The 288,358-nt window shown below is 35.5% G+C and overlaps 15 protein-coding genes across 25 annotated transcripts in view; 8 read left to right on the top strand and 7 right to left on the bottom strand.

Annotated features, from left to right (window-relative positions):
- Nucleotides 1-1,076, bottom strand: part of si:dkey-21c1.1 (uncharacterized protein LOC100150256 homolog) — a 3,784-nt gene extending 2,708 nt beyond the window's left edge. Inside the window, exons 1-2 of the mRNA XM_051124001.1 lie at nucleotides 954-1,076; nucleotides 306-430 (exon numbers count right to left, since the gene is read on the bottom strand). Of these exons, the coding sequence (XP_050979958.1) occupies nucleotides 306-337 (32 nt within the window). The 5' untranslated portion in view covers nucleotides 338-430; nucleotides 954-1,076. The remainder of the gene's footprint in view (nucleotides 1-305; nucleotides 431-953) is intronic.
- A 1,277-nt stretch (nucleotides 1,077-2,353) lies between these two features.
- Nucleotides 2,354-7,876, top strand: si:dkey-21c1.4 (uncharacterized). 2 transcript variants are annotated; one of them, XM_051123991.1, is made up of 5 exons: nucleotides 2,354-2,629; nucleotides 2,983-4,071; nucleotides 5,809-5,919; nucleotides 6,002-6,118; nucleotides 6,194-7,876. In XM_051123991.1, exons 1-5 carry the CDS (start codon nucleotides 2,620-2,622, stop codon nucleotides 6,220-6,222), a joined length of 1,356 nt encoding a protein of 451 aa, XP_050979948.1. In that variant the 5' UTR covers nucleotides 2,354-2,619; the 3' UTR covers nucleotides 6,223-7,876. The 2 variants fall into 2 exon arrangements, with proteins under 2 accessions (XP_050979948.1, XP_050979949.1); XM_051123992.1 differs by having other exon boundaries at nucleotides 2,387-2,424.
- Nucleotides 7,877-8,796: 920 nt separating this feature from the next.
- Nucleotides 8,797-18,988, bottom strand: bicral (BICRA like chromatin remodeling complex associated protein). 3 transcript variants are annotated; one of them, XR_007828817.1, is made up of 12 exons: nucleotides 18,744-18,988; nucleotides 16,362-16,407; nucleotides 16,178-16,226; nucleotides 14,961-15,026; nucleotides 13,384-14,730; nucleotides 13,221-13,281; nucleotides 12,063-12,147; nucleotides 11,625-11,770; nucleotides 11,274-11,368; nucleotides 11,088-11,190; nucleotides 9,740-10,453; nucleotides 8,797-9,499 (listed from the first exon to the last, which is right to left on the bottom strand). XR_007828817.1 is itself a non-coding variant. In XM_051123988.1 (11 exons), exons 1-11 carry the CDS (start codon nucleotides 18,832-18,834, stop codon nucleotides 9,996-9,998), a joined length of 2,547 nt encoding a protein of 848 aa, XP_050979945.1. In that variant the 5' UTR covers nucleotides 18,835-18,988; the 3' UTR covers nucleotides 8,797-9,995. The 3 variants fall into 3 exon arrangements, 2 of the variants coding, with proteins under 2 accessions (XP_050979945.1, XP_050979946.1); XM_051123988.1 differs by having other exon boundaries at nucleotides 8,797-10,453; XM_051123989.1 differs by lacking the exon at nucleotides 18,744-18,988 and adding an exon at nucleotides 18,475-18,737 and having other exon boundaries at nucleotides 8,797-10,453.
- A 2,057-nt stretch (nucleotides 18,989-21,045) lies between these two features.
- tbcc (tubulin folding cofactor C) lies at nucleotides 21,046-22,504 on the top strand. Its single transcript, XM_051123994.1, has one exon. It carries the CDS (start codon nucleotides 21,141-21,143, stop codon nucleotides 22,176-22,178), a length of 1,038 nt encoding a protein of 345 aa, XP_050979951.1. The 5' UTR covers nucleotides 21,046-21,140; the 3' UTR covers nucleotides 22,179-22,504.
- Nucleotides 22,505-24,187: 1,683 nt separating this feature from the next.
- On the top strand, nucleotides 24,188-29,397 carry prph2a (peripherin 2a (retinal degeneration, slow)). Its single transcript, XM_051123993.1, has 3 exons — nucleotides 24,188-25,172; nucleotides 25,886-26,132; nucleotides 27,998-29,397. The coding sequence occupies exons 1-3, from the start codon at nucleotides 24,592-24,594 to the stop codon at nucleotides 28,205-28,207; spliced, it is 1,038 nt and encodes a 345-aa protein (XP_050979950.1). The 5' UTR covers nucleotides 24,188-24,591; the 3' UTR covers nucleotides 28,208-29,397.
- Nucleotides 29,398-31,711: 2,314 nt separating this feature from the next.
- LOC127174570 (serine/threonine-protein kinase pim-3) lies at nucleotides 31,712-36,734 on the bottom strand. The gene is made up of 8 exons (XM_051125068.1): nucleotides 36,635-36,734; nucleotides 33,842-34,301; nucleotides 33,611-33,705; nucleotides 33,345-33,392; nucleotides 32,797-33,175; nucleotides 32,177-32,353; nucleotides 31,978-32,066; nucleotides 31,712-31,753 (listed from the first exon to the last, which is right to left on the bottom strand). The coding sequence occupies exons 2-8, from the start codon at nucleotides 34,290-34,292 to the stop codon at nucleotides 31,733-31,735; spliced, it is 1,260 nt and encodes a 419-aa protein (XP_050981025.1). The 5' UTR covers nucleotides 34,293-34,301; nucleotides 36,635-36,734; the 3' UTR covers nucleotides 31,712-31,732.
- Nucleotides 36,735-54,515: 17,781 nt separating this feature from the next.
- qki2 (QKI, KH domain containing, RNA binding 2) lies at nucleotides 54,516-95,354 on the top strand. 5 transcript variants are annotated; one of them, XM_051123998.1, is made up of 8 exons: nucleotides 54,516-55,310; nucleotides 68,372-68,514; nucleotides 75,018-75,134; nucleotides 80,460-80,603; nucleotides 85,526-85,613; nucleotides 86,339-86,635; nucleotides 88,354-88,428; nucleotides 91,974-95,354. In XM_051123998.1, exons 1-8 carry the CDS (start codon nucleotides 55,169-55,171, stop codon nucleotides 91,988-91,990), a joined length of 1,023 nt encoding a protein of 340 aa, XP_050979955.1. In that variant the 5' UTR covers nucleotides 54,516-55,168; the 3' UTR covers nucleotides 91,991-95,354. The 5 variants fall into 5 exon arrangements, 4 of the variants coding, with proteins under 4 accessions (XP_050979955.1, XP_050979954.1, XP_050979957.1 ...); XM_051123997.1 differs by having other exon boundaries at nucleotides 54,518-55,310; nucleotides 86,336-86,635; XR_007828818.1 differs by having other exon boundaries at nucleotides 54,522-55,310; nucleotides 86,336-86,635; nucleotides 87,625-88,428.
- A 9,245-nt stretch (nucleotides 95,355-104,599) lies between these two features.
- On the top strand, nucleotides 104,600-108,784 carry timm23a (translocase of inner mitochondrial membrane 23 homolog a (yeast)). Its single transcript, XM_051124838.1, has 7 exons — nucleotides 104,600-104,982; nucleotides 105,107-105,165; nucleotides 106,177-106,270; nucleotides 106,355-106,439; nucleotides 107,917-107,975; nucleotides 108,084-108,194; nucleotides 108,302-108,784. Exons 1-7 carry the CDS (start codon nucleotides 104,877-104,879, stop codon nucleotides 108,412-108,414), a joined length of 627 nt encoding a protein of 208 aa, XP_050980795.1. The 5' UTR covers nucleotides 104,600-104,876; the 3' UTR covers nucleotides 108,415-108,784.
- Nucleotides 108,583-113,220, bottom strand: zgc:112285 (uncharacterized protein LOC561476 homolog). 2 transcript variants are annotated; one of them, XM_051124836.1, is made up of 7 exons: nucleotides 113,024-113,220; nucleotides 112,890-112,926; nucleotides 112,674-112,783; nucleotides 112,501-112,595; nucleotides 112,130-112,410; nucleotides 110,109-110,272; nucleotides 108,583-110,014 (listed from the first exon to the last, which is right to left on the bottom strand). In XM_051124836.1, exons 1-7 carry the CDS (start codon nucleotides 113,069-113,071, stop codon nucleotides 109,835-109,837), a joined length of 915 nt encoding a protein of 304 aa, XP_050980793.1. In that variant the 5' UTR covers nucleotides 113,072-113,220; the 3' UTR covers nucleotides 108,583-109,834. The 2 variants fall into 2 exon arrangements, with proteins under 2 accessions (XP_050980793.1, XP_050980792.1); XM_051124835.1 differs by lacking the exon at nucleotides 112,890-112,926 and having other exon boundaries at nucleotides 113,024-113,215.
- Nucleotides 113,221-114,957: 1,737 nt separating this feature from the next.
- LOC127174210 (uncharacterized) lies at nucleotides 114,958-129,453 on the bottom strand. Its single transcript, XM_051124541.1, has 3 exons — nucleotides 129,324-129,453; nucleotides 123,328-123,424; nucleotides 114,958-119,413 (listed from the first exon to the last, which is right to left on the bottom strand). Exon 3 carries the CDS (start codon nucleotides 119,398-119,400, stop codon nucleotides 118,012-118,014), a length of 1,389 nt encoding a protein of 462 aa, XP_050980498.1. The 5' UTR covers nucleotides 119,401-119,413; nucleotides 123,328-123,424; nucleotides 129,324-129,453; the 3' UTR covers nucleotides 114,958-118,011.
- On the top strand, nucleotides 127,328-135,857 carry syt15 (synaptotagmin XV). Its single transcript, XM_051124542.1, has 8 exons — nucleotides 127,328-127,764; nucleotides 129,642-129,831; nucleotides 131,527-131,669; nucleotides 131,767-132,062; nucleotides 134,123-134,293; nucleotides 134,510-134,621; nucleotides 134,700-134,879; nucleotides 135,074-135,857. Exons 1-8 carry the CDS (start codon nucleotides 127,758-127,760, stop codon nucleotides 135,220-135,222), a joined length of 1,248 nt encoding a protein of 415 aa, XP_050980499.1. The 5' UTR covers nucleotides 127,328-127,757; the 3' UTR covers nucleotides 135,223-135,857.
- A 343-nt stretch (nucleotides 135,858-136,200) lies between these two features.
- si:dkey-21e13.3 (uncharacterized protein LOC100150043 homolog) lies at nucleotides 136,201-141,687 on the bottom strand. The gene is made up of 5 exons (XM_051124543.1): nucleotides 141,314-141,687; nucleotides 141,143-141,247; nucleotides 139,524-139,646; nucleotides 138,151-138,276; nucleotides 136,201-137,736 (listed from the first exon to the last, which is right to left on the bottom strand). The coding sequence occupies exons 1-5, from the start codon at nucleotides 141,357-141,359 to the stop codon at nucleotides 137,261-137,263; spliced, it is 876 nt and encodes a 291-aa protein (XP_050980500.1). The 5' UTR covers nucleotides 141,360-141,687; the 3' UTR covers nucleotides 136,201-137,260.
- A 1,001-nt stretch (nucleotides 141,688-142,688) lies between these two features.
- Nucleotides 142,689-146,965, bottom strand: si:ch73-127m5.2 (uncharacterized protein LOC561202 homolog). The gene is made up of 4 exons (XM_051123598.1): nucleotides 146,855-146,965; nucleotides 144,721-145,414; nucleotides 143,926-144,055; nucleotides 142,689-143,701 (listed from the first exon to the last, which is right to left on the bottom strand). Exons 2-4 carry the CDS (start codon nucleotides 145,358-145,360, stop codon nucleotides 143,290-143,292), a joined length of 1,182 nt encoding a protein of 393 aa, XP_050979555.1. The 5' UTR covers nucleotides 145,361-145,414; nucleotides 146,855-146,965; the 3' UTR covers nucleotides 142,689-143,289.
- Nucleotides 146,966-147,747: 782 nt separating this feature from the next.
- Nucleotides 147,748-191,796, top strand: si:ch73-127m5.1 (neurotrypsin). Its single transcript, XM_051124158.1, has 15 exons — nucleotides 147,748-147,870; nucleotides 153,877-154,284; nucleotides 157,556-157,598; nucleotides 168,137-168,379; nucleotides 171,212-171,350; nucleotides 172,439-172,617; nucleotides 175,668-175,815; nucleotides 178,285-178,463; nucleotides 178,831-178,972; nucleotides 180,282-180,493; nucleotides 184,736-184,877; nucleotides 184,972-185,253; nucleotides 186,983-187,105; nucleotides 187,625-187,905; nucleotides 189,178-191,796. Exons 2-15 carry the CDS (start codon nucleotides 154,225-154,227, stop codon nucleotides 189,510-189,512), a joined length of 2,508 nt encoding a protein of 835 aa, XP_050980115.1. The 5' UTR covers nucleotides 147,748-147,870; nucleotides 153,877-154,224; the 3' UTR covers nucleotides 189,513-191,796.
- Nucleotides 191,797-193,618: 1,822 nt separating this feature from the next.
- Nucleotides 193,619-286,578, top strand: ndst2b (N-deacetylase/N-sulfotransferase (heparan glucosaminyl) 2b). 3 transcript variants are annotated; one of them, XM_051124155.1, is made up of 14 exons: nucleotides 193,619-193,794; nucleotides 265,281-266,698; nucleotides 271,318-271,405; nucleotides 271,498-271,652; nucleotides 271,762-271,947; nucleotides 273,980-274,108; nucleotides 274,223-274,405; nucleotides 274,682-274,778; nucleotides 275,396-275,519; nucleotides 277,060-277,234; nucleotides 277,608-277,778; nucleotides 280,455-280,564; nucleotides 280,723-280,825; nucleotides 282,890-286,578. In XM_051124155.1, exons 2-14 carry the CDS (start codon nucleotides 265,664-265,666, stop codon nucleotides 283,013-283,015), a joined length of 2,682 nt encoding a protein of 893 aa, XP_050980112.1. In that variant the 5' UTR covers nucleotides 193,619-193,794; nucleotides 265,281-265,663; the 3' UTR covers nucleotides 283,016-286,578. The 3 variants fall into 3 exon arrangements, with proteins under 3 accessions (XP_050980112.1, XP_050980113.1, XP_050980114.1); XM_051124156.1 differs by lacking the exon at nucleotides 193,619-193,794 and adding an exon at nucleotides 193,813-194,003; XM_051124157.1 differs by lacking the exon at nucleotides 193,619-193,794 and adding an exon at nucleotides 245,420-245,469.
- The last annotated feature ends 1,780 nt before the right edge of the window (nucleotides 286,579-288,358 follow it).

The raw sequence follows: 288,358 nt of genomic DNA, 5'->3' as shown, positions 1-288,358 counted from the left end.
AACCATTAGTCATCAATATGTCCACTGCAGGATTATGACTCAGATTTAAGAATAAAAATGCCATCCACACAAGAGCCATCAAAGCCTGATGCTGAATAACAGCACAGACTCATTTAACCGATATAGTTGCTAGTCAAGAGGATCAGCCTTCTAAAAGAACATCTAAAAATAACCAGCAGGCATGAAGTACTATACTAAATCTGCATACACTGTCAACAGCAGCAACATGGATGTCTACAGGACATGAGTATGTTACATAAATGCATCATGCATGCAAACACAATTATAAGCAAATATGTTTTTACCTGCTTTCTGTCAACATGTCGTATCTGTGCATTTGACAGCCAAATAAGGGCACACAACACCTCTCAGTCTCTCAGACCACCGGCTTTCCTTTCAGCAAAATGAAGGGATCTGTCAAGATTTTCCCCTAATGATGAGCGAAATGACAAATGTAATTCACAGTGAGAAGCTGCAGACATTGCACGTTTACATTGCAGTGCAGGTGTGCAGATAGCATAATTATCAATATCCACTAATTCAGCCCTGCCGATACGAGCTTATATTATCTAATATTATGCATTATGATCCATTCGTGAGACACATTCAGCTATTATGTTCACACTAGAAAAATATCTGCATAGGAGTGACAAAGAACGGAAGGGAACTACATTATCGATATTATTTAAATACAAACGTCTGGTGTTAACTGACATTACTGTATGACACGAGTCAAAATGGCTTATTTTAATAAATTCACTGCTTTAAATCGATAGTAATGTTGCAAAAATATTGCGTTCGGAACGTCAAGCTGACAGACAGATAGCACAATGCTATGTGTAGTTCACTTTACTTCCTCCTAGCGATGAACTGTTCCTACTACAGAACGAACGAAGTGATTTAAACGGAATAAACAGTTTGTCAGGAGACGAAAGGGTTGTGATGTACTCTACCTCTGTCCGTTCACAGATGGATCTGGAGTTCAGTCATTTTCTGAAGTTACAACGTATCCATCTCGCCGGATCTCATTCTCTCTCTCTTTCTCGCTCACTCGCTCAGCCTTCCATCTGTTGCTGTCATAATGACGTAACATGCGTGCTTTTATACGAGCGGTGACGTACGATTCGTAACGTTTTATTTTGAATAGAATTATTATTTGGGGATTTTAATGCTTTGAATAAAACATTTACGGTGGTTTGGATTAGGCAAATCATCTATTAGTTTAGAATTTTATCGCCTTCAATATTTTCTACAATAATGACGTCAATTTGTAGTCCAACCCGCAGGGCTAATTCGCCATTGGTAGGAATGGAGACCGTTTGCATATTACGTTTGTAATTATTTTATTTCGACATTCTTTTTTTTTTTTTTTTTTAAATTATATATTTAAATTTTTAAAGAACACTAAAAATCCATGTATTTTAATATTTATATAAGCTTTGTTTGTCTTTTTACACTACCAGTTAAAAGTTTGTGAACAGTAAGATTTGTAATGTTTTTTAAAATAAGTATCTTCAGGTAAGTACAGCAAAAACAGTAAAATTTTGAAATATTTTTACTGTTTTCTATTTGAATGTATTTAAAATATATTTAAAATAATGATTTATTTTAAAATAAGTATTTTATTCCTGTGATTTTAAAGCTGAATTTTTAGCATCATTACTCCAGTCACATGATCCTTCAGAAATCATTCTAATATTATGATTTGCTGCTCAAAAAAATATTATTATGTTATAATAAAAATATATTATGTATATTATATATATATAAAAATATATTATGTTGAAAACAGCTGAGTAGATTTTTTTCAGGTAAGCTCAGAAGAACAGCATTTATCTGAAATAGAAATCTTTTGTAACAATATAAATGTCTTTATCATCACTTTGCAATTTTGCAAATTTGCTCTCTCTCTCTCTTTAAAACAAGAATTACTTTAAAAATAAATAAATAAATATATTATTTATTTATTTTTTAGAATAGCAGTTTGTATGTATTTGAGGTATGACTGTGTCTAATTGACGGTGTAGAACAAAACGTTAAAGTGTCTTGTTTAAAAACGCCTAAGAACCTTCTACAAACAAAGTTATTTTTTTATTTAAGAATTACATTCTTATGTGAATTACTCGTAAGATATTTGGAAACACTATATCTGTAATATTAAAAATAATAATAATAATAATAAAAATAAACAAACAAAAAAACATAATAAAAAAATGAAAATCTTTTTTCGAGTCCGAGTTCGAGTCGCTTCTGACGTTCGAAAAAGACTGTGTAATTGCTTTCGCGGGAATGACGTGATCAACTTTGTTATGTACAGTAAACATGCAGTACTTACACACAGGCATTGATAAAGACGGCTAACGGGGTCTTTCGCAACTCAAAATAATCCAGCATGTCCTCTAGCGGTCCGTCACTTACCGCAGGGTCCGTTATTTTACTTAATTTGTCCAATAGTGACATATATTCGCTAACGAGCTACTTAAAATGTCGCTGAGTTTCTTATAACTTGTTTACGTGTGGCTGCATAAGAAATGCTCCTAATTCAGAGTGTAATAATTTCTTTAAAGACACCAGAGAGAAGGTCTTTTTCATAGAGAGATGGCAGTGATGTTATAAAGTATGAGTGTAGGTAAGTGTCAAATTTAATTATTTGATAGATGTTTTGTCCATTTCTAGTAGCTCATGCCTTATTTATTTATTTTTTTTAAAATGCAATAAAATCATAATTAGAGATTTAAGGCCATCTAGATGCCAGAAATAACTTCTAGCAGTTATATAGATATTTAAAACCGACAGCTATTTAACAGATAAAGGAATTACACCACACAACACTGAAAACAGCTCATAAAGCAATTTCATCAGTTCTAAGATAACAGAGCTATGCAGGAAAATAGTGCTTACTTTCTCCAAGCAATGCAGTGACCTCAATTTGGTCTAGTACTGTAACATCTGACCATTTTTTTGTTTTTTCCCCCCATTTAGAAGAATGTCCATATTGTGGAAAGCCCTTCAAGAGGCTGAAAACACACCTCCCTCACTGCAAAATGGCACCAGTTGCACAACCTAAGAAAAGCATTGAAGCACCCACAGAACTGAGTTCATCCACTTCCAGAAAAAAGATCCATAAAAAGACTGCAGCAACAGAAATTAATAATGTTATATTAGATGAAACGCTAACCTCTAAAGCAAGAAGAAAAGAAGATATTCACAATGCAGACAGCCTTCACACAACTATTGAGGTCAAAGTCCCGTCAGCTGAGACTCTGAACACGGAGAGGCCTAAAAGCAAATGGCTTGCTAAAAGACACAAGGAACTTGAGAGATTACAGCTGTTAGTGCCCGTCTCAAAGAATCCAAGCAACCCTACCTCATTACCCGACAATGGAGGAGATAAAAGCTTTTGTGAGATCTCCAAAGGACCAAATCAGGGAACATCTCAAAGTAATGAAAAAAGTAGTAAAGGCAAAAAGAAACTATTATCAGAGCAGCTGTCCATCACCAAGAGTAAAATCAATACCACTGGATTTGTTCCAGCCATTCTGAAAAACTCCAGCCTTCCATCTGAGTGCAGTGTGCAACCTGAAAATCCAAAACTCAAAGTTAACTTGGAGGAGCTTGAAAGACTGAACAGTCAGAACAAGGATTTCCATCTAGTATTAAGTGCAAAAGAGCATGAAGCTCATACTTTCTTTTCATCCAAGACTTCTGTGTGGGACTGTTTGTATTACAAGAGGTCTTATAACCTGTTTGTGCCTTATCCTATTATGGAAACAGAAGGTTCTTCTGTGGAGACCAAAGAGATTTCCACTGTGCAGCAATCAAACAAGCTAGAAACAAGAGTTACGAAGGTCGCCGTTCCACCCTCACCCACTTTATCTGAAACTTTCATTCATCAGCCCACAGAAGACACCCTAAATTCAAGATCGCAAGGTGTCAGAAGTCTGTCATGGAGTCCAGAGATATTGCCTGCTCACAACAGAATACATTTATTCACAAAACCTTTAGGCAGCTATGCTAATGAAAGTATTTGGATGAAGGATCAGTCTGTTGGACCAGCGCCCCAAAGTGAAGGTAATGCATAATTTAGGTCATGTTTGGATATGTAATTGTTTTTAAGTAAACAGACAATGAAAATCACTTTAATTTTTGTATCTATTGTTTTCGCAACTTTGACTTGGGGTTAATTAAAGCTTGAACTCCCCTAGAAGAAGTCAAAATAAAAATTTGGCCATGTATTGTTTTTACATAGTAAGTTTTTTTTATATTTAGGGGCTCTATTTCTGCTATGTGGACAATGAAGACTGGAATCACGGAATCCAGTAACAAAAAATTGAATATCCTGAAATGTCATGGATTTTAGCAAAATATGGAGTCAATAAAAATAAAAAAAATAATCTAAAGAAAAGCAGGAGTGTAGGCTGAAATTGCAATAGAGTGTTTTTATGACGCATCCTCAGTCGGTCATATTGGTGGCACTGAATGTAAACAATGCCACTGAACTGAACAAAAATATAATTTGCTGATTATTGCTGCTGAAAATGATCAATTATTGTCATGTTTTGGGCTGTACTAATCAGTCGGACCGGGAAAAACATTTGGAGCACTTTAGACTGCCAAAAGTTATAGCAAAAAACAGTCTGAGGAGCAAAAGGCATTTGTGGTTGGCCAAACTGAACCAGGATTTCCAGGGCAAGAATCTTGACAACATTCATGTTGGTTTTAATCATTTCCAGTCAGGTAGCTGAAATATTAGGCTAATATCTGCTTGTATGTATCTTTACTACATATTAACTTTAGTTTGTCAAAATATTGCATCCTTTCCAAGTCTTTCTCTATATGATTTAGCAGCTTCCACACGTTTTTTCCGTGGTTTAGACAACATAAATTAGCAGAACAACGTATCCAGTAGTACATTAATCATGCAGTCCATGCTGTTGTTTACATCTGAGTATTGCCAGTATGCCCGCACATCCGGGTAACTGATCAAATCGTGACTTAAGTGCAAACCCTCTATATGGATTATTGTTTGTGAATTTTAAACCATAAAAAGACTGCTATTAAGACATCAAATCTACATGTTCTACGAGTCTCTATGTCAAAGAGTAGCACAATTTAGTTGCATCTTCAAATTCCACATCCAAGCTGTGCTTCCATACCTGTTTTCAAGACATGCACAAGTGAAATTAGACAAGGCAAGGCAAGTTTTAAAGGAGAAGTCCACTTCCAGAACAACAGTTTAGAGATAATGTACTCACCCTCTTGTGATCCAAGATGTTTATGTCTTTCATTCTTCAGTCGTACAGAAATTATGTTTTGTGAGGAAAACATTTCAGGATTTTTCTCCATATAATGGACTGTTATGGTGCACCAAGTTTGAACTTCCAAAATGCAGTTTAAATGAGGCTTCAAATGATCCCAAATGCGGTTGGAAACAATCCCAGCTGAGGAAGAATGGTCTTATCTAGCGAAACAATCGGTTATTTTCATTTAAAAAAATACAATTTAAATACTTTTTAATCTCAAAGGCTCATCTTGTCTTGTTCTGCCTGAACTCTTTGTATTCCGGCTCAAGACAGTTAGGGTATGTCGAAAAACAATCATATTTTCTCCCTCAACTTCAAAAATCATTTCAAAATCTTCCTATATCGCTGTAGGACCCAGTCTTTGCATGCAAAGAAGATCAAACACCCTTAACAAAACGGGTACAATAGCAATATAGGTCGATTTTGAAGTTGAGGGAGAACATGAGATGGGAATTTTTCAAAGAAGAGATTGTCTAAATTCTAAACAATGCTTTTGTTGATCTAGTGCCTCTAGTGCAGCGGAAACTTGGAGATGTCAGACTGAGTGAACTTGGTGTCTGGCTTGGCGCTCGAACTCCTGTGTCACCCAGGGAGACTGTGACCATGTTGAAGCAAGGTTTGTTCCTCAACCATCATAATACAACACAACATAACATTTGCTCTAGTGTTTTAGATTTTTCTTGGTTGTATGTGAACAGGATGGCAGTGGTACTACAGGAAGTATATTGATGTTCGTAGAGGAGGAATCGGTGGGATATCCATGCTGTTGACTGGATACTGTGTCTTATGTTACATATGGAGCTACCCACATCTCAGTGAGTCTGAATTAAAGTTATTAACACATATTCCATAATCCCTGACATGCATAAATAAAATGTTTTGTTTTACAGAAAAAGAACGCTGGAGGAAGTACCATTAAAGACGTTTGGTGGTCTTCATAATTGTAGCACTTTGGACAAAAAGCAGCTTTGTGTTCAGGGCAATGAGGACACAATATGATTAATAATTAATAGGGCAGGATTATAACACCAGCAACTAGTAGTTCACTACAATATGAGGTTTGCTGTATTTTTGTTAGAGAAGTTTGAAAAAGTATTTATGATTTATCTGGGAACATGGATAATGAAGTTACAGTTGAAGTCAAAAGTTTTCATACACCTTGCAGAATCTACAAAATTCTCATTATTTTACCAAAATAAGAGGGGTCATACAAAATGCATTTTATTTTTTTTATTTAGTACTGACCTGAATAAGATATTTCACGTAAAAGACATTTACATATAAAATTGCCCTCTTCAAAAGTTTTTGTACACTTTATTTTTAATACTGTGTTGTTACCTGAGTGATTCACATCTTTTGTTTAGTGATAGTTGTTCATGACTCCCTTGTTTAAACTGACTGCTGTTCTTCAAAAAAATCCTTCAGGTCCCACAAATTCTCAGCATTTTTGTGTATTTGAACCCTTTCCAACAATGACTGTATGATTTTGAGATCCATCTTTTCACACTGAGGACAACTGGGGGACTCATATGCGACTATTAGAGAAGGTTCAAACGCTCACTGATGCTCCGGAAGGAGAAACGATGCATTAAGAGCCAGGGGTGTAAACTTTTGAACAGAATGAAGATGTGTACATTTTTCTTATTTTGCCTAAATATCATATTTTTGTCATTTAGTACTGCCTTTCAGAAGCTAGAGAAGACACTTAAATGTTTCCCAGAAGACAAAATAAGTTAAATTTACCCTGATCTTCACATTCCAAATGTTTCACCCCCCAACTCTTAATTCCTTGTGTTTTCTTCTGGAGCATCAGTGAGTGTTTGAACCTTCTGTAATAGATGCATGAGTCCCTCAGTTGTCCTCAGTGTCAAAATCATACAGTCACTGTTGAAAAAGGTTCAAATACACAAAAATTATGAAAAACCACAGAATTTGTGGGACCACTTTTTCAGCTGTGGATCATTCAGATAACACAGTATTAAGAATCAAATATGTGTAACCTTCTGAACAGGATAATTTTTTTAATTCAATTATTATTTTCTCTTGTTGACTATATGCAAATGTATTTTATGCGAAATATCTTATTCAGGTCAGTACTAAATAAAAAATAACATGCATTTTGTATGATTCCTCTTATTTAGATAAAATAATTAACATTAGCAGATTTTGCAAGGTGTATGTAAACTTTTGACTTCAAATGTATTTATCTTTAATATTTTCACATTTGCAAATAGAGATAATGTTTTTCAGCTGCTTATATTTGTATAATTTGAAAAATTGTACTTAGCTTGCATTTTGTTATTGTGCATCCAAGAAGTGGACTTAACTAAGCACTAATATATTACACAGTATTGTTCTACACTCTTTAGTTTGCTAACTTATATGTAATATTGTTACAAATATCCGTAATTCATCAAAAAAAGACATTACAAAATATTGTCTGTATTCAAAATGAATTTAATATTTATCTTTGCTGTTGTAATGAACACTCACAAAAACAACAAATCATGAACTGACCACATACAGTATGACGTGAACACATACCTAACATAATAAAAATAACTTTTTTGTTTTACATTCTTTTTCTTTACAAAAAGTATAAATATTTTGTGTTTCATGTTTTTATTTCTTGTAATACAAACATTACAAATCAAGTTTCGTGTGATGCAAGAAAATAAAACGATAAAAGCAACTTTTACCATGGGGTATTACGATAACTGAAGGCCACACTCGCACAACAAAAAAAAGCAGTAAAAACAAATGATAGACTATTTAAACTTGTTTTCACTCGCTCTCTCCTAAGGCAAAGAAGCCCTTCGAAGTGAAGGTCTTTCAGAATGCTCTCTAACACCGACTGCTAGAGCTCAGATCAGAGAGAAGAATATTACACTTTTTTTTTTCAGTCTGTCTGTCATTTTTGGTTGAATTGCTGGGAAAGACAGTGGAGTTTAGTGTTGATGATTCAGAAACAATGGGATGACATGTATAGATGAAAACAAGCAACCTTCCCTTCGGCTCTGGAATGGATGCAAATGGACTTGTGAAAATGCAGTTTCTCTGCTCTGGTCAGTCTTGGTCTTATTCCCATCATTGAAGCTCGTTTGTAATGGCACAGTTAACATATGTTCTAACCGACTACTGAACTAAACTACAACTGAATGCTAACAGTCTCCTCTTCAGAAATGATTTGTATGAAATGTGGGCCTGTCCAAACTAACTACATTATGTCAGTTAACAACCAACTCCTACTGCAAATAATTAGATACTCATACCAAATAAAATACCTGATATGCAGTGACGGCACTACTGCTGCTTTCACCATTTTATAACCATATGAGAAAATTGATCTGCAAAGGGGCTGTAAAAGCTGTGAGCATGGCTATCTGTAAAGTACAAGGTCATGTCCATATGTGCAAAAAGAAGTTGCCACTAGGGGCAGAAACTGCAAACCGACCGCCAAGACTACAGCCTGACCAGCAGGGGACTCAACGCACAAGGGAAAATGAAGTTTCAAATGTGGGTGAATCTCACAAATCTCAAATCAAAGGAATGAAAAAAGAAATTATATTTGCTTAGATAAATCAAACCTAGATTTTGTTGTATTATGACAGAATTTCATGACAATTAAGCACACTTACAACCAATTCTCATTACTAAAATGCAAAAACTGTAATGTACAATGTACTCAAAAAGAAAAAACGATTTGAAATTGAATATATATACATATATATATATATATATATATATATATATATATAATTTCAAATGTAATAATAATATGATGCCAGTAATAAAATAATAAAAATAAATTTGAATGTAATATCCAGGTGTTACAGCAAATGTTTGGTAAAATGTGCTTAATTGTCGTGAAAAAAAAAGAAACAAAAATCATAGTGCAAAAAACATATATTACTGATCCTAAAAATAATTTTCGTTTATTTTTGGCTAAATATTACCTAATTTCCTTTTTTTAAATGAGTTTTTATGAGATTCACCCATACAAACATGTATTTTCTCCAGGCAGGGAGCAGCACAGATTTTACAACAAAAATATAATGCATCATTTAAAAAATGAATTAAAACTAACAAAAAAGATAAACATAATGTAACATTGTACCCTCAATCTGAGGACTTAACTTTCCCCTTCACAAAACCACCATAAAAGTAGGTTTTGTCTCTGTGGAGAGGTCACATACCTGTAAGGTACAAAAAAAAAAGAAAAGAAAGAGTAAACCAAAAAAAGAGAGCACAAACCATGCTCAAAAACAATTAAATGCGCAGGTGTGTTCGTGTGCATCACTTGGTCAAAGTCTACTGCAAAGATACAAAAGTGTTGAGACACCCATAAGTGCGGACTATTAGACTAAGTGTCTGATATTGACCGATAAGCTACAAATATCAATGTCTACTCTTGACATTTCAAACATCACACTTACCTACTGCTTGATTGTGTGCATATATTATGCAAGTGTATCCTGTGAAGCACTGTCAAAAAGGCTTTCTTATGTAAACTTCTCTAGGACAACAGGCACAGTATTAGAGTATCACTATCGCTAGATTCACCTTCCTGTTCCTCGACATCATCAGAGCCGTTGTGTGCGTTTTAACCTGTGGAGTTCAGCTTGCACACGCATGGCATGAAATGAAATGAGATTAACATGGAACGACGAACAAACATAAATATGGCACTGTCTAACATTCTAAGATGCTATTCACAGCAGCCTCGAGCACAGAGTCAGTGTCGGCCAATGAGGCGTGACTACGATCTGAGGGAAGTTGATGTTCGTGACCCGGCCCCAGGTTCGAAGGGTAGCCTTGGGCGGAGCTATGCTGTGATTGGCTGGGAGATGTAGGGTAGTGAGAGTGTTGACTGTTGCTGCTGATTAGGTTGTTGGATTTAATTTTTTTTAGGTCCAGGATGCACTTGATGGGAGTTCTTCTGTGCTCCTCCATTGCTTGTTGTTGAGGTTCTGTCCTATAAGCAGGTTCTTTGTGGCTTTTTATATCCTGCTCATCTCTTCCGGTGTGACTTGTGGAATGTCTTGGGGATGTTTCCATTATGCTGGGATTGCCCTCATGGATGGCGGGCTTCAAAACTGTAGTTCGGTTCTTCCGTTTAGGGCCACAGCAGAAGTCTTCCATGAAACCATCTGAGAGAGCGATGTAGCAAAACATACAGCATTTTTATAACATACATACATTTTTAAAACATTGCATTTTGGCTGCATTTAGGTTTAAGTACAGGACAATATTTGAAAATTACAATATCTAAAAATTACCAGTTCCATCTTCACACTCTGCTTTTGTGATGTGTAATTTTTTATGTTTTTATACACTGCCGTTCTAAGGTTTGGGATCAGTAAGATTTTGAATGTTTTTAAAGAAGTCTCTCATGCTCATTATACATAGAAACCTATACAAAGGAGCCAGAAAGAAATGCTAATTTTAAAGAAATACATCAGATGGATTTAGGGCCTTTTGCATCTGAACTCTTCACATGTTCTCTAAGGCTTTGGCAATTGTATATAATTATGCATGTATGTTACTTTGCATATAACAAAACTGGTGTCCAATTGATTACAAAAAGTACTAAACTCCAAAGATCACTTTTATTTGCAAATACTACTTAATTGCATTTAATCAAAATAAAACTAATTGGAAATGCTGTGAAATTACTTTACGTCAATTGGTTTTTAGCACAACATCTGTGAAACGTTTTTTAGGTTTTAATAACAATGACAGTAACTGAAAATGGATAAATTCAACCAGGCTTCCGTCTCTTACCTGGATCCACTAACACCATTCGTTTGTCTTGAGTCAAGTTGCCCCGTTCCTCTTGATTAAAAGTCCTGTCAATCATCACCATTTCTGACGAAGGGCTGGACCTCTGTAAAAGCATTAAGCAGTGTTGGGTATTGCATTAATGGAGATCTTTTGTAAATTTTTTAAATTGCTGTTTTTTAAACCTACCTCTGCTTCCACCATAAGTAAGCGCCTGTATTTGTTCACCATGGCCTGCGTTCTGTTTAACACTTGTATGGCAACCGCCTCAAACTCTTCATCAACTGTAAAGTCAAAAAACAACCATCAGAAACTAGGTAAAATTCAGACAATAATTATCTGGGGTTAAATATTAAACGTGACCCTGGACCATAAAACCAGTCAGAAGGGTTTTTGAAATTGCTGAATAACAGGGCATTCCATTGATGTCCACTGATGATACAATATTTGGCTGAGATACAACTATTTGAAAATTTGCTATTTTAGACTGGTTTTGTGGTCCAGGGTCACAAATATGTAGAGGAATTGTTGAAAATGAACCTTTGGCGAAATCTTCATCTTGCGGTGGTGAGCCTTGGAAAACATGATAGGGCAGTATTCTGTCAATGACATCATTAAATGAAGTGAAGGGCGTCCGTGCTGAAGACATGACTCCACTGTGATCTCGTCTTAGCTGCTGGAGGACCCTGCAAATAAGGTCCAGTGACACAATCATTATTTTACTATTTGTTGACACTAGTTGTGTGTGGAAACTGTAGCAAGGTGTATAACAGTGGTTCTCAACTCCATTCCTCGGGGGCCCACACATTTTGTATGTCTGCCTCATTTAATGCACCTCATTCAGATCATCAGCTGGTTAGTAGAAAGATCAATGAACTGAAGTGTGTCAGATTCAGAAACATACAACTTATGCAGAGCATTGGACCCTGAGGACTGGAGTTGAGAACCCCTGGTGCAGAATACAATTTGGGCACTCACATTTCTCCTCTTGTAAGTTGTTGAGTTGCAGGTCGCTTCGGTGTGAGAGGCAATTCCTGACTGGCAGGAGTGAGCGTTTTCACAGCTAAAATTTAATAAAATATAGAAAAACAGCAAAATGTTAGGCAGCACATTGGTTTCCACATTGATAATAATAAGAAATGTTTCTTGAGAACCAAACTAGCATATAAGAATATTTCTTATAAGAATCATGTGACACTGAAAACTGGAGTAATGGCTGTTGAAAATTCAGATTTGCCATCACAGGAATAAATTAAAGCTGCAAGCAGCATTGAAAGGGCCCTTGCACCCGGGCTCACCGGCACTCGGTGGCTTTAGGAAAATGGCAAACGATGATCAATATGCATTTAAAGGGGTAAATAGAGAAGGAATATATCAGTCATTTATATGTGGCAAATGTCCTGCTGCCAGCTGGTGGCAGTATAACTGAATATTGGGATGTAGATGTGTTCAAGTCAGGACTTTGATCAAGCATATGAAGTTTGGTGCAGATTGAACATGGTATGTTTGAGTTAGTGCAAAGCATGACGTATCCTGATGCCAACAGGTGGCGCTATGATTATAACTGAATATTGGCCTTTAGATGTCTTCAGGCCAGGACTCTTATCAAACTGGTAAAGTTTGGGGCAGATTGGACATTGTATGGCTGAGTTACAAAAACATCCTTTTCCATGGCGGAACAATTTTGTCAGTCTGCCATGGAGACGCCCTTTAACGAAAACTCAAGATCTTCGCAATTTATCATCGCAAAGGCCTTTAGACTAGACTGAACAAATTTAATATTGATGTATAAAACAAGCCACTTCCTGTTGCCAGCAGGTGGTGCTATGACTATACCTGAATATGGGCATGAAGATCTCTTCAGGTCAGGACTCTTATCAAACATGTGAAGTTTGGGGCAGGTCAGACACTGTATACCTGAATTATAACAACTTCCTGTTTCATGGCATGGACACGCTCTTTAATGAAAACTTCCGCTGAAGGCCGTGTCCACCTGACAAACTTCGATGTTTCGCCATGAAACAGGCAGTTGTTGTAATTCAGGCATTTAATGTCTGATCTGCTTAGTGTTGAACATTTTAAGGTAGTCATTTCTGGTCATTGAAGGAAACCAAAAATGTTTCAAAGGAGTCTTACCTTTGGTACCAAGAAGATTAACTAATTGTGTTTGCCCTCTTTGTGTTGCTGTTGTGTTGTCCTATGAAATTGAAGAAACATTTAAATATGATGAAACGATAACAATTTGAACAAACAAGTTTGCAAAAGAATAGGTGGATCAATCAATCTAAATATGTTTCACCTGGTTTAAAGACACTTGAAACTCTTGAATGCCAGACGTAGCTGGAACATTCTGTGCCACGGGCATAAGGAGGTGCTGTCCTGGGGTCACAGATAGCTGTTGGCAAACTTGTGGTCCTTGGACGCCAGAATTCACCATTGTGAGGTGACCTGAAGCCTGTGATGTCTGTACAGGGGTTGGGCTAGGCGACGCGCTGGCAGTCCAAACTTTAGCCGTTGTACCAGGCCTTTGAGATACCTGCACAACAGGTGTCGGTGAAGCTTGGCCTATTTGACCTCCAGCAACCAAACCTTGATTGACTATTAGCTGCCCTCCAGCTGAAAAGTTCTGCCCGGCGATAAGCTGTACTGTTGTGTTCTGATTGGTCAGGATGGAGTAGGTGGTAGTGCTCATTGATGACGGGTCGCCCAGTTGAGTGTTTGTTTGTAACACCTGCCCATTCACAGCCTGAAAGCCGTGAACAGTCGTACCAGGGGTGAGGGAAATAGAAGTGGGTAGCAAAAACTGCCCTTGAGGCAGATTGGATTGGGACTGCGGTTGCGCTTGTTGCCCCAGAGGTGAATGCATTACAATGCTGCTGGCTGGATTGACCACTTTCACCTGTTGAGCAGACTGAGGAGAGCCGCTGGCTGTGTAGGGGCTACTGACTAAGTTTGCAGTAGTGGTGGTGCTTGGTTGAAGCCCGATGTTGCTGATATTGTATACAGTTTGTCCCCCTGTCTGTAAGGGTTTAGGCTGAATGGGTCTAACCAATGTCTGTTGCATAGGGCCTCTCTGGATGATAATGTTTTGAACTGGTATCGTCCCTTTATTGAAGGACATTGACACCTGACCAGCTGCGGAAGGGGCGAACATGGTGCCTTGCCCGCTGTTGTTTGTCACTAAACTGTTGATAGTCATCATGGAGGAGGCACTGCCATTGAAGGATCCCACTACCTGGATGTGTCCAGCCGGGCCGTTTGGCAAGGGTAGTTGGGGAACCTGCTGGATAAAAGCCTGAGGTTGTGCCAATGGTGCCACCACACCAGGACCTGCGATACCTCCAAACCCTCCAGAGACCAGCTGCTGAGGGAAGGCGGTAGCTGTGGGAATGAGAGATGGCTGAGAGTCCAAAAGGGCTTCTTGAGCCAAAGTCTGCTCTGTAATATCTGCTTCCAGCAATGACTTCTGAAGGATGTCAAAGGGTTGGTCCTCGCCCCCGAGATCGACCCCATCTGGTGAGGTTTCACTGTCGAGGTCATCCTCGATGAACGGAAGACTGCTTGCGAGCTGAAGCTCAGCTCCACCAGCCTCCCCAAACTCTCCCAAATGATTGTGGTCATCTTTGAGTCCTTCGTTGGAGCCACCCTGAGTAGACAACCAAATGAGATGCTGTTTAGATGTTTCTTTCTAAATCTCATTCTAGATATCCCAGTTTCTTTGAAATTATATCTATTTTAGCATAAGAAACAACATTTATGGGACAGTTCATGTTAGATTTTATGTTATTTAAATGTGAGTTTTTGGCATTTTAGTATCGTCCCATTTCAGTAGATATGAGCTGGTCTTTCTTTGATAGGGACTTTGACTATACTCACTGTGTCACTTGTGAAGAACGAACTGGCCGACCCAAATGCTGCATTAGTCACATCGTCTTCGCCAATCTATTTGAATGTCAAATACATTTTTCAATAACGTTTCAATGCAAAACACTTATGTCATATACAGAGGACATAAGTTTACATACACCCTGAAAAATCTGCAAAAAGTTAATTATTTTACCAAAATAAAAGGGATCATATAAAATGCATGTAATTTTTTATTAGTACTGGCCTGAATAAGATACTTCACATAGAAGATGATTACATTTAGTCAAGAACACTTGATTTTTAATACTGTGTTGTTACCTGAATGATTCACAGCTTTTGTTTAGTGATAGTTGTTTATGAGTCCCTTGTTTGTCCTGAACAGTTAAACTGACCGCTGTTCTTCAGAAAAATCCTTCAGGTCCCACTAATTCTCTGGTTTTTCAGCATTTTTGTGTATTTGAACCCTTTTTAACAGTGACTATGATTTTGAGATCCATCTTTTCACATTTGACAACTGAGAGACTACTCATGCAACTATTACAGGAGGTTCACTCATTGATGCTCCAAAAGGTAAAACGATGCATTAAGAGCCAGGGGTGAAAACTTTTGAACAGTTTTGAAAGGGGTACATTTTTCTTATATTGCCTAAATATCATATATATATTTTTAAGTTAGTACTGCCCTTCAGAAGCTACAGAAGATAGTTACATGTTTCCCAGAAGACAAAATAAGTTAAATTTACCCTGATCTTCAAATTGAAAAGTTTTCACCCAGCGTTTGAACATTCAGTAATAGGTGCATAGGAGTCCCTCAGTTGCCCTCAGTGTGAAAAGATGGATCTCAAAATCATACAGTCATTGAAAAACCAAATAATTCACAGGACCTGATAAATTCTGAAGAACAGCGGTTTAACTGTTCAGGACAAACAAGGAACTCATGAACAACCATCACTAAACAAAAAAAAACAAAGCTGTGGATCATTCATGTAATAACACAGTATTAAAAATCAAGCCTATGTAAACTCGTTTTTATAAATTCATATTTTCTCTTGTGGACTAGTATGTAAATATATTTTATGTGAAATATATTATTCAGGTCAGCATTAAATAAAAAAATAACATGCATTTTGTACGATCCCTCTTATTTTGGTAAAATAATTAACATTTCGCAGATTCTTCAAGATGTATGTAAACTATTGACCTCAGCTGTAGTTTACGCATACTTACAGATTTACTATTTGAACCATGAAGATACTCATTCAATGCTTGCACATCTCTGTTGAAAAAACGAAACAGTCAATAAAAACGTTTGATATTTTAGGTTTGTTTTTACGTTTAATGCGTAAAAACTGTTTTTAAACTATGCCCATAGCTTTTTCAACTATAATTTTCAAATTATAAAGCTGCTTACCCTATAAAATCCAGAAGACGGCGGTCGTCTTCATCATCCATGACACCTGTGACACAGTAATTACACATTTTCAGATTTTTCAATGGATTTTTCAAAGGTACAGTTTCCTTGAATCTTAACTCAGCCTTTTGGCTATACTGAAATATAATTTCTATATGAATTTGTTCCTGAAAACACCTTAAGAATCCAATAAATGTAGAAAGTATAATGTTCTAAACACATCAAAACCCTGTTATGTGTCAATAAACATTCTCAGTATAGTTTGCAACTTCAAGCATAATGTATAATATTAAATTCAGGTAATAACAATATATTAACAGGCCAAACTATGGGCAATGTCAGGCTTTTGCAATCTATGTTAGCACAGACGTGTGACATACTCAAATGAATCACTAACTAAAAATGTTAGTTCATGATGTGAGACATTCTGACATCGTATTTTCAGAATAGAATGAATATAAAACCAAAATAACACATTATATCCTTGTGTATTAAACAGTAATAAACTAAATGACATTGCACTATACACATGAACAGTAACGTTTAAACAGCAAAACTGTCTAATATACATTGTAATGTTTTTAAAACATCAATATGATGAGTATGTTTAAAAATAAATAAGTAAATTGTGTGAAAGAAAGAATGGCTGTACTCTGCAGCCTGTAGAGACTTTAAAATGGCGGCTGGTGATTGAAACTGCGCCACTGCTCGCCACAGCCAACAGACAAACGACATTATGACGCAGAGTACTTGTGCAGTGGTACAAAGCTACTCGACTGTAATTTCAGATCATATTTTTGTAAAGTCGCCATAGGAATGTGAACAACATGAAAATTCGTGTGTGGAAATGTGACAAAGGAAGCGTCGTGGGGGATGGGTGAAACACGTTTGGCCAGTTTGATTGTTCACTCACACTTCACAAGCTTCTGTTAATGTTTCATAACACATTTTATGATTAAGACTAGTGAGGGAATATAATTCGTCGTGTGTTTTTCACAAAGTGATTATATGTTTGAATTGCACGTGTATGCATTTTCGCTTTGTTTCAAAACAACTGCAGAAATACAAGATGGCTAAAATGACCGTTTATTTCAGAACCGAACAGCCTTTGAACAAAAACTCCCGGATCAAACAGTCTAAAGGTTCTAAATAAGAATGATTACGTATGTGGCTTTTTATATTTAAAAATTTAAACATTTTCTAACTAACGTTAGCATTATATCCGTGTGGTGCAATCTGAATGAAGAAAAAAAAAGTATGACAGATTAATCCGGCGCCAAAAAGTATGACAGATTAATAAACAACTTAAAAATATTTTTAAAAATCGTTCATATACATGCAAACACGGGTTTTATAAACTAAAAGACGTACTGAATGTGAGCGATATATTTTACACGTGTATTTGTTAAGGCGGTAGTCAACTTAGCAAGCCAAATGAGGGAGGAGATGAATTGTTTTTTTTCTTCCTCTCTAACAGAAAAAAAACCTATCTATCCTCTTTGCCTGTTAAGTCAAAGGGGCGGAAAAGAGACACGTAGAAAACCAGCAACCCCTCAAAATACACAGTAAAACCCTGTTGAAGCAAGGCGACGCATTTTACTGATTCACTTGTCAAACAGGGTGGCAGGGAGGACTAAAAAGGCTCTCCATGGCGCAAGGGCAGGACGCACAAAACCCGCCTTAATCTCGCTGAAAGTAACAGCTAGAAACACACAGGGACTTTGTCCATAAATAGACCGAGGCTGGAGAGGCTCGTTTTGTCGCACGGCTCGAAAAAGCTCTTCGAAAAGCGTATTTGCACCATCTGTGAGAAAGCAGGAAGCAGGACGGGCGGCACGACGAAACGCGTATTCGGCATCGGACGGCTCGTTTAATACAGGCACGGACGTCGTAGGTTTTGTGAAGGGGCTAAAAGCGGATCATCCTAAGCGTTCTTCGTGCTCCGAGTTGTTGATGGCCTTCTTGACGTTGGACGTTCCCCCCCCCCACCTATTAAGAAACGGCTGAATTCGTCGAGCAAAAACCGAACGGAGAACAAATCGTTGGCTAAGCATAAATATTTATTTGAATTTGCATCACATAAAGACGACTTGAATAAGAGGCAAACCCTTACTCCTGTCTCACTCCTCTTGAAACCCAATATCTCCATTTGGCAACTTTTAATTTGCTCCCCCTCCTCCTCCTCCTCCTCCTTCTTCTTCTTTCTCCCTCTCCCACTCATATATTTTTCCCTCACTGTCCTTGCTGCTCAGTCTCAGATAGATTTTTCTCTCTCCACGCTTGCTCTTCCCTCCCCGAAGGAAGGGGAGGAAGGAGGTTGTGTGTGTTTTTTCCTTGAAATTTTTATCACAAAATTATAATACACTCAAAGGGGAAACTCACCGTCATGAAAAAGCAGTGCCGTGTCCACGGGGTTTCCTCGCCATCTCTGCACGGGCCGGTGGAGCAGTGCGGCTCCAGCAGAAGGCAGCATCACTACATAGTGCACTACACACCATAGGACTCTCTACTTGAAAGAAAAGGGCGCTCTTAAACTCTTTATTTACTCTGGAGAAGCTTTCTTTTGTCTCTTCTGCAAAATACAAGTTTAAGCTGCTGTTTTGATTAATCACTCCAAATGCCTGACATGAATAAATGAATAAAAATTGTGTTTGTAACAAGCGACAGGGGGCGGGGAATCCTCAACGACCACACCTTTGTGTCCTGAGATCACACATCACTCACAAGTGTGAACCCTGAGCAACTATAACAAAAAGTACATCATTGGATCCTTAGATCGCTTTATTTGCATAAACTGTACATGATTATGTCAGGAGACTGTTGCCCATGCGAGCCTTTCCATGTTTTTACTAACGAAAACTAAATTAAAACAATAAAAACTACAATAAAAATCGACTAAAATGTACTGACACATTTCTGAATCACTTCAAAATGAACTAAAATTAAGATAAGTTCTTTTTAGGGACTAAAAAACACTGCTAAAATGTAAAAGTAAATGAAATTGACATAATTCAAAACTATAATAATAACCAAGCTGGTTTGAGTTTTATTTAAAATGCATGCCATGTCAAAAGTTCAAAAGAAAATCAATATGAACCATAAGGGGAACACTGCTAATAAAAATAATAATAATAATGCTGTCAAATCGATTAATCACATCCAAAATAAAAGTTTGTTTACATAATATATGTGCATGTACTGTGTGTATTTATATATATATATATATATATATATACACACACACACACACACACAAACATATATGTATATATTTAAGATATATGTACATATGTATTCATATTTAATTTATAGAATTTATATAATATATAAATATATATTACTTTTTTAGTGACTAAATACTGATAAAATGAAAAATATAAAAGTAAATAAAAACAGAAATTCAAATCTATAATAATAAGCTGGTTTAAATTTTATTTACAGTACACACCATGTAAAAGTTTGTTTACATAATATATGTAGGTGTGCTGTGTATATTTATATGTATATATATATATATATATATATATATATATAAATACACAAACATACATGTATTATTTTAAGAAATATTTACACTTATATATGTATTCATATTTAAATATAATTTATATTATATATAAATTTAAATATATATTTCTTAAATATATACGTTATGTGTGTGCACATATATATATATACACACACACACAAACGTATATGTATATAAGAAATATGTATATATGTATTAATATATATTAATATATATAAATTTAAATATATATTTATTTCTTAAATATATACGTTATGTGTGTATATATATATATATATACACACACACAAACGTATATGTATATATTTAAGAAATATGTATATATGTATTAATATTTAATTTATCTAATATATAAATATATATTACTTTTTTAGTGACTAAACGCTGATAAAATGAAAAATATAAAAGTAAATAAAAACTGAAATTCAAATCTATAAAAATAAGCTGGTTTAAATTTTATTTACAATACACACCATGTAAAAAAATCAAAATAAAGTCAATATAAACCGTAAGGGATATAATAATAATCATACTAATAATAATAGTGCAGTCAAATCGATTAATTGCGATTAATCACGATTAATCGCATCCAAGATAAAAGGTTGTTTACATAATATGTGTGGGTGTGCTGTGTATATTTATATGTATATATATAAATACACAAACATACATGTATTATTTTAAGAAATATTTACCCTTATATATGTATTCATATTTAAAATATAATTTATATTATATATAAATTTAAATATATATTTATTTCTTAAATGTATACTTTATGTGTGTGTATATATATATACATATAAATACACACAGCACACGCACATATGTTATGTAAACAAACTTCTTGGATGCGATTAATCACGGTTAATCAATTTGACAGCACTAAATAATAATAATGATAATAATAATAATAATAATAATAATACAGTTGGCTAATTGTACAAATTAAAAAAAATGTTTTTTTTAAACATGTAAACAATAAATCTCACACGAATGAGAAGTCAATTATTAATTAAATATAAATATGACAGAAGGGGTCTAATCAAAGCAATAAACAACTTTCCTCCATTATCTAAATTATGAATAAGGAAAACAGTTATCAGTTATTTTGAACGTGAACATTTAATGCGCCAATAGAACGCCGCGTTACTAACGGTGCTGATCCTTAGTCCAATCACTGATAAGCACACTTGGACGAGTCGTCACATGATCAACGTGCTTTCACCACTCCTGTTTTGAGAAGCAACATGGCAGCACTGGGAGTGGAAGTTAATGTGGGCAATGATGACGAAGAAACAAATACAGCAGTTAAAGTTCCCGAGCGCGTGTTACGAAGGGACCAAGCGAGGCTGGAGGAGGCAGAGCGCCGGAGAAACGTCAAGGAGAGCCAGGCCGTGACAGAAGAAAAGAGCGATTTCTTCACGTCCACCTTTAATGCAGATAAGACAGCAGTCGAGGAGATGCTCTCCAGCTGTAACGAAAATGACCGCGACAAAGCTGCAAAAACACTGGAAGAGGCCACTTTGAAATTTCAACAGCTGCAGAAGTTTCTCAATGACAGCGTTATGTTTCTGACGCAGTATGAAATAAGACAGGCGCAAGCATCCCTGCAGAAACTCCAGAGCTCTCTAGCTGAGAAAAGAGATGAGGTGTTGCCAAAAAAGAAATTCGCCTTTAGATCCAGGAACACTGGAGCAAGTAAGCAGCCTGCACCAGTTCAACAAACAACAGTAGCTGGTACTGTAGTGGTGGATGCTGCTGCCTCTGTAGATCAGTGTGGATTCTCTAATGCTGAAAATCAAGTCTTAATCAAGCAAGCTGAGGAGATCCAGCAAGGAGATGTTCTGTTATCTCATCTGACAAACTGTAAAGTCCGGCTTTATGGTTGTCCGAGCACCTTGCACATCAAGAACGTCCGCGGCTGCGAGATCCTCTGCGGGCCTGTGTCCAGCTCTGTTTTTGTGGATCAGTGCACTGACAGCACTTTAGGATTCCCCTGTCAGCAGCTGCGCACCCATAACACCACTGCCACTCAGATATATCTGCATGTGACCAGTCGGGCAATCATAGAGGATTGTAACGGGGTCCGGTTTGCCCCGTTCACATGGGCTTATCCAGGGATTCATGATCATTTCAAAGTAGCTGGACTTGATCCGAACAGGAATAACTGGACAGAGGTGGATGATTTCAATTGGCTTGCTGCTGGCACACCTTCACCCAACTGGACTGTCATTCCTGAGGCTGAGAGAATATGTAGTTGGGAGGCTGTGGGGCAAGCGTCCTAACAATAATGATCTGATTGCATTATTGTGCGCTCAATCAATATGACGCTAAAATTGAGATGACATAAACATCAAATGTTCTTGAATTGCACACTTACAAAGCTTAAATTAATTGAATGCTGTAGAAGAAAATAATAAATTTTGATTTTATCACTTTTGTGTTTGTGATTCACTCACCAAGTCTATGCATTTAATAACTATAACCACTGAATAAAATCACTGTTGAAGCAATAGTTCACCTGAAAGTGAAAATTCTGTAGTTTACTAACTCTCATATCATTACAAACCTGCAGACTTGCTTCTTGTATTGAACATTAAAGAAGATATTTGTAGAAATGTCTCACTGTTTTTGTGCATGTAATGGAAGTCAGTGGTCACCAAACTATTTGGTTACCAACATTCTTCAAGATAGCTTTTGTGTGTTTTCTGAAGAGGAAAGTAAGTCATTCAGGTTTTAAAATAATATGAGGGTGAGTAGATATTAACAGAATTTCCATTTTTGGGTCATAGATTGACATTAACATGAAGAAAACATGTTTAAGTTGTTTTCTATCTTTCAACATAAAAGCATTACAGAAAAATGCCATACAGATAGCATTAGTCAGTCTAAAAGTCAAAAGTTTTAGAACAGTAATATTAATGTTTTTTTTTTAAGTCTCTTCTGTTCACCAAGCCTGCATTTTTTTATCCAAAGTACAGCAAAAATAACAGTACAATTTTGAAATATTTTTACTGTTTAAAATAACTGTTTTCTATTTGAATATATTTTAAAATATAATTTATTCCTGTGATTTCAAAGTTTAATTTTTACTCCAGTCACAAGAACCTTCAGAAATTACTCTAATATTCTGATTTGCTGCTCAAAAAACATTTATTATTATTATTATGTTGAATTATTATTATTATTTTTTCAGGTTTCTTTAATGAATAAGAAAGTTCGGAAGAACACCATTTATCTGAAGGTTAATGCTGATATTTGGATCTTTCTATTCATCAATGAATCCTGAAAAATGTACTGTTTTAAATACTGATAATAATAAAAAAATTATTGGACAGCAAATCAGCATATTAGAATGATTTCTGAAGGATCATGTGACACTGAAGACTGGAGTAATGATGCTAAAAATATAGCTTTGAAATTATGGGAATAAATTACAATTTAAAATATTTTACAATATTACTGCTTTTGCTGTGTTTTGGATCAAATAAATACATGCTTGGTGAGCAGAATTTTTTATTTAAAAAACATTAAAAATCGTACTTTTCAAAAACTTGTGACTGATCTTAATTTTGGGTCTTCTTTTGCCTATTAAACGCAATACAATGCATACAGATGGGGGTTTTCATTTAATATTTAAAAAATGATAACAGTTCATATTTAAATATAATTGCAAGACGTGGTCTGTCATATTCAGGTACTGTATTATAATGCATAATGCAACCTTTTTCTGTTGTCTTAAGTACAATCATTATCTGAATATGAAGTTCTGTAGGCTTTTTTTTTTTGGCTAATTAAAAATTTTCAACAAATTTTTGACTATGATTTACCAATATGGTTTAATTTGACTAAATTATGAATTAACATGCATACATTGGTTGACAATACTTCTAGACTTATTAGAATTTATTAATCATAGTTAATGTTAATTTCAACCTCTAATAAATGTATAAAATCAGGTCATATCCGTTATATTAGTTCATGCACTGTGAACCTACATGAATACTTGTGTTTTATTAACTAATATTAACAAAGATTAATAAACACTGTAAAATTCCTCATTGTTAATTCATGCTAGCTAAAGCATTAACTAAATTTAAAGTGTTAGGATTTTTGACTATCATCAGCCACTTGGTGTGTTGGTCATGAACTCAAAGACCCTGGAGGTGGAAGTGTGGTCTTAACTCTTTGGTTTTTGGTCTCTGTAGTTATACCAGTCATACCATGTGACCAATCAAGCCAATGACAAGCCACGGCAGCAGCTTACAGATAGGCTCATCTACTGGCCAGGGATTTCTGTAAATGGGATGAGGGTGATTAGCTGGGTTTAGGATGACGTACAGTAACTTTGTGTTTAATCATTTGGATCCTTGGCTTTTCTCCTCCCTTTGCAGATAGAGGGACACCACAATTTGCGTCTGTACCTGAGGACACTGCTGTTTTAATTATTGACATGAATTTTTTTTTTTAAGATCATGAAAATAATGTGTTAACATTGGCGTTTACCTTTGGAGGAACCTGAGTTGGACTTAGTCTATTATGGGTGTGAAGATCATCATGAAAGTAGCTAACACGTTCTCGCTTTTCTGGAATGGATTACACATTGCACCTTGAACGTACTTTCAGCGTTCAACCACTGTAAGCTACATCCACCAGACTTTTTTGGCTTTTATTTCGGACTTTAACTAGTTGTTCAACATGGCTCTTATGAAGGTAAAGTTTGACCTGAAGAAACGGGTGAAGCTGGCCCAGATGCTATGGCTCATGTACTGGTTTTCCATTATGGCAGGCGTGCTGGTCTTCAGCATGGGCCTTTTCTTTAAAATCGAACTGCGCAAGAGAAGCGAACTTATGGACAACAATGAAAGTCATTTTGTACCCAACATTCTCATCGGAGTGGGGCTTTTAGCATGTTGTCTCAATGCCTGTGGGGGTAAAATCTGCTACGACTCGCTTGACTCCACCAAGTTTGTGAAATGGAAGACCATTTTAAAGCCCTTTCTCATTTGTTGTTTGTTCTTCAACGTCCTCCTCATCGTCACAGCGGCTATGTGTTTTGCCATGCGCATTCCTCTTGAGTTCACACTTGCTGAGGGCCTAAAAAATGGAATGAAGTACTACAAGGACACTGATACACCCGGACGCTGCTACATGAAGAGAACACTGGATCTCATGCAGATGGAGTTCCGCTGCTGTGGCAACAACAACTACAAAGATTGGTTTGAGATCCAGTGGGTGAGCAACCGTTACTTGGACTTCAGCTCTAAAGAAGTGAAAGAGTAAGTGTCTTTTTGATTTGTAATAGTTGGATGATATCACAAAAATAGTTTATTGTGGAAGTTTTTATAATGATTTTTTTACAAAGTCATTTAGCGAACTGGGTGATTCCCAGGGGTCAATTTGCAGTGTAAGTGGTATCAGGCATGTTAGCCAGTTTAGATTTAGTCGCTAATCTTCTTGGATCACATTTTCTTGCCCTCAGAGCTTACTGTCCCTTTCAATCAGTTGAATACCAGGTAGATTGGCTTGGAATAGACATTGAAGTTACCAGCCGAATACTTGTGGCCTAATATCAAAATATCAAATTTTTAATGGTTTTTAATGTGTACCACCTAACATATAAAGTCAAAAGTTTTCTAAAGTGACTCAAATCAGCTATTAATTTTTTATTAATTTATTTATACAAACTGTATTTAATTGATAATAAATAACAATGAAGTTATGATTTAGAATATTTTGGAAGTCGCTTGTTTTTTTTGAGCATTCACAGTTTTTAAACTAAAAAAGAATGTTGCCATTTTTTACAAAAATAATGAGAAATCCACGTATAATCAAAGCCAATTTAAACATTCACACTGCTTTTGATAATCCTCTAAATATCATTTTAGATTTACTCTACATTTGAGTCCTTCTGTCATATGCATTCTGAAATCTAACACGAGTTTACGGAAGTGATCAACTAAAGTGTATTTGCGAAACTTTTTGTCTTTAGCCGAATCAGCAGCAACGTGGATGGAAAATACCTAATGGATGGAGTTCCCTTTAGTTGCTGCAACCCTAGCTCTCCACGGCCCTGCATCCAACAGCAAATTACCAACAACTCGGCTCACTACAGCTACGACCACTACACCGAAGAGCTAAACATCTGGAAACGTGGCTGCCGAGACGCTCTTGTGTCCTACTATGGCGGAATGATGAACACCATTGGGATACTTGTGCTGATGGTCACCCTGTTGCAAGTAAGATATTCAGCTTTGGAATATCGCAATGCGCTGATCCAGGATCAGACTTTAATCACTTACATTGCATTCCTCTAATCTTAATGGATTGTACTATAAAGGTCAGAGATCAGTACTTAAGGTACGTTTTGTACAGTTCAGATACGTAATCCAGTAAACTGATCAAATCCTACCATTACAAGGTGTTTTGTTGTCTGTCCTTAGAATTGTAACTACAAAATTTTTGGCTAGTGATTTGAGGGGTGATGTAAACCCTGTCTATCAGACAGTCCCAAAAGGGTGCTAAAGTGAAGGCTGGTTAGGGACGTAATAGCTAATCTTTGTGGTGACGTCATACCGTGTTCAGTGACAGAAGCTTTGTTCCCTCAATCAATCATCTAACGTGGCACTATCATGGAAAACATCTAACTTACTTAGATGTTATTATTGGATGTATAACAATGTTTGACTACCTTTGATTGGTCTTCTGTGATAAATGCAACTACATGACTCAGGAATCAACAGCTGTTACCTATAACTATAGGATTGTTACCTTAAGGAACTTAAGAGAAAAAAATAAAGTAGTTAATTTGAATTCTAATTTTTTATAGGTCACCTATTAAACATATTTTGAGGTGTTTGCATATGAGTATTAATAAAAATCATTTAAAACACTGATTTGAACAAAATCTGCCAGGTTTAAGACATGCGGTAGCAACAACAAGACCTTGAACTAGGTGTGGTGGAGATTAGGAGTGTGAGATGGTGAAGATTCACAGGGATCAAAGGTTCTAAATCTGTGGGATGGAGCTAAATCTTGCTTTCTTGGAAAGGGTGATTTAAATTCACCAGTTGGAGATGTATAACATTTTATACTGTTGATATACACTACCAGTCAAAAGTTTTTGAACTGTGAGATTTTTAATGTTTTTTAAAGAAGTGTCTTCTGCTCACCAAGCATGCATTTATTTGATCCAAAGTACAGCAAAAACAGTAAAATTTTGTTTTTACTATTTAAAATAACTGCTTTCTATTTGAATATTTTTAATGTCATTTATTCCTGTGATTTCAAAGCTGATTTTTTAGCATTTCTCCAGTCACATGATTATTCAGAAATCATTTTAATATTTTGATTTGCTGCTCAAAAAACATTTAGTATTATTATTATTATGTTGAAAAGTATACTTTTTTCAGGTTTCTTTGATGAATAGAAAGTTCAGAGGAACAGCATTTATCTAAAAAAGAAATCTTTTGTAGCATCTTAAATGTCTTTATCATCACTTTTGATCAATTTAAAGTATCCTTGCTAAATAAAAGTATCAATTTCTATAATTTCTTTCCCAAAAAATGACACCAAGTTTTTTGATGGAATAATGTTACAAAAGTTTTGGGTCTTTCTATTCATCAAAGAATCCTGAAAAAAAAATACTCAAATGTTTTAAATATTGAAAATAATAATAATAAAAAATGTATTATGGAACAGCAAATCAGCATATTAGAATGATTTCTGAAGGATCATGTGACACTGAAGACTGGAGTGATGATGCTGAAAATTTAGCTTTGATCACAGAAATAAATTATGTAAATGTTTTCAAATAGAAAGCAGTTATTTTAAAAAAAGTAGAACTATTTTATAATATTATTGCTTTTGCTGTGTTTTGGATCAAATAAATGCAGGTTTTGTGAGAAGAGAATTCTTTAAAAAACATTAAAAATCTTACTGTTCAAAAAATTTGACTAGTAGTGTACACATATATGAAAGTAAACTAACAAAGCACATTATAGGAATGATAATGAGAATGTGTATTTATGTATTTACCCCTCACATTTAGATACACCCCATACGAAAATGCTATCTAACTCATATCTTTCATGTTTTCCTTTAGATTGCTGTAATGATTGGACTTCAGTATGTTAACACATCTCTGTCCACACTGGTCAACCCAGACGACCCTGAGAGCGAGAGCGAGGGCTGGATCCTGGAGAAAACCGTCAAAGAGACCTTCACTGACATCATGGCTAAGATGAAGGCCATGGGAAAAGGCAATCAAGTGGACGAAGGGGCAAACGAAGAAGGTGTTGCCACTGACAGCTGAGCAAGCCCCGCCCACCTAACTTTGGCCACACCTACCTGAGGTAGAGAGCTGTGGGACACAGCCTAAAACTGTAATTATATCACTCAAACTACACACAGTGTAGACAAAGCCAATTAAGTGAAGAACCGGTGAAGTAAAATGTAAATACAAACATTTGTCCGTCAGTTACATTCCTTTAATTAAATTAGTAGGCCCCATATTAGAAAAAAACAACAACCTCATATTAACATTCAAATGTTTGGCTTATAAAGAGTGGAAAATGTAATTTACCCAAATGTAATTTTGCCAGCTTCGCTTTTCCCTTTGACTTTGTACTTTGCTACACAAACAACAATTTTATAGTCTTGTTTTAATTCATATTTGAGTTGATATTCAACCTAAGAATGGCTAGTCAGCGATTTGGAATAGTGTGAAAGATATAAATATGGAAACTAGCCTCAGTACAGTGAGTACTTCTATTTATTAGGAATAAACAATGCTATTTGTCATGTGACAGGTATGACAAATAAAAAGAAAACATGAGAAGCTAGACAGGTATGAAATGTGGAGTGAGAGTGCACAAACTTTTGACAAATGGAGAGACAACAAGTTAAATGTTTTAATTTATTTTAAAGTAATGTTTTATTAAAAAATAAAATAAAAGTTATATTTTTGAGGTACCAGGGTTGTGATTAGGGAAAGGGTAAAAAAAATTATAATATATTTTTGTGACCCGTCCGATGATAAGTATACTGCTATGGTATACTGCTAAAAGGAAAGGCTGATTTTACAGGTTTAGGAGACAATGTTTGAGGCTCCAAATATGTGCTATGGTACAGAGGGATAACCAGGTCCAGGGTGAGGGGATGCTTGAGAAGGCCCCTGGAGTTGAGGAGACAGCTTAAGACTGGCAGCTAAACCCTGACCTGTGACTTCTGCATCCCACTGCTGGGAGCTCCTGTGCTTTTATATCCGCACAACTACTCCATGAAACGTCCCAGGCCAGAGACTGAAACTCTATGCTCAAACCTGTAATTTTTTGTAATTATTTTATTTTAATTCTAATTGTGTGTCTATGTAAATAGTGTAGAATTATTTCAAAATATATTTTTCTTTTTGTAAAAATACAGTTTACATGAAAATACAATTACTTGTAAGGAAAGTTGACTTTACTAGAATGGTGTCTGGTGCATAGTGTTTGTTATTGTGAATAAAACTTGTTTAATTGTAAAAACAGATTTCTATTGTCAAGTCATTTGCTGAGATCAAAGAGCAGTGCATTCTGGGAGCTCTGTGGGAGGTTTGCCTTATCCAATAAGATCAGGAGAGAATTATGTGATTATTGCTTTCACATGGTGTTTGTGGTGCATGGCACATGGCAGTGATCTATATAGTGAGTTTCACCATATGGACAGTTTTTGGTTTGTATTTAAAAAGTGATGTACAATACCTCACAGTGATCAATAACATGGTATGTTAAAATCTAGGAGGTCTTTTCATAAATAAGCCACAAGCTGGTTTTACTGTTGAAAATTGACACTAAATATTCTAATGTTATGCTTTTAGGAACAAAACAGCATACAAGGCTGTAAAAAATACTATAGAAAATGGGAAGGCCGTAAAGAGGGCGACTTTCTTTGGGTATTTTGGTTTGCCGACAAGTACATAAACACAGATGATCTGATAAAGACAGTAAGCTGCTTTTGAGTTTGCTCAGCTTAACTTCTTGGCAGGTGACCTGGACTACTGCTGCATATCCGGTGAAGAGTATCAAGCAGTGTAGGATACACAATGTCTTTGAGCAGGTACAGTATGTCAAACCAAGCACTTCTCCGTTTCACCATATTTTCCCTTTAGGTCACAGGATTTTTTTTTTGGATGAGGGAACCCATGCAAGTGCTGATGCATAATTAGCTTTAAATAACAAAGATAGTGATCTTATCCACCGTATTCTAACGTGTTAGTAAGCCTATGGGCGAGACTTCCGGTTCATTAGCTGGGGAAATAACGAGAAGAATAAAAACACGCAGTAAACCCTGGTGAAAAAACCAGCATATGCTGGTAGATATGTTTTAATGCTGGGATGCTGGTTAGGTAGGTTTTGATGCTGGTTTAAGCTGGTCCTTTGCTGGTTTATGCTGGTCCTTAGCTGGTTTATGCTGGTCCTTTGTTGGTTCATGCTGGTCCTTGACCAGCAATATGACCAGCAAAAACCAGCAAAGGACCAGCTTAAACCAGCATCAAAACATACCTACCAGTATATGCTGTTTTTTTCACCAGGGAACTGTTTGCACTACAAACCAGTATGTTCATAACTAAGATTACAACACATTAAAATAACATGGTAAGACATATCAATTTGTAGTATCAAGCAGAAAAACTATTGTATTTATCTCCACCTCAATAATAACTCATTTGACATTGCGTTTTGCACTTTCATATAATGACACCAGTAGCACGGAGATCTCACACTTAACTTTTAAAGAGTATAAACTTAAAGGATTTGTACATTGACCTGGTTTTAAATCCTGTTTCTTTAACTTGAACAGTAGGGTTCAGTGACAGATCTAGGTCAACCAGCATAAACACTTCATTAAACCTGAACTTTCAATTTAAGTCTCAGATAAACACCGCCACCTGTTGGTGTGTTCTTTAATATTTAAGTGCGTTCATGATTATTATCAAGGTATTGATGTAGGTCTCTCTCAAGTTTTATTTGTTTCTCAGACCGAATTAAGTCTCTGCAAACACTACAAAACCCGTTTCACTGTGTTGTGATGGATTGTCTGTTCTTTCTCTGGGGATTTGAGCTCCTCTCTCTGTTCCTCTCAGCTGGAAAATTGCCTCATCTCTCGATCCATCTTTTGCCAACATCTTCAGGCAAAGCTGAGCTCCTCCAAGAATCATACAGACTCCCACTCTCACTCTCAGTGGCCGTTATACCAGCAATGTTCAACCACTTAAACTACTCTGTATGGTTTGCATACTGCATCTGCTTCAGAGTAGGCCTAACAGAGTACTCATCACAAAAGAAGATTTTGTTTTGCCATTAGTGGTAAGTGATTTATGCCAGTGACTTTTTAATCAGTTCACCAAAAAGATTTATTAATGACCATTTCTTCATATTGCATATTTACCATAGTAGGTGGCGACAAATATTTTAAAGCCTACTAAGCAATATGGTGAAATATTATTACAGTTTGAACAACTGTTATTATGTAAATATATTATAAAATGTAATTTATTCCTGTGACAAAATGCAGAATTTCAGCAGCTGTTACTCTAGCCTTTAGTGTCACATGACCCTGTGAAGATCCTATGGAGAGATGCATGAGGTAGGTAATGAATATAAGCGCTTACTGTACAGGAGATGGTGCTGTGGTTGCTTACGCTGACTCTTAAAAATGACTGACCGTTTACACTTTTTTATAATTTATTGAACAGGAGTGTACATTTAAAATAAGATACAATGCAGTCAATACATAAACATACATAAATAAATTAAAAAAAATAAATCTTCATAAAAGCTGCTGATGATGTTATCCCTCATTTCTTCTTGTCTGCAGTCTGAAACCAAAAAATAATAATCAGGTTTACTGTTTAAATACATTACACAAACTACATATAAAACAAAAGCAGCAACATTTTAAGTAAGTGGGGAAAAAATGGAAATTTAAGAACATAAGTTAAAATATATCAGTGCTGAAGTTTTTCATCTACTATATGACACTTGTAGTATGTATTAAAAGATAGTGTAACAAAGCTAGAAATCTTCAATATGTAATTAATACCTTAAACCAGTTGTGGAGACAAAGTTTGCCTAGTTCAATCCGCTGCTGTGGGTCGATCTGGAGACAACAGCGAATAATATCACAGCATTCTGTGTAGAAAGAAGAAAGAGACGTCTAATTATTACCTCAAATTCACATTTAACCTCTATTTTGTATTATTTAGATTTACTATTGTCTTTTGCTGAAATGAAGATTTCACCTTTTGACAGGCCTTCTTTGGCCCAGGTGTTGCTGTTGATCTTTTTCAGGTCTTGTATCTTTGGATAATCTCCACACAGCAATGCAAACAAGAGAATCCTGAGTGACCACACTGTTGCTGGTTCCCTATGGTACTTGCCGGTCATCAGATACTCGGGAGGGCAGTACTCTCTTGTGCCTAGAGAATTTTTTTTTCATTAACACATTCCATTTTAACTAGAACTATTTGATGCCATTTGATTCACAACAATTTGGATCCCAATTGCATGATGCTAGAGACCCCCTTTACAGCTGAAAAAAGTGGAAGTGACGACATATTATCAACTATGGTGACCCATAGTCAAAATTGGTCCTCTGCATTTAACCCATTACAAGTGCGCACACACACACACACACACCAGCACCCAGGGAGCAATTGGGGGTTCAGTGCCTTGCTCAAGGGCACTTCAGTCATGGTATTGAAGGTGGAAAGAGCACTGTTTATTCATAATCTTCAATTCCTGCTGGTGCAGGAATCAAACCAGCAACCTTCAGGTTACAAGCCCAACTCTCTAACCATTAGGCCATGACTGCCCCATCATTGCTTTGAGAGCTTTGAGAGCTTTGAGAGATCATACAGACCAGCATAGGTCGTGTAAGCCTCATTGGTAAGGAAGTCACCACACCCAAAGTCAATTAATTTGACTTTGAGTGTGTCCGGGTTAATGAGAAGGTTTTCCATCTTTATGTCCCTGTGCAATACTCCACGTCGGCAGCATGTTTGAGCTGCAAATATTGCCTGGTGCATTATAACCTGGGCCACGTCCTCTTCCATGGTCACTGTTTGCCACAGAACAAACCAGTTCAATTCCTCAAAGGGAATGGGATGCTCCAGGACCAAAACGTAGTGGTCAGGCTCCACACGCCAGTCCAGAGGCTGGACAATTTCGGGAACGCTGGGGTCTTGGCTTGCAAGAATTAACAGAGTGACCTCCAGTGGAAAAGGTCTGGAATAACCGTCCTAGAAGAAAGATAGTTGTTATGATGGATATACAAGTCCTGGACAAACCATTGACAGTGGCAGATGATCTACTAAAAATCATTTGTAGTCTGTTAGTGTTAATATGAGATGTTTGAAATTGAAAACTGAGTGACTGGGAAGAAAAACAGAAAGAGCAGAGCCTACTTACAATGATGAAGAATTTTTTGTTCCTGTTGGAGACGAATTTGAGTGCCACCTGATCAACAAAACAAAAAAAAAAAAAAATGGATTTAGATTTACAAATCATTTGTGAGAAGAGTCATTAACAGTCATTAACCATTAACAGATTTAAATGCATGCATGCAGAGCATGTCTAAATAATTCTGACAGGTCAAGTCTTCTAAATAGTTAATATGATACACCAAGAGTGCTTGCAAAGGATATTGATATATTGAAAGTAATGAAAATTAATACCTGAAGGCCGTCGTCCAAACGAGTCGCCGCATAGACAGTTCCAAAGCCACCTTTACCCAGCTGACTTCCGATTTCATAGCAGCAAAAATTGATGTCTGTTAAAAAATAAATTTCTATGTTAGTCATCAACTATATTAACTATATTAAAGTCATTTTAAAGCATAGACAACTGAACTGCTGATTAAGTGTGAGTGTGTTTGGATTATGTTAGGGTTATGGTAGCAAACTGACCAATAACTTTGGTCTTATCCTGCAGCTTCCTTGACTGAGGTGCCACATCTTGGGGGACGTCAACACTACAGTCTGACATGTCACAGCTTGAAGATGGAGAGATGTCATCACTATGGCTGGACGTGGTACAGACTGTATCTTCGAGGACATCATCACTACAGTAGGACATGTCACAGCTTGAAGATGCAGGGATGTCATCATTATAGCCGGATGTGCCACAAATTGTAGCTTCGAAGATGTCGTCACAACAGTAGGACATGTCAGAACATAAAGATGGAGAGACGTCATCACTGCAGCAGGACATGGGACACAAAAAGGCCAAAGGAATGCCATCATTACAGTCAGACGTGGCACAGACTGTAGTTTGGAGGACATCATCACTAGAGTCGGCCTTGTCACAGACCGTAGCTTGAGTCAGACGTGGCACAGACTGTAGCTTGAGGGATGTCATCGCTAGAGTCTGACAAAATAGAAAAACTCTTTCAGAGGCAGTTCATATCTTGAATTTTGGCAGCATTTCAGACTTTGCAGGACAAAAAGTTACCAGGCTAGCTTGCATGTTGTTAAGAGTAATGGATGCTAATATAGGCTTGCTGTTTTGAGATGTCTTAATGGTACTACTACTTTTAAGACTACTTTCCTGGCTGTATGTCTTTCTGCTCATGTTAATACAATGGCTAAGCCTAGCTGACAGTTAACAAGGCAGAGAACTCACATGGTGCTTTCTGTGTCTTTAGCCCTATTACAGTCTCATCAGTAATGTGTCTGACTCTGAGAGACGTCTGATGGCTGAAGACAGCCTACGCATTTAACTAAATGGGCTCATGACCTCTGTCTGTTCGAATGATGCAAGGATCCGTGTGAGTGAGGGTAAGTGTGTGCGCATACATCTTCTGTATAACTTTTCATAGAGTATTCTTTGTATGGACAGACTAATACAAAGTTTGCACTAACGTCATGATTTAGTCAGTTACCCGGATACGTGGTCATATTGGCGATACGCGGATGTAAACAACAGCATGGATTGTTAATGTACTACTGAATATGTTGTTCTGCTAATTTATGCTGAACCATAAATTAAATGGTTCTAAACCATGGAAAAAATGCATGGAAGCTGCTAAATAATATAGAGAAGGACTTACTAAGCAGGAAAGGGTACAATATTTGGTAGTAAAGATATGTACGAGCAGTATTAATTAGCCTAATATTTCACCTACCTGACTGGAAATGATAAGCACAAACGAGAATGTTGTCAAGATTCTTGCTCTGGAAATCCTGGTTCAGTTTTTTTCAACCACAAATGTCTTTTCTGCCTCAGGCAGTTTTTTTGACTCTTCTCCTTCACTTGTCATAACTTTTGGCAGTCTATAGTACTCCAAATGTTTTTCCCAGTTCAACCGATTAGTACAGCCCAAAGCATGACAATAACTGACCATTTTCATCAGCAGTTTTGTTCGGTTCAGTGGCATTGTTTATGTTCAGTGCTGCCAACATGACGCTGTGAAAACACTCTATAATAAGCTAGCATTGTCCGAACAGAGTAGACATTTCATGATAGGTGTCAAATCATTGTAGCAGCTTTATTTTATATTCTGGTTAAAGCACTGCAACTGTCTCACAAGATTGAAATATTCAGTAAATCATGGTGGACTTGGCCTTCACAATCAGGGAAGTGGAGGATTAAAATTGAGTAAACTACTTAAATTTCTTATATTTCATTTTGGATACATTCAGGCAAGAGTCATTTAGCCAAATGGTTGAAGGGTGTCCTCAGTATTTCTCATAAATGTCAAGTCGTGATATTTTTTGGTCTTTCATGTGGTAATGCAAAAATTGGCTCTCAGAAATAGAAACCCTGAGAAATATTCAGTGTATATACACACACACACAGTCAGACACAATTTATTTGTTTCACAAGTAAAAGCATATAAACAATATAAACAGGAATATTACCAAGATAAAGCAAGCATTGACTGGTCATGTGATCACAAGATGTTTCTGTTTCTCTAATGATGTGACTGGCTTGATGTGCAATAAATGTGACACTGGACCACAAATCCTGTCATAAGTAGCATGGGTATATTTGTAGCAATAGCCAACAAGATTAGAATTATTTTTTTTTTTTTTTTTATGCCAAAAATCATTAGGATATTGAGTAAAGATCATGTTCCAAGATATTTTGTAAATTTCCTATCGTAAATATACCAAAACTTAATTTTTGATTAGTCATATGCATTGCTAAGAACTTCATCTGGACAACTTTAAAGGCGATTTTCACAATATTTAGATTTTATTGCACCCTCAGATTCCAGATTTCAAACTGTTGTCTTTGACCAAATATTGTCGTATCCTAACCATACATCAATGGTTTGTTATTTATTCAGCTTTCCGATAATGTATAAATCTCAGTTTCAAAATTCATGACTAGCTTTGTGGTCCAGGGTCACAAATTTGTTTTTATTAGGCTTTTATATGACTACAGTATTCATATTCATGTAGTGTGAGAGTACATGATTTCAACATATTAATATAATTTGTAGATCTTTTTTAAAGCAGCGTACCTTTAAGTGTCCATGGAGAAATGCATGAGACATTAACATAATCTTCCTCATGGGGGCAGCATTTACTGGCGTGACACACTGACAGAGATAATTCTGTCAGAATACAGACCATGTGATCTTTGTGTGTAACCCCAGTAATTTCTCAACAAAAATATCTATCACATACAATCCGATTTGAACAATATTCCCATAGATAAAAAGCAGAATAATCTCTTGATGATCAAATACTTACACAGTCATGACCCCAGACGTTTCTCTCACCCCTCTGCGCTCTGTGCTTGGCCTGAGTCCAGGGTTGCTCTCATTCTACGTGACCCGGAGATAAATGCCTGCAACGAGACCGCGAATGACAAAAACACGCTGGGGACCAGGAAAGAGAGAGATAGATGGACGCACTGAAGTGAAGAATGAGAGGTTCTGTGTAGGTGTAGGCTCATTGTTGCAGGGCAGGTTAAACTTTGTGGCTAGAGGAGAGAGTGTTTTGTCTTTTATTATACTCCTGGTTGTTGCTCCTCTGAGATCAGGATTAAACACCAAAAGTCTGTAGGGAAAGACTTCATTATGTGATTTACAACATGGCCGCCAGCTTAGCTCTGATGACTGGGGGTCTGTCAGGAGGCCGTGGTAGCCAAACACAGGCGACTCTACCCACTTTTTTTTTTTTGTAACTTTCCAAGCAAGTTTTTGTTATATATATTTTTAGTCTGACTGCCCTCCAGTGAAGGTGAAAGGCTCTTATGGGCTTGGGTTGTCTTTATTCAGCCTTGGAGCCATTAGCGTGTCAAGTTATGCTGAAGTAAGGCTTCATTGTGAGTAAATGTTGGGTCTTTTTGTTCTCTGCACAGCTTTGCAGGGGCAGTTGGCAGCAGAGCTTAAAGGTATAATTAGGTTTTGATAGTGGTAATCTATATTCAAGGTAAGTTGACTGAGGCTTTCTACTTTTGCTTCCAAAAGCCGATCTCATCACATCCATCCTGTTCTGATTCAAAGTTCTTTCTTAAAGAAATATTGTAGGTTCAAATGAAGTTTAGCATCTATGACTAAACAATATTTTTGACTAATTTTCATTAATTAATTAATTAATTAATATATTTTTACCTACACTGCCATTCAAAGGTTTGGTACAGTATTTAATGTTTTTTTTAAGAAGTCTCTTCTGCTGATCAAGGCTGTGTTTATTTGATAAAAATACAGAAAAAACAGTAATATTGTGAAATATTATTGCAATTTAAAATAGTGGTTTTCTAATATACTTTAAAATAGATTTTATTCTCGTGATGCAAAGCTGAATTTTCAGCATCATTACTTCAGTCTTCAGTGCACATAATCATTCAGAAATCCTTCTAATATGCTGATTTATTATCAATATTGGAAACAGTTGTGCTGGTTATTTTATTTATTTTTTTTTTTTTTGGAACCTGTGACACTTTTTTCAGGATTCTTTGATGAATAAAAGGTTAAAAAGAGCAATATTTATTTGAAAATGGAATTTTTTGTTAAAAAATTACACCACCGTTTTAAAGTTTGGGGTCAGTAATTTTTTTCTTTCTTTTTTCTTTGAAAGAAATTAATACTTATATTCAGCAAAGATGTGTTAAACGAATACAAAGTCATAGTAGAGTCTTATATTGTTAGAAGAGATTTCTATTCTGAATAAATGCTGTTCTTTTTAACTTTTTATTCATTAAAGATTCCTGAAAAAAGAATCACAGGTTCCAAAAAAAAAAAAAAAATTCAACAACTGTGTTCAACACTGATAATAAATCAGCATATTAGAACAATTTCTGAAGGATCATGTGACATTGAAGACTGGAATAATGGCTGATGAAAATTTAGTTTTGCATCACAGAAATAAATTATATTTTAAAATATATTAAAATAGAAAACTGCTATTTTAAAATGCAATACTATTTCATAATGCTTTTTTCGGTATTTTTGGAGCTTTGATGAACATAAGAAACTTCTTTAAAAAAAAAAAAAAAACATTAAAAATCTTACTGATCCCAAAAGCTCAACTATTGTTCAGTCTGTCATCAGTCTATCCATATACAAATTTAAACCAATAAGCATAAAACAAACATTAAAAAAACATGTCTGTGACAACTGTGCTATGCCATTAATACAAAATTGTATTTAACTCTTCTTTCAAAAGCCTTTAAAATTTAACACGTTCATGCCAAGTCTGTCTACATCACTAGGGCCCATATATATTTAAACGAAAAAACATAAAAAAGACTTTTGTGGCAATATGCCACTAACTTTGAATTGTTTTTAACCCCAGATTTATCTGGTAAAAGCCTTATTTAATACTTTCATGCCAGTCTTTCTTTCACTAGGGCCTGGGAAAAAGATTTGACAAGCAGAGAAAAACAAATATTGTTCAGTCTGTCATCAGTCTCTTCAGATACTGAAAGAAACATTAGGGTAATTTTCCTTTAACCTCAAATCCGCTGTTAGTGCCAAAACCAGGTTACCTGAGTGAAAGCTTGACAGGACACTCATTCTTTTAGCATGCTTTTGGGACTTGTACACTGTTTCTGGATGACTATAGAAAGAAGAGTTTAATGTACTTCACCTAAACTCTTAAACACACATCAGCCATTGACTCATTCTAATAGCAGCATCAATCAATCATCCACACAATGATAGTTATGAAGTCTGACTCCTCCACACATATCACATATTAGATTGCCAAGAAAACTATTTCTATTTGTGTAAAATGGATTAAAGTGAGAAGGAGAAGTGTTACACAAAGAGTAAAAGACAACAGCTTTTTCAGGGGAGACAAAACAGCATAACAGGACTTTATATATCAAAATGGTTTTATAATCCACATCGGATTTTAAAACATTTCTAGGGTCTGTATCATTATTTTAGATTAATGACTAAATATTTTAGTAATTTATTTAGCATTTAGTGGTGCAGCTTTATTAAAGGGATAGTTCACCCAAAAATGAAAATTCTGTAATTACTCACCCTCATGTTTTTCCAAACCCGTAAGTTGTCTGAGGGTAATTAATGACAGAATTTTCTTTCTTTTTGGGGGGGTGCTGGGGGTAAACTATCCCTTTAATTTTAGATAATTTATGGATTAATTTTGTAAGGTACAGTTTCTGATGTCTGTTGGTAACGATTTGTTTAATTTATGCTTTTATTTATTTTATGTTAAATGGGCAAGGACAAATAACTTTAGTATTTATTTGTAGAGTTCTAATCTTCACATGGACAATTCTGACAATTCTTCAAGTGGTAATTTAATGCATTCTAAAAATGCTCAAAACATTCCATTAGATAAAAAAAATCCAATTAGAAAAAAAAAGCCTGGAAACTTTATAGCAAAGTACCGCTTTTTAAAACCATTGCGTAGTGACGTGAAATTTAATAAGAGGCAAATGTAACTGTCAATAAAAAAAATAGAGGAACTTCTTCTCCATTGTTGTAAAATAGCTCTTTGGTAAATGGTGTTTTAGAAGTGAATGTGTGTATATATGTTTGTGTGTGAATGTGTGTGTGTGTTACTGTACAGAGCTCAATGACAGGCTCCGTCGCACTCGTCTCTGAAGGACAGTCTCAAGCAGCAACAACACAGCATTATCTGAAAATCAATTTTCTCAAGTTTCCTTTTGATCATTTGAGAGTTTTGAAAGCTGATGTGGAAGGGGAATAAAAGTGTGCGGATTTTGAAGACAATAAAAATAAAAGGCCTTGAGCTGGAGAGTATAGAGCATTAATAGAAAATATTGATCCAAACTGGCCATTTAGTATGATGCACATGTTGTCGGGAAAGGACTGTGAATGTATGTAGTGCTTTATAAAGTGTAATGCTTTTAAAACACTTTCTGCTTTCTTGTATTTCAAAACAGTAGGCCTATATTATCTTGCACTTAAATTTTTTTGAATTTATGTCATAAACTCTAAAAGTAGGTATGCGTTTAAAAATGTTTCTTATGCACACCAAAGCTGCATTTAAAAAAAAAAAAAAAAAACTGTAATATTTTAAAATATTATTATAATTAATTTATTTTATTTGTATATTTATTAAAATATTTTAAATCTAAATTATACCTTTGATGACAAAAGTTTTCAGCCTTCAGTCTTTAGTGTCACATGATCCTTCACAAATCATTCTAAAATGGTGAAATGTTTATTATCCATGTTATATTTTTGTGGAAACTATATTTAAGAATAATAAATAATTTATGTTTAAATATAAATCTTTTGTAACAAATCAAACCAACCATACTGTGTTGTCTTTAATGTCAAATACTTAAATTTACCCAGTTACTTTAATCAATATTTTAAACTGTTGTCAATAACAATAGACTGTTTAAAATTGTATCTAAATTATACATGTAAAAAAACAGGAGCTCATAGGGCTGCAATATTATGACAGAACTCATTATTGTAGATTATTGCTCTTTATATTGTAATAATGATTATTAGTATCAATATAGAAAACAATATAAAACTTTTTTTTTGGTTTTGGGTACGTCACATTCTAGCTTCACAGACAAACATGTGACCGACATGTTAGTCTGTGAAGCCAGAATTTGATGTACCCAAACTTAAAAAAAATGTTTTATATTGTTTCATGACCTTAGCCAATCTAGACAAATATGCAAAAACTCCCATTATAATCACTGAAGCTACAAAATGAATATTTTATTTACATAGAGTGCTGACGGCTCTGATTGGCCAATGCATTCCTAAATTCAACAGAAATGCATTTGATTGGTTATAAGGTTCAACGCTACACAAAACAGTGCCTAAAAGTGATCTGATGCAGTGTGAGTGAATATTATTCCGCAAATTGACACTTTTCAATCCTTTTTGTATTTCATTTGAATCACGACAGCCGTAATATGGTAACACTTTTACCACTTTGTCTTGAATTTATAGGTCATTTTTGTTCATTTTGATGCCATTTTTGCCACAAGCTCTCGTTTCCAACCCTGATTTCACTTTTCACCTTAAATGCCTAAATATATAAATCTTCAATGTTTCTAATAGTTATAATATAAATATATAATTTGTGACCCTGGACTACAAAACCAGTCATAAAGGTCAATTTTTTAAAATTGAGATTAATACATCGTCTGAAAGTTGAATAAGCATTCCATTGATGTATGATTTGTTTGGATACGACAATATTTGGCTGATTTGAAATTCGAATATCTGGAATCTGAGGGTGCAAAAAAATCAAAATATTGAGAAAAACACCTTTAAATTTGTCCAAATGAAGTTCTTAGCAATCCATATCACAAATCAGAAATTAAGTTTTGATATATTTACATTAAGAAATTTCAAAATATGTTCATGGAACATGATCTTTACTTAATATCCTAATGATTTTTGACATAAAATAAAAATAATTTTAACACATACAATGTATTTTTTGCTATTGCTACAAATATACCCGTGCTACTTAAGTCCAGGGTCACATTTTATAAAATTCCAAAAAAACATAAAATAACAACAGCAAACCGCATTGTAGCCAGTACTCCCGTATCACATGCAGTCGGCCCCTCATTGCAATCAGGGGGGCGCGTTGTCCCTCAAAGACAGTGTGGCCCTCTGAAACGTGCAATTGTTCTGGTGGTGCGAGAACAATGGGTCGTCTTCGCCCTCACATGCCCACCATACCAGCTGGCGATGACAAACCATGTCACCACACTAACCCTCCTTGTACGTCCAAACGCCCATCGAGCACATAAGACCACCGTTGTCCTTGGCTGGTCAATGGACACTTGATTGTTTGTGAACCAGTGCTATGTGCCTGGACTGGGGGTGGAGGGCGGCCTGGACGAGCATTCACGATGCTACATATTTGTCTTAGAGGCCACAATAGAAGTACACATTTGGATTCAATGAGACACATTGAGTTAGACTGGACAAAGGCAGGCCAGTGCATGGACACACTCATGTAAAAACATGGGCACATATATGTTAGTGCAACATTAGCATGTCAATACAGAAGAATTCCAAACTGCTTCGGCATGCATTGGATTACCATAAAAAGAATGCTGGGATTAAAAATGAACCGGCTTATTAAATCAAGCCCCAAATAACCTTTTTCCAGTGTCTTTTCCTGTTCTAGCACAGATGTTGCTTACAAAATTGGACATATTTCATCTGAACACAGTGTGCTTGAAAGGAATGCTTCTGAAAATGTCCAAGATGCTAACAATCATGCAACAGTTGTTGGCATGTAACAGTTCGCTTTCAAGGCAGATTACGATTTACGGTCACAGTTTTAATATAAATGGGAACTTCATAATGAGGAAGTCTGCTTGTGCGAACTGGGCGAGCGTTTGCAGTATCCAGTAACAAGCTATGGAACGAGAGGTTCTTGGTATAACCCACTGACAGAACACTGTGTAGCATAAATGAGCCAAGGCTGAATTACTGTGGGCTGTGACATTTGCTCTTTGGAAGATTCTGAGTTCTATGACTCATGTCTTTCTAAAGGTTGGCCATTACATCTGAGTCGCTGACAACTAAGCCCTCATGATGAAATGAAAATGCAATTCTTTGTTTAACCTTGCTGTGTGGTTCGGTTGTTTTTGACCATTGGAAAGGCTTGTTTTTTTCTCCCTCAGCTTGTCACCACTTGTTAGTGGTGTTTTCAAAGAGTAATATTGATTGTGTCTGTGGTCAGACCAGCCATAATTCATTCAGAATAAAAAGTCATCCAAGTATGTGGCACAATAGTAAAATCCAAAGTTTTGGTCGGATTGTTATGATTTAAAAGTTTTCTGTTTTAAAATATTTAAAAATAATTTTTAGCAGCCATTTCCCAGTCTTCATTGTCACATGATCCTTCAGAAACCTTTTTAATATGCTGACATTTTTCATTTTTAAGTTGAAAAAAAATATTTTTTGCTTAGTATTTTTGTGAAAACCATGAAACACTACCAGTCAAAAGTTTTTGAACAGTAAGATTTTTCATGTTTTTCTTAAAGAAGCCTCTTCTGCTCACCAAGCCTGCATTTATTTGATCTAAAGTACAGCAAAAACAGTACAAATTTTAAATATTTTTACTATTTAAAATAACTGTTTTCAATATATTTCAATATATATTCAATATATATTTCAATATATTTTAAAATGTAATTTATTCCTGCGATTTCAAAGCTAATTTTTTAGCTTTATTACTCCAGTCAGATCCTTCAAAAATCATTGTAATATTCCGATTTTCTGCTCAAAAATATTTATCATTATTATTATGTTAAAACATTATGTTGATGATTAGAAAGTTTAGAATAACAGCATTTATCTGAAGTAGAAATCTTTTGTAACATTATAAATGTCCTTATCATTAGTTTGGATCAATTTAAAGCATCCTTGCTAAATAAAAGTATTAATTTCTACAAGTTCTTACCAATATAATGTATAGTGTATAATGTTACAAAAGCTTTTTATTTCAGATAAATGCTGATCTTTGGATCTTTTGTTCATCAGACAATCCTGAAAAAAATTACTCAACTGTTTTAAATATTGATAATAATAATAAAAATGTTTCTTGAACAGCAAATCAGCATATTAGAATGATTTCTGAACGATGTGACGCTGAAGACTGGTGTAATGAATGATGCTGAAAATTTAGCTTTGATCACAGGAATAAATTACATTTTAAACTATATTCAAATAGAAAGCAGTTATTTTAAATAGCAAAAATATTTCACGTTATTGCTTTTTCTATATTTTGGATCAAATTAATATAGGCTTGGTGAGCAGAAGAGACTTCTTTAAAAAACATTAAAAATCTTACTGTTCAAAAACTTTTGACTGGTAGTGTATTCGTAGCATTCTTTAATGCATCCTTGCCGAATAAGAAAATGATGGTGTATAGAAACCAAAAGTTAAAAATAAGGTTTAATCAGTCACAAAATCTGTTTTCAATTGTCTGTTTACTTGTTGCGGTTTCCAATTAAGGAGCTGCGCACATGATGAACTCCCGACCTGGTCTTCAAAACAAATGCCAACAACTTTGTGGAAAATAATTCCTAATCAAACCTCACTCATGGCTCTTCAAGAACTCTTTCAGTCACAGCAGATCAGACATTAATGACCTCGGGGAATGCGTGTCACAGAGGCGAAGAGCGATCTTAAATCTTTCAATAAAACTTGCTCTCAGAAGTAAAGCAAATTCAGATGGACTATCAGTCTTTCAAATCCCATGAGCTCCATCATGTCTTATTCATTATCTACAGGCAGTTCCCAGTCCCTCCATATCCTCCCACTTGTGTGAGCACTTCCTCTTTAAGTGTCTGGTCCAAATGTAATATCAGTATATCAGATGTCTGCTCTTATATATCTCGAGACAGTATTTACGAGTCGCTATTTATAATGTACTATTTACGATTGATTTGATTACTGAACTTCTTTTTACGGTTTGTCTACTCTTGTTTCTCTTGATTTTGCAGAGATGTAACAGTAGTATAATACGCTGTACCATGTGTTTTTCATTAGAAAGTATGGCTGAAGCAATCATAAACATATATAGTACATCCCCACCCAGCATTTTATGATGTGGTGAAACTGACCGGGGCCTTGGGCTGTGCTGCAATCTTCATACTCTGTTGTTTTCTGCGCTGACATTAAATGTAAACTGAGTGAGATCAGACCGGAGAGAATCTGACTTCGGGCAGATAGCCATGACGTAGTGGAACCTGGAGATATTTCCTTCAACATGTGTGTGTAATGTGCAACACCCCATTCCTGAGAGAGAGAAAAGAGCGTTGGCCAAGAATGCATTGAGCACAGGCTCTTGATCCAGTTTCTTTTGTTTCTAAACTGGATAACTTTGAAGACAATTCCAGGTGTGTAAAGATAAACACAGCACATTTCCTTCTATAGAGTGAATGTGATGTGATCCTTATCCTATTAGATGATACATTTGCTTTTATTTGGCTTTTGAGAATACACTAGACAGCTCTGTACCTGCTGAAAGAAAAAAATGTTGGTCTCTGTGAAGCTAAATTTGTTTTTTACTTTGCAGTCATGTCTCGATTCCCTAATGTGTTATGTGGCAAAAACAAACAGTTGTTTTCTTGTAATAAATGCCGTTTTGAACTTACAATGCAGGCCAACAGAGATGACAACTGTTTCAAATGAAGCTATAAAATGTGGCTTTTATTTTCTTTCTATGTTCGCTTTTAATGTAGGTCGCTGGAGGAAACAGTCGTTTGGATGCGTTTCAAACCTTCCAAGTCTGTTTTATAACTCTTGAGAGTTGCTCCACACTGAGAAATTTCGCTCTAGGTTTCTCTGAACAAATGTACACACAGCCAAATAACATGTGCATCTCTTTTAGTTTCAGAATTAAACTTTTGACACCATCTTATCATTCTTTGCTTCACAGTCAGTTGGTGGGGTTTTAGATTCTTTATCAACATCATAGACTACAACAGTAGAAGATCTGAACATATAAAGTGTACCATCATTAGCAAGATAGAAACTGGTTTGGGAAAACATGAGTAAATGAATAAATGATGATAGGATTTCTTTTTTTTTATTCTTTTGAGTGAACTATCCCTTTAAGACCTGCTTTTAGATCTTATATTCTAAATCACAAGTCTTTCAAAATATTTCATCAGTATTTTCTGATGCATTCATATGATTTTCAGATGTTGTTCATCTGGTACAGTCTGACGGATGATTCGAACCGACAGATCAATCCGTAGGCAGCTGTGGTGATGTCATCACATAGGCTGCTAGTGCAATTTATGAAGTCACTCCTCTGTTTATCTTCTAAAAACAATGACCCACAGACTTTCTGTCCTTCAAACTCTCACCAAATGACGTTATGGACATGAACCAAACTCTGGAATTGATATCTGACCTAATTCCATCCGTTGATCATGTATCTGTCATCAATGTGAAAGACAGAGATACTGCAGATGTGCTCTGTGGACTCTTTCAGCCCATGACTCTATCTCTCCCAGAATCAGTGTTATATCTGCTTGGATCAACTGGTGGAAAAACAAGCCATAGATTCCTGTAATCATGCCTGTCTCTGACACATATCTTGGTCGGCCATAGCTGTCACACCCTCCCAGCTCCCCCCCCCCATTAACAGCCATCTGTCTCTCATTTGGATTTGTGACAAGGGCACCAGGACCTTGGGGCATGTGCGACATGCAGCGGAGGTAAGGTGGTGATGTGAAGGGCTTTACAAAGACCTATCTATAGCACTCAACCGCCCCCCCGGCCTGGTGCCCAAGGTGTCAACTAGAACATATTGATCTCCCTCTGTTGTCCATAAATCAAGCGTAATTGTTATGATGCTGGCAACACTTTAGTGGATGTCCCCTCTTGTAAAGTTCATGTAAATTAACCACTGCAGTCAACATGACATGAGTCATTGAGGTTTCAGTTGCCTGAAAGCATCTAAACACCATTTTCATGTTTCGCATTTTCTTTACTCAGCAGAAAAAAGCTAACTTTGTGCCTGATCAAACAGAGATTAGTCATAGTTAGTAAAATATACAAACTGGAACAGACAGAGAAATAAAAAAGGGATACTTTACAATTAGCCGGTCACTACTGCAAAATACACCCTGAGTGAGTAATTGGGACCCCAACATGGAACTCTTAAAGGGATAGGTCACCCAAAAATGAAACTTATCCTCATGTCGTTCCAAACCCCATCTTTGGAACACAAATTAAGATATTTTTGATGAAATCCAAGAGCTTTCTGACCCTGCGTAGACAGCAGTGCAACTGACACGTTCAACGAATTGTTAAAGTCATTATTTTCATTATTCTCGTAGTTTCATAACATTAAGGTTGAACCACTGATATCACATGGACTATTTTAACGATGTCCTTAGTAATTTTTTGGGGGGCCTTGATCGTGGTAGTTTATGCAGGGTCAGAAAGCTCTCAGATTTCATTAAAAATATCTTAATTTGTGTTCCGAAGATGAACAAAGGATTTAAGGGTTTGGAACGACAGGTGAGTAATTAATGATGGAATTTTCATTTTTTGGATGAACTATGTTAAATATGTCTTATAAAGGATTTAAAAGACATATTTAAAAATCAGTTTCTCTATGGAGAAAATGAATGGAATTTTAATTTCTGGAATGCAACTGTTGCACTGTTAGGAAATATCTGAGTGCTGAATGCCGCAGTTGACCAACCAGAATCAAGTTTTCCAGAGAGCTTGGAATATGAGTTGTATAACCTAGGAACAAATCCAGAATTCCAATATTACAGAATCCACACACAGCTTAGGTTGTGCCTTTTCTTAGTTGTTTCTCAACTATTACGGAAGGTTCGAATGCTCACTGATGCTTCAGAAGAAAACCCAATGCATTAAAGAGGTCATTGGATGCAAACTTCACTTTTACATGTTGTTTGAACATTAATGTGTGTTGGCAGTGTATGTACAAATCTACCGTATAATGATAAAAATTCATGCAGTGGTTTTTAATTAATCTGTAAAAATAATATCCCCTTTTTCAAATCGAGTTCTCTGATGCCTGTCAGTGTGGCGTCACACCGACAGAGGTCGCTCCCACGAAAGATGATTGACATGAGTGTGTTACCTCAAATCAGCTGTAACAGTCCAACCTTCATTGTTTCAATGCCAGAGCAGAGATGTAAATTAGACAAGAATCTGAGGTCGTCTCTGAGGTCTTTGAATGAAACGTCTTGTATGTGAAATATCTTATTCAGATCAGTACTAAATAAAAAATAACATGCATTTTGTATGAATCTTCTTATTTTGATAAAATAATTAACATTTTGCAGATTCTGCAAAGTGTGTGTAAACTCATGACCTCAACTGTATATCATGGTTTTATCATCTTAGTATTATGCTTAATTATACTAAACTATCTATTGTATATCTATATTGTATTTTTGAGGCTGTTTCCTTTCATTTTTTGCCTAATAACATCAAGCAAAGGCTAACTCATTTATTTGAATGTTGATTAATATGCATTGTCCCATTGACCAAAGACACACAAATGTAAAACGATGTGAGTATTTTTTTAAAAACCGAATCGCATCATCCCCACAGTCTCACACCAGTATGTCCATTTCCATACTGTCTGGCATCATTCCTTCCCTATTAGCATTTAGTGGCTACATGTGGTTGTGAGAGTCACCTCAGGGCATCTCTTTGCTTTGAGCCAAGTTTCCTTTTTATTGAGAGGAAAAGAAGAAGAAATGAAGTGACAGCAATGGAAGTGTGGTTGGAGGCCAGGACTGCCCATCTACTTGCAGGGTGGCATGTTGTGATGCCTGTGGCTTCCTCTGCTCTCCAGTTTTCCAGCCTAATGTTCGACGCACTTAAAGCCTCTTTCTGCTCCCGCTGTGAGCCAGCGCATCAGATATGTTACATTACCCACTATGCATAATGGATTAGCAATAAATCTATTTCTGTAACGGGGCTATGTCTCCTGCATTATGTCTCTGAGGTCTTTATTAGTGAATACCAATGATTTTGTGCAGAAAGAACACAACCGAAGAGAGAGAGAATGAAAAGGGGCGATGAGGGGGAGGAATGGAGCTAAAATAGCTGTTGTGGAGGGTGCTATGTAACCCAGGGAGAGAAACGAGTTTTGGTGACACTGTATTATTCAGTGTTGTTAAAACACTGATGCATTCTCGGCATCAGAAGATAATAGTTTCGTAATGCGTGTATGAGGAAAAACAAAAAAAAACAGAGTTATGTGATGTATCAGAAAATTACATGTAATTTCTGATGCAATGCTTTCAACCAATGAGCATGATCTAGCCCATATGGAATCTGTGCCACGGAAAGCTTTTAAGTTTTTTAATAGATTTTCATTGTTCAAATTCATAATCTTCCAGTAGACATGGTTGAGGAAAGAATTCATCCTCTCAATTTATGGGAGCCACAGGTGTGAACCCCAGCCTAGAGGTCACTGCCATCATTTTTTGAATGTCTCTTTTTTTGTGGTGTTTATCTCAAGCCGACTAAAATTCAAAAATATTCTTCAGATGGAGCAACAAATTGGGCACACCATGGTCTCCCAATAGTTACAACCTCCAGCTGTTTTTTTTGAGTGACAGGTGATGGGCAGCTGAATCTACAGCTACGGTGGTCTACCTCACTGGAGGTGGTCTTAAGAATATCTGCTGAAATGCCTGGCCACATATGAATTGCAGTGATGCAGAAAGGATTTCAATGATATGAAATGTAGAGAAAACATGAAATAGGGAATCATTTGACTCAAAAACACATTTAAGAGACTGTATGCGCTTGACACAGTCTCGGTCCTACTGAAATGAGACGCATAGTTTAAATAAGGATAAAGAGATAAAAATTCAGTGTTATTAATGTGGGCAGCAGCTCACAGAATTCTTGTCACATACAGTGTAAATTTACACATTTTTGCCAATATGACTCACAATTACCTAAGAGCAGTTTTCTTTAATGCACATTTTTAAACTAATTACATATACAATTTAAATAATACACTACCATTCAGAAATCATATATCAGAAAGTTTTTTTTTTAATTTTTTAATAAATTAACAGTTCTATTCAGAAAGGTTGCATTTAATTGATCAAAAGTGACATTAATTGCTGCTGGAAATTCAGCTTTGCCATCACAGGAATAAATTAAACTTTAAAATATATGACGTTATGTTAAATTGTAATAATATTTCACAATATTACTGTTTTTACTGTATATTTGCATAAGAATAAGATAAAAAAAAAACAAAATTAAAATATGAGGGCTAAAGATTTTTCACGTTTCATACGGATTATATAATTTGAGAATATTTGTTTTCTATTTGAATTGGTTCATTTAAAAGTAGACATTTTACTCTCTCTATATATAGCCTATATTTTTTATGTCTGTAAGACAAATATACACAGAGTTTCGAAGTTTCGTGCTCAAGTTCACTGAGTTTGCTTTCATTATTTTACAAAAGCACAACGTTTCGTTGTTATTCTGAGTACACAAAAATAAACGTAGCGTCGTTACAGATTCTAAAGATGTATTACTTTTATCTATATAACCAAAAATGAAGTATTTTAAGAGCAAGTGACCGCTCACCGGCGCCTCCATCTGTCATGCAGTAAGCACGCTATTACTCAGCTTCCGCACAGACACTTCAATAGCGCATGTTTTTCTAGGCTATCTTTGCATTGAGTGGCCATGTAAAGTTGATACTACTTACATATTTCTGATAAAAACCATTCGAGGTTGATGAATGATGGTGATAGGTTCTTGTACCATATTCTTTTGTTTTACATGAACACTTGTGTCAATAGACTGTAATGGAATGCCAGAAGATGCAGTCACGATGCTTAAGCATGCGTTGAACTTCGACCTTTTAACTGACCTAGGCCACATGCTGAATGTAAAGCTTGTTTGGCTTGTTGACAGAACCGCATGCATGCACAAGGCAAAAGCAGATACAGTTGCCTGTTTAACTCCTTCATGGCTCTGGTATTTATGCTATGACGTAGGAGAGACACTTAGTAGTCTCCAGACATTCATTATAACAAATATCATAAAGCATGTTCATTCTCTGTTTTCCACTGATATATACACTCAATGGATTGCAGAGTACTGACAGACTACAAACCAACCTTTGTTAGTACACAAAGACCCAGTCGCAAAACACACATCATTCACCCAGTGTACATTCCCAGATATACAGCATTCTTATAGTGGGTACACACACAAATTGGATGCTTATACAATGGCATAATTGTTAGATGAGCATATATTCATACCAAACACACATGCAAAAATGCAAATATATATCCAGTTCTTCACAAACAAATGGCGAACAAACATTGCTAAACATAATCACACAACTGGGACACATTCTCATCGCCATGTCACAAGTAGCTGCCAGCCTGTCTACACATGAAAGCTAAACAGGTGCAGAGGATCCCTGTGTCTGTTTAACAACAATGCCATTTGTCTTGTAACCAAAATAAAGCTTTCAAATGATTTCCTTGTCAGTTTACAGTGCTCTTAAAGGAACAGTTCACCCAAAAATAAACAATAAACAAAATTTAGCATTAGACTTGCTCACTAATGGGTCCAGACAGCTGATTAAAACATCACAATAATCTACAAGTAATCTGCATGACTTCAGTTCATCAGTTATCGTCTTGTGATTTGAAAAGCTGCAACAACAAAACAAATTCATCATTAAAAGACATTTTAGCTAAAATACATGTCCTCTATTCATAATGTTTCTTTCTCTATTGAATCAGGAGAGAAATATGCACAGATCAAGCACCATTTATATGCAAAAACCAAATCCAGTGCAATTCTAAACAAATATGTTGGTGGATTTTGATGTGAGAGGACAAAAACATTTTTGTTATTATTTATATATTCATTTATTTACCAGATGAATATGGTATTTTGACCAGAAGTGATGGTTTAAAGTTAAAACCCCACAATGATGGATATCTTTATTACATGTACATAGTTTTTGCTTCAGTAGATGTTAAATAATGGACTGGAGTTGAGTTGTGGAATATTGTGATGTTTGTATCAGCTGTTTTGTTCTGGTGTTCTGACGGCACCCATTCACTGCAGAAGATTCATTGGTGAGCAGGTGTTGTAATGCTGGTTGAAATCTGTTGAAGAAACCAACTCTTCTACATCTTGGATGATTTGTCATCAATACATTTTCAGCATTTTTTCCCTATTTTAGTTCCAGAAGCCATTTCACTGTGAGATATATATGTCACAATATGGAATGAAAGAAGATCACAACTTCTGTTTCATGACAAATTTAAAGGTAAGGCAGTTTTTAAACTATTTACACTCATTTAACAGACACTGTCTGTTTATCAATGGCAGATGAGAGTTAAACCCTGTTTGAAAAATAGTAATTTTCTGCACTTCTGTCTGTGATGAATACATTTCAGTTGTATCTATAAGTGAAAACCCAACACAGTGCAGTTGTTAACCAGAGGATGCATTACTATAGGTAATGGTATTTTGTCCAAAAGTGATGATTTAAAGTTAAAACACCACACGGCACCCATTCACTGTAGAGGAATCATTGGTGAGCAAGTGATGTAACATTATATTATACCGTTCTGATAAAGAAACAAACTCTTCTAGATCTTGGATGACATGTTGATCAGTAAACTTTCAGCAAATTTTCCCTGTTTTTATTTTAGTTCCTGACAAGTTTCATGACAAATTTACAGGTAAAGTATGCAGTTTATTTATTTGTACTATTTATACTTTTAACAGACGCTGTCTCTTTGTATAACCAATGGCAGATGACAGTAAAACCCTGTTTGAAGAATAATAATTCTTCACATTTCTGTTTAGTAATGAAATTGCACATTTCAGTTGTATTTAAAGTTTGCAGCCATCAATAAATGACTGCTTAAGGGAAAATAGGCCCTCTGTTCAAAAAGGATACGGGCTAAAAGAAAGCATGTGTGATTTGCACATCAGTATAACACATCTGTGTAGTTTTTCCAACTTTCCACAAAGAAAATTAAACACTTTTTCTTTGCTTTGCTCAAAGCCTATAATAATCCAACTTAATGAAGTGTCAGTCAAATGACTGTTGTGTGTTTTTCCTCTGAGATTTTCACATATTCTTTTGTCAATACATCTCAGTGGCTTTGTCTAGCGAACTGTTTTCTCTCTCGCTATCAGAAGAAGGTGCAGTAATGAAACGGTCTGTTCTCTCACTACTCTGTTAATTACTTCTCTATTTATTTAGCGGTTGTGCTGTGGTGATGGGAGGCCCTGGGGATTGTCTGACTCCCATGCTAAATAGCTTGCATTCCAATCCCTTGATGCCCAGGCTAATACCATCCTCACTTTCATCTTCACGGCCTGACAAATTAGCACCCATCTGATTCCCCATAGTGAAAAATAAGGGGAGAAAGGGCCGCAGCATCCTGGAGGAATCTTCTGACCACTGAAATATCAGTTATATATAGATTTCTCTATCAGGGGGAACTTGTTCCAGGAGTTTTGTACTGATGTTATCCTTAAAAAACCCTGTACATTAAACTGATTTTTCTTTTAACTTGAAGCAACATCTTCTCTGTGCAATAAAAAAAGATTAGATGTATGCTTTAACAAGACAAAAACAATAAAATATAAAATTATATAACATATTCTAATATATGAAATGTATTTATTTATTAAATGTTTTTGGATATTTTTACCGAAAAAAAAGTGCTGATTAAGAAAATATGTTTTCGCAGTGTGCGAAGTTTAGCATGCCAACCCACACTGTCCTTCGCACTCGCTCAGAGTACAAAGGCAGTAGGAACACTAAGCTAAAGAGGCAGAACCCAATGTGAATGCTTCAACTTCAGCAAGTCTTTTCCTCCTGTTTTTGGATCCGTTTTCCCTTTGCACTTACCATGGTTGCTTAAAATGTTACATGGCCCAATTCTGATCCTAGGTCAGCATTTGATCATCAAACCGCTCCCTGCAGGAGGGCCTCTCACTCTGGCCTTTAGTTGTTGTGAAAGCAATAGCTAGACTCTGTGTCCATCTGCATAAGAATGCTGCCCACTTCACAGAGGAAGGAGGAGGGCCGCAAGAATTGATGAAAACTTTTCCTGTTCCCCCAAGCCCTTTCATTCCCCTCGCTCTTGTTTCTCAAGACTTGGCTGAGATGTTTCACATACTCCAGTCTGTGCATTCGCACCACTTTTAGAAATAAAACGCCGAAGTTTGAACATGTAAAACGCACGATTATGAAACAAAGAGTCAAACTTGATTATAAGACCAAGATATTCACCATGCTTCCTTTAAGATAATCTTATCTATGAGACAGGCCATGCTTAAATATTTAGAGATGCATTGGAATGCAGAAAAACACCCAGTTTCTTTTCTTCCTCATATCATTGCTTTGGGATATCGAGTGTGTATATTTGTTTTACAATGGCTGGAAGTCTAAAAATGTAAATATAGTAAGGTTTAGGGTTGGAAAGTGGCTAGTTGTCATACAAGTTGGCTATATTTCAGTAACTGTAACGTTTTTAATCTAATTTTTGCAAGTTCTCATTTATTTAGACTCTAGAAATCATAACTGCATCTGTAGGAGCTCCTCCTCACTAGTAAATGTGCACAAGTTTTTCTGAGAGAGGGTCTGCATCTGCGTGAGAGAGGGAGAAAGAAAAATTGTGCAGGTTTCTCCTCCCATTGGCGACTTCGCACGATGGCAATGTTGAGCAGTGTAGGGTTGATCATGATCATGTGACAGACAGCTTTGGGAGAGAACAGCTCTGAACACAGAAACATCAGGCGCAACTAAAAGGAGTTTCCACAGCGTGAGAGACAGAGCCTACAAGTGAACATTGCCCTGCTTTAGAACCGTTATTCAAGTGCTCTGAACGACGTCGACGGTCAGCGGAAAGTTCTGGGAAGAAGCTGTTTTTAACAGCCTGGATAAAGAAAGGTTTGGTGGCGATAAAAAAACAAACATTATCTGTTGAAGAGGAGAGACGCACAAATCCCAGCGGGCATGCGGGAGTTTTTGGAGTTATTTGACGGCAAACATTCTGTAAACAAATAAGAACTTCGCGAAGATTCTTTTCGCCGATTGCGTCATCAGTTCGTTTTTTTTAAAAAAAACTTATGATTGAGGGTGATACAAAGTTTCAAGATTGCGTTTGAAAAGTAGCGAAATCGGGGCAGGAGTTTGGAATAAAGCTGGGAAAACAAATCAAAGCCCTCCGTTTGCTAATTTTGTAGGGGGCTGTCGTGTTTTCCCGAAGTTTAACGCTGCTTTTTGAGTTTTTCTGGGGGTGATATTTTAAACATGGTTGGGGAAATGGAAACGAAGGAGAAGCCTAAGCCGACTCCTGATTATCTGATGCAGCTCATGAACGACAAGAAACTGATGAGCAGCCTGCCAAACTTCTGTGGTATCTTCAACCATCTCGAGCGACTGTTAGATGAAGGTGAGAGTTCTGTGTATTTCTTAAAAACAACCTATGAAATTGTTTTGGGTTCGTTAGAACTGCGAAAACCTTCAGATTTATCCTAAATATGTCTGTTTTTATTTTTCTGTTTTCTTGTTGTAAATAATAATAAATCTGTAAATCTTTTGATATCACTGTTTTATTTAGTACTTCAGTAAGAATAGCTTTTCTTTCACTGCGTTGTTACGCCAGTTGGTGGCGACAAGTCCTTTGGTGAGTATAAGTGAATCTTTGAATCGTTCACTCACCGATTCGTTTTTTCTGTCTTTTAGGACAGAAAAAATGCTTATAAAAACATTTGGACATTAAATGACAGTATTGGAAAGACATAATGACATTTCTACTAGGGCTGTCGAATGATCGTGATTATTCGCATGTAAAATAAAAGTTCCAGTTGGTGGCGACAAGTGGGAGTCGTTTAGTGAGTATGAGTGAGTATTTGAATTGTTAACTCACTGATTCGTTTTTGAAAATTTTCAAAAACATTTGAAAAGCTTGAAATGACTTTATGGCACACTATTAGGACAAAAAAGAGATTTCTACTAGAACTGTCAAATGATTAACTCCAATTAATCACATGCAAAATAAAAGTCTGTGTTTGCATAAAATGTGTGTGTACTGTGTATATGAAGTATATGTGACCCCGGACCACAAAACCAGTCAAGTCAAGTGTCAATTTTTCAAAATTGAGCTTTATACATCATCTGAAAGCTGAATACATAAGCTTTTCATCGATGTATGGTTTGTTAGGATATAGCAATATTTGGCCGAGATACAAATATTTCAGTATATGGAATCTGAGGGTGCAAAAAAATCAAAATATTGAGAAAATCGCCTTTAAAGTTTTCCAAATTAAGTTCTTTGCAATGCATATTACTAATCAAAACGTAAGTTTTGATATATTTACAGGTGGAAATTTACAAAATATCTTAATGGAACATAATCTTTGCTTAATTTTCTAATGATTTTTGGCATAAAAGAAAAATCTATAATTTTGACCCATACGATGTATTTTTGGCTATTGCTACAAATATACCCCAGTGACTTAAGACTAGTTTTGTAGTCCAGGGTCACATATATAAATACACACACATACAATTTAAAAATATTTATATGCATATATATGTTTATATTTACATGTAATTTATATGTAATATACATTATTTGTAATATACATACAAATATTTTGTATATAAATATACATTTTTCTTAAATATATACATGCATCTGTGTGTATATATACGTAATCAATATACACAGTACACAAATGTGTTAGGTAAGCACAAACTTTTATTTTGCATGCGATTAATCACGATTAATTGTTTGCCAGCCCTAATTTCTACTCATTCATAGTGTATTCATCGCCTTCCTCTATTTGTTGTGAATTAGATTACCTCACTCTTTCAGTGAGGGGGTGTGTTCTTTCAGTTGGTCCAACCAATGAAATGCTTCTTCACAGCAGTTCTCAAATTCTATTGGCTTGTGGTTTAGTCAATATATATGAAGCCAGGAAGGCCATCAAAAGGAATGAAAGAGTCAAATAAGAATGATTTGTTTAAAAATCACTGATTTGTTCATGAACGAAAGAACAGAATTTGATTATCACTTCAACAGCGTATCCTTTTATGTGGTGAAATGATCAAGTTTTGATGTTTAACAGGCATAATAAAAATTTTAGATGGGAAAATTTCTTCTCTGAATGACAGCAGCTGAAAACAGTTTTCAGTTTGAATCATTACATGACCTGGAAATGTCTCTGATCAAATCCACACAGACTAAGATGTTTTCCAGCAAACTTATTAAATCAGCACAGATGCGTCCAATCACAAAACGTCATTATGGGCCATGGCGCAGTTGAATGATACTCAGATGTTGGGAACTGCTGGCTGTAACTGAGACTAGCCTACTTGTTAGTTTTGTGAATTTAGTGGTAGGGCTATTTATAACACATACTACAGTGGCAAGTCGTCTGTCTAGGCTGTTCAGACGTGGTTAATATTGTTAAGCAAATACTTAAAGCTAGAGCATGCTCAGGGTTGGTGCTCTTCTAACACATTTGAATGCTGGGGAATGCATGTAACCAGCCGTTTTCCTCTGAGAATGCAGGGGAAGCAGAGAACCTGATAACAGAATCACTTCTCTCTTTCTTCCTCTCATTCTAATCATACAGCCCATAGCCGTGGCTTATTTCATTCTCAGTTTATTGCTGATAATCCAGTGTAATAATAAAGGTTATCACTGCAATACTTTCATGGAGAGAAGGGTGATCTGTTAGATTTATATCCACAGTATTTTGCAATTTGTATTAGTGCGAATATAGTCTGATTCTTTGATGCACTGTATCAGTCTAGATTCATCATAACTCACCAATAGCTTGTGGCATATTGAAGTGTGTGTCATAAATAACCTCACATATCTTGAGTTTTTCAGTTCCTCTGTTTAGAGCTAATTTAGCCTTGCCTGTTCTCCTTATTCTAGCATATTGTAAACTGGATGGAGCTCTTAAAATGTTGACTGGCTGAAAAATAGGTAGAATTTCTTTGATCTAGATTTCCTCTCACCCTCACAGAGAGTTTCCGAGTTACCCACTGCCTTTTGTATGGCTTTATTGTCTCATATATTTTCCTTGTATGAGGATCCCAGTTCTGTCAGATTATTGTAAAGAGGTTACCATATAATAAGCTTGGTATTTTGCTTGAGCACTTGTAGGCTACCTTTTCATTTATACACCCAGCGTGTTTTATGATGCCAGAGAACTTATTTTTGTGTCTGCAGTTTATTTTTTTACCTACAAGCCAATGGCTTACAGTTCCAGTTGTTTCTGTAGGTTTATCTTCGTTTTTTTGTTTTTTAAATCAACTGTTTATAGAACTTGCTCTTGGTGTGTATTGCATTTGTAGTGTTTTAAACTAATACAGGGTATTACACATAATATTTGATATCTCATATTTGAAATTGTGCTGTGTTATTGTTTCCAGGTTTTGTAAATCTCCAGCATGTGTTTTCCGAGTGCTGCTCTTTTTCTTCACACTTCTTTTGTGTTCCCTCTGAGGAACAGATATTATGCTGGTATGCAGCTTATTGAATTATTTGAGTAATTAAGCCATCATGGAAGAAAAATATCTGGGAGAGAATCCAGAAGCAATGGAACCTCTTCTTTGAAAAAACAGTTTTTTCCTTATCTGATTTAGGTATAAAACGGGACTACAGAGCTCCAGGGGGACCTACTAGTGAAACTGTTGCAAAATGTGCGTTTTTGTTCTTTTTACTGAAACTGTTCTGTTGTTTCTTATTATTGCGTAGGATAAATAATATGGGGCTTGTATTAACAACATTGCACAAATGTTATTGTTGGAGGCACAAAAAATGGGGTGCAAGAGGCCAAAAAAGTATTTTTCCCATTTTTCAACAAATGGCCTGCAAAAGATGGTGCTTACCCTTCAGAAAATCATCAACCCTAGAAGGTCAAATACTGCATGTTTTTTTCCCTATTACTATAAGAGGTTTGTTTTTTTTCTTTTCCTCAATTTTGTTTTAACTCCAGCTTAAAACCTTTGATTATACATTATACTTGAAATACACTCTAAAAACAACCCAGCACTGGGTAAAATATGGACAAACTCAACAACTGGGTTGTTTTGACCAAGCAGTTGTGTTAAATGTTTAACCTAACCTTCAGGGTAGCTTCATTTAACTCAACTATTGCTTAAAAATTACTATATTGGCTTAAAATGAACCCAAAATATGTTATATAATTAATAAATAACATGTATTAATATATTTAACAAATTAAGATTTGTTAATTAGTTAACAAATAAATAATAGTTAAATAATATAACATTTTTTTAAATTGCTTATGAATAAATGTTCACCTTTTTATTATTGCTGGTGCCTCTAGTAATTATGTGTCTATTTTTTTTTATTTACAGTCTGTTTTATTAAGATTTTTAAGATTTTTTAAGATTTGGGTTCAGCCATAATAGTCATTTTTAAACAATAGCTAAGTTAAGAAAAACTACACAGAAGGTTGGGTTAAACATTTAACCCAACTGCTGGGTCAAAACCACACAGTAGCTGGGTTTGTCCATATTTCACCCAGTGCTGGGTTGTAGTTATTCCAGCATTTTTTTTTATAGGCAGAATTTCTAAAATAAACTAGAAGTTTCCTATAAATTCAAGACAAATATTTCTTTGGGTGTATTTTCTATCAATAAACATTCAATAAACATTGAAATTAAATTTACAAAGTGTATGAAATAAACTGCAGGGTTCCCCTAAAGTAAAGAAAAATACTTGTTTGATTGTGTTTTTGCATGACACTTTGCTTAAAGTTTGTTTTATTTATGGAAAGTTATTTTAGGGAGTTTATATATCCCTATGCTTGTATTTTAACTTTTCACTTAAATCAGTAATTTGCTAGTTTTCGAAATGTCTCCATAGCGTCATGTATTTCCTAAAGAGGTGAAAGTTGCTTCAGGCAATGTGTGAGGAAAGTTTGAATTCTCACTGGTGTCTTGACCTTTGATTGTCCTCACATTATGGTCTTGTTGGTTAAAGAGTAAAGTGTGGTTCTCTGGTCACCCCTTCCAAACATAGACTGGCACGTGAGCAATGAAGGGACGCCACTTTGACCTATATGCATCATATGACCGCGACAAGGGCACACACATAGTGGAGTGGAGCAAAGAACACATGATTCTTCATGAATCTGTCACCACTTCATGACTGAATGTTCCACAGACAGAGATAAAGTGTTTGTATGTGAGAGACTATCAGGTGTGTATGTGTGTTCCAGGAAACATTTCGTCATTTTACACAAATAATTGTCTATGTATCTATTATTTAACCTAAACGTTTGTGTCCTGAAATGTCTTTCAGTATTAGTGTGTCTGAGTGAGTATGACCTTTTCATCCCAGAATACATGTGACATCCATGGTCTTTGATTTTGACTGCATTAAGCTATTACCTCCTTAGCCAGATCCCGTGACACAGACAGAAAGGCCCTGGGGATCAGGGTACGGGTCGAGGGCAGGCCAGCTAGACAACTTCCCTCAAATTGCTGCAAAGTGCAGTCTAGACTGACGTCGCAAAATTAGTATGCACTAAAGGAATCCTTCTGAAACATTTTCCATAGGGAACAGGTGAATAAAACAGGCTGAACTCATTGTTCAACCCCATGAAAAGCTCCCCGGAGGACTCGTGCTGGAAATGCTAAACTTTTTGTGAAATTAGATTTTTTTATTATTTTTTTTTTTTAATTAAATTCAGATTTTACATTTATACCTCCATTCAAAAGACATTTATAATTTTTACATAGAAATTCAGTTTCAAATAAACGCTGTTTTTTTTTTAACATTCTATTCGTCAAAGGATAATGGCTTCTACAAAAATATTAAGAAATGGTGTCAACATTTCCTCATCAGCACATTTGCATATTAGAATCATTTCTGAATGATCATGTGACAAGACTGGAGTAATGATGCTGAAAATTCAGCTTTGACATCACAGGACTAAATTACTTTTGAAAATATATTAAAATATAAAACAGTTTTCACAATATTACTGTTTTACTGTATTTCTGATCAAATGTTTGCAGCCTGGGTGAGCATAAGAGATGACTTTCAAAAACATTAAACATTTTTACCTCACTTTTTAATGCTAGTTTATATAATATTTTTTGCTGTTATATTTACATTACCCGTTGTTGTCATTACAACATTTACACATTTAAATCTGTGCTATGACATCAATAACAATTATTTAAAAAAAAACATTGAAATAGGATATTTAGTGAGAAATAATGTACGACAGGACATGATTTCATCCATCAGGAATTTATTGCATCCTGAAAAGTGGTCACTCGGCCAGTTGGGCTAAAATTAGGAATGCTTAGTGATGTCCACTGAAAAGGGAAGTTGTTTAAAGTTCAGCACAAGTTTTTACATTTTGATTACAAAAGCATTTTTTTTTCTGTGGAGTAACATTTATAATTGGCCTCAAATGATTTTGAAGCTAAGTAAATACTCGTCCAAAAAGGGATAGAACACATCTGACTTGAATCTCAAACAATATGAGATTGTTTTAATTAGAGGTCAACCGATGTATCGGTTTTGCCGATTAATCGGCACAGATAGTTGATTGGCAGAACTATTGTTATTGGCAAAAATCCATGCCGATAGTTTTTTTGGGTCCATTGCTGAAGGGGCTGAGAAGGTCGTCACTATACAGCAAAGTCCCTTTAGTCTTTGTCATACAACACGAGAGAGGCCTCTAGTGGTGGAAATCACTGACAGCACGTGCCGTTTGTTTATACACGTGACACTGCGTGCTGCACAGAGCGGGACACTTCAAAGGCGGATTTAAAATATCGACACCGAAACGGTGTGTACAGTCAAGTCAAGTCAAGTCACCTTTATTTATATACCGCCTATATACAGTATACTATAAGGCATGTTTTCATGTCATTACTAAGCGATGAATTTGTTGACTAGAGAGTAGAGAGGACAGCAGTATACTTTTGCCCGTTTGGTGATCAAATAAAGTCTTGTAGACCGCCGCTTGAATTGAACGCGACGCGTCCAGTGTGTGTGATCCAGCTTTGAGTTTTGCCCGTTGTATGACTAACATATTATTATATTTTGATTAGATAACCACAAATGTTCTAGAATAGAAGCAGTTAAACAGTGAAAGTACACAATATCCATATGTATGCAATACATTCATACAATACTGTGGCCTTTGTGTAGATATTTAAAGATGGCCATCTTTAGCTTGACTGTTGATGTAATGGTAGCATTTTACAATATGAGTCCATTTGGAACATTACGACTGATAAAAGCTGTAGAATAGAAGTATTGTTCCTTGTTAGAGTGTGTTAATTTTAGCATTTACTGATATATTTAAAAAATGTTAGTTGCTTTTGTTAACATTAATGAACAATGAACTAACTGTAATGATCAATTTATAATTAATATTAATATTTTTATTCATTTACAAAGTGTGGTTCAGTAGGCTACTTCTTTTTTTTTAATACTAGAGCACTATTTATTTTCCATTCAGTATCCATTTTAAAAACTATCGGTCGATTAATCGGTATCGGCCAGTGTGGTCCAACCTAGTTATCGGTATCGGTAAAATCCAATATCGGTCGACCTCTAGTTTTAATGATGTTTAGCTCTGACTAGATCTGATTCCTTGAACTCAGTTTTTTTCAGTGGCCTTTCTGAATGAAACTGCTTTGTTTGACAGGTGCCTGAAGCTATGAAGTGACTTATTATTCACTTATGAGTTATGATGTTATTTTCAGGTCAACTCTGGGGCCTCTCTGTTAGTCCTCACATCTTGTATGTTTGTGAAGGTGCTTTTTTAGATGTCCCTGTATGTCTGTTTTTCTTTGTCCCCCTTTGGCCGTTACTTTGATAAGATAAATGTTGATTATCGAGCGTGTCGGTGATCTCATCAGTCTCCTGCTCTTCCCAGACAGCTTTGCTTGCATCTGTAAATACTCAATACTTATCTCCCCCTTAACTGCCAGTTTGCCTGCAGTAGACTTCTTGACACCAACAGACAATCTCTCTCAGCCTAAATGCAATCAGCGATCATCCAATCACAACAGCATGTTAGTGCTGACCATCACAATCACATCATGATGATGTTGTCGAGTTCACAATCAGTGATAAGCACAAGCTGCACATTCTAATTTTCTGATTGCCAGGAGTTTCAAGATGACCTTAAAGGGTTAGTTCATCCAAAAATGAAAATCTGTTATTTATTTACCCTCAAGTGATTCCAAATCCTGCTTTTCTTTTATTCCAAAGCTTTTTTTTTTTTTTTTTTTTTAAAAAAAGCTTTTTCAAAAAAATCTGTAGTCTGTTTTATAGTCATATTGATAATCTTGATGAACAGATCAAATGTTTAGTCTATATAAAAAAGGTGTTTGCGTAGGTTCATAACGTTATGGTTGCACCACTGATGTCACATGGATTATTTTAACAATGTCCTTACTACCTTTCTGGGCCTTGAACGTAGTAGTTGCGTTGCTGTCTATGCAGGGTCAGAAAGCTCTTTAAGAACCCTTTAAGAATTATGGAAGAAGGCATGATTTTCAGTAAAAATTACTTACTTTTGAGTCTGTTCGTCATACGTAGCTATCGTAATGGCTTCAGAATAATTGAAATATAGAGTGTGAATCATGTAAACTAATTTTGTACTGTGCGTTTATGATGTTTTTAAGACTTATACACTACATTTTAAACATTTTTGGTCAATATTGAATATTTTTACTCAGCAAGGATGCATTAAACTGCTCAAAAACTGACAGGAAAAATTATGTTTATTATATTTTTGTTTTATTCAAACAAACATAGGCTTTATCTTACTCATCCCAATTTTATAAAGTAGTTTATATGGGAAGCTGAAAAATGATGAATTAAAAAGGAAGAGATGTCATAAGTCATAACCTGTTGGTTAAAATGACTACGGTTGCTGTTGAAATAGATGTGCTTTCACCACAGGTATCTGGTCTGCAGCTAAAACAGCGTTCAGTTTGAAGATGTATTGTCAGAGCGAAGAGAAATATTGTTCTTGCATGTGCACATTTGTTTTTACACTGTCACTAACAGCCTGACAATTGCAGTAACTGTGGTGTCTGCTCTCTGTGCGAAAACGAAGGAGGAGTTGGACAGTTTTCTGGCAGTCCACGACTATCCAGATGGTTTCACTGTTTGCGGTCTACTCTTTCATCCCTCTTGCAACCTTTTCTGTCTTTTATTTTTTTACCTTTCTTTATCACATTTCCTCTGTTCATCTCAGCGTCTCTCATCTCTCCCACACTGCCACAGATGGTCAACTTCACTGTCTCTGTGTGAGTGACTAAAATAATTTGTTTCTGATCCAAAGTCTTAAAACTCTCCGTTGTATGACGTGCACTTTACTATGGAGTGGAACATAAAATATTAATAATGAAATGGTTTTATTTAAGACTCATCAGTGGCAACTTGCACTGGAGTGCTTGGTTGATATTTCTTGGTTGATATGGTTTGTTCATAATGTGTAGTTTTTATCGTTATCTCCACTTTAGTTGTTTATGTAAATTTGTGTGCATGTGCACACATCTTTTCGAGCCTTATGTAATGGCACATACTGTGAAGCAGTGTTTGGTTGAGTAACCGCTTTGTCTTTATCCAGTGTCCAGCATGGTCTGGAGACCGCCAGCTCTCGCAGGCAACAACACTTTTGTTCGCTAAACAACCAAGGAATGTGTCTGACATCTCACATTAAATCACGCTTGTTTTTCTGCCAGCGCATATCTCTGATTTCCAGTTCTTTTGAACTGTTTCAAGTTTCAAAAAGTCTAAAAACTGCATCCAAATTTGCCGTTTTTGAAATGATGAAATAGGCACAAACTTCCCGTGGCTGACACTAAAAGTGTGAAAAATACAAAAGGTGTCAGAAGAGGTAATTTAAGCCAGACGCATGACAGTGTGTCATTAGTAAATAACAGCAACTGAATAGGATATCTGTAGCGCCGTGTATTTAAAGTGCAGGAGAGCTGCTAGCATTATGAAGGTGATATTTATGTCTCAGTGATGTAGCCGTGGCTCGCCTGATGCCATACCAGACCAACTGTATCATACTGTAGTATTGGACAGCTCGACTCAGATGACAGTAAACAAACACAAACTGTAATCAGAGTCGTCTTGTGCTCTCTCTCTCTCTGTCACACACATGTAAATGATGGTCTGCAGCAGCAGTAGGAAGGACTGTCTCACTGTCTGTGTATGTAGTGGTTTAGCAGTGTTGTCCAGTCACCTGTAATGTTTGTTTTTAGTGCACTTGAAGGTTGTGCTAATAACAGCTAAACTGGGGGTGGAAAATTATATGTCTTCTGTCTTCTCAGCTATTCTGCCAGGAAAATATATATGGTTAAAACAGACAGTAGTATTTATTTTATTGTTATTTTTCAATTTTCAGTCTATTTGTGTATTTGTGCTGTAATGTTTTTAATTGAGGAAGTTTTTTAAAATAATTTTTTTAATCATTTAACACAAGGAATATTTTAATATCAGTATTATTCATTTTCATTTGCACAAATATAACAATGCATTTTTTAATTAAAGGAAACCTGTGTACCTTTTTACAATATGTAATATGTGTCACAGGTGTCCCCAGTATGTGTCTGTAAAGTTTCAGCTCAAAATACCCCACATATCATCTTGTCTCATCAATTTTGAACATGCCCATTTTGAGTAGAAGCAGAAATGTGCTGTTTTTATGCATGTCTCTTTAAATGCAAATGAGCTGCTGCTCCCCACCCCCTTTTCCAGAATAAGGCTGTGCCTTTACAGCTCGTACCTCAGATATTCTGCCAAAAAACATCTGTTTGGTTTTGATTATTATATATATCACGCTGAAATCATGCGGTTTAAAGGCATATTAGTTTAAACTTCAGATATACACTCTTAAAAATAAAGGTGCTTTAAAAGGTTCTTCACCAATGCCATAGAAGAACCATTTTTGTTTTTTGGCAAAGAACCATTCAGTCAAGGGTTCTTTAAAGAACCATCTTTTTCTTACCTTTTTATAATCTGAAGAACCTTCTTTCGCCACAAAGAACCTTTTGTGACACAGAAAGGTTCTTCAGATGTTAAAGGTTCTTTAGGAAACCATTTAAACAAAAAAGGTTCTTCTATGGCATCGTGAATCACCTTTATTTTTACGAGAGTAGTGTTTTCTGAGTGCAAACATCCAAAGCACTTGCACAGAAAGTGGATGTTACACAGCCTTTGAGTATTAAACCAAGTTCTCTTTCATGTCTTATTGCGCTTAAACTGTCAAATACAAACAAGTTTATGTTAAAAACACAAAAACAGATGGTTATGCCTGTGAAGGTAAACAGCTGGGAAAGAAATCACATGTTCTGTGTGGCAACAGCATAATATACAGTAGTTAAATCAATAAATCCACTGCTCTCTTGTCTCCTCTGAGGCTGGGACTCTAAATAGTGTTCTGTGCTGGTCTGTGCAGCCAACGACAGAATAGTTAGCATGCTTTGCTTGAACTTTTGCCATGGCATTAGAACTGGTATACCGTTGTCGTGGATGTAAATGTGCAGATTAAAGCGTGGTTATATTATAATAAGATCCCCTTTCTACATAACAAAAGGAGCTAAATCTAGGCGGCTTTTTTCACATGCTTGCAGAAAAAGGCTTGCCAAAACAAAGTTACTGGGTTGTCATTTTTCTTTTTCTGGATTGGTATACACCGTGGACCCGATTATAGCACTTAAACATGGAAAAGGTCAGATTTTCAACTTTCAAGATATGTCTCCTTTAATATATTTGTAATAATTTATAAAAAAATAGTTGAGTTTCGAATATGTTCTTTAAAATGGACAGTTTGAAGTGAATCAAACTCGCCAAAGCCATTTTTGCTTTGGAATAAAACGTAATGACACTCTTTTAAAGAAATGATTTACCCAAAAATGAAAATTCTGTCATCATTTATTCACCCTTATGAAACGATGTTTAAAAAAATATTGTTTTGAAGATGAACAGAAGTCTTATGAGGGTGAGTAAATGTCAAAATTTATATTTTTGGGCGAACTATCCTTAACTTGACAGATGAATAAAAACCATTACAATTGTGATATTCACAGTGTTGCTTGTTGAATATATCCAGCAGATCTACTGTGAATATTGTATATATCGCCCAACCCTTGTGACTCATGGGATAAGTCATGCTTAGTCCAGAGTTTTGAGACTGTTGGAATGTTAATCCACAGAGTCAGACAAAACCCAGTATAAACTTCTGACTGACTGTTTAATCCCCTTTCAACACTCAGTGTAAAGTGACCAATTATATTAATTTCATGTGTAAAAGCCAGAATGTGTAAATTAATCGGCTTTGAGCTGATGTTTGGATTTGTGCTTCATTGTGGGACTTCGATTTCCGAGGGTTTATTTTATCAGCTTTATTCTGAATGATAGCATATGGGCAGACGAAACCACTCCTAATGTAACCAGTTGGGATTCATTTAAAACATTGTAAATCAGAAAAGACTGTTTAGGAATCGAACACATGGTTAGATGGACTCATGCCAAGGGCATGAGCTGCATGTAATGGAGTGTAAATGTGCTTACATGCATGCGTTCACTAATGTAAGGCATATGAGAAACAATCCTGTTCGTTTTTTGGGACTGAGTGATGTCGTCTGTGGAGTTCAGAGGACCACGGCCTGCTGAGTACTGTTGAGTTATTGCTTATGAGATCTCGTTGAGGTTCTGTGTTTTACTCTGGGAGGATCCTATGGGAGCCCAGCAGGCTACGGCTAGCTCGGCTCAGGGTTATATTTAGGTCATTTTAATCTGCAGGCCTGGGGCATGCTTTGATGTTGTCATTTCGAACCATATTGTACATCAGTGTAAATCCATTCTAATATACTGCTGCTTCTTCACAATATTCTCCAAAGAGCTTTTGTTAAATAATAATTATTGCTTCAGTCTTTTAAGCTGGTCTCTTTGGAATTCCTCTTTTTGGACCGGCGAGCATTCAAAAGGCTGGTGTCTGATTCATTCTTTGTGAATGCATATCATGGTGCGCTAGTTCCTCCATGGCTGGCTGGGCTCTCATGCCCTTTAGGAGTTGTTTTAGAATGAAATAGTCACATAAACTCATCAAGACTTCCGCAAGCCATTTATAACAGAGAGTACATCTTTTCTTTGTTTTGACAGATAAAGGAAGCAACTTTCATTTTATTTTCCTACATCAGATGTTAAAGCCAAATCATTTACTCACCCTCATGCTGTTCCAAACCTGCAAGCATATTTTGTAACCAAAAATCTTTGGTACCCATTAACTTCTATTGTGTGGACTAAAAACACAGAGACGTATTTCAAAATATCTTCTTTTATAGTCCACAGATGAAATAAGTCATACAGGTTTGGAGATGGTGGTAGAATGTCCATTTTTGAGATATAACCTCAAATTTTAATTTGTAGTTCTTTCATATAATTGAGTTTTTAATGTGTCTGTTTGACAGAAATTGGACGGGTACGGAAGGACATGTACAATGACACGCTGAACGGCAGCACAGATAAAAGGACTTCCGAGCTCCCGGATGCTGTGGGGCCCATTGCACAACTCCAAGAGAAACTCTATGTGCCTGTCAAAGAATACCCAGACGTAAGTATTACTTCAGCACTCTTCCACAATAGAAATTTTAGTCCTTTGTTGGTCAGTTACTAAGACTATTGTATAGAAGATACTTAAATCAAGTGTTGAGAAACATTTCAGTTTAAAAAGTCATTTTTGAAAGTCATTTGTGTGAGACTGGTGGCTTCTGGAATTGCAAAAAATGTCCCAAATGCTTCCCAGTGCATTTATTTTTTTGTAGTTTCGTTTTTCTTCAGTTCATAGACTGTTGGGCAGAAGTTTGCTGTTGAATCCCCATCAGTGCGGGCATGTTTCTGTGGGTAAAGCAGATGATTTATTGATAAGAACAAGTTCAGTCATGTATGCACACAGTGCTTGGTAGCAACTGATTACATGTAATCTCGATTATGTAAAATCCAGAAAAATTAAATGCTTGTAATGCTCATAATTAATAAAAATAATAATTAAGTCTGGACAAAAATATTTGAAATCTGGAAGACTTTAGCCATGTAATGACATTGTTTTCATGATTATTAATATTAGTTTATGTAATGAAAGGATTTGTCTTTGTCAACCAAACCCCTTAAAATATTTATTTGAAATTCTCTGAGGAAGTTAATATTTCAGTTATTAACAACACATTTCAAGTTTCGTTCTCTGATAGATAATGGTCACATTAACATGCAGGTAAAGAAATAAAATATTACTATGTTTAGTGTTCAAGGGTTTGAATAATTTTTATTTTACATTTAATAGATTAGCTTTTTATCACAAACCCACTGCAGCTCTTACATTATGTCCTGTTTGGGAAACACTGTTTTTTTTTAATGTTTTGTTTAATGCATTTTATAATGTTGATATAAAAAATGCAATATATTTCTCTTTTTTACACGTTTTTTTTATATATCAGTATGGTACGTTTAATGGTAAAATTAAAACAAGTTTGATAAAAAGGAATTTAAAAAGTAGTCAAAATACATTACCTAAAATGTGACCCTGAACCACAAAACCAGTCTTAAGTAGCATGGGTATATTTGTAGCAATAGCTATGGGTGAAAATTATAGATTTTTCCTTTGTCAAACATCATTAGGATATTAAGTAAAGATCATGTTCCATGAAGATATTTTGTAAATTTTGCACCCTCAGTTTTCAGATTTTCAAATAGTTGTACCTCAGTCAAATATTGTCCTATCCTAATATGTGTTTAGCTTTCAGATGATGTAAAAATTTGAAAATGCAATTTAAAAAAAATTGACCTTTATGACTGGTTTTGTGGTCCAGGGTCACAAATGAGTAACCTTGTTATGTAATCTGTAATCTGTAATTGGTAACAGACTGCAATTTGTAAGTAATCTACCCAGAAACTGCCATTTTTGCCTCCTGCAATGTGTTTATGAGGGCTTACAATGCTGTTTGACTTGTGCATGTAAATATAGAATGAGTGAGTGAGTGAGTGAGTGAGTAAGTGTTAACACATGTTTTTGGAGATTACTCAAATGACAAAATTGGAAATTAGTCCATGAAAATGCATTTATATGAAGTCTATTATCACTTGGATCCTCAGGGACTTATATTTAGGTGTTTTGCACTTTAACTGTCTTACCTTAGACGTTGACTCAGGGGAGCATGAGAAGCCTGCAGCAGACTGATCCAATTAACTTGTCTCTGCCAGGACAGCAATAATCAAAAGACAATAATTAGCATGGTAAATATTGCTTAATACTGTGCGTCTAGGCATTGTTTGACTCACAGCCTGTGCTGCTTATTTGAATGCGTCATGACTCTCGAATCCTGCCTGTATGCAAGGGCAGCTTTTACACTCTTCTCGGAAAGCATAATTCATGCAGAAACTGTCATCAGGCCTGGGAGTGGATTACGTGAGGAGCACAGTCTGAAACATTTGTATGTACACTGAACAAAATGTTGGGATGTATGGTTTCAGTGGGCGATTATCTGGCCTGTTTGATCTTGGGTTGAGTCTGAGTTTAAGAAGACGGTAAGTAGAGTGTTTCTGGCTGTCTTAAAGAGATGATAAGAGTGATAGCAGGGTCAGGGTTAAATGAGTTTGAATGAGAGGCGTATAATAGGGGCTTTTCTTATCTCTCATTTAGTTATAATTAACCTCTGTGTATTGTCCTCAAAATCTGGATGAATTACAACCAGCTACTGACAGCGTTTGCACAGATGTTTAAAATGAAAGAAATTGGAACGTCTAAAATGCAGTACATCTCATTCTGATGCTGTTCTTGCATCAAGTAAACACATTTTGAAGGGAGAAAAGCTTTTGAATAGATTAGCCTGATAGATGACAACACACAGGAACTTCTGATCTAGTGTTTGCTGTCTAGTGTATTAAAATGCTATGCATTTTGACAACCTACTCAGAATTTCCCATTGTTGAGTGACTTATTGAGGTCACAAACTTCATAAAGCAACAAAGTCATTTGAAACAGCACACTGCCAGCACTAGCAGGTCTTGTTCATATGCAATATTGCTAAATTATTGTGATTATTCAGACTGAACAAAGGATTTTCCTAGCCTATTCACATCTTTAATTGCTCTGCCATTTTCACTGGCCACACTTCGAAAAAAAACATAGATGATATTAATTGCCGAACAGTTAAACTGCCTGCTGTTTTATAGAAAAATCCTTCAGGACCCTCAAATTCTTTGGTTTTTCAGCATTTTTCTGTGTATTTGAGTTCTTTCCAACAATGAAGACAACTGAGGACAACTAAAGGACTCCTATTCAAATATTACAGAAGGTTCAAACACTTACTGATGCTCCAGAAGGAAACGCAATGCATTAAGAGCTGGGGGGTGAAAACTTTTGAAATTTGAAGTAAATTTAACTTATTTTGTCTTCTGGGAAACATGCAAGTATCTTCTGTAGCTTCTGAAGGGCAGTGCTAAATGACAAAAATGTGATATTTTGGCAGAATAAGAAAAATGTACACATTTTCATTCTGTTCAAAAGTTTTCACCCCCCCCCCGGCTCTTAATGCATCGTTTTTCCATCTGGAGCATCAGTGAACGTTTGAACCTTCTGTAATAGCTGTATATGAGTCCCTCAGTTGTACAATCATTGTTGAAAAACCAAAAAAACAAAAATTAGTGGGACCTGAAGGATTTTTTTTTTAAGAACAGTGAGCAGTTTAACTGTTCAGGGACTCATGAACAACTATCACTGAACAAAAAAAAAACACAGCTGTGGATCATTCAGGTAACAACACAGTATTAAGAATCAAACTTTAGAATTCATAAATTCAACTATTATTTTGTCTTGTGGTCTCTTCTTGAAAACTTCTTTTACATTTTACATCATTTGCAAGATTCTGCAAGGTGTACATATAAACTTTTGACCTCAACTGTAGATCAGATGGGGGCACAACAAATCCTTATCTTATTTGCAGCCGTCAATCATCAGGCTTGTTTTGAGAGTGACTTTTTGCTCCCCTGTAATAGAAGCAGAATTCTGATAATCCTGCAGGAACCTGTCAGGGTTACCACCATTCCACTATCGGTGCCAAGTGTGGGTGAGAGACATGCTGGTCACTGGCCTTTCTGTCCTCTGTTGCCTTTTGGAGAGAATGATCTAGAGCATTATCCCTGCTTTCATAGTCAATGTGAAAACAAAAGTGGACTTTGACGAGGAGATGGGAGGGGTGGGGTATGATGATTAGTTTTCCATTCTGCATGCTCTCACTGTCTATGTAAAGACCGTTTAGAATGATTCTGAGGCCGCCGCCTCAGTCTGTCATCCTCTTCCCACTCTTTTCACTCGAGCTGTCGACTGGTAATGAGGTTTCTCCAGCGCTTCATTGTTGTTCATTGAGAACCACACATTTTAGATGCAGTTCTTGAACTTGTTGAAAAGAAAAGGGAAGAAAAAGAGATATTTTGTTTACATCGTTTTGTTAGCATTCTGTGCTTTTTCTTTGTTTTTTAAAGGAGTAAGCCACCCAAAAATAAAAACGCTATAATCATTTCAAAATGTAATCATAAATTTATTTATGATAATGTTTCACAATATTACCATTTCTATTGTATGATCAAATAAAGGCAGTCTTGGTGAGCATAAGAAATTTAAAGGAGAAGTTCACTTCCAAAATAAAAAATTTCCTGGTAATTTACTCACTCCCTATGTCTTTCAAGATGTTCATGTCTGTCTTTCTTCATTTGCAAAGAAATTAATTTTTTTGAGGAAAACATTCCAGGAATTTTCTACATATAGTGGACTTCAGTGGTGGCCAACGGGTTAACGGTCCAGATTGCAGTTTCAATGCAGCTTCAAAAGGCTCTACATGATCCCAGCTGAGGAATAAGGGTCTTATCTAGTGAAATGAGCGGTCATTTTCCTAAAAAAATGAAAAATTACATACTTTTTTAGGCTCAAATGCTTGCACTAGTTCTGCGATGTGCACATCGGCCTTAAAAAAGGTTGGGTAGGGTAAAAAAAACTCCTTCTCATTTTCTCCTCCAAATTATCCGACATCAATGTTTTACCTTTTTTTTTGTAAAGGGTGTTTGACTTGCTTTGCATGTTTGCTGTGTAAACACTAGGTCGGTTCCACCTACGTCACGCATGCGTTATTACGTAATGCATGAGGTCGAACTAATGCAAGATGAGCATTTGTGGTTAAAAAGTACATAAACTTTATAAAAAATAAACGTATTTTCCTTAATAAATTTGTTAGATAAGACCTTTATTCTTTGGCTGAGATCGTGTAGAGCTCTTTGAAGCTGCACTGAAATGGCAATTTGAACCTTCAACCCGTTGGCCACCATTGAAGTCCACTATATGGAAAAAAATATGGAATGTTTTCCTCAAAAACCTTAAATTCTATTTGACTAAAGAAAGAAAGACATGAACATCTTGGATGGCATGGGGGTGAGTAAATTATCAGGAAATTTTCATTCTGGAAGTGAACTAATCCATTTAATCAAATATTAATTGTAGAGTTTTTATTTATTTATTAATTTATTACATTTTCACTTTTACGTTTTTTGTATTCATTTTTTCCCTAAGGTCCACTTATATTTTTGTTGTTCTCCCTATAAGAAACATTCCATTCTTTTGTGAAATGAGAAGCACTGTTTGATCTGCTTGCAGCCTTCTGATCCGATCAGATTTTTGTAATTCTGTTTGTGATTCACAGAAAATTACACACTTTCATGCTTAATCAGCATCACCTGGTAATCAGTGGGAATTTGGTTGGGAAATTACATACTATCAGTCCCTTCAATTGTCTGTGCAGTTACGTAGATCAGCAGTGATCTCACTGTCACACAGCTTACCGATCAGAATGACAGGAGAGTAGCCAGAAACATCTAGATTGACAAAAACGAAGCTAGCACAAACATTGCTTACAAACACTAGAAAACTACAATAACACAAGGACACAGACAGACAGACATACAGACAGTGCCATCCACAGTACACAGTAGTCTGATGAGCTCATCCCTAAATATACAGCACAGAGGGCCAACGACCCCCAGCTGCTGTGAAGACATGAGCTTTAAAAGGAAGAGAATGCTTTGTGACCCTGAGAGAGATTCAGCTGCCTGGCTTATCACTCAACCCTTGTGACAGATAAGGTTAAATACTGAAAGAGTAGCGCAGCCACGGGCCCACAAACGCCAGAAAGCACAATGTCCCGGCCTCGCGACTTTTAAAGGGGCAACGTAATAAATCACATCACGGGTCGAGTCACAGCTTAAACCACCATTCAGTTTGCTTGACTGGTGGTTTCCATACTCGGATGTCACAAAACATCATTTATAGTGTCTGAAGGGTTTGATTGAGAGTGGTGGAAAGAGTAAACAAATTAATTATTTGGATGCATCTCAATTGAAAGGAGCTTAAAATGAACTTGGAAAATACTATCCAATAAAAGCAATCAAGCACTGTACCGCAAATCACATTGGCTGTTAAATATGGTGGGTCTGTGTTTATATGACTCTTTGACCCCTTTGTTAGGTTAAATTTGTTCCGTGTGACTTGTGTCAAGACAGGAACAGGGTGGAGTACGGTTAAGGCTTCCCCGTGGCAAATGGTACATTCCAAAACCGCATTTGGTCTCTAGATGTTCCCCTTTCAATAAAAGGGGATTAGACATTCCAAACATTCTGCCAGGGTTTTCAAAGTCCCCTTGATTGAATTATACAATTATGTTACCATGCCGCGGTTAACGTCAGGCTCTGCCAAAGCTTCCATATGGGAGAACCATTAGCCGAGGGGATGATGGTCTGTGTTTTTAACCTTGAGGATGTGTTTGTGACTGCCTCTGCCTTTTTATGCTGGTCTTTTTCAACTAAGTTGAACAGTGATTAAATATCTCTGGACTATGCGCATATAAAATGAATGTGAAAGGAGCACAACATTCTGTCAAACCGAAAGTGCAACCCAGATGATTTCAGATCCATGTCAGATTTTGGGCACTGGGATGCTCATACCAGATGTGTGAAACGCAGATGTTTTCAACTGAATAAACTCCCTTGTTTTCTCTACCTTTTGATGTTTCTTCACAGTTCAATTTTGTGGGAAGAATCCTGGGGCCCCGGGGCCTGACAGCCAAGCAACTAGAGGCAGAGACGGGCTGCAAAATTATGGTGCGAGGCAAAGGCTCCATGAGAGACAAGAAGAAGGTAAGACTTTTTTTTTTGGTATTTTATTTGGATTTTTGCATTTCTTTTGTACTAGGCATTTCCTTCACTTTTTATTTACATGTATTTTCCTTATCCTTTTACATGTATTTTCCTTATCCTTTTTAATATTTCTTACCTATTCCTTTCCTTTTTTGTTTTCTCTTTTCACTTTTTTGCTTTACTTATGTGCTATTTTTCCATTTCTTCTTTCCTTTTTTTTCTGTTCCTTAACGCTTTCATACTTTTACTTTTGTTTCCTTTTCTTTTTTAAAATGTATTTCTCCTTGCCGTTTCTTTCTTTCTTTCTCTTTCTCTTTGAGATTGAAGGGTTTGTGGACCGTGTTTTTACTGCATGTTTTTTAGCGAGGAAGCCCATATACTATCTTTGTGCCAGCACATAACTAATAGATGCCAAAAGGAAAGAGACAAAATCCAGACGATTCCATTTTAATGGAATTCCTGTCGGAGTCTGCATGGCCTTCCCGACTGTAGAACCAAGGCAGATGATCTGCCTGCCTCCAAGGCTGCCTGACACAGAGGAAAAATGACTCACATTAAAATGAAAATGAGTGCTATTAGAAAAAGGAGAATGCTCAGTTTCTCAAGCTCAAAAGAACACTTTCACTTCCGTGCAATGTCTCAACCTACGCTGTTTGGTCCATGTTTTTAAATTAGAGAACAATTTGAGCCTTTTGCAAATATGCAGCACTTCAAATGAACAAAAACAAGAACAGAACAAATAATGCTACTGAAGACTGTTATGCTTTAAAAGGATAGTTCATCCAAAAAATGAATTGATTACTGTTATCATTAATTACTCACCCTCATGTCTTTCCAAACTCCATTCATCTTCTGTCACATTGACTATTTTATCAGTGTCCTTACAACCTTTCTGGCCCTTGAATGTGGTAATTACATTGCTGTCTATGCAGGGTCAGAAACAGCGTTGCCAGGTTTCCACAACAACACCCACCCAATTGCAACTCAAAACTAGCCCAGAAGGGGTGCGTTTTGAGGGTTCTCCCCCATTAAAAGATCACATTATTGGGGGTGAAATACACTTAGTGTTTTTTGGCAGGGTTCCCAAGTAAAATTAGCATTTCAGGGGCTAAATATTACGTTACTGGGACAACAGGGTTAAAGTAGCCCATTTCCTGTGGACTTGGCAACACTGGTCATAAAGCTCTTGGATTTTCTCAGAAATATCTTAATTTGTGTTCCGAAGATGAACGAAGGTCTTACAGGTTTGGAATGACATGAGGGTGAGTAATTTAATGACATTTTTGGATAAACTATCCCTTTAATTGCATCTGTGCCCTGTAAAGATATTTGATGTCAGCCTACTTGCTTTTAACATGGTATACAGACATTAGCAACTACAAACATCTGTCTTGGGTTCAGGCCGGTTTCCCACTCCTACACATCAAGTCTGTAGCAGTGATCCACAGACAGATCATCAACTGTCTTCTTTTTGCATAATAGAAATCAGTCAAAAATCAATTGATTTACCAGTTTAAGACTTTCGAGGATATACCATCTGTGTTTTGTCCTCACAGCACAACTTCCACTGCCTACACGAGCATGCAAATGAAACATTAAGAGTGTACACGGTAAAATATTGGGTAAGAAGAGTTGATGAGATTCAGATTGATGGGGAATTAATGGAACACAATGAACCGAGATGCCTCAGGCAGAGTGCCATTCCCTCACTGTATTGCACAACATGTCTGTCACACCAGAGATGCTTATAAAGGCTGTTTCGTTGGTCAAGACAGAGAAACAGACTGGTGGCTCAGCATTCTTAGCCAGACGAGGTGTTGCACATCTAGTAAGCACAGAATAGACAATCTAAATCGAAAGTTTAAACCTCAGCTGTTTCCTCAAGTTTGACATAATTGTTTTCCATAATTGTTTTCTGACAGCAGCCACTGGGCTCATGCTTTTCAAAATGCCCCTGTCATAATAGTGTGTCAGAATTAAATCTGTGAAGTGTTTTTGAACATTGTGCGAAAATGAATGCTAGATTGTGAAACCATCAAGCCCTGTAGTGCTCTGCAAACTTAATTTCTGTAATACTGAAACTACTCTGACAGCGGTGCGAAACTTGTGCATGCATCCTGTGAAAAATTATGGCAATCAAGGAAGAGAGAGAAATAAGAAAAGTTACAGCCAGGGGCAAACAAGTCAGGCGTCAAATGGAGATGCCATCTGCATCTGTTCTCTTTCCCAAAGTTGAATTTGCTGTCACATTTCCTGGAATAAACACACAATAGGGTTAGGCTTCTAGATGTAAGGTGTTTGCGATTATAATTAAAAGGTTAGTTTATCCATAACATTAAATTTTTGATTTTATACAGGCCTTCATATCATTCCAAACCTGTATTATTTTTTCTGTGGACCACAAACGGAGAAGCTTAGCAGAATGTCCTAGCTGTTCTTTTCTGAACAATGAAAGTGAATGGGGACCAAGCACTGTCAGACTCGAAAACAAGCAATTTAAAGGGATAGTTCATCCTAAATTATAAATTCTGTCATGAATTACTTACCCTCATGTTTTTCCAAACTTTAAGACCTTTGTTTATCTTTAGAACACAAATTAAGATATTTTTGATGAAATCTGAGAGCTTTCTGACCCTGCATAGACCGCAATGCAACTACCACTTTCAAGGCCCAGAAAGGTAGTAAGGAAATCATTAAAATAGTGCATGTGACATGAGTGGTTCAACCGTAATGTTATGAAGCTTTGAGAATACATTTTGTGCACAAAGAAAACAAAAATAGACTAAAATCATGGAGCTGATGTGAACTTTCTGTAATTTATAGCTTGTGTTGGATTTGCCTTTTATGTTTACTTTTGATCTATAGCTGTTATAGTTTAGTGCATCATGCAAGCAACTTTTTCACACTTTGCTGTGTTGTGCACAAAATTGCCTAGCCACCAAAAGTAGGCCAGAAGAAGACCTCTATGCATTGTGCTGCCGCTTAGACAGTTTCAGAGTCAAAATCACAGTTATTATTAGCACATAACCAGCTGTGCGCAAGACTGCAGCCTTATCGGATGCACATATTTGATCATCTAATTACTCTATTCTGAGGCAGTGGCAGCTACTTATTAGCAAATACAACGCCACCAACTGTGATCTGAGACTGGTGTCCCCCGGTCAAGGATGTGGTCGGGACGTCTATGTCTTTGTTTCTCTCATTCAAACTTTACCCTTGAGGCCAAGGCGATGTCTGCTATTGCTTGAAGTGGGAACCTCAGAAGGCGGCGAGCGAGTTCACAGTAATTGATTGTTCTGTAGGCCTGAGCTCTGCGTCGTAAACATAAGCCCCGCTGTGATGAAAAACCCAGCTGGAGACAATGCATTCAATAAGGCTCAATGCTTGGGCCCGAACGCCCCATTTCTATGGTAACCGGCTTGTCACTGCTGTTGGCGGTCTGAACCCTGAGATAAACTGACAGTCGCTTGTCTCCAAGCTAACTGTTGCTATGTGTCTGTTGCATGGAAACTGGGGCGCCGCGTAGTCACGGGAAGCGGTCTGTACGCTCATATGCAATCAATCCAAAGTCTTAAAAATGTCGCTGGAAAATACTTTTAAGAAATGCTTTGTTGGAAATGTGGCCTGGCGGGTTGTGCACGGGCTGTGACACGTCTTACAGTGGCTCTTATGCGGGCGACCCAAGTTAGAGTCATTTCCCAATCCCACCCACCCCTCTCCTACGGTCTTTTCCTGTCTCCTCTCTGACTGTCTGTCTCTTTATTTTTAGCCTTTTCATCATTTTAAAATCCTGTATAGACTCAAAAACACCTCTGGGTAATTATTTAAAGTAGAGCTGGAGTTGCACCAACTAGCTGACAACATAATTGTAATAGCCAGATATACCTGAAATTAGTTTCTGCTAAATTCAATCTATGCCATCTGTCTATGTGTCGTTCCATCCATCTATCTATCGTTCTGTCTGTCTGTCTGTCTATCATTGTATCTATCGATCTATCATTCTATCGTTCTTTCTATCTATCTGTCTGTCTGTATGTCTGTCTGTCTGTCTGTCTATCATTCTATATTTTATTGTTCTATCTATCTATCTATCTGTCTATCTATCTATCTATCTATCATTCTATTGTTCTATCATTCTATCTATCATTCTTTTTATTGTTCTATCGTTCTGTCTGTCGTTCTTTCTATCTGTCTGTCTGTATGTCTGTCTATCATTCTATATTTTATTGTTCCATCTATGTATCTGTCTATCTATCTATCTATCTCTATCTATCTATCTGTCTATCTACTGTTCTATTGTTCTATCTATCGTTCTATCTTTTTATTGTTCTATCTATCTATCTATTTATCTGTCTGTCTGTCTGTCGTTCTGTCGTTTTATATTTTATTGTTCTATCTATCCATCTATCTATCTATCGTTCTGTCTATCATCTATCTATCTATCTATCTATCTGTCTGTCTGTCTGTCTGTCTGTCTGTCTGTCTGTCAGTCTGTCTGTCTCTGTCGTTCTATATTTTATTGTTCTATCTATCCATCTATCTATCTATCATTCTGTCTATCGTTCTATCTATCTATCATCTATCTAGTGTTCTGTCGATCTGTTGTGCTATCTATAATTCTTTTGTTCATTCTGTCTATCTCTTTCGTTCTATCATTCTATCTGACTATCTGTCATTCTATCATTTTATTGTTCTGTCGTTCTAACTATATCTATCTATCTGTCTATCGTTCTATCTTTTTATTGTTCTATGTATCTGTCTATTTGTCGTTCTGTCATTCTGTCGCTCTGTCGTTCTATCTATCTATTGTTCTATCTATTATTCTGTCTATCGCTCAATTGATCTATCTATCTATCTATCTATCTATCTATCTATCTATCTATCTATCTGTCATTGCTCTGTTGTTCTATATTGTTTTATCAAAACGTTTTTCTGTGTATCTTGTCCATGTTTCTGTCTATCCTTATATCATTCTGTCTATCTATCGTTCTATCATTCTATCTATCGTTCTATTGTTCTGTCATTTTATCTATTATTCTATCTGTCGTTCTATCTATCGTTCTATCTTTATCTATTATTCTATCTGTCATTCTATCTATCGTTCTATCTAACGTTCTATCTATTGCTCTGTCTATCTATCTCTACTAATGACTTTCTACTTTAAAAAATGTTCTACTTAAAAATGTGAATTTCACTCAAATGAATTTTTACTTGAAATCAAATCTGAATTGCAGTTCTTCATCTTTGATGCCTCAATTCAAATTCAGGAATTGAGTCGGTGCACAACCCTGGTTCTCAAACAGCTCTTCTGTTTTCTGTGAACAGGAAGAGCAAAACAGAGGAAAGCCCAACTGGGAACACCTGAACGAAGACCTGCACGTCCTCATCACTGTGGAAGACTCTCAGAACCGTGCTGAGATCAAACTCAAGAGAGCCGTCGAAGAGGTCAAGAAACTGCTAGTCCCTGCGGTGAGTGATTTGTTTCCCTTTGTTCTCCTGACCTTATGTGTATTTATTGAGACGAGGTTTTTAAGAAAATGTGTCGAGTGGCGAAATCACATCGATTTACCTCAGCAAACAAGACTCATGGAAATGCTGCTTTGGCAATGATAGATGTCTTTACTCTAAGGAGAACATGCTTAATCGAAAGAGCTGCGCTCAGCAGGTCTACTGTTTCCCCGCTAGTCGCTCTGCATCCTCAGACAGGTAGATGTGAGCAGGGTTGCTTTACTCCATGAGAATAAGTTTGGAGCCACTGAGCACACATGACTCCAGATGTGCAAAGGTGAGCACCGTGGGCAGTTTTTAATAGGCTTAATTACCTTTGCTTATAAATTAATGAGGAGCACAGGACTGAAGGGTCAAGACTCGAAAGAACCCCACAGGGGACCGACGGAAGTCTCAGCATTGCTCTGGGACGCAGAGCTGAATGCCAATTAACCTTTGGGTCTAAAAGAAGTTGACAGCAGGTTAGGAGGAAGTGCCATTAGAAGCCTAGAGAGATTTGAGAGAAATGTTCTTTTTCTGTAGTGACTTCCACAATGTTTTTTTTTCTTTTTTCATTATAATATAGCTATGAAGCCAGACATAGAAATATAGCAATATTCTTACATCAGAGTGATCTAATCTAAGCAAAATACATTAAAACGTCAAGAAACACAGTTCGCTTTTTTAGGGTTTTCATTACTAAAATGTAATATTTACAAGTTGAAAAAGATTGAAATCAAAATTGGACCTATTTGTTAACACAGTTTCCTTTGTCTTGATTTTGCTTTGACATCACCAAGCTTCTTATTTTTATCTTTTTTTTTTAAATCCATGTAGAGAGAGGAAAAAAGTCTAGCCCTACATTTTTATACTTGTTTAATACCAGTAAAATGGGTTGCATACTTTTTGTTCTCTTAGTTATTGTAACATTTCACTCAGAAATAACTACCATTTTGTGCTTCTTGTGCGATAAAGAAGAAAAATCTTAAATTCTATAGTATCTTATTGTTGAACAACAGTTATTTAACATAAAAAACAGAATAGAATTAGTAGCGAATGGAATTTGGGAAATTTGTGTAATTGTGGATCGTAATCCCTTCTCCTCTGTCAAAGAGAGAGGGCTTCTGGACTCCCTGTGGCGCTACCATGGTAACCCTCTTGGGGATGCACTGATCCTTGATTGACAGTTGTGCCCTTTCTCTGCAATGGAATCCTGAATGGGGAATAAGCTCTTTATAAAGTTTAGCGCTGTTTACTCCAGGAAGCTCTCGTCTTGAAGGTAAACCCTCTGCGGTTTTGTTTGTCTTCATCAAACCATCCAGGGGAAGAGTATTCAGCTTTTTTTCTGTCATTGCTTACTTGTTCAATGCTCTGAGAAAAAACTTTGTAATAGAATGGTGTCTGAAGAAAATGTTTTGATTTATTTATTTTGAATTCAGAATGGTTCTAGTTAATGTCATGCTCTGTGATGCCACTGAAGGCTTTTTCTTCACCACTGTCATTGCATAAAAATATTGAATGTTTCACTGCCAGTGTAGAAAACCATTCTTGTAGTGTTTGTTTTCCAGCTCAATCCCCAAAATATTCGCAAGACATCTTTTCCCCCCAGAAAGTAGAATCCATAGTCTTTCTGTTCTAACATTGTTTCTTTCATAAATTTCCTAAAGCTTATCTAAAAATTTATTTATTTTTTCTAAAAATACCTTGTAATGCCAGTTTGTAAAAAGATAATTTATCCACCTTTTTCTTCAACTCAAAAAAGCCTTTGGGTGAGACTTCTGGTTTGTTATCCACTATATGGAAATAATCAGAAGTATAACAACTTTGCAGTAAATGGTAAAACTGTTTGCACTGCAAACCAGTGTGTTCATAATTAAAATATGGCAAGTCACACCAATTTATAAGATCAAGCAGCAAAACAAGCTGTTTTGTACAGCTAAAAATAGCTCAATGCGAATGAGACCAGAAGCTAGACCCATAAAATTTACAAATGGCCGCATCCGCTGTCACAAGAAGAAAAAAGTGGATAGTACATACAGTTTTAAACAGCTTTTCCACTACTGCTTTTTCTTCTAAAAACTAGGGAGAGAAGTGGATTTCACTGGAATAATTCACATTTTTACAGTGCTGTTGTGTTCATATTCAACTCATCCTTTATCAAAGGTTTAAAATGATTATAAATGTTTAAAGGAGTAGTTCACTTCCAAAACAAAAATGTACAGATAATGTACTCATCCCCTTGTCATCCAAGATGTTCATGTCTCTCTTTCTTTAGTTGTAAAGAAATTATGTTTTATGAAGGAAACATTGGATTTAAAAAATTTATATACTTTTCAACCGCAAACGCTCGTCTTGGACTAGTCCTGTGTGAACGGTGTGTATTCCTGTTTATGACAGTTAGGATATGTTGAAAAATCTAATTTTCTCGTCCAACGTCAGAATCGTCATTGCTGCAAAACATTGCTGCAGAAGTACCGACCCAGTGTTTACAAAGTGAACATGCAAAGAGCAATGATGCAGGAAAATTCCTGAGTTGGATGAGAAAATTAATTGGGAGTTTTTGACATACCCTAACTGTCATAAACAGGAATACACCGAGTTCACGCACAGCTAGACAAGACGAGTGTTTGTTGTAAAAAGTATATGTATTGTAATTGTTGATTTCTTTGAAGTTGCATTTAAACTGCATTTTGGAAGTTAAAACTTGGAGGCACCATACATATCCACTATATGGAGAGAAATCCTGAAATGTTTTCCTCACAAAACATAATTTCTTTACGACTGAAGAAAGACATAAACATCTTGGATGACAAGGAGGTGAGTATATTATCTGTAAATGTTTGTTCTGGAAGTGAACTACTCCTTTAAAGGGGTCATCGGATGCCAATTTCCCACAAGTTGATATGATTTTTAGGGTCTTAATGAAAAGTCTATAACATGCTTTGGTTAAAATTTCTCAATGGTAGTGTAAATAACACCTTTTTTACTTCCGCGCTGCAAAAATCATTCTGTTCTGGTCGAGGTTGCTTTAAATCTTAATGAGCTCTGCTCGCCCCGCCCCGTCTTCTCTTTGTGGAGTGACGAGCTTGTTTACTTTAGCCACATTTAGCCGCGTTTAGCTGCTAAACTTGCTAAGTAGCACATTATTAGAAAAGGCGATCGCAAAGATTTATAAAAAAAACCCCTTATACTCACCTCTGCTGTAAGTGAAGCTGGATCACGAATGATTCACGCGAACACAGGCTTATATATGTAGATCAGGAGGCGCATTCCATTCACAAACAAACGTAATCCACTGCATCTTCAGCAGCTCAGATGTCGGGAGTAAATGACAACCACTACGTTCATTATTACATCCAGCAACACAACACCTCAATCGCTCAGTCTGAGATATTCTTGTCTAATTTACATCCCTGTAAATTATCCCTGTTACAGCTGATTTAGGCGGGTCTGGGGTAAGATGCTCATGTCAATCAACTATCGTGGGAGCGGCCTCTGTGGGTGTTAAGCCACACCGACAGGCATCTGAGAATGGCTCGATTTGAAAAAGGGGATATTATTTTTACAGATTAATTAAAAACCACTTCATGGATTTTTATCATTATAGGGTAGATTTGTACATACAGTGCCAACACACATGAATGTTCAAACAACATGTAAAAGTGAAGTTTGCATCCGATGACCCTTTTAAATATATTTCCCTAATACATAGTCTGACTAGTGGCTGATATTTACTAGCTTCAGTCATTTGGCTGGCAGATCTCAGCAAAGTAAGCAGAGAGAAGGGTGGTGTACACACACACACACACACACACACATACACATTCTGATCCCCGTTTGAGCCCCGCTTTTCTTTCGCTTCTCTGCTTGCTGACATAGTTCATATTATTCTGTGGACTGTCTGCCGTGCCCCTCCCTGACCTGCTCTGAACTCAGACTTTACTTTCTGGGAGCTTGACAAAAATCCAAACTTAGTCACTCATCCTTTCTCTTTTGGGACAGAATTTTTATACTGTTGCTCAATGCATCTACAGCTGTTTTATATTTACATGCACAGATAAATATAATAGTTTAAATCAGAACTATCTGACTCCAAGGCCTCCTGCACAGAAACAAGAGGCGGGATTTATCACATGAACCAATCAGACCTGATTATAACCAGTCATATCCAATCATATCGCGATGGAGGCATTGCCTCCTCTCACGTGACTTTCCCCCATTCATTCTCAATTACCCCCCACCAAATTCATTGCATGCTTTAGGGGGTCTGTTAAAACTCAATGGGCTCAGGGGAGGCGAGAGAGATGCGGACCCCCGCTGTAACTTTACCTGCTGGTGTCGCTGTTGGACAATGTTTGTTTAGAAAAACAAGTGATTTACACAATGTTATATTTTGTAATATTTGTGTTTTTATTTTTGCACTACACATTTTGTTTCTCATTCAATATTTTGAGGAGGCGCTGCCTTCCTTGCCTCCTTGGAGTAAACGCCCAATTGCTGAGGCCCCTGGTTGAGAACCTCATGTTAATATGGACCACTTCATCATATATTGACAAAACCGTGTCCACTTCAAAGGAAGTGAACTGTATAATGAGGAAACAGCTTGTAGGATGAGCCGATAGAAAACAGAAACGTTGAGAGGCGCTGATCCCAGCACCCGCTGTTGAGTAATGCGATCTGTTTCTTTAACCTCCTGCTCTTTGGGGCCTGGCTTGTTTTAACAGTGGCAGAGTAAATCATCTGCTAGCTGTTAGCAAGTGTGAAACTCTAGCTGCTCCTCGCCACGGCACTGCCGCTTCTCAAACGTTTTAGCAGACAAAAAAATTCATGTACATTTGAGCTTTTTAAGTAAGCTAAACAGCGTTAAATTATTCCTAACAGCTTTTTTTCCTGTGTGTGTGCAGGCTGAAGGTGAAGACAGCTTGAAAAAGATGCAGCTGATGGAGCTGGCCATTCTCAACGGCACTTACAGAGACGCCAATGTCAAGTCACGTAAGAATGACATCATCAAACACTGACCTGTGTTTATCTACTTAGCAATATATTAATATTCATCAAACATTCAGATTAGAAATTTGTTATAAACTAGCGTTCTTAAAGAGATAATTCACCCAAAAATTTAAATTCTGTCACTAATTACTCACTCTCATGTCATTCCAAACCCGTGACACCAGCAACTAACACATTCAAAGCCCAGAAGGTTAGTAAGGACATGACGTGGAAGAGAAGAAATTGCTGAATAAAGCATCAAAAATTATTCTCATAACTTCATAACATCACGGTTGAACCACTGATGTCTCACAGACTATTTTATCAGTGTCCCCTGCTTTCCTGGGTCTTGAATGTGTCAGTTGCATTGCAGTCCATGCAGGGTCAGAAATCTCTCTGATTTCATCAAAAATATCTTAATTTGTGTTCCGAAGATGAACCCTTCTTACGGGTTTGGAATGACATGTGGGTGAGTAATTAATGACAGAATTTTCATTTTTAGGTAAACTATCCCTTTAAACCAGAGTTGTTATAAACAAGGTTTTTTGGTTTATGCGAGCAAGTATATTGATTGTAAGAAACCTAAACATTTCCTTTTTATGTGAAAATGTTTGCATAGCTAGTTTACTTTTTGAAATGTAATACAAGTTAGATTGATTATCCCCTCAATTTCTTGTCCCCTCACATCTTTGTGTATTTGCTCTTGTGCATTTTGTTCTGTTTAGCAGCCTTAGCCTTCTCCCTGGCAGCCACAGCACAAGCTCCCCGCATTATCACCGGCCCCTCCCCGGTGATGCCCACTGCGGCACTGCGCACCCCTGCTCCCACCGCACCCACCCTCATGCCCCTCATCCGACAGATCCAGACCTCTGCCATCATGCCCACAGGCACGCCCCATCCAGCCGCGACTCTCGTACCCCAGACCCCTGAGTCAGGCATTATCTATGCACCCTACGAGTACCCATACACCCTTGCACCTGCGACATCCATTCTTGAATATCCTATTGACTCAAGTGGTGTTTTAGGTAAGATATTTGATTATTGGTGTCTTTAAACGCGTTGCGTACAGATTGTGCATTTACAGTTGTTTACATACACCTTGCAGAAAGTGCGAAATGTTCATTTTTTTTTTTTTTACCAAAATAAGAGGGGTTTTTTTTTACTACTGACCCAAATAAGATATTTCACATGAAACAAATTTTTGTTTAGTGATAGTTGTTCATGAGTCACTTGTTTGTCCTGAACAGTTAAACTGCCTGCTGTTCTTCAGAAAAATCCTTCAGGTCCCACAAATTTTTTGCTTTAAGAGCTGGTGGTGAAAACTTTTTGAATTTGAAGATCAGGGTAAATTTTACTTATTTTTTTCTGGGGAACATGTAAGTATCTTCTGTAGCTTCTGAAGGGCAGTACTTAATGAAAAAATATGATATTTAGGCAAAATAAGAAAAAATGTACATAATTTCATTCTGTTTAAAAGTTTTCACCCCCTGGCTCTAAATGCATCATGTTTCATTCTGAAGCATCAGTGAGCGTATGAACCTTCTGTAATAGTTGCATATAAGTCCCACAGTAATCTTATAATCATACAGTCATTGTTGAAAATGGTTCAAATACACAAAAATGCTGAAAAACCATGGAATTTGTGGGACCTTAAGGATTTTTCTGAAGAACAGCGGGCAGTTTAACTGTTCAGGACGAACTAGGGACTCATGAACAACTATCACTAAACAAAACAAATCAAGTGCATGTCAACTTTTGAACAGGGTCATTTTTATTCAACTATTATTTTCTCTTGTGGACTATATGTAATTCAGGTCAGTACTAAATAAAAAATAACATGCATTTTGTATGATCCCTGTTATATTGGTAAAATAATGAACACTTTTGCAGATTCTGCAAGGTGTATGTAAACTTTTGACTTCAACTGTATATATACAGCCCATTCCTGTCTAGACAACACAATTTGCTCAGAGATCCAGGAGACTAACTCCAGCATTCTGTCTTGTCCTTGTAGGTATGGCTTTCCCGACAAAAGGCTAGTAATGCTCAGGGGTTTAACACAGTCTTCAGCCCATACGAGTGTTAAAAACGCTTTGCTTAACAGCTGCCTTGGAACAAAAAAAGACAAAAGAGCAAACGAAGAAACTGATTTTTATAAGAAACAAAAGACTAAAGATCATTACTACTCATGTTTACACTGGTCTTAACTGTTTTGTTGACTTATTCATAGATTAAAATGGATATTTTCAGATAAATACTGATAATTAAGCCTTATTACATTCCTTTGTTTGAAACGTAATCTATATTTGTTTAGCTTGTAATTTTTGTATTACTTATTCTCCTGCAACTGTATCTTAGATATTTAGAGAGTGATCAGTATTATGGCTAATATATCATGCTTGTGAAAATCTTTCTCCATGAAATAGCCTGTAGTGAATTCATATTATCTGAAGCTTGTGTGTTAAGAAAAATACAAAGGCTCTATAGTCATTGTATAAATTAGTCAAGAGGGTCAAAAAAGTGTTTTTATGGAAATGCAACAGTTTTACTGGGAAACTGAGTAAGGGCAACAACTTACATTGTGATTTCACTATAACAGAGCCCTGGAGAAAAGGTCACTTGTGCCTTGCAGTTTGGTCTTACAAGCCTTGTTTGTGAAACAATGTGTTAAATGTAGTTTTAATGTATTATGATGAATAATCTGTTAATTCTTGTTTTGTTGGCAATGTTGCGCTCTGAGCAGGTGCAGTGACTACTAAAGTACGAAGGCAGGATATGCGCGTCCATCCTTACCAAAGGGTAGTGACCGCAGAACGAGGTTAGTTTAGCTCCAGTGTTCAAACTGTGCTCTCTGTGTGTGTATATGTGTGTATTTCTAGAGTATGCTGATTACACTGACTTTTTCATTGCATCTCACTCAATACAAAGAGAGGAAATGTTTTAGTCACTTCTAACCTGCCAAAACAAAAAGCATCATTTGAGTTTTCAGTGTTGCTTTTATCAGGTATAGCACATGCCAGTTATACTGTGCAGGGTTCGTTTACTCACTAAACCTGCCAACTTAGAAATGCATTGAAACTGTAAGTGTTATCAGTGTACTTGTATTATATTTCGAGCATGTTCTTGGGGTCACTGAAGCAAAGGTTAAAAAATAGAATACTGTTATTAGAATACTGATTTAAAAGAGGTTAAAACATCCTGTGATGACTTGTGACAACATTCCAAATTCTGAGATTTAAATTCTGTTCCAGAGTCTAGTGAGTTGCCTTCTTAGATAGCATCCTAACTGCCATGGGAACTTGTTAGTGTACCGTTTGGAACACTCTACATTACCAATATGTTCCGCACAGGAGACTCGACTTGATTTCAAGTTTGCTGTTGGCTAACAGTATGAGGCATAAAAGTACATAGAACACACCAAACCCAGATAAAGTGTACTTTTTAAATACACCTGAACTGTTTTTATCAATGAATAGAACTTCACAATGCATTTTGAAATTGACTTTTCTGTGAACAGTGCATATATTCTACCTTAGGCTAAAATGAGGTCAAATAAGCCCTTGCATTTGAAAAGTGCTTAAAAATACTGCCTCAGTAAGCAGTTCACCAGGTTTTGGAACAGACTATTAGTATTACATCTGATAACGTCAGCACTTACATGCATTGTATATTGAGACAAACATGACCTGAAGCTTAGTGGACGTATGTAGATAAAAAAAAAAGAAAACAGCTAGTGTGATAGTGTTAGAACCACTTACATGGAGCAAAATTGACTGTCCACTGTGCTCCATTACACTGATGACGTTGTGATGGCCTTCAGGCTCACAGTCAATGAAGGGTAATGGAGCTCACCTGTTTGTTTGCTTCTGTTTATTCCTTCATTTGTCATTCCTTTGATATCCTTTCTCAGTTGTACTGTGTTTTCAAATAATTTTATGCCGCTTAAGTACATTAGTGTCCCATTTAAATCTACTTTCCCATTCTGATCCATTGAAACATTGTTTCGGCAGCTTTCAGAGAAACAGTTTTGAGTTTATACTTTCTAAATAATGGAACTTTGTTTTACTCTCTCTCTATATTTTTAAGTCTCATCTTATATAATCTTATTTATAGTTCAACGTGGCCAGACCAGCATGCTGGTTTTCCCCAATTTATGATACAGATGTATACTTAATTAAGAAAATTCAATACTGTATATTATTTCAGACCTGATATAAGCTGCATCTCATTACAGAAGATACTTTGACTTGCAAATTCAGATTTTTTCTTTATTAATTCATTTTTTGAGTGCTTGTACTGTTTGGAAACTTCTCATTTTACATTTTATTTATACCTTTTTGTTGAAGTTTTTGTGTATAGATCAGTTGATAGTTGTTGTTTAGCTTAAGTAATCATTTTTGGCCAGGGTCATTGAGCATATTCATGACAAAATCTTTCAAACACCTTAAATGGAAATAAACTGGATCTAAGGGAATTACAGCACCAGCTTCTAAAGACCGCTGTAATGAAACTGATTTAAACTCATATTACAAAAACGTGGATGTGCCAAAACTGTACATATAATAACTATGACTCCTGAAAAAAACTGTAAACGTGAGAATCTACTGATCAATATAAGTGAATTTCACACCCGTAAGACTTTAACATGTCATAATTTAATAGACCAATACAACTGACCAGTTTAATGCATAACAATTGTGAAATTGCACAAAAAGTCTGATCTATCTTGTCTGGCTTACTGTCCACAGCCACAGAAAGACAGTGTTGCCAAATCCAGCGGAATTGGGCTACTTTTACACTGTCGCCGCGGGTTGTTTTTTAGTCTGTGGGTTAAAGCGATCTCCCCGTACGGAGGGGACCCAGAGACAAAAACCACGGAAAAACATGATTAGGCTAGTTTGGAATAGCAATTGGGCTGGCTTTGTTTTGCAGACCTGGCAACCCTGCAAAAAGGGAAAATGCCCTTGATTAAAAAACCATTGGATGAAATATTCCAAGCACCCGGCTTGGACAGTGTCACATGAGATAGACTAGACAGTTATGAAGGTTAGGACTTGTTTGAGAGTGTAAGTCATCATATGCACTTCCCATTGAAAATTAGGTGCATTATAATGGTATTTCAGAGTGCTTATGATTCCTTAAACTCCCCATTCAAGAATTCCTCATCATAAAAATATGGCACAAGTATTTTGCACTGAAGATTTTAAATCACCAGCTCCAAGTCTGCGATAGCAGACAGAGCAAAGTGAAACAAGAAAAAAACGAAACGGCAAAACCTCATGCGATGTTAGGATGTTTATCAAAGCAGAACGGTCGCAAACCGCGGCCGCCTGTTAGCACAAGAACAACAGATGAACTGAAGAAATATTCCATTTTTGGTTTGTTTGTTTCTTGTTTGTTGTTTTGCAGTAAGCTTCTTTTGAATTTTTTGTCAATGTATGAAAAAGAACATAGTTATCGTGTGATCTTTTAAGATGAGTTTATGAAAGCAATATGTTTAACTATAAAAGCAAGAACATTTATGAAATTCTATTGTATTTGTAAATGAATAGGGAATTTATACTAGTCAACAATGTTAGACTTTAGAGAACAATGCCATGTTATTTTTTTTTTCCATAAGGGGTACATTTTGTTTTTTAGGATGTCGTACCTAAGTTATAGACTTGCGGAACAATTTGTCTTTCTAATTGTTTTCTTGTGTTGTTTTAGCCCTAAATTTCAGCCGATATGCTTTAGTATCTTTCTGTATTTTTTTGTAAATAGTCAAATTTTAAAGGCAATAAAATTTGAGTTAAAAAACCACCAAATGTACTGTCTAAAAATCTTTTGATTAGCCTGTCACTCTCTGATTTTACTTCTCTCGTCACATCTCTGTAACTACTCATGAATCCATATCATTATCACTAGCAGCTTTGTGGCTTTGTATTGAAGCAGCACTCTAATGCTTAATAGCAGTCAGAGGAACGTTCCTCGAACAATTCGCATCTTTTAATCCAGGATTGACGCCCTTACTGTCCAAACTCTATTGACTGCTACTAACTATTAAGTGCTGTTGGTTTAATTCGTAATGACTCTATAATTGATTTGCCTCTTTGCTTCTTTAACCATTTTCACCTGGGAGATGGGTTCTGGAGTGAAATCATGAGGCCTTCATGATTTTGCTGTGTTAATGTAGACTTTGAGCAGTTTTCTCTTACAGTAGCTGTAATTAGTAATGTCATATTGTCATCCAACCGTCACTAGCTGAAACTAATCTCCTTCTCTATCTTTTTTTCTTTTGTGTCCTCTTTATGTCCTTTTATTTTTTTTCGTTTCCCCTCTGTCTGTCCATTTTTTTTTTTTTTTTTTTGTCTAACAACCCAGCCGCCACCGGCAACTAACCAATGACCCTCTGAACTCTTCACCCAATGATGACCTGACCATTGCCTGCCTGCTGACCAGTTCTCTGGCTCTCGTCCTTCGCTTCTATGTTTTGGCGGCCTGCTGGTGAGCCCAGAAGCAGCTTTAATTCGCTTAACACAGCCGAGAAGCCATGATGGCCCACCCGCAGAACAGAATCGCTCCCCTTCTCAAAACGAGGACCTCCTTGGTCAGGTGACCTGGGCTTCCCAGCCTGCACTGAAGTGTCATAAAGCAATAACGCTGTCTGGGCGACACCCTGTTGTTAGCCTTTCACATGCACGCACTAAATAATCACACATCTTTATTGGTTTCTAAAAATTAAGCATAATATTCTATATAACTCTGTGCACTGCAGTTCTCATGCCATCCTGAAGAGTTTGAAAAAAAACCCAGCAGTTTATTTTTAAACTGATTTATAGGTCCAAATGTCCGTAAGGGATGTAAAAGCCATGCTTGCCTACCAGCGTTTTTCTTCAGAGAGCTGTCGAAAAAGCATCCAGACACATGAGCAAGTGTACAAATACTGAACGTCAATTAATATCTTTTTCATACAAGGGTGCTGCACACAAAAAGAATATATATATTTTTCAAAGGCGATCCTTTTTGTATTCAAAAACAAAGCAGTATTGTCAAAATGTGATGAACAAACGACGTTTATTTCCTTATGACAAATTTTAGAGACCAAAACAGTGTCTTTTTTGATAATAATAATAACAAAGTGCCTTATTTTACACAATATCATCAATTACGAACAAGTATGAATGTCCATCGATGTGTTATATGCCAACATATCAGGTATTTCTGTTCAATTCCTCTTTATTCATCAAAACGAGGTGTACTGAACAATGTCACAGGCGTTTTATGTGCATTTTATATTTTTCTTTACAAATAACAATTGAGTTTTACCCTGTCACACTACATTAGGTGTTAATTGAGCTTTTGATGCTCACAATATGTTTGTTTTTGATAATATGTGTGTATGAGCTCTCTACCATCACTACATCTGTTACACGACAATGAAGCCCCTTCGATATGTTACTAGTCACTATTTCCGTATTTTCAGGGTGAATATTATTAGGGTTTGGAGTTAATTAGTACAGAAGGTGTACTAGAGAAGCATGTTTGACATGTCACCATTCTCCTTGCCTTCCTATGCAAACAATTTTCAGTTTTAAAATAAATTTCCTTCAGTTGGTCTTCCAGTTAAATTTCAAACCATTTCAGTGCTAAAGAACAAAAAAAAAGAACTAAAAGCGTATTAACAAATTATAGTTGCATTTTGTTATTTGGTTATCATAACTGGATTTTGAGAAGATGCATCTCCTTTTCTAATAATGTTGGTTGTATTTATGCAGAGCAAATGCAATACTTTTTAGATGTTTGAGGTTGTGATGCAGTTGCATGTCAATTTTTTTTATTAACCTGGAAATTGCTAAAGAAAAAATCCTGCAGTTGAAGTCAAAAGTTTACACACACCTTGCAGAATCTGCAAAATGTTAATTATTTTACCAAATCGTACAAGGGATCGTACAAAATGCATGCTATTTTTTTATTTAGTACTGACCTGAATAAGAAATTTCACATAAAAGACGTTTACATATAGTCTACAAGAGAAAATAATAGTTGAATTTATAAAAATTACCCTGTTCAAAAGTTGACATAGACTTTTAGTGATAGTTGTTCTTGAGTCCCTTGTTTGTCCTGAACAGTTAAACTGCCTGCTGTTCTTCAGAAAAATCCTTCAGGTTCCACAAATGCTTTGGTTTTTCAGCATTTTTGTGAATTTGAACCCTTTCCAATAATGCCTGTATGGTTGGGGTTTCAACTTTTGACACTGAGGACAACTGAGGGACTCATATGCAACTATTACAACAACTATTACAAAAGGTTGAAATGCTCACTGATGCTTCAGAAGGAAAAAACATGCATTAAGAGCTGGGGGTGAAAACTTTTGGAATTTTTTTGAAGATAAGGGTAAATTTAACTTATTTTGTCTTCTGGGAAGCATGTATCTTCTGTAGATTCTGAAGGGAAGTACTGCATGAAAAAATATGATTTATAGGCAAAATAAGAAAAATGTTCACATCCTCATTCTGTTCAAAAGTTTACACCCCTGGCTCTTAATTCATTGTTTTTTTCCTGAAACATCAGTGTGAGCATTTGACCCTTCTGTAATTGTTGCATATGAGTCCCTCAGTTGTCCTCAGTGCGCAAAAATCAAAAATACACACTTTTGTGGGTGTTTTAACTGTTCAGGACAAACAAGGGACTAATGAACAGTGTGAATCATTCAGGTAACAACACAGTGTTAAGAATCAAGTGTATGTAAACTTTTGAACGGGGTAATTTGTATAAATTCAACTATTATTTTCTCTTGTGGATTATATTTAAACATCTTTTATGTGAAATATCTTATTCACACCAGTACTGAATAAAAAACAGCATGCATTTTGTATGACCCCTTTTATTTTGGTAAAATAATTAACATTTTGTAAATTCTACAAAGTGTATGTATTTGACTTCAAATGTACATATAATGGATGGAAATTGTTTTTAAAAGTTCTCTCACCCTGTCAGATCGACTAGGAACTGGAGTTATTTGTTAATGTGTGTGTTTTTTTTGGTTTAGTGTTTGCTTTCCATGCAGTATTATTATAGACTGTGTCAATATGTGTGTGAGCATGTTTTATGGGTGATTGTGTGAGTGAGTGTGAGTGTTTATGTATTGTATATGCCAATGAACTGCAACTCTACATTCAAGCTTATTTTTGTTGTCATTTTTTTTTTTTTTTTTTGTCTTTTTTGCGAACCCAAGCAGCTCCCTGCATTGGAAAATATACAGTCCTATTTATAACCATTGTAACATTTTATAATGTATTTTTCTATCATATTTTGTATGTGAGAAATAACATTAAATCACATTTCCAGATATGAACAGTATGCCTTATTACAAAAGAAAAAAATTGATATGAGAGACATATTTTCCCATGATGAACAATATGATTTGGTTCCAGCCTCACTCTGAACAAGTGGTTTTTTATTTGCTGGGGTGTTTGGTTTGTCATTGTTGCTTTGCCTCTGTGCCTTCTTATGTAAATTGTAAGCTATTAACCATTTCTAGTTATATAATTTGATTAATCGTTTCTCGCCGATTGTACTAACATTTGATGATTTCTATTCATTAACCCCGTCAATAATTTCTTTTGTCTGCTTTGAAATCTCTAGAACAGGATTTGTGTGAAATTAAGCAAAAGAGTGTTTTACTGACTGATATATGCTGGACTAAACTCTGTACTGAGAAGCAATAGCGAAATATTAAAATCTTAGTTTTAAAAAAAGAAACTAACTTGGTCGCTCTTTCTCTTGTGCTTTTTACATGTGCCAGAACACTCTGCCTACTAATCTGATTCAGGTCTGCTGTAGATAATGGAGGAGATCTTGGTCTGTACTGTTTAATTGATCATACTGAACAAAGCTGCATTTAACACAAAAGTGACAAGATGATTATGGGGAGGAAAAAAAAGCTGAAGGACAAGTAAAATCTATATAAATGGTACGGTTGTTTGAGTTGGACGAACACCTACCTCTATTTCACACAGTCTTATTATTATTCTTTCTTCCTCAACATTCTTCATTGTGTGTGCTTGTTTTTGTATCACAACCATCTGTTGAGCTGTTTTGAAAAGTTCTAAGAATCAACAAGAAAAGAGTATCTACAGATTACACCGGTAATTGTCTTTCAAAGGAGTCTATTTAAACCCAGTGCAACTGAAACTTTCCAGATTCCCCGAAATGTGTAAGAAAACAAAAAGAAGCAAACGTTGTCTTTTGTAAAATATTCCTTCACTTTCCAACAACGCCCACTAACTGGAATATTTTTTAGCTTATGCACATCAGCACTGCCTAACTATAGTAACAAACATCAGGCTCTTAATATGTAAGTTTCAAGTCACTTCCTCATTTGAGCACTGAATATCCTCTGAGAAATCACAGAGGTCAAAATAGCAATTTCTGTTTGTCAGTGGTTCAGTGTTGAGGAACTGGAGTCGCGAAGGAAACCGATAACTCGGAATAACCTTCTAAAAACTCTTTTTCACTTTTCTAAATGTTCACACATTGTTTTAATGAGTTGCTGTTGTGTGTAATGGTCTGTGTTTAGCTGATAAAGCTAATCAAGAGCCTTTTAGCTCCCATAAGACCTCATCACTGCACCCGAGAGTCCTAGTTAGTAGCTTTTGTTTTCTTTTCAGTTTATAGCAAAGTCGCCCACCGTAGCCTGCATTAAACATATCTGGTCGTATCCGAAAGAACAGCAACAGAGCTGAATCTTTGACCGTCACAGTTTGACAACAAAGATAGAGTTTTAAAGGAACAGTTAATGCAAAATGTACTTTTACATGGTGTCTGCATATAAATGTGTCTTGGCAGTGTGTGGACATAACCACCCGACGATAATAAGAATCCATTCACTCTTATTTAAATCCGCAAAACGCGATTTTCTGATCAGTACGACGTCATGCTATTCAGGCCCCGCCCACAACCGCTGATGGACAGTCCCGTATTAACATATTCCCGCCCTCAGGCAGTTGTACGTGGTCCGCCATTTTCTCCACGTTCGAGCTGCTGTAGTGACCATAGATAGCTACAACAATCTCTGACACAAAAAAACGAAAAAGAGGGGCGGGAAGAGCAGAGCTCATGTTTAAAATGACATGTACCGAAATCGCTCGCTGTGAACAGAGCTGTTTATGACGAGGTAAAAATGTGTTTTACACCACCATTGAGGAATTTTGGTGTCTATGTAATTTTTTGGAGTTTCGAAATGTGGTCACTCTGAGATGTGACCAGAAAAGGCAGCATTGGTTTGGAACATTAAGGTGAGTAAATACTCCTAATAACAGGAGTTCCATTTTTGGGTATACTGTTCCGTTTATAGCATGTACACACACACACACACACATGCAAAATGAAAAATGGACAGGCACTGGGAGAAAGTGAAATGGATGGAAAAGGAAAGAGTGTGATTAATTCGCTCCCACAGAAGGCAAACTGTTCATTAACCACCACGCGTTTTGTGTTAAATGGTTCCTGCCTGTCTCAAATTACTGGCTGCTATGTTAGGTAATCATTCCTTCTTTCTTTCCCCCCCCCTCATCGTCTCTCTATCTCTAACCTGCAATTAAAACCTCAATTTCCTGTCTTGTTCATTTTCTGATGCCCCCTCCTACCTCCTTAACTCTCCAGTGCTGCTTACCTTATCAAAAACACATGCACATACAGGCACTATCCAAAGTAATGGAGCGTAATGCAGCAGGAAGTTTAATGAGTGGAATGGATAACAGTTTTAGCTGAGGGCCAAAGAAGAAAGATGAACTGGGTAAGTCTCTGTAAAGAGAGAGAGAGACACAGTATCCTCTGTTGACTCGTACTCTGACTTCCCCCTCAGAGGCTGCAATGACCTTTACAACCTTTATGCCCACAAACAAACTCAGAACTCTCTGTCCCAGCTTAGCAAATGAAAATAGAACCTTTTGCTTCCCTCCTTCCTTCCTTCCTTGTCAATCTACTGATCTTATTGGATGCCAATGGCAAGGCAAACCCAGACTGTTTCGGGAAGAGGCCACAGACTACTAGAAAAATGAACTGAGAAAAAATCACAGTGCTCATGGAGGCTGTAGAAAAGAAAGGTAAGGCTTTCAGCTATCAGGCACAATTTTGCTAGCTTTAACCACACACCCTGTCTAAAACACTCCACCCTCCTTGACAGGAAACTTATTTAATATCTGTCAGATAGTGTACTATATATAAAGGGTGAATAAGCCCTGCCTTTTGAATGAAATAACCAATCATTGATTAGTTAGGTCACGCGTCACTACAGCTGCCGTTAGAAGCTCCGGTTCCAGCGTTCGCAAACTCTCACTCATGACTGCGCATGCCCAGTGGCTGGTTTAACATCAAAAACAAGCTTTTTTTTATCGCTACTGGAGAATAAGGAACAAAATTTATATGAGGCAACTGTTGTCAGACTTTATTGGTGATTTCAAATATGAAATTTAATTGTAAGCTTGGTGATCAGTTTTGGAGAATTTGATGTTTTCCTTTTCACAGAGATAGGAGCTGCACTTGCATGCCTGGGATACGTTTCAAAGATGGCTGCCGAGTGAAATGATTTGTCTTAAAGGGATTTTGGTAATGCCCTCCATTCTCACTTGGCTTGCAATACCGTAACGGAATGCGTCGATGATGTATGTCTGCCCGAACAGGGTGTTAAATACATACGTCGACAGGCAGGCCTTTAAGATTTAAACTGACATGTGAGTATACAATAATTTATACAATAATAGAATAAATGTATAAATTACTTATTGTTTTTACTGAGAAACATACAGTTCTTGAAACTGGAACCTGAATAAAAATTTCCTGATAATTTACTCCCCTCCATGTCATATAAGATGTTTATGTCTTTCTTTCTTCAGTCGCTAAAGAAATTAGGGTTTTTGAGGAAAATATTCTAATATTTTTCTCCATATAGTGGACTTCAGTAGTGGGCAGCGGTTTGAAGGTCCAAACTGATGTTTCAGTGCAGCTTCAAAGGGCTCTACACAATCCCAGCCGAGGAATAAGAGTCTTGTCTAGCAAAGCAATCTGTCATTTTCTTAAAACAATACAATTTTATATAGTTTTTAACCACATATACTCGTCCTGACCTCGCACATTACAATTTAGTTAAGTACCGACCCAGTGTTTACAAAGCGAACAGGCAAAAAAGTCAAATGCCCTTTCCAAAAAAAGGTAAAACAACGATGTCGGATGAATTTCAAGTTGGAGGAGAAAATTAGATGAGTTTTTTGTCCTACTCAAACTTTCTGAACCGGAGTACACAGTTGAAGAACTAATTACGCGTGACCTTTCCAACATGATTATGAATGTGTGCGCATTGCGGAGCTAATGCAAGATGAGCATTTGTGGTTAAAAAGTATATAAATTTATTTTTTTAAGAAAATGATCATTTTATTAAGACCCTTCTTCTTTGGCTGGGATCGTTTAGAGCCTTTTGAAGCTGCATTTAAACTGCATTTTGGACGTTCAAACCGTTTGCCACCAAAGAAGTCCACTATGAAAGATCTACACATTGGTTAGGTTAGGACAATATTTGGCCGAGATACAACTATTTGAAAATCTGAAATCTGAGGGTGGAAAAAAATCGAAACATTGAGAAAATCACCTTTAAAGCTGTCCAAATAAAGTTCTTAGCAATGCATATTACTAATCAAAAATTAAGTTTGATATATTTACGGTAGGAAATATACAAAATATCTTCATGGAACATTATCTTTACTTAACATCCTAATGATTTTTGGCATAAAAGAAAAATCGACAATTTTGACCCATACAATGTATTGTTGGCTATTGCTAAAAATATACCCGTGCTACTTATGACTGGTTTTGTGGTCCAGGCCCACATATGGAGAAAAATCCTGAAATGTTTTCCTTGAAAACCTAAATTTCTTTGCGACTGAAGAAAGAAAAACATGAACATCTTGGATGACGTGGGGGTAAATTACCAGGAAATGTTTATTGTGGAAGCTAACTTCTTTAATTAATTCATATTAACCCTCCCAGTTTCTGTTAATGTAATTTTCTTATTATTCATTTTGTGATTGATGATCAATATGTGACTCACACCCATCCCATTTAGCTTGTGATTGTGTTTGAAAATTAAAAATCAAGGAAGCTGGTTTCATCAGCTTCCCTCAGTTCTGTTGAAGCAAGGGGAGTGTCAGCACAAGTGTGGGTCTTCTAGGAAACGAAGCACACTTGATCTTAAACAATGACCACAAAGACATGTCTAGCATGAGGATATGGAGAGGGTGGGGAATGTCCTCCCAAAGGGCTCAGACTGAACAAATCTCAAGGAACACTTCCTTCTGCGCTATTAAAGAACCGTTTCCACAGACACATCCATCAATGTTTATGTAAGAGAGGAAGTCATCACTGTTTACCTACCTTGTGTAATTGTTTCTATTCATAGCTAAAGATCTGAGAAATATCAGAGCTGGTGATGGTGGGGTGCATATAAAGGACGCAGCAAATTAAACAGGATGACACAACAGATGTTACGCCACAGCGGAGTCGCACAGTAGGGCGCTGTTTCGCTTCGGTTACATCCAATAGGTTTTCCAAGTAAAGATGTACAGGAACCGAGTTTACTTGTACTTCAGACACACACACGGTGTGTTTGAACTTGTAGGATGCTTCTCTGTCTTCCGTCTGTGTCTCCATTCCTCTTCCTCCCGTTCTGTGGGGTCCCCCCGCCCTTCCTGCCTGCTCTCAGAGGATGGGGCCTGGGGTCTGGCTCAATCCTGGCCCCCCACACTGGCTCCACAAGGCTGGACGCTGCCCAGACTGGTGGGAGAGGACAGCAGAACTTGGCAGGCCACAGTGGAGAACATTCACAGCCAAGCCAAAGTCCTAAAGCACTGCCAGAGAATAACGGGGAGCTTGAAATGACAAGAGCTAAGCCAAGGGACAACTATGGCTCTTGGATTTTACTTTGTATCTGGGATATTATGAGGCTTACGTAAAGCTGTTGCGAGTGTCAGCCGGGCCTTAACGAAACAAATCCACATTAGGGGGGGCTGTTGAGTTTGTGTGGAATCCAAGTTTCCAGAGACTTTAAAACAGGTGATTCTGTTTAACTCTTGTTTGTAGCGCAGTGAATCTTCGGCGGCTTCCAGGAGTCCGTCAAGTTACATTTGACCGTAACATGAAAGCATAACAAAGTAGAACACTGTTTAGTACTGTTCGTGCTTTAAATAAATTTAGGATTAAGTGCAGAGGACCTCTCTTCAAAATGCCACTAGGTCATAAGCCATTGATCCATCCAATAATAGGTGATTTTATTTTTACATCTGTTGTATGAATCTCAAACAGCAACAGTATGCTTGTGAACAACGTGATGGCATTAAAGTCTTCTACTTGAAATCAAAATGAGGTAATCTTGAAATAAAAAAATGTATTAATTTACCTGTATTGACACTCACAGTTTCTGTTAATAAATTATATTTTATAATTACTATGTATATATTTACTAATACATGTACTATATATACTATTTTTTAAAATAAGTCTCTTTCTCACCAAGGCTGCAGTTATTTGATCCAAAATATAGTAAAAACAGTAACATGAAAATGATAAAAGAACTTTTTTCTGTTTCAGTATATATTAAAATGTAATTTATTCCTGTGATGGCAGAAGCAGAATTTTTTAGCAGCTATTACCCCAGTCTCCATTTGTCCAGTCCTGTAGAAATTAAAATAATATGCTGATTTGATGCTCATGAAACGTTACTTTTTAATTAGGGATGTGCCCAATCCAAACACAGTGTTCTGAAAGGAAATAGCATGTACTACGGAACCAATACTTGGGCTAGTTTTGAGTAGCAATTCGTTGAAAACCTTTGTTGTGAAAACGTGGCAACCCTGGATCACACCTACTCTGTGTTTACTACAGAGGGCAGCACTTACCACACATTTTACAAGATTAAATGTTTGTCAGTGGTGCTCAGGATGTGCAAATAATTTGCTATCGTCCTATCGGTCATCTCTCCTTAGTCTGTTTTTGTGGTAAGTGAAATTTTATGTACTGTATTGTTACCGCTAGCAAGCGGCTAACCATGTCCCTTTAGTTGCTCCCTGATATTCGTTTTACCCGGATGCAAGGCCATATTGACGATACACGGATGTAAACAACAGCATGGTCTGTACTCTTAATGTACTACTGAATACATTGTTCTTGCTAATTTATATTGTATAAAAGCCTTTTGTTCCTCAGACAGTTTTTTGCACTCTTCTCCTTGATTTGTTATAACGTTTGGCAGTCTGTACACCAAATGTTTCTCCCGGCCCATCTGATTAGTACAGCCCAAAACATGACAATAATTGACATTTTAAGCAGCAATAATCAGCAAAATATGCAAGTTTTGTTCGGTTCAGTGGCATTGTTTATACTCCGTGCCTGATTGATGACGCGTTGTGAAAACACTTTTTTTCATCCTGATTTTGAGCAAATAAATACAGTCTTGATGAGCTTGTCTCAAAAAATTTAAAAAGACACTTAATTATTCTGAACTAACTTGTAAGTAGAGTACACACACACACATATGTATGATTTTTATGAATTTCGAACAGCAAGCAACAATACATGCTATGCTTGTTGTTTACTCTTTATTAAAAAAAAGCATGATGGCTTTAAAGTCTTCATCTGAAAGGTTTCAGAGGACCCCTTTGAACCCCCACCCCCTCTTGTCCTCCCCTCTCATCTCCTCTAAACTAGTTTAAGGAACAGAGGCTCTGCGCAGCTTTCATATCTCCATGGTAACACACCCCCTTTGGGGTCCTTGTGGAGTTTTTTGTGTGTACTCAACGTTGTTGTGTTTGGGTTTTGGCACAGAAACTCTCAATATAAGGCCGAGAACAAAGCGTGATGATAAAACATAAGCGTGATTAAAAGATATTCTGTGAGATGAATCCATTATGACATCACAGTCATTTCCCAGTGCGGCCATGTTCCTCAGGGTGCCTGTCTCTATTCGACTGCCTCTGCTTCTCTTCAGCGCTGTGGGCTGTCTATAGGAGGCCTTCCACTGACTGTGAATGGTCTTTTTGTTGGGGAACAGTGAGCCATTTCTGCTCCCACAGAAAGCCCTGGGTAATTTAGTGTGGATGCCAGGAAGTCTGAGCTCACAGAATGACAACAATGGCAAACGTTATTGCTCCACCTCAAGGGGTGGAAAAGAAAGAGACAGAAAAAAAAATAACTGTGGTGATAGAATTCTGCTTCAGCATCCTCCCACACGGCGAATTCCTCTTAAATCTCATGCGAGGATAGGAGGATCAGAACACAACCTTTATGGTGCTAAACAACCATTTGTGCTTTAAAGCATGCATCACGCGACATGCTTTATTGTGGCACACCATTCGGTGTGAGGTAGATCTTTTCCCCCACACAAACTAACAAATCAGTTGAAAAGAAGATGAAAAAACCTAACCAACTGTTTAAGAAAAAAAGTTCAAAATAGCCCAGCAGAAAGCTTTTGAAATTTGTCCTTGTCTGCCATCTAGTGGGAAAGCATCATCACTGGTGTCCTTTTTTTTTTTTTACCTTTAGAACATTTTCTTCTAACCATATCATACAGTCTAAATACTTTCAACTGAATCAAGATGAAATAAATTGTTTTAATTTAAGCAATTATAGCAGTTACCCAAATTGCATAAAGTATTTGTAAATAATGAACAAGATATCATAAATAATTGGATAAATACATTTTATTTATTATTAATTTACTTGTACTATAATTTGTTTTTATTTTATTATTTTTTATTATTATAAATGATTTAAAATCACTGATTTATAATAGAGAATATTATATATATATATATATATATATATATATATATACACACACACTACCGTTCAAAAGTTTGGGGTCAGTAAGACTTGTAATAGTCTTCAAAGAAGTCTCTTATGCTCATCAAGGCTGCATTTATTTGATTAAAAATATAGAAAAAAAACAGTAATATTGCAAAATGTTTTTACAATATAAAATAATGTTTTTTATTTTAACATACTTTTAAAATAGAATTTATTCCTGTGATGAAAAGCTGAATTTTTATCAGCTGTTACTCCAGTCTTAAGTGTCACATGATCCTTCAGAAATCATTCTAATATGCGGATTTATTATTAGAATGATCAATGTTGGATAATATCAACAGTTGTGCTGCCAAATATTTTTTGGAACCTGTGATTTTTTTTTTTTTTTTTTTTTTTTTTTTTCAGGATTCTTTCATGAATAACAAGTTTAAAAAGTACAGTGTTTATTCAAAATATAAATATTTTATAACAATGTAAATTATTTATTATTAACTTTTAATAAACTTTTAATTATTAACTTAATACATCCTTGGTGAATAAAAGTATTAATTTCTTAAAAAAAAAAAAAAAAAGAAACAATAAAAATGTACTGACCCCAAACTTTTGAACGGTAGTGTATAAATATATATATATATATATATATATTATATACATATATAATTATTATATACATATATATATATACATTATATATAGATCAGTGTTTAAAATCCCTCTACTGTGTAACGTCTCTGTAGAATCTACTGTAATTATTGTTTACATTTTTAGTTGTTCTGTTGTTTTCAATGCTTATTTTTTATCATAAAAAAATCACTTCGTATTAACATTAACATTTATTTTTGATTCTGCAAATACAGATAGCATATCTAACAGCAACATGTTTGCTTTTATTTCACTCCCATAACGGTTCTCAAAAAAAAATCTCTCTTTCACATCAAAACACGGATAGTCGTAAAATGTCGTGTAATCTACTGTCAGTTCCGTGAAGTCTCTCAAACACCACTCGCCTCAGGACGACATTGCATTCTTTTAATAGCGATATCACATACTTTATTTTCACAAACTGATATGTGTTATTCTAAAGTAGTACATGTGTGTATTACCGATTTGATGAAACCTTAATCAATCGCATGTGTAATTTTACGGCAGTGTTACGTCAGTAGTGTCCTTTCACTTTACGGCAGGGCAGCATGTGGAGGTCAGAGTTACGGAATCTCTCGGTCAGAGACTGAAAACTCTCTAATTATCAAAGTCAGCATTTGACAACTCGGCACAGTGACATCTATGTGGGATTTTCAACAGAGGATAAACAGCACAAAACCGTCGATAAAGAAAATCGTTTGGCGCCGTTAACGTCCATCAATTTGACGCGAGTCGGTAAGGAAGAAGACTTATCATCGAGACGGTTTTCTCTGTATCATCTCTGAAGACATGGATAATAACACACCGGCATCAGGAGGATTTAAAGGGGGACTTGGGAGCATTTTCGGTGGAGGAACCCCTGAGTATTCAAATACTGAGCTCGCAGGAGTACCATGTAAGTGCTATGTGGCTAATCTTTACTTGCCTTAACAGTCTGGTTGACATTACAGTCAAATTGGCTACTGCGAGTATCTGTTCATTTCTGATAATGTATAATGGATGTTATCTGTTATTTTCAGTGACTGGTATGAGCCCTCTGTCGCCCTACCTCAATGTTGACCCTCGTTACCTTGTACAGGTGAGTTTCTGTCCATAGCTACATTTCAGGCCTATTTAAGTGCTTCCGTGGTAGAAATGAGGAATGTCTTAGGAATGTCTGAGGAATTAACAAAGTCAAACTCATGTTAGAGTTTTAAATGCCTGATATAAGGGGCAAACTGTCACAATATGAACCTGTTGTAGGCTTTTCTGAGAATATGCACTACCAAAGTTTTTGAACAGTAAGATTTTTAATGTTTTAAATTTTAAATAAGCCTCTTTTGCTCACAAAGCCTGCATTTATTTCATCCATACAAATACAGAAAAAGCAGTAATATTTTTACTGTTTAAAATAGCTGCTTTCTATTTGAATGTATTTTAAAATGTAATTTATCCATGTGATCAAAGCTAAATTTTCAGCATCATTACTCCAGAAATGATACGAAATTAAAGTATTAATTTTTAAGGATGCTTTAAATTGATCAAAAGGCATTTTTAATGTTACAAAAGATTTCTATTTCTGATAAATGCTGTTCTTTTGACCTTTCTGTTTTATCAGAGAAACCTGACAAAAATTCTACTCAACTGTTTGCAGCATAATAATAATAATAATAAACGTTTTTGAGCAGCAAGTCAGAATATCAGAATAATTTCTGAAAGATCATGTGACTGGAGTAATGATGCTAAAAACTCAGCTTTAAAATCACAGGAATAAGTTACATTTTAAAAAACATATAAATTGAAAGCAGTTATTTTAAATAGTAAAAGTATTTCATAATTTTACTGTTTTTGCTGTACTTCAGATCAAATAAATGTAGGCTTGGTGAGCAGAAGAGACTTTTTAATGTTTAAAAACTTGACTGGTAGTGTAGTTTAAACTTTTTATTAATTTGCTTTCACTAATTGATCTTTGCTCTAATGTATATTAATGTGGTTATACTGTGTTCCCTTGTTTATACAAGCTATTACAAAAAATATGACATTTGAATTACAGTAATACAAAAAGCTTTACATTTAAGACACCATTATGTTGCTTCTTTTTCTGCCGTAGGACACTGATGAGTTTATCTTGCCAACTGGGGCAAATAAAACCCGTGGTCGCCTCGAGCTGGCCTTCTTTACCATCGGGGGATGCTGTATAACAGGTGAGGCCTGTGTCTTTTTGAAAGCTTTGATCAATTCAAGTCTTTAATCATCACCCGTTTTAACTGTTGTTCATTTCTTTGAAGGTGCTGCTTTCGGGACACTTAATGGTCTCCGTATGGGCCTGACAGAAACTAGAGATATGCCGTGGTCAAAACCCAGAAACGTACAGTAAGTGTGTGCTCCTTAGTAAACTTAAGAGATTAGAATTTACACTATCAGTCAAAAGCTTTAGAACAGTACAACTTTTCATCTGCTCAACAAGCCTGCATTTATATGTATCAAAGTACACTGTAAAAAACAATTTGTTGAGTCAATTTAAAATAATTTGTCACCTGGCTGCCTTAAAATTTTCAGTCAACTCAAAAACAGTTTATTTAACCTGAAATGTTAAATTATACTACGTGACAACTTAGATATTTGAGTTGAATCAACTTAAAATTTTAAGGCAGCTGGGTTACTTACCATCTGTTAAGTTTAGCAAACACAAATATCTAAGTTGTAACTTAGTACAACTTAACATTTCAAGTTGACTAAACTTATTTTAGTTGACTGAACTTAAAATTTTAAGGCAGCAGGGTAACAAATTATTTTAAGCTGACTCAACAAATTGTGTTTTTTATTTTTTACAGTGTACAGCAAAAACAGTAAAATTTTAAAATATTTTTACTGTTTAAAGAAACTGATATCTATTTGAATATATTTTAAAATGTAATTTATTCCTGTGGTCAAAGCTACATTTTCAGCATTACTCCAGTCTACAGTGTCACATGATCCTTCAGAAATCATTCTAATATGCTGATTTTACTTAAGCAAGGATAAAATTAAATTGATAGACATTTATAATGTTGCAAAGGATTTCTTTTTCAGATAAATGCTGTTCTTCTGAACTTTCCATTCATCAGAGAAACCTGAAAAAATTCTACTCTGCTGTTTTCAGCATAATAAATGTTTTTTGAGCAGCAAATCAGAATATTAGATTTCTGAAGGATCATGTCACTGGAGTAATGATGCTAAAAATTCAGCTTTGAAATCACTGGAATAAGTTACTTTTTGTAACTTATTCCTGTGTTTTAAATAGTAAAACTATTTAATAAATTTTCTGTGTTTGCTGTTTTGCTTTGGATCAAATAACTGTAGGCTTGGTGAGCAGAAGAGACTTTTTTTTTAAAAAACATTAAAAGCTTATGACAAATTTTAGCCTATTTTTATTGACACTGAAAACTCGACAACTGAAAATATTCATCTGAAATCATTGCCCGGGCACTTTTTACTAGTTAGTGCTTCTGCAATGATACATTTAGAGCATATTAGATTCTACTTTTCACACACATTGTGGATAAGCTACAATGGATAAATTTCACTGTGACCAAAAATAATGCTAGAGTATCAATAAGTACAATACATTAGCCTAAAGAGGCAGCTCCTTGCCAGAAAAAAAATATTATGACTGGTTTATCACCAGTCAACACAACAGTCTGAACAGCATTTAGAATTTGAATTGGTGTTTGGTTAAATTAAAATGTTAATTTCAGTTTTCGTGTTTTATAAAAAATAATTTTGGTCCATGCTATTCACTAAAATGGTTTATCCATTGTTTATTATCCATAGTTCTGCTGTAATACTGACCTATGTTATTTTCTGTCAGAATTCTGAACATGGTCACACGACAAGGTGCATCATGGGCCAACACACTAGGATCTGTGGGTAAGAAATGCATTGAATTCAAACATCTTGTGTAAAAGAATGTCACAATCTGTTGTGTAGTTGAAGAGATTTATGCATAACAAAATATTGGTTTCTCTTTCTCAACAGCTCTTTTGTATAGTGTGTTCGGTGTGGTCATTGAGAAGGCCAGGGGCGCAGAGGATGACCTCAACACAGTGGCAGCCGGAACATTAACAGGGATGCTTTATAAATCCACAGGTGAGGTGAAGTGACTGACTTAAGTGCTAAGTCAATATTTACTGTATTTATTGATATAAATTTATTAAAATTAAAAATGTAAAATTATTTACATTTATTTTGTACAGCTGGACTCAAAGGAGTTGCCAGAGGAGGTCTCGTTGGTTTAGCCATGTCTGGCCTGTATGCTCTTTACAACAACTGGGATCACCTGAAGGGGACTTCGCCTTCACGTTACTGAGGATGACTGAGAGCTCAAACCATGGACTTATTTTGACTCTGAGCCCATTCTTAGTTTTTATGTTGCATCCACTTCTTTATGAAACCCACGGACCACGACACATGCACAGACTTTTTCAGAGTTACATCAAGTATAATATTTAAATGGAAGAGCCAGACTGCCTCCAGATGTGTGGACTAACTGTGAATTTGCTGGTAACATCGAAGTTGTTCATGTACATGTCTTTGTTGGTGTAAGATGCAGGAACAGTGTATCCTTTAATCATGAGGTTTTATCTGTTCTTGTTGTGGATTGATGCATTTTGTCAGTGCTGACTAAACAGGCTGCTTCCTGTCTGAAACCATTGAAAATAAAATACAAGTTTCCACTGTTTGAGACTCTTCATTTGCATTTTAGTAATATTAAGTATTAAATTTGTGTTTGCTGTGCATGAATAGTCAGTCTTTCATTCTTGGAGATACTACACCATCTTGCATCATGTAGCTCTAAATAAAATTTAAATAACTTTAAATAATGTTTAAAAAATGTGCAAATAAAGTTTTTATAAATGGTTTATTTGTAAGCAGGTCAACCTTGATTTCAACAATGAGTAAAGACGAATGATAATTCTAATATTCCAGAAGGAATGTTAATGACTTTGTTACGATATGCACACATGCTCGGTTTTTCAGAGTGAAAGCATTTAAAAAACCTTTCAGTGATGTTTCTCAACCAGAATAACCATTGGTTACTCATTCTATCAATCAAGCAGTATTATACCACTAACCCAAACTTGTTTTTGAAGACTTGTGAGTGATACAGTAATTAAAATGATCTCAAAATAATGATCATGAAGGAATTTGTAGCGGCATAAATTTCCATCCTGTGTAGATATTACCTGCACTGTTCAGTGAAAACCACTGCACTTAAGATTGTTTTTAAGGGAGACCGTCTCCCACAACAGGTGAAATTTTCTATCACTACATGACGCTGACCTTCAAAGCACCTTAAGAACTGAACATTGGACTGCCCGTGATCGGACATACATGCCAGTCCTTACAGAAAAAAACAAGGCCAACTAACTTGATGAGTGTAATGTTGAATAGCCAGGACTTCTTGTACAGATGTTTCTTGGCTTGTCGAACACAAGGTGGAGATCAATGTGATTTAGCTGAAAGCAGTTAAAACTTTGCGGTTCATGTACTACAGCGAAGCCCGTCTCACATGCATAGCGGAGAAGCGACCCACAAACCAAGCACAAACTACCCTAACTTGGTGGCTGGTGGTTGTGATGCTGTACACCAGCTCCCAGCGCACAGACCACAAATGGATGAGCAAGTCCATGGGCCAGACCCAGACCGGGACATAGCGCTAAACCAGTTGCTAGAACGACTCTTCCTGTGCCTACAAATGTGGACAAGGAATTCTCTGAGGTCGGAACTTAGTGCAAGAAGAAGTCCCTGATGCGTGTGGCCTCTATCCATGGGATGTAGGCTGCGGTGCGAGTGAAGACGCTGGGCTTGTTCTCCACCGTGCATCCGATAGGACCGAAGCTCACAATGCCGTGGACCTCCCAGCGGTCACGCCCCACCTGGCACAGCAGAGGGCCACCAGAGTCACCCTACAGGAAGAAGAGCAACAAAGAAGGTATGAATGGAGTTAAAGATGGAACACCTTGATGTATTTTTCCACAAAACTTCTCTTCGTCTTCTCACCTGGCATGCAGCTGGGGTTCCTTCTCTATCTCGGAAGCCAGCACAAATCATGGAGTCTCTCACACGGTCACCCCAGAACTTCTTCTGCCTACAGGTCTTAAAGTCAATGATTGGGAGCTGAGCTTGGTTCAACGCCTCAGCAAGTGAGACATTTTCCTTCCCGCCTAAAGATTTACAGAGGGAAAGAGATGCCAAATCCACATTCTAGATAAGTAGATCACCTCAAAGATAAACTCAAAGATATTAACAAAACATCTAAGTGCTATTTGTTTTTGCCTCAGGGATGTAAAATAAACTAGGTTTCATGGTAGAAACCGCAGTGGCGTACAGTGTTACTGTACACTCTTTACATTTTATCTATAGGTCGGTTTACACCTGGTCTCTTCTTGCATTTTCACTGATCGGATATCAATGTGATTTTTTAAAACTGTTCTGTTTACACTAGTCCAAATAATTGCGTCTCCACTCAATGGATAAATATCCAATCTTAAATTGCCACGCCATATGCAAATTTAACGGAGTTCACCCCTGGTGAAAAAACAGCATATGCTGGTAGGTATGTTTTGATGCTGGGATGCTGGTTAGGTAGGTTTTGATGCTGGTTTATGCTGGTCCTTAGCTGGTTTATGCTGGTCCATTGCTGGTTCATGCTGGTCCTTGACCAGCAACATGACCAGCAAAGGACTAGCTTAAACCAGCTAAGGATCAGCATAAACCAGCAAAGGACCAGCTTAAACCAGCATCAAAACTTACCTAACCAGCATCCCAGCATCAAAACATACCTACCAGCATATGCTGGTTTTTTCACCAGGGACGTAAAGGATAACAACAAATATGCGCTGGATTTGTTTTTTTACCGCAATTAAATAATTTGCGGCAGTTCCCTGGTGAAAAAAACAGCATATGCTGGTTTATGCTGGTCCTTAGCTGGTCATGTTGCTGGTCAAGGACCAGGATAAATTAGCAAAGGACCAGCATAAACCAGCAAAGGACCATCTTAAACCAGCATTTACATTTGTCCAGTTTCACCTTGAATGTATGCAATCCCATTTTTGCCACTGAATAAAAATAAAGGTAATTGCGACTTTTTATCTCACAATTCCTACTTTTTTTCACAGAATTGCCTAATATAAACTTGCAATTATGTCGAATCATCAAATCAGAATTGTGAGATATAAATGCAATTCTGAGAACATATCAGTCTTTTCCCCCTTCAAAATTAGACTCCATAACCCCATAACAGGCAATTGCGAGATACTAACTTGCGATTGCGAGAGAGAAAAAAACAGTCAGAATTGCATGATACTAACTCGCAATTGCGAGAAAAAAAGTCAGAATTGCAAGATAAAAACTCATTCTAGCAAAAAATTCTTTCCCTCAGCTGTGTTTATATTATGTAATTCGAAGAGAAAAAGTCAGAATTGCGCATTTGTATCACGCAATTCGGAGAAAAAAAGTTGGAACTGTGAGATAAAAAGTCGCAATTTCATAAAATTTGTTTTTATTATGCAATTTTGACTTTATTTCTCCCAGTTGTGAGAATTAATCACGCAATTCTGGGAAAAAAATTTGAATTGAGAATTGTGACATATATGTTGTATATATCTCTCTATTTTGAGTTTATAACATGCAATTGCGAGTTTATATCTCACAATTCCAAGAAAAATGTCAGAATTGGAATGTTATATCACAGTGTTCTGAGAAAACAAGCCATAATTGTGAGATCAAAAAGTTGCAATTAACTTTTTTTATTTTTTATTCTGTGGCGGAAATGGGCTTCCATACGAATGCGTACCAGACCACCTCCTGAAGTGGTTTGACAATCGGATTTAAATCAGTCTCAAAAGCGTTTTGAACGGCATTTACACCTGGTCAATCAGAGAAAATGCATGAAGTGACCGGGTGTAAACAGAGCTGATGATTTCAGAAATAATCCAGCCATCATATTTCAAAAACCAGCTTTTACAAAAGGTTCTAATTGTAATACATTAAGGTCAAAGGTGTATAACGCAGTTTTTTACCTCGTGTGTCACCCCAACCAGTCACCCAACAGTAGTGCCCTGGTTTAAGGTTTATCTGCTTGCTCGGCAGGCAGGCATAGCGGATGAAGTTACTGGTTTGGATGTCCGTTCCAGCTTTCACCAATGCGATGTCATAGTCCAGCTCACTGTGGGCTGGATAGCGAAAATGCTCATGCCTGTAGATCCTCTTCACTGGGAAAATACGCTCAGCGGACTCAGCTCTTTTCAGTTGATGCTTACCCAAAACGATACGCCAGCTACTGGCATCCTCTGCTTTTCCCCTGGGGAATGAAGAGCACAAATCAAGGAACTTAACACATGCTGTGATCAGCTGATTATGAATTTGATCAGCTAATGATCAAATTACTTACTTCTGGAAGCAGTGAGCTGCAGTAAGAACCCAGTTCTTGTGAATCAGAGTCCCTCCACACACATGAACATAATGTTTACTGCCTCTAGGACGAACCTATAAAAATAGACACAAGCTTAAGTGACTCTTTTGTTGCACCTTGAGACGTCCTGTGTCTTATCAAGTGGAATTTACCTGCAGTGAGACTTGCCACGGCCAGGAGTGCGGTCTCGCTTCGTTGCCCGACACGATACGCTCCACTGTGCTTGGTTTGAAATGAGCCAGGCCACAGTCCTTCGGCCAGTCTAAGGACAGAACAACTCTTAAGTCAATGTCAAAGTACCATGTAGACAAAGCCAACACAAGGTACACAGGATTTATGAAAGGATTAGCAAATGAAAGTTGTTGTACCAGGGAAGAAAGAAGGAAAGGAAATCCATATTTGGATCTTTGAGAAAGACATAGAAATAAGTGTAAATTCAGTTTTTCAACACTTGTAATGCACTTGTAAGATGTCACTAGTCAGCTTTCGTTTAGTTTCTCACCGAGGTGGAGGACTTTGTGTTGTTGAAGGCGACTGGGGTTGAATGCATGGGTGGAGGCTCTGTCCAGCGCCAGACCCAGCAGCATTAGCAACAGTGGAAAAAATGGGCTTCTCACTGCCATCATCTACAGTAAAGCGTGTGGTGCGCACTGGAGATTACCCATTTATACCATGCCTGGTGTAGGGCCTGTCCTTTGTGCACTCCACGCCTCTGTCAGTGGGACAAAACACTTTGACAATACCCCTCCCAATCCTGGATTGTTCTGGTGGGGTAGCCTAGGGTTTTCGGAACAAGCTGGCCCCGTGGGATCATGGGAGTCCCATCAGCACTTTCAGCTACAGCCGTCCCTCACCACTGTGCAAAACAACCCGCCCAGAATAGATTGCCAGTAGCCTCCTTACAGTCACGCCATGCTAATAGCTGTTGGGATGAGAAGAGGTGCTGACCTTCCTTATACCAAAGTTATAATGCTGATAAATAATTAACTGGATCATGACTGATCTGTGTCCTTTATATATTCATTTCATTAAAGATTAGCAGAACCTGTTTTTAGTAAGCACTCATTTATCAAAAGTGACTTACAGTCCACTCATTACAGCAACAATCCCCTTGGGTTAAGAGCCTTGGTGAAGGGCACAATGGTGATTGTTCATAGCTTGTACCTTGCAGATACACTTGTAACTTTTAAACTCGACATTAAACCATTGCACACCACACTTCATTTACAGTTATTCTTACTCAGAGCATTAGCTAAATGGAATGAAAGTTTGTACACATAGCATTCATGTAGTTTTCATGATTTGACTAGTGTGAATTAGGGCTGGGTAAAAAATATCGAATTTCCAAATTTGAATCGATTTTCATCTTTACGAAACTGTATTGATTCTTAAATCCCAAGAATCAATTAGTCAAGCCTGTTTTCAGTCAATGAATGGAACGTTGTAGCACATCTATCATCCAATAAATAGTAATAAGCTTTGTGCTTTGTTAATTTCGATATGAAACCAAGTCTCAGATTTTGCTAAATATATGCACCATATAACATATTCGTTATAATTTTTACTGTTCTTTAGTGTTTATGTTTGAATAAATCCGTCAGGTTTTATGACAGGCACCATTTAAAATTTTCTATTTCAGAAAACAAATTGGAGTAGAAATATAATTATGCAACTAACTTTATGATCATAAAAACGTAATTGATTTTACCTGATTGTATACAAATCAGTTAATTTTAACCTTCAATATTATAGTATTTTAGCACAACTGACTCAACTGAGACATTTTATTTCCTTATAACCAAAATATATAACCAAAATAATCAATACTGATTCGAAAAATCGAATCAAATTGAAGCTTGTGAATCAGAATCGAATTGTGGAATTTGTGTCAAAACCCAGCCCTAGTGTGAATATGTTTCTAATGTTACCAGCAGAGGGCATAAGAACTAGAATAGAGAGATGCAATAAGGCCTGTGAAACCTACTGAAGTTTTTCTTTTGGTGGAGCAGATTTTAAGACAGGAGATGCTGAGATATTAATTACCATATGCATTTGACTATTTTTAGACTAAATGGAGTTTTATTATGTTTGTTTATGATGTGTCTCTGGTCACCTGTTGTATTTACTCCAAACTCTAAAATACAGCAAGGAAAAACAAAACAGAAGGGAGCACCTGCTCAGGGGCAGTCAATACCAGGGAATGTGCCTGCTCATCCAATTGGTCAAAGTTACAATGAAAGAGCCATGGAAATGTCCAGGGCAATCTACTGGAACACAGTTCAACAAGTTTAGCAGGGCCTTCTGACATGTTCTTCCCAAACAAAGAAAAATGCTATTTCCAGTGAGCCAATGAGATCTTAGAGCAAATGAATCTAACATAAACAACACTTACTGTACTGCTTTATAATGACAGACACAGGACATTGTTTACCAAACGCTTTATTGTTGCTCATACATTTCAAGACATTCATTTTTCTCAATATTAAAACACATCAGTGTAGTTTTTGCTGTGGAAAGCCTATATAAAGCTTGTTTTCGTCATACTGTAAGGTGTTGATCCAGTAATATCTATATTATGTTAAATCACAATGCTCTGGTCCAAAAAAAGAAATCAGATTGCTTTGGCAAAGAAAAACAAAAGCAGTGTGCAGCACATACTGTTGATTTGGTTAGAGATCCTTGATACACATTTATTTACCAACTATACGTGTCATGCTATTTAAATTAATATAACCTAAACATTATTGACAGAGATTGCTTTAAATACAATCCCTAACTTTCACAAAATCATGACTTGATTCTGTATAAGATATAGTTGTGAAATAGCACGTGATCATGATATACATAAAAATAGTCAAACTGTTACACTGAATGTGATTTGAACAATTTTAACTTTAATATTTTAACAATATAATAAACTATAAACATTAATAATATTACATAACAAAAAAAGATATATGAATATGTAAAATGATGTGAAAATGGCCACAATTATCTTTATCCTTGCACTTTCTGACTAGGATGCAACCACAAAATATTTTTCTTTACTGAATTGTGATTATGAAAAGATGTTTTTCAGTCAGATTTTGGCACCAAAATCAAAGTGTACATGTTTTTTTTTTATTTCGAATTGATAAAGATCGTCCCTGAGCATAGAAGCAGGACTGGGGCTTAGTTTTAGCTCATAATGTGCTGTATAAGTGCAGGAACATTGACCTTGAGTCTATATTTGCTAATCATCAGTAGGTCTGATAAGAACCTAGCTTTACACACCCACAGACCTCATGAGCATTCATATTTTTAGCTCTGTGGATTGATTTTGGCCTTGAGCCCACTCTAATCCACCGGGCAAAACACTCACTGGACCAATCACCATTTGCATCAAGATCAGTGAATTCAGTAACAACATAGATGTTTGTAAGTTGACAGTGTTTTGTAAATTATTTGTCTGTAGTTACAGAATCTGGTAAAAAAAAAATCAACAACTGACAAACAAATAAGATGAAATTTCTGTCATTTAGTACTGGTGGATTATCACTGACTACAAAGGGAAACAAAAAAAAACAAAGAAATCTAAATCCATCATGACTAACTAGAACTAGCCTTCAGATCTTGCTCTAAGAGTTCCACTAATTTTAATGTACCTCTAGCTTTCCTGCTGAAAAAAAACAGCATATGCTGGTTAGGTATGTTTTGAAGCATGGCAGCTAGTTTGAGCTGGTTTAAGATGGTCATTAGTTGGTCATGAGCTGGTTTTAGCTGGTAATCCAGCCTAGTCTTAGCAGGTCAGCAGGCTGGTTTTAGAGGGGTTTTAGTCACTTCCTTAGCTGATCAGGGAGACCAGCTGGAACAACCAGTTAAAACCAGCCTGACCAGCCTAGCCAGGCTGGGAGACCAGCTAAAACCAGCTACTTCCAGCCTTAACCAGCTAAGACCAGCCAACCATCTTAGGCTGGCTTTAGCTGTTTATTTTTTCAGTCCTAAGCAACTAGCTCCTGCTTAGGAGCACCTTGAACTAAGGTCCAGCTTGAACCCACTTAAACCAGCTAAAACCAGCTACCATGTTTCAAAACATACCCAACCAGCATATGCTGTTTTTTTCAACAGGGTTATATTCAGTAATCTACTGTTTGCTTGACCAGACATTTAGACTATAATCAGCATTTAAAAAATTATAATACTCAGTGCTTACCAAAATCATCATTTTGATATGTTGGGCCAAAAGGGGCATCTAAAAGATACATTAGAGGTCAAGACAGGAACAAGGCCATGTGTGAAAGTAGGTAGAAACACACCATTATATGTAAACTTTGAATGATAGCTCTATGCAACACTAGCTTGCAATGTATCTCCAAACATCACTGCTCTACTGATCCAATAGTGGAGTTTTAATAGCTTCAACCAAACAGACAAAGCTTTGGAATATTTAGAGATATTATTTGAAGGTACAATTTGCTTAGCTAAATAAATATATACGCCACGGGCCATTCCACTATTATTTCCACTATAGGAGCTTTCGCACCGCATAGTTCTAAGAACTCAGGTTTAGGAACTAGCCAGCATGGTGGTTCCTAGAGAACCAAGTTCCCCCTCGGGCTGTTTTCCTGGAACTCAGGAACTCTGAAGCGGCCAACAGCGACATCTTTACTCTGTTGAAAAAAACAGCATATGCTGGTTAGGTATGTTTTGAAGCATGGCTGCTGGTTTGAGCTGGTTTAAGCTGGTCCCAAGCAGGAGCTAGTTGCTTAGGACCAGCACATGAACAGCTAAGGACCAGCTTAAACCAGGTCCTTACCAGCTAAGGACCAGCTTAAACCAGCTCATGACTGGCTAAGGATCATCTTAACCCAGCTCAAACCAGCAGCCATGCTTCAAAACATAGCTAACCAGCCTATGCTGTTTTTTTCAACAGGCATTTACAAACGTGAACAACCGGTGAATGAAGGAAACTGTGATCGGAGCTGTTTTTGTTGTGTGCCGTGGGTTTCATGATAACGGAGATTAAATTAACTGATTAAAAGAGCATGAAAAGCTGACTAAATCTCCTATGACAACTTGCAGTGTTACATATCATTGAGCCTGAGACAAGAACATAACGCTGCAGACAACAGGTAGCTAAATACCGTTATTCTTGCTGTTTTCCATGTTTGTGGAGTACATATTTTTATGCTGATTTTGAAAAATGGCAGGTAGCTGGTGCTTCATATGCATTTGGCCAGTCTGCAAACAATTTTGTCACTGGTAGTTCCTATTGAACTATTTTAGACCCTACTCTGAAGTAGGAACTAATTTAGTTCTCCCAAACAGAGTTCCTAGAACTAAATACGTTCCTAGTTCCTGCAGTGCAAACATGCCAAAAAGCAGGAACTTCCATTAGAAGTTCTAGGAATTATGAGAAGGTTCCTCCGGTGCGAAAGCACAACTGTAACTTATACCTATCTCAGGCATCCACATACTGAAAAGACAAGCTCTGGCCCTTCATTGATCACCTCAGTCTCCCACAGTACTAGGGTTAGAGCAACATGCCGAGCTGCGCAGTGTTCTTATAATGCCTTCGCTCTTCTTCCGTCGCCTGGGTTGCAGTGCCAGGCTGCTGACATTGTCCGTGGCGTCTTCCGTTTGAGCTGCCGCAGCTGCAGCAGCTGCAGTCTCTTTGATCTGAAGTTCCAGGTGCCTTTGGATTGCAAGGCCAAGCTCTTCAGGATCCACAGCTGCACCATACACCTCCCATGTCATACCCTCAGCATCCCATTCCACCTCCTTCACAGGGGTCCTATGACACATGCGCTCAGAAGGTGCGTCTGAAATAGGATCTGCTCTTAAACTAATTTCAGGAAACACATGAGAAAGAGGGGAGGCGAGGGAATCACACACGGTTTGCACACCAACATCTCTGAGCTCGTGGTCAGATGTCATGGTAGTGGCATCTTTGACTGTCCTGTTAAAACCTGGTCTGTCTAGTCGAAGACAGGAAGAGTTCTGCCCCCTAAACTCGGATCCACAGCAATGGCCTGTACTCCGGCTGTCAAGTCTGGTCTCGCTGACCGAGGACACGAGTGGTGGAAAACCAAGCAAGCCTGAATGGAGCAGTGATCTTTGTCCTGGACAGGGGCTTCCTGCACAAGGGGGACGTGATATCAAATGTCCAGGGCATGGAACAACACTGCAGGTATTTCTCAAACAGGCAGTGTTCATCATGTGACCAGAACAGGTAGATCTATGGCATGCAGTTAAATGATGGCTTTCACAGTTGCTCTGAGCATGGTCTTCTGCATTCACTCCCTGTGGTGTGAAGTTGTTGCTCAGACCCGAAGAATTCATTCTACAAGGCACTCTGCAACAGCCGCATCCTGTGAGGTTCTCAGCAGGTCCGCAACATTGACAACATCCCTCCCTGCACACCAGACCCTTCATTCTTAAATCCCTATTTGTGGATGGTGAATGTGGCACACACTTCACACCACTATGGATCTGATTTTGTCCCAGAAGTAGATCTTGCGTTGGAGTCCTTCTGGGCGAGTCTTCCATGACGCTCCAGGACCTCGCAGTTCCTCCATGCCAGATTACAGTCTCAGGGGTGCTGTTGCCACTCCACATGCTCCCCTGTTCATGGTCACAAATGTTCACAGGGAACCCCGTCGATGGTCCACCCAGACTGACTGGCCTTTGAGTACATGTTGCACTGCTGAGGCTCTTACGCAAGTTCTGACGGTGCCATGTCAGCTCCGTTCGCTGAGGAGGTCCACTCACCATTTCTGTCGAGCTTTTGGATAAAGAAATGATTGGGAGCTCATGGTCCTCCACTGTTTCAGCGTCAACAGATCCAAGACTGATACTTGGCAGGTAGATCTCAGATGTAGGTCTTTGTCCTTCCTCCATAGTGAAATATCTACTGGTAAGAAAAACAATTAGAATACAATTATGAACTAATTATGAAAAGTATAAGGTTAATTATTTACACAGTGTATTTTAAACAACTATAAGTTTCTTAAAGAGATAAAAATTCTGTCATTAATTGCTCACCCTCATGTCGTTCCAAAGTCTTAAGACCTTCGTTCATCTTTGGAACGCATATTAAGATATTTTTGATGAAATCTGAGAGCTTTCTGACCCTGCATAGACAGCAACGCAATTACCAAGTTCAGGGCCCAGAAAGGTAGTAAGAACATTGTTGTAATAGTCTATGTGACATCAGTGGTTCAACCTTAATTTCATAAAGCTACAAGAATACTTTCTGTGCACTAAGAAAACAAAATAGTGATTTTATTCAGCAGTTTCTTCTTTTCAGTCTGTGACCTTCATGAGAGTACCACGACGCACACGTGTGGTGCTGCTGACGCAGGAGCCAGCGTTTTGACTTAGAGTGTTGCTTTCTATGCAGGGTCAGAAAGCTCTCGGATTTCATTCCAAAATATCATAATTTATGTTTCGAAGATGAACGAAGGTCTTACGGGTTTGGAACATCATAAGGATGAGTAATTAATGACAGAATTTTCATTTTAGGGTGAATGATCCCTTTAAGATGTAAGAAGCACACCAATTCTTCCTCTCTTTAGTTGTCTAGTAGGCAATCCACTGAATGACTCCTAAACCTTTACTTTTACAATAGAAAAAGCTGAGATTTCTTTTGTCCTTAATGCACATAGATTAAAGTGAATAGAACAGAGAGATGTCTAGGTATCTCTCCCTTGAGTGATTGACCAGATTACAGACGGATAAACCCAACTCCAGTTTTAAGATCATTAGCTACAACATGGGTATGCCAGCTCCTCTCAGAATGACATTAATCCACATGGTGCTCGAGCACAGGTGGCTGATTCCACTCCACATGGTCCCATAATAGGGTGACCATACGTGCCATTTTCTAGGGACACGTTCTGGCCAGGATTTTTATGTTGCGCAGATCGATCATTGTGTGACATCTAAGTACCATGCGAACTATAGAGAGCAGAGCAGACAATTCCATATGCTTTCGAATCACTCTCGCGATTGTACTTTGTTGTCATACACATTCAGTCTGCGCAGCACCGATTTAAGTCAAACACACCTGATATGTACACAGATTTGCATCGCTTTGACCATTCTCTGTAGATCCCATTGTCCAATGCTATATGTTATTGGACACTAAAACAAAGCCAAACCTGGATATTTTAGGTAATACAGAGATCTTGGCCTGAATGTGTCCCTGGTAAATGTCACGTATTGAAATTTACAAGCTGTGCCATACTTTAAGGTATGGATTTCAAATAATTACTGTAAGAGTGTTTCTCATTTCTAGGAACTCTCGAGAGCAATGTGTATGTGTGTCAGGCCTGTTCATGTTTACATCACACTTCAGCCACTCCAGCAGATTTTTTGGGAGACACTTTTGGGTCTGTCACTCCCTACTGTCAACACACACATACAGTACTGCTGATTCCAAACTACAACACACTCACACTCTAATCTGTAGATATTCAAGGCACACTTCAATAATGTATGTACAGTTGAGGTCAAAAATTTACATACACCTTCTGCAAAAGGTATATCTGTAAAATATTTGACCAAAATAAGAGGGATCATACAAAATGCATGTTATTTTTTATGTAGTACTGACCTGAATAAGATATTACACACAAAAGACATTTACATACAGTCTACAAGAGAACATAAGAGCTGAATTTATAAAAATAAACCCATTCAAAAGTTTACATATGCTTGATTCTTAATACTGTGTTGTTACCTAAATGATCCACAGCTGTTTTTTTGTTTAGTGATAATGGTTAAGGAGACCCTTGTTTGTCCTGAACAGTTAAACTTGCCGCTCTCTTCTTTTTGGATGGATTTTGAGATCCATCTTTTGACACTGAGGACAACTGAGGGACTCATATGCAACTATTACACAAGGTTCAAATGCTCACTAACGCTTCAGAAGGAAACACAATGCTTTAAGAGACAGGGGGTGAAAACTTTTTAAATTTGAAGATCAGGGTGAATTTAACTTATTTTGTCTTCTGGAAAGCATGTAAGTATCTTCCGTAGCTTCTGAAGGGCAGTACTTTGGCAAAATTTAAAAAATGTCCACATCTTCATTCTGTTCAAAAGTTTACACCCCCAGCTCTTAATGCATTGTTTTTCCTTCTGGAGCATCAGTGAGTGTTTGAACCTTCTGTAATAGTTGCATATGTCTCCCTCAGTTGTCCTCAGTGTGAAAAGATGGATCTCAAAATCATACAGTCATTGTTGGAAAGGGTTCAAATACACAAAAATGCTGAAAAACCAAAGAATTTTTGGGACCTGAAGGATATTTCTGAAGAACAGCAGGCAGTTTAACTGTTTAGGACAAACAAGGGACTCATGAACAACTATAACTAATCAAACACAGCTATGGATCACTGAGATATCAACACGGTATTAAGAATCAAGCATATGTAAATATTTGAACTGAGTCATTATTATAAATTCAAGTATTATTTTCTCTTGTGGACTATATGTAAACATCTTTTATGTGCAATATCTTATTCAGGTCAGTACTTAATAAACATTAACACGCATTTTGTATGATCCCTCTTATTTTGGTAAAATAATTCAAGGTGTATGTAAATTTTTGACCTCAACTGTAACTTTATAATGTAGTTACTTGCCACTTAAGGTGCTGTTTTAAAGGAACTTGCAGTGGACTTAATGAAGCAATATTTCCTGTGAAGCAACCAGAGGTTAAGTGCCTGGCATTTCAGAACTGTCAGGAGCAAACTCAGAAATAAACTTGCAACCTTAGTGTTATCTGCTCGGATTCTTAATCATTAGGCCATCACCATCTGTTTATGTCCCTGTGACTACTTGCTGAATCATACCATATAAACCTAACTTCCAAGAATGCCCACACAGAATCTGCATATGCAGAACTCAGAAGAAAGCTCAGCAAAATTGGAATACGCAACATATACGAAGTTCTACAAATCTCTGATCCCTTGTGTGTTTGTTTTTTAAACATTGTAGTGAATTTAACTATGCTTTCAGTGAATAATAGACTTTTGCACTGTTGAAAATTCAAATAACATGTTCTCAAGAAAAGATGTTTTGATTTTATGGGAACAGCCAATTGAAAGATCATGTGTGCCAAAGCCAGTGTTCATCATCCATCACATAAAATGCAGAAAATCTACAAAAGATATATTATTCTAATATTATTATGCACAAAAATAAGTAGAATTGCTGTGCAACAGGTTTTAACCAAGTTTTCAGAGAAGTACATAATTTGGTGAGTGGTACAAAATAATAATATTAATAATAAAGCAAACCAAATCTCGAAAATAACCTGTACAAATGACCGCAACTCTAGCAGAATGACAGATGTTATCTCTCAACAGTTATCATGGAAAAACATGATACTTATCTTCGCACTGCATCTAAAAATAACAGACAAGGTGTTAACTGTTAACCCTCGTCTTCCACCTCAACCCACAGTCTAACCTCCATCCTTGCAGACAATCATGCATGCACCAGACTGTGACTGACACACACACACACACATGTAAATATAAACACTCCAGTGAACCCCTCATCCCCTACAAGTAAATCAAACAAAAAAGATCTCACCTTTCGGTTTTATTAGCAAACATACATGCTCCAGTCAAGGCCTTGTGTCACCCTTTTGTCTTTCCTTCCTTGTCATCTTCACTTCCCCTTTTTTAAAGCCTCGTTTTACCATTTCCTTTCAGACTGAGCAGCACTTGCTTAATAAAGACACAGCTGCGGTTTCCCTCATGGCCACAGGTAAGTCAACAACCTCCCTCCCTCCACGCACACACATGTACACGTACATACCTCCCACTTCCTCCTCTCGTCTCCTTCCCCTCTGCCCAGACGGCTCCCGCCTCCTTCACTTGTTTCCTCTCCTGCACTCCTGCTCTCTCGCTCTGCTCTAAAGTGAACAGGACAGAGTGGGTGTACTGCTGGATTATCAGTCGTTGTCATCTGATTACACACCACACGCACCCTCTCTGAGAGGAAATCCACGGCGGAGGGGGGAGGAGGTGCAAAGACACACCGACAGAAATGGTGAGAAGGCAAGGAGCGCTGTAAGCCCAATGAAGGGGGGGCATGATTGTGTGAAAGTGTGTGTATAGGGTGAGAGGTGAGATTTAGAGGACGAACAGGTTGATGCTATTGAGATTTCACAAAAGGAAATCCGATATCCTTCCAAATCAATATAATAAATACTCTGTCTAGCTTTCTTACACACACGTTCATTCTCACACACTCGTAGCTCCTGCCGCTTACTCATCCAGTCTCTCTCTTCCTGTTGCTATAGAAACAGCCATGCTCAATAGGAGCCCGATGAATTTTCATCATGTCTTTTTTTTGTCAGTTGTCATGGGAACAATGAAAACAGTCTCTTTGAAAGAAGGGCTTGTGGTGCCGGGAAACCATTATGATATACGTGACTCATCTTTCTGATTCACCTGTTCGTATACTTGGCATTGCAAACTCACAGGTTACCTGTTCCATAATCATTCAGGTTCCTGACGTGTTGTTTTGCGTAGAAACATGCTGAGGTTACATTGTTCACGTTTTTAATCGCCCTTAATCACACCTGAACGTTTTTTCCCTATTTATGGAGACAGTTGGAACTTGTTGCTGAAACGACATTTTGTTTGCATAATAACACAGATGCTGTCTTTTTGTTGTTACTTTAAATCAGTTGTGTCAGGTGTATTTCCACTGGAATTATAAACCCTTATGACAAAAATGCCCAACCCTAATTTAATGTTATATTAGGCAAGATTACTTTAAGTAAACTTAAAGTAATAGTTAACCCAAAAATGAAAATTCTATTATCATTTCAAACCTGTCTCTTTAATGCAGAACACAGAAGAAGATATTTTGAAGAATGTTTAACTATAACTTTAACTATAGAACTTTTTCCTGAGAACACAATGAATGCTGCCATTACGAATTCTAACTTCCGATTGGATGCTCTTCTGTTCTGTTCTCCATAAGAACCCATTCAAATAGTGCCCAGCTGTTTTTAAAGGAGAACTCCACTTCCAAAACAACAATTTAAAAATAATTTACTCACCTCCTTGTCATCCAAGATGTTCATGTCTTTCTGTCTTCAATCGTGAAGAAATTATGGTTTTTGAGGAAAGCATTTCAGGATTTTTCTCCATATAATGGACTTTATTGGTGCCCTGATTTCGAACTTCCAAAATGCTGTTTAAATGCAGCTTCAAATGGCTCTAAACAATCCCAGCCGAGGAAAAAGCATCTTACCTAGTGAAACGATCTGTCATTTTTTTTGAAAAATAAAAATTTGTATACTTTTTAAGCACAAAAGCTTGTGTAGCACAGGCTCTGGGATGCGCGTCCATGATGCTACGAATTAGTAATGGGTCGTTCTCGAACGATTCTTTCATTTTGAACGAATCTTCAATGTGACTCAGGAAGAACAAGTCAACTCGGGGAGTGATTTGTTCAGTCGCGCATGCGCAACATCCTATTAGGTTCTGTACTGGAATTAGTTCAACTGTTTCGAGTCATTCGTTCATCTTATGACTCAAACCCGAAAACTTGTTAGATAAGAAGTGAGGTGAGCTAATCATAGACTAAAGACCCAGGTAAACAATGAATTAATCTTTTCTGTTTCTTATAGCATTATAGTTTTGTCTTGTTTGTAGTGTGATCAACATTTGTGTAAGCAGTAGATGTGTTAGGGAAGTAACACAAAACATTTTAATTATATTTTGCTAAAATGAATGAAATGACTCTAAAAAAGATTTGTTCATTTTGCTAAACGAGACTCAAAGGCCCGAGTCGGTAAAATGATCCGAACTTTCCATCGGTTCTACGACTCACGTTCATCGTCTGTGTACTGAGTATGGCGAAAAACTCCATCTTATTTTCTCCTACAACTTGACAGGAGGACATCGTTGTACCTTTTTGTTTGTAAACAGCATTTACAAACTTACTTGCACTTTCTTAGTCTTTGCGCATTCGCTTTGTAAACACTGGGTCTGTAGTTCTGCCTACGTTCTGCATGACCTTTCGACGTGATTCAATAGTATGTAGCATCGTGAACGCGCATCCCAGAGCCTGTGCTACATGAGTTTCGCTAGATAAGACCCTTCTTCCTCAGCTGGCATCGTTTAGAGCCCTTTGAAGCTGCATTTAAACTACATTTTGGAAGTTCAAAATCGGGGCACCAATTAAGTCCATTACATGGAGAAAAATCCTGAAATGTTTTCCTCAAAAATCATGATTTCTTCACGACTGAAGACAGAAAGACATGAACATCTTGGATGACAAGGGGGTCAGTAAATTATTTGTGAATTGTTGTTATGGAAGTCGAGTTCACCTTTAATGTAGCAAACATCGGCAGCTTCGTGTCATCTACACACTCATTAAACTTTGAGGAGTGAGGCACTGACAAATGACGGTCATTGCGACATTGCAAAGATGCTATGGAGCTATGTGCTTTTAAAAAACATTTTAATAGGTTTAACATTAGATTATTAGCTCCGAATATAGGCTAATTTGATTAGAAACACTGGAGACCGGAAAAGCAAAGCATTCTTCCGGTTAAGAGTCAGGCGTGAAGAGTGACAGATTGCTGTAGCGCCTCAGTTCAAGAGAAGTGGAACCGACCGATCGCGATCTATGAACTGATCATCTCTGATTTAAAACCAGCTACAGGAGGAAATAAACATAAATGCACACCCGAAGGTATGTTAAAAGAAAGAGTACAAGTTACCGAAATCCATATCATGTCTCGTGTAATCGCTCAATCAGTGTTTCAACCGCGGAAAGACGTTTAACGGCTTGTAAACAATATGTCATATTTACCTCAGCAAAAAAAAAAAAAAAAAAAAAAAACATATGTGGTGACCATAACTCATTAGTCAGCTAGAAAAATAAATTCTATTTTAAAGCAGTATTTTGCTAAATATATGCACCATATAACGTATTCATTATAGTTTGTTACTGTTCTTAAATGTTTAATTTATGTTTGAATAAATCTGTCAAGTTTTTATGACAGCCATTTAAATGTTTATATTTCAAAAAACTAATTGGAGTTGAAATATACTTGTAATCCTAACTTTATTGTTATAAAAACTCATCAAGTGTAATTTAAGCCTTTGTATACAAATCAGTTTATTTTAACCTTCAATATTATAGTAATTTAGTAGCCTACAACTGACTCTCATGTATATTTTATAGCATTATGTTAGAGATTTTTTTTTTATTATTTGGCACGCACTGTACCTGATATCCAAAATGATCAATATCGAGTCGAATCGGAAATTGAATCGAATCGATTATTTAGCTATACAGATAATGCACTTCATTATATGATAAAATACTGTATATTATGCATACTGTATATTGTCTAATATGTATGACAAATGTTTTTGCTACTTGTTCAATTTACTGAAAACATGCAAATTTCTTGAAAATTTTATCTTAACTTTTGTTTGTTTGTAAAATGTCTACTGAATACTAGCTTATGCCAGTCAAGATCCAACACTAGTTTTCTACCATACATCAATGGAAAGCTTATTTATTTAACTTTAATATGATGTATAAATCTCAATTTCAAAAAATTGACCCTTATGACTGGTTTTTGGTCCTGGGTCACAAATGTCTAGAAACTCCATGCAAGTTAACCACATTGTGGGAACAACAGACGTGTTGCCTGATTACAGCCTTGATAAACTTCCCTGGTTGTCCAGAGTTATTCATTAACACTTTGTGAATGCAAACTAGGCTGTTGTGGACACCATAACATTCAAAGCGTAGTTATTAAACCACAGTCTATGAGCGCTGTTGTAGCTGATTTGCTGAGATCAAATCATATTACAGAATTAACATCCATTGTTAAATTAAGAATAGCTTTCAGCTTTTTGGAAGTCCTTCTAGCTTGCTAATTGCCTGTAAATAGTCACAGATTGTATGCTCACTGGACTGCATCAAGGTTTTGTGTTTGTTTGGAAATAAATACTGCGACTGGCAGAGCTCATATCGCTCACCTGCTTGAGCCAGTGCACGGTGTTGATTAACTAACCTGGGAAGCCTCAGGGGGACTGTAGTACCCCGCTGAAGGGTGACCAGGCTGTTAGAAGCCACAGCTTACTCTCAATGGGACATCAGGAGGAGCGCCCATGAGACAGCCTCTGGGCAAAATGAGAAACCGGTGATTGACTGACTCTAGCGGAGAGACTTTATTCAGTTAGGAGTTAGACAGACTGTGGCCTTCCATGGCTGGTGAGTAGAGGATTATTGGAAACTGTTGTTTAAACTATACATGAGTACTATTTTACACAGATATAATATTATATGATACTGGATCTTTAAGACAAACAAAGGATATTGTTTATTTTACCAAGCTGCAAATATTTGATCATCTTATGTGATTTAAAACAAGTTGCGCCAGATGTGTTATTACATACTATGTATGGTAGTTGCACCAAAGCGTTTTCTTTACCAGACAAGAGTGTCTAGTGCTGTCATAGCGACATGTATTTCTGTGCGTGCTAATGTGATATGCTATTAGACACTGCTGAGCAGATGGTTAACCCATGTACGCTAATAATCTTCATGTGCAATTGAACAATTATTGACCAGTAAGGCAAAGTGCCCTTAAAATGTGCAATTATGAGAGTATGCTGCAAAAGACTTATGCTGCTTGAATGCATACAAGTTTTCCCTTCTAGCTTACAGATACCAGTATTTCCTGTCTGAGAAATGCATGTGCATGTCAAAAGCATATTTAAAGGGACAGTTCACCCAAAAAAGAAAATTCTGTCATCGTTTGAACACAAAACATGATTTTAAAGAATGCATCTATCCTACAATGAAAGTCAGTGGGGTCCAAAACAACATCAGAGTCCACTGACCACTGTATGGACAAAAAAATATAAAAACATTTGTCAGAATATCATCTTTTATTTTTTACAAAAAAAAGGAAGTCATACAGATTTGGAAAGACATTAGTGTGGTGACAGTGTTTTAATTTTTGAGTGATTTATCTCATGTTTAAACATGGATTTATATACTAATTAAACGTAAAAGTAAGCAAAAATAGCTTAACTGTATAGCATTATTTAATATTATGCATATAAATATAATTTTAAATATACTGTAATATATGTGACCCAAGAGCACAAAACCAGTCATAAAGGTCATTTTTTTTTAATTGAGATTTATACATTATCTGAAAGCTGAATAAATCTGAATAAATAAGCTTTCTATTGATGTATGGTTTGTTAGGATAAGACAATATTTGGTCGAGATACAACTATTTGAAAATCTGGAATCTGAGGAGAAAATCGCCTTTAAAGTTGTCCAAATGAAGTTTTTAGTAATGCATATTACTAATCAAAAATTAAGTTTTGATATATTTACATTGGAAATTTACAAAATATCTTCATGGAACATGATCTTTACTTAATATCCTAATGACATTTGGCATAAAAGAAAAATCAGTAATTTTGACCAAAACAACATATTGTTGCTGGATATTGCTACAAATATACCCATGCTACTTACGACTGGTTTTGTGGTCCAGGATCACATATTTATCTTATAATATATTTTACAAATTCAGAAAATAATACTGTACAGCTATATTAAATAACATATAGTATATTAAAATGATATATACACACATTTTGTTAATCTTGTTTGCTTACATTTAATTAGTGTACAAATCCTTGTTTAAATGGCGTAAGCACAGCAAGTCTTAAAGAGATCTCATTATATAATATATAATATTGAAGAGTTTAATTTCTAAAATATAAGGTGTATTAAATGAACTACAATACCTGTTTGGAAATTATGGTAGACCCGCACTGTATTCCTCCCGGTGGCTGGAGTAAATCCCCTGCAGTAAAGGTGAAAACAGGTTGTTTCTTGAGCAGCAAAAACACAATGTGCTCCACCTCTTGCATGCAGGTCTCCACTAAAGTGTGTTGACACAAGACACTTGACACGTCTATTTAAAAGGCATGAGAGAAAGAGACTGTCCAATGGTGTCACACAGCAGGTTTAGTTAATGCAAAGCCATGTTCTGTGTTGTATGAAACACTGAGTGAGAGGGGTGGGTGACTGGTGCTGAGTTTGTTTTGTGTCTGTGCCATTAGATCCACTTGTAGCACTGGCTTGTGGACTGTCTGCAGCATTTCTGCTCCTGTTGCTGTTTGGCCTATCAGTGTATCTGCTGTGGAGGAAGAGACGGACTCAAACGCTCTACAGGGGACTGATACCTACCACCCCCACAATCCCACGATGCACCGCTCTTGTGCTTCAGACATCACAGAGCAGCAGCTATGGGTAAATAACAGTTGTTGCTTGTCTAGAAATGGCAATAATACAAGCTGTATACAGTATCATTGCAATGCAGTGTAAGGTGAAGCAAACTGAATAAATACATCCCATCCAGGCTCCTGGGCTTTTTTGGCAGTGATATAATAGTGACTAGGACTGGTTATTACAAGGACTATAATAACGTTTTGTAAGCATGACTACATTTTCTCTAGCAGAACAACAGGGTTTTCGTAGCCAGTCTTCATGTTTTATGATAGATTGGTGCTAGCTAGATATAACACATTTAATTATTACTAGTATGTGAATTAATCAAACTGTAAACAAACATAATAAGTAAACAAATAATATAAAATATAAAATAAATAAATATAATAAACAGATAGAAAAAATCACATTTTAATAACATAAAATGTAATATTTGTAAATAAGCATAAGTAAATCAAATAAAAAATATGTATTTATTATAATTACATTTTTAATCTGCATATTCATTATATGCAGAATTGCAGATATAAGTGTAATTAAGAAAAATAAACATAAATTAAAATAAGTAAATAAATAATAAAATGAAAATGTATAATAAAGTGTTATAGACTTATTTAATCGTTTAATTATATTTAATAAAATGTTTAGATCTGCATACAAATTATATGCAGATATAATAATAAATAGAACAATGATGACAAAATGTGTGACATCTGTAAATGAAAATAAAGCATAAGTAAATAAATAAATAACAATTAAAATATTCATTAATTAATTGCTTATATTTATTTGCATTTCCTAATTAAATGGCTATTAACAATAATCATCATTAATTTATATTACATCTTAATTGTTATTATTCTAGCGTTTATTTATCTATTAATTTATTCTAATTACATTTTATTCTGCATATACATTGTATGCAGATATAAAGTGTAATTAAGAAAATAAATAAACATAAACAAATAAAGCATAATAAGTAAATAAATGCAAATAAAATAATAAATTAAAATAAAATTAAAATTTCTTCATTAATTGCTTCTTTTTATTTGCATTTCATAATTAAATGGCTATTAATAATAATCATCATTAATTTATATTAAATCTTAAACGTTATTGTAGCATTTATTTATTTATTCTAATTATTTTTTATTCTGCATATACATTGTATGCAGATATAAAGTGTAATTAAGAAAATAAATAAACATAAAACAAATAAAACATTTGTAAATAAACAATAAAAAGAAAAAGTATAATAAAATGTTAGTTATTACAGACCTTTTATTTACTTATTGTGTTTATTTTAATTTCTTAATAATACTATATGCAAATATAAACATTTAATTATAAGAAAATGTAAATAAACGTAAGTAAATAATATAAAATATAAAACAATTAAATATACATTTAATAAATAGAAGAATTCACATTTTAATAAAAAAATGTGTGACATCTATAAATAAGCATAATTAAAATAAAATAATATATAAATAAAATGAAATTTGATTCATTCATTGCTTATATTTATTTGTATTTCCTAATTAAATATATATATATATAAATATAAAAATATATATAAATATAATAGATTCACATTTTAATAACATAAAATGTGTGACATTTATAAGTAAGCATAAGTAAATAAAATAAAATTAAATTTGCTATGAAATGTAGTTTGAAATGCATCTACATATTCATATATTTAACCTTTCACAGCTCAGGCGGTGTTCCTTTCTTTGTGCCTCCTCGATTCAAGACAACACCCCAACTAAACAAGGAGAAAGAGGAAAGAGAGTCTGCTGAGGAATGGGAACTCCATCCAGATCTGCACACCCAGCGAGGCTCTCTAACAGTAGGGAGTATGTCAGGACTGGATAAAAGCATTAGGCATCAGAAACAATAATACAAAGGAAAAAAAGAATGTTTTGACCGTCTGTTTCTCATATGGTTCTTGAGGTTGGTTCCCTCTGGGCAGCATAAGACCAGACCTGTACCAGCTCCCAGAGGAGCCCAGTGAATGGGCCCTTCCCAATGGCTCAGCTGTTCGTCTGTGGTTCGCTCTGCGTTACCAGCAGGAGAGAGAGCAGCTGGTGGTGTCTCTGCTCAGAGCTGCTAACCTGCCCGTTCAGTGCCAGGGTAATGTCACACTGGTAAAACTGCAGCTGTTGCCGTCTGATGATCGACGTCACCGTCAAGCAAAAGCACGGCGGAAAGGTCGTCATCCACAGTTCAACGACACCTTTGTGTTTCAGGTAGAGAGTGTCTCCTGATAAACCCTTGCATGAATCTCTGTATGTGGGTAAGATCATCAGTATTCCACATTATATGGAGATAAGTGCTTTTAACTAATGTTTCATGATTTGTTTGTGAATTCATTTTCAAAAACCTTTTTGTTCTAAATAATGGAGAAACTTGAAAGTAGAGAAGACATTTCATAGTTGATGTCTCCATCTACTGGCCATTGCAAGCAGCTTTCCTGAGTCATTTCTTTGAGCACTTGAAGGAATATTCTGATTTCAAGTTCATTACTCCATTTATGAAAGTTTGGGGTCAGTAATAACACTGGTGCTCAAGTAAAATTTCTAATTATTATCAATCAATGTTAAACAGTTGTTTTCTTAATATTTATGTGGGAAATGCATTTACTGATACATTTGATGCATAGAAAGTTCAAAAGAACAGCATTTATTTGAGGTTTAAATCGTTTTGAAACATTATAAATGCCTTTACTGTCAGTTAAAGGATTAGTTAACTTCCGGGAGAAAAGCTTCCTGATGTCATCCAAGATGTTCATGTCTTTCTTTCTTCAGTCAAAAAAAAATAAAAAATTTTTTTAGAGAAAAACATTCCAGGATTTTTCTCCATATAGTGGACTTCAGTGAGGATCAGCAGGTTGAAGGTCCAAATTGCAGTTTCAATGCTGCTTCAAAGAGCTCTACACGATCCCAGCCAAGGAATAAGAACTTTGTCTAGCGAAACAATCAACAGTCATTTTATAAAAAATGATATACTTTTTAACCACAAATGCTTGTCTTGCACTAGTTCGACCTCACGCATTATGTAGTTATGTTAGAATGGTCATGTGACCTTTCCAACGTGATTACGTAATGTGCGAGTCTCGCGTATGCATCACAGAGCTAGTCCAAGACAAGCATTTGTGGTTTGAAAGTATATACATTTAGTTTTTTTAGAAAATGGCAGATCATTTCACTAGATAGGACCCTTATTCCTCAGCTGGGATCATGTAGAGGCCTTTGAAGCCGCATTGAAACTACAATTCGGACCTTCAACCTGCTGATTGAAGTCTACTATATGGAGAAAAATTCTGGAATGTTTTCCTCAAAAACCTTAAAGGAGAAGTCCACTTCCAGAACAACAATTTACAGATAATGTACTCACCCCCTTGTCATCCAAGATGTTCATGTCTTTCTTCGTCGTAAAGAAATTATGGTTTTTGAGGAAAACATTTCAGGATTTTTTCCATATAATGGACTGCTATGATCCCCCGAGTTTGAACTTCCAAAATGCAGTTGCCGAGGAAGAAGGGTCTTATCTAGCAAAACAATCGGTTATTTTCATAAAAATTATACAGTTTATTTACTTTTTAATGTCAGATGCTCGTCTTGTCTTGCTCTTCCCAACCTCTGTTTTTTTCCGGTTCATGACAGGGTATGTCGAAAAACTCATATTCTCCCTCAACTTCAAAATCATCCTATATCACTGTTTTACCTTTTTTGTTAAGGGTGTTTGATCTTCTTTGCATGTTCACTTTGCAATGACTGAGTCGGTACTTCTGCAGCGACGTAGGATGATTTTGAAATGATTTTTGAAGTTGAGGGAGAAAATACATACCCTAACTGTCTTGAGCCAGAATACACAGAGTTCAGGGAGAGCAAGACAAGATAAGCGTTTGAGATTAAAAAGTATTTAAATTGTATTATTTTAATGAAAATAACCAATCGTTTCACTAGATAAGATTCTTCTTCTTCATTTGAAGCTGCATTTAAACTGCATTTTGGAAGTTCAAACTCAGGGCACCATATCAGTCCATTATATGAAGAAAAATCCTGAAATGTTTTCCTCAATAAACAGTTTTTTTACGACTGAAGAAAGAAGGACATGAACATCTTGAATGACATTTGGGTGAGTAAATTATCAGGAAATATTTATTCTGGAAGTGAACTAATCCTTTAGTCACTTTTGTACATCCTTGCTAAGTATTCATTTCTTTAACAAAAATTAAAAAAATATTGATTAATTATTGGTACATTGAAAATAAAGCCTGTAACCTGATTCCTATGCCTTCTAACAGGTATCTAATAGCTGTGTCGACCAGTGCTCTTTGAACATGAGCATGTACACTGTGGACCATCAGAAGAAGCACCGTCTTGTAGGTCAAGTCCTGATCCCCCTCAGACATTCTGAACTGAAGGAGACGGCAGGAAAAGTGCAGTGGAGGGATCTGGACAATGAAAGTGATCAAGTACGACACTTTAAGAAACAGTTTACTCAGTCATGTAAATTCTGTCATCATTTACTCTCCTTAATCTTTCCAAATCTGTATGAGTTACTTTCTTTTGTGGAACACAAAATAAGAAAGAACCTGAAAACTGAATTTTCATTTTAGGGTGACCTATTACTTAAATAAGATTTTGAGTGTGAGTGCTGTACTAATGCATGCTTTTCACTGCTGTTGTAGCCCCTTTCAAAAAATGGTGACATCCAGGTGTCTTTAAACTACAATCAGTCCCTACACCGCCTCACTGTGGTTGTTTTAAGAGCACGAGGGTTGCAGTGTTGCAGTGATGCAGGTAAGAAACATTCACTAAAGAAAACAGTGACAAGCATTCTCTATGAATCTTTAACTTGATGCAAAGTGGATGGTACAGGTGTTTGCGCCCAGGTCTCTCTGAAGATACACACTCAGGTGGTGAGGAACAAGTGGACCACTGTAGCGAAAGGAAATAATCCATCTTTTAATGAGAGGCTTACCTTCAGACTCCTCCCAATGCAGCTGGACACAGCCTGTCTGACCCTACAGCTCCAGCAGCCCAGCACAGAGGAACCCGGTAACTGTCAATCAATTATTTCCATGGTGATAGGGCATTACTATCCTGCTTTTATTAATAGATAATAATACATAAAAAATAGATAAAATAGAACCATACTGTTTAATTCACCAGTGGTCTTAGACATTGCAGGCAGCATTAAAAATATACCTGTGTATCTGTACTCAGCCATTATATTTTGTCTTTACTGGCAGTGTTGTTGGGCATTGTGGTCATTGGGCCGTTCATGTATGCGAGGGGCAGAGAACTGGAACACTGGAACGACATGGTCAGCAAACCACAGGAGCTAGTTAGGCAATGGCACCCGCTGGGATCCGCTGACACAGTACAGGGACCTCAATGAACAACATGCAACAAACTCAATGCCACCTCCCTCCTCTCTTTGAAAACAATGATAGCCTTTTTCTTAGCTTTAAGGGGGAAGTGTTCTTTTTTTCAGTACAAGAATGATGTCAGAAAATCAAATTGAATTAAAGTTTAACGAAATGTTTTATTGATAGCATAAATAACATCATTTTAAATAAGTGTTTACTCCCATCAGAACAATTGTGTGACTTCATGCAGAAGGTAAAAATACAGTCCAGTTGTACAACAGGGTTCTCACACTTTTAAACTTTTTAAATTTCCATTCCATTTGTTTGTGATTAATGGATAAGGGTCATTTGGATTCAGATTGATTTGCATCCATCCATCCATTCTTTAATCCTCTTTTCCTTTGTAGGGTCACAGTGATTGTTACTGAATCGTTAAGACCGATTTGTGAACTGGTTTGATTGATTCATTAAAAATAATGATTCACTCACAAATACTACCATTCAAAAATTTGGGATCAGTAATTTTTAAATATATGAAGCAAGTGCTGTCGAACGATTAATTGCGATTAATCAGATCCCAAAAAAAAGTTTTTGGTTACATATGTGTGTGTGCTATGTATATTATGTACTGTATATATAAATACACACACATGCATGTATATATTTAAGAAAAATATGTTGTTTATATATTAAAAATATTTTCAAAATATATACTGAATGTGTGTTTATTTATATATACATAATAAATATATACAGTATTCACACATAAATTATGTAAACAAAAACTTTTATTTTGGATGCGATTAATCGTGATTAATCATTTGACAATTTTGGACAGTTTTAAATTGATCAAAAGTTACAGTAAAAATATTTATAATGTTACAAAAACAGTCTATTTTAAATAAGTGCTTTTCTTTTATTCTATTTATCAAATAATCCTGAATATAAATATATATATATATATACAGTATATATATATATATATTTTGTTCATATAATATATATAAACAAACAAAAGTTTGTTTATACAAAATTAAGCAGCACAGCTGTTTTCAACATTGATAAAAATGAAAAATGTTTTTTGAGCAGCAAATCAGTTATGCTGAAAATTCAGATTTGCCACTAAAGGAATAAATTACTTTTGAAAGCAATTAAATTAGAAACAGTCTGAAAGAATATTTCATAATATTACATGTTTTTACTGTATTTTTTGATCAAATACATGCAGCCTTGGTAAGTATTAGAGAAAATTCAACAATTTAAAACACTTAACAACTCCAATTTTTTTAATGGTAGTGTAGCAAGTTTAACTCTACACAAAAGCAAAATCTAGTCACACAATGTTGATATTCTCTTAATATTCCACTTTTTCTGTGTCTGTGGGAACCCTGCACACAGTGTATGTAATATGGCCATAGGCCACTTTAGCAGGGGTTTTCTACATGGACATTAACTTTTTGCAGTTCTCAATCTAAAATGAAATTTGAAACCAGTTATGTGGAACACTGCTCTAATTTGGTTCATTAAGTCTGCATTCACCTGGACTGTGTTTGGACCCAAAGACTGTAAACAAAAGTCACGATTCTCATCTGTTAATTTATTTCCCTTGGTGCATTTTGCAACACAGTTGCATATTGTGACCTGGGTGCATGTAGCTGCTCTGACCCTGAACACTGGGTCTGGATAATCCACTACTGTAAGGCCTCTTATGGACTAATCACAGAGTTCAGAAAGGCTAGCAGATTGCAACTCAGCGTCCACCTGTTCTCATGTTCTATGTACAGCCAGCGTAGATCTGTAGGACTTAAACTGCCTGGACACAACATTTCTTGTGACCTGGCTTGTGATTTTGGCTCTGGATTTGTACCCTTGCATTCAGACGTGACGTCTGAGCAATAGGAAAATGAGAGCGATTATATTCTAGTGTATGTCTGTGCTTTCACATCCATTCTTTGTTACGAATGGCTGAAATGAGCTCCTTAAATGTCGGGATGTGGTTTACACCAAATCACCAGTTTAGGCCACCTCAGATGTTCATTAACAGTCCAAAAGCACTACGATGAAGCCTCACAACAGGGTATGAAGCACTGCCGCCCTCAGATTCCTGTTTCTCGGAATGTTCTTCACTGAGCATTTTATAACTTTATACAATTTGGGGCAGCTGCCTAGGTGGGCAAAGTTCGGTAAGCGGTGTCCATTCTGGTGGCCGTTTTTTGCGCCCCACACCATTGTGGAGCACCTTTGAAGCACTTCTACTGCCACAGAGTACTGGCCATTAGTCCACTGTTTCAGCCTGACCACCGTCACAGCTGAGGAGAAGCCAAAAGAGTACCGCGAGGTGCCACGGAAAACCCGCTCACCCTCGCCGAAGTATGCCCCTTCCTCCCAGGAAAGCATGGAGCCATCTTCTTCGCCCATGTCAGCCAGGTTACAGAGGGCCAGAAGGCAAGAGCTCAGCAGTGCCTCGTTTTCAGTGTGTTGGAGAAGAACCGACACCAGTCGTGGGACAGCTCCGAGCCTCAGGAATCGTTCTTGCTGTAAGTCTGGCAAGAAAATAATCTCTTAAATCCCAAACTCTAGGGGCAGCATTAAGATACAAATTGCTTAGACTCTACTTAGCTTCCTATTTTTCCTGAAAATCTAAATTTTCCTGAATATCAAGTGAATGCTATTGTTGCCAATGACAAATGGATGCATTTTCAAAAGCTTTCAAAATTGTAACTATTTTTTAAAACTGCATATCTGAGCCACATCATCTCAGATTCAGGTTAAAGGCTGCCTCGAATACTGATCAATTCAGATCAGCTGGAGGTTAATACCGTTGTTATCGCAATTAAGGTGCCACAATTGTACTAAAATCTGAGTCTTACACTAAAATATGACTAATGCCTCTCACATCATTACCGTCTTTGAGATCTGTAGTTAGAAGAACAGGGCAAAAGTTCAGGTTTACTCACTGCTGTCATAGCAAATCCTGGCGATGGCCTGGCTAACATGAAGGAGAAGGTCCTGATCTTGGCTTAGCAGTAACGTCACAAGGGCAGACACAATGCCTGTCTCAAAGCATTGCTCTCTCACAGGAGCTAAAGAAAGGTGGAATTATAGAATAATCAATAGTCAGTCAGTGAACTTGAGACTATGAGTATTAAGTTTCAGTTGAGATCAAAAGTTTACATACACCTTGCAGAATCTGCAAAATGTTATTTTACCAAAATAAGAGGGATCATACAAAATGCATGTTATTTTTTATTTAGTACTGACCTGAATAAGATATTTCACATAAAAGATATTGACATATAGTCCACAAGAGAAAATAATAGTTGAATTTATAAAAATGACCTTGTTCAAAAGTTTGCATATGCTTGATTCTTAATACCTGAATGATCCACAGATGTGTTTTATTTGTTTAATGATAGTTGTTCATGATTTCCTTGTTTGTCCTGAGCAGTTAAACTGCCTGCGGTTCTTCAGAAAAATCCTTCACGTCCCACAAATTCGTTTTTTTAGCATTTTTGTGTATTTAAACCCTTTCCAACAGTGACTGTATGATTTAGAGATCCATCTTTTCACACTGAGGACAACTGAACAACTCATATGCAACTATTATAAATGGTTCAAAAGCTCACTGATGCTCCAGAAGGACACATGATGCATTAAGAGGTGGGGGTGAAAACGTTTTAAATTTGAAGCTCAGGGTAAATTTAACTTATTTTGTCTTCTTGGAAACATGTAAGTATCTTCTGAAGCTTCTGTAAAAATAAAGATATTTAGGCAAAATAAAAAAAATGTATACATCTTCAATCTGTTCAAAAGTTTACACCCCTGGCTCTTAATGCATCGTTTTTTTCCTTCTGGAGCATCAGTGAGTGTTTGAACCTTCTGTAAACGGCCTTCTGTCCTCAGTGTGAAAAGATGGATCTCAAAATCATACAGTCATGGATGGAAATTTCAAATACACAAAATGCTGAAAATGTCTTTTATGTGAAATATCTTATTCAGGTCAGTACTAAATAAAAAAATAACTTGAATTTTGCACGATCCTTCTTATTTTGATAAAATAATTAACATTTTGCAGATTCTGCAAGGTGTATGTAAACTTTTGACCTCTGTAGATATCAAGGTACTCTTCTTATTTGCTGAATTTGCAGTTTTTCCAATGCAGCTTATTAAAGAGACATTCCCATCAGGAACCTCAGGTTAAGGTTTAGCTGAGGTCTCATTTATAGATTATATATTAAGTTCAACCTTTTGGTTATAGCCCAGCCCATAACCACAAGATGACACCAACTAACACATGCATTATATTTGTGCATAAATCATTTGTTCTTACCGTCTCTGGCCAGTTCAGCTACCAGCCTGGCTGTGTGAGTAGTGAGCATGCTCTTTCTTCTTAAAATCTGAGCCAGTACTGGCAGAATCCCACTTTCTACAACCTGCTCTGAAAGGCCTTTCTCTAGGGCAGGAAAAACACATTACACAAAGTTTGGGGTCAGTAAAATGTAGTAATGTTGTCTATTACAGAAGTGTCTATTACAATGAATAATCATTCTCTATTTTATTTCAGTAATTTTTAGCACATTAACTTTCCAATATGCTGATTTAGTCTTAAACAAGCAAGAAAAGGCCATTTCTTATTTTTATATTGTAAAGCTGGGTTCAATGATGAATTGAAACTTGTTAAATTCTAAATGTCTGTGTTTTTGATCAATTAAATGTGTCCTTGGTGAATAAAATGATTAATTTTAATTGTACTGACCCCAAACTTTTAAACGGTTATTTATATATTGTCAAACCAAAAATGATTCAAACCAGATATCATTTTTTTATATTTTTTTACTAGTGGGTGCAGGACACTATGTACACATTTATGTAAGTGAGGATAGCAAAATAAAGTAAACTGTGACATATTATACCACGAAAATTCTTCATACAGCGAACTACCAGTAAAATTGATAAAAATTTGGGACCAAAAATTATTCCCTTGACCATGTTTTGCTCAAGTGTTTTTTCTTTAATTGCTAATGCGACCTTTTTACACCACAGAACAACATGCTTAACCAATCTTATCCAGTTGTCCTTAGTGAGCATACGCACATATGCACAGATTAACAAATGATGTTTCCACAAACTACAGAGTCGTTCACAGCTGGCCACCTGGTTGCTTGTGTACAAAAGAGCCGTCTGGCTAATCGTTGCTGTCACTCAATGGCTCTCACAGAGACAAATACGGATTACTGCGTCTCTGTTTTCAAATCCACAGGAGTTGCGTATCCCTCTCACAGCCATCTTTGCTGATGTATAAATTATGGTGATTTGTGATATGTAAGAGATAATGCAGTCAGCTGGTCATTATCACAAAATAAACCTGACAGGGTCTTGTATTATTTTAGTACATAATCCTGTACATTATCCGTTTTTTCAAACATTGATTTAAGCTCGTGTTATTTGAGTATGTGAGAATAAAGTGGTACCAGAACTAAAGTGGTACATAAAACTAGCATAGCTACGAAAGAAACCATTTGCTTAGGACAGTTAATTATAGCTGGAGGTCATTATGCTAAAAGGCAAAATCAAGTTTTCCATAGAGACCCATAAAATCTTATGATAGTAATCTTAGTCATGTCTAGCCAACGTGTAATAGCAATACGCACTAAGCAGCTTTCAGAACTCACTCAAAGTGCTGGTGCATTCTGCATCTAACTAGCTGAAACAAGCTCATACTAACAGACAATGACTACAAATTGCTTTATTTTAAAGAAACTACTTTTTAAAGGCATGATATATTAAGAAATGTCACAAAATATTATAACATCCTGTGTAATCCTCAGAGGGCCTTGTTGTTGTTACATAAGCACTCAACTAGTACTAAGCATATCTGCAGGGACTCAGGTTTCTCAAGTAGACATATGACACTAATAACAAGTAATAACAAAAACCTGAAATACTCACTTCTTTCTATGGCAACATTTAGCACTGTGTCCAAATATGGCTTTAGTTCCTCCTCGACGAGTTCTGTGCTCACACTGATGGCCTCTATTGCAGCACTTAGCGAATCTGAGAAAAGAAGATGTATGTCAAAATACTTCAGACAGTGTTTGCGTTGTGTCTGTTGTTACTTACCCTTAGGCACATTGGGCAGTGGACGACTGGCCCCCATCTTGTCCATATGTCTGTGTGAGCCTGTGATGACCTGTTTAGTTCTCAGCACTGTTTGTGTCCCAAATTAGCACAACAGTCCAAACTGTGTTTCTGCTCTATAATCTCACACAGCTCCATTTCTTGCTTTGTATCAGTATATATTTGTGCAGTATTGTCCTTTTTGGGTCCTCCACCTGTTTTCCTTCCACTCTTGGTCGGGCTGTACATACAGGTATGTTTGCGAAACAAACTCCTCCCTCCCACACTCATCACACATTTATTTTCTTCCTCTCAATCCCTGTCTCTCCTCTCTCTGCACTAATGCACTCCAAATCCTCAGTCTGACGAAAGCCACATAGTGGACAGGCCACCTGTAGGTGACACTGTGAACTGAAAAACGCCCACATCAAATGTCACCTAGAGGGCAGAAGAGAGAGAGGAACAACAAACAGATAAACAATATCATTGGCTCAACTACAAATCTAACTCCATGGTGAGGATTTTCTCTGCATGCTCGCGTGGGATTCAGAAAAGCTGCTTTGTGGGGAAATCTTTTGTGAAAATACAAAAGATTACAAAGCAGTTGAAGTGAACATAATTGAAAACAAACCAATTAGCCAATTATTGATATTTCCTGAGAGGATCAGGGTCAGAAATGAACTTTTCCATTAAGGTGCAATATTTGCCTCCTGGAGTTGATTTCCAGGCGCATTTTTTACATTCATGAGGGCAATTTTTATAATCACTTTATTATTACAATCACCATACTATGTCCCTGGTGAAAAAAACAGCATATGCTGGTAGGTATGTTTTGATGCTTGTTAGGTATGTTTTGATGCTGGTTTAAGCTGGTCCTTAGCTGGTTTATGCTGGCATTTTTGAGGAAAACATTTAAGGATTTTTCTCAATATAGTGGACGTCAATGGCGGCCAATTGGTTGAAGGTCCAAATTACAGTTTCAGCCCTGTTGAAAGAAACAGCATTTGCTGGTTAGGTTTTGCTCAAACCAGCATCCATGCTTCAAAACCGACCAACCTTAAGTCCAATATATGGAAAAAATTCCTGGAATGTTTTCCTCAGAAAACTTACTTTCTTTTCGACTGAAGAAAGACATGAACATCTTGAAAGACAAGGAGGTGAGTAAATTATCAGAAAATGATCATTCTGGAAATCAAGTTCTCGTTTAACGCTCATAAACTTTTAATACTTAGGATTAAGGGTTTGTTTAAATCTGTAACCTTAATTATGTGCAACAGCAATTGCAATAAATCCATTTGATAAATTTTAATCTTTTATTAAAGTAGATTCTTTCATGCTCTGCAAGCAATTAAAAAAAAAAAAAAACAAATACACAAACTGCTTAAAAAAATGCTTTTAATACAAGCATATGATGAGCAATCTGCAAAACTTACAGAGTACAGGCTACAGTCGTTCACGTACACTACATATCAGACACAAACAGAAAAAGGAAATAAATAGTCAGAAAAATCAAACAATGTCCAAGAGAAGATATGTTCTTACTCAAACGAAATTGTTTGAAGTTTGTATGATTAAGTACAACAGAATTGAAGAACAACTTCAGAGATAAAATCTTCAAAATGAGAGTAACAGAAACTAATGTGAACATTTAATGAGAATACAACATAGTGCTTAAAAAATTTGATTGCATGCTACATTAATAGCATACACTGTGTACATTTGTTTCTTTTTGCCACAAATGACAAAACAAAAGGTTGATGGCAATACATGATTGGTTTAAATCAAAACATCTCTGCCAACATCCTCTCAGACCCCATTATTTTCTTGATTAACCAGACTGTGAGAAAAAAACAAACAAAATATATTCAGTCTTGAGAGAAGGAGAGAAGCCTAACCGCTTATAAAACTAAAATTTTCTATGAAAAACTTTTTGCACTCAGAATTCACAGTGTCTCTCTGTGCCTTTCAGGCACGTGATGTTACGCCAGACCTGCATTGGTGGCGTTAAGTCCACTGGAAATGGTTTCGTATCCTACAGAGACCAGTGTTAACACGCTGCTCTCCATCTCTGTGGACTGTTGAACCTCAGGAACAACAGAATCCAGCCGCATCTGTTTTCCTTTCTTCCGTCCCCTTTTGCCCTTCTCTTTAGGTTTGCCATCTTCCGTGGCAGCTTTGGGCTTGCGGTTGCGCTTCCTTATCCGTCTCACTGGAGGTTCGGGTTTGGGGTCGGTGTTCCCTGAGAGGATTCGGATTTGTCGGTCGATGACGGTGTCTATGATATCGAGAGCCACGTCCATCATGCCGTTACCAAGACCGTGCGTAACATTGGAGAACAAACGTGTATTTACAGGATCATTAAAAATCTTCCGCATCTCCTCTAGATAGTTCCTGTGTAACAGCAGAAAACACCCAAAATTACTTTTTGAATCAGTACAGAATAGTTTACTAGGGGTGCACTGAAATTTAGTCTGCCGAAAACTATTGGCCGAATTTTTGGTTTTCGTCAAAGAGAAAACGGACAAAAATTTATGCCGCACCAGTTGCATAAAGAATTTTTGGTTTCGGCCCAGAATTTTGGTGCATCCCTATCGTTCTTTCTATTGGTACTTTACCTTGTTTCAATGATTTTTGACCAGTGTTGCACTTGGTTTGTTTCAGGTAGCAACTGTTTTGCCATATTCTCATAATCAACATATTGCAGTGCAAAATCTTTCATGTCCTTGCAAAGGGCAGCTGTGTCACCTGAAAATAATGGAATTTCATGTAATTATGTAGAATTCATTTGCTTTTTTTTGTCAAAATTCATTTCTGGTTGTGTTTAAAGGGATAGTTCACCCAAAAAATACAACTTCATCATTTACTCACTCTCATGTTGTTTCAAACCTGTATGACTTACTTTTGTCTACAAAACAAGATATTTTAAACCATATTTTAGCTGATTTTACCCATAGAATGAAAGTCAGTAGGGTCCAAAATGATACTGATGATTCATTTGGTGTGCAAAGCCATGAATAAATAAGCTTTCTATTGATGTATGGTTTGTTGGGATAGGACAATATTTGGTATAGATACAACTATTTGAAAATCTGGAATCTGAGAGTGCAAAAAACTAAAAAATAAAAACATTGAGAAAATCGCCTTTAAAGTTGTCCAAATTAAGTTCTTAGTAATGCATATTACCAATCAAAAATTAAGTTTTGATATATTTATGGTAAGAAATGTACAAAATATCTTAATGCAACATGATATTTACTTAATGATTTTTGGCATAAAAGAAAAATTGATAATTTTGACCCATACAATGTATTTTTGGCTATTGCTACAAATATACCTGTGCTACTTTAGACTGGTTTTGCGGTCCAGGCTTACATATTTTAAATATATTTATATATTTAAAAAATATTTACCTTCAGTCAGTTTGGAAAAGGAACTGGATACTGCTGTATTGGTGCTTGGTGACAGTCCAAAGACATTTAGGGACTCCAAGAGTGTTTTCTTACTAGCCGGACCTCGGCTCACTCTCGTGTATGCAGCTAGAGATCTGAGAGACATCTTCTCAGGTGGTTCCAATCTCCTTTTCACCTCCTCGTAATGAATCTGGTACTTACGGGCCTTTGAACTCTTCATGTTAGGGTCCAGCAGGGAGGCTACTTCCGCAAAAGGGACCTGCAGTGAATTCACAGAACCGTCTTGAGACGATGCGGCACACTGGCCGTCTGATGGACCTTGTGTTGATACGTGTTCTTGGGTCGGGATATGGGCCTGTGCTTCCACATGGCTTTGCGGTGGGTGCTGCAGATGTGGAGCAGGCTGAATGTGTGACTGAGTTTGGATATGAGTTGCCATTTGGACGTGGGATTGGATAGTGTGCGGTACAGCCTGACAGGCGACGTCTTGAGGTACCACATGCTGTGTGATAATTTGTGCAATGTTTGGAGGTTGCGGTTGAGGCTGGTACATGGTTATAATGGGGTTACCGACCGAGACGTGGACGACATCGCTGTTCTGGGGAACGGCGGACATGTGCATACCTGCAGATGGATCCATTTTCTTTTTTTCACAAGCAACGATGATGACCAGCTTTTTAACGCAACTTTGTATCTAAAAAAGATAAATAAATAAAGTATAGTTAGATAAACATGTATATGTAAATATAGATATACACTGCCATTCAAAGGTTTGAGATCAGTAAGATTTTTAATGTTTTTAGAACGTCTTTTCTTTTATTTGATCAAAAATGGTTGTATTGTAAAATATTATTGCAATTTAAAATAGTGTTTGTTTTTTTTATTTTAATATACTTTAAAACAGAATTTATTCTGGTGATCAAAGCTGAATTTCCAGCATCATTACTTCAGTATTCAATATCACATGATCCTTCAGAAATCATTCTAATATGCTGATTTATTATTGGTGCTGGAAACAGTTGTGCTGGTTACTATTATTTTGGAACTTGTGATTCTTTGATGATTAAAACGTTAAAAAGAACAGCATTTACTTAAAAGAGAAATCTTTTTTTAACAATATACACTACCGTTTAAAGTTTGAGGTCAGTAAATTCTTTCTTTCTCTGAAAGAAATTAATACTTTTATTCAGCAAGGATGTCTTAAATTGATAAAAAGTGATAGTAAAGACTAACATTGTTAGAAAATATTTCTATTTTGAATAAATACTATTTATTCATCAAAGAATCCTAAAAAAAAAAGGTGTTTCTGTTTCCAAAAAAGTAGTCAATTTTGATTTAATTTTGAATCTATTTATTTTTTATTTAATTTAATTAATAAAATTTTATTTATATTTAACTATTATTTAATTACTATAATGCACACCAATTTTCAGTTCATATTAATGCTTTCAAAAGGATTAAAACATTCAGAATTTTCAAAACATGCAGAATTTTTTTTTCAGTATACAAAACTCAGCTTGCATGTTTCCAAACATGCTAAACTTTACGAATCCTATGTAGTATTTTTGTAGGATATGTCTTAAATTTTACATATGCTACATTTGTTTAGCATTTATTCCAAATAAAGATCACAAAATCCTGCTGTAGGAAAGAAGACCGATCTTATTGCTACATTATAACATATTTCTTCAAAGATACAGGTGGGAACCTCAGCCAACGTGACGCTTTTGACAGCGTCACCGACTGCTGAAGTTTTGCGCGCGTGCATGTGAGCGCGCGACTGTGTTTCTTACACACTCTGTGTATTACAACCACCCAGTAAATAAAACTGGGTTGCAGCACCTGCGTTTAATAAAGAATGTGTATATGATATAATGTTTCGTTTATTCACATACAGACAAGGTATATACACATAAACCCGAGTGCAAAAGTCAGAGCTGACTTTGAGAGGAAAGATAATCTACTTGTTTAGATGAATAGTAGGACAGGCCAACGCCACCATTATGTTTGAAACGTGATATTCCACCGTAATTATGTGCTCAAAAACCTCCAAACCTCCGTTTCGTTCGGACTGTTCTGGTTACGAACACTAACCTTGAATCAGACACAAGTTACTGACAGTATTCTTACTTACCGCTCTATGGTTAGAGTCGTATTTAAAGCTTACTGATCCTAGAACAGTCCATGGCGAACCGATCGAAGGTCTCCTTCTTCACCGATCTTATTTCGGCGGGTTGCAAATCAGCAGACGCCATAGCTGCCGGAGCTCGAACGCTCATTGGTCGATGTCGCTGCCAATCATTTTCCCTGAAAGTGCTTATTGGTGGAGGACCGTGCCAGTCACGGTACGTCAGAGTAAAGAGGCGGAATATCCGGAGCTTAAAATGGTAGGACGTGAACAAAGCCTTCAGGTGTTTATCTGTTTGTCACATAATGTTTTTGACAAAAGAAGCTATGGAATCTACTAAGGTTGGATTTATTATATTAAAGTGATCAAATAAGATCAAATCAAACACACGGTGGATTTATAATGTCAAATTCGCCATTAAAATAAGTTTTTATGTTCAAATAATACGTGAGCTTTTTGCACTACAGTATGATCACAAGTTACTGTTTTTCTTGATAGTTATAGAAACTATAAATCTCCACTGTCGGACACAGGATGTGTTATTATTATTATTTTTTTACAACTCACACAACTTCTATTTTCTGCACTAGATGGCGGTATTTCTTCTTAAATTGTTTTGTTTCACCCTCTCTAATGATCTCATTAGATGCTGCCCATCCCAAAGCTGTAATGTTTATTTGCGTTTTCAGCTAGTTGGACAATTAGTCTTAAGTGCTTATTATTAAAGCCAAACCCATTATCTTGATAATCTTGCTAGTGGCAGGCAGAAATAGGAGAGCAGGGAGCTATTAATGAGAGTAATTGTTTAGAGATGCTTCCATGGTAAGAGAGGTGGTGTCTCAACATTTTCTGTTGTTGTCTCTTGACACGCAGAATTCATATATCTGCCCATTATCTACTGGTCACAAATGAAGTGTCAGCACAGAAGGCGCAAGGGGACCGGAGATGGAGAGACGGATGAAATATGTGCTGGAAAAGCACAAATATTTCCTTCTTCAGCAACCTCTGCATCAGTGTGTCAGGTCAGATTGACATATAAATCAAAGGTCTGCCAGGACTCATTACTTTTGGTCTTTTTATATGGCCACGCTATAAATCTTGCATGTTTTACATGCATCAAATTAAAGACTTGGTATGCGTTTCTGTAACTGATGTTTTGGCTTATTTTAAAGGAGGGGTTTATTATTTTTCTTTAATCAGCAGACAAAGACTCTGTCTGTCTATCTATCTGTCTGTCTCAACCATATTTACCTGGTAATTCCAAAGCCTTAATGGAGCAAATCAGTTTCATTCTCATTCTAAACTTCTTTAATGTGAAACAAGATTGATGTTTGGTACATTAGCAAATGTTGTTGAGATCCTTCATTAACAGAAGCCTCAATAAGGCTGCTCGCATCTTCGACAGCATGCGCTGCTTCAAACGCTATCTTACAACAGCACCCAGAGTGCCTGCGGCAGCCAACACTAAACGTTCTGCTGTTGTCCCACTGCCAAACTCTGAGGAGGGATACGGATAGAGGAAGCAAGGAAGTCTGGGTGTTTTAGTATTCACTTCTAAATATTTAAATGAAAAAGGAAGTCTGTATCATGTTGGAAATTTGAGATGAAGTTTACCACGTAAGGTTTGCCTTCTGTTTTTTAAGTGTATGCTGAATGCTAAATTTGACAATAAACATAACAGCTTAATTATGTCTAAAAAACATGATGCAATAAAAATGGTGCATACAAATTTCAGTTCAGACCTGTCTGAATAAACCAGATAGCTGTTATAAATATCTAACACTAATATCTCACCTTCGTGTTCTGATATGTGGTGATTTGTCCCTTGTTTTCATTGCCTGTAATGACTGCTAGTCTTTATAAAAAAAAGCAAATTCTATCATAATTTATTCAATCAGTAACACTTTAACTGACAATGAGCAGTATTTAAACATTATTTAATGTTTGCTAGCGCATCGTGTTATCTCAGATCCATAACTGTACATTAACATAGACAACTGTTCATTTTAATAGTGTATTAACTAAGACTTAAGCTAAGAATAATAAATGGTTTAGGAGTATTTTCATGGTTAGTTCATGTTATAGTAATGTTAACAAATGCAACTACCTTGTAAAGTGTTACCATTCAACCGTATGTTGTTCCAAACCTATATTAAGATAAAACATAAAAGTAAATATGTGACCCTGGACCACAAAACCAGTCTTAAGTAGCACGGGTATATTTGTATACATATGTGCAATAGCCAACAATACATTGTATGGGTCAAGATTTTTCTTTTATGCCAAAAATCATTAGGATATTAAGTAAAGATTATGTTCTATGAAGATATTTTGTAAATTTCCTACCGTAAATATATCAATACTTAATTTTTGATTAGTAATATGCATTGCTAAGAACTACATTTGAACAACTTTAAAGGCAAATTTTTCGATTTTTTTGCACCCTCAGATTCAGATTTCACATAGTTGTATCTCACCCAAATATTGTCCTATCCTAACAAACCATACATCTGATCCTTATGACTAGTTTTGTGGTTCAGGGTCACATATTAATGCTGCTATTTACCTTTGCAATGAAAATGAATGGTGACCTTTCAACCTCAAAAATGAGAAGATTTAATTGAATATATGCATATACAGTATGTGCTTGACCTGGAATATAGCACTTGCATCAAAAGGACCACTTTTATTTAGATTTTTGTTCTTTTTTTGGAGCATGACAAGTGTTGGTCACCATTCACTTTCATTGTTTGGAAAATGTTCTTTGACATTTCATCTTTTGTCCTCCTTGGAAGAAATAATCCCAACGTGAGGGTCAATGGTTGCTCATACTTTTGCAAACTATTACTGAATATCTGTTAATATCATATGGAAAAGAAAAAAGAGAGTCTGATTCCTTTTATCTTTTTTCATCTGTTTCCATACCAACTGAGTGAGGATTGGCTTCTTTAGAAGGGGTTAATAGAACTGAGAGCTGATGCCTCTGGGTAAAAACAGTTATGATAGACACACAGAACCCCCAAATGTGTGTGTGGATTTTTGCGTGGCTGTATAAAAAAAGAAAGCATTATGACTCACTGATGTATTTGTTGCCAAGATAAAACATACATCTCTTTTAAAATTGCCCTTTTTAGTGTCATTTCTAGACAATGGCACTTTCAGGTTCTGACTCTCTCTTTTTACCCCCCTTTCATGACCCAATTTTACAGAGAGCACAAAGACAATTGTCTCTTAAAAATCCTTAAATGTGCTGTTAGAGTTGGAGGTACTGCTGCAGTTTAACCATTGTGTTGCCATGACAACACCGCATCCATCAAAGCGGTGCACCAGTAAAATTCTTGTTTCCCCCATTACAACCACAGATCATCATGGAGCAGGTGTCTCTGCAGCACAGAGATATAACACGACTGTAAAACACGTCAGTGCCAATGATCAGGTCATGAGTGTGGTGGGAGAAAGGGAGGATTGAGAGGGTAATGTATGCATGCTTGTGTGGGTGCGAAGGCTCTGTGGGTGACTTTGCATGCCACCAGCAGAAGGTCACTCATGCTGGGCTTCCCAGCTGTAGCTTTATTATTATGAGCAAACATGAAGCAGCTAAATCTATTATGCTCTGCTCTATTTGTTTTTATTGAAAGTAATTTAACTCATGCTATCCCATAAATGCTTTAGAATGAACAGTTGTTGTTATAGAATGGATGGATGTATATGGAAGAATCTTGATTTCCATGTGAAACACTGCTCAGATGTGACTTTCTAAGTTGCTACGTTTTCTGAAAATGTCCATAAATCCTTTTAGGTGTATTTTTTCGACTACTTAGTGTGTTAATCATGATAATTTGTGAGGAACATATTCTGCTCTGCCCGTCTAACACCCACACAAAGAATTCATTTTCTTATTTTTCTGCCCTCTAGTTCTTTTCTGCAGTTCATAATGTTCCGCTGCTGGTTTTATTCAAAATCCCTCTAGGTCTTTTTCTTTTGTGATGATTCAGACCTCGTATTCACCTCTCTACTGTTGCGTGTAAAACAAACATTTGTTGAGAAAAGTCGCTTTTTTATATTTACGCACACTTAGAGGTTAAATGCACAATGATATATACAAAAAAAAATGCTTTTGAAATAATCTCTTAAATAACAAAGCAGATGATTCATTATAGAGGTTTTTATTAAGACTTTTAACAATAGAGTTGGTTAGACAAAGAGGTTAGACAAGCTTTATGAAACCCCCAATGTGAATTCCCACGCATAAAACCCTGTAAGATCGTGCTTACCTAAAGTGGCTGAAGTTAGATAAACATGCTGTAAGTGTAAAATGACTCTAGTGCCTGATAGGGCCTGGATGTCATCAAAATAGGTGTTATGAGCAGTCACACCTGTCTCTGTGACATCCTATGAACAGCAAAAAAGAGTTGCTTTTTCATTAGATAAATTATATGCTGTCTTAGCATCCAGTCTTGGTCTCCATGGACAATTTATGAGAGTAGTTGAGAGAAGAAATGACTTGTTTGAATTGGATTTTTCAATGAGTCAGTTGATCCGATTCCCAAAATCGATCTGAATAATTCACTCACAACTCAGACTGATTCAGTTCTAAAGTTCAACTCACTGACTCAACACTGAATAACAATCAGTGAATAATTACTTATTTTAGTTCCTGTGACCCTGTACCACAAAACCAGTCATAAGGGTTCATTTTGAGATTTATTCATCACCTGAAAGTTTTCCATTGATGTATGATTTGTTAGGATACGACAATATTTGTCCGAGACACAGCTATTTGAAAATCTGGAATAATCTGGAATCTAAGGGTGCAAAAAAATGAAAACATTGAGAAAATCACCTTTAAAGCTGTCCAGATGAAGTTCTTAGCAATGGATATTACTAATTAATAATTAGGTTTTGATATATTTACGGTAGGAAATTTCCAAAATATCTTCATGGAACTCAATCGATTTTTGGCATAAAAGAAAAATCGATAATTTTGACCCATACAATGTATTGTTGTTGGCTATTGCAACAAATATACCCATGCTACTTAAGGTTTTGTGGTCCAGGGTCACATTCGAGCAGAGGTTGGACCACCTCCAGAGTAAGGCATTGACAAATCGTCATCTTCTCACCATAGGCCCCACCTATTGGCATTCAGTAGCTTAATGGCTGATCACTTGAATACACTAAATGCGAGTGTCGCAACGCGACAAAAACAAATATTAATTACCATTACTGCCGCTATCTTATCTACATTAGACATAGTATACAGATGCACATTCGCTTTCTGATACAGTCGACGAGCTAAAGCCTGTCGTTAATAGGACAAATGAACTTAAAGAACATTCATTTTGACGCGTTTTAAAGTCCCCATGAAATCAAATTAAAGTTTTTTTTGTATGCTTTTAGTATGAATATGTTAGCCTTAAGGTTATCTATAAGCTAGTGTGCTCCAAAACAACAACAAAATTCATGTTTACAAGATATAAGCATTCAAAATGTACAGTTTTTCAGTTCCGCCAATATGAATCAGCGATTTTGATGACATCACCCTGCACTTTAACTTCTCATCAAACTTTCTATCCAATCAGATGCTCTCTAGAATCCTAGCGTCCCGCCCCCTACATTATAAATAGATGTTGAAGCTGCGGCTGAGATCGGTCACTTGTTCACAGTGTCTGTATTTTCTGTATGGTGAATGGTATGTAGTGCACAATGTAGGCAATAAGGAAAAATTCAGACAGTGTAAATATGCTTTCGTTTAGGGCAAATGAGGACTGGCAGAACCGTGGCAGCGAGCACAGTCTACTCCAGACATGGGCTTCGGTCCGCGGATCATATGCGCGAGTCTGCATATTTTAAAAATACACAGCCTCAGCATGATTATGATCACTATTTTGTTTTAATAAGAGTTTTATATTGAATCTAGGGGGTAATCTATTAGATTGTGGCTGTCGTAAACTGTAAAATTCGGCTCAGTGGCTCTGGCCTGAGCAGATATAAATGAAGCACTATTGGCTAGGTCATTGATTTACGTCATCACATGGAATTATATTGCATGTTTCAAGGCACTTCAGTGGGCCTTTAACAGTTTGGTCGCATCTTCGTACAGATATCAGAAGTATCCCAGCGTAAGGAACAAGGCGATAGTTTATTTATCATCTAGCGGTTCTAGATCTGACTGCAGCTGCATCTCAAACTGTAAGTAAATGATTTTATAATGCCATTGTGAGTAAATGACTAGTCTCGCATAGCCAGACCTTCAGACTGACGGCAGAAGGTCTGGGAATTTAGGCCTCTTTGAATGACCAATGCCCGCCCAATAGGCCATATGACTGACAGGTACAGCAACCAATCACATTTCGTTTTGAGCTCAGTCACGTTTAGGGGTGTGGAAATGTCGCCACAGTAACAGTAAAACTCTCAGACATATTTTAAAGATTCTATGCCACGAACTTTAAATTTTTTAGATACTTTTGAAAAGCCAGCATTTAGTGGCTTTCTTCTTTCGTGAGGGGGTTTGGCACCATGGCATTTTTGTGAAATGACTGTTCTATTTTGATCATGTTGTCAAAACACTCACATGCAATAGTGAGTGGGCGGGGCTGTGATACTGTTGATAAAGGTGACAGATTACTGACAAAGCCTTTAAGGACCCGCCCCTTAAAAACAGTTCATTTTAGACAGAGGGTCAGAATGAGGGTTGAAAATAATAATTTTTCCACATATTTATTAGTTTTTTTGTGCAAAAAACTTTAACGTCATAAGTAAACCTCAAGAAACATATTAAAAAAATAAAAAAATCCATGCCATGACTCCTTTAAACTTTACATTTTTCAACTTTACTCCAACAATATTCGAAACGAGCTTTTTTTTTCATCTCTTTCTTTTCTTTAATTCTTCAAGATTTATTTCTATTTCCGGAAGACTGCTGATCAAAATATTTCTTTATAGTTGTAGGTAATATTTTAATTGTTCATTCATGTTTCAGAAACTGTTATATGTTGTTGTTAATTTATTATTGTTAATATTGCCAGGATTGCACTGAGGCAGCAGTGACGCCCAGGTTGTTGGCTGCTGGTTCATCGGTGCGGCGCGCACGGGGTGCGTGAGCGCTTGGAGACGTAGCGCTGCGCGTGGGTCGCTACGAGGGGTGTGTGCGCGTCCGTGACACTACTCCACAACACCGATTAGACATCATCTATCAACCTACGGCGGGTCACGGAGCATCGCATCACTCACCCTGGAAACCAAGACTCTTATACGGCATCCGCGCAATTGTGCCATTCAATCCGTCTGAACAGCGCGCATTCGCGAATACACCCTGCTCCGGAGGTGGCTTCTTAATATCGGACAATGACTCTGACCCATACCCGGAGATAGGGATGGATCCAAGAGTGTGGAGGATGCTCGCCCTGCTCGGTGTGTTTGCAGTCTTGCTGGAGGTAAGATGCGCCTTTAGGTCTGTTCAATAATAGCGCGGAATACACCTAAATGGCTTTATTACCTTTGCTAACACCATTTGTATTCCTTTGAGCCACTAATATTAATGCAGCATGATTTCAAAGTGCGCCTTTCGGCCAAATCTAGTTCAGTTATATCTGTCATTGTGCAATAAAACACTCACATGCTGTTTAATGGATTCAAGCAAAGCCACCTCCCTCTAATAGAGGATCTGACATGCTGTAGGGAGGAAATGTCGCTTAAATGATACACGTTAGACATGGAGAATTAGTAGATTCAATTTAAATTCAGTTATCGTTCAATAACCACCTTTTTTGTTTTCAGTTTCAATTGTGAATGCACAAAGCTCAGAGCTTGTAAACCACAAAGATTCAAAAATACAACACATTGACCCATATTCTGCTGTGAGACTAATGAGTTTGATGAGCATGCTAGAACAAAATTATTGACCCACACGCATAATGGTATTTCAGGGGATGTGGAGAAGAATTCACTATTAGGACTGTTTGAAAAGAATGGCTGATTTCTTGGGTAATAGAGCGGATCTACACTCAAGAGTCTCCAAACTCAGCACATTAGACAAAGAAACATCCACTTGTGAAAGATTCAAGGGAAATGATTCAAACAAGATTTGTTCTAAACTGCTACTAAATGGCTTGTTTTTAGCACATCGTAAAGAAATTTACAGGGGCATCAGTGTTATCTAGCAGCTAGATAATTGTATCTTCATCTCAGTTCACATCCACTACAGAGCTGGAGCATCTTAACATCTGTTTGGGCGGTGAAACAACAGCACTATGGGAAGGAATTAATGAGTAATATGCCTGCCGTGCTCTATTAGAGACTTTATGCTCCTCTTGATTATGAAAATTTTACAGCATCAACAAATCTGGAAGGCTATGCTCCATTGTCATACACCGGATTGATTTTATATATCTGCATTCGTTTTGCAAGTATACTTCTGGGACACAAAATAGCAGCACACTGGATATGTGCTATAGGCTAGACATCAAGGTTGTTATGTGCCGCCTTGTGTTTGCAGCTGTCAGTAAGACACACCTGCTCATATGTTCACTCATCTGTGCTATACTATTTCCTAGGTGTCATTTGAAATGGAAGGCTAAATTTGAGTCAAAAATAAGGATGCTGTTTAAATCAGGTTTTTGTTGTATATTTTGCTATTTTATGCAAAGAAGCATAATCAAGGACAGTTTCACAGTGGCCGCAGTTGCTGCTGGTGAATGAGAATGACAGATGCAATTATGGCCGTAACTGACCTGAGTGTGTTGATATGAGCACAAATATCAGGGTGCATAACTGGAGCTTGTTATCTATAATGCAATTAGCCTGGCTGGTGAAGCTAAATCCCCAGATCAGTTTATTGGTCATAAATGAATGAAGTAAATCAATAGCATGTTTTCATCTAAAGGCGTGTTTGAAAAATGACTGTGCAGGATAGAAAAAAAAGGTGTTTTGAAGGAATAGTTCATCTGAAAATGAAAATTAGCTGGAAGTATTTTCACCCTCAGGTCATTCAAGATAAGTTTGTTTCTTCATCAAAATAGATTTGGAGACATTTAGCATTACATCACTTGATAAGCAAATGGGTGCTGTCAGAAAAGCAAAACAATGATTCAAAAGTCCTGTATCTGTAATATTGTTTTCTGCAGTCTTGTCTGAATCAGAAGAAATGTGCACATATCTAGCACCGTTTACAAGCGAAAACAGTACAAAACAGTTCTAAACCAATATGTGGGTGGAATTTGATGTGAGAGGACAACAGAATATGGACTTTTTCACTGGAGGAGGTATTATTATGGATTATGTACTCATATTTTGGCAAGAAGTGATGGTTTCAAGTTAAAACACCCTATAGGGGTGTATTTGTTTCTTACAAACATGCAGCTTTTCGCTTCACAAGATGTTAATTGATGGACTGAAGTTGTGTTAGATTACTTTTGTATTATTGTGAAGTTTTAGCTGTTCATCCTATAATAAAAAATGTGTTATTATTTACTCACCTTCATGTTATTCCAAACCATATGTTTTTTTTCCTTTTGTGGACCAGAAATGTTTAGCAGAATGGCTGTATTGCTCTCTTCCATGTAGTGAAAGGGTTGTCAAACTCAAAAGGTGTTTCATATGACTCATGCTGTATATTTTGTACAAGTCTTCTGAAGCCATATGATGGCTCTGTGTGAGAAATGGACTGGAATTTGTATTTGTATTGAAACTATTGCTTGACAACCATCAAAACTCACTGTCATTGTATGGAAAAAGCAGTTTGGGCTTTCTGCTATAAATAACTCCTTTTGATGCACAGAAGAAAGAAAATCATACTAGTTTTGAAAGACATGAGAGTGGGTGTTTTTTTTTTGTTTGTTTTTTTTTAGGTGAACTATTCCTTTTTTGGAGAACTGGTAAACACTATAAAAGAAATGTTTAAATATTCTTAAGGGTCAGTGATGAGTGCTAGGTCAAATTTAGGATTACAAGCCTTTATGGTTTCTGATGCTCAGCGAAAAATCGGTTGGGAGAACAGAGTCCAACTGGTTCTGGAAAACCCTTTACAGCCGTTTTCCTGCCTCACTGAAATCGCTCATTGCATTTCAAGTCACAGAAGCAGCTTTAGTTCCTTACTGCTGCCACAATGACGCTCTATCAGCAATCCTCAGATTTCTAGGGTGTACTCAACCTTGACAGCTGCCTAAATTTTAGCTGAATGCTTTGAAAACCCAGTGCCGGATTTGATTAATGTATTAGTAGCTTAATTTATTTTTTTTCAGCTTAAATATTACAATTTGAAAATCAGAACTGAGAACCTCTGCAACTAAAGCACATTGTTTTAGCATTGTTTGCACTGAAAGTGTTTGTGGGACTGTATATTATATATTATATATATGCTCTTCATTGTAAGACAGCAGTTAGTTTTAAAGATTAAAATACTAACTCATCTGCTAATTGCGCTTCAGTCCCAGCACAGTATGAGAATACGCCGAAATAAAATGTCAGTTAAAATATTAACAGATATTATCATAGTTCCCTGTCAGAAGTGACTCTCACAGCTTCCTCTGAGGCAGACAGAATGGTAGGCAGAAACGGAACGTACCGCTGTTGAAATGTGTGTCACGTCTAAGAAGATAAAACTTCACTTTTCCAGAAAAACAGACACTTTAGTGTTCTGAACAAATCAATTCATAATTCTGTCAGCTTGCTGTATTTGAACTCGTTTCCTTTTTCACCTCCCTGCAGGTGAATGGTGATGACAGCTACCTGAATGCAGTGCAGAATACAGGTGAGTCAATACAGGTCTTCTCTGTTTTAGATCCCATGTTCACTAAAACATTTTATGATCGCTCAAATCACATACAAAGGTGGTCAAAAATGCATGTGATTCTAGTGTAAACACTAGTCGGTCCTGATGAGTCTCGGACATCATTAAAGGGCTGGCTTCTCATCTGTCAACCACTGTGCTAAAATAAATTTTAAATTTAGTTTCTGACTTAAAAGAATATAATAAAAAAAGGGAACTGTGTGCAGTGACAGATAATGTGCTTTGCGTAAATTCAAGCTAAATGAATACACAAAAAATGTAGATCATAAAGCATCTGACGTTAAAGGGGTCATCGGATGCAAAACTAATTTTTACATGTTGTTTGAACATAAATGTGTGTTGGCAGTGTGTGTACACAGCCACCCTATTATGATAAAAATCCACCCAAATCAAGCCATTCTCAGCTTCTTGTTAGTGTGACGTTACACCGACAAAGGCCGCTTCCCCGATAGTTGATTGACAGGTCTTAACTTAGACCTGCCCTGATTGAGCTGTGAACACTACCACTAAGAAATTTTAACCAAAGTATGTTATAGAATCATATCAGATTGTGGAAAATCTGATGACCTCTTTAATTCAGTACAGGTATAGTACAAAAATAACTCAAATTGTAATTTGCAATAAGAATTAAATTCAACTTTATTTCAGAACACAGTGTGCAAATGTTGCTGTGCTTTATCAACATAAAACTTTAATGAAAGAAGTCGTGTTAATCAAGTTAGTCGAGTTAATTTCACAAGAAAATTCCCTATGCTTGCCATTTCCTTGTAATGAATTGCAAAATTTGCTGCCACTTTCTGAGTGAAAATTGTTTCTACACCAATTTATTTTCAGTGCATGTAACAAATGACAGACAAATAGCAATGTGTATCATCTGGCAACCTGTGATTGCATCACCCAAACAGATCTGTTAAATTGCTTGACAAGTCATTTTCACGGTTGATGTATTTTTTTTAAAAAAAGTATATTTTTATCGAAGAGATTGCCTTTTTTAAATAGCTGGTAGGCTTCAGTTTTGCCATAGATAAAAACAAGTTGCCAGTTAGTCAAGTTCAGGTGTTATTAGGAGTCTGAAAAACATGGGTCATTAATATTTTGGTTGAAAGACTATATATTTTAAAAGTGAATATCTACAAAAAGTCACTTTAATCATTAAGAAACTAGCATATACTGTAAAAAGTACTAAAAGCAGCAAAATTTTAATTTCATGGTCTATAAAGACGACATAGACTTTCATCTATACAGATGCATGAAAAATTAAAAACAAATGCTTGTTTAGAGTTACATTCCACTATATCTTGTTCTCTCAATTCTGCCTGTGTTCGTAATGAGGCGATGAAGATGGATTTGTGATGGGTTGTCTTATATAAATAATTCATAAATTCCCCTAGAGCTCCAAAATGTGACATTTACGCCACATCACTGTGCGCTGGTCGCTTGATATCGCCAATGTGGCTGGTTAATAAGGGCAATCGCCCTGTGTTGGTGTCCCATCTTTCTGAACTCTGTCAGATTTTCTCCCTCATCTCATTCTCATATACTTCGACAGCGTGAAATTCCCCAGTACCAATCCCAGAGTGCTAATGACTGTCAGAGCTTTGATGTCACTGCATCAAGACAGATAAACAGCCTGGCTCGGACCAACCAATCAGACGACTTTATGGTGCTGGGAACGGAAAGGGCTTAGATTGAACGATTTGGTTTTCGCTTCTCAATGAAAACATAAACTGTGCCAGAAGCATCCCTCATACATCAAAAGAAATGGGTCAGCGTATGATTTTGTAGTTCCCTTGAAAGTTATGTGGTTAGATTGCGAAGCCAGATCTATAGGAAATGTGCCACAGTTGTGGTTGGAGATGCTTGGACCAAGTTATTTTGATGTGAGCTATATCCTACGACACAATGTGCAACGATTGCATGCAAAGTCTTTGTTGTGCAGCACAGAATGTCTGAAGCTTTGTACATGAAACAGTTGCCATAAGAGACCTCATTTTTGTTTTATTTAGCAAAGAAACTGCCAATGCTAATGTGAATACCCTAATGCACTCATGTCGCTTCCTGTCACCCATTGGTGCCCCACCATGCATCTGCTCTCACAGTCGCTTAACACGCCAAAGCACGTTATGTGAACCGTATCAAATATTCATTGTGGTGGGGAAATGGATTATTTGGGGAGGGAGAATGAGCTCTCCTATGGCGCAGAGCTGAGAGTGTGTGTGTCCAAGTGCACCATACGGATGCTTTGCGTAAATGACTTGATTTCTGCTGCCATTCGTTCTGCTAGTGTGCTTCCATTAGCTTGGAGCGGCACAGAGGGTGTCAGTGGCTGAAGGTGAATGAATTCCAGCCAAACAGCTCTAATACCAAGCACTGCATTATTTATTGTTCTTATCACTATTTTAAATGATTTTTTGCACCCACTGTTAACTACGTTTTGTAAAGACGTTCTGTTATATCTAAGCTATTTTATCTGATCGGTCAAATTTGATTGCTTGTAGGTTTGATATTTGCTCTTAAAATTGTTTTTCGTTCTGCAACGAAATTGAAATTCTCCATAGACGGAAGACATGTTGGATGCCTGTCTTTGTGTTGCCCAAGCTTTGATTGAATCACTTATGTCCTTCAAATTTTGATAGTTGACTCATGAGGTCAGTATTCAAGTGAATTCTTTTTGGAAAACAACATCAAAACATCACAGAAAAGATTCTTTTAGCCCGTCTTCCTCTTCCGTGCATCTGCGCCAGTCTTTGCTTTCTCAAACAGCTTTGATGTTTCATCCCCCACCTTATGTGTCAGATCTTTTTGTTTGGCGTAGAAAGGAGAAGAATGTCAGCGTAAGAGTTGATCTTTCAAGGAATGGCTGTTTGTGAATGAGCTGGATGTGTTGTATTATCAAATCCATGGTAGAGCATGCATCCTACATGCATCTCTTTCTGATTCCCCGTCGTGTCCCTTCCCCCAACGTTTTCCATGTTGTAGGAGTCATTAACACCTGGGGATCAGCCTTTTTTTCTTGCATCGTAATGGAATGGGATCGAAATGTCTGAGCCTTTGCTGAGTAAGCATTGTTGGCTCCTTGTGCTGCTCCTTACACCTCTGTTTTACACTCTTTTATTACCTGACTTCTCCTATCATTCCTATTACAGTTCTCTCTGCTTCTTTTTATATATCTCAGAATATATCTCCTCTGTTCTCTTTTATAAAAGGATTCAAATGTCAGCTGAATATTAGTCCTAAAGGGATAGTTAAATGCTATCATTATTTACTCATCCTTATATCGTTTTAAACCCATAATGTTGTTACTTTCTGTGGAACACAGTTGTTTTTAAAGAACCATGATGGAGATTTCCATGTAATGTCAGTTTATCATGACCAGGAGCTTTAAAATTCTAAAAAGAACAAAAGGCATAATAAATGCACTATGAATTCTAAAAAGCAATATCAGATGTGTCACGAATTGTGCAGGTTGGATGTCAATAACATCAGATGTAAATGATTACTGAGTGTTTCTTAATGTCGCAACATAAAAATATAATAAACACCTTTGATTAAAGAGCTGCAATATACAGATGTGGCTATTAAGAATACACCTTTTTTCATGTGGCATTATTATTTGTGAATAATAAATAGGGCTACATATAATGTAATATATTCAGGGGTATGTGAAGGTTTGGGAACCCCTTGCAGAATCTGTGAAAATGTGAATAATTTTAACAAAATAAGAGAGATCATACAAAATGCATGTTATTTTTTATTTAGTACTGTCCTCAGTTAGATATTTTACATAAAAGATGTACATATAGTCCACAAGACCAAAAAATAGCTGAAATTATTAAAATAACCCCCTTCAAAAGTTTGGAAATACTGTGTGTGGTTACCTGGATGATATACGACTGTTTTTTTTGTTTGTTTGTTTGTTTTGTGATGGTTGTTCATGAGTCCCTTTTTTGTTCTGAACAGTTAAACTGAGCACTGTGTTTCAGAAAAATCCTCCAGGTCCTGCAGATTCTTCAGTATTCCAGCATCTTTTGCATATTTGAGCCGTTTCCAGCAGTGACTGTATGATTTTGAGATCCATCTTTTCACACTGAGGACAATTGAGGGACTCAAACACGACTATTAAAAAAGGTCCAAACATTCACTGATGCTCCAGAAAGAAGCACGATGCATTAAGAGCTGGAGGGTGAAAACTTTTGAACAGGATGAAGATTGAAATATAATTTTTTTCCATTTAGTACTGCCCTTCGGAAGCAACAGAAAATACTTGCATGTTTTCGCAAGACAAATGAAGTACAATTTACCTTGATCTTTAAATTCAGAAAGTTTTTACCCCTGACTCTCAATGCATCGTGTTTTCAGTTTCTAATACAGTGCTAAATAAAAAAAAAAAATAACATGCATTTTGCATGATCTCTCTTATATTGTTAAGATTATTCACATTTTCACAAATTCTGCAAGGGGTTTCCAAACTTTCGCATGCCACTGTAGTCTACGACAATGTTGTAATTGTTGTTTAAAAAATATGCGATTTGACATGGAGTATATAACAACAACCAAGCAAAAACACACCCAGACGCTGCACGCATACACAATATGATGCGCAAGCACATTTAGAGTTAACGATTTGTCTATTAAAATATATTTAGAATTCCCCCTAAATTCAAGATAAGGGGGCGAATATGCTCCAGTATGATTTTTATATGTCATTTATATTTATATCATCTGATATAGTTAATATCACACAACAAATGACGATTTTCTAGTTTTTCTCACGATTGCAAATGTTTTATTAAGTGACTTACGTTTTTTGCTGTATTTTGACAACAAAAGTAAGTTCCACAGCAGAACTGTTTTGCGTCTCTGAGCAACACACGATGGTGTTTCGTTACTGAATCAATCAGCCGTTTGAACGAATCGGTTGAATGAATGACTCACTCATGCAGTGTTTTTCTGCCATCTACTGGTGATTTTAGGTTTAGATTTAAAGTATATTTTCCCTTATTTCCTCCAAATCATTTGAAATATCAGCATTCAATGTTTTTTTTTTTTAAATCAAATCCATTAATTATGCATTTGTAACTGCAGGTTAAATGCATTCATGTTTTGCATTAAACAGTCTGTGTAAATCCATCTAAATGCACTTTAGATGCATTCAAGTTCAGAAAGTTCATTTCTGTTACTGACGAATGTCTGCACAGAATATAAAAAATATTAAAAACTTTGGAAATCAGCTGTCCACCACAAAAGTCCTGCCAAAGTACCAGCACAATAACACGCTCAGCAAAATATCACCTAATTATCATTATCACAAAAATTCCAGAAAATATCAAGATATTATTTTTTTGTCCTTATCACACACCCCTAGTTCTGTATGGTTGTAAAGTCATTGCTCACTGGGCCAAATAAAACAATACACACCAAGATTCTATGATGTTCTGTTCCATAGATTGGGCTTCAGTGTACAGTAAGTTTTGGGTCAGTAATATTTTTTTAAAGAAAATAATACTTTTATTCAACAAAGATGCATTAAATTGCTCAAAAGCGGTAGTAAAGACATTTATAATGTTACTGAAGATTTCAGTTTCAATAAACGCTTCCTTTCAATTTTTATTCGTCAAACAATTTTGGAAAAATGTACTCTGAATGGTTTCTGAAGAATCATGTGACATTAAGCCTGGAGTAATGGCTGCTAAAAATTCAGCTTGGCCATCACAGGAATAAATTACATTCTAAAACGTACTGGAATATTATTTCACAATATTGCTGTTTTTAAGGTAGTTTAAATGATAAAAATATGCCTTGGTGAGCGAAAGAGATTTTTTTTAAAGCATAAACTCTTTAACAGTTCTTCTTAAAACAAGATGCTAGTGGGATAAGAAAAATAGCTTTAATTAAAGAAATATTCTCTGAAAACAAATGCAGTTATCAGACACAGTTTCTCTTTTCATGTAAATTGAACTTGTTTAAAAGGACATTTAGATACTTTACTGTAAAACAAGACAAAATACTAATTAAAACGAAAAGGAATGTAAAAGCAATCAAAAGCTTTTTATTCTGTGTCACTCTCTCCAGATGAAATATTTTTCAGTTTGTTCCAGACACTTTATCGACAGCATTATGGCGTTTCCTGCCCACACATCTTTATGCATCCAATTAAGCAGAAACGCACAGAACGATTTCCCTGAGGTTGGCACAACTCTTTCTGAGAGCGCTCTCCGTCATCCTGTTTTAATATGTCTAATTCAGCTCTGCCCTGATTGCAGTGGGTCTGTCTGAGCTTGCAGATGGAGACATTAATCTACTGCTGCTCTTACACACACTCACGCACACACTGTTCCTCGGTAATATATGTTTTTCTGATATCACTTGAATGCAGACAGCCTGGCTCAGAAAGTGCAATCGTATGAGTATGCAGACAACGAAGACTGCAGACGTGCCAGTCGTGACTGTGATTAACAGCCTGTTCTTTCTATTGTCAGTGATGTGTTTTCAAAGGCAAATGGATGGTGGAGGACCCTTCATATCTACAGAGCTTTCTGGTGACAGGTTCTGCTGAGTCATGTAGTGCTGGATTCGGGGACTTAAGGAATTGTGGGTTAACAGAGGATTATGAGAAGCAAAAGATCACAGCCTCTCCATCCTGACTGTCTTTGGGTCCAACACACAACAAAGTTCCTCAAAAATTGCAGACAAACATGGAAAATCTGCTGACATCTCTCAGTGGCTTTTTTGTGCAATGCCTGCAGCATTTCACAGTCCATATGGACCTCACCATTTAAACTCTCCATGAGTGCTTCCCATAGTTCTGCTCTCTTCCCCACCATGTGTTCAGTCATCCGGCGAGAGATGCATCAGCACAGTACTAAAATCAAACGCTCAAGCGCCACTTAGTAAAGTAAAGTTGGGTGCAAACTGCTCAAAACTTTAGAACAGCTCCCCTAATAATCTTTCCGACACATTATCTGGCCATTCACAGCGTGCGTGATGTTGTTATGTGAGAAATACAATTTGATCCTGATTTTCACAGCGCTGCAACCTCAGAATTGAGTTAACTTAATCAAGTTTAAATTCTGGAAGAAGACCAGCTCTGATTTTCCATCCAGCTATCTATGATTCAGGCATAATCACGTGAGGACTTCTGTTTACTTCAGTCGTTTTTCCAATCATTTCTTTTTTTCTTACGTGCTTAAACATCATCTTAGTGATTTTTCTTTTTCACTGTCGCCTTTAGCTGCTCACTGGGGGATTTGTAATAAACTCTTCTTTGTCGAGCAAAAATAATTGTTGCATTTTTGTCCATTCACTTGTTTTCAGTTTTTCTTGTGTTGCTTTGAGTTGCCCTGCCCATAGTGAAATCTCATTGTTCCAAAATCCTGGTCTGTATTAAACATCAGATATTCTCAATTTGGCTGTGATTGTGCCACATCACGCAGAAATTTTTCTTTCATTTTGGACAGACAAATTACTCGTCACTGGAAGCTTGTCAGTTCGTACCTGCTGGGACTCGTCGTAAGTGACAGTATAATTGCTAGTCATAGCAGATGTCTATCCGTGAATAAAGCCTTATGATAATTTTAGTTTCATTGACTTCTGCATTGCTGCACTTCTTTATACTCTGTCCAAATGGGTCTTATAGCTGGAATTTATTCCAGAAATGTTACATTTAGAGCATATGGAGTGAAGAGTCAATCAAATGCTGCTTTAAAACAAGAGGTTTTGTGTGGTAATTTTTTTTAATCTTAAAATTTGAGAGAGTGTATATGCAGTAACACATTGATGTAGTGATTGGTGTATGTTGTCTTGCAATTAGCGCTTAAAGGGTTAGTTCACCCAAAAATGAAAATTCTGTCATTAATTACTCACCCTAATGTTGTTCCAAACTCGTAAGACAAACCCCTTCGGACAACAAATTAAGATATTATTGATGAAATCCGAGAGCTATCTGACCCTCCATAGACAGCAAGGGTCATACCATGTTCATGGTCCAAAAAGATACCAAGAACATTGACAGAATAGTCCATGTGACATTGGTGGTTCAACCGTAATTTTATGAGGCTACAAGAATACTTTTTGTTGCACAAAATTCTAAAATACATATAGCTGCAAGCAGTGATTTTAAGCATATATTTAAAAAGACATTACGTATTATTTAGCAAGGCTGTACCCACCTAGCGTTTGTGGCAAATTAAGGTAATTTACCGTAGAATAGGGTGACCAGACGTGCCACTTCCCGGGGACACGTTCAGCACAAGATTTCAGAATTGCCCAAAATAACCACTGCGTTGATCGATCATTGTATGATATCAAAGATCGGAGATCAGAACAGCACAAAAAGCCAACATCTGGTTATTTCAGGTCGATTTAGAAATCCTGTGCTGAACGTGTCCCCAGGAAGTGGCACGTCTGGTCACCCTACCATAGAAATATGTTCCAAAAAGTTTTTTAACGTTTATGACTGTTATAGTGCAAGCTGTGGTCCGGTCCTCTTAAAACTTTGGATGCTTGTTTAGAATCACCTGTCGCATGTGAATGTCCAAGCTGCTCAGCAGGTTTCGTGAAGTTTTGAGTTTTCCTTCGGGCTTTATAGGATTTTGGGTAAAATTAGACAGACCCCTTTTCTAAACGACCCTGTTATAGCTTCCCAAAGAGTAAATTTCAACATTTATTATAATTATTGGCCTAGAGAGTCCAGAGAATTGTACTGCAGTGTTTTTTTTTTCTAGATTGAGCAAAAAACCTAGGATTAATTTACAAGTTTTCTTTTTTTTTTTTTTTTTTTGACATCTTCTCAATCATTTAACAAATTATTTGATTGACAGCAGTGGTTCTAGAGACAAAGTTGGGGCGAACAGGCGAAGTTTCATTCCGATCGACCTCCGTAAACCTTGTCTAACAGGTGCTCAAACTTGTCAATGTTTTTTGAGATACACAGATGTGCTTGTAGACTATGCGAATTTCTAATCAAATCTGCATTTGTCCGGGAATGAGCAAAGGATTCCAATGACATAATACACTTGAGCCTGCAACCGACAGTTTAGGAGTTATGACAGATATCGTACTTTTGATCACTGTAGCACCCCCGTCAGGCTGATTGGGGTGACACATTGTGAGTACTACCATCCCTCCAAGTTTGAAGTCTTGATAGAAGATACGATACGACTTGATAGAAACTATCAGTTTTACCTAGAGATCGCTGATCTGTGACCATTCTAACAATTACAGTAGGGTTTCAGTGCTATGTGCTCGAACCCCTAACAACTTTATTCAACAATTCTTCTCCTCTGCGTGCCATTGTTGTACCGTTGTTGTCTGTGCATGGTCAGAAAGCTCTCAGATTTCATCAGAAATATCTTAATTTGTGTTCTGAAAATTAATGAATATCTCACGAATTTGGAACGACATGAGGGTGAGTAATTAATGTCAGAATTTTCATTTTTGGATGAACTATCCCTTTAGGTGCAAGTCTGAAATAAATGTGCCTTCAAATCCTATACGGGTGGTGCAGCTCTTGTTGGTGAGTCTCAAGTAGGGCAGGTCAGTGAGAGTTCGGCTCCCTGCCTCTTTATTGGCTGCTCATCTTGGCTTCTCAGCACCTGCTTAGCGCCCCAGCCTTGTCTAATCCCTCGTCCTTTATGCTGGAAAAGGAGGCTGAAAAAGGATCCAGATGTCCACTTTCGCTCTCTTTTAAGGGCCTGAGGAATCAGTGCTCAGGGCTTGGAGGAGTTGTAGAGGCCAAGTTGGGTGTTCTGGAGAGATAAACAAAAGGGCTGCTGTTAGATACAAGATGCTGGCAGAAAAGCCATATTGAAAGGCCACATCTGCAGCTCTACAGATTGGCAGTTTATACAACAGGGATTATTTTTTTGGACTCTAATGACAAAAGGGGATTTTGGGAAGGATTTTGGTAGATAGTGAGCACTCTTGGAACTAAAGCTGAATGTATTTTTTTGCACGCAGACCAACAGTTACATCTTCAAATGTCACAAAAAAAACCAAAATAATTCACTGACAAAGAGCTTTTCAGGTTGACTTTTTTCTGTTTACAGAGTCTGTATATTTCAGGACAGATCTTTCTACTAAACTGAAGTGTGGTGTTCCAAAATATAAATACCTCACAGAATCATCAGATGCAATGCTTGCTGTCAGTTTATCCTGTGCCATGCTGTCAATTAGCACAGGAAATAATTTTAAGTATGAATCAAAATAAATAAATAAATGCACAGCAAGATCCTGAATGTGATGGACATATGCAGAGACTAAATTTTCACTTTGCTGTTCCTTCTTTCAACACTGACAGCTGCTTTCGGATGTTAAATGAGAAATTCTCTTGGCATCTTGCTGACTCTCATATTATGTAGATACACTGCATAGTGTCTGAACAAACAAATCAGACTTCATCACTTGCAAAATGTCAGTGTGAACGGTCAGCCTTAAAAATGGGATTTGAAAACTAAATAGGATTTATGCACAGTATAAAATCTTTTTTCTCTTTTTTTCAGTACCTCTCTCCTGCTCCGAGGGCTTCACTGAGCTGGGCTATTACAATGGCACAGTTTCTCAAACCGACTCAGGTTCGCCCTGTCTGAAGTGGACCGAATTCCCAGATTACGTGCAGCAGTATCCTGGCAGGGGTCTGGGAGAGCACAATTTTTGTCGAAATCCTGACCGTGAGTCCAACCCATGGTGCTTTTTCAGACAGAGCTCAGGAGCCATTGGTTGGGCCTACTGTGACTGCCACCAAGGTAAGTACTACAGTGTTTCGTTAAAGGTAATATTGTTTTGTCGGCGTGAATAGCCTCGTGGTTAGCGCGCCGACGTATAGCGTCGTTGCGCTGTGGGCGTCTTGAGTTCGAATCCTGGCTCATGGACCTTTCCCGATCACACCCCCTTCTCTCTCTCCCATTTTGCTTTCTTTCCACCTACACTGTCCTATCTAATAAAAGGCATACAAACTTCAAAATAAATCTAAAAAAGAAAAAAAAGGTAATACAGTCGGAGTTATATCAAAAGATGTCCTGGTTCTTCCAAGCTTTATAATAGCAGTGAATGGGTGTTGAGATTTTGAAGTCCAGTAAAGTGCATCCATCCATCATAAAAAGTACTCCACACAGCACTGGGGGTTAATGAAGGCCTTCTGAAGTGAATCGATATGTTTGTGTAAGAAAAATATCCATGTACTTAACGAGAGAGTGGCATTCCGGCAGATAACGTAGGTGTAGCGTAAGCTCCGGTGAGAATAAGTTAGTCTTGCCAGAACAAAGTATTGCTTACAGCAAAGGAAAATCAGTCTTCTCTTGGAAATCCTCCATGTTGGAAATCCTCCAACATTTTTCTTTACAAATCCTCATTTTGTAGTTTTTATTTATGATCAGTGTTTTGTTTTGTCACCATGTTTGCCTATCGTGTGCGCATATCCAATAGTTAGTGGAATCTAGAAATTACAGTTTATAAAGTTTTAAATATGGATTTTTTTTTTTTACAAAAATGAATTAATTCACTTAAGGAGGCTTTTATTAACCCCCTGGAGCTGCGAGGAGTTCTTTTTATGATGGGTGGATGCACTTTATTTGACTTCAAAATCTCAACACCCATTCACTGCCATTATAAAGCTAGCAAGAGCCAGGACATTTTTTAATGTAACTCAGATTATATTCATCTGAAAGAAGAAAATCATATACAACTAGGATGGCTTGAGGGTTAGTAAATCATGGGGTAATTTTCATTTTTGGGTGAACGATCCCTTTAAAAAAAGCATCCCACTAGCCAAGTCAATACAGCCCCATTTTATTTAATTTATTTGTGAAATTTCACTCTTTTCTGTCTGAGATCTATCACATTCACTGATTATCTATGATTTGAAGGACAATCTACAGTTTCCTGTCATAGATTACCATACCTTGTTTTGGCAAATCAATGTGAAACTCTGCAAAATAATAACGGAAATAACAGCAATTTACTTCTACCCCATGAATCCCTTCAAATTTTGCTGTAGAATATTCATGCACAGCTTCAGTGGAAAAAAAATACTTTCAATAAACAACCCTCACTGTTTTATTTTATTCATTTTAGTGTCTGAGAATTCTAGGAAAACACAATCAGTGTTTGCAATATGTGGCTTTGCGTCTGCTGAGGAAAAAGTTTGGGTCAGATCCATTAACTCATCAGGGAGTTGAATCTCTGGAGCTGTTAACGCTTCCCGCAGAGAGAAACACAGGCGTTTATGACTGAAAATCAGCTAGTGGGACGACAGCCTTTGATGTTAGAATATTCTACCATTCTTCAGCTGATAAATATGTGTTTTAGTATTTCTTTGTGTACTGCTGTCCTACTTTCCTTTTCGTCTCTTGGGAGACTGTTGTTTTGCATCAACTTTATATTTAGAAATCAATGCTTGACATTCTTGATAAAAACATTCTGTATATATCTCAGGAAAATTAGAAAAGGTTTATTCTTAAAGAAAGAAGAAGCTTGGGTAAAAAGCATCTCTGCATTCGGTGTGAAGTTGAGACAAAAGGTGACTGTGACTTTGCTAAGTAGGGCATGCTCCTGGATCAACATTGTGTTCCTGTTATCAACCAATCACATATTACTGTTAGGTTTAGAGCAGGGATTAGGGGTGTGAATGAAGTTGATAAGAACAAAGTTTTTTATCATAATTTGCCTTTGATTTTAGGAGCTTATGCCAGGGGATCTAAATAAACTATTTGCACCATTAAAAAACTGCATGTAAAATAGCTGTACTGTTAAAGGGATAGTTCACCCAAAAATGAAAATTCTGTCATTAATTACTCACCCTCATGTAGTTCCAAACCTGTAAGACCTTCATTTATTTTCAGAACACAATATAAGATATTTTTGATAAAATCTGAGAGCTTTCTGACTCTGCATAGACAGCAACACACCTGACACATTCAAGGTCCAGAAAGACAGTAAGGACATTGTTAAAATAGTCCATGTGACATCAGTGGGTTAACCTTAAATTGAACGAACAGCAGCTCCTGCATCAGCAGCACCACATGCATGCGTCGTGGTACTCTCCTGAACGCGCGCCAAACTGACACAGAAGAAATTGTTTAGTATTTATTTTTGTATTCGTTGCACACAAAAAGTATTCTCGTAGCTTTATAATATTACGGTTGAACCACTGATGTCACATGGATTATTTTAACGATGTTCTTACTACCTTTCTGGGCCATAAACGTGGTAGTTACGTTGCTGTCTATGCAGGGTCAGAAAGCTCTTGGAAATATCTTAATTTGTGTTTTGTAGATGAACAAAGGTCTTACAGGTTTGGAACGACACAATAGAGTAATTAATGACAGAATTGTCATTTTTTGGGTGTACTCTCTTTAATTCTTATTAAAATCTAGAAAATAGTGAGGAGATGAGAATGCTGGTGGTAAATAGATTTATTTAGGGCTTAACTTGGATGTGGTCTCTTGGATGAGTGTTGTAATCAACCACCCTGAACTCCCTAGCAATTACATATCAGTATGCTCATTTAAAAAAAACTAAAATCAACAGCTTAATATAATAATGTTATATATAAAAATATTCATCTCTCACTTGTTTAGGAGCAGTCAGGCTAGCAGGAGGCTCATCCTCAAAGAGTGGCCGACTGGAGGTCTACCTAAATGGCCAGTGGGGGTCGGTTTGCGACACACACTGGACAGACCGAGATGCCAGTGTGGTTTGCCGACAGCTTGGACTGGGGTAGGTAAATTTATGTTTATTTTTAATTAGAGCTGTCAAGTTAACACATTCATTTTAGGGTTACTAATGATTATTTTGGTAGTCGAGTAATTTGTTGATTATTCTGATGATTAATCGAGTTTTCACACAATATTTTTGTGGTAAATAAAATAGGCCTAACCGAACAATAAAGTATCAAAAGCAAGTAATCATACGGTTTTATTAAACAAAACTGCTAAAATGCATAATGTATTGTAACAAATTATAACAAAGGGCGCAAATGGCCTGACGATTGTTTTTAGACGTTACTGCTCAATCTAATCCTTGTTTAACATTGACTAAACAGCATTTAATTCAAAAGTCCACTTAATCCTTAATCTTTGGACAGAAATGTTACAGCCACTGTAATTTCCTGAATATGTGAACATCAAAATGTGTCAACTCAGAGTAAGTGTTTAAGCTTTTATTTTGAAATCACGGTAAACGGCATTTTAAGAAAGAAAATCAATGTATTCTCCTGTGTTTGCGTATAAATGATTTATCTTATAAATCAGATGAAATCACCATAGCGTTATGCTTTTTTATGATTTTTAAATGGGTTTAAAATCATCATGCAGCCTTGGAAAACATTCTAATAATGCACTTCATGGATTCTTTTCCATGGAAAGCCCCACTTCCGGTATTTTGCAGGCAAGGATTTTTTAAAATCGAGTATTCCAATTAAATCAATGACTCGTGATGGCTCTAATTAATTTAGAACAATTAAAGATAATTTAGAATTAATTTAGAATTAATTAAAGATAATGTGATTATTTGCAATTCATTTGAAAAATTAGTAATGCAATTAATTTGATCAAATCCAGCCCTGCTTTAATTTGACAATCTGTTAGTATCACATCTGATTTTCCACATATTTATATATCTGTGCCTCTCAGTGCGGTCAAAGCAGGGTTACTCATTGTATATTTAAATAATGAATTAAAATTCACAGTGTCTTCTGTATCTATTTTGGATTTAGCCTTTCTTAAATCATCTAAAAGTGGGTGGAAAGCCACGCCGCTGAACAGCGGAGGAGCTAACGTCTTCATATTTCCTTCCGTTTGTTGTAGTGAGATTGGCACGGCTCTCCAGCACTCATATTTTGGCCCCGGCTCCGGTCTTTTTCACTACGCCCGCCTTGGCTGCCGCGGTGATGAGAAATCCCTGCTGGAGTGCAGGAGCAGGAAGTTTGTTACGAGCGACTGTAACCATGGAAACGAGGCCGGAGTGGTCTGCGCACCACCTGAAGGTCAGTGTGCTTTCTGTGAGAGTGAAGCTAATGACCTTTTAAGTGACAAGTGAATAATAATAAACACTCCTGCATCTCGATGCCCTTGCAAAACCATAGAGCTGCCATGAAACAGAAAAAGTGCTTTTAAGAGCATCAGGGTTATTTATAAAGTCTGGTTTCAAGAATTCAGTTTCCGCCTCTGTGTCTGCATCGTAAGTGAACGCCGCAATACGACAACTAAGATTGCTCCCATTATAATCAACAAAGCTGTCTACAAGTGCTTATAATGTGAGCGTCTTGTTTTTTTCATGATGTGTCGTGCAGCACCTCGTTGCGTGTTTGCTGTGCAGACAGGGTGTAAAACCCACTAATTAAATTACAATTGCAGTTTTTTTGCTGTTCATTTATTCTTTTTTTAATAGAATGTCATCGAGTGATAAAATTCTATAAACAAATCTACTTTATGCCTTACTATGCTTTCAATTACCAGTAAGAGTGAACTATTCTCAGCTCTGTCCTAAATAACAGTATTGAAGATGTACAAAAAGTGTTTGGATCTGCTAATGATTTGTGACACTATCATTTTTCTTGAACGCTGTGAGATAAATATGAAAAATATAATTAGGTATTGCTGTAATCATCAGCTTCTGCACATTTGACTTTCAAACCGTATAAAAAATAATCATTGTTATTTATTCCCTGGTCACTTTTTCTAAAAGTGGCCCTCGAGAGACATCATTTGAGTACGTCTGATCTACATGAATACTGGGACAGAAAACCGCAGGGTGTATGATGGAACATCATGAGGATGATTATGTTATCTTTGAATTGCCATTATTACTGCTGCTTTGTCCATTCATATTGACTTATTAAATTGGCGCTTACTGAGATTAGAAATTTTAATGAAACATTTCAGTGGGGGCTCATACTTTCTTTGGTGAAATCAAAAGAGCCATACTTTCTTTTGTAGAAAGGAACAAAGAGGGGAAAAAACGAGAAAAGAGGTTGGAAAGCAAATCAATGGCGTCTGAACTCATGATTGCCTGCTGAGAGCTTTATTGAAGACACAATCTGAGGACACACGGACAGATGTGCACTGTGCTGCGTTACCAGGACAGCAAATTATGTATTTTAGTCCTCGAATTGAAAAAAGGGCTGCATATAATGTGTTCCTGATATGAATTATTATTATTATATATGAAATATTAGCAGCAACTGATTGTAGTAGTTGGTTTTGCTTCCGGTCCTAGTCTTTATAGTGAACATCAACTGACGACCCAACTCATTACCAATTGCTTATTGTGCAGAATAATTATGACAAAATAATAAAATTGCATAGAACCCAACAATATGCAAATACACTTACACAAAAAAAAGTTTGTAAGATTTTGACATGTTTTTGAAATAACTCATTTATGCTTATTAAGTCTGCATATATTCAATTAAAAATACACTAAAACAGTAATGCTGTGAAATATTATTATTACACTTTAAAATTACTGTTTTCTATTTAAATACTTTAAAATGTAATTTATTCCTGTGATGGCAAAGCTGCATTTTCAAATTTTTTTTTTTTTTTTTTTAAATTCATGAGTAAATATTCACTTTAATATGGAAGCCTGTTTCTGCCCTCTCAGAAAAAAATAAATAAATAAATAATAAAATAGTTAATTGCCATTTACAAGTTTGGAGGTGGTAAGATTTTTTAAATGTTTTTAAAAAATATAATTATTTTATTAAAAGCACAGTAAAAACGTAATATTATGAAATATTACAATATAAAATAACTGTTTTTTGTTAATATATTTTAAAAAGGTAACAATGATTTTTTTTTAAAAAAAGTACCAATTTGTAACTATTACTTATTAATATCTTTACTGTCACTTTTGATTAATCCATGCTGAATAAAAGTACCATTTTAATTTTTTTTAAAGAAGAATTTTATGCTCACCAAGGCTGCATTTATTTGATCAAAAGTACAGAAAAAAAATCAGTAATATTGTGAAATATTGTTGCAATTTAAAATAACATTTTTCTATTTTAATGTACTTTAAAATATAGTTTATTCCTATGATGCAAAGCTGACTTTTCAGCATCATTACTCCAGTTTACAGTCTCACATGATCATTGAAAAATCATTCTGATATGATGATTTATTGCTTTTATCATCAATGTTGGAAACAGTTGTGATGCGTCATATTTTTTTTGGAATCTTTGTTACTTTTTAGGGGTTTTTTGGTGAATAAAAAGTGAAAAAGAACAGCATTTATTCAAAATAGATATTTTTTCTAACAGTATTAGTCTTTACTATCACTTTGTAACAATTTCACACATCCTGCTGAATAAAAGTATTAATTTCTTTTTAAAAAAGAAAGAAAAAAACTACTGACCCCAAAGTTTTGAACAGTAGTGTATATTGTTACATTGTTGGAAATAAATTCTGTTCTTTTTAACTTTTTATTCATCAAAGAATCCTGAAAAAAGTATCACAGGTTCACTACTGTTTCCAGCATTGATAATAAAGCAGCATGATTTCTGAAGGATCATAAATAAATTATATTTTAAATTACATTATAATAGACAATCAGTATTTTAAATTGCAATAATATTTTCACAATATTACTGTTTTTTTTCTGTATTTTTGATCAAATAAACAGCCTTGATGTGCAGAAGAGACTTCCTTAAAAAATACTGCAAATCTTACTGGTCCCAAACTTTTGAACGGCAATGTAGGCTTATATCAATAAAGTATATACTGTATATCAATGGCAGATTTCTCTGTGAACTAGTATTTGATGTAGCCTGGGTTGTATTTTTCTTTTATTTTTTACCTAAAAGTTCAGATTTTATTTTGCTACCCTAACATGCATAATTATGTGGTTAGTTGTGTTTAGCATAATTTTTCGCACTGCCTTTTGCAACCCATTTAGAGAAGACCTGCAACCCACCAGAATTGTTGGGCTATTTCACAGAGAGAGTATCACATGCAGAGCATTCTCTGCTCTGTGTCACTACATTTATTAACGTGTTTGTGGCTTTGGGTCATGATTCCTGGTTTGCCTGCTCAGGTAATGGGCCGCCGCTGCGGTTGGTTGGTGGGGAGGAGGACTTTGAGGGACGAGTTGAGGTCTTCCATGATGGGCGCTGGGGGACCATTTGCGATGATCAGTGGGATGACATGGATGCCGAGGTGGTATGCAGGCAGCTCGGATTGGGGTGAGTCCAAAACATCAAATATACAGTAGATGGTTTCAGAGTAATACATCATACTTTTAACTCCTACCTTTTCTAAATGCCTTTTGCAAACATCTCGGCAAGGTTTTAAAGAATCACTAGCACATGTTGTCTCTTGTGAGGTATTTTCATCGCTGAGTGCTCTTGTCTCGATGAGAGGAAGATTGCATTATTTATTTCCCGCTCTTGTATTTTTTGCTCTCAAACACCATCTCCATCATGTTTTTGTAGCAGTTGTAAAGAATAAAGACTGTGAGATGGCACATGAGCGCAGCCTCGACACCGCTGCTGCAGAGATGATATGCACGACTTCAGTTTCTGCAGCATTAAAGCAACTGAATGACGTGTTTGTCGGTTATAGTTAGAACGTGTTAGCTTTCAAAACGGATCTGTAGTAAGAAGCATTTTAACGGTCTCTGTGTGCCTTTTTGTGTGATACTGTACTCAGTGCTTCTTGGGTTCTCAGTGAAGATAAGCATGGTTGAGGCTGGTCAGCACCTGGATGGGAGACCACCTGGGAAGTTTAAGATTAAGGCTGCTGCTGAAGAGGTGTTAGTGAGGCCAACAGATGCTGTTAACCCTGAGCTCTGTGTTGGTCCTAATGTCCCAGGACGGGACAGAAGAGAACAGTGTTCAACAAAAAGGCGCTGTCTTTCAGATAAGATGTTAAATTGAGGTCCCGACTATCTGGGGTCTCTAAAAATCCCAGTGGCGTTTCTTGAAAAAAAGAGTAGGGATGTATCTCTGGCAGCTTGGCCATTAGCTTTTATACAAAAACAACCCGGTATACTCTCTTATTGATTGATTTATTGACTAAGGGGAACTGAATAATAAAAACAATATTTGATATTCAGTTTTCTTCATTAAACTCAATTCAGGCTTTTTATTCTCATATCGGTGCAACAAAATTATTTAAACCATTTTCCTTCTTTTATTGTATATGTATACAGCATTACAGCAATTGTTGACATTTAACATTCAAAATATATTAAAATCAAACTGAAATTAAAAGGAATATCAAAACATCAAATCGAGATTTAAATTGACAACATCAAACTGACATTTAATATAAGATTTAGGGCTTTCAAATAATTAATTGCGATGAATCGCATACAAAATAAAAGTTTGTGTTTACGTAATATGTAATTCTTACTTAAAATGTGCATTCTTAAATGTGACCTTGGACCACAAAACCAGTCTTAAGTAGCACTGGTATATTTGTAGCAATAGCCAAAAATACATTGTATGGGTCAAAAGTATCTTTTTTTTTTTTATGCAAAAAATCATTAGGATATTAAGTAAAGATCATGTTCCAAGAAGTTTTTTTGTACATTTCCTACCAAAATATATCAGAACTTAATTTTGATTAGTAATATGCATTGCTAAGAGCTTCATTTGGACAACTTTGAAGGTGATTTTCTCAATATTTAGATTTTTTTGCACCCTCAGATTCAAATAGTTCTATCTCGGCCAAATATTGTCCTATACTAACAATACGTCAATGGAAAGCTTATTTATTCAGCTTTCAGATGATGTATAAATCTCAATAAAAACAAAATTGACCCTTATTACTGGTTTTGTGGTCAAGGGTCACAAATATATACATGCATGTGTGTGTAATTTATATATACATAATAAATATACATGGTACACGCACATATATTACAAACTTTAATTTGGGATGCGATTAATTGTGATGTAGAATAGAATCAGTAAATGTTGCAAGCCAGACTCAAACACTATAGCTATGTTCTAATTGACAGGGTCACTACGCACTATTCCCTATTCCTTGAATGCGAGATAAAGCTGTTGAGCTGTTGAAATGCACTTCAGCTGACAAACGGACTAATTAAACTCAATAGAAATGCTGGAATCTCAATTAATTTCACTGCACTTATTTTAGTGAAAATTCTTGTGGTTCCAGGATGGGTGAATTTCCCTCTACGCTTCCTGTGAATTATCACTGTTCACTTATTCCTAATGCCGTTTGCAAAACCCTTTGAACTGCACATGTTTACTGTCTTTGGTTTTGGGATAGTTCAGCCAGAACTGAAAATTCAGTCATTAATTACTCACCCTCATGTCGTTCCAAACCTGTAAGACCTTCATTCATCTTCAGAACACAAATGAAGATATTTTTGATGAAATCTGAGAGCTTACTGACCCTCTGTCAGCAATGCAACTGAAACATTCAAGGCCCGGAAAGGTAGTAATCATTAACCTTTTGTGTGCAAAGAAAACTAAAATAATGACTTTGAAATATTTCTTTCAATCAAAAATATCTTAATTTGTGTTCTGAAGATGAACAAAGGTCTAACGGGTTTGGAACGACATGAGGGTGAGTAATTAATGACTGATGAACTATCCCTTTTTGGATGAACTATCCCTTTAAGATGACAGAAAACCACTTTATAAGATCTCCTTTGACTATATGTCTTTGTGTGTGTCTAGGGGCATCCCTAAAGCCTGGTCATGGGCTCATTTTGGGCAGGGCAGTGGGCCGATTCAGTTGGATGCAGTACAGTGCACAGGCAATGAGCTCTCTCTGGACGAATGCCGTCACAGCGGATGGGAACAACACAACTGTGACCATATGGAAGACGCTGGGGTGTCATGCAATCCATATACAGGTCTCATCCTATGCATAGACACACATACAAACACTTACAGCCTCCAGCTTTCTGGAATACCTTTCATTCACAATATTCTGTGCAGTTTACCCTAGTAAACATTTTCTACATACAGTAGCTGACTGTGCTAGTTTCATATCTCTTCTATTGCTTCTTTTTCTCGCATAAAAAAAAAAAATTGACTCGAATCAATATTTCATGGCCACTTATTTATTTATCTGGTAAGTAGTCATATAAATGGGATGATACAGCGAACAGGTTTTATCCCAAAATAAACCCCTTCAGGATGACATAAGACTCGTTTCAGCTGAACTCCACAGGCAGTACAGAAATGTGTGTATATAAGTGTGTTCACATATGCATTCAGATGGCGTGGTGAGACTGGTAGACGGTGATAACCCATGGGAAGGTCGTCTGGAAGTATATCACTCTGGGGACTGGGGCACAGTGTGTGATGACAGCTGGACGGAGCAGCATGCACAGGTGGTCTGCAGACAACTGGGATTCAGGTGATATTCTTTCATCCTGCTAGTAGCTGTGTATATACAGTACCTTTGTTGCATTTATTTAATCACAAATGCAGTAAAACTGCAGTATTGTAAAATATTACAATTTAAAATAGATGTTTTCTATTTTAATATATTTTAAAATGTAATTTATTCTTCTTCAGTGTCACGTGATCCTTCAGAAATCCTTCTGATATGCCGATTTGGTACTTAAGAAATATTTCTTATTATTATCAATGTTGAACACAGTTGTGCTGCTTAATATTTTTGTGGAAAAGGTGATACCTTTTTCAAGATTTAATAGAAAATTCAAACAGCATTTATTTGAAATAGATATTTTTGTAACACTGTAAAATGATCAATTTAATGCAACTTTCCTGAATAAAAGTTCTTTAAAAAAATAAAACTGACACCAGAATTTTGAATGGTTGTGTAAATTAAAAAAAAAAAAAAAAATTACCAAAGCTTACATTTTATAATTCCATATATTTTTTGTAGTTCACAATTTTTTGCATTCATTTAAATATAGTTATAGTTATAGAGAAATAAACAGAAATATATGGAAAAAGAAACCCTTTCAAAAACTGAGATTTGTGCATGTAACACACTTCTCAGCAGACTATGTTAATAGATAAACTCTGACATTTTTATACATGCAAACCTTCAGTAAATAAGTGCACAGATGTAAAAAACGTTAAATCCCTAAATTAGGAATATTATCACTAAGGGTTTTCTTAAAGGCATAGTTCACCCAAAAATGACAAATCTGTCATTAATTACCTTTAAGACCTTTGTTCATCTTTGGAACACAAATTAAGATATTTTTGATTGAAAGAAATATTTGTTGCATAAAGTCGTTAGTTTTGTTTTCTTCGCACACAAAAAGTATTCTTATAGCTTCATAACATTACGGTTGAACCACTGATATAACATAGACTATTTTAACAATGTCCTTGCTACCTTTCTGGGCCTTGAACATAGTAGTTGCGTCACTGTCTCAGGGTCAGAAAGCTCTCAGATTTTATCAGAAATATCTTATTATGTGTTCTGAAGATGAATGAAGGTCTAATGGGTTTTTGGAACGACATGACGGTGAGTAATTAATGACAGAATTTTCATTTTTGGAAAGGGGAGTTTGTTCTGCAACTGTCTGCAGTGCTTCAGTAATTAAATTCTCTTATTCTGCTCAACAATAGTGAGTGTCAAATGTGGGCGTATGAGTGTCTCTATAGGATCTATATGTATACATGAAGATTTTCAAGTGGCTGTATATTATTGGGAATTTATCATGAGTGTGTGTGTGTCCATGTAGGGGCGGTGCGGAGGTCGCCCCAGCTGGCGTGTTTGGAGAAGGAACAGGACTAATTCTGCTGGACGATGTGGAGTGTGAGGGGAGCGAGAGCTCTTTGCTGGAGTGTAAACACAGTGTCTGGGGTCGACACGATTGCTCTCATAGCGAAGATGTTGGAATACGCTGCCACAGGGTAGAAACCAATGAGGTCCCACTAGCTCCAGAAAGTACTGGTAAGTTGTCTTCGACACACACCAACATATGCGTCAGTGTGTGAGTAAGGCTTTGTGTGAGGTACAGATACATTTTGGTTGATAGACTTCTCTGTGTGTGCACCCGATTTGACCCTTTCTGAAATTCAGAGGGGATCTAAATGTCACTTGTTGACAGAGGCCAGGAATAAACGCAGCCATTGTGGTTTCCCAAGCGTTCGCTTTTATTGATAAAAACTTCCATTTGAATTTCAATAAAGTATTGTGTAGCCCTTGGCGTCCACAATGCTACCTTTGACATTTGAGCGTGTAACATTAGAGAAACATGATTTTTTTCTCTCAGACAAACAGAATTTCAATTTAAACTCCATTATCATATAGCATCACTACTCTTTTTGCTCCCAGTCTGTGACATTTTGAGTATATTTGAATAGGTACGTTTGAAATCTTAAGTCCAAATGGCAAGATTTATCAATATGTGCGTGCTGTCTGTTATATGTGGTGCTTATAATGTTCTGTTTGCATTGCTATCTAAGTCTTGTAGGTCAAAATTTATGATTGTATTTGATCTAAAAAAGTTAGTCTTTTGTTTCTTGCAGTGTCTTTTTGTATGAAAAAAAACCAACAAAGTCTTTGACGTAGCATTTGATTTTTTGCGCGTTCATTGCAGGGGCGGAAAGTACCACCTAAATGAACAAGATGTTCCAAGATGTTCATGTTTAAATCTTAAAACGTGACTTTTTATTCTACACTTTATCTCACAATGACCTGTTTAATTGTTTTTATCAAAGCAGACATTTTCTCATTTAAAAAAAAGTAAAAAATCAATGTTAAAATGAAAATCACAAAGCAAATTTGTCTGTTCTCCTCCTTGTTTCCTTCTTTTTACAGACAGAAAATTAAATGTACAGAAGGCAAAATATACAATGGACGTTATCTCACATTTTACACAATCAGTTTAATTAAAATTCAAGCAGAAATTGTGAAAGCAGATGTTGACAAAGCTGTTGTTCTTTAAAAACCAACTCTAGGGGGAGCTAACACTTCCATTTTCTAGCCAGATGTTGGAAAATTAGTTTACTAGTTGGTATTAGTCACTAGGTGGTGAACTACAACCCTTGCATCTCCTCAAACCATCTACCATTGATTTAAGCGCTACACGTAGCTCACGACAGCGCAGGGCGTATAACAATGGGTTGATGCCTGAGTTCAGCAAACACAGTGTACTGCAGAAAGCAAATGCCCTTTTCTGTGCATTTGAAATCTCTGTAACTACATCTGTCAGCATGAAGGAAAGGACAGGCAGCCAACACACTAACAGAATTAGCATAACACAGCCAAAAGTCTTTGCCAAATGGATGTCCACACGCATGCGTGCTAGTTCTGGATGTTCAGTGCTCATATTGGATTCATGTTTGTGGGCCAACCACACTATCAGAGCATAGGCTACCAGTATGAGAACGATCACCACCAACACAAGAATAGTAAAACATGCCAGATAGTAATGATCCACGTACGGAAAGAGTTGAGAGCATGATTGACAAGTCTGACAACTCCAGCCCATCAGAGGAAGGAAGGAAATGAAGGCTGCCACGACCCATAATGTCATAATACCCACCAAGGCTCTTTTGCGTGTAAGGAGCACCTTGTAGGTGGAAACCTTGTAGATGGCATGATAGCGGTCAACTGCCATCACAAGCAGACTCCCAACCGATCCTGTAAACGCCATGGTCACGCCACCTAGTTTAAGCAGATACGCTGTTTTTTGAAATGAGCTGTTCGGTTCAGAAAGGTGGAAATCCAGGAAGCTGATGGTGAAACAGCAGCAAGCAATAGTGTCAGCCAATGCCAAGCTACCCATAAACAGGTACGACGGGTGTCGGCGCAGGTTTCTAGAGCAGGCTATGACAACCAGAACGAGCACATTGACCAGGAGGCTGAAAGGTGCGATCACCAGGCAGATGGTGCCAATGGCCACCTTCTCTGTGCTGTTTAGCACCATGTAGACATTTTTGCAGGAAATATTTGTCATTTTAGTAGTGGAAGTCTGTGGAAGTACAGTATATTGCATAGTTTTAGATTTCCAGCTTTTGCTTTTGTAGTTATTTTGTGGTGTTTTACTCACCTTTACGAATCGGTTTTGATTTGTGCTTCTTCCTTGTTTTGCTGTGTGGTTTGTTGTCGCGTCTATCCTAGTAAAACCATGTTGAACAGAAAGGAAAAGAAGCTTTTAAAACCATATACATACCTAATATAGACATGTATACTCAACAATCAGTATAATGTTTAAATAAATAATAATAGTTAATTAATTACCTTTTCGTGGGAGCGTAAAAGCTTTGCATGCCCATCTGTTGCGAAAGCAATTTGAGTTTTTTTTTTAGTGTGGAAGATCTGTGGTTAGTGTGGTTGTCAGCATGAAGGCTGACACTTTGTTGCGTGTGTGTTCTGCCTGTTGAAAAATGTATTTTATTCATTTAACTTTACAGGAAAAGGCATGCACAACTCAACAGGCTAATTTCATAATGCAATATGTTTGAGTGAAATTGAATATTTTTAGTGAGAAGAATGCAGTGCAGGACTTTTATCCTGTAGGAATTGATTTAATTGTGAAAGCTTGGATTTTACATACAGTTGAGGTTGAAAGTTAAGAATCTGCAAAATGTTAATTATTTTACCAAAATAAGTGGGATCATGCAAAATACATATTATTTTTTATTTAGTACTGACCTAAATAAGATATTTCACGTTAAAGATATTTAAATATAGAGTAAATAATAGTTGAATTTATAAAAATGATCCTGTTCAAAAGTTTTCATACACTTGATTCTTAATTCTGTTACCTGAAAGTGTTCACAGCTGTGTTTTTTTTTTGTGTGTGTAGTGATAGTTGTTCATGAGTCCCTTGTTTGTCCTGAACAGTTAAACTGCCTGCTGTTTATCAGAAAAATCCTTCAGGTTCCACAAATTTTTTGGTTTTGCAGCGTTTTTGTATATTTGAACTCTTTCCAACAATGACTGTATGATTTTGAGATCCATATTTTCACACTGAGGACAGCTGAGAGACTCATATGCAACTATTACAGAAGGTTCAAACGCTCACTGATGCTTCAGAAGGAAACACAATGCATTAAAAGCCGGGGGGTGAAAACTTTTCGAATTTGAAGATGAAGGTAAATGTAACTTATTTTGTCTTCTGGAAAACATGTAAGTATCTTCTGTAGATTCTGAAGGGCAGTACTAATTAAAAAAACCCCACGATATTTAGGCAAAATAAGAAAAATGTCCACATCTTCATTCTGTTCAAAAGTTTTCACCCTCCAGCTCTTAACGCATCGTGTTTCCTTCTGAAGCATCAGTGAGCGTTTGAACCTTCTGTAATAGTTGCATATAAGTCCCTCAGTTGTCCTTAGTGTGAAAAGATGGATCTCAATATCATACAGTCGTTTTTAGAAAAGGGTTCAATACACAAAAAAAAAAAAAACTCTGGGTCATTCCAGTAACAACACAGTATTAAGAATCAAGCATATGTAAACTTTTGAACGGGTTAATTTTTTATAAATCCAACTATTATTTTCTCTTGTGGACTATATGTAAATGTAATTTTTGTGAAATATATTCAGGTTAGTACTAAATAAAAAATAACATGCATTTTGTATGATCCCTCTTATTTTTGTAAAATAATTAACATTTTGCAGATTCTGTGAGGTGTATGTAAACTTTTGACCTCAACTATATTAGAGAATGTAGGGAAGAAGAGTTTGAAAAATAACAGATATTCAAGACGATAACTAAAAAAGAAAGCTATTTTCTGTAATGTGCACTAAAGAATTGAACACAATATGGCCATGAATGTGTATTAAGATTATAAATAAATATTAAAGGTCTATTTTGATTTCATTTTCATTTTTTGAAGCGCTTGCTATTTGTTCTAGAAATAGAAATGTTATTTTGAGCCTCAGCCTGACTGTTAAAATCATGTGCGTACATGTTATGTTGTGGTTTAAGCTACACTGCCAGTAACACAGCCTGTTTCCTTTCACTCCTAATACATTATGCAAGACTAAGATGGATGAAACAAAATAAACTAGTCTGCAATCACACCAAACTGCTTAAATCTTTCATGTCTTTCAGTTCATTTCATGTAACTGCCTGCATTATAACAAGCTAATGGAAAGTTACTAGTGAAGAACTACTTTCTGAAAATGCACAGTACTCTAAGTGACAAAATCTAAGCTTTTGCTTGCTTTTCTGTGGTTTCAGGGCCTCTGGTACGATTGGCAGGTGGCGATAACAGAAAAGAGGGCAGAGTGGAGGTGTTTCTTAACGGAGAGTGGGGGAGCGTTTGTGATCATGGCTGGAATGATGTCAATGCTGCCGTTGTCTGCAGACAGCTCGGATTCACGTACAGATCCATTTGTGCTGTCTTAACTAAAATAGCTCAAAAGCATCTCATTATGCTCATTGAATGTTTTTTTTTATTTGTCTGTTTATGACAGTGGGGTATCAAAAGCACGACCGATGGGTTATTTCGGAGCAGGGAAGGGGACCTTCCATCTGATCAACGTGAGGTGTACGGGGAAGGAGTCGTTTCTCGGAGAGTGCCCTTCTAAAGGACAAGAAAGCCATGCTTGTAAGCATGGACAGGATGCAGGTGTAGTGTGTGATTATTTGCCAGAGCCAGAGGCTGACATAGCAGTGGTGGGCACACACACCTGCGGTATGAGAGCGGGCGCTGAGAGACGCAGCAAAAGGATTGTCGGGGGATATAAATCTCTCAGGTGAGCAGTCATGTAAATTTTTCTGCTGTTGAATCAGTTCTAGAACATGTGTTGTGGACATTTGCTCAGATGCAATTAGTTTTATTGCATATAAAGAGAATCGAAGAGGTATACTAGTGTCAGCAAATGAATTTATTAAAATGATTAAAGTAATAATTATAACTAATATTGTTTCTAACAGCTTTCCAGTCGGACAACTATTTTCACTCAGAAATTGCTAGTAAATTTTACAAATAATTGCAAAGAAACAGAAAATAACACATTAAATGTGAGATTTTGAAGTGGAAAGACTGAAATAGTATTTTCTTGTAAAGCATACTCCAGTAGTCTTTGTTTTATTTACAACTTCAAAAATAAATAAATACATACCTAAATATTTATACACTGCTGTTCAAAAGTTTGGGATCAGTAAAATTGTTAATGTCTTTTTAAAGAAGTCTCTTATGCTCATCAAAGTTTTGTTTATTTGATTAAAAATACAGAAAAAGCTATATTATGAAATATTATTGCAATTTAAAATAAGAGTTTTCTATTTTACAAAATATTTCTATTTTAAGTAAATGCTGTTCTTTTTGACGTTTTATTCACAGATTCCAAAAAATAAAAAAATAAATAGTAATAAAATAAAAAAATATTAAGCAGCACAACTGTTTCCAGCACTGATAATTAATCAGCATATTAGACTGATTTCGGAAGGATCATTTGACGCTGATGACTGGAGTAATGATGCTGAAAATTTGGCTTTGCTTCACAGGAATAAATTCTATTTTTAAAATTTATTAAAATAGAAAACCACTATTTTAAATTGGAATAATATTTCACAATATTATAGTTTTTTTCTGTATTTTTAATCAAATAAATGCAGCCTTGATAAGCAGAAAAGTCTTCTTTAAAAAACTTCTTTTTTAAAAAATCGTACTTATCCCAGACTTTTGAGTGGCAGTGTGTATAAATGTGTATTTATATATAAATATTTTTAAATAATAAAATAAATATTTATTCCTAAATGTATTGATCTTTTTTTTTCATTTTACAATTAAAAAGATCTCACCTTAAACTCACACTATTGCGGTGTTATTATTGTTAATTAACCAAATGTGAAACTATTAAAAATTGGTTTTGGTAATTGTAATAAAGTTGAAATAAAATAAAATGTAAATTGTAAAAGGAAAACAAAAACAGAAATAAAATAATATGAAAAACAAAAATAAGAAATGTTAAAGTTAAAATAAAAGCTAAAAACTAAAACTGTAATAAAAATAAAAATAAACAGAAATATATTAAAAATCTAAACAAAACAACAAAGTTATTGAAAACCTATTAAAATTTAAATAAAATTGAAAATATAAAAATAAAAGCCAATTCAAAATTTCAGTAAGTTCTTAACAAATATATATGTATTTTTTTTTTTATTTCACTACAGACCCTCAGTGATTACACTTTTTGGGTTAACCGGCCTAGAAATAGCCTACTTGCTAATTTTTACTAAATATTAAGCTCAAAAGAAATATTTTAACATCTAAAAAAAAAAAAAAATTACATGCTTCACTTTTGAATTGTGCTTGTTATTAAGTTAAAATTTATTGCCGACATTCTCTTCAATTCAAAACTGATCTTTTACTGCAAACTGCCTATTTCTCTACCTCATCCATTGTGTTTTGTGTCTTTATGTGTTTGTTTGTGTGCATGTGTGTGTGTGTGTGTTTGTGCACATATGTATACCCCACAGGGGTGACTGGCCCTGGCAGGCGTCCCTGTGGCTCAGATCTCAATCTAAAGGGAATCAGCCTCTGTGCGGAGCCACTCTCATCAACTCTTGCTGGCTCCTCACTGCAGCGCACTGCTTCAAACGGTAAGAGAGACACCTGCTGGACACCAGTGCAAATTAGCCACTATGCCTGCGCACCTCAACTACCGCATCCAACTCCTCAAAAATCAGTAACTGATTGATTTTGATTCAGCATTCACCATTGGTATTTCTTGATCAAATCAGCATATTAGAGTGTATTAGAATAATTAATGAAAGATCAAGTGACACTGAAGACTGGAGTAATTATGCTAAAAAAAATTCAGCTTTGCCATCATAGCATCATGTATAAAAAATAGAAATCCGTTTAATATATCATAGTATTTCTAATTTCTGTATTTTTCTGTAACACTAGTGTATGTATAGTGTAGTGTGTTTATGTACAGTATACAAATCATTGCTCTGTAATGAAGCAGTGGTCGTGATGTGTTTTAGAATGATTACCATGAGACCGCTGCTCTAAATCAACACTGAAGTAACACTTGATTAAAATGAGATTAGCAGTGGAGTGATTGAAATGGTAGCGCATCATCTGTAATATGAATGAATGTCTTTATTCTACAGGTTTGGAAGTGATGCTTCACGGTACGTGGTGAAGCTTGGGGATTATCACACACGGGAGCAGGATGATTTTGAACGCGTCCTCTCTCCAGAGCGCATAGAAGTTCACAGGAAGTACCGAACGGAGAGCTGGGAGCATGACGTGGCTCTGATCCGGCTGAAGGGCGCTGAGGGGAAGTGTGTGTCCTTTAACCCTCATACTAACGCCGCCTGCCTGCCTGCACCTGGCAGCAAGTGGGGCAAGAGACCTGCGTCTTGTGTCATCACTGGCTGGGGAATGACAGGTAATGGTGGGTTCTTCTTAAAAGGGCACAAGAGTGGCACAAAATGCATTTTTTATATATACATATATATATAAATAACTGCATTCTATTTAAATATACACTACCAGTCAAAAGTTTTTGAACAGTAAGATTTTTAAAGAAGTCACCAAGCCTGCATTTATCTGATCCAAAGTACAGCAAAAGCTTAACATTTTATAATGTTTTTACTATTTAAAATAAATTTTCTGTTTAAATATATATTTTAAATTTAAATTTATTTCTGTGATTTCAAAGCTGAATTTTAAGCATCATTACTCCAGTCATATGATCCTTCAGAAGTCATTCTGCTATTCTGATTTGCTGCTCAAACAACATTTATTATTCGGAAAACGGTTGAGTAGAATTTTTCCAGGTTTCTTTGATGAATGGAAAGTTCAGAAGAACAGCATAGAAATCTTTTGTAACATTTTATTACTTTTGATCAATTTAAAGCATCCTTACTAAATTAAAGTATTAATTTCTATAATTATCTCTCTTTTTTTAAAGAAATTAATACTTTTTTGAGCAAGGACAAATTAAATTGATCAAATGTGACTAAAGATTTTGATATTGTTAGAAAATATTTTGATATCAAATTAAAGCTGTACATTTGAACTTTCTATTCATCAAAGAAACCTGAAAAAAAATGAATCAAGAAATGTTTCTTGAGCACCAAATGTGCACATTAAAATGATTATGTGACACTAAAAAATAGAATGTTGTACAATTCCAAACTTCTGAACATTCATTCCGTGTCATTCTAAATAGAAAATGTTTGAATTCTGAATCATTTTTCAGTTATTGTAAAAGTTAAAACGATACTCCCAAAAACTGAAAATTAAAGGAATAGTTTACCCAAAAATGAAAGTTTTATCATCATTTACTCACCCTCATGTCATTCCAGACCTGTTCCAGTTTCTTTATGTTGAATACAGAAAAAGATATTTTGAAGAAAACCAAACAGTTGTTGGTCCCCATTGACTTCCATAGTAGGGACAGAAATGGGGACCATCAACTGTTTGATTACCAGCATTCTTCAAAATATCTTTTTTTATGTTGAACATAAGAAAAAAACTCTTACAGGTTTCATACAAAATTTTCCTTTTTGGGTGAACTATCCCTTTAACTTTTTTTGTACAGACAGCATTTTTCAAAATATCTTTTATGCTCTGAACATCATCATTTTTAAGCAGCTGCCCCTTTAAATGGATTCCAAATGGTGTTTCACCTTATGTTTTTCACCTTAATTTCCAGACACAGAGAATCCCAGCACTCTTCTCCAAGCCTGGGTTCCCCTTCTGCCCTCATGGCAGTGTAAGAAGCGTTACGGCGAGCGTTTCACTAGCCACGACATGCTGTGTGCCGGCAGTATGACGTCTGACCTCAGAAAGCACGCTGACAGCTGCCAGGGCGACAGCGGGGGTCCGCTAGTGTGTCAGGGCGAAGCAGGGCGCTGGGTCCTGACGGGGGTCATTTCTTGGGGTCACGGCTGCGGTGACCCCTCGTACCCAGGTGTGTATTCACGGGTCAGCCGTTACCTGCCCTGGATCGAACAGGTGACGCACAGCACCGCTCCTCTCCAGCACTAAAGCACCACTCCCTCCGAAGGCCTCCCGTCACACTTCAGAGAACCAGGACTCTATGAAAGGAAAAACAAGATCCTGAGAGTGTTTGACACATGCTATAAGCTTGGATCTTAACTCCTCTGTATTCTATCTCTGTACAATTCAACTTTACGTCTTTAGCATTTAGAGATTAGGATCTTAACTTATTTGCAGACTGCGTCTGTGAAGGTTTCCATTCATGTAGGACACTGTATAATGACCAGTGTGATGGCAAATGGACAGTTTACCTCAAAGTTAAAGTTCTGTCATCATTTACTCACCCTGTAGTTCCAAACCCGAATAAATAATGACAGGATTTTCATTTTCAAGTGAACTGGCCCTTTAAAAGAGTGTGATTCTATTGTGCATTTAACATGTTCGTAGTGCCGTCCAGAGGCTGCAGTGCATGTCAGTGTATGTATTGTATTTAAAAGCCATTCGATGCAGCTGCCCAGGCCTTCTGCATGGTAGAGAACGGTAGCATAAGCTCTGCAAAAGCAGGTTTATTTCTTATTCCGTGGGGCGGAAGAAAACCGAATGGATTCCTCTACTATCCTTATTTAACAGAAGGCTTGAACTCCGAGGAAACATTTTCAGTGTTGTGGATTAGACAAGTAGAATGAATCACGTAGGCTTTTTTAGATAGCGACAGTCGAAGTGATCTTTAAAGCCATGTGTCTTCTATATGTGTCATACATTTTTATTCATGTAGAGCAAATCATGATATTTATTGCATTGGTTTACCAAGTATGCTCAACATACAGCTCTTGAAGATAAATGACTCAAATGTTTTGTTTTGTCTCAGTCTTAGTAGATGTTTTAGAGCATAAGTGGCATTTTTAATTCATGATAGTGAATAACCTAATGTGACTTTTCTCTTATTCGTCATGGTGATTTACAATGCAATGTGTGTCATGTAAATGCATAATGGGATTCGTCCACGCAAAGGGTAAAATCAAGAGGAGTTTCTCATTTCTAATCTACTGAAAGAACAAATTTGGGATCGTGGCTACAGTAGTTTTGATTGACAGACAGTTTTATTTTGTAGCATCTCTTAAATGTTCCCGTACTTTGTTCTGTGAACTGTGTGTTTTCATCCAGTGGGTGGCGATATTGTGTTTTTTACGCCGTTCTGTTCTGTGCTGTATCTAGAAAAGATCTTCAGTCTGTTTCATATTTTAAACCCCTTTTGACTGTTTCTTCATTACAGAACAACATTTCGGTGATATTCATGCAAATAATGATAGGTTTTTGTATTTCACCGGAAACGAAAAATGTAAATAACAAGGGCTCTTCAAAATTGGTCATTAAAAAGGCAATAGGCAAATGTAAATAGGAAGTGACATCACAGATGATGATACATGGCTGAGAATGGAAAAGCCGAGAGCTCCAAAAAAAGCTTCAAATTTGTAATTTTATTGTGGAGATTGCACATTTGGACTTAAACTATTTCCAGTTATGTCAAATATAAATGGCTGGGGTGAAATTAATATGACATATATGTGTGCTTTATTAATGCAACAAATAAGAATCGCTCCCTAAAACACTGACTCAATTTACTGCAAGGTCTGAAATAACAGTCAGTTCTTAACATTAAAAAGTTATATTCCGCTTGCTTCATACTTAATGCATATTGTCTTACAAATTCTTCTAATAATCTGGTATTGCCTGCTGAATTAGTTAACAGGCATATATTATTAATGTATTGTTAATGCAAGTGGAGCCATGCCTTCCGAAAGGCCTGGAAACTTCTACAACAATAGCCTATATTGCTATAAAAACCAATAGGCCTACACATTCATTGTGGGTTTTCATAGTGGAAAAAGGAACGGTTTGGTTTAGCATTACTTTTGTGTTTTTTTGCTTAGTAGGTCTACATTCTGGAGATGTATTAAATGGAAACTGGACTGTATTGTCTCCTCCTCCTCTTCTCTAAAGACTAACTTCTCTCTGTGTTTTGGATGGTGCCTGCTTAGATCTTCAAAAGCCATTCTAAAAGTAAGCTAAACTACACTGGCCTCTCAGAAGACTGTTTCAAGTGGCCAATCACTGCATCAGAGCTTTGAGACTCTTCATCAAGGGCCGTGATAAGAAGCTCGTCTCCCCCGACACACTGGAGAGGGTTGATGTCTGTTGCATGTCATGCAAGCATCTGTTTGTATGTTGATGTTCTCAGTCATTACCAAGTCTTTGATTTTCTGTAAAAAAAAAGCTTTGGATATTTTCATGTGTGACAAGTGCCAAAATAAAGTGACCTCTTCTTGTGGCATTCTAGCGCTTCACTGATTTCATTACTTATGAAATGGAAATACAGTTTTGAAATGGTTTATAATTAGAATTGGATTATAATAAGACATTTTACCACTGAACTGTTAATATGTCGTTAAAACAATATGTAACCCTGGACCACAAAACCAGTCTTAAGTAGCATGGGGATATTTGTAGCAGTAGCCAAAAATACATTGTATGGGTCAAAATTATTGATTTTTCTTTTATGCCAAAAATGAGTATATTAAGTAAAGATCATGTTCCATGAAGATATCCTACCGTAAATAAATCAAATCGTAATGTTTGATTAGTAATATGCATTGCTAAGAGTTTCATTTGGACAACTTTAAAGGCGATTTTCTCAATATTTAGATTTTTTTGCACTCTTATAAACTATATTTCAAGTAGTAGTTGTATCCTATCCTAACAAACCATACATCAGTGTAAAAGCTTATTTATTCAACTTTCAGATGATGTGTAAATCTCAGTTTCAAAAAAAAATTGACCCTTATTGGTTTTGTGGTCCAGAGCCACATATTTTATGGCATGAAATAAATATATTGATAAAATAAAAGAAATCATCTTTGACATAAAGGTACATTTTAGACTTTTTTGCACATAAGAATGGGACGTAAAATATATTTAATAATAATAATGTTTTATTTATAAAGTGCTTATGTCTCTCAAAAAATTGTAAAATGATAAAAATGAATAGCTGATGCCAACTTTTGTTTTTTTTTTTAACTAATAAGTTAATTAATTAATTTTGCACATATTGGTTATCACTGCTGTGAACAATGATTTCCTACTTGGTGATAGGTTTGCAGGTGGTTTTTTTCTCATTATAGACAGAATCTTTTTTTTTTTTTGAGTACGTATGGGCTATATAATATATAACACTGTATAATAGCCTATATATATATATCACTTTCTAAAAAACAGTTCAATTTTATATTTTTACATTAACGATGTAATCAATATTCTATTTATTAAAGCCAAGTATGAATCTCATTAAGTTCGTGTTTTTAACTTATAACTATTTTTTAATTTTTCGGATAATCAAAAGCTAGATAAATATTTGTCACAGAAATGAATATTTACTTTAAAAGCTGATTCCTTACTAAAAACTCCCACAGATCATGTTTTCATTCCATTTTAGGTGTTATTTTGCGAGTTGTTTACTTACTTTTTAAAATTAGTCTTCCCTTATATTGTTTATTCAGACTTATTTGCCAACGCACATGAACACAAGAGGCGGGATTTATCGCATGAACCAATCACAGCCGACCATAACCACTCATAATCCAATCATATCGCGCGATGGAGGCATTAGAGGGTCTGTTAAAACCTTAAACCTCAATGGGCTCAGGGGAGGCCAGAGAGAAGCGGTCTCCCACTGTAAGTTTACCTACTGGTGTCGCTGTTAGACAGTGTTTCTTTAGAAAAACGATTTTTTTTACTGCGACTTTTTAATGTTATATTTTGCAAAATTGGAGTTGTTTTATTTTTTTTAACTACGAATGTTTTTCTCATCCAATATTTTGAAGAGGCACTGCCTCCCTTGCCTTCTCGGAGGAAACGCCCCGATTTATACATGCATGTCTTTATATTAATCGATTTATTAATATCGTTATATTAATATATAATCAGTAATAACAATCATAGCAATTTATTAATTGATTTATTATAAATTTGTTTTTAATTTATCACCTACTACACATTATTCATCTACACACCTTATCATTCTGTAAAAACAACTAGTGGGTAGCATAACATGAAAGGGGTGTAGTGCATGGATGGAGGAGCTCAGAACTTCGGGCTGTTTTGTAAAGAACCCTCCCCGCGCGCCCGTCAGCTGCTCTCGCTCATTCGGCGCGGGCTGAAGATGGCGGAGCAGCGCAAGCGGCGCAGGATGCGCTCACGAAACATCAAAGTTCTTTCCGTGGCGTTCAAATGATTCGGATTTTCGCGACCGCTCTGAAAGTGGGCATTTAAAACGGTAAGCGGATGCGTGATGAGCGCTGTGTTGCATGCGCGAAGTGGACGGCTGTTTGCTTTCTCTGGAAACACACACACAGACACACACACACTGGTTTGGCGTTGACTTCAGTTGCAATGTGGCAGTCCGACAGATGCAGGAACATCTCGCCTTCAGCCTGAAGCAATGCATGAGGACTAGAGTGTTGCGTGACATGTTCGAAGAACCGGGTATGTACTCGGAGATTGTTTGTAGATTGGAGACAAATCAGTGCTATTGTTTGCAAAGTTGCAATGTTTACAGTTTCCTCGAGACCATCAAATTCTCTACAGACAGTACAATAGGTAGGGGAGGGACCTGTCAAAATGTTTAAATGCCTGTCGAAATGGGGTTTGACATTTGTTTTTAGTTTGTGTTACGCTTTAATAACTTAGTGACAGAAATTAAGGAACTGTAGCATATTATTGTGGCGGAATGGTGTTATTTATTTATTTGCAGCTGAGATTGACAGATATTGCTTTTATTTGATTGGTAACGATTGTTTTTATATTTAAGTGTCCGATAAATTATAATATAGTCTGGTAATACAGCAGTGTTGATTGGATTGCAAAACATAGATATATTCATTATGATTATAGACATATTTTGTGATATTTTGGCAAAATTTCATTATTGTTTTGCGTTAATACTATTGCTAATTATTAAGCTACGAATTTCTTACTGGAGAATGAATGGCTGTTAAATTTAAAGCAAAAAATTGCTTATTTATCCAAAAATAACTCATTAAATAAGTACATTTTTTTGGCTTTAAATGCCATTGTTGGTGCAGTTTTTTTTTTTTTTTTTTTTTGGAGGCTTATCATATGGTGTCCAATATAAGGAACCCATAACTGATAACTGATTTTGACCACAAAACCAGTCTTAAGTAGCACTGGTATATTTGTAGCAACAGCCAAAATTACATTGTATTGGTTTAAAATGATCAATTTTTCTTTTACGCCAAAAATCATTGGGATATTAAGTAAAGATCATGTTCCATGAAGATATTTTATAAATTTCCTACTGCAAATATATCAAAACTTAATTTTTGATAAGTTATATGCATTGCTAAGAACTTCTTTTGGACAACTTTAAAGGCGATTTTCTCAAGATTTTGATTTTGATTTTTTTTTTTTTTTTTTTTTGTATTCTCCAGATTTTCAAATAGTTGTATCTCGTATGACCCTTATGACTGGTTTTGTGGTCCAGGATCACAAATATTGTTTAAACCAATTATCTCAATTACAAAGGACCTTTTTTCACAGTTATTTCCATGCAATTCAAAGGACAAACAAACCTGTTGATCTGTCTTTGTGCTAAAACATGACTTGTACAGCCTGTACTTGTTTTGCTGTGAGCATTTGGGGTATTGTCAGTGTGCAGTCTGTGATATTTTGCCAAGGTGTGTGTGGGACGTTTTTTCTTGATGTATTTATTTTGTTTATGCACATCAAAAATGTTTTTGAGAAGAAAGTGTGTAGATGAAGTTGATATCTGCTGTCATTCTGACATAAGAATATCAGTTAAATGACATATTTTAAAGCACAAGGGCCTGTTTGCTTTTGAGATGCTTGTTACTGTGTTTTGAGGGAATGGCTGGACTGTAATGATTAGGAAAGCATCTGTTTTCTTCCATGTGAAGCCTCACGGCAAGATAGTTTCACTGGCTGTGCATCCAAGCACATCCATTTCAGTGATTTTACGCTATGAATTATGAGTCAACTAAAAATTTAGTCATTTAATGTGCTGTTGATAGGATGTTTGTGATTCCACGCTAAAAACGAAATGTGGGTAAAGTGGAAAGACACAAAAGACTGCATTGAAGTTTTGAAAGAAATGACGACTGTTGCTGGTGGAGTGATGGCATATTTGAAATGAAATTACGAAAGTCGTTTTTAAGACATTTTAGCTTCAACTCAGTAATTACATTCGGCAGCTATTGAAGTAGGAGAAGAGAATAATAAAAGAGCTTCTGCCTCCTTTGAAATGAACCTATTAATGCCTCTTATTCGACTGAGGAAGCCAATGAGTGCTGGTCAGAGAGCTGAAGATAAATACTAGTCATTGAGTGCCTCATTGATGTCCTTGATGAGTCAGATATAATTAAACATTGTTGCTCGTAGGCTTCATTCTCCAAGCTGTAATTTGCTTCGTGAAGAGCTTAATCAGTGCCCGATAAAAGCGGAGCCAAACCTGTTTACGTGCTTACTGTGTAAATAGATCTACCTTATCTGCTCATGACAACCACCTCTTTCAATCTGTCATACACTGGATGCACATTAAACACAGTCACACATGCACACACGCTCTTATAAATGAGTTAAGTACCTTATTTGTAATGCACTTTCATGCACATATAATAATGTGTGCTGGTCGTCAGCTTACTTGTGTCTAGTTGACATCAAGTGAATTGTATGGATTTTTTTTATAGCCTGAATAAGTGAGTCAACAAAGCTGTGCTTTTCTTTGCAAGTAAATGGAGCAAAACCTGCTTTATTAGTGTATACGAAATCCTAATCCTTAGTGCAAACCAAGCCCATTGTATATTAGTGGCTGACAACACAGTGTGTCAGATTTGTTTTTGTCCTGTAACCTTAAAAATTGGCCATTGTTTTTTTTTTTTTTGAGCATGAATAATTGCTATTAATGGAACTAAACAAAATGTGGTTTATTTGTACGTGTCTTGTTAAACTAATTCAGATGCAGTAGTCTACTGTAACACCCACAGTGCACTCGTTGTCTTAATAGTTTTTAGTGTTCTATTGTCATTTGGCTGTTCCATAGTTTAGAGTCTATGAAAGGCTTTTTCATTACGGTTTCAGAGTTTGTTTTATAAGGGGGTTGGCGTGGTGGCGTTGTGTTTGTGGTGTGGAATGCTGCAATGCCTGGTTGCAGTCTTAACCAATATCTATAAAACGTTCCCTCTTCAGTTACCGAAGACCGAGTTGCTCAATGAGTCACTGAATTCTTAGAGTACTGATTTCATTTCGAATGTATTAACTATAAGTGGTTTTGCTGGTTTGTGTTTCTCTGTTCTTAAAGGCCTAAAAGGCAACTAAATTAGCATAGATATGCACAGATAAGGCTATCCCGCAATGCACGTGCTCAGTGCGCAAATGTTGATCATAAGTGTGACCCTGGACCACAAAACCAGTCATGAGTAGCACAGGTATATTTGTAGAAATAGCTAACAATATATTGTATGTAACAATATATTGTTTTTTCTTTTACGCAAAAAAAATATTGGGATATTAAGTAAAGATCATGATCCATGAAGATATTTAGTACATTTAGTACCATAAAGATATCAAACTTCATTTTTGATTAATAAAATGCATCACTAAGAACTTCATTTGGACAACTTTAAGGGTGCTTTTCTCAATAGTTGTATCTCAGCCAAATATTGTCCTATCATAAGAAATACATCACCATACATCAAGGGAGAGCTTACTTATTCAGCTTTCAGATGATGTATAAATCACAATTTAAAAAAAAAACGACCCTTATAACTGGTTTAGGGTCACAAATATAGTTATATATGTAATTTTTGATACAAAACAATTTGTTTTACTTAAAAATTGACTATTTTACTTAATAATTGTTGCTGTGTATTTGTTGCTATTGTGTTTTTAGTTTAGCAACATGCTAATGTCTAACTCCTGGGGGGTGTTAGTTGCTATTGTGCCCTTCAAGTGGATTTGGAAAAATAATTATCGGTAAAAAAGTGATAAGCTCAGTCTAAGCTCAGTTCTAGAATGATACATGTGGTGCTTGCGTTGTGGCGTTGGAAGGAGGATGTCAATTTAAAACATGGAGGAAACACTGATCTGTAATACTAATAATAATAATAGGGCTGGGTAAATAACATTGTTTTCTCGATTTTAATCGATTCTCATTTTTACAAAATTATATCAATTCTTAAATCCCAAGAATCAATTAGTCTGTTTTCAGTTAATGAACTGAAAAAAATACATTTTGTAGTGCACCTCCCATCCAATAAATCGCAATAGGCTTTGTTCTTTGTTACTTTTGATGTAAAACAAAGTCTCAGATTTCAAATTCTGTTCATTTTGTTGCAGTATTCAAACAATAAATGTCATTTTGGCACTGTTTAATGTGGAGTTACAGATCGCTGTACCACCTCAGTTCTAGTTCTACATGCAAATCGCATGTTTAACACCATTTTCAATGCGAAATAAACATGAATGAACATCCGAGGTACGTTAAAAGAGAGTACAACTTACCAAAAACTGTACCCTGTCTTATGTAATCACTCAGTCATTGTTTTAACTGCAGAAGGATGTCAATATAACAGCTTATAAACAATGTAACAAAATTTATCTCAGAAAAAAAAAAATTCTGTGACCATAAACTCATTAGTCAGCTAGAAAAATGAACTCTAAAGAGGAGTATTTTGCTAAATGCATGCACTTTATAACAAATTCTTGTTCTATAATGTTTAATTTATGTTTGAATAAATCTGTGAAGAATGTTTATATTTCAAAAAACATGTTTATATTTCAAAAAACAAGTTGTAGTAGAAATAAAACTATGTAATTGTAACTTTCTTATTATAAAAACTTGGGTGTAATTTAGGCATTTGTATACAAATTGGTTAATTTTAACCTTCAGTATTATAGAAATGTAGTAGACTCTCATGTATATTTTACAACAGTAGTTGAGAGATTTTTTTTCCCTTGAGAACATAGTAAAACGTGTGTATATATATATATATATATATATACTGTGTATATATATATATATATATATACTGTATATATATATATATATATATATATATATACTGTACCTGATAAATATCCAAAATAATCAATATCGAATCAAAATGCAAGCTTATGAATCAGAATTGAATTGTAAAATTTGTCAAAACCCAGCCCTAATTGATAATATAATAAAATATAAGATTTAGAATCCATAAATGGAGATCAGTTATCAGAAAGCAAGTCTGTAGTGAGTGAGGTAAAAGTTTATCACACAGCTTTCACGGTTCACTTTATGTAACACATTTAGTTGTGATACAGTGCCATGTGTAATGCTATTTTTCTATTCAAAGTATAATTATTTTGGTTTGTATGTACTGCTTCTGTGTTGTTTTTCGACTTGAATTTGTGACCTGTTTTAATAACGAATGTGCGACTCGGAGGTGTGAGCTTCTCACATACTCTTGAAGGCAGCATCTAATCCATTTCAGTTAGGATGCTGCCTTAGATGGCGGTAAATAGCAAGGCAGCTCATTAGGTTTGGAACAGAGCCTTTGTCTGTATCTTAGGGCTATTAGCATAACTCCTAAAATATGCATAAATACCCTGATAGTTTGAGTTTTTAGCATGAAGTTTTTAGTAAAATGAAACACTGGTATTTTAGTTACCAGTTGTTTTCGGTAGGATTTCATTTTAAATCTGACTGTGGAGGTTTCTCTTTGTAATGCGTATGATGTTGCTCATTCTTAATTGTAAATAGACCCATTGCTTTCGTAACTTAACGTTTATTAACCATGGTTTTTGTGCTCTGTAAATGGCTGAGGGTGCTATTTCTGCTTGTAAATATTCCTTTTGTTTTCTTATCAGAGCTGCACACCCCTCATGATGGAGCCATCATGAGCACCAATGTGGGAACATTCACATTTAAACCAACAGGTGAAAACGTCAGCTCCGATTAACCTAGGAGCAAGATGCTAACAATAGAATGTGTGAAGGAAGGCAGAGGTAGCGTCTTCAAGTCTCCTATACGAGCGCGTCCTGTCCCCAGGCAGTAGTCTCCAAGTCTCGCAAGCCGGGAGTCGCCGCTCTCTCTCCGAGAAGGAAGTTAGGATGGTAGCAATGTTGAAAAAGCCGGTGAGGGGGAGGGTGACGGGCTGCTCCACGGGGAGCCAAGAGCTGTCTGGTCAGGGATCAAATTCTCGCACTGTTGGCTTGCTCGCATCCATAATTCATGTGCTTTTTTACTTGCAGAGGAAAATGGAAAATGTGCTGTGCTTTTTCCTTCAACTCTCTCCCGCTCTCTCTCACTCTTGTATTTGCTTTTGTCCTTTCATTTCATCAACCCGTTCCAACTATTCTCTCTGACATGAAAGAGTCCGCTTGAAAGCAGGCATTATTTACTGGGAAATCCGTAGATTTTTTCGGGTTTGTTGCATTTTCATTTTTCTGCCTGTACTCATTCCTGTGGCTCTTAGACTTATTTTTTTTTCCATGTTGCTTTCATATAGGTTAGGGATTTCTTCAAATATCTATTTTTCACCCAGAGCACCTGGAAGTTTAGGTGTGTTCACTTTAAGACATGCATAAATGACTGCAATTATGGGATTACAACTTGTAAACTTTGCAATTAAAATGCATTATAATGTAGTTAAGCAATTATTTCGTTATATGTCTGTTTAACAATTTCTATAATTGATTTTTAATAATGTTGAAATAATAATCAAAAAAAAAATCTACAAAAGCCGGTTTAAGTTAGCTAGTATGTGGTTGAAATAAAATCTAATGTTCCTGTCAATAAACTATTTGTAGACCACAAAACCAGTCATAAATAGCACATATATATTTGTCGCATAGCCAACAATACATTGTAAGTAAAGATCATGTTCCATGAAGATATTTTGTAAATTTCCTACTGTAAATATATCTAAACTTAATTTTTGATTAGTAATATGCATTGCTAAGAACTTCATTTGGACAACTTTAAAGGTGATTTTCTCAATATTTAGATTTTTTTTTTTTTTGCACCCTCAGATTTTTTTATTTTCCAATAATTGTATCTCAACCTAACATTGTCCTAACATTGTCCTAACATTGTCCTAACATTGTCCTAACATTGTCCTAACAAATCATACACCAATGGAACGTTTTTATTCAGCTTTCCGATGATGTATAGATCTCTATTTCAAACCCTTATGACTGGTTTTGTGGTCCTGGGTCACATTTATATTAATAAGGCATTTGCAGAATGAGATTTGTACTTATATTGTGGTTTTGTCTATTGATTATTTAAATGACATGGATTAATTTAGCTATTAATAGCCTTGCCATGTATACACCTATAAATGCCACTGATCTATATATAATGTTCTCTATTATAGATCAGTGAAAAATACACCTATAAATACCTGGTTGTCATTTAGTAATAGCATGTGACATTAGCACGTTGCTAAGCTAACAATGTTATACTCTGAGCATTAAAATACACACACTGGCTAAAATAGTCCATTTCAATTAGATGAAACATTTTTGCATCTATTTTGTATCAAGACACAATGGACTCTAACTAACTAGTAAGTCAACCATTGTGACCCTTATACATAGGGTCAGATGAAAGCCAGGGCCTTTTCTGCTTCACTTAACTTTTCTAAGGGGACTTTATAGAATAAAGATGTTTACGTTCCCACAAACTGAGATATTTTGTGCCCTAGAAACCTCTACCTTGTCAGATACAGGCTGCACCGAGCACAGCAGGGAATGTATTTTTCTCCCCAAAATCTGTTAACTCAGATAAATCCATTTTCATTCAGTTCAGTGCTTTTATGTTGGCAAAGAAATTGGTCTTTCCCGCTTTTTATCTAATCGATTACCCATTCTGGCTTGTTTGACCAGCTGCAAAAGCTCACATGGCCGTCTGCTCGTATTGTCATAATAAGGTCAGCACACAGATTGTTAGACCACCGTTTCTTCCACTAGCAGGTAAACCTCAGCAGCACCTCATAATCAGCGATCAGACTGTGTTATGATTGCTAATGGAGACCGTATGTTTTTTACTCAAATTGTTTTCCTCATAGACTCACAGTTTAATGAAATCTGAATGATCATCTCATTGGCCTGGTGAAATAATCAGCGAATAGATCTACTGTGGAACAGAATTCACTTTTCCTCTAAGTGGATTGATTTGTCACCCCAGGTTACCCGTCAACATTCGGCTTCCAATGCTCTCGGAACACAAGGAGGTGAAAATTGTTTCTGTTTACAGCTAGTACACGCTTAAACACTAATTTGAAGCTAATTTGAAACAAGCTGCAAACTTCTCATGATTTAAAAGACTACAGTCAGCTACGCTACAAGCAGAAGCTGCGCTACAAATTTGTACATTGTACACATTGTCATTTGTATGAAAATGAACAATTTAATAAAATGACTGTGAAGGTCCACACTTAAAGGGATAGTTCACCTAAAAATAAAAATTCTGTCATTAATTACTCATCCTCATGTTGTTTCAAACCCGTAAGACCTTCATTCATCTTCAGAACACAAATTAAGATATTTTTGATGAAATCCAAGTCAAGAGCTTTCTGACCCTGTATAGACAGCAATGTACCCGACACATTCAAGGCCCAGAAAGGTAAAAAGTACTGGTCATATGGGTCTTCAATCGTTATTCCTGTTCTTACAAAAAATCACGTCCATCAGAGTTAAATCACTATAGGCCTGCATCATTAACCTCAATTATAATGAAATGTTTTGAGAAATTGGTTCAAAATATTATTTTCCCATATGTTTCATCTTTTTTTAAGACGGTCTTCAATTTGCATACAAGCAGAAAAGAGGTACAGATGTCGCAGTGGCTTGTCTCCTGCACCGTTTGCTTCAACATTTAGACACCCTTAGAAATTATGCTAGACTTCTTTTCATTGACTTTAGTTCTGCCTTTAATTCAATACAGCGCCATCAGGTAATTAATAAATTACAGGGTTTGCAAGTTCCATGATTACTGATTCACTGGATTTGTAATTTTTTGTCTGATAGACCGCAAGTGGTAACAGTGGACAATTTTTTTTTTTTATCATCCACCATTGTTCTTAATACTGGGACCCCCCCAGGGATGCGTATTAAGTCCATTTCTCTATATTCTCTGTACGAATGCTTGTCAAAGTCCATTTACTACTACTCATTATTTTAAGTATGCAGATGACACCACTATTCTTGCATTGCTTAAAAACAGTTATAATGATTAGTTTCTGACCTATCAACGTTCTATAACATATTTTAGTACATGGTGTGATGACAGCTTTCTCCACCTTAACATTTCAAAGTCTAAAGAGCTAGTTTTTAGTTTTTCCAAAACACAGATTCATCCTAGTGTTTTAGATTGGATGATCATCTAAATTTCAGTCAGCATATTCTAGGCATCTATAAAAGCTGGCAACAGAGACTTACAATTCTCCATAAACTTAAGCAGTTGTCTGTCCAGCCTTGTCTTCTTTTGTATCGGAGTATTATTGAGCCAGTTCTTATGTATGATGTCATTTGTTTCTTTAATATGCCTACAGCCAATAATAGGATCAAAATTCTAAAGATATCTCGTTTAGCTAGCAAGATTAATGGTATTCCTACTCCTAAGTTATCAGATTGTGTTACTTCAGCTACAATCTGGAAAGCACATAATTCTAAGAGATCCAGATCATCCACTATATCAGTATTTCATTTTTCTTCCATCTGGCCGTAGGTATAGACTACCAATGTGTACGAGGACTAACGTTAGTAAGAGTTTTGTTCCTTCAGCTATTCGTGCTTTAAACACATACGAAATCAGGTATCATCATGCGCTCTGGCATTTGGTGTTTTTTTTTTTTTGGGATGTAAGCGCTTGTGAACATTTTTGTGATGTTTGTATATAATATGTAGTTGTTCTTGTGTTACATACGCACCCTCTGTGAAGATAAATTTCCTTTCTGAGGACAAATAAATAAAAGAATGAAGGAACATTTTGGTACAAGAAAATAGAGCAACTCAAATCAGTCAATCTTTTTTTTTATAACCTGTTTGTTTAGTCTGAACAATGACACAGCCTTTACACTGACAGCCAGTAAACAGCTGGGTGACGCAAGTCTTTGTATTATTGGTTGCTAGTAGGCATTCATGACTGACTGTAACTGTATCAGGTGGTGAATCACTATCTGCGCTCCCATTGGTAGTCACCGCACCACGTCACTGCTCATTTGTATACATATGAATACTGGTTATCTTTGTTTTATGACTTGTGGTCAACCCGCCAACTCTCATTCAGCTGAATGACTTCAATTGCTTTGTGGGCGCAATCGCTGTCAGTGTGAACACCCTCAACGCAGACTTATTCACATGCTCGCTATATTTGTTCTTTCATTAACAATGGGTGTGCCATCTTTTGTTTTAAGTGTGCATTAGGACGACCCATTTAGATCTGGCTTTCATTAACCACATGGCCTTTCTGCATTCATCACTATGCAACGCTCCACCATCTACAAAACCATTAGTTTATTAGCTTGCCGAGTCTGTATGTATCTTCATTCCCTTGAAATGACCGGGATTGAAATGACTGGAGGTTTTCTTCATGCTGGATTGCTTTCAGTCTTGCATCACTTCCTTATGTGCTTTGGACTGAAGGCACTTCAAAGACGGTCATCTTCATGCCATAAATGGAAATCCCACATTTATGGCCTTTCATATTTTTTGGCCATCTATTATCACACTTAGAGAAATCTGAAAACATGAATGCAGTATATATTGCAAAGCATGAAGCATTTGTTGCTGATTTCCATTTTTTTTCCACAGTTAATCCAAATCGCTTTTATAAACGAAGATAGATGCATCCTCCCTCACGGTCAGCGCCGGTCACGTAGTTCATTTATTTTCTTTTAGCAGCACAAGAATTATAATTAGCTCTGTATTTCTGCAACAAGAGAGCTTGAGATGTTTAAGAGCTTTGATGTTTTTTCTACATCATTGGACAGACAGAACTTTTCAGGATATTTTTTTTTTTTTTTTTTTGAGAGTGTTATGAAAGCACCAACTTCAATTTGTCTGATGTAACCATACATTGATCTTTCTAAGCATGTTCTTGAAACAACACGTTATGAATTTTAGTTCTGGAGCTCTGAATACACTTTAAGGTCAGTCAGTTCTTCCATGGTTGCAGATCCTTTTTCCCTGTACCAGCTGTACTGCATGTTTTCATAGTTCATATGAAGGGCTAGTTCACCCAAAAATGAAATCTGTCAACATATTAATCACCCTCCTGTTGTTCCAAACCAGTTTGTCGTCTTCTTTCTGTGGAAAGCTAAATAATGTATTATATACAGGAGTGTGTCAGTAGCTTTCATTGTACTGTATGCACAAAAAAAGAAGTTGTTCAAGTTCTTCAACATATCTTTTTTGATCCACAAAAGTCATGCAGGTTTGTATTTTTCATTTTTGGGTGAATTATCCCAGGTCTGCTGCTTAATAACTCAGAGAATTTTCATTTTCACAGTATTCTAATGAATCTCTTTCATGCAAACAGATGATATTTTGTTTTGCTTTCATCTTGAACATGTGCCTATGGGACTGACCTCTGCACAGAGAGCAAACACTGATTATTGTGCTGCACAGTACTGCTTCGACTTGTTGTGAAGCCCTACTAGCCATTAATTATAAAGATGGAGTGTATGAGGTGCATATATTTGCATATATTTGCATCTTTAACACCATGGCTAACTTTTTTTTAATACATGTAATTTGATGGATTGTTAACTGTACACACAGACCTTGGTTACAGTGACGTTCATTGTAAGATGGCAAAAAAGATTTATATCTTAGATTTACACAATACTCTATTCGAGTATTAGATTTTAAAACATGCTGGATTGCGTTTTGCCTGTGTCGAGTAGTTGGTAAAATACTGGAAGTGACGCATTCCGCACATTAACCATTAAAAAAATCATTAAAAAAGCATAATGCTATTAAGAATTCACAAACGCTATCATTCAATTAAATAAATATATGTGATGTATGTTTAATATATGCGCTTTAATAAATACATGCCTGTGGCTTACTTACGTGCATCTCGGAGCGACTCCGTTCACAGTAACGTTAAATGCTGCTAAACAAACTGTTTACATGTGTGGAGCGTCTCAAACGCCATCTCTGCGTGTTGTTGTGAGTTTGGGTTTATTATAACGTTCATCTGGGAACGCAACGTGCGCTGTTTCATCAGATTCGTAAGGTAAATCATTTATAAACCTACGCAAACACAGGAGAATACATAAATACATTTCTCAATATGCTAACTGTTCATTGCGTTTTCAAAATAAAGAAGTTTAAACCCTCACTCTGAGTTTACATGTTTTTATGTCCACATATTCAAGAAATTACAGTGGCTGTAGCTTTTTTATAAAAAAGAAATGGGCAAATATTAAAGCTTAAGTGGACATTTAAATTAAATGTTGTTTAGTGAGTATTAAACACGGATTAGATTGCGCTAATAAGTGTAAAAACAATCGTCAGGCTGTTGGCGCCCTCGGCTGGCATTTGTTATAATGTATAATGTACATTAGTTTTTGTTTATAATACATTATGTATCATAAGCTTTCCATTGATGTGTGGTTTGTTAGGATAGGACAATATTTGGCCGCGATATGACTATTTGAATATATGGAATCTGAGGGTGCAAAAAAATCAAAATATAGAGAAAATCACTTTTAAAGTTGTCCAAATGAAGATCTTACTAATTAAAAATTAAGTTTTGCTATATTTACAGTAGGAATTTTACAAAATATCTTCATGAAACATAATCTTTACTTAATTTCTTAATGATTTTTGGCATAAAAGAAAAATCAATCATTTTGACCCATACAATGTACATACAGTTTTTGGCTATTGCTACAAATATACTCCAGCGACTTAAGACTGGTTTTGTGGTCCAGGGTCACATATGATTTCTTGCTTTTGATACTTTATTTGAATTAACTGTTATTGCCTCGTTGCCATTATATATGTATTTTAATTCATTTTAAAGGCTATTGTTCACTTAGGTCTTTTTATTACTACTACTACTACAAAAAAAAAGAATTATAATTGTCCATTAACTCAGAATAATCGACCGATTACTCGATTACCAAAATAATCGTTAGTGACAGTCCTAATTCTTAGCAAGGAACCAGTCTGGTTGGTCACAGGACACCAGGAGGAAGATTTCATCTCGTCTTCACCTCACAGCTAAAAAAAAAATGCTTTGTTCTATTTATCTGGTGAAAAAGAAAAAAACAGAAAGCAACACACACAAAAAAAGACTCACTCTATTTTCTCATTCAGCAGCATTTGGCTGTGTAATAGGATACTCCACTTTTCTTTAGTCTTTCTGAATCCACAATGAGATTCCCTCTCTCGTGTTGCCTTTTGAGTACCGGCATTAGCCGAGGGCTTTGTCACTGCAGGATTGTGGGAAATTATATGCTTTGAATTCGAAGCAGGTGCTTTAGATTTTAATAAAAAGGTCGGAGGAGGATGAATGCATTGTGGTCAACAGTTAGGTTAAAGGTTGTGGCTGTCGAGTAACAGTTGGAATGATTGCTTGTTTTAAATTCTCCGGTCGCATAATGGTTAAATGTGGAGGTTTGCAGCTGCGGGGCGTCCCACAGGGCCACTAAATCCCCCTGCCTGTACTTAGACTGAGCTGAGCATCTCTCCGAATATCCCTAATGCTCTGCCTGTCTCCTGGGGCGCAATCAACTGCAACTAGCCCGTAATCTCATAAAGAGTGAGAGAGATAGAGAGAGTGCTTCACACTCAGCATCATATTATGAAAATCTTCACCTGTGGTTTTTGGCTTGGAGTTTTGCAGCCACGCTGCGCACGTGTCATAACAGCGGCTACACCTTGTCATTCAACGCTTTCAGCGCTGTGAAACATAGAGTTCACTAGATAAATTATGTATGAGTTATGAACATCCTCTGAGAGATGAGATGTACTTTCGAAGGAGACGTCTTGATCGCGTACTCCTAAACATTAAAGATGTTGTCTAGGACCTGCCGAGCTCTGCTCTGACTTTGCCGCATCTGCTTCGGTTTGCCGTCTTTAGCTGTGTCCTCCCGCGCCCCACAGTAGTAATAACTCTTCCGTGAGCAGTAGTTGCTGTCGGTGACAGGATGGAAAGCTTGCCAGATTCAACCTCAGGCCTGGGTTATGGGAGGTCGTCCAACAGCCGCTTTTCTATGGCATATTTCCATAGGGCCCCCACAAAGAAACTGATTAAAGGTGTTCTGCTGTGCTTTGAGAAATGGGTGACAGGACATGAGCTCAGGCCCGACAGCTGTTGTCAGCTGGTTTAATGAATTTCTTCAAGACACATTGGATAACTTTCCATGTTCTCTGTACTTTCTTTTATAGTTTTTTTCTGGTGCATATTTGAAGTTGATAATAAGGAACCATCTGTTGTTCTTTAAAAAAACAGAACTGGTCTTCTTTAGGACAAGGACCCCAGAAGGACAGAACAAGGACCTCTGTTATGTAATATATACACTTGCATGTGTGATACCATATTAATTAATACCATTAATACCATAATTTATGTAATTTTGATATTGCACACTTATTGCACACCATTAAAATTATAGTCAACATTGGTTAATTTAGTATTGTATAATATACAGTATGTATACACTACTCTTCAAAGATTTGAGGTTGGTAGGATTTTAATTTTATTCTTTTTCATGTTTTAATCAAAAATACAATACAATTTAAAATAAGTGTTTTCTGTATTTTTTTTTTTATATATATATATATATATATATATATATATATATATATATATGTACATATGTGTATATATATATATATATATATATATATATATATGTGTGTGTGTGTGTGTGTGTGTGTATATATATATATATATTTTTTTTTTTTTTTATTTTTTTTTTTTGTGTGTGTGTGTGTGTGTGTGTTATTATATTTTTTATATATTTTTTTTTTTTTTATTTATTTTTTTTTATTATTATTTTTATTTATTTATTTATTTTTTTTTGCTGTGATGGCAGAAGCTCAAGAAACCTTTTTATTATCATCTATGTTCTATGTATTTGTGCTGATTAATAGTTTATTGGAAATTTTTACTTTTTTTTATTTTTAATTTTTTTGATGAATACGAACTTAATGAAGATTAGAGCCGTAGTGTATATAGATAAAATAATGTAGAAAATATTTGATAAATAAATAAATTAAATTAAATACACACTACCAGTCAAAAGTAAGATTTTTAAAGAAGTCTCTTCTGCTCACAAAGCTGCATTTATTTGATCCATCCAAAGTATAGCAAAAACAGTAAAACTAAAATATTTTACCATTTAAAATAACTGTTTTCTATTTGAATATATTTTAAAATGTCCTTTATTCTTGTGATCAAAGCTAAATTTTCAGCATCATTACTCCAGTCTTCAGTGTCACATCATCCTTCAGAAATAATTCTTATTGATTACTATTATTATTATTATTAATATTTAAAACAGATGAGTACTTTTTTTTTCAAGATTCTTTGATGAATAGAAATTCCAAAGATCAGAATTTTTCTAAAATAAAAACTATACACTATACCATTCAAAAGCTTGGAATCAGTATTTATTTATTTTTTGGGGGGGAAAGGGATTATGGAAATTAATACTTTTAATTATTAAGGATGCTTTAAATTGGTCAAATGTGATGATAAAGACATTTTATAATGTTACAAAAGATTCTGTTTCAGATAAATGCTGTTCTTCTGAACTTTTTATTCATCAAAGAAACCTGAATAAAATCTGCTCAGCTGTTTTCAACATAATAATAATAATAATAATAAATGTTTTTAACAGCAAATCAGAATGATTTCTGAAGGATCATGTGACTGGAGTAATGATGATAAAAATACAGCTTTGAAATCATAGGAATAAATTACATTTTAAAATACATTCACATAGAATGCAATTATTTTAAATGGTAAATATATTTCACAATGTTACTGTTTCTGCTGTCTTTGGATTAAATAAATGCATGCTTGGTGAGCAGACATCTTTAATAAACATTAAAGATCGCACTGTTCAGAAACTTGACCGGTAGTGTAAATTTAATAAATCAGCCCGTCTTCCAACCGTCTGTTCTATAGAAGTCACTTTTAATGATCCAAATCCAATTTTTTTTTTTTTTTTTGGCTTGTTTTCTTCTTCCTCTACATCACATAAGTAAAAGAATGTGCAAGTGCTGTTTCCTTGATCTTAAAATGCATGCTAGCATGATTGCAAACATGATGTTGCATTATACTCCCTTTGTCCTACATTCAACCCAGTTCTCGAAGGAAAAACAATTGATTTCCACATCACTTATTTTTAGATTGAGATGTTTTGAAACTCATTAAACGCTGTCCACTGAACCCTCCCTAGGCTTAATTAACTTCATTCGTTTGTTTGAGATTGAATCCGCAAAGCCATGATTAACCATCAACATGTCCTTTCATGTGCCACAATCTATGTGTCTTTTCAAATGCTAACAATTTTAACACACGCCACAGGCACTATTAATCCATTCACCCTTCTCTTGCTCAGACCACTTGCTCAGAGCTCTTTCCCTTCATGAATCGGCATGCTAAACGCTTTACCCCGTAGTTCAGCAGAGGTGTCTCGTATAGGATTTCCGGCAGGCTGCTTGACCCCATTAGGTTGCGTTTCTGGTGCCTAAGCTCACAAGGGAACACTAGCCACATTGATGCATGCAGCGTGCATTGACTTATTGTCTCTAAGACTCCAGAGATTAACCTCTTAGGCCAACACGCCTGAGGAGGGGGTCTTATCTGAACCGTGAGAAAACTGGAAGCCATTGTTGGCTTCTTTTTAGCGGTGCTCCGTCTGCGGTTAAATGTCTTTTTTGCGGTTTTTACACAGTTATTTATCCGCACGGGGCTCTGCGATTCTTCTGTAGGGCTATAAAAGCCGCAGTGGGCAGGACCACAATGTGTATTTAATTTATTGAATGTGAAATTTCTCCAGACCCTGCAGTGAATTATTAAATTATAGCAGTCTGTTGTCTGGAGATCATCTGATCTGTGATGTGGGTTATGCGTCTGGACGTTTAGTGGTCTCGATGGCTAAATTCTTCAATACCAAATCAAATGGTTTTGTTAAAGTGTTGGGTTTTTATCTTTTTTATGTGTAATTTAGCTTAAAGAACTGAGAAGGTGTCAGTCCTGGTCTGTTTTTACTTGATGAAAAGCCTTCGTTGTCGACAAGGTGAAGAAAATAGCAATCTACTTCCTGCTCTTAGAGAAAACGTTTGCTTTCTTTAAATGTAAACATGTGAGGATATAGGAATGGGCATAAAGTAGCTTATTAGGCCACATTACTGTCATCCGTTGCTCACAGCTCTGGGTTTTATGTTCTTAACACAAGGTAATGATTTTCTGTGCATTGGCCTTGGATATAAGTGCTTTCCAAATCACATGCCTGCCATAAATTCCAGGTTTGCACATCTCATATTGCTTAGGAATTGAATCGATACTAATACAGTTAGTTACTATTCTGAGAAATTCCCATTTATCTCTGTCAGTAAGATGTAACTTGCCAGCTGGGTGTGTATTTAGTGATTCTGGCCTGGGTATTGTGTTTGTTACATGGTTGTGGTCAAGCATGAAAAATTACAGGCAGAAAATATTTTTTGAGTAAAAACCATAAAGTTTATAAATACAGTTGAAGTCAAAAGTTTACATAGACCTTGCAGATTCTGCAAAATTTTACCAAAATAAGAGGGATCATACAAAATGCATGTTGTTGTTATAATTCTGATCTGAATAAGATACATCATATCTGAAATATCCCATAAATTCTTTGGTTTTTCAGCATTTCTGTGTATTTGAACCCTTTCCAGCAATGACTGTATGACATTGAGATCCATCTTTTCACATTGAAGACAACTCATATGCAACTATTACAGAAGGTTCAAATACTCACCGGTGCTTCAGAAGGAAACACGATGCATTAAGAGCCTGGGGGTGAAAACTTTTGAACATAATGAAAATGTGTACATTTCTCTTATTTTGCCTAAATACCTTTTTTTTTTTTTTTCATTTAGTACTGCCTTTCAGAAGCTGCAGAAGATGCTTACATTTTTCCCAGAAGACAAAAGTTAAATGTACCCTGATCTTCAAATTCAAAAAGTTTTCACCCCCCGACTCTTAATGCATCGTGTTTCCTTCTGAAGCATCAGTGAGCGTTTTGAACCTTCTGTAATAGTTGCATATGAGTCCCTCAGTTGTCCTCAGTGTGAAAAGATGGATCTCAAAATCATACATTCATTGTTGAAAAGGATTTGAATACACAAAAATGCTAAAAAAGCAAATAATTTGTGGGGCCTGAAGGATTTTTCTGAAGAACAGCAGGCAGTTTAACTGTTCAGGACAAACAAGGGACTCATGAACAACTATAAACAAAAAGAACACAGCTGTGGATCATTCAGGTAAGAACACAGTGTTAAGAAACAAGCGTATGTAAACTTTTGAACGGGGTCATTTTTATAAATTCAACTATTATTTTCTCTTGTGGACTATATCGAAATGTCTGTTATGTGAAATATCTTTTTTAGGTCAGTACTAAATAAAAAAAATAGCATGCATTTTGTATGATCCTGTTTATTTTGGTAAGATAATTTACATTTTGCGGATTCTGCAAGGTGTATGTAAACTGTTGACTTTAACTGTAGTATCTTTTTATAGAAGCTCATTAGATTTTTCTTTACTGCTAAACCCTAAAAATATGTCATGTAATATATAATATATAAAAATAAAAGTGTTTCCAACCATTATTCAGCTGAAATCAGGCTTTTAAGCACACTAATTAGCATATATGTTATTTTTTTTTATATAACAACTGTGAATACAAACACGTCTCCTTATCTATTGTCATTTTTTTTTGTTCATTTGATAAGCCTAACTAATTAAAATTCATTTGACAGAAGATGAGACGATTTACAACTCCTACTTTAACTTTTATCACTTTCTAATTTGTGAACTTGACACCAAATGATTTGCATATACAAAAAGAACACATCATTTGAAATAGTTTGACACTTTATTACCGCACTCTACTGCAGTATTTTAATCCTTAATTGTTCTCTTTATACTTTCTAGTTCTTTCAGTGCTTGACGTCTTTATAGTGTCACTGCAGGAAGAAAGAGGCTGAATTGCGGATTGATGAGAGATGGTGTCGGTGTGTATGCGCTGTATGTTATTAGAGGAATGAGTGTGAGTGATGAGCAGTAGACGTGTTTTTGCTCTGTGCTGCCATTTATGGTTGGAGAAGCCTGTCTGAGACGCAAGCTCATTAATAATGAGTAAAAACACATTGCTAGATTTTAAATTTGAATGCAGAAAGTGGATCATTAAACAGGCTGCAGAACTACAGGTGTATGTTCGGTCAATGGCAAATTGCGCTATTCACCATCCACTGGTGGGAAATTACGCAGTGTGCCTTGCTGTAGTGGAACAATTATATTTTGTGTGCCTTTGTGTTGATCTCAAGGGTTTTTTATGTCCTTGAGAGTTTTAGCCTAGTAATAATATTTTTTTCAGGGAATATATCCGTTAGTCTTATATTCTCAGCTCATTTTTATCAAAATTAGGTGTTGTGTTTTTTAGAGAATTTTGTTGTTTTAGATTAAGTGTTATATGCATAAATAAGAATAATATTTATAGTAATGTTATTTACTTCTACATATTTCACAGCTAGCTGTTTGTAGAATTATTTGTGAGAACACTTATGTTTAAGTCTACATTTATTTAAAAAAAAATAAAACAATCAATAAAATATATTGTAAAATATTATTACGTTAAAATAGTTTTTTTCTATTTTAATATATTTTGATATGTACACTGCCGTTCAAAAGTTTGGGATCAGTACGATTTTAAATGTTTTTTTTTTTTTTTTTTTTTTTTTTTAAGAATTCTCTTATGCTCATCAAGGCTGCATTTACTTGATCAAAAATACAAAAAAAACTGTAATATTGTGAAATATTAGTGCAGTTTAAAATAGTGGTTTGCTATTTTAATATATTTTAAAATATAATTTATTTCTGTGATGCAAAGCTGAATTTTTATCAGCCATTACTCCAGTCATCAGTGTGACATGATCCTTCAGAAATCATTCTAATATGCTGACATGTTACTTTTATTATTAATGTTGGAAACAGTTGTGCTGCTTAATATTTGTTGGAACCTGTGACTCTTTTTCCAGGATTCTTTGATAAATAAAAAGTGAAAAAACAGCATTTATTAAAAATAGAAATCTTTTCTAACAATATAAGTCTTTGCTCTCACTTTTTATCAGTTTAACACACCCACACCCTAAAAAATAAAGAATAAAAATTTACTGACCACAGACTTTTAAATGGTAGTTTATATTGTCACAAAAGATTTCTAGTTTAAATAAATGCTGTTCTTTTTAACTTATTTTTTAAAGAATCCTAAAAAAGTATCACAGGTTCCAACAAAATATTAAGCAGCGCAACTGTTTTCAACATTGATTATAAATCAGCATATTACAATGATTTCTGAAGCATCATGTGACACTGAAGACTGGAGTAATGATGCTGAAAATTCAGCGTTGATTCACAGGAATAAATTATATTTTAAAATATAATAAAATAGAAAGCTGTTGCAATAATATTTCACAAAATTACAGTTGTTTCTGTATTTGTGATCAAATAGACAGCCTTGGTGAGCATAAGAAACTTCTTTAAAACAGTGTATGTGTGTAACATGAATAAAAAATGGCAGTGAAACAAAACTTTTTAGGAAAAACACCATAATTATGTTGTCTTTCACTGTCAGTTTTTCCTTAGTTTTTTTTAATTAAATCACATTTGGCCTTTTAGGCTTCTAGCTTCTAGAGTTGTTAGTATTCTCACTTTTGACATGAGTGTCAGTGTCTCTCTTTGTCGTTGTGTGTTTCCCACTTTTTTCTGCATGGCTGGAAACTTGACGTGATGAAGGAATTCAGTGGTGCCAGCTGCCAAACCCTTAAATGCCCTCCGGTCCAGACAGCTGCCTGTAACCCACTGACTCTGGCTGATGCCCTCAAAACCTCTCGTCTGCATTCATATCTGTCTCCATAATATCGCATCAGACTGACAGAACCACCAACCTGAACATCAAACACAGTGGAGGAGAGTATTATTAAATTTGATGACTGCATGCGTTGACAACCCGCTCTAGCCCGAGTCCTTTTGAATTGAAGAAACCTGGAAAATATTATAAGTGGAGCTGCTACTGGAATTTCAAATTTACCCTCAGCATTTAGCTGAGCCATTTCGAAAAATACCACGAAAATCGCAAAGATTTCATGTCCTCAATTCCAGACATCAAAAAGATGTTTTCTAGACGTCACGCAGAGAAACAGTGTGTCAAATGGCGAATCAGAGCAGCTATTATTCCATCGCTCCACCTCCTCCCTAGACTGTTCACAATGGAACCTGAAAGGTCACGTTCCCCCTGTATTTCTGTACATTAAAATGAAGTGTCATGCGGTACGATCTCAGGCTAGATAGCTGCGGGGTTGTTTTGTCGAAGTTTGCCATGATAGATGTTGAAAACCGGGCTTTAGGCCATCAGGGAGATGGGGAACTTGTCAATGGAAGCTCTTCCCTGCTGTGAACCCTGTCAGTATTTTGACACTCTGTTGCAATATTCAGATATCTCGCAATGCAACAGTCTCGCTTCTGTCAGCGACCATGGATTTGTTTTGCAAGTTGTCCCACATAAATAGCACTGTGTTTGGTGAGTTCTAATTAAGTTTTTTTCTTTCTACAAAGGATGTTTGAATATTAGTTGAATATTAAACTCAGTCTAGACGTGTGCGTAGTGTGGTGTAGGGAGACATTATTGCATCACTGCACAATGCTTTATTGCAAAACGCCCCACTCTTTTATTTTTTGCTGTCATTTTAAAGTGCAGTCATTTTGACAGAAACTTTTAGAAAAAGGTAAAATGATAGCCTGCCATTTGCAAGAACACGGCGTGTGGGAGTCTGCCTGCCAACATTAGGATTTTGTTTGTGGTTTCCCGCAGTTCAGTGTGTGAAACCATTTGATTTGTATGAAATGGCTCGTGTTCATTGTGTATTTCTTTTGCGTCTCTGTCTAATACGTCATTCTCTATTTTTAAAGGGATAGTGAACCCAAAAATTCTGTCATTGAAGACTGACACGGAAGAGATAAAGTCGTTATTTTTGTTTTCTTTGCACACAAAAGGTATTCTCGTAGCTTCATAACATTACGGTTGAACAACTGATGTCACATGGACTATTTTGGACTACATGGACTGCTAACAATGTCCTTACTACATTTCTGGGCCTTGAACGTATCGGTTGCATTGCTGTCTATGCAGGGTCAGAAAGCTGTCGCATTTTGTCAAAAATATCTTAATTTGTGTTCTAAAGATGAATAAAGGTCTTATGGGTTTGGAACGACATGAGGCTGAGTAATTAATGACAGAATTTTGATTTTTGGGTGCACTAACCCTTTAAGTTAGTCCGAATCTGTATGAATTTTGTCCTTGCAATGAAAATCAGTAGAGTCTGAAAACTTGGATTTTTTTTTTTTCCAAGTTTTTGTCCATACAGTGAAAGTCAAACAACATTAGACCCCATTCACTTTCACTGTATAGGCAGCAGTGTTTTTTTATTAATCTAAAATTAAAGATAGTTTTAATTAAAAACAGGGTATTTATTGAAATAAAACTGAAATAAAATAAATATTAATGTATAAACATATATGAAAAAAGGAATGTTGTCTTAACTGAAATTAAATTAGCTGAAATTGACTAAAACTGAACTAAAATTAAACAAAAACTTATAAAAATTCCCAAAACTAAAATTACAAATGAAAACGGAAAACATAAAAATAAAAGCTAAATAAAATATGAATAAATACTATAATAGCATATAGACAATCACAAATAGTCAAGTGTTTCACAGAAGACAGACAGTCAAACAGGTTTGCATTTACATGAGGATGAGTAAATGATTAAAGAGTTTTCATTTTTGGGTGAACTGTCCCTTTAAGTTGGTCCAAATATGCTTTTTTTTTCAGGTTTTTGTCCATACAATGAAAGTCAGTGGAGTCCAAACAACATTGGACCCTATTCACTTTCACTGTATGGGCAACAGTGTTTTTTTATTTATTTATTTATTTTTTTATTGTTGACTAAATCTAAAATTAAAAATAGTTACAAACAGGACATTAGTTAAATTAGTAAATAGTAAATTAGTAAATAGTTAAAAACAGGACATTTATTGAAATAAAGTTGAAAAAAATATTAATGTAAAAACACATATACACTGCCCTCCAAGTTTGGAAACGCTCTAGAAAAGTGGGGTTTTGGACAATATTGGCATGAATCTTTTTTTAATTTGTGATAATTTTGCACTGACAACACAAACTACAAAAAAACATATTTTATTACATAAACAGTTTATACATAGAAAAACCTTAAGTTTTCGACTCATCAAAATATCTACCATTAGCAGCTATTACAGCTCTGCATAATCTGGGCCTAAATTCATTGTATTCTAAACTTAATTGGCAATCAGTTGTTGCAACTATTAAGGTGTGCTGACCCAAAAATCGTTTAAAAACCTGGGCCAAGTTTAAACCAGTAACCAGGCGTCACAGCTGGCAAAGGGGCATGTCTGACTTTGACATGTATATATTGCCATTATTATTATTATTAATCAAAATGAAAATTATTATTGCCAGTCTTTAATGATAATGTCAAGTTACTTTAATGTATTTGCACCAAAAAATGAAAAGGATTTATGCTGATATCGTCCAAAACCACACTTTGCCAGGGGTGTATATATGTATATATATATGTGACCCTGGACCACAAAACCAGTCTTAAGTCGCTGGGCTATATTTGTAACAATAGCCAAAAATGCATTGTATGGGTCAAAATTATAGATTTTTCTTTTATGCTAAAAATCATTAGGAAATTAAGTAAAGATCATGTTTCATGAAGATATTTTGTAAAATTCCTACTGTAAATATAGCACAACTTAATTTTTGATTAGTAATATGCATTAGTAAGAGCTTCATTTGAACAACTTTAAAGGTGATTTTCTCTATATTTTGATTTTTTTTTTGCACCCTCAGATTCCATATATTCAAATAGTCATATCTCGGCCAAATATTGCCCTATCCTAACAAATCATACATCAATGGAAAGCTTGTTTATTCAAAGCTCAATATTGAAAAATTGACCCTTATGACTGGTTTTGTGGTCCAGGGTCACATATATAAATAAATAAATAAATAAATAAAAGGAAGTTTGTCTTAACTAACTGAAATAAAATTGGCTGAAATTGACTGAAACTGAGCTAAAATTAAAGATAATTCAAAATATGAATAAATACTATAATAGCATATAGACGATCACAAATAGACAAGTGTTTCACATGAGGATGAGTAAATGAGAGAGTTTTCATTTTTGGGTGAACTATCTCTTTAAGCTTTTGAAGCGATTTAGCGTGTGAAACCATTACTGTCATTACCGCCATCCATATTTCAAGTCTACAGTGGCTCCATAGCTGTTGACTGTGTCATGTTAATATGAAATCCAGTCTCTGACTGTCTTTCCCTGTCCGTCTTCCTCCAGTGTCTCTTCTCTATCCAGCTGTTGAGTTAATTGGTTTTCCCTCCAGCCTCTGAAGGAAAGTAATGAGACTGCGGTTGGTACGACGGGACCCTCCGGCAGCAATCTACTGGGAAAAAACTTAATTTTTCAGTGCTGTTCCATCTCATTCCTCAGCTCACCGATTCCATCACAAAGCCAATTCACACTGTTTCCCGTCCCCTCCCTACCTCATTACTCTCTCCTGTTCGCCCGACGTGTATTTTCACATTTCACGTCAACTTTTTTCCTTTGTCGCTTCCGTTAGCAATCAGAGTCGGGCTTTAATTAGAAGTACACAGTGTTTGATTGCTGGGACATGCACGGAACCGTTCGAAGAGCTGTAATAATGACGCTGAGACGCTGCTTGCCAACACCTACAACAGATGTTATCACCCCCTGTTCCGGAGGCTGTTTTTTTTTTTTTTTTTTTTTCTCATGCGCAAAGTTAAAAGGAAGAAAAATTATACGAGCACCTCTTAACCCAGCAGAACACCTGAGGGTCTTCTTTCTCTGTTCACGGCCTCGCCCAACTGCACCGGGGCGTGTTGACGGCGGAACATCCTTCCTTAGGAACTGAACGGGATTACATGCCTGCCAGTGTCGACAGGTCTCGCATCAGCGGTAAACTGTTTCCTAATGAGACGCTAATTACAGCCTGATAAGGTCAAAGCCGCAAGGTCTCATCGTAATTAGCGAAATATTCAGCATTTCAGTTCTCCGTGTAGTTGAAGATAAATGAGAATATTAATATGGGCATTGAAGGGTATGATTTGCTCAAGGTGAGCTTAGCGTTTGACAAGACCAGCATACAAAATCGCGCTCGTAAAAATGCTCTGGTCGCACTCGACACAATAGCTGTTGACAAGCTGACAAATTAGATCTTTAAATTGTAGGCTTTCCTTGAATAAACAATTTTTGGAGCCGTAAATCATTGTAATGCCCGCACGATTGTTTTACCCACTTAGCACTCTGTCTTGAATTAGTATTGTGTCTGAAAGACGCTGTAAAAACGGCTTTGTTCATGGTGATGAGCGTATTCAAAGTTTCCAGGACGACTTGAGAACTTTGTCTAGATGCCGTTTCTGAATTAAAAAGTGTGTTAGTTTTGGAATAAAGAAACAGTCTGACATTTAGATGGTGCTGTGAAGCAATGCTAGCTATTTACAGTGGAATAAGTTCCAGGTTGCCATCTGTGAACGATTGTTCTCAATGAAGCAAGGCCTCATTTTGACCCCAACTGGTTGGGCCAACCAAAATTTTGGTGCGTTAGCTGACGCCACTGGAAAGTGCTCATCATTGGCTTCTATGACAAAATTTAAATCAAATATATATTGAATATATTACAATTGTAAGGAATGGCAATGTGCGTTATTGTTTTTTTTCTGAATTTGTACACATACGCACACAAATATGTGTGTGTGTGTATATATATATATATATGTGTATGTATGTGTGTGTGTGTATATATATGTATATGTATATATATGTATGTGTGTGTATATATATATATATATATATATATATATATATATATATATATACTACCAGTCAAAAGTATATATATATATATATATATACTACCAGTCAAAAGTTTTTGAACAGTAACATTTTTGATGTTTTTCAGAGAAGTCTTTTCTGTTCACCAAGCCTGCATTTATTTGATTCAAAATACAGCAAAAACAGTAAAATTTGGAAAAATTTTTACTATTTAAAATAACTGTTTTCTGTTTGTATATGTTTAAATGTAATTTATTTCTGTGATCAAAGCAGAAATTTTAGCATCATTACTCCAGTCACATGATCCTTCAGAAATCATTCTAATATTCTGATTTGCTGTTCCAAAATTTACTATTATTATTATGTTGAAAACAGCTGAGTAGATTTTTTTTTTTCAGGTTTCTTTGAATAGACAGTTTAGAAGAACAGCATTTATGTGAAATAGAAATCTTTTTTTAAATGTTTTTATCATCACTTTATTAATTTAAAGCATCCTTGATAGTTAAAAGTTTTAATTTCTGTAATTTCTTTCCCAAAAATAAGTAATTAAAAAAAAATATATACATACTGACTCCTTGAATGGTAAAGTGTATAATGTTTTTTATTTCAAATAAATGCTGATCTTTGGATTTTTCTATTCATCAAAGAATTCTAAAAAAGAAAAGTATTATTAATTATGTCTTGAACAGTATCAGGATCATGTGACAATGAAGACTGGAGTAATGATGCTGAAAATGTAGCTTTGATCACAGGAATAAATTTAAAAATGTATTCAAATAGAAAGCAGTTTTTTTAAATAGTAAATATTTCACAATATTACTGCTTTTGCTGTATTTTGGATCAAATAAATACAGGCTTGGTGAGCAGAAGAGACATTACAAATCTACTGTTCAAAAACTTTTGACTGGTAGTGTGCAAAGATATATATAAATATACTGTTCAAAAACTTTTGACTGGTAGTGTGCGTGTATAATATATATATATATATATATATATATATATATATATATATATATATATATATAGATATATAGATATATGTTTTATATGTGTATATATATGTATAAGTATGTTTTATGTATGTTACTTCACCCAAAAATAATTTTTTCACATTGTATCGTGTTATTTTTTTTACCGTTATGTCAATCCAAATCTGTAAGACTTTCTTTGTTCTGTTGAACGCATTAGAAGTTACTTTGAAAAATATAACATGGAAAATTAATGCTACAGTGAACGTCAATGGGGTCCAAATTTGTTTTGGATGCTATTGATTTTCATTGTATGCACAAAAACAGTTACAGTATTCAATATATGTGCTTTTGTGTTCTGCAGAAAATGACAGAATTTTCATTTTTGCTTTAACAATCCTTTTAAATAGCTTTGGATGTCAACAGTTTAAAAAAAAAAAAAAAAAAAAGTAACAATGTGGTTTGTTCGGAGGGAGGTTTGTGGATCTCCCACATGAGCACTAACAGCAGCTCAACTTTGGTGAAAACGTCCTGCATTAAAAAAAAAAAAAAAACTTCCTTCATCTCTGCTCTGAAAGCTGTGGTGTATTTCACTTGATATCACAATGCAATTCCTTCTAAACCTCACCAGACGAGGAAACCTCTCATTTCCTTTGGACTGCATACTGTAGCACCCCTGGAAAATCGCATGCAAGTGCTGCTGAGAATCTTTTTCTTCTTTTTTTTCCTCCTCCCCCTTTCCATCCATCCCTCCTTTCTTCTCTTTTTCTGTTGGCTTAATGCGTTAGAAAGCAAGAGACTTTGGCACTGTTTTGACAGGCCGACAAGTGAAATACCTTCGGTGGAGGAGATGAAAGGAGTCTGGTGTCCAGCGCTTATGGAGGAGGCGCAGATGAGCTTGTTTCTGAGCACTTCAACTTACAGTCATGGTGTGGCAGAAAAAAGAGACACATTGAGCTTCTTGTGTTGAGTTTCGGGCCAAGCCTGGGAGGGTACCGTCTCTGGCAGCGCTTCATTTTCGCACCATTGCGTCCAAGGTTGTGCGTGAGAGAGTTTGTGGGAGAGTGTGCGCCAATGTGAAAATCAAATGGGAATCCAGACCTCTCTAGTCTTCCTCCCGAGCCCTGACAGTGCTCTGCGGGGCAGTCTCAACTCACACGTCAAAAGCGCTCCAACCAGACGGAAATGACTGAAGCAATTTCTGTTGCGAGAAAATTACACAAGAAGGACGAAATGTTTACTCAGTCGTGGAACGGAATAGAGATGAAATGAAGCCAAATGACTCCTCGTACCTGTTTCGCGAGCTGATTGCAGCCTGTTCTGTTTAGGCAGGGCTTTATGGATCTCACTGGGATCTGCCGGTACGACCTTCAGTGATGTGAATAGTCTAATGGCCTGTGAAGGACAGTGGTCTGAAATGGAGAGGCAAGAAAGTGTGAAACTGGCGGGACAGCGCATTTATCAAAAGCCCTAAACCTTGAATCTAAACGTAGTGTGCTCTGCAGAGCGCTTGTGCCCAGAGGCCTATCACAGCATCAGCCATAACTGTCTAGAAAAAGATGAATAGAGAACATCAGCCTGTTGTAAGGTGTGTGATATAGGAAATATCTTTAGTAATATTTTGATGGATTATCAGATTTCTTGATGTAAGCTAATTAAATATTTTTTGATGTTTTCTAAATTGTAAAGAAATTAAATTGGATATTGTATATTTTTATAATGTGTTTGTGTATATATGACCTTGGATCACGAAACCAGTCTTAAGGGTATTTTTTTTTTTTAAATTGAGATTTATACATCATCTTAAAGCTGAATAAATAAACTTTCCATTGATAAATGGTTTGTTGATACTATTTGAAAATCTGGAGGGTGCAAAAAAATCTAATTATTGAGCAAATTGCCTTTAAAGTTGTCTAAATTAAGTTCTTAGGAATGCATATTATTAATCAAAAATTAAGTTTTGAGATATTTACAGTAGAAAAAAAAAAAAATCTTCATGGAACATGATCTTTATCTAATATCCTAATGATTTTTAGCAGATAAGAAAAATAAATGGTTTTGTGGCCCAGGGTCACATTAAGGTGTCCATAAATACTTTTTCAAACTTTGTAGTGTTAGTAGTATTTTTATTTTATTTTATTTTATTTTTTTATTATTATTTTTAGTTGTTGCACTTTATGGATGATTTTATTGTTATTATTTTACTGTAAAAAACAACTTGAAGTGTCCGTGCTGCCTTAAAATTGTAAGTTTAGTCAACATGAAATGTTACGTTGTAGTACATGAAAACGTGGATATTTGAGTTGAGTAAACGTAAAATTTTAAGGTAGTACGAACACTTACTTTAAGTTGTAACTTTAAGTTGTTTTTTTTTTTTACTGTGTGTGTGTGTATATATATATATATATATATATATATATATATATATATATATATATATATATATATATATATATATATATATTTTGATCATATTTTAAGATTTGTCAGGGTGCATTTGGAAGGAAGTAGTTTTCATTTACATATTTTTACATATTTGTAAACCTATTTTTATTTGTGTCTTAATCTTGTTTTTAATCTCTTGGTTTTAATGAATTTGTTGCTAATTAATTTGATTTTAAGATTATTGACTATGCAGTGTAGTTCAGACTCTGATGCTTATAAAGTACGTTAGGAGTGACGGGATTCTCATTTTCACTGCATGCAGAAACCTTGTATGCGTAGAGAATATAAACCTCTTATTCATGCAGTATTCAAAAGCGTGCTTAGCTCCGGCTCTCTGATAATAATTGCACATTCAATTATTTAAAGGTCTCTGAAAATGCACTTGTGTCTCTGGGAAAACAGAAGCGCTCTTGATAGTTCATTGAAAGAATGTGCCTCATCATTAAGCATCAAAGTCTACTGCAGGTCAATATAATTAGATGGATTTTACATGTGTGTTTTATACTTCTCGCCTAAGGTTGTGGTCTACCACTTAATTGACAGCTGATTTGTAATGCAAACAGCAAGATGGCTGAAGCTACCTATTAAGAATCATCTAGGTTTGGTGTCAAGGACAAGATCCGCTGAACGGCTGCCATATGGAAGCACCATTTTGGAGTCACTTTAGCCTTGAGCTCCATCTAGCCATCTTGTGTTTACGCCAACTTTAGCAGTAGTCATGGCAACCGTCTCAGAACATAATTTGGTTCTCCTTTCATCATGTTTTCTCTCACAGCTTCAGTTTGAGCTTAATGTCCTTTAATACTCTTTGAGGAATAAAGCTAACTCAACTTGGTTAAGCAGACAGAAATGCAAGCTAGTCAAAAGTGTAATTTCCATCACATTTCAGCTTATCCATTGTGCTTTCTGTGGTGGAAATGATATTTTATGAACATTTTTGGAACAAAATGGAGATGTTTGACTAGTGGCCATTAAAAGAAGCAGGAGACGCTGAAGACGAATGCAAAGAGCAAAAAATACTGTAGAAGGCAGATTAAATATAGGAAGAAAATTCTAAATACTGCACTGGGGGTGAGGGGTTTATGTGAATGCATCTCGGAGGGGAACTGACTGTTTTCAGAAAAGCTTTGATGGTATTTTCTTTTCGGCTTACCTCCGTATAATGCATATTAATGTAGTATTTAAAAAGGCAGCGCTGCTTTGTTTACAGTGGTAACCAAGGAAATGCTATATTGCTGCTTTTCCATAAGCGCCACCTGCTGGCAGAGAGTAAATCTGTGTATCATTTGGACCGTCTGCTGTTGCTGTGTCATTCGAGTGTTGTGTCATTTGAGAGGTCAGAGAGGTCAGCTTAAACAGTTAAAACCAGCCTAAGCTGGTTGGCTGGTCTTAGCTGGTTTTAGTTGGAATTAGCTGGTTTTAGGTGGTCTTCCAGCCTGGCTAGGCTGGTCAAGCAGGTTTTAGCTGGTTGTTCCAGCTGGTCTCCCAGCCTGACCAGCTAAGCAAGTGGCCAAAACCCCTCTAAAACCAGCTATGATCAGCTAAGACTAGGCTGGATGACCAGCTAAAACCAGCCAACCAGCTTAGGCTGGTTTTAGCTGTTTTTATTCAGCAGGGAGTCCAGGAAAAAAACGTGATGAACCATCAAACCGCCAGAACCCTATGAAAAACTGTGAAACAGATTTTTGGTTAAACCACACAGTGCTATATTTGACTTGCTAAGGTAATTTTATAGCATTTTTTGTACTTTACAATTAAATATTTGTATACTTTTGTGTACATTTGTATACTGAGACAATATTTTGTTCTAATAAATAATTATTATTTATAATTATTTATAAAATGCATAAAATTATTTATGTTTTTGTTATATGTAATGACTATTAACCATTATTATTATATATATTTATAAAATACAATTTTTAATAATATATATTAATTATTACATTCTGTTTTATTTTTTTCATAGACACATAGTAAACAAGTACAATAGTAACTGTAAAAACTTTTTTGGGCCATAAGTTTTTTTTTTTTTTTTTTTTTTTTTTTTTTAAAGAAAAGTCAAAATATATTTTAAATCACGAAAAATATGATTACAAAATATTAACCGAAAAAAAATATATATATATATATGTGTATATATATATATATATATATATATATATATATATATATATATATATATATATATACACTACACTATATAATTGTTGTTGTTTTTTTTTGTTTTTTTTTTTTTTTTTTTTTTTAAATCTGGTTTATCCACTTTTTTCTTGCCGTAAGAGTAGGCACAGCCATTTGTAAATTTGATGGGTCTGGCTTTCAGTCTCATCTGCATCCAGCTATTTTTAGCTGTACAAAATAGCTCGTTTCGCTGCTTGATAGTGGAAATTGGTGTGCTTTACTATCTAATTTTAATGTATTATCCTAATTATGAGCACACTGGTTTGTATTGCAAACAGTTTTACCGTTTACTGCACGTTGTTCTTCTCATAAATTCCCTATAGTGGATAACGAACCGGAAGTCTCACTTATAGGCTTACTTCCGCTTTGAAGAAAAAGGTGGATACCCAAGGTAAAACAAAGTTGATACATATGTGGCATTTGAAAAGTTGAATAAATAAATGATGATGGCATGGAAAACAATGGGTCTATTAACCACCCATACTCCTCACTCTTACATCAGACCTTTGATACCGTTTAAAAGACTTCATCCATTCTCATGGTACCCACTGCTTGGTGAAAGGAAAAAGTGTGTGGTTACACACAGATTGGACCAGTGCTCTGTAATAAGGGGCCCATTCAGACGCCAGCTTTGCCGTCGTGCCTCTCTGCTCTCATTAAGCGACCTGTCAGTCACGGCACCGCTGGAACTCCACGTCGGCGTGGGATCTCTCGCTCGCCCCTCATATCGCTGGGTGGAACGACACTCGGCATCATGAAGTGGGAAGCAGAATTAATGAATCGCAAACGTCTTTGAATTATAATGTTTAAAAGGGGTGGCCCTCTCTAATAAATCTTATGCTTCTGTGGCGGCAGGTAATTGAACCTCCCCTGGCCCCATTACCTGAGGTCGCATGAATATGAGGGCATGAATATGGATCAAATTGGAGAAATGGTTGCCGTGTGTGCTCATCTGACTGACAGCCGAGGATGGTGTCTTGAGATGCCGCCCTTGACCCGCATTTGCATTCTCATTTGACAGTGCGACAGGCAATGAAGGACGCTTGTGTTTTGAGTGCCGTGATTTCTGTCCGTAATGAAGTGACTGTTGTGTGTGGGTGTTTTTTTTTTTTTTGTTCAAGTACAACCACCTTTCCTTCTCCCAGGAGTTGATGTTTATTAGTAACATTTGTTTTCATTGTGAAGGTCATATTTAAGCTGAAAACGTTTTAAATGCCCTTTATGTATGAATATTGTTGAATATTGTAAACCATTCTCTTTCACAAACAGTGAAATTCTATTTCAATATTTATTTTATTTGTTTCAGTATTTATAATGATTCACACAACTTTTTAAACAGGTCTGTCTGTTTTGCTCACATTTGTGCAATTATTTGGTAAAAACACAGCTAAAACGGTAAAATCGTGAAATGTAATTACAATTTAAAATAACTTTTTTCTATTTTAATGTATTTTAAAATGTAATTTATTCCTGTGATGGCAAAACTGAATTTTTATTGTTTCATACTTTTATTATTACTATAATTAGTGTTCCGAATAGTTTATTATTTTTGTGGAAACCATGATAAATATTTTAGGATTCTTTAATGTATAGAAATTTTAAAAGAAATTAATTTATTTAAAATGAGTGCTGTCAAATGATTAATCGTGATTAACTGCATCCAAAATTTATTTGCATAATATATGTGTGTGTACTGTGTATATTTATTTATATATATATATATATATATATATATATATATAAATATAAATGCACAAACATCCATATATATATGCAAGAAAAATGTTATGTTTATATATTAAAAATATTTATATATAATATAAAGTACATGAATATAAATGTATACATGTGAATACATATAAATATTTTCTAAATATATACTGTTTGTGTATGTGTATTTATATATACATAATAAATATACACAGTATGCACATTATGTAAACAAAACTTATTTTGAATGTGATTAATTGCGATTAATCATTTTACAGCACTATTTAAAATAATTTTTTATAACTTTATAAATGTTTTTATTGTCACTTTTGATCACTTTAGTGCATTCTTGCTCAATAAAAGTAATAATTTCTTTCAAAAAACAAGTGATCATAAAATTTGGACCAGTACTGTATTATCATTATATTATCATGATATCATAATAATAATTTCCTTTGAACAATAAAAATAATAGTGACTGTAAAATTTAACCAGTAGTGTATATTATCATTATATTGTCGTGATATTATCATAATAATTAAAAAAAAAAAAAAAAAAAAAAAAAAAAAAAACATAAAACCATAAAATTTCGACCAGTAGTGTATATTAGTTTACATTTTGGTGTCATTTCTACATGGCCAATAATAATTTTGCTACTAGTTAGGTATTGTCATAAACTTGTGTATAAAGTATGTTTGAGGAACTATGAAACTCATAACAAATAAAGAACAGCGACATAAATATGATGTAATATGAGCTGTAATCTTATCAAATTACGCTTATTTTATGAAGTTCACAGGGCCAAAAATACCCGTATCTGAGACAGTTATGAGGATAATGACCTGAGCTTGTTATGAGCAGTTAGTCATTTTTTCCTTTATTATTAAAGCCAGAAAAGTACAGTCATCTTCACTTACAACTCATTTATTCAGAGCTAAAGAGGTTTCTTGACTTGTTTCATTTTTAAACTATGAATACCTCACTGAATAAGGGCCACCTTGAGACTGAGATTGACATCACAACATTTTAAAAAGTAATTTTTCGTTTTTCAGAGAGATGTCTGTTCAATGCCTTTGAATTCAATCGCTCCGCTGCAGTATAAGAATCAGCATGTTATTTCTCTCATTCTTGAATCTGATAGATTCTCTAGGTCATTCATTCTCAAGGTGAATTTCTGTTTATCTCCTGGAGGTGCATCTACTCGTTTGGAATTGGCAGAAGGCTTTAACTCGAGTGATTTATGATACGTGCATAGTGCAGGCAGTTGATGTAATGACAATGAGCCCAGGACACACAATAGAAGAAATAGAAAAAAAATCCCATCTGGACAAAAAAAAAAAAAAATCACAAATTGTGCATTTGTATTTGAGGTATTTGTTCACTTCTAGTTCCAACTGCTAATATATATATAACATGCTGCATACCTTTCTGTTAATGAACGTATCCTTGAATGTATCCTTAGCGGAGATAGAGTCATCATCTGATAGAAATGTAATTAATTTCCTCATGATTTTTTTTCGCATCAATAGGCTCAGTATTAAGAGCTACTTAGCTGGAGTGTCTGCAAACATTTCTGCTAACTAGAGGTTCATGCTCGGGGTACAGATAATATAGTGAATATTATGAGCTCACCTACAGATGTGGTCATTAACAATGCAAGTTTTTTCCACTGCAGAATGCAGCTGAATAATTTTCTGAATATTTCTCTTTGATAAAGCCCAACTGTAGTGGTCAAATTAAAATGCATTTAAACAACAAAAAAAAAAGTATAATTTTTTTCATGACAATGTGATATGCATGGTTTCTTAAAGGAATAGTTCACACAAAAATGAACATTTGATTAAATTTACTCACCCTCAAGCCAAGATGTAGATGAGTTTGTTTCTCCATTGGAACGGATTTGGTAATCTCGTGAATGCATGTTGAAGACTGACACAGAAGAGAAGAAATTATTGAATAAAGTCATTGTTTTTGTTTTCTTTGCACACAAAAAATATACTCGTAGCTTTAAAAAATTACGGTTGAATAATTGATGTCACAATGTCCTTTCTGGGCCTTAAAGGAGAAGTCCACTTCCAGAACAAAAATTGACAGATTCTTTCTTCAGTTGTAAAGAAATTATGTTTTTTGAGGAAAATATTTCAGGATTTTTCTTCATATAGTGGACTTCAGTGGTGCCCCGATTTTGAACTTGTGGCTTCAAACGATCCCAAATATGGTTGTAAATGATCCCAGCCAAGGAAGAAGTTCTTATCTAGCGAAGCAATTGGTTATTTTCATGAAAATAATACAATTTATATACTTTTTAAATGTCAAACACTCGCCTTGTCTCAGTCTGCCTGGACTGTTGTTTTCCGGTTCATGACAACATCTCATGTTCTCCCTCAACTTCAAAATCACCCTATATCGCTGTTTTACCTTTTTTTGTTGAGGGTGTTTGATCTTCTTTGCATGTTCACTTTGCAAAGACTGGGTCGGTACTTTTGCAGCGATGTAGGATGATTTTGAAATGATTTTTGAAGTTGAGGGAGAAAATATGATTGGAGTTTTTCAGCATACCCTAACTGTCTTGAGCCAGAATACAACAGGGAGTTCAGGGAGAGCAAGACAAGCATTTGAGATTTAAAAAGTATTTAAATTGTATTTTTTTTAATGAAAATAACCGATCGTTTCGCTAGATAAGACCCTTCTTCCTCGGCTAGGATCATTTACAACCACATTTGGGATTGTTTGAAGCCGCATTTATCTTTTTTGAAAGTTCAAAATCGGGGCACCATAGCAGTCCCATTATATGGAGAAAAATGCTGAAATGTTTTCCTCAAAAAACATAATTTCTTTACGACTGAAGAAAGAAAGACTTGAACATCTTGGATGACAAGGGGGTGAGTACATTATCTGTCAATTTTTGTTCTGGAAGTGGACTTCTCCTTTAAACGTGGTAGTTGCATTGCTGTCAATGCAAGGTCAGAAAGCTCTTGGATTTCATCAGAAATATCTTAATTTGTCTTCTGAAGATGAACGAAGCTTGGGTTTGGATCGACATGAAGGTCAGTAATTAATGACAGAATTTTCATTTTTGGTGAACTATCTCTTGAACGTGATGTGGTTGATTAGAGTTCAGTTCGTTTTTAAATTTGTTACTATCTTTAAGACATTTCTGGCTCTATTTTTAAAAGATGAGCAGAACGGCTGTATTGTACCTGCGGATACTTAACAGTAATCTCCAACATCAATGGCTCCTTTTTCCTCCACCCTGCAGAAACAATGGTAGAGATTTGAACGTCAGCAGGTTAAAAATAGCTCGGTGTAAAAGTGGTTTGCTGTAAGAACATATCCTCCACCACCGGGAGATGCGGCTAATGGAACACATGCTAAAGCCGTCATGTTGGCATATTGGCGCTAATGGACTCTCTGTGTGTTCCGGTCTCCTTTGTTTGAGTATCCCGCAATCTCTCATGACATTCAGAGATTTAGCCTTCAACAAATCATTATACACCACCTGTGTATCTGTCTAGTTTCATCCTGCTATACAAGTACAAATTCACTAATATTTAATAGAACAAAACCAGCACAAAATGTACTCTACTTTTACTTTTATATTTTGTCTTTTTGGAATATTTAAACAGAGTTGAATGCTAAATTCTAAGTGTGCGCATGGTTGTGTGGTTGTTCCTCTGTATTTTTCGCCTCTGAATAGACTCATTATGTTCATTACGCAGTATTCACTGCAAAATAATGCTGTCTGCACATTTGTTAGTCAGATTTGCGGCCATTAGATATTTATACATTATTCAAAGTTGCACAAAACAATTTGTCTAAGCACATGAAAAACTCCCATTATGAAAAACACTACTGGATTTATTTTCTGCCTTTTGGATGTTGAGGAGATGCATTTGAGGAGTTTATTTTAGGAAGATCTTGCTAAAATACTGTAGATGACACATGTAGACACAAATAAGCGAATGCACCTTGTTCTTTCATTTATTATTTAATCAGCCTGCTTAAAGTTAACACCTCTTTACAAACCCAATTAAAAATGCTAATAAACTATTTATTTCAGTTTTTATTACTGAACACCATACACTAAAATGCATCACAGCAACATGTTGGAAACAATAATTGTTGCTGTTTGAAATGTTTGTTGCGTAATGAGTTTCACATATTAATTTAAAAAATTTGTATGCAGTATGTACTGCAGTATTCAGTAAGCTTGTATTCCAGCTTTTGACAGTGAAAGCGATATGGCTGAGTGGTTTCTGAGAGACGGCATGTCAAGCTGTTGGCTGTTTTTATAATTGCTTCATAAGACTCACTTCCAGTGCTCTTTGAAGGAATAGTTCACCCATTTTGTCATCATTTACTCACACTCATGTCATTCCAACTTCATGTTATTTTCTTTCTTCCATGAAGCAGAAAAAAAGAAGACTTCTGTTTTCCATAAAATAAGTGGGTTTTTTAAATGCTGTCAAGCTCCAAAATGGACAGAAGCATCAGAGAAGCACTATATGACTTGTGCTGTATTCTAATCCTTTTGACGCCATACTGTATAAAAAATTGTGACGTGTCAAAAAATCTTCGTTTTGTGAACTAAGATGATTATCAGTAAACATTGCTTTTAGTTTCAGTCAGTTTAAAGGGATAGTTCACCCAAAAATGAAAATTACCCTATGATTTACTCACTCTCAAGCCATTGCACACTTTAAAATTCGGTAAAATTTACGGTTAAAAAACGGCACCTGTGGTTGCCAGAATTGTACCATTAAAAAAAAATACAGTAGTGACGTTTTAAGTACAAAAATGATAAGAAAACTAAGAAGAAAAACACCAAATTTAAAAAAATGTAATGCAGGGAATTCTAGGAATGTCCATTTACTGTTATTCACTGTAAATTTTGTTCTTTTTCGCTTCCTAATGGTATATTACAGTAAAAATTCAATACAGCTTTTCACTGTTTATAGTAGGGGAACTAGCAGTTAACCATTTAACATTTTTTTTACTGTTAAATTCATGGTCACTTTTTTACAGGTGTATATGACTCTTCTTTCAGACGAATACAATCAGAGTTATATTAAAAAATGTCCTGTCTCTTCCAAGCTTTATAATGGTAGTGAATGGGTGTTGAGATTTTAAAGTCCAATAAAGTGCGTCTATCCATCATAAAATGTACTCCACACAGATCCAGGGGGTTAATAAAAGCCGCCTGAAGCGAATCAACGTGTTTGAGTGAGAAAAATATCCAAATATCCAAATATTCCCAAACTTTCGCATGCCACTGTATGTAACTCAGTGGCTACCGTCAACTATTTGGCTACCTTGGCTAACTTCTCAGGTTCGGAACAAGGAGAATTTTCATTTATGGATGCACTGTCCCTTTAATAATGATTAATAAATAATACTGTAAGGGATCATAATAACATGAGGGCAGGTAAAAGTATTTCACGTTTGTCTGAAAGGAGAAGTCCACTTCCAGAACAAAGATTCACATATAATGTACTCACCCCCTTGTCATCCAAGATGTTCATGTCTTTTTTTCTTCAGTCGTAAAGAAATAGTTTTTTGAGGAAAACATTTCAGCATTTTTCTCCATATAATGGACTGATATGGTGCCCCGATTTTGAACTTTCAAAATGCAGTTTAAATGCGGCTTCAAACGATCCCAAATACGGTTGTAAACAATCCCAGCCGAGAAAGAAGGGTCTTGTCTAGTAAAACGATCAGTTATTTTCATTAAAAAAATACAATTTAAATACTTTTTATTCTTAAACACTCATCTTGCCGTGCTGTCGTTGAACTCTGTGTATTCTGGTTCAAGACAGTTAAGGTATGTTGAAAACGAAATCATATTTTCTTCTTTAACTTCAAAAATCATTTCAAAATCATCCTACATTACTGCAAAAGTACCGACCCAGTCTTTGCAAAGTGAACATGCAAAGAAGATCAAACACCCTTAACAAAAAAGGTAAAACGGTGATATAGGACAGTTTTGAAGTTGAGGGAGAACATGAGATGGGAGTTTTTCGACATACCCTAACTGTCATGAACCATAAAAAAACAGCCCAGGCAGAGTAAGACAAGACGAGCATTTGACATTAAAAAGTATATTATTTTTATGAAAATAACCGATCGTTTCGCTAGATAAGACCCTTCTTCCTCGGCTGGGATCGTTTACAACCGCATTTGGGATCGTTTGAAGCCGCATTTAAACTGAATTTAGAAAGTTTAAAATCGGGGCACCATATCAGTCCATTATATGGAGAAAAATGTTGAAATGTTTTCCTCAAAAAAACATAATTTCTTTACGACTGAAGAAAGAAAAACATGAACATCTTAGATGACAAGGGGGTGAGTACATTATATGTGAATCTCCTTGAACTATTACAATACTTTTATGGAATAATCAGACTGTGTATTTTGTAAGTAGGTCAGAAGCTCTAGTCTGGCCTGATAATGAGGGATGTTTTGAATAAAGATAGATGGCAGAGACGGAGGTAAGTTTAGAGGATGTAGTCTGGTTTTACTACATGCTATGGCTCATTCAGGCTGACAAGCCAGAACATGTTATTTTTATCTAATCTTTTCCTTTCACTAAGTCTGTTATGTATGTGCACACATACACACCGTCTGTGATGTTCTTTATGGGTTTTGTTTGCTTTTACTTTATATCAGAGGTTTAATGTGCAATAATGCTTGTGTCTGTAAAATGTAGGCAAGATAAAGCCAGACAGAAACAGAGAAACACATACAAAAAGTGAAAAAGAAGATACATTTTTCCACTGGGCAAGTTTCTGCTATAACTGGTTTATGGTCTGACCTATAGTAATGCGTCCCTCTGCAGCTACACTGTGCTGTTATGGACTTCGTAATCAGATCCAGCCAGAACATTTCCCAGATTCTGTTTTGTGAGTCTAGCTGAGGTCATGCAGTGAGGGATTATGGGTAAAGAAATAATGGCCAATTGGATTCCATACATTTTTCAGCATTTCTCAGCACAGTGTCCCTCAGGTTGCGTGCTTTGTTTCAACACTTTATATACGCCGGAATGGAGGTGAAACTGCCACCTGGGGCGCTTCTCGAAGGACTGTCGCATCTGTCAGTCTTCAGCTCTGATAGTATTTCCTGTGTCAGGACGGGGAAACTGTAATCTATTCCTATTGGAGCGCTAGTGGTGATTTGTAATGTTTCTATAATTCATTCTTTTCCCTAAAATGCAGAGTATGTGATTTTATTCAGGATGAATTATACATGCTTGGTGTTCTCCTGCTGCGATTCAGGCTTAAAGCTGGATAAGACGGAGCGATGGCTTTCTCTTTCCTTCAGCTGAACTCTGTACAATAGCTCTTTAGTCAAAAATAGAAACACATACTCTGCATTTAAAAGACTAGTTGGGAGTGGATATCAGGTTGTGTGTTACTTCTTGGCTTAAAGGCAGCCATTTTACATCAGTTGTCACTGTTTAATTCAGTTTTATTTATAAGGAGTGCTGATGGTGCAAATGAAGGGGCTGTCAAGATTGAGCTGCTTCTTTCTCTGAGGCCTCTGGAAAGCCATATGTTCTCCTTCAGTTGACAGGCAACCCAACATTTTGCGGTCCTCCCCTCTGTCCTGATAATTAAAGGGACAGTTCGCCCAAAAATGTCAATTCTGTCAACATTTGCTCACGCTCAAATTGTTTCAAACATGTGTGACTTTCAGTTTTTCTTTGAAACACAAAAGAAAATATTTTGAAAAGTGTCCAAACTATGTAAGTCATTGGGATCAAATGTTGTTTTAAACCCAACTGACTTTAATCGTGTGGAACTTTTTAAAATACTAAACGCTCACCAAAGCTGCATTTATTGGATCAAAAATACAGTAATATTGTGAAATGCTATTGCAATTTAAAACAACTGTTTTCTGTTTTAACATATTTTAAAAATTTATTTTTTTCCTGTGATGCAAAGCTGAATTTTCATTATCTCAGAAATAATTCTAATATGCTGATTTCTTCTTAAACATTTCTCATTATTATCAATGTTGAAAACAGTTGTGCTGCTTAATGTATATTTCTAGAAACTGTGACACATTTTTAGGATACTTTGAATATAAAGTTCAGAAGAACAGCATTTAATTCCTTGGAGCATTATAAATGCATTTAATGTCACTTTTGATTAATATAATTCATCTGAAATAAAATATTAATTGAAATTAAATTTAAATTAACAAATTAAAATATAAATGAATAGATTTTTTAAAAAATCTTAAAAATTATGCTGACAAAAAATATCATAAATTTAGAATCCTATAAAATCATTTTTTTTTTTTATTCTGTATTTTATTTTATTTTATTTTCCAAATTCCTTTTTTTCTGTTTGAATTTTTCTGGATTCTATTTTTTTTTCTGTTTTAATTTTTGTAGACTCTGTTTAAATGGTTACATAAAAAATATTAATCAAAAAGCATGTCTTATGAATTGAAAATATGAAACTTAGACAATTTAAAAGCAATTTATTTAAAGTTGAACAAAAAATACAAATTTTTGGGTTTATGATATTTGTATTTTTTTTCCTCAAATTAAGTTTTATTTTTCGTAAATTCTGTTTTCCATTAATTATCTTGATTCCATTTGAATGGTTTCATTAAATTTTAATAATCAAAAGTAATAATCAATTAATTGAATTTTTAAAAAATATGTTATTTTATTTATTTATTTTTATTTTTTTTCAGAAATACTGTGTTGTGTATTCACATTTAATGGTAAATAAATTCTGGTAAATATTGTCTTCTGGTAAATATTCCTTAAAAATAATATTTTAATAACAATTTTATTATTAGTAGTATACGTCTAATAAACTTCTGTCACAATTTCTTCATGTTAAACTGAACTTTTATGTTGGTGGGCTGCTGTAAAGACTGTTACGTTTCTGTTTGTATATATGAAGAATTTATTTATTTATTTATTTTTTCCTCAAAAGAAATGGAAAAATGCTAATGACATGACTCTCAGTGCAGTTCTAGAGATTATTTTCCTGTGTTTATGTACTTGTATATTAAAGCAAAAGAGGCTGAAAACACAGTGAACGTCATGCACATTTCAGTATGTGCGTAGTAAACTAAACCGCACATCTGCATCATTCATTCACACACGCAGAACATGCATAATTCAAATTTAAGCAGTATTTTTGCAACTTAATATACACTAGTCCATATCGTGTTTTGATTTACAGTAAGTGCACTGTCCTACTTTGGCAAATTCCATGACATTCCACGTTATACAGTAAATTCCATTTTATGACTGGATTCTGTCCATGTTTTCCGCATTACTGAAATCATATGGCCCTACAAATTGTTAAATATAGTTTTAAGGCAAATACAGTATATTTTATGTTCTATTGTATTTTTTAAAAAAATGCTCTGTATTTGTCTAAACTGTGGCTTAGTGGTTTCTGTATGTAGTGCTCTTGTGAGAAAGCATAGGTTTGAATCTGGGTTGCATTGTGTCCTGCGCAAGTTTCTTCTCTGTCTTCAATATTTTTCTGTCTCCTCTCTATTGGCTTTGTCTAAAAATATCTTAAAATATCAATCCAAATTCTCTGTAGTCTAGCTGTTTATAGCACTTAATCTGAGACTTTTTTAAAGCATTTAAGTTTTAAGTTTCTCTCACAACAACACTGTTTTAAAATATTACAAGTTTTAGTCCTCCTAACTGGCTTATTTCACACTTTCTCAGCTGAATATAAGGCTCTTGTGCCAGTTTGTTTTTTGTTCCATGTTTACAGATTCTGAGGGCTATTAGATGTTTAGAGTTGTTAGTCTAACATAAAACCATTACCTCAGCTAACATCACTGCCCTGCTTACTTACAGCCTGAGGTTTACCTATGGCCAAAATCCAGCTACTGTTTACAACGCTCTGTGGTCTGTGAGCTAAACTTAGCCACCACAATCCGTTGATTTCACCCCCAAAAGCTTTCCAAATATTTGTAGAACTATCACCACCGTTTCGCAGTTGCTAAGTAGAGTGAAGGCAGAGCGAGAGATGCATATAGCTATGTATAAAACGTTTTTTTCAGTATCTCTTGGTGGCAAAGGTTTGGTTACTTTGGGAACCTTGACCTGTTTCATGTTTCCCTCCGGTGGGTTTTATTAGCCACATGTATGTTCCTTTGGTGGTACTGATGTGTTTTGTGGTGGTTGGTTGATTCACACATCACACAAACAGGTTTATGCTAAACGTCCGTTTGAGTTATAATTACTAAGATATCCAAATTTTAAGGGCATAAAAGATCATTTGTTGCTCAGTGTATTTCTTCTTGAAGTTAGCGCTTTGATCTTTGAAAGACCACACATACAGCAACCAGACTTCAAATCCAAATGGGTCAAACTGTGCGATTTGAATATATTTGAACATATTTAAATATATGTGTTATTTTGTGTAAATTAAATATAAAATATATAATAAATGCAGAAAATTTGTATATATATTTTTTAAAATATTATATAAAATAAATATATTAATATATAAAAAATACATATTATGTAATATATTTATATTTTATATAATATTTAAAAAAAACTTATATGTATTTGTTATATATGTTTCTTTTATTTTAATATATTTTTAAACCCAATTAAAAATATATATATATAATTTATAAAACATTTTTTTATTATTGTAGTTTATTTATAATATTTTAGCAGATTTGCAACTTTTGTCACACACACAAAAAAATTGTTTTATTCTTGCAAGAGATGGATTAAAGCACTCTGTTTGTTTGGGTGAATCATCAGCAATATAGAAGATTTAGACAAACCTGACTAGATAAATGTGTTGTGATAGATGACCTCTGGGTTACTGGTACTAATAGTTATCAGGTTTCCTGGGCTGAGCGCAGTGGAGGAGAGTGAGAATATATTTTGGGCAGAGCCCAACAGGTGATCTAGATTTTCAAAGCCTCAGATGAAGTGGATCTGTCTCGAGAGGATCCACTTCAAAGCACAACAGCAGACTTTATTAAAGACTAATGTGCATGCATTGGCTCCGAGACGTCAACAGACAGGAAGTGATTTTGCGGTTTACCTTCAAGCTGGATTCCCCAGTAGACTTGTTCATTTTCAGTTTGTTCTGGATTCACTGAGTAGTTCAGTTAGAAATGAAAATTCTGTCATTGTTTACTCATCTTAATATTGCTTATAACCCTTGTGAATTTCTCTCTGCTGTAGTACACAGAATGAAGAATATATAAACTGCTGTTTTTCCATGCACTGAAAGCATATTGTGGTGATTCCAAGCTTTAAAAAGACAAAAAAAAGTTGTTATATTGGATTCATGCATCAGATCTTAAAGGAGAAGTCCACTTCCAAAACAAAGATTCACATATAATGTGAATAAGCAGGATCGTACAAAATGCATGTTGTTTTTTATTTAGTACTGACCTGAATAAGATATTTTACATAAAAGATGTTTACATGTAGTCCACACGAGAAAATAATAGTTGAATTTACAAAAATGATCCAGTTTAAAAGTTTACATCCCGATGATTCTTAATACTGTGTTGTTACCTGAATGATCCACCGCTGTGTTTTTTTTGTTTAGCGATAGTTGTTTTTGAGCCCCTTGTTTGTCCTGAACAGTTAAACTGTCTGCTGTTCTCCAGAAAAAAATCTTCAGGTCCCACAAATTATTTGGTTTTCCAGCATTTTTGTGTATTTGAACCCTGTCCGACAATGACTGTATGATTTTTAAATCCATCTTTTCACACTGAGGACAACTGAGGGACTCATATGCTGGGGGTGAAAACTTTTGAACAAAATGTAGATGTGTACATTTTTCTTATTTTGCCTAAATATCATATTTTTTCATTTAGTACTGCCCTTCAGAGGCTACAGAGGATAATTACATATTTCCCAAAAAACAAAATAAGTTACATTTTCCCTGATCCTCAAAATCAAAAAGTTTTCACCCCTCGGCTCTTAATGCATGTTTTTTTTCTTCTGAAGCATCAGTGAGCATTTCTGTAATAGTTGCATATGAGTCCCTCAGTTGTCCTCAGTGTGAAAAGATGGATCTCAAAAATCATACAATCATTTTTGGAAAGGGTTCAAATACACAAAATGCAGAAAAGCCAAAGAGTTTGTAGGACCTGAAGAATTTTTCTGAAGAAAACCAGGCAGTTTAACTGTTCAGGACAAACAAGGGACTCATGAACAACTATCACTAAACAAAAAAACAGAGCTTCAGGTAACAACACAGTATTAAGAATCAAGTGTATGTAAACTTTTGAACTGGGTCATTTTTATAAATTCAACTATTATTTTATCATGTGGACTATATGTGAACATATTTTATGTGAAGTATCTTAATCAGGTCAGTACTAAATAAACAATAACATGCATTTTATATTATCCTGCTTATTTTGGCAAAATAATTAAAAGGGGGATGTAAACTTTTGACCTCAACTGTATTTCCATACATATATAAATAGGACATATTTGATCACAATCTCTACGATTCGTTTAAAAAGCAGATTGTGGACGTCTTCAGGATCAGTCACGATATAAAATCATCAGATCTCCTACCCCTACATAAAAATAATCTAAATGAAAATGAAAGTTGAAATATGCGCATGCAGTTGAGAATTGAGAGTCTGTGGCAGAGGGCAACACTTCAATTTCGGTATATTCAGGAAATGTAATTATAGCGCAGAAGTCATTAGTAACCGCCTTTATGCTACTTTTTGTCCTTGAATGGCCCTTGACTCATGACTTGATTGTGTGAAAGGAAGCAAAAAGATTTTACCTTTTGTGTTCCATGAAAGAAAGGAAGTCATTAAGTAAAAGTGACGGAATGTTTTTTAAACTGTTCCTTTAAAAATGCACAATTAGTTGGTACTGAATTAATGCGATTATAAAAGAAACTGCATTTTTAGTATGTAATGCAACAGCTGTCAAACATGACGGATTATGGTATAGGTGTCATAGCAGATGGTTGCAGCCGTCTTGCGTGTTTTGTACAGAAGGAAGCTCGCACCTTAGACCAAGGGATAATGCTATGCCAGCTGCACCAGATCGCTGTAGGTTCTCCTGCTGTGAATATGGAGATGGCAGGCAGCCTTGGGCACCCCTCATTTACACACACACCCCGTTAGATAATCTCATGGGAGAGCCGGGGCCTGTTTGATCCCATCCAACAAGGCGCAGCAGGCAGGGGGTATAATCAGCCAGCTCGGCTATCCCTCCATTTCCCACCTCTCCATCTCATCCTGCTTTCATCCCTCTTCTTTTGTCAGTGCATAGTGATGGATAGGGTGCTTGTGGCGGAGTTCTAGCGATTTCTGTTTTTTGATCAAGACTTGGCACTGGAGATGCATCACAAACCGCAGAGTGTTGTTACGTGGAATGATGCCTTGATAGTCATGTTATCAGGAAAGAAAAGCAACTGCTATAGGCAAATTAAATGTCGTATTTGGGTGCGGATGTCTTTGATCCAGGTTTTCACACATGAAAGATATTCACAAATTATAACAGGATGTATAACAGTGCTTACAGCTTATTTGTTTGCATGTAGTTAACTTTTAACAACCTTTTTTTCATAAATGAGAAGTGTATAGCATTTTAGCAGTAGGCATAGCCCAAAATAAAATGGATAATGATTCATAAAAATAAAAATGTTTCCAACAATTTAGGCAACCTATTATTATTATTATTATTATTATTATTATTATTATTATTGTAATTGTTGGAAAATTATTAATTTATTTAATTATAAAATTGATTATTGTAATTGTTATTGTTGTTGTAATAAGATAATGATTGAAAATTGACAGACAGTTTATATTTAAACAAGCATTAAAATATATATATAAAAAAAATATTATTAGTAGTAGTAATGTTTTAGTTTGGTTGCAAATTCATTTATTTTATTATAAATATAACAAAATATAATAATACTAATTGTTATTATTAGTTTAGTTTTGTTGGGAAATTCTTTTATTTTTATTTTAAATTATAAATATTATGATTATTATAATTGTTGAATATTGTTGATAAGATAATGATTCATAAACATAAAGATAATAAAATAAGTGTTTGCAACTATGTACATATAATTGCTACCTGTTGTTGTTGTTGTTGTTGTTGTTGTTATTATTATTATTATTATTATTTTAGTTTTTTTGGAAAATTAATTTGTTTATAATAAATATTATAAATATTATGATTATTATGAAGATGATTCCTACAATAGATATAAACAGATATAAAATAAAATGTTTGCAACTATGTAGGTATGTTTGCTACAATTTTTATTATTATTATTATTAAATAGTTTTGTTCGGAAATTAATTTATTTTTATTATAAATATTACTACTACTACTACTGCTACTACTAATAAATAATAAATATAAATATTATAACAAATAAAGCTAATAAAAAAAAATGTTTGCAACTATAATAATAATAATAATAAATAATAATAATGTAGTTTTGTTGGGAAATTCATTTATTTTTATTTTAAATATTGTGATTATTATAATTGTTGTTGTAATTAATGATTCATAAAAATAAAGATGTTTGCAACTATGTAGATACGTTTGCTACCCTTTTTTTATTATTATCATTATTACTATTATTAATATTGTTTTTGATATTTATATTAAAATTATTAAAAGCATTGTGATTATAATTATTACTATTGTTGTTGTTGTTGTTAAAATTAATAATGCGTATTTTCTTTATATTTTATTGTTGAATTTACAAATTATTGTGTCAAAAAGCAGAACTAATATTATTAAATAATATTATTATCAATCAAACCATACTGTTCACTGTTCAGTCTCTTGGTCACAAAGAGTTCCATATGGCAATTCTCTGAAACATGTGAAATTTACAGCATCCTTTAAAATATTTACTGATGCCTCTTAAACAAGAAACTGGTCATTTTCAAGTCCATTTCCTCTCTCCATAACAGCCACTAATGTTCTGTCAGTGGGAGAAAGCCAGCTGAACTAGAGAATGCTTTGAGTCTATCAGCCTGTCATGAATATTTCAGCATTTCATCCAATTCTAGAATGGCCTGATAGCCTTCAGGGGAGCAGTTGTCTGCTGCTCACCATCCAAATTATGAAGTCAATGAGTATCGAAAGCGATGGTTAGGGAAGACGTTTTTTTTTTTTTTTCCGGATGAAAGTGAGGTTTAAAAGTCAAAGAAGTCATTGGGTGAGGAATGGAAACCATTTTAGAGTGAGCTATTCCTGGAGCAAACAGACATTCACACTTTGGCATATGTTCATTGACGCTATCTGTGAAAGTTCTCAGTTAAAATGTCTCTCGAACAGTGTTATTGTTGTGAGTGTCATTAGTTGCAGTCTGCTCCATACAGTTCTTTCATACCACTTATCCTTTGTAATCTCTGAATAATATTGTCCCAGGATAGCAGGCAATTTGTTTTGTCAGGTCTGATCTTGCACACATGATATGTCTTTATCTCACAAATTACTGAAAGGGAACACTAAACTCTGAAAGAGTAATTAATGAGTGCATTCCAGATGGGTCAAGCTGATACAGTATTACTTTCCATGAAGCAAAATGTCAGATTTTGCCTTAAAGACACTGAATTCATTCAGCCGTGATGCTGAAGTGCTGTTCTGGGTTGTCATGGCGACAGACTTAACACTTGTTCCCATGACTCCAGTAATGTGTTCGTAACCTAGCGCCCATCCCCCACCACAGAAAAATATAGATCGACTCCAATTGGTTGGAATTTAGGAAATCAATAATTTCCATTTTCAAGAAGTATTCAAGCATTTGTCGTTTGGGTGGTGTCATATTGACTAAAGTATCTGACGTCATTTTGTAGCATTTGTAACATTCATTTTTAAGGAACGCTAATGGATCTGGTCAAGTGATGCAAAGCCTTCCTGGAGCTCAAACAATGTAGAGGTCATGATTTTTTATTTATTTATTTTTTTAAATGCATAGCTTGAGTGCAACTTAAGTCCAAAAAAAGCATCTTACAAATGCATAAATGTAAATTATGTATAATTTCAATCTTAATTATTTGATCTCATGCAGTATAATCAATTGTGTGAGTCTATGTATAAATGAAAATCTGAAATCTAATGCACAACCTAGACTAGTGTTATTTAATTTATCATTGAGATATAGTTTTAATCAATATTTTGGATTAATTTTTATTTTTAATTTTAATTTTAGTGAAAGTTTTTGTGTTTTTGTTGCTGCTGTTCAAAAGTTTGGGATCAGTATGATTTTTTAAATATTTTCTGTAAAGAATTCTCTTATGCTCTTATATATTTTTGATTAAAAATACAGAAAAACAGTAATATTGTGAAATATTATTACAGTTTAAAATAATGGTTTTCTATTTTAATATAATTTAAAATATAATTTATTTACTCCAGACTTCAATCTCACATGATCCTTCAGAAAGCATTATAATATGCTAATTTATTACTTTTATTATCAATGTTGGAAACAGTTGAAACCTGTCATTCTTTTTTCAGGATTCTTTGAATAAAAAGTTAAAAAGAACAGCATCTATTCAAAATTGAATTCTTTTTGTAACAATATAAGTCTCCACTATCACTTTTTTTTAATCAATTTAATACATCCTTGGTGATTAAAGTATTAATTTCTTTCAAAAACAAAACAAAAAAAGAATAAAAATGTACTGACCACAAACCTTTGAACGGTGCTGTATATTGTAACAAAAGATTTCTGTTTTAAATAAATGCTATTCTTTTATGTTTTTATTTATTAAATAATCCTAAAAAAACCCCCACAGATTTAAAAAAAAAAAAAAAATAATATTAAGCAGCACAGCTGTTTTCAACATTGATAATAAATCAGCATATAATAATGATTTCTGAAGGATCGTGTGACACTGAAGACTGGAGTAATAATGCTGAAAATTCAGCTTTGTATCACAGGAATAAATTACTTTTTAAAATATATTTGCATAGAAAAGAGTTATTTTACATTGTAAAAATATTTCACAATATTACTGTTTTTTGGTCTGGATTATTAATCAAATAAATGCATACTTGATCAGCATAAGAAATTTCTTTAAATAAAAACATTAAAAATCTTACTGATCCCAATCTTTGGAACGGAATATGAATTTTGAATGTTATTTTTATTTCAGTTTTAGTTATTTTTATATAACAAGTACTGAAGCTGCTGTGCTATATGTGGTTATGATTTTCCCACTTTATAGGTCTTGAACGGTTGTATACAGACACTTGTATGTGTCAAAGTGTCTGTTTTTGCAAGTACTGTAAACACAGTAATTTAGGTATTAAGTGAAAGCAAACAGCTGAGAAAGAAAACACACATGTAACAGTATACTGCAGTCAAATATTCCTGCTGTCTGTCATTCATGTTAATCAAACAACAAAAGTGAAAAAATCTCTAATTGCTCTTAATTAAATCTCTTTTGTAACTTTAATAAGAAGAAATACATATTTAATTTACACAGTTATTTTTGGTCTGTTGCTTGTAATTAGTTTCTTATTCTTATTTAATCACGGACTTCTTATCTTTAGTGAGCTTGAGTTTTTTTTTTAGGCTAGTATTCGTTTTTTTGTGATATTAACACTGGTGACAAGAATTATGAAATCAAAGACCTTATTTAAACTAAAAATAACTATATCATGATAAATATATTGTTACTGTGAAATAATCACTCATGTCATGATATAAGATTTTGGTCATATCGCCCACCCTAATATCAAATTAAACTAAATGAAAAAGAGAATTGTTTTTTCCTCGTTTGTTAATATTTTTTTACAGTGTTAATTCTAGTTTTAGTTTAGTAACCCTGACCTAGCCCAAAAAAAAAGATTAGTCACTGTGCATTACTGGAAGAAATTCTGTGCATTTCCTGAGGATTTTTTATTGTTTTAGCACATTTCTATGCTGTTGCTAAGGTGTTATGGATGGTTGCTAGGTTGTCGCTGCTGTCAGTAGTTGTTTATTGGCCTAAAAGAGCCCATTTTCAGATCTTTGTGATGCTCTTGTCCTTAGATGTGACTTGGGATGGGTCAAAAAAAGTCTGATTGTGTTAAAAAAAAAAAAAATTAATTGCGCAAACCCCTGAGCTGAAATATGAGTAATATTGCTGTAATAGACTTTTATGCCAAAAATGTCACATTATGATTTTATCCATACTGGTGAAACTCCTCTTTTGGAAAGCCCCTCCTGTACAAGTGGGCCAAAGGCAGAGCGAGACATCCACTGTACATTCATGCCATGTTTGGATAGGAACTGGACAGGAGTGGGAGGACAGATTTATGTGGCCTTTTACACAGTGCTCTATGTGCTTGTGTTAATAAACACCCTCGGAACACTAGTGATTGTCAGAAAGGAGGACGGAGGTGGGGAGTATTTTGTTGTTTTGTTCTGGGGGGAAGACGCAGTTTGTCAACAGACTTCACTGGTATGTTCAATTAGAAAGTATTGCTAATACGTTTTGTGGGTGGATGGTACATTCAAATTTAGTTACAAAACAAGGCCAGTAACATTCATTACCGCCGTAGCTGAGAAACGTAGAAACAAGCTGTTCCTGGACTGACATGGGTTTGTTTGACTCAAGGGGTCAAGGTTGGTTGGTTAGCATAGTCTCATTAGCCCCTGCTGGTAAATACTGTAACTACACCATCTGAAACCAATGTATTATGATTAGAAAATTATTATTATATATGCATTTACATTGTGTTGCTATTTTAACTCTGAGAATAGAAGAGAGAATTTTTTTTGTTTTGTTTTTACCGATAAAAGCGACCCTTGTCCACCTTCTTTACTGGAAGCCGTTGCAATTGTCTTAACCTCTGTGCCGTCTGCTCGCAGATTCAAGATGACAGCGGCAGGAAGAATCTGCTTTTTGTTCTGTCATCTCTTATGTTTGCTTCAGGAAGTTGCCTGTGTCTTTTTTGTCATCCGGCACTCTGATGTGGGTATACAGAGGTGTTGAGGATGACATTTGTCAGAGGACTTATGTGAAAATGAAAGTGGTCACACAGGGTCTCTGAGGGAGTGCATGTGTTGGTGCAAACAGGTCTGGCATCAGATTGTAACACTGCTTGCAAGCAACACTATGGATATTCCTTTCGCTCCTTTTTATTCTCTACCTTTTCATTTTTTTGTCCTATGTATTTCCCATGAACTGACATTTAATGGAATGCATTCAAAAGTAACTGGCAGCAATGATGTCATTGTCGTATTTACACATTGTGTTGAAAGCATACAGTTGAAGTCAAAAGTTTACATACACCTTGCAGAATCTGCAAAATGTTAACTGTTTTACCAAAATAAGAGGGATCATGCAAAAGGCATGTTATTTTTTTATTTAGTACTGACCTGAATAAGATATTTCACATCAAAAAGACATGTACGTATAATCCATAAGAGAAAATAATAGTTGAATTTATAAAAATAACCCTGTTCAAAGGTGTACATATGCTTGGTTCTTAATACTGTGTTGTTACCTGAATGATCCACAGCTGTGTTTTTTTGTTTAGTGATAGTTGTTCATGAGTTCCTTGTTTGTCACGAACATTTAAAACTGCCTGCTGTTCTTCAGAAAAATCCTTCAGGTCCCACAGATTCTTTATTTTTTAGCATTTTTATGTATTTAAACCCTTTCCAAAAATGATGGTATGATTTTAAGATCCATCTTTTTACACTGAGGACAACTGAGGGACTCATATGCAACTATTACAGAAGGTTCAAACGCTCACTGATGCTTCAGAAGGAAACATGATGCATTAAGAGCTGGGGGGGTGAAAACTTTTTGAATTTGAAGATCAGGGTAAATTTAACTTATTTTGTCTTCTGAGACACATGCAAGTATCTTCTGTAGCTTCTGAAAGGCAGTACTAAATGAAAAAAATATGATTTTTAGGTCATATAAGAATTAGGTCATAAGAAAAATGTGCACATCTTCATTCTGTTCAAAAGTTCACATTCAAAAGTTTACACCCCAGGCTCTTAATGCATCGTTTTTCTTTCTGAAGCCTCAGGGAGCATTTGAACCTTTTGTAATAGTTGCATATGAGTTTCTCAGTTGTCCTCAGTGTGAAAAGATGGATCTCAAAATCACACAGTCATTGCTGAAAATGGTTCAAATACACAAAAATGCTGAAAAACCAAAGAATCTAAAAGACCTGAAGGACTTTTCTGACGAACAGTGGGCAGTTTAACTGTTCAGGACAAACAAGGGACTCATGAACAACTATAACTAAACAACAAAAACACAGCTGTGGATCATTCAGGTAATAACACAGTATTAAGAATCAAGCATATGTAAACATTGAACAGGGTCAATAAATGTAACCATTTTCTCTTATGGACTATATGTAGACACCTTTTATGTGAAATATCTTATTCAGGTCAGTACTAAATAAAAAAAAAAAAATAACATGCATTTTGTATAATCCCTCTTATTTTGGTCAAACAATTAACATTTTGCAGATTCTGCAAGGTGAATGTCAATTTTTGACTTCAAATGTAGTTGTCAGAAATAAGTCTTAAAGACACAGTTCACCCAAAAATAAAAATTCTGTCATTAATTGCTCACCCTCATGTCATTTCGAAACCCTAAGACCTTCGTTCATCTTCTGAACACAAATTAAGATATTTTTGATGAAATCCGAGAGCTTTCTGACCCTCCAACACAACTAGCATAGCATTATGAAGCTACGAGAATACTTTTTGTGTGCAAAGAAAACAAAAATAACGACTTTATTCAACAATTTCTGCTCTTCTGTCAGTCTTAGTTGCAGTACCACATCACATAACAGTATTGTAATACTTAAAGCCTAAGCTTACCTAAAACTTTAATAATATTTTTTCTGCCTTGTAGGCACTGCTGTTTGCTTGAGTAAATGCAAATCTAGTTACTTCTACTCATCTGGCACTTACCATAAGCGGTAAAACAATTTGTTCCCAAAGCGTGCATGCATATAGCACGTATACATATTACGGCAGTAAGCCACTCGAGGCATTTATTACAGAGACTGAGCTAGGTAAACGGATGTTGTTCTTTTAAAGAACCCATTTTAAACTCCTCTAGTTGCTTTTTTCTTTCATAAAATGACTGAAAAAGCAATATGACTAAGATGAGTTTAATAAATAATAGGATATGTACTGTAGACTGCAGAGTGCATTAATATAAATTCAGCTGATGTGCAGTCGGTTTGAACTGATCTCACCCAATGAGATTTAAGAGCCAGAACTGTTTTATAATCTGCATGGTTATACACAAATAGCTTGATTTGCTCTTTGATTCCATTAATCACAGTTATGGCTCTTCTGTACCCTGTGGTCAGAGATGGACTTAAATGGTAGCTTGAGTTCATTAAAGAAGCTCTTGGGTTTGATCATTACCTCTGTCGTGAGAGTGGAAGAACACCTTTGGTTGATAACATATCCCTCTCCAGCCCTGTCCAGGAGCCTGGCTTTTCCTTTGTCCAGGCATTTTAATTGACAGCATCTGGTTATAGTCCTGTTCCACCTCGGCAGGAATCTTCCGCCCATCCTCGCGCTGTCGCATTGTATCACAGGGATGTAATTAAAGCTTCTCCTTTCCAACAACGGCAGAGAACCTTTTAGTTTATCTCATATGTCTTTTATACCACAAAGAGGGTTTTTAAATGTTTGTAAAATGCTGGAAATTAAATTCCTGCAACTTCCAGCAGGCTTCAAGGCAAGATATTATAAATGTGCTCTGAATAACCAGACTTTGCGGGCGGATGCTATTGAGCGGATCTCCCTGCAAGGTTCGTTGTTTAAAAAATACCCAGAAGTCTGCTGTTCTGTAACTGGAAATTGTTTTTGTACATTTTTAAGTGACTTTAAAACAGCTTCAAGCAGTTATTAAAAAGACCTGTGTATCTTCTGCAAACTGTATTCCTCCAATCAGTGTTATTGACCTCATAAATATGCAAATAAGAATATTAAACTGAGGTTTACAAATGCACAGTGTGAAATCTTGAAACCTGAATATCTAGGATTAATTACTAACCCAAGGGAAAATGTGAACAGTGTGAAACAAGATAACTCAGGATTATGTTTATGCATTACATTTTTAGCACTTATTTACAGGCAGACAGGAAAGTGGGGTAAAGAGAGAGGGAATGCGATCGGGACGTGCTGTGACCCAGGCTGAGTATGAACCTTTGAATCTGAGCCAACAGCTCTTATAGTATTTTTACTGTTCAATAGCTTGGTGTGAGTTAGATGTTTTTAGAGAAATAAAATTCTCTTATGCTCACCAGGGCTGCATGCATTTGATCTGAAAAATACAGTAAAAACAGTAAAAATGTGAAATATTATTAGAATTTAAAATAACTGTTCTCTATTTTAATATGTTTTGAAATATAATTAATTTCAGCGATGGCAATGCTGAATTTTCAGTAGTCATCACTCCAGTCTTCAGTCGCACATGATCCTTTCAGAAATCATTTTAAAATGCTAAAATGCTGCAGAAATAATTTTTCTTGTTTATTTCATGTTTTATTTTATTTTATTTTATTTTATTTTATTTTATTTTTTTTATTTTTCAAAAAACGACGAGCCAACAGCTCTTATATATGTATTATTGTTCAAAAGTTTGGGCTCAGTGAGGTTTTTTTAAAAATGTTTTTAGGAAAAAAAAAATCTCTTATGGTCACCAAGGCTGCATTTATTTGTTCAAAAATACAATAAAAACTGTAAAAATGTGAAATATTATTACAATTTAGAGTAACTGTTTTCTATTTTAATATGTTTTAACGTGTAAGTATTTCTGTGATAGCAAAGCTGAATTTTCAGCATCATTACTCCAGTCTTTAGTGTCACATAACCCTTTAGAAATCATTCTAATATGCTGATTTCATGCTCAAGAAATTTATTTTATTTTATTTTATTTTATTTTACTTTTCAAAAAACGAAGAGCCAACAGCTCATATATATGTATTACTGTTCAAAAGTTTGCTGATTTCAGGCTTAAGAAATTATATTATCTTATTTTATTTTATTATTATTTATTGTTATTTTTTCAAAAAACAAAACCTTATTGATCCAAAACTTTTGAACAGTAGTGGACGTCCTGAGCAAGTGCACTACTTCCAAATCTACAACGGGGGAACAGTTTCAAATGTTAAAAAAAGCCAGTTTTAGTCAATTACTGTCCTGAATGATCTACATTTCCCAGCCGTGTAACCCATGATAGACTATCTGACCCTTAGATAAGCTCCAGTACCTGTCTAGCCTGAGCAATTCACTCGTAGCATGCAAAAAAAACCCTGTGCTCTGGCCTTTCCTCTGTTGCGTTCTCTTTAAAGGAAATCAATTTCCCTTAACAGAGGCCTTGATTTCTGGAGCGGCAGAGAAAAATCAACCCCTGGCTGCATGATCTTCCTATATAATCCAGGCTTCTTTGGGGAAAAAGTGAACTTTGTGAAACTCCAGAGTCAGTTTATTTTCATGTGCCCATGGTGGTTGATTAAAATTCCCGGGACAAGGTTAAAAATGGATGCCATTAAAAGCCTTTGTAGGAGATTGATGTCTTGCTGTTGTTGGTGTGTGTGTGTGTGTTTTTTGCAGTCTTTTGCACTTTTATTTTAAGTGCATTCAAAGGGACGAGGAGATAGCGCTTGCCACCCCTAAAGGTTTAATCACAGATAACATTTGAATTTGAATGGCTGGTGAGAGGATATCATTTCCTCTTTTCAGAGGTTCAGCTCTTAGCTTTGGGCTCTCAGAGGTGGTTCAGGGATTTTCGAAAGAGGGTCTCTCAACAACTGCACTTTGAGCGCATTTTATGCCTTTGTGCTCAAGGCTGCTCACATCGCCACTAACACTTGACATTTTGAATGTTAACAAGTTCCTGTGAAAACACTTCAGATCTGACAAAAAAAAAAAAAGATCAGCTTGTTCAAGTGTGTGTGCGGAGATTTACACATCATATATGCAAATATTGGCACAGCCTGTCATGTTAGTGTTAGTGTATTTATTATTTGTGACAGCAGATTGTTTTGAAACTTAAGAAACAAAGACGCAAAACAGTGCTATGGCTGTTTTTGGAATGGTTATTTGCTGGCGAAATAAAGCAAATCCGGGCAATATGCTGTCTAAAAAGTAAGCCTCTTAATATTAACTTCTTGTGTATTGATGAACTGTTGCATAAAATCAGTATCACATTTGTAATTATGCTGAGACACTCTTCGTATGTTATTCACTAACTTTCTAACTTTCTGTGTGTCACAGAGCGAGAATGAGAGAGTCAACATAAATGGCACTTAGTCTTTCACAAAACATAGCTAACTTAGGGACATCATAACTAACCACCAGCGTTTGTGCGTCAGTAATAATAGTCCGTGGGGAAACGCAGTGTTCCGTGTGTAGTTACAGTAAATGGACTAGACGAAGACTCGCCTTGATGATTTTTTTGTATTCGAGTTACTCGAGGAATCGTTTCAGCCCTAAAAATCATGCAGAATAGGTTCTTTGTAAGTACTAATAAACAGCCAGCATGTTAAAGGAGAAGTCTACTTCCAAAACAAAGAGTCACATATAATGTACTCACCCCCTTGTCATCCAAGATGTTCATGTCTTTCTTTCTTTCTTCAATTGTAAAAAAATAGTTTTTTGAGAAAAACATTTCAAGATTTTTCTCCATATAATGGACTGATATGGTGCCCCGATTTTGAACTTCCAAAATGCAGTTTAAATGCGGCTTCAAACGATCCCAAATGCAGTTGTAAACGATCCCAGCCGAAGAAGAAGGGTCTTACCTAGCGAAACGATTGGTTATTTTTATTTTAAAAAAATGCAATTTAAATACTTTTTAATCTCAAAGGCTTTTCTTGCCTTTCTCTCCCTGAACTCTGTGTATTCTGGCTCAAAAACTCAGACCGTATTTTCTCCCTCAACTTCAAAAATCATTTCAAAATCATCCTACATCGATGCAGAAGTACCGACCCAGTCTTTGCAAAGTGAACATGCAAAGAAAATCAAAAACCCTTAACAAAAAAGGTAAAACAGTGATATAGGACAATTTCAAAGTTGAGGGAGAACATGAGATTGGAGTTTTTCGATATACCCTGTCAACTGTCATGACCCGGAACTAAAACAGTCCATGTAGAGTAAGACAAGATGAGCATTTGGCATTAAAAAGTATATAAATTGTATTATTTTTATTAAAATAACTAATTGTTACGCTAATTAAGACCCTTCTTTTTTGGCTGGGATCGATTTGGGATCATTTGAAGCCACATTTAAACTGCATTTTGGAAGTTCAAAATCGGGGCACCATACCAGTCCATTATATGGAGAAAAATGCTGAAATGTTTTCCTCAAAAAACATAATTTCTTTACGAATGAAGAAAGAAAGACATGAACTTCTTGGATGACAAGAGGGTGAGTATATTATTTGTAAATTGTTGTTCTGGAAGTGGACTTCTCCTTTCATTATAGGCATGCTAATAAGTAACTAGTTAATAGTGAGAATTGTTCCCTATACTAAAGTGTTACCAAAAAAAGAAAAATAGTGTAGTGCAGGATGAATCATCAAAATTTTTGGTCCATTGTCTTGGAAGAGAGAGACTATAAATTTAAAGTGCATAACTAAATGTGGACTAAACCACTAACTCCTTCTGTTTCTATGGTTAACACCACAGGCTGACGCAATGTGTGTGTGACTAATCTTGTAAAACTAAATTATGGCAACTAAAACTTTTAGAAACCATTTCGACACATACTTGTATGAAAGAATATGTATTTTTAAGATTCCTTCCAACCTTCTGTTTTGGCTTTCTTTTTTGGGAGATGGTGTTAAAGCCTTAATTAAGGGGATCAAACATTAATCCCCCTCATAATTCGTACCCTTCTCTGAAGAGATTTACAAGTAGCTGTAAATCTTTGATTTACAATGCAAATTTACAAGCGGCCCATCTGTGCTTTATCTTTTTTAATATGTCAGTTGCCATAGAGGATTTATGAACTGTGTACTTTAATTTCCTTTTTTTCCTTTCAGCAAGTTTGGCCAGCTTCTTTTGTCCTTCGGCACCTTGTTCATGGCATCTAACCACAGAAAATTACTTTTGCATTAGCATTTGCTCATGTTATGTGACATTCATAAACTCATCATTGAAAAATTCATCAAAGACATTTGCTCTGACATCATTCAAGATAAAAAAACAGTTGTCGATCTCTGATGAGTTTTTTTTTTAATCAGTTCATTTTCTTCCTTTAATTGAAATCCTAGTTTAAAAGCTTCATTTGGATTGTTGTTTATGACAAATGTCATGCATTGCAAGTTTAATATTTCATATTTAATCAACGATCAGCATGGGACTTCTTCACGCAGTTAGCCTTGAGATATTATCTAATCTCAGACATACGTGCACATACAGAGCTGCTAATCTTGTTCTGCTGCAGAATCATGTTAGATGTGATTTTCCCCTCGTTATCTGTCTCCTCTCTAGTTCTGTTCCAGAACCTTGAGCTGTCTCCATACCTAGCGCCCGCTGTACACAGCCAGCATCTTAACCATCGCGGAACCTGATATAATTGGCTGATTTAAACCACCTTGCATAGGCAGCGACTCTCTTAAGTCACTCACAGCTCAAATAACGCCACTCCAGAAAAGAGCATGCAAGATTCATCCAACCCTTACAGTTGATTCCCAGAGTCTGACGTTAGCGTATTGCATTACTTCTGACATTACACAATCAGGCAAATTTTGCAATAGGCATTTTCTACTTATGCAGTCTCTAGTGATTCTGTAAGCACAAAAATACATATAATGCATAGACATATTGGGTGCTGTTTAATAATATTAAATTGCTGTTAGCTGAATAACATTTTTCACTATTGTAATGCATTCTGGATTGGCTTTTTTGTGAAGGGTTCTTGCGATACTGTATTTTTGCCAGATGAAGATATCTTCAAAAATATGCTTCCTGCCAGTGTTGTTATAGTTAACTACAACTAAAACTACACTCTAAAAAATGCTGGGTTAAAACCAACCCTACGCTGGATGAAATACGGACAAACCCAGTGATTAAGTTGTTTTGACCGAGTGGTTGGGTTAAATGTTTGATCTAACCTTAGCTTTATTTAACTAAATTATTGCTTAAAAATAGCTACATTTCTTGCTTAAAATAAACCCAAATAGGTTGGAAATTAACATATGTGTTCATTAAATAAGCATTTATTAAGTAAGTTGAACAAATAATAATTATTTATTTATAAATGTTCACCTTTTTATTATTGCTAATGCAATAAAGACAAAGTCAAAGCCAAAAAAGGAGTTTTAAGCATCAAAACAATAAAAGATTGATCCAGCTTTAATTTCTGTTTAATTGTTGCTGTTTAATTGTATTATTTCTGAGCAAAAAATAATGACAAAAAACCCTCATCATAAAATAATAAAATAAAATAAAATAAAATAAAATAAAATAAAATATGTTGGGTGAAAGCGACTCCTTTTTTTTTTTTTTGTCCCTGCAGTTGGGTTAAATGTCTAACCCAACCTTCTGGGTAATTTTATTACTCAATTTGTAATAAATGGCTGTATTTCTTGCTTATTAATATGGTCAATAAATCAACATTTATTTTGATTAAGTTGAATAAATAAGAATTAAATAATAAACATTTTTTAAATTGATTTTTAATAACTTTTCACCTTTTTTGATGATTTTGCCTCTAGTAATTAAGTGTTTGGTTTTTAATTTACAACTTACAGTATTTTGGGTTCATTTTAAGCCAACCGTATAGTAAATTTTAAACAATAGCTGAGTTAAATGAAACTACCTAGAAGATTAAGTTAAACATTTAACTGGGTTGTCAAAACAAGAGTGGGTTTTAGAGTGTACCATTTTTGTTAATTTTGCTAAATGAAATAAGATATAAATATTATATTAAATATTTATATAATATTTAACATTTTAAATTGTTAACTGAAATAAAACACAACTAAAACGGAAATAAAACCTAAATTGAAATCAAAAAATTTAATCTCTTTAGAAATATCAAAAATAACAGTAAAGATAAATTCTGTACAATAATAAAATTACATAAAATAAATGAAAATGAAACTGAAACTGAAAATATAAAATACAAGCTAATTCAGAATATTACTAAAACTATGGTCACACACCAGTATTTGCGATTAAAAAACCATTAACTATAACTTTTGCCACAATAAACTCATAATTTGCTGCTCATTAATAGTCACACTCTAAAAATTTGTTCAATAAATGAACATTTATTAATAAGTTGAATAAATAAGAATTAAATAAGAATTAAGAATTAAATAATAAACATTTTAAATTTTTAAAAAAATGTTTTTTAAAATGTTTTTTTTGTAAATTGCTTATTAATAAATGTTACCTTTTGATTATCGCTGATACCTTTAGTACTTATGTGTCTGATTTTTAACTTACAACCTATTTTGGGTTCATTTTAAGCCGGACAAACAATAGTTGAGTTAAATAAAACTACCCAGAAGGTAGGGTTAAACATTTAACCAAGCCCTTGGTTGTATTTAACCCAGCATTTTTTAGTGTATTAAAAATGTTTTTGTTAATTTTGTTAAATAAGATATTAATATGTTACGTGAAATATTTATATTAAATATTTAAAATGTATAATTGATAACTGAAAAAAAAAAAAAACTAAAACTGAAATAAAAATAATTTAAACTATTTAGAAATATAGAAAACCGATAATAACAATTTAAAAAAATTGTACAATAGTAAAATTACAAAAAAATGAATTAAAATTCAGGATATTAATAAAAACTGTTTGCCTTAATAAAAGACTTTTGCCTTATTATTAGTAAGTTTAGGTACTGGATAGGATTAGGGATGTAGAATATGATCATGCAGAATATGTGCTTTATGTACTAATAAACAGCCAGTGTGTTAATAAAAGGCTAATAATAAGCAACTAGTTAATAGTGAGAATTGGTCTCTATACTAAAGTGTAAAAATGCTGTTTTAAAAATGTCTAGTTAGGTAACTCACTAAGTTTAGGATAGCTTTTCTTTTCTCTTTTCCTCTTTTTTTTTTTTTTTCCTCTCTCCAAATCATTAAGCCTGCTTATACAGGGCCAGTGGCTTGAATTGATTGACTGCTGATTTCTATCAACTCCCCCTGGCTGTGAGCTGAACACGTTGTGCTATAAATCAGAAAAGTCAAGCCATTCTAGCTAATAGAATATCCTAACTCAGACTGGGCTATAAAAGGATTACAGTTCTTCTTCTGTCCCCTCCTAAGAGGCCGATCAGCATTCAACCTCAGAGAAATGCAACTCTTAATACAATATCCCAGAGATGGAGGGCGCAGAGGAGGGGCAGAGTGATTGATCCATCACCATGGAGATTTTGTAAAGGAGGAAGGGAAGCTAAAAGCAAGAAGATTGAAATTGATTTTAGTTCTTAATGCTGCGCTGAGCTTGATTTATATTCCTCTGATGGAATGATTACCTGCTACGCTTGTCTTTTGTTTGTCTGCATTAATGTGTTTATGAGGGACTGTTGAGAGGAGGGGAGAGATACTGTCAGTTGCTCCGTCTGTGAATGGGGGCTGACAGCTCTAATAGCTGTTTGTGTTTTCGTGTCTGTCTGAGGGAGTGTTCTCCAAAATGGATTTGACAACCGTTAAGGGTGTGTGCGCCTCTCTGGTCATCTTTTATTTGACTGACAGCTGTATCGGGATGGGGAGGTAGACGTGGGTGGGATGAATCGCTGCGGGCGTTGACTCATGTGTAGGTTCCACTGAAATATTCGTGACCTTGTGGCTACGTATGCACCGCAGGCTTGTTTTGGCACAGGCGGCTACTGAAAGACCCCGGGGAAGATGCCCTCCATCATGCCTGAGCTAGTATTGATTTGGATGCAATGTCTCGCGCAAATATGAAACGGTGTTCTATTCCCTGCACAGTTAGATGGGACGAGGCGTATTCGGGAATCCGGCCATGTGGAAACTGGAGTCTTCCTGAGCATGGTGTGCCGTGTTATTGCATCCATTAATGATGTCGAAATACACTTATTTGGGTCAATACAAAAATAAAAAAATGTAAGGATACCAGGTTTTCTACAGTATTTATGGTACAGTACTGCAGTCAACTCAGTCCAGTTTTGAATACGTGCAGTCAAATCAGCTGGGAGAAAAATATTGGCGAGTTTGGTCATTTCCAGGAAGAAGATTTATTAGAAAAAGTAGTTAAAAAAATGCTTGTGAGGCTGCATTTATTTGTTTAAAAATACAGTAAAATGTAATATTGTGAAATACTATATACAATTTAAAATAAGTGTTTTCTATTTTAATATATTTTAAAATATAGTTCTTCTTAGTATCTTATTATTGGGAAAACATTGTGGCGCTTAATATTTTTGTGGAAACTTCTTTGATAGATAGAAAGTTCAATGGAACAGTAATAATAATAATAATAATTATTATTATTGTTATTATTGAAAATGTTATTAAATATATTATTGATTGAATATACTGTATTATTGATATTATTGATTGAATTAAATTCAGAATATATTACTGATATTATTGATTATTTTATTTATTCAGTTGAATTTTATTGATTATTATTGAGTATGTTGTTCTTATTGTTATTGAGTTTATTTATTATTGGATTTATTATTGTTATTATTATTATTATTATTATTATTATTATTAAAAACATGTTGCAGCACATAATATGTTTGGAAAAGCTTTGATTTATTCTTTGATAAATAGAAAGATCAAAAGTTTTCATTATTTTTATTGAAAATTTCTTATATTAGATTTTATTATTATTGAATATATTATTGATCGAATGTTATTGATATTGATTGAACTGAATCAATGAATGTATTTATATTACAAAATAAATGTATTTAATTGAATATTCTTTGATATAGTGCAAAAGAGCAGTATTTATTATAGTATTTTTTTATTGATAATGTATTATTATTATTAAATATATTAATTGAATATGTTATTGATATTATTGATTGAATTTATTTATTTAATAGATTTTTATTTAATATTGAATGTTATTATTATTATTATTATTGGGATTTATTTATTATTGATTTTATTATTAAATTTTTTATTATTATTTGTATAACTGAAAAAGCATTGCAGTTCAATATTTTTGTTGAAGCTTTGATTTTTTTTTCTTTGATAAACAGAAAGTTTGAAATATTTTTATTATTATTGAATTTATGATATTATTGATATTATTTTGAATATAATTGTCAATTAATATATTATTGTTGACTTTTATTAAATATTGTTGAATTATTGAATTTATTATAGAATTGATTTATTTATTATTACATTATATTTATTATTGAATTTATTATTATTATTATTATTATTGAAAAAGCATTGTGGTACTTAATATTTTTTGGAAACTTTGATTTATTTTTTGAAAAATAAGAATTTCAAAAGAACAGTATGTATTTAAAAAAAAAAAAAAATTATGTTATGTGTATGTATTTTCATTCCAATGAAGTATTTGTTTTGCGTATTAAAATTGGTAACACAAATCGTGAAGTTTCACTGCTAAGTTTGCTTTTACTTCACAGTGTCCTTAAGAGCCAGGTAAATGACCTCAGGGCGAGCAGGGCGCCATTCCAATATTATGTTAAAAGTGATACAACTACAAATACAGCATGTACATACCAGCTTTGATATTCCCCTGTGTGAACATGCTGACACATGTCCTCTCCTAAAACATGCACACTGTCTCCTCTACATCCCTCCTTTTACTTCCACTCTTTCAGCATCATTCATTTTCACCTTCTCTCAGCTCTCTGCAACTCATCATTTCAAAAAGAAGCCCTTCATCATGTCGAGAGTGTGTATGTGTGTGAATTGCCGGTATAAGGCAGCATTAGCTTGGGCCCAGATGAAACACACTCTTGACAGGGGACTGGCGAATATCGGCTCTTGAGGTGCTGGCAGATGTTTTTTTTGACGTGGCGGTCAGATTACTGTGTATGTGTGAAGAAAATCTGACCGAGTCTGGTCGACTCCTGCAAAAGCCAGGTTAATGTCAACATCAAACGGCATTCGCAACCCATATTTCAGGGTGAAACCGGATATTTGAAAAGAAAAAAATGGACTTCAAATACATTTTACTCTTTGTTTACCTACGTCTTTCTCTCTTTCATGCACTGTTACACTCTCATTTCATCTGTTGGGTGCATTTATCTTATCTGAGACCTTATCTGTGAATACATAATACTCTTTCCCATAAACACCTCAGAGTTACCTTCTTGTAGATTACCTAATTTTACTTCCTCACTTTCACAGAATCTCTTACTAAATCTTTTCCTTTCTCACACTTTTGGAAGTCTTGTGATGAATAACCTGGCTAATGGAGACCTATTTAACTCTAATATTCCAGTGTTAAATATTTATCAGTGGTTAATGAGAGCAGTTATCTCAGCTTTTTAGAAGATAGAGAGATGGAAGATTAAACTTTATTCTTGTTCTGTAACATTTGCCATCTGCTCTTTTTCCCACTCTTGTCTGTAATACATGCTTAACAACAACAGTGTTTTTTTTTTTTCTCCCTCATATAAAATGGGCTGCAATGCATCCTTCTGATTCAACAGACCCATTTTTCTAAATGGCTGTTTGTGTTTTTATTTAGAGTCTAGGAAGTCTGGAGCCAGCAGAAGCTCTATAAAATGACTTTTTATCTCTTTCAGTGAGTGTGTAGATTATTGTGTGCCTCCAGTTATTGCATTGTAGGTCGATCTGGAAAACTTGGAAACAGTACATTTGACTATGGTACTCACATGTACAGTCTGACCTGAGGCATTTTCTAGTATTTTTTACCCATCTTCTTTCTCATTTTTTTTTTTTTTGTCTTCTTACTGTTATGACTAAAAATGGAAAAAATGAATACAAATTCCTGCTTGTAGTTGTAAAATAGTGTACATTAATATTATAAAAATTATAATAATAATATAAAAATATTTTTATAAATATAATATTATATTTATATTATAACATTAATACATTATAAAATATACAAATATGAAAATATATTTAATTGATTATGAATATATTAATAAAAGATAATTGTGCAAAACAGTATGTGATTTTTTTTTTTTTTTTTTTTAATGTAATTATGTATTTTGTGTAAAATATATGATAATATGTTGTGTAATTGTGTACATTAATATTACAAAATGTATATAGAAATTATAGATATATGTTTTTATTTTAAAAGACAGTACATAATATTTTACAATGGTTTTAGGGGAGGCACAAAACTAAATTTAATTAAATAAGAATAAATATTTAAATAAAAGATAAATGAGTGAAAGTGAATAAAGAAGAAAACATTTGTGTATACATTTTCAATAAACTAATAAAAAAATATATAAATTGCCTTTTTTAGTAGAGGCATTTGGTAAAATTCAGTCAGCTTTTATGTAATTATGTATTATGTTAAAATATGTGATAATATATAATGTAATGTGTACATTAATGTGTATATATATATGTATGTGTGTATATATATATATATATATATATATATATACATATATATATATATATATACACACACATATATATATATATATATATATATATATATATATTATTGATTTATTTTTTATTTTTTTACAGTGGTTTAAAGGTACAGCACTAAATTTAATTAAACGTGGACAAATATAAGAATAAAAGATAAAGTGAATAAAGAATAAAACATTGTAGATTAATGAGTAATGTATTTTTAATTATATAACATACATATACATACACAACACATAAACATTATGTAATAAAAAATAAATATAAAACATTTAACAACCTTTTTTTTAGTGGAGGCACTTTGCAAATTCAGTTAGCTTTTCTTATGTAATTATCTATTATTTTATTATGTAAGAGTATGTCAAATATGTAATTTTATTATAGCAAAATACCTTATAGCCCTTCCTTAGCTCAAACTGTGGAGGATGGTATTAGCAATGCCAAGGTCATTGTCTAAATTCCCTGAGAAAGCAAGAACTGCTAAAATATGTACCTCTACTGCAACGTAAATCACTTTCTGCCAAGTGCGTAAATGTAAATGCAAAAATACCCACAGCAGCCTCTTTTTTTTTTTTTTTTTTTTTTTTTCTATAGTGTAGCTTGTAACCTTATTTCTTGTATGCCTCCAGCTTTTATGAATGGCTTTTCTTCATCAGTTAAGTGACTTGTCTCATTAATAGTCAGACGCAATTGTATGAATCACAGCTCCAGTGGCTCCTGCTGAATTCATTGTCCTTATGTTACCTGGGGATCAAGTATCAGCCAGAGGGCATGTGACACTTTGTCTTTATATAAAGCCAGTAAGACATTCCACAGGGCCATTGGCTTCCAGCAGTCATAAAGAACAGCGTCCCATAGAGCTGTTCTCCTCTTGGCCAGGATAACGATTTCATAGAGGAAAGAAAGAAAGCGTAAGTCAACACTTAAGTTAAACGGAATATGTGTGCTGAATCATTCGAAGTGTTTCCAAGTGCTGTGGGAGGAGAGCGCGCTAAGGACTCTTGCAGAATGTCACTGCTTATGCGTGTCGTGACGCCGCCGGCCCTCAGGCACCCCTCGGGCTGAACTGAGTATGCCCTTCTGCGATAGACTCTGTGGAGCTGGGCTACAAAAGCTCTCGCTCCACGCTGTGGTCACAGGCTGCACTGCTTTTGTTCAAATCATCTCGAAAAGCCTCTTTATGTGCTTGCGTATAAAGTAAAGAAACATCCTCAGATAAGGCATCAGCATTGTGATGCATTTTAGTGCCGTCAAGTTCTTCTTGGCAACTGGAAAGATCCATTTGCATGCTATAATGTAATATAAAACTGCTCAGTCAGCTTATGTTTTATCTCTGAAATCCTTCATGCTCAGCCATTCTGCTTTTTTGCAGAGATTAATCATTGAAACTGAATCTCTGGTGCAGAAACGGCTTCACGTCCAAAGCTTGTTCTGCACTTTTTAACTAATAAAGCCATTGAGAAAATTTTAAGCCATTACCTAATGGAAGCTTAATACAGTGTGTCAAACTTAATGACTTTTCCCTGTGCCTGAATACAGACGTCCTAAAATTACATTTCATGTGGTTTTAGCTTATTCGAATGAAGGTAATGCTAATATTGCAGCGTTAAAGGCGATAGTGCCAGTGGCAGAGTGACTTGTTTGGGTTGTTGCTTGGCCTACTTAGCTACAACTAACATTTCTCATGGCATCAGGTTTCTACACGTGCGTTTTGGATTGACCAAACGTAATCACATGTGATTTTAAGAACGCCACTTAGCTTATGTTAAACATACTGACATTTAATACTTGACGCAGTTTTCCTTTGTATACATATACACTAGCACTCTCATACATTTCCAGTTACACCTGAAAGCCTATATGGCATGACTAAGGGATGGCATGGGGTGGAGTTATTTTGGGATCCCTGGGAAAAGGTCTCACGTAGACGCTGAGGCAGATTTGATGAGCGTTAATGGGCCAGGGGTGTGTTTTTGTCAGTATGCGCATGAGTTGCGTGTTTATGTGTGTCATCTAATGGAAAAATCAGCAGATGGCTTGTCTACATTACTCTCTCTGTGGAGATACGGTACTGTGTGGCCCCTTCTTGTCTGCATTGGCCCCTGGGATGGGGAGAGGCTGGAGTTTCGACCTGGAGTTTCAGAGGTTAGGAGAGTGCATGGTACAGTTCAGATAGCAACATGACTCCATTCTGAAATTCCCACGTTTATTTTGTGACTCTTTATGTGAGTGTTTACGTTCTGGGTGGATTACCTTTTCATGCTGTCCTCATCAGCATGTACCTAGAGCTTATCCAGAGTCTAGACATCGTAAAAATGTCTCGTCTTAATATCATTAAAGGATTAGTTTACCCGAAAAATTATTTTGTCATCAATGAGTGTGTTTACATATGTATATTAATCCTTTTACCTGATAATCTGACAGCTTGTAAGGTCATACATAGTTTATATGCATTAAACAGTGCTGTTCTATCAGGTGAAAGCCAAACTGTTGTGCACCAAGATTTTTACGCCAATTTCGTTATGCATGTCGACTTCTAAACTAGTGTGATGTGTTTCGGTCTTTTTGCATTGTCTAGTTTTGAAAATAAGTTGACTTTTTATGGTTCTGAGCATATTCTTGTGCATGTAAACTTTTGTTTCATTCCGAATGTTGTTCTAAAGCACCATGACTATTCCATTGAACACGAGAAATTTCAAGCTCCTGAATTTAAATTTCCTGATAATTTACTCACCCCATGTTATCCAAGATGTCTTTCTTTAGTCGAAAAAAAAAAAATTAAGGTTTTTGAGGAAAACATTTCAAGATTTTTCTCCATATAGTGGACTTCAATGGGGACCAATGGGTTTATGGTCCAAATTTTAGTTTGCTTCAAAGGGCTCTACATGATCCAAGCTGAGGAATTAAGGGTCTTATCTAGCGAAATGATCTGTCATTTTGTAAATGAAAAATAAAAATTGATTACATCAAATTAATCACGTCAGAAATGTCAGAAAAACTCAATTTCTCTCATTTTCTCCTCCAACTTCAAAATTATCTGACATCATTGTTTTACCCTTTTTTTGTAAAGGACTTTCTTTACACGTTCGGTTTGTAGACACTGGGTCTTTACTTCTGCCTGCGTCATGCGTGACCGTAATGCTTGAAGTAGTGGACACAGAGCTAGTGCAAGACAAGCATTTGTGGTTAAAAAGTATATCAGTTTTATTTATTTATTATTTTTTTAAAAAGTGACAGATCGTTTATCTAGATAAGACCCTTTTTCCTTGGCTGGGATCGTGTAGAGCTCTGTAAAGCTGCATTGAAACTCTAATTTGGACGTTCAACCCATTGGCCACCATTGATCCTGGAATGTTTTCTTCAAAAACCTTTATTTCCTTTTGACTGAGGAAAGAAAGACTCATCTTGGATGACATGGGGGTGAGTTAATTATCAGGAAATTATAATTCTGGAGTAAACTAATCTTTTAATGTATTGTGCATCATGGTACTTTTGTTTTCTTTTTTAAAGCTGTAAAACCTTAGTTCTCATTTATTGTGCTTGCATGGAAAAGCACAAACCATATATTCTTCCTTTGTGTTCACCAATGGTTTGAAACGAAATGATGGTGAATAAATGATGACAGAATTTTCAAATTTGTGTGAACTGTTTCTTTAAGGCTGGAATGCAGTGCATTAAAATTAGAACAGATTTTAAAATGCAAGACATCAAACACTTGCAATGTTTGTAAATGGTTACAGAGAAGATCTGGGTATCATATGCTAAATGACTGTGGACATGCAAATAGTTGGATCACAACAAAGAAACGTGCCTCATTGCTAGGAGACGAGTGACAAATAAAAACAAAGGGTGCGTCTCAATCAGCTGACTAGTTCAGTAGTCAGGGCATTGATCAGGGAGTCGGCCATTTTATTCTTCCAGTGCACTGGAACGTTCGCTCCCTAAAAAAATCCCACAATGCACCGCAAAAAACTACGGAGCTTTGCTCATTATGCTCTCGTACCAGAAATTATGAAACACTTATGAAATGCAAAACATCAACCACATGAGCCAACTCAATACATATATGCCACATATTGTAAGATTTGAAAAGACGTACCTTTTTTTAGTATATTTCGGCATGAACGCATCACTAGACAGGTAATGAATACCTCTAGTTACACATGAACACATAACAGAATGATCAAAGAGAATCAAAATATGAAAAAAAGATTGGACCAGCCTGTTGTTGATTAATTTTAGAGGTACGTTGTACAGTGTTGTCCGTTGACGTTGTATGTAGTCATGTGGCAAAAAATTGAGTAATCACTGTCCCAATGTGCAGTAAGCCAGGGTACTTACTAGTGACCAGATTTGTGTACACAATATAGTGATTCACAAGTTCAGGAGCTAGGGAGCTGATTAAGACGCACCTATTGTGTTCTAAAATAGTCTCAGATGTCAAATGTGTTTGATATCCTTCAACTGGATTGAATCATAGTCAGACACAAAAAAATCAGAATCTGCACCTATCATATGATTTCTATGAAGTCTGTCAACTCTGCCTGCTGAAAATCTGGCTCTGACTTTTGGCAATTAGCGTCAACTCCGGCTGACTGTGAGTTGTGCAAAGCTCTTGGCAAACGTTGCGCAGTGTGTTCCAGTCTTATGGTATACAGACTTAGTTCTGATCCCTCTAACCTTATAATTTTTTGTTTTTCTCTTACAGGATGGACAGGTGGCTCTGCTAGACGACGTTTCTCTCATGTCTTGCTTGTTCAAGCAGATACATGAAGCGGCAAAAGGTTTTAAGCCAGAGCAACAACACTCTAAAGAACAAACAAATGAGCTGTCTTTAACATGATGCCTCCAGCTACTTACACATAGGGTTGATATATGGACAAGAGGAGTACGATACAAAAAGAGAGACACCGGAGCGGCGATTCCGTCGCAGGCTATGGGGGCCATGGTGACCTAGAGTCAGTATTCGTTTCTTGGCAGGACAACTTCATTCCAGTTTAATCCCTGCTTTATCTCTTGATCTTCTACCTCCTTACCGGAGTGAGGCGCCACCCTCTCTCTGTTTCTGCCACCCACTTGGCCAAGACAGCTATGGCTGGAGTGAGGAAGTTGGCACGAGTAGTCAGGCACCAAGGTCTCCATCGCCTGATCCTTGCACTCATCCTCTTCTGTCTACTCTCCATGGCCTACTTGGCTTATCATGTCAGTGCTGGCCCCAAGATCAAGGAGGCCCCTGTGCCGTTACCATTGGGGGACTGTGTAGCTACATCGGTTGTTGGTGGCGGACAAAGGACTCCACTGTTCCTGCCATCGCAGGTCAGCCAGCGGCGACACTCGGTGAGGATAGCAGACACCTCTCGGACGGAGCCTGTGGTGTTACTCTTTGTGGAAAGCATCTACTCCCAACTCGGACAAGAGATCGTTGCCATTTTAGAGTCGAGCCGCTTTCATTACCGCACTGAAATTGCACCGGGGAAGGGTGACATGCCTCCTTTGGCTTGGCGAGGCCGTGGGCGATACACGCTCATCGTTTATGAGAATCTGCTTAAATACGTCAACTTGGATTCGTGGAACCGCCAGTTACTGGATAAATACTGCCAAGACTATGGAGTGGGAATCATTGGCTTCTATCGAGCAAATGAAAACTCCCCATCCAGCGCTCAGCTTAGAGGCTTCCCTCTCTTCTTGCGTTCAAACCTGCCACTTTGGGATTACAGAGTCAACCCTGCTGCACCCCTGCTCTACATCACCAAACCTAATGAGCTGGAGCCTGGCCCTCTTCCTGCAGACAACTGGACCACCTTCCTGTCCAACCACAGCACCTATGAGCCTGTACTGTTAGCTAGCCCTAGACCAGCAGAACCCAATCAGCTCCCAACACATTCACACCAACAGAGAGCACTGCTGGCTACGGTTATGCAGGACTTAGGCCTTCACGATGGGATCCAACGGGTGTTCTTTGGAGGTAGCTTGTCTTTTTGGCTGCACAAGCTGCTTTTTGTGGATGCTGTGGGTTATTTGACTGGCAGAAGGCTCAGCCTCTCGTTGGACAGATTTTTGCTTGTGGATGTGGATGACATCTTTGTTGGAAAGGAGGGGACACGCATGAAAGTGGCAGATGTCGAGGTACGAGCCATAAAAAGTTATTGGATATACTCGCCAAGTGTAATTCAGTGTGTGTTGACTTTTCTAAGTGTAAGACATTATGTGCTTGCCAAAACTACCATTACTATTAGTATTACAGTGACAGGGAAATGATTTGGAGAAAATAAAATTGAATCATGAAAAAAGTCATTGCAATGTAAAATGCTGAATTATTTTTTTTTTTTCTTTTTTTTTTTTAAAGCTCCAGTTTTACTGTGCTCCACAATTTGGACATTTTTCTGATTATATATCAATATAACTATAATAATAATAATAATAATAATAATAATAATATTACAATAAGAATATGTACTCTTGTACGGAGCCCCACACATGACGTAGGGAAAAAAAAATTGTTCCCTCGGTTTACTAAATCGTCTGCACAATTTACTGTACTAATTTGTTTGTCTGCTTTAAGTAAATTGTGGGCTTGATATATTTATTCATTCCCTCGCTTTAAGTAAATCATGTGCACAAAATAATTCATTCTACTTCCTGTCTGAATTCTCATAAACCTGTTGCTGCTATTTTTATTTAGTGCACACAATTTAGTAAACTGAGGGGACGAATTAGTAAATCGTATGTGCGATTTTGTAAACTGAGGGAACAAATTAGTAAATCGTACACACAATTTAGTAAACCAAGGCAAAGAATTAGTAAAATGTGTGCACAATTTAGTAAACCGAGGGAACGAATTAATAAAGCGTGCACGTGATTTTGTAAACAGTAAAGCGTGTAAACAATTTAGTAAACCGTGGGAACAAATTAGTAAATGTGCGCACGATTCAGTAAACCGAGGGAAAAAATTACTAAAGCTTGCACACAGTTTAGTAAACCGAGGGAACTAATTGGTAAATGGTACACTCGATTTAGTAAACTGAGGAACGAATTAGTAAATCGTATGTAAGATTTATTAAACCGAGGGAATGAATTAGTAAATCATACACACGATTTGGTAAACCGAGGGACAGAAAATTTACTTTTTTCCCTTGCATGTCATGTGTGGGGATCCGTACTTTAAAACATGTATTTATTAAGTATATTAAAATATTGTGTTTTTTGTGCATCTCAGAAATTACAATGCTAATATTTATGACTTAAATCTTAAATGTTAAACCATAAAAAATGAATTGAGTGGCTTGTTGATTATTACTTTTAAGCAGACAGATTTAAGAGTGTCTTTTTCCCCCCACGGTAGATGATACCAGAAAGAGTTCAGTCATTTCTAGTGACTGGAATATCATAGAGACTTGTGGGTGGCTGTTTTGACTTGAATCAGGGTGCAACCACCTAGCAACTGCCCAGATCACCCTAGCAACAGGCAAAACCACATCGAATAACTTAGCAACCACCACTTATATGAGAAAATGTAAACTTGTTTGTTGATATATTATCAGTTTGTAGAGCTGATAGGGATTTACACATCAATCAGACCTGACCCAGTTTGTCTTTCATCAAAGGTATATTTTGTTTGAATAATCCAAACTCTCTGACTGCCATCACACTCCCAGAGCTCGTCCATGACTGAATTGAAGCTAATGAATTAGCACACTTAATACGGATCAGGGAGATGTATTCTCTCTCTGCCGTTGTTTATAGAGAGACGTGATTATTGTGCAAGAGGGAGAGCTTGTTTGTAATGCAATGGAGCATGGTATTCTTCTTCTTTCACCATCTCTCTCTCTTTCTCACTCTTTCTCTCTCTGCCCTCTCCTGAGAGTGAAAGAAGGCTCTCGCTGAAGGCTAGCATGGGGCTAATTAGACTGGCTCACTTTTTAATTTGAGCAGATAAGTTCTCATAGGGGGTTCTGTGTGGCCCACCACACCAAAAGCAATGTCATGCCTGAGGTTTTTGGTTTCACATTTCTCTCTCTCTTTCCCTTGCTTTTTTTCTTTGGGTAGAAGCTATGATTTTCCATCTTTTGTTCTATGCGTATTTCTTCTCACCCTTTATCTTCCTTGATATACTTGATATAACTGGGACTGCCGGTATTGCTGGAAGACTGTGTGATTGTAGAAACGTGTCAGCCTGAAACGTTTATACTATGCTAGAGAGATTTGTGTGGCTATCAGGACATACTTTGTTATTTAATACAGAACTGAAGTGATGTGCAGTCTATAGAAGCCTGTTTTAACTACTGTTTTTCTCCGTTTTTAATCTCAGTTCTGAGATAACTCGCAATTCTGACTTTTTTCCATTCAAATGCAAGTTTGTATTTGGCAATTCTGACTTTTTCTTGCGATTCTGACTTTTTTCTCAGAAATGTGATATAAACTCTTGCGAGAAATAAAGTCATTATTGCAAGATAACTTGCAACTCTGACTTTTATTCTCGCAAATGCGAATTTGTTTCTTGCAGTTCTGATTTAATATCTCACAATTCAGACTTTTTTCTTGCAATTTTGAGTTTATATCCCACAATTCTGACTTTTTCCTTGCAATTCTGAGTTTTTTTCTTAGAATTGTGAGAGATAAACTCACAATTGCAAGAAATAAAGTCAGATAACTTGCAATTCTGAACTTTTCTCGCAAATGCGAGTTTGTTTCTGTTGTTTCGAGTTTATATCCTGCAGTTGAGTTTTTTCCTCAGAATTGTGAGATATAAACTCACAATCGTCAGAAAAAAATAATAATTTTTTTTTATTTATGACTTTTTTCGTGCAATTCTGAGTTTACATCTCACAATTGAGACTTTTTTCTTGTAATTTCGAGTTTATATCTCACAATTCTGAATTTTTTTCTCAGAGCTATGTGATATAAACTCAAGAAATAAAGTCTGTGTTGCAAGATAACTTGCAATTCTGACTTTGTTCTCACAAGTGGGAGTTTGTTTCTCGTAATTCTTGTAAATCATATCTTGCATTTGTGTCTTTTTTTCTCAGAATTGTGAGATATAAACTCGCAATTGCAAGTTCTAAATCCAATTCTGAGGGGAAAAAAAATACTGACCGAGTTTAAAATCTCGCAATTTGGAGAAAAAAAGATTTTAAAAATTATATCACAATTCTGACTTTTTTCTTGCAGTTGCGAGTTTGCTTCTCTCAATTCTGACTTTTTTTCTCATAATTGCCTAATATAAATTTGCAATTCTGACTTTTTTCTCAAATAGGAGAGATATAAATTCGCAATTGCAAGTTATAAAGACCAATTCTGAGGGGAAAAAAATACTGAGTTTAAAATCTAATTTTTTTCCTCACAATTATGAGTTTGTTTCTCGCAATTCCGAGTTTATATTTCACAGTTCTGAGATATTTTGCTATTCTAACTTTTTTCGCACAATTCTGAGTTTATATCTCAGAAAACTGACTTTATTTCTTGTGTTTATATCTCACAATTCTGACTTTTTTTTTTACTTGTTTATATCTGACTTTTTTTCTCAGAATTGAGATATAAACTTGCAATTGCGAGTGATAAAGTCACAGTTGCGAGATAAACTCAAAATTCTGAGAAAAAGAGGTTTAAAAATATCACAATTCTGACTTTTTTTCTCATAATTGCCTAATATAAACTTGCAATTCTGACTTTTTTCTCAAATAGGAGAGAGATAAATTCGCAATTGCAAGTTATAAAGACCAATTCTGAGGGGAAAAAAATACTAAGTTTAAAATCTCAAGTTTTTGAAATCTTGAGTTTTTTTCCTCACAATTATGAGTTTGTTTCTCGCAATTCCGAGATATTTTGGTATTCTAGCTTTTTTTGCGCAATTCTGAGTTTATTTCTGACAAAACTGACTTTATTTCTTGTGAGTTTATATCTCACAATTCTGACTTTCTTTTTCCTTGTTTATATCTGACTTTTTTTCTCAGAATTGAGATATAAACTTGCAATTGCCAGTGATAAAGTCACAATTGCGAGATAAACTCAAAATTCTGAGAAAAAGAGATTTAAAAATATCACAATTCTAACTTTTTTTTCTTGCAACTGCAAGTTTACTTCTCACAATTCTGACTTTTTTTCTCATAATTTCCTAATACAAACTTGCAATTCTGACTTTTTTTCTCAGAATTGTGAGATATAAACTTAAAAGCTGACAGAGATATAAAGTTATAAAGTCCAATTCTGAGGGGGAAGAAAGAGGATTGACTGAGTTTAAAATCTTGCAATTCTGAGTTTTTCTTAACTTGCAGCTTTGAGGAAAAAAAGTCAGAACTGCATGCTTTGTGTCTTGTAATTCTGAGAAAAAAAGTCAGAGTTGTGAGATGTTAACTCTCAATTGTGAGAAAAACTGTCAGAATTGTGAAATAAAAAGTCACATTTACCTTTTTTTATATTGCAATCACTGGCGAAAACAGGCTTCCATAGCGGTCACAGCTTTAAATGTGACTCATCAAAAGTTTAATGCTTATCCAAAATAGGTTTTAACACGGTTGTTATATCTATATCTACAATCTTCTTTGTTAAATCTGAGCAAAAATAACTGTTTTGCAAGATATCATCACTGTGACTCATACTGTGATATAACATTCATTCCGCCCACCCTTCGTTGTAGCCTACGGTAGCTTCATATATCCCAAAATAATGATGCTCATTATTTATGTTTAGACAGTATAAAGTGATGCATGTTTGAGTCAGTAAAAATGTTTTTTTTCTCTCCTCACTAGGCGCTGCTTCACACGCAAAATAAACTCCGTTCTCTGGTACCTAATTTCACCTTTAATCTGGGATTCTCTGGAAAGTTTTTTCATACAGGTATGATGGAGTTGATATTGTGTGAGTTACAGATATAACTATCTCCACCTCCACACGCTTATTAATCATCTCTTTCTGGTCTTGTTCTTCAGGTACAGATGAGGAAGATGAGGGTGACGACACGCTGCTTCGACACCGGCAGGAGTTCTGGTGGTTCCCGCACATGTGGAGTCACATGCAGCCTCATCTCTTTCACAACGTCAGCGTACTCGCAGAACAGATGAGACTTAATAGACAGTTTGCACAGGTCAGAATCTGCTCTCAAATAATATGCTGAATTTTCAGTTCTGATTTATACCTGCTTTTGATTTGAGTTTGCATGGACGTGAAGTAATTCCAGGTTGTTTCTCTTTCAGGAGCATGGGATCCCCACGGACATGGGTTACGCTGTAGCCCCCCATCACTCAGGTGTGTACCCTGTGCACAGTCAGCTCTATGAGGCCTGGAAGAGTGTATGGGGCATCAAGGTGACCAGCACAGAAGAGTATCCTCATCTCAGGCCTGCCCGCTACCGCAGGGGCTTCATACACAACAGCATACAGGTACAGTAGGAACTCAACCTTGTGTCTCATAGGGCATTTACATAAGATGTTTGGGTGTATTCTAGCATTTACCAGAACAGCAACAAAATGTAGCACAGGATGCATTTTTAAAAGTGCTATTTTTACCTGCTTATGGAGCAAAATACTCAAAAATTGTGCAATGCAGCGGATACAGGCATCCATGTGAATGCGTGTCACTTCAGCAGAGGTGCATTTAAAGGAGATGAATTTAAAGATGTGTAATGATTGCTGTCTAACAGTTATTACATGCAACCTGCTGTCAACAATTGCAGGTATCAATGTGTCAGTTATAAACTATCACAATTAGTTTTTATCTCATAATTCTGACTTTTTTTTTCTGGAGAGCTGCAAGTTTACTTCCTGCAATTCTGACTTTTTTCTCATAACTGTGTATTAGAATCTTGCAATTCTGACGTTTTTCTCAGAATTGTGATATAAACTCACAATTGTGAGAAATAATGTCAGAATTCTGACTTTTTTTCTCACAATTCTGAGGAAAAAAATGTAGTCATTTAGGTATGCTGACACATCTTATTTCATTTTTCCTGCAGTGGAATAGCTTTTTAAAAATAGTGGTATCACTTTACATGAAGGTTACATTTAATCAACATAAGTTCATTCATTAGGTGTCATACACTAATACTTTTACAGCGTTTCTTAAAAAAGATTAATGGTTAAAAGTTTTGATTAATTAAGATTTTTGTTTGTTTGTTGAATCTAAAGTTCGCCAAGATTGCATTTAGTTGATTTAAAAAAATACAGTAACAATAAAATAATAAAAACAGTAATATTTTTGAAATATTATTGCAATTTAAAGTAACTTTTCTATTTTAATATATTTAAAAATTTCATTTGTTCATCTGATGGTAAAGCTGAATTTTCAGCATCATTATTCCAGTCTTCAGTGTCACATGATCTTTCAGAAAGCATTGTAATATGATGATTTGCTTGCCAATTATTATTGGTGCTAATGGTTTTTATTATCAGCATGAAACAGTTTTTGCTGGCTAATATTTTTGTGGAAACCATGACATTCTTTTTAAATAAAAATTTTATAAATTACTTTTTATAAAAAATCTTATAGAAAATCGTATAAATCTTCTAAATTCATTTTCTGCTGGCTAATAAAATTTTTACTTTTTTTTTAAAAAAATCTTATAGAAAATCGTATAAATCTTCTAAATTCATTTTCTGAACAATTTAATTTGCCCTTGCTGACAAAAAAAAAGCATTAATCTCTTTCCAAAAAAAAAAAATATATATATTTTTTTAAATATTAATTATTCCAAACTTTTGTGGAAACCATGACATTCTTTTTAAATAAAAATTTTATAAATTTTATAAATTAATGCATAACACCAATGCATTAACTAAATAAATAAATAAAGGGGACATTGGTTGCCAAGTTGGTACAATTCTTTAGGGTCTTCATGAAATGTCTGTAACATACTTTGGTTAATATTCCGTAATGGTCGTGTAAAACAACACCCTTTTTACCTTGTCAGCAACTGCTCTGTTCACAGCGACCCATTTCGGTGCATGTCTCTTTAAATGATAATGAGTTACTTCCCACTCCACCCCTTTCTTCCGTGTTTTGTGCATTCTGTGGCGCATTACCATCAAAAACAAAACTAATCCACTGCATCCTCAGTGGTTTGATGTTGGGAGAAAATTAAGACTGTTATATCCAACTATGACATCATTCTGCTCAGAAAATCAAAACAGCTTGATAATTGAGGTTGTTTTGGGATTAAGAAAAAAGGAGTGAATGTGTTTTTATCATTGTAGGGTGGTTGTGTCCACACACTAAGATTTATATGCAAACACCATGTAAAAGTGCATTTTGCCTCTGATGTCCCCTTTAAAATACCAAGATTTACTGTTAAATTACCAAAACAGTTTTAAAAATTTCAATCAAATATTCTGAATTTAAGAAAGTAAGTAATATGATTGGTCTCCTTTCTATTAGTGTGATTTGGCTAGTAAGTTGTGTTTGGCTTTTTTGTATCAGGTTCTCCCCCGGCAGACGTGTGGGCTTTTCACACACACCATCTTCTACAAAGATTATCCAGGAGGCCCTCAGGAGCTTGACAAGAGCATTCGTGGAGGAGAGCTGTTTCTTACAGTGTTGCTCAATCCGGTTAGTGTCACACCTGCAACGACACACTAGCCCAGATACAGCCAACACCTAAATTAATGGCGTAATATGACAAATGTTTTTGACCTACTTGTCCCTGTCCTCTCCCATGGGTAGGTTAGTATATTCATGACTCACCTGTCAAACTATGGCAACGACCGGCTGGGCCTGTACACCTTTGAGTCACTGGTGCGGTTTGTGCAGTGCTGGACTCACCTGCGCCTGCAGACGCTGCCTCCCGTCCGCCTCGCTCAAAAATACTTCCAAATTTTCCCTGATGAGAGAGACCCCTTGTGGCAGGTTTGTGCAGTTACATTTTCATGGTTATAACTGGGCTGAGGCTGCCACAGATGCCTTGACATTTTAAAAAATATATTATATTTTCATTATATATCATTACAACCAACATGGTTCTAAAAATAGGTTTTTAGAATTTTTGTAATGTCTGTGATTCCCTGTTAATATTAAAATTAGCATTTTTATGTTTAGGTATTGAACTTGTTACGAGTGATTTGTGTTAGTCTCATATTAATTTATGCTCACACTATATTTACAAATACTCTCCCTGATAAACAGAACCCATGTCATGACAAGAGACACAAAGACATCTGGTCCAAAGAGAAGACATGTGACAGACTGCCCAAGTTTCTTGTGATTGGCCCTCAGAAGACCGGTAACACAAAACATCTAAATTATTATTTTTTTTAGATATGCTTTCTGTTTTGAACATATATGTGACCCTGGACCACAAAACCAGTCATAAGCATTAATTTTTTAAAAATTAAGATTTATACAATGAAATCTGAGGGTGCAAAAAAATCAAAATACTGAGAAAATCGCCTTTAAATTTGTCCAAATAAAGTTCTTAGCAATGCATATTATTAATCAAAAATTAAGTTTTGATATATTTATGGTAGTATATTTACAAAATATCTTCATGGAACATGATCTTTACTTAATATCCTAATGATTTTTAGCATAAAAGAAAAATCTATAATTTTGACCCATACAATGTATTGTTGGCTATTGCTACAAACATGCCCGTCCTAATTAAGCCTGGTTTTGTGGTCCAGGGTCACATATGTGAGGTTGTTTGCAATTTCAGAAGCATGAACACATGTTGTTTGTCAGTCATTTCAACCATAAGATGCCATTTAATTTTAAGCCAGGCTTTATGATGTAGAACACTTCATTACACATGTAAGTCATAGAACACAGAACATTTCCTAGAAATGTGGTTAATATTTGATCAAAACAGCTTGATGCAATGGTGTCACACTCTTTTGGCAGGAACTACTGCGCTGCACTCATTTCTTGCCCTTCATCCTGCCATTACCAGCAGCTTCCCCAGCCCCGTCACCTTTGAGGAGGTGCAGTTCTTCAGCGGACCAAACTATCAGCGTGGCATTGACTGGTAACCATGGAAACCCCATCCATACCTCATTTTCTTTGTTTCCAAATCAAATAGCAATTTTGTAAAGCCTCACTCACATCACACCAATGCAAATCATTTTTGGTTAATGCTAAATGCAGGTAGTGAGTGGAGAAAGCATGACTAGTATTAATGCTTAAATTTATGTCACTGGATGAGAAGAGATAAAAATATTTAGACATGCGGTTTTGAATGGTAGATGAATTAATAAATTAATAATTTATGTTATTTTTTATTGAGGGACCCACTGAAAGACCCTTTTTTAAAATTTGGACCACCTTAGGAATGCCTTAGCAACCACTCAGAACACCTGCAACTGCATAGAAACATGTTCAAAACAGCATAGACAACACAAATTACCTAATTAACATAACATAATATTGCATAATATAATATTTATTATGCATATATAATATATATGCATATTACCTCATGATTGAGCTGACTTACCATCACATAAAGTTTTATATGATTTTTTTTTTACAAAATAAGAATGAAGGTTTTTTTAAAGCCATATATATGCAATAGATTTAATGCACATGTAAAAATAAAAGCAGTCAAATGTTAGATGTTTTTTAATTTAATGACAAAAAGAAGTATTCAAAATGTATCTATTAACTTGCAATCTGCAAAAGAGTGTTCAAATATTCCATTTAATGTCAGAGAGCTTTAAATAAACACAAGTTATAAATAAATAAGTTTTTTTTTTTTTTTTTTCCGCAATTTGTAATTTTGTCTGTGACCCTGGGAAAAACAAAACAAAAAGCCTTTACAGGGGCATATAACTGAACTAAATAAATGAATGAATGAATGAATGAATAAATAAATACCTTTTACAGAGGGAAGCTTTTTGGATATTTCAGTTAAAAGCTACCATTTTTTCTGGGTTGAATGAAAAATTAGATTTGATTCAATTTTTGTAAAAAATAAATAAATAAAAAACAGATACATTTTACAAAGGGAAGCTTTTGGATATTTCAGTTAAAAGCTACCGTTTTTTCTGGGTTGAATAAAAAATTAGACTTGATTTAAATTTTTGTAAAAACAAAAATAAATAAATAAAAATAAATACATAAATAAAAAATAGATACATTTTACAAAGGGAAGCTTTTGGATATTTAAATTAAAATCTACAATTTTTTCTGGGTTGAATGAAAAATAAGACTTGAGTAAATTTTTGTAAATAAATAAATAATAGATACATTTTACAAAGGGAAGCTTTTGGATATTTCAGTTAAAAGCTACCATTTTTCTGGGTTGAATGAAGAATTAGACTTGACCCAATTTTTTGTAAATCCATTACCAGTATTTATTTATATTATGTTATGTTATGTTATGTTATGTTATATTATATTTTCTCTTTTTTCCTTTTCTCCCTTATGTATTGTATTTTATTTCATTCAGCAAATATGATGCAGGGCAGTGCATCGAAATGAACAACATAATTCTTTATGTTCATTTATTGATATTGTATTTGCCTTGTCCATTATAGTGTATGTTAATTCTGTCTGTTTTACCTTAGGTACATGGATTTTTTCCCTGTACCCTCAAACGTGAGCACAGACTTCCTGTTTGAGAAGAGCGCAAACTACTTTGACACTGAAGTTGCCCCAAAGAGAGCAGCCGCCTTGTTACCAAGAGCAAAAATCATCTCTATACTCATCAACCCTGCTGACCGCGCATATTCCTGGTACCAGGTGCGTTTATATACACAAAGCTTAGCTTAGTTGGTTAGTTAGTATGAATCAGTTAGCCCCTGCTGGAAAATGTCATATCTACACCATCTGATGTTGACTATTATTTCCATTTTGCGATCGGAGAATTTTCCTGTCTGCAGCTTTTGATGTCACATTGATTTTTGTGAATCATTTGTCACATTTAAGCCTAAAAAAAGAACTTGGAAAAAACTGTACATTTCAAATCATCAGGGATCCTACACCAGCCAATCAACTGCCACTGAGACGAAGAGGAATGCTAATGGATAGCATAGATATTATCGACTTTCTCTGTACCGACACATTGGATGAAAACAACAACTGTTTAATTTCACTTCTGTCACTCTCTCTGTAGCATCAGAGGGCTCATCAGGACCCTGTGGCGCTAAACTACACGTTTCACGAGGTGATCTCTGCAGGGCCGTCGTCCCCCGCAGCTCTGCTGTCTTTGCACCGCCGCTGCCTGCAGCCTGGAGCCTACAGCAGCCATCTGGAGCGCTGGTTACACCACTACCAACCAAGTCAGGTGTGTATACACACACACACACACACACCTACAACCGACTTCTGGAACTTGTTACACTACTATTAACCCAGCCAGGTGTGCACACAAAAGATCTGTCCCTTAAAAGAAGTCTTTTCATCTTAGTCAACGGCTTTGACATGCTATGATATAACTAGCCTTCATTTCAGTCCTGGATGCTGATTGGTCAACATGTTAAAAACATGTCTATATAGACAATATAATAGCAGCTAAGACACACAACACTGGTTTAGCTGGATGTTGTCTGTAACAGCTTTTATGACTGCCATGCGGTGATAATGTTTTAATGACAAATAGTACACTATAAAAATAGTACACAATAAAATTTTTAGAGCTTGGCGTTACTAGAACACACTATGTTTGGTACGTTTTTTTTATGTTTTTGAAAGAGGTCTTTTATGCTGACCAAGGCTGCATTTATTTGATCAAAGAAAAGTGCTGTCAAAATACATCGCATCCAAATACAAGTTTTTGTTTACATAATATATGTGTACTGTCTATATTTATTATGTAGGCTAAATACAGTATTAATACACACACAGAATGTTTGCATGTATTTACATGTATTAATATATTCATATAATTTAGCCTGTGATATATATAAAAATATTTTATTTAGGGCTGTCAAACAATTAATCGTGATTAATCGCATACAGAATAAAAGTTTGAGTTTACCTAATATATACGTGTGTACTGTGTATAATCATTATGTATATATAAATACCCACAAATTAATGTATATATTTAAGAGAAATATGTTATGTACAAAATATTTTTCTTTATATATAACACATTTTATAAAAATGATAATAAATATATATACTTGTAAATATTTCTTAAATATATAGATTAATGTGTTTGTATTTTTATATATATATATACTAGGGCTGTCAAACGATTAATCACATACAAAATAACAGTTTGAATTTGCCTAATATATGTGTGTGTAATTATTTTGTATATATAAATACACACAAATTAATGTATATATTTAAGAGAAATATGTTACGTACAAAATATTTTATTTATATATAATATACATTCTATACAAATTATAATAAATACATATACTTGTAAATATTTCTTAATTATATACATGAATGTGCTTGTATTTATATATACATAATAATTACACACAGTACACACATATATATTAAGCAAACTCAAACTTTTATTTTGTATGCGATTAATCACAATTAATCATTTGACAGCCTTAATTTTAATATATAAACATAACATTTTTTTTTTTTTAAATATAAAATATATGCATGCATGTTTGTGTATTTATATATTCATAATTAACATACACTATAGGCTTACACACACATATATTATGTAAACAAAAACTTTTATTTTGCTTGCAATTAATTGTGATTAATCGTTTGGCAGTACTATCGAAAATAAAGTAAAAACCTAATATTGTGCAATGTTATTGCAATTAAAAAAATGGTTTTAATATATTTTAAATTGTCATTTATTTAAGTGATTGCAAAGCATATTTTTTAAGCAGCCATAATTTCAGTCATCAGTGTCATTTAGCCCTTATTTTGAAAACAGATGTGCTGCTTAATATTTTTTGGGAGCACAGTACTTTTAGGATTCTCTGATATATGAAATAAAGCAAAAAAAGCATTTGTTTAAAATATAAATATTTTTAAGTATTATAAATGTCTCTACTCTCAATTTTGATCAAATAAATGTATCTGTACTGAATAAAGTATTAATATTAATTAAGTATAAATAAAGTATTAAGTTTTAATTAAAGTTTTTCTAAGGTCCAGATTTTTTATGCTGGTTTTAGCTTGTTTTGATACTTGCTTTGTTTTATTTTAAGTAATTTCAGTCATCTTGAACCCTTGGAAGTTTGCTGAGGCCCCCTAGTGGATCCCAGGCTCCTGTTCATTTATAAGTTTATAAGTTCATTTATAAGCAACAATTGTGCTGCTTAATATTTTTTTGGAAACTGATACTTTTTCACGATTCTTTGAATAAAAAGTTAAAAAGAACAGCATTTATTCAAAATATAAATCTTTTCTAACAATGTAAGTCTTTACTGTCACTGTCAGTTTATCTAAATATATCAATTTACCCTATCCTTGCTGAATAAAAGAATTAATTTCTTAAAAAAAAAAAAAAAACATTGAATGGAAGTGCATGTTATTACAAAAGATTTCTATTTTACATAAATGCTGTTCTTTTTAAACTTTTTATTCATCAAAGAATAAGTATCACAGGTTCCACAAAAAAAATATATATATTAAGCAGCACAACTGTTTCCAACACTGATAATAAATCAGCATATTAGAATGATTTCTGAAGGATCATGTGACACTGAAGACTGGAGTAATGATGCTGAAAATTCAGCTTTGCATCACAGGAATAAATTTATTTTTAAGTATATTAAAATAGAAAACCACTATTTTAAATTGCAATAATATTTCACAATATTACCATTTTTCCTGTATTTTTAATCGAATAAATGCAGCCTTGATGAGCAGAAAAGGCTTCTTTAAAAAATATTAAAAATCGTACTTATCCCAAACTTTTGTACGGCAGTGTAAGTGAACCTGCACTCGTTCAAAACCATCCCATAATAGTCTTGAGCAGGTGTGTTAAGCTGCATCAGTATGTGTGATGTGTGTTTTGTCCTGTGAACAGCTGCTGATTGTGGATGGTGTGCAGCTGCGCTCCAGTCCTGCTCAGGTGATGGATGGGATTCAGAAGTTCCTTGGAGTCACTCCGTACTACAACTACACACAGGCACTGACGTATGAGCTCCTTTTATTATTACACACCCACACCAAGAGCACTTACTACAACTATGTTTCAGTCTCAGTCCTCGATTCTAATTTATTTCATTGTAAACATATGTTGTTATTGAGATGTATTATTGGAGGTGTAACCAGTTCCTGCCCTCTATTTAAAGGTTTGATGAGAGTAAAGGTTTCTGGTGTCAGAAACTGGAAGCAGGACGTACTCGCTGTCTGGGAAAGAGCAAAGGAAGGAAGTATCCAGAAATGAGCCTGGAGGTACAACTCACTTCTCAGCATTAGAGCTCCAGATATGAAGATAAGATGGATATACTGTAACTGAACAAAAATAGACATTGAAGTTCATTTATAGCCAGTGAAGTTTTAGTTCTGTTTTCCTCTCTATAATTGGCTGCACGCTCAAAGACGCTGATGGAATGGAATGTATAAGATCTATTTTGAGGATGTAGAAAGAGTCAGTTTGAAATCATGTGGGAATTAAATACAAAAATAAAAAAAATATATTTTTAAAATAAATTGTCACTGATTGCTGATTAGTGTGTGTTGCAGCATTTGGTCACATCATTTTCAGAGTTGTGTTTTCCTCTGTTCAGTCTAGTGTGTAAATGCAGTAATATTCAATCAGTATATTTGTTATTTGAACGTATTTCTTTTTTTTTTTTATCTTAGAATTTTACTCAAGTCAGTTATTAGTCAAAATTATGAGATAAAAGTATAATTATGACAGTGTTATGAAACATTCAGTTATGAAATGTCAAAATTGTGATTCTTTCTTAGTATCTCAATTTTATCATTAATCTTTTGTAATGAATTTTTAATCTTAGACTTAATTTTTAGATCTGTTGACTTAAGTTCTCAAATCTCATCATTTTGTCATAATTTCAACTTTTACTCAAGTTTGACTTGATGTCAGTTGTTCAAAATATGAGATAAAAATATGATTACATAAGCAAAAATTATGTTAAAAAGATCATTTTGGCCTTTATCTCATAATTCTGACTATATCATCATTTTAACTTCATTGTAAATTTTTTATCTTATCATTTTGGCTTATCTCATATGTCATAATTTTGTCATAATTTTATAATTTTTCTCATAAGTTTGACTTGATGTCAATTGGTTCAAAATATGAGATAAAAAAATAACGCAAGTAAGATTTAAGTAAAAAGATCATGATTTTATCATCTCATAATTCTGATTTAGTATCTCATCATTTAAACTGTAATCATTTTTTATCTTATAATTTTGACATTATCTTCTCATAAGTTTGTTCTCGTATTTTTTGTCAGTTTTGATTGTCATAATTTCAACTTTCTTATAAGCTTGACTTGATGTCAGTTGTTCAAAATATGAGATAAAAATATGATTACATAAGTGAAAATTCTGATAAAAAGATCATAATTTTGACTTTCTCATAATTATTTGTATCTCATAATTCTTTGTCTTGAATTTATTGTATAATTTTGACTTATAATTGAAAAAAAGATAATAATTTAGACTTTTCCCTCATAATTCTGACTTAATGTTTAACTTTGTCCTTAATTTTTGTCTTATAATTGACTCTTATAATTGATCTCATAATTTTGATTTTCATAATTTCAGCTTTTTCTCAGAAGTTTGACTTGATGTCAGTTGTTCAAAATATGAGATAAAAATATGACATAAGTAAAATACTTCTGACTTAGTATCTCATATATTTACTGTTATGTCATGAATTTTTTATCATCTAATTTTGACTTATAATTGACTTGTCTCATATCTCATAATTTTGTCATAATTGTAAAAAAAATTTTTTTTCAGAAATTTGTCTTGATGTCAATTGATCAAAATCAAATAAAAATATAATTGCATGTTAAAAATAATAAAAAATATAATTTTGACTGTCATAAATTTTTTATTTTATCATTTTGAATTATAACTGACTTTTTGTCATAATTTTATCATCTTTCTCAGAATTTTGATGGTCAATTGTTCATAATATGAGATATGTCAATAATATGTCATATCATAATATGACAAGTAAAACCTGATAAAAAGATTGTCTTTGTTTTGATTTAAATTTCAACTTTTCCTCAGAAGTTTGACTTGATGTCAGTTGTTCAAAATAAGTGAAAAAATAATGATAAAAAGATCATGATTTTGACTTTTTATCTCATAATTCTGACTTAGTATCTCATTATTTTAACTTTTTGTCATGAATGTTTAATTTCATAGTTATGACTTATCATTTTGACTGTCATAATTGTGTTTCTCTCTCTCAAAAAAAAAAAAAAGTGTGTATTGTGTGTAACTCACATTGCTTTTTTTTCCCCCTCCTTTCAGTCGAGGGTGTTTCTGTCGGAGTATTACCGTGAGCAGAACGTGGAGTTACTCAGGATGTTGAAACGTCTCGGTCAGCCTCTGCCCATTTGGCTCAGAGATGAACTGCACAACGCCAGTTGGAGCTGATAAGAACCTGCATAAGAAGAACCACGGCAGAACCCTGCTCCACACAGGAGAACTCGGGGCCCGTGTGCGGCAGGAGCCCAGAGAGGACTGACCCCTCTCGCCCTCCATACTCCGCACAGGATCTGATGGAATAGACGGGCCGATCACTCTGTCAGTCTGAATGAAGCCCTCAGAGTCAGAAGAGAAGCTCTAAACCTCGTTATGGGAACTTGTAGTGGACGTTCACGGAGTCATGGATATGGAAATGGGATCGACCCGATTGGACGGCTTCAGAAAGACTTCTAGAGAGGTTGAATATCAGTTGTGAACTGGCTGTTTTGAAATGCAAATCTAGTCTTCTAGGAAGAGAGGGAATCGTGCAAAACCTCTAGGAGCATTTTGTGGAAATACCCATGAAAGGAAGGGACTATGAGAGGATTATTTAAATTTTATTCTCAAAGTCTTTAACTCTGCTAAGCAGAGAAGTATTTAAATATGTCTCATACATTTATGCCATCTTGCTGCCTTTCTCAAAACAGTTGCTGTTGAAGTGATTTCTGTTTGAAACATTGTGTAGCCCTAGAAGCAATGAAGAGTCAAGGTTCATACATGTGGCTACTTTTAGCAGATTTTTTTTAGTATTGAATGAACTGGGCAATTGTTTCTTTATTAAAATTCTCATTTTGACTGGCTGCAGTATTGTTGAAAAGCTTGGGGTTGGTAAGATTTTTTAATGTTTGTGAATGATCGCCAAGGCTGCTTTTATTTAATCTAAAAAAAAAGTAATGTGAAATATTATTATTATTATTTTAAAAAACTCAGTAAATCAATTTTTGTATATTTTGTTATTCCTGTAATAGCAGGAATACTTACGTCTTCAGTGTCACATGATCAAATATGTTGATTTGTTGTTTGAGAATTTTTTTTTTAATGCATTAAACATTGATGTATTTTTCTGGGTTCTTTAATAATTAGAAAGTCCAAATGAACAGCGTTTATTTGAAATCGAAATCTGTGATAAATTTGCTTGCTGAATCAAAGTACTCATTTCTTAAAACTAAAATCTTACTAATCCCAGACTTTCGAACACTAGTGTATGTGATCTGCAAATAAAAGCACTGTTCCAAAACTTAGCAAGCATTTCAAGATATCATAGCTATTTAGGCAGGAAATATAATTGTTCTGTATTTTTTCCCCACACATCATGTACTCACATAGAGAAAAATACATCGTAGAGCAAAGAGTAAAATAATGCACCGACACAAGACAGAGCAGGGTCATTTAGATATGAAGCGGACTTAGCTTTCAAATTTTGTCATTTTCATTGAAATTCAAACAATAAATACAGTTTTGTTGATATCATTACAGATCACTGTAGTTCTGTAGATAGATAATCAACTGATTATCTGTTTCTCTTTACTAGTTATGAAATTAACATGAATGAACATTCATGAACAAAGTATCTTGTTTCAGTCGTCAGTTAACATTTTTTCAAGGTTAAGTCCACTCTCCTGTCTGCTTTGTCTGTCAAACAAAAATGGCAGATTCGGCGTTATGATTGGTCAGATCACCTGTCAATCATTTAAATCATCCAGTGTCCCACGATAATACTTTTGTAGGTAGTAGACCAGAAGGAAGCGAACTATGTTCTGGAACAGTCCAATCAGTGCAGAATCAATGCAAAACTGTTTTTATATGTGCCAAACTAAACGTTGATACATTGCTGCCACACACATATTTTTTCCACTCAATTATGTCGTAATAACAAGATATGTCTTTAAAACAACATATTTTCTTGTAATAACGAGGTTATGTCGTTAAAAACAACCTTTTTAAAGTTAAAACATCTTTTCTCGTAATAATGATGTTGTTAAAACTACCTTTTTTTTGGTAAAACATTTTCTCGTAATAACAATGTCATTAAAATGACTCGCTAAAAACATATTTTTCTCGTTAAAACGACACCTTTTCTCATAATGAGACGTTATTACGTCATTAAAACATTAAAACAACCTTTTTCGGGTTAAAATGACATTTTCTCGTAATAACGAGATGTGTTGTTAAAACGTTAAACTTTTAAAAAATTCTCGTTAAAACAATTTTATTATGGTTTATATTATGTGAGTGAGCTAAGCGATTGTCAGCGCTGCTGTCGCCACAGCACATCTTGTTATTACGAGAAAAAAAATATTTTTACAAGAAAAGATGTTGTTTTAAAGACAACGCATTATTATGAGAAAATATGTAATTTTAACGAGAAAAGGATTTCGTTTTAATGACATAAAATTTTATTACATGAGAAAATGTCGATTTAACATCATCTCGTTATTCTGAGAAAAGATGTAAATTTAACATTGCGTTATTACAAGAAAAAAATGTCGTTTTACAGAGAAAAGTATGACATTTGAATTGTTATTGCGAGTGAAGATGTCATTTTAACGAGAAAAGGATGTAGCGTTTTACGGCATAACATTTTGTTATTATTAGAAAAAAGATGCCGTTTTAACAAGAAAAGATGTTTTACTGACATTATTATGAGAAAAGATGTTTTAACATATCTCATTACAAGAAAAGATGTTTTAACAACAAATCACATTACGAGAAAAGATGTTTTATCAACAAATCACATTACGAGAAAAGATGTTTTATCAACAAATCACATTACGAGAAAAGATGTTTTAATGACATCACATTATTACGAGAAAAGATGTTGTTTTAATGACGTAACATTTTGTTATGATGAGAAAAGATGACGTTTTAACAAGAAAAGATGTTTTAACAACAAATCACACTGAGAAAAGATGTTTTAATGACATCACATTATTACAAGATGTCAATTTAACAAGAATGTTGTTTTAATGACAACATCTTATGTGAAAAGATGTTTTAATAGCATATCGCATCATTACAAAAAAAGATGTTGTACTGAGATAATTGTTGTAATGAGAAAAGGATGACAACAAAGGAGAAAAGGAACAACATTTCGTTATTACGAGAAAAGATGTCGTTTTAACAACAAATCACATTACGAGAAAAGATGTTTTAATGACAACATCACATTATTACAAGATGTAAATTTAACGAGACAAGAATGTTGTTTTAACAACATATCGCATTATTACGAAAAAAGATGTTTTACTGAGATAATTCTCGTTTTAACAAGAAAAGATGTAGTTTTAATGAGAAAAGGATGTTTTAACAACATAACATTTTGTTATTACAAGAAAAGATGTTTTAATGTCACAACATTGCATTGTTATGAGAAAAGATGTTGTTTTAACAACATATCACGTTATGAGAAAAGGTGTCATTTAAATGACATAACTTATGTCATAATTGAGTGGAAAATACTATATGTGTGGCAGCAATGCGTCACCGTAAAATCTGGAAAACCTTCTTTTTTTGGGGGGGCAAAATGAGAATTACCTATGCTGTATTGCCAACGAGTGAATGTGCATTGTGTATGTGTAGCAACAGTTGGATACATAAAAATGAATCAACAATATGTTGTGATCCCAAGTCATGTCTGGTGTTCAATTTAAGTGCACACATTGGGAAATAAAGGCACAGAATGGAGACGGGCATCTCATTTTTCTCTTCTTCAAAGTGTAAAGTGAGGTGAACCAGAGGGGTGAGTATCTTATCTGTGTTCCTGCAGTCCACTTTATCAGCTGAGAGGAAGAGTAGAGAGAGAGTTTGATTAATCACCGCACAGAAACAAGAGACTCGCCCTCCATTTGAGAGCTTTGGGGCCCAGCCGCTCGAATGCAGGAAACAAAGCCCTTAAATAAGACTTGCTCAGGTCCACTGGGAACCGCCACAGACAGTACACTGTGTGCTGGAGGGGAGAGAAGGAAAAATAAATGATGCGCACTCCATAAAGCGCCTATGTAACTGAATGCAGACACGCACTATTGATGCAGCAAATGCTGCTTGTGTATTAAACTAGTACTTTGGGGCCATTTTCTAATACATCTTTACAGTTGGACACCAATCAAAGCTGTAAGCGCTTCCATGTTTCAATCCTTTTACCGTGACAGTACACAAGAGTGCATGTACAATAAAAAGGGAAGGAGATTTTATGGCTGTTTCAAACAGAAAGCCCATGTCTAATTCACAGTACATTAACCATGGACATGTATAGTACATTTCATAGTTACTGGTTCATTAAGCACAGGTCATACATTAAAGGGAGTACAACCGGAACACTGAACAAGAAATGGGCCCCCTGAGACACTAGCGCTGTAACTTTTCTTACATTAATCAGCATTATATTACAGCATTTGAGATGGCATTAGCATTGCTGTTTGTATGCTTTACGCTGCACTGCCAGCTATCAACGTGGATTGCTTTTGAACAACGCAACTGACATGTTTAAATCCCCAAAAAGCAGTAAGGACATTGTTAAAATAGTCCAACATACATTTTATGAAGCTATTCAAAAACACTTTTTGTGCACACAGAAAACAAAAATAAGATCTTCATTCAACATTCAACAATTGTTGAGAAACGTTATTTTTGTTTTCTTAGCACAGAAAGTATTCCCGTAACCACTGATGTCACATGGACTGTTTTAATGATGTTCTTACTACCTTTTGGATCTTATATGTGATCGTTATGTTGCTGTCTATGCAGGGTCAGAAAGCTATCAGATTTCATTAAAAAATATCTTAATTTGTGTTCTGAAGATGAATAAAGGTCTAATGGGTTTGGAACATGAGGGTGAGTAATTAAAGATTGTTTTTTTTTTTATTTCAAAAAAATCAATGTACTATTTTAGTTTGATATTTTTAATTTAATTTTTTTTAGGGGATTTTATGGTACTAAACTATATTTATGCAGTACTTGTAAATCATTTATAAGCTGTTAGATGCTTGATGAGCATAAGTTTGGTTTCTTTCTAAAGAAAACACATGGCATTTTTTAAGTGGAAAAAAAAAGTTTTAAAAAGTTCACGGTTATGCACAAAAATACTATTTTTAAATTTTATATGAACTGTATATATATATAAATATAGTCGGCTGCATCCCCCCCAATTATTATCATCATCCCGTCCCTTAATCGCCGCCTTCACCAGGCTCCCGACTGGAGTAGGCGTGCGGTAGAGGAGGGGCGCCGAAACAGCCAGGTCTGGGGGCGTGTGATGAGGCACACCTGACGTTAATGAAGCCTCACCACCGCCGCAGTTAAAATGCGAAGCGCGCCTCTCCCCGTTAGACGGCTGATGGGCGAGGATGCCGGGCCGTTGAATCCCCCAGAAGTGCTGTGAGCCAAGGAGGACACAGCCGCTGAAGGAAGCGTGCGGCCCCCGGACTCCGCCCCTTACCTGGACTCTTCCTTTTCGAACACTGCCCTCCTTCACGG

Source organism: Labeo rohita, chromosome 12 (assembly GCF_022985175.1).
Source record: "Labeo rohita strain BAU-BD-2019 chromosome 12, IGBB_LRoh.1.0, whole genome shotgun sequence".
Classification (NCBI taxonomy): Eukaryota; Metazoa; Chordata; class Actinopteri; order Cypriniformes; family Cyprinidae; genus Labeo; species Labeo rohita.
Note: the sequence above shows the minus strand (reverse complement) of the source record. Positions and strands in the feature narration are given on the sequence as shown.

Excerpts from the sequence above, each read along its gene's own strand:
- timm23a (XM_051124838.1), top strand. The coding sequence starts at position 104,877 with ATGGATAATAACACACCGGCATCAGGAGGATTTAAAGGGGGACTTGGG. Across the intron at positions 104,983-105,106 it reads TGAGCTCGCAGGAGTACCAT|TGACTGGTATGAGCCCTCTG; the intron begins GTAAGTGCTATG and ends TGTTATTTTCAG. Across the intron at positions 106,440-107,916 it reads TCAAAACCCAGAAACGTACA|AATTCTGAACATGGTCACAC; the intron begins GTAAGTGTGTGC and ends ATTTTCTGTCAG.
- syt15 (XM_051124542.1), top strand. Across the intron at positions 132,063-134,122 it reads ACGACACCTTTGTGTTTCAG|GTATCTAATAGCTGTGTCGA; the intron begins GTAGAGAGTGTC and ends GCCTTCTAACAG. Across the intron at positions 134,622-134,699 it reads GCAGTGTTGCAGTGATGCAG|GTGTTTGCGCCCAGGTCTCT; the intron begins GTAAGAAACATT and ends TGGATGGTACAG.
- si:dkey-21c1.4 (XM_051123991.1), top strand. Across the intron at positions 5,920-6,001 it reads TGTGACCATGTTGAAGCAAG|GATGGCAGTGGTACTACAGG; the intron begins GTTTGTTCCTCA and ends GTATGTGAACAG. Across the intron at positions 6,119-6,193 it reads ATGGAGCTACCCACATCTCA|AAAAAGAACGCTGGAGGAAG; the intron begins GTGAGTCTGAAT and ends TTTGTTTTACAG.
- si:ch73-127m5.1 (XM_051124158.1), top strand. The coding sequence starts at position 154,225 with ATGGATCCAAGAGTGTGGAGGATGCTCGCCCTGCTCGGTGTGTTTGCA. Across the intron at positions 157,599-168,136 it reads GAATGCAGTGCAGAATACAG|TACCTCTCTCCTGCTCCGAG; the intron begins GTGAGTCAATAC and ends TCTTTTTTTCAG. Across the intron at positions 175,816-178,284 it reads TGCAGGCAGCTCGGATTGGG|GGGCATCCCTAAAGCCTGGT; the intron begins GTGAGTCCAAAA and ends GTGTGTGTCTAG.
- bicral (XM_051123988.1), bottom strand. The coding sequence starts at position 18,834 with ATGCTGCCTTCTGCTGGAGCCGCACTGCTCCACCGGCCCGTGCAGAGA. Across the intron at positions 16,408-18,743 it reads GGCACTGCTTTTTCATGACG|GTGTCATGGATGATGAAGAC; the intron begins GTGAGTTTCCCC and ends ACTGTGTCACAG. Across the intron at positions 10,454-11,087 it reads AATGGTGTTAGTGGATCCAG|ATGGTTTCATGGAAGACTTC; the intron begins GTAAGAGACGGA and ends TCGCTCTCTCAG.
- zgc:112285 (XM_051124835.1), bottom strand. The coding sequence starts at position 113,147 with ATGATGGCAGTGAGAAGCCCATTTTTTCCACTGTTGCTAATGCTGCTG. Across the intron at positions 112,411-112,500 it reads GCAGCTCACTGCTTCCAGAA|GGGAAAAGCAGAGGATGCCA; the intron begins GTAAGTAATTTG and ends TTCATTCCCCAG. Across the intron at positions 110,015-110,108 it reads GAACCCCAGCTGCATGCCAG|GGTGACTCTGGTGGCCCTCT; the intron begins GTGAGAAGACGA and ends TTCTTCCTGTAG.
- prph2a (XM_051123993.1), top strand. The coding sequence starts at position 24,592 with ATGGCTCTTATGAAGGTAAAGTTTGACCTGAAGAAACGGGTGAAGCTG. Across the intron at positions 25,173-25,885 it reads AGCTCTAAAGAAGTGAAAGA|CCGAATCAGCAGCAACGTGG; the intron begins GTAAGTGTCTTT and ends TTTTGTCTTTAG. Across the intron at positions 26,133-27,997 it reads TGATGGTCACCCTGTTGCAA|ATTGCTGTAATGATTGGACT; the intron begins GTAAGATATTCA and ends GTTTTCCTTTAG.
- si:ch73-127m5.2 (XM_051123598.1), bottom strand. The coding sequence starts at position 145,360 with ATGGATCCATCTGCAGGTATGCACATGTCCGCCGTTCCCCAGAACAGC. Across the intron at positions 144,056-144,720 it reads CTTTTCCAAACTGACTGAAG|GTGACACAGCTGCCCTTTGC; the intron begins GTAAATATTTTT and ends CATTATTTTCAG. Across the intron at positions 143,702-143,925 it reads TCAAAAATCATTGAAACAAG|GAACTATCTAGAGGAGATGC; the intron begins GTAAAGTACCAA and ends GCTGTTACACAG.
- si:dkey-21e13.3 (XM_051124543.1), bottom strand. The coding sequence starts at position 141,359 with ATGGACAAGATGGGGGCCAGTCGTCCACTGCCCAATGTGCCTAAGG. Across the intron at positions 141,248-141,313 it reads ACTGCCCAATGTGCCTAAGG|ATTCGCTAAGTGCTGCAATA; the intron begins GTAAGTAACAAC and ends TTCTTTTCTCAG. Across the intron at positions 137,737-138,150 it reads CAGGATTTGCTATGACAGCA|ACTTACAGCAAGAACGATTC; the intron begins GTGAGTAAACCT and ends TTTTCTTGCCAG.
- tbcc (XM_051123994.1), top strand. The coding sequence starts at position 21,141 with ATGGCAGCACTGGGAGTGGAAGTTAATGTGGGCAATGATGACGAAGAA.
- LOC127174570 (XM_051125068.1), bottom strand. The coding sequence starts at position 34,292 with ATGACATCCCTCAAGCTACAGTCTGTGCCACGTCTGACTCAAGCTACG. Across the intron at positions 33,176-33,344 it reads ACAAAAAATTCTTCATCATT|GACGGTTATTCCAGACCTTT; the intron begins GTAAGTAGGCTC and ends TCTTTCTTCTAG. Across the intron at positions 32,354-32,796 it reads GGCTTACACGACCTATGCTG|GCACAAGAGAGTACTGCCCT; the intron begins GTCTGTATGATC and ends AAAATTCTCTAG.
- ndst2b (XM_051124155.1), top strand. The coding sequence starts at position 265,664 with ATGGCTGGAGTGAGGAAGTTGGCACGAGTAGTCAGGCACCAAGGTCTC. Across the intron at positions 266,699-271,317 it reads TGAAAGTGGCAGATGTCGAG|GCGCTGCTTCACACGCAAAA; the intron begins GTACGAGCCATA and ends TCTCCTCACTAG. Across the intron at positions 277,779-280,454 it reads ACCACTACCAACCAAGTCAG|CTGCTGATTGTGGATGGTGT; the intron begins GTGTGTATACAC and ends TCCTGTGAACAG.
- LOC127174210 (XM_051124541.1), bottom strand. The coding sequence starts at position 119,400 with ATGGAGGAAGGACAAAGACCTACATCTGAGATCTACCTGCCAAGTATC.
- qki2 (XM_051123997.1), top strand. The coding sequence starts at position 55,169 with ATGGTTGGGGAAATGGAAACGAAGGAGAAGCCTAAGCCGACTCCTGAT. Across the intron at positions 68,515-75,017 it reads CTGTCAAAGAATACCCAGAC|TTCAATTTTGTGGGAAGAAT; the intron begins GTAAGTATTACT and ends GTTTCTTCACAG. Across the intron at positions 75,135-80,459 it reads CCATGAGAGACAAGAAGAAG|GAAGAGCAAAACAGAGGAAA; the intron begins GTAAGACTTTTT and ends TTCTGTGAACAG.